General features: G+C 38.7%; 9 protein-coding genes, 2 long non-coding RNA genes and 1 pseudogene across 18 annotated transcripts; 9 read left to right on the forward strand and 3 right to left on the reverse strand.

Annotated features, from left to right (window-relative positions):
• The first annotated feature begins 9,682 nt into the window (after window positions 1-9,682).
• notum1a (notum, palmitoleoyl-protein carboxylesterase a) lies at window positions 9,683-24,827 on the forward strand. Its single transcript, XM_088353878.1, has 11 exons — window positions 9,683-10,068; window positions 14,037-14,089; window positions 14,180-14,275; window positions 17,627-17,687; window positions 17,776-17,834; window positions 19,030-19,132; window positions 19,209-19,400; window positions 22,653-22,750; window positions 22,842-22,989; window positions 23,082-23,129; window positions 23,212-24,827. Exons 1-11 carry the CDS (start codon window positions 9,722-9,724, stop codon window positions 23,513-23,515), a joined length of 1,509 nt encoding a protein of 502 aa, XP_088210004.1. The 5' UTR covers window positions 9,683-9,721; the 3' UTR covers window positions 23,516-24,827.
• A 1,877-nt stretch (window positions 24,828-26,704) lies between these two features.
• myadml2 (myeloid associated differentiation marker like 2) lies at window positions 26,705-27,616 on the forward strand. The gene has a single exon (XM_088353891.1). It carries the CDS (start codon window positions 26,705-26,707, stop codon window positions 27,614-27,616), a length of 912 nt encoding a protein of 303 aa, XP_088210017.1.
• A 4,559-nt stretch (window positions 27,617-32,175) lies between these two features.
• On the forward strand, window positions 32,176-40,609 carry pycr1a (pyrroline-5-carboxylate reductase 1a). 3 transcript variants are annotated; one of them, XM_088353903.1, is made up of 8 exons: window positions 32,176-32,231; window positions 34,115-34,191; window positions 34,265-34,335; window positions 34,405-34,584; window positions 34,745-34,966; window positions 36,183-36,275; window positions 38,461-38,624; window positions 39,791-40,609. In XM_088353903.1, exons 2-8 carry the CDS (start codon window positions 34,125-34,127, stop codon window positions 39,960-39,962), a joined length of 969 nt encoding a protein of 322 aa, XP_088210029.1. In that variant the 5' UTR covers window positions 32,176-32,231; window positions 34,115-34,124; the 3' UTR covers window positions 39,963-40,609. The 3 variants fall into 3 exon arrangements, with proteins under 3 accessions (XP_088210029.1, XP_088210037.1, XP_088210045.1); XM_088353911.1 differs by having other exon boundaries at window positions 32,210-32,302; XM_088353919.1 differs by having other exon boundaries at window positions 32,219-32,302; window positions 34,119-34,191.
• A 3,233-nt stretch (window positions 40,610-43,842) lies between these two features.
• On the forward strand, window positions 43,843-74,787 carry LOC148373833 (transcription factor MafG). Of its 2 annotated transcripts, XM_088329600.1 has the most exons (4): window positions 43,843-44,163; window positions 62,527-62,599; window positions 63,763-64,203; window positions 74,694-74,787. In XM_088329600.1, exons 2-4 carry the CDS (start codon window positions 62,564-62,566, stop codon window positions 74,727-74,729), a joined length of 513 nt encoding a protein of 170 aa, XP_088185726.1. In that variant the 5' UTR covers window positions 43,843-44,163; window positions 62,527-62,563; the 3' UTR covers window positions 74,730-74,787. The 2 variants fall into 2 exon arrangements, with proteins under 2 accessions (XP_088185726.1, XP_088185727.1); XM_088329601.1 differs by lacking the exon at window positions 74,694-74,787 and having other exon boundaries at window positions 63,763-71,247.
• LOC148373834 (uncharacterized) lies at window positions 58,237-92,102 on the reverse strand. The gene is made up of 3 exons (XR_015849850.1): window positions 92,025-92,102; window positions 91,717-91,778; window positions 58,237-59,248 (listed from the first exon to the last, which is right to left on the reverse strand). It is a non-coding gene; the product is annotated as an uncharacterized LOC148373834 (long non-coding RNA).
• LOC148373835 (ethanolamine-phosphate cytidylyltransferase-like) lies at window positions 77,118-91,210 on the forward strand. The gene is made up of 12 exons (XM_088329599.1): window positions 77,118-77,319; window positions 84,985-85,073; window positions 85,649-85,810; window positions 85,889-85,955; window positions 86,049-86,133; window positions 86,690-86,837; window positions 86,938-87,020; window positions 87,942-88,019; window positions 88,087-88,152; window positions 88,233-88,298; window positions 89,167-89,255; window positions 90,362-91,210. The coding sequence occupies exons 1-12, from the start codon at window positions 77,183-77,185 to the stop codon at window positions 90,450-90,452; spliced, it is 1,161 nt and encodes a 386-aa protein (XP_088185725.1). The 5' UTR covers window positions 77,118-77,182; the 3' UTR covers window positions 90,453-91,210.
• Window positions 92,103-92,481: 379 nt separating the features above from the next.
• Window positions 92,482-101,215, forward strand: LOC148373836 (guanine nucleotide-binding protein G(o) subunit alpha-like). Of its 3 annotated transcripts, XM_088329604.1 has the most exons (11): window positions 92,482-92,677; window positions 92,775-92,837; window positions 94,149-94,284; window positions 94,371-94,462; window positions 95,318-95,410; window positions 96,118-96,278; window positions 96,893-97,021; window positions 97,806-97,935; window positions 98,003-98,074; window positions 100,416-100,503; window positions 100,945-101,215. In XM_088329604.1, exons 1-11 carry the CDS (start codon window positions 92,675-92,677, stop codon window positions 101,130-101,132), a joined length of 1,155 nt encoding a protein of 384 aa, XP_088185730.1. In that variant the 5' UTR covers window positions 92,482-92,674; the 3' UTR covers window positions 101,133-101,215. The 3 variants fall into 3 exon arrangements, with proteins under 3 accessions (XP_088185730.1, XP_088185731.1, XP_088185729.1); XM_088329605.1 differs by lacking the exon at window positions 92,775-92,837; XM_088329603.1 differs by lacking the exon at window positions 92,482-92,677 and having other exon boundaries at window positions 92,684-92,837.
• A 1,622-nt stretch (window positions 101,216-102,837) lies between these two features.
• On the reverse strand, window positions 102,838-105,617 carry LOC148373837 (neuropeptide B-like). Its single transcript, XM_088320653.1, has 2 exons — window positions 105,387-105,617; window positions 102,838-102,978 (listed from the first exon to the last, which is right to left on the reverse strand). Exons 1-2 carry the CDS (start codon window positions 105,615-105,617, stop codon window positions 102,853-102,855), a joined length of 357 nt encoding a protein of 118 aa, XP_088176779.1. The 3' UTR covers window positions 102,838-102,852.
• A 4,095-nt stretch (window positions 105,618-109,712) lies between these two features.
• LOC148373838 (E3 ubiquitin-protein ligase rnf213-alpha-like) lies at window positions 109,713-188,851 on the forward strand. Its single transcript, XM_088329606.1, has 66 exons — window positions 109,713-109,787; window positions 109,939-110,045; window positions 112,053-112,147; window positions 114,785-114,906; window positions 115,019-115,177; window positions 115,759-115,964; window positions 116,041-116,342; window positions 116,420-116,676; window positions 118,494-118,676; window positions 122,045-122,237; window positions 124,766-124,821; window positions 124,917-125,079; window positions 125,165-125,317; window positions 131,238-131,336; window positions 131,433-131,555; window positions 133,065-133,248; window positions 134,641-134,814; window positions 134,904-135,056; window positions 135,138-135,754; window positions 136,584-136,743; window positions 136,812-137,029; window positions 137,106-137,243; window positions 146,837-147,007; window positions 147,202-148,390; window positions 148,731-148,900; window positions 148,976-149,131; window positions 149,202-152,798; window positions 152,881-153,005; window positions 154,960-155,076; window positions 155,146-155,270; window positions 155,352-155,474; window positions 155,546-155,613; window positions 156,747-156,888; window positions 156,980-157,115; window positions 157,207-157,389; window positions 158,051-158,181; window positions 158,255-158,412; window positions 158,490-158,699; window positions 160,077-160,264; window positions 160,332-160,440; window positions 160,508-160,608; window positions 162,916-163,104; window positions 164,716-164,882; window positions 165,417-165,516; window positions 166,597-166,711; window positions 166,998-167,196; window positions 167,279-167,469; window positions 168,143-168,265; window positions 168,341-168,451; window positions 168,534-168,776; window positions 170,157-170,241; window positions 170,364-170,398; window positions 170,496-170,596; window positions 171,990-172,146; window positions 172,231-172,408; window positions 172,710-172,792; window positions 172,884-173,132; window positions 175,120-175,249; window positions 176,091-176,174; window positions 176,247-176,427; window positions 180,884-181,085; window positions 181,935-182,012; window positions 182,091-182,288; window positions 182,399-182,488; window positions 186,026-186,201; window positions 188,545-188,851. The coding sequence occupies exons 2-66, from the start codon at window positions 109,946-109,948 to the stop codon at window positions 188,678-188,680; spliced, it is 14,655 nt and encodes a 4,884-aa protein (XP_088185732.1). The 5' UTR covers window positions 109,713-109,787; window positions 109,939-109,945; the 3' UTR covers window positions 188,681-188,851.
• Window positions 161,961-181,409, reverse strand: LOC148373839 (uncharacterized). 3 transcript variants are annotated; one of them, XR_015849852.1, is made up of 6 exons: window positions 181,376-181,409; window positions 181,024-181,102; window positions 177,705-177,781; window positions 172,363-172,406; window positions 171,976-172,290; window positions 161,961-163,650 (listed from the first exon to the last, which is right to left on the reverse strand). It is a non-coding gene; the product is annotated as an uncharacterized LOC148373839 (long non-coding RNA). The 3 variants fall into 3 exon arrangements; XR_015849851.1 differs by lacking the exon at window positions 181,376-181,409 and having other exon boundaries at window positions 180,880-181,029; XR_015849853.1 differs by lacking the exon at window positions 181,376-181,409 and having other exon boundaries at window positions 180,915-181,028.
• Window positions 188,852-251,421: 62,570 nt separating the features above from the next.
• Window positions 251,422-276,625, forward strand: LOC148373840 (uncharacterized). Its single transcript, XM_088320667.1, has 4 exons — window positions 251,422-251,518; window positions 268,938-269,066; window positions 270,213-271,333; window positions 276,533-276,625. Exons 1-4 carry the CDS (start codon window positions 251,422-251,424, stop codon window positions 276,623-276,625), a joined length of 1,440 nt encoding a protein of 479 aa, XP_088176793.1.
• Window positions 264,676-264,812, forward strand: LOC148373841 (U2 spliceosomal RNA; annotated as a pseudogene).
• Window positions 276,626-288,358: the final 11,733 nt, after the last annotated feature.

Raw genomic sequence — 288,358 nt, forward strand, 5'->3', positions numbered from 1 at the left:
ATAACCCCAGCTGACAAATCTCTCACCATGCATAGTAATGTGATTGATATTGTCAAGCTGTTTAGGTTTATTTTCGTTTTGTTTCTGTTTTACTAAATCTTAATTCCCCTTGTAGAGATCAAAGAGATCAGACCCAGCAGAAAAAGCTAATGTTGTGACTCATCCATTTGCAGGTAAATTGTACCCATTTTTATACTCATTATTGTTTTTATTCCTATTTTTCATATACATTAAAAAAAAGGATGATGTTGGTTAAAATTCAGAGTAAAGAAAAACATGTTGAATTCATTGTAAACGTTAAAAATCCACTATACGATCTCTTGTTAAAAGTATCTTGTTAAAATGCAAAGATTTATAAATGTATTGTGATATTCTAAAATGTATTTTCTGTAAAGTGAAAAGACAGCTCTTTGATATGCTTTGTTGTCAGTTTAACCAGAGTACTACAAAGAGATCAAAGAGATCAGACCCAGCAGAAAAAGCTAATGTTGTGACTCATCCATTTGCAGAAACTGTAATAATAAAAACCTCATCATCCAGTCCAGCGTGAATGTGGATCTTTGGTGGGACACGTACACCGCGGTTACATTGGTGCCGTGACCCGTGACTTCTATCAAACTCTCCGAACCGAGGACTGTCCTACCTGCCACATTGTTTCATGATGCCATCAGCTCACAGTATTTAAAATTGCTATACAGTGACGTGTTACGCAGGCTCCTGATTTATTTTGTGATTTTGACTCATTTACATATTTGAAACATGTTTAATCAGAGCACGAGTGACATTTCTGAGGGTGTAGCTGATCAGATGACAAATGTTATTCAGGAGATAGGACATACATTGGCTGATAGCATTTTCTCACGTATACAGTCACACAATACAGTAGCTCCTAGCGCTGCTGCCACACAAGATGTAGCAAACACATTGAGTAAGCCAGGTTATGTGCCAGATGTAACACAGGTTCAGGTGGTTACACAGAGAAAGGTTAAAGAACCACCATCATTTAATGGGGATGGCTCAGACTCAATAAAATTACATGAGTGGGAAGATCTAATGAAGACATTTATTAAGAAGAGTAATGTGAGACTTGAAGAGCAAGCAGAGGAAATCCAAATGCATTTGAGAGGAAAAGCTAAAGATGTAGTTAGGTTTGGCATTAGAAACAGTAATATAGACGTCTATACCCGCCCTGACATGATTTATAGTCTCCTCAGGAAACACTTTAGCTGTACCAAGTACTCTGCTGTCCCTTTAGCTGACTTTTATTCAACTTTGCCCAAACACCAGGAGGACCCCTATGACTACTGGCTGAGACTAAACAGAGCAGCTGACCTTGCCTCTGAGTGCTTGAGTGAGCAGGGCAAAACATTTGACAACCCTGAAATAGAGGTCACTCGCATGTTTATTAGGAACTGCCCATGCAAGGAACTGGCACTCACTTACAGATCAAAAACCATCGAAAAGTGGTCAGCATGTGAGGTACTAGAGGTGCTGAATGAATACCACGCTGAGAAGAGCTACAAAGCAGATTCCCTACAACAACCTGCGAATCGAGCGGAAATTGCCGTACACAAAGCTGAGGTGAACCATGGTCCAACCCTCATGCACGAGCCACCTCAGACTTCGAGCCCACAGTATGTCTCTCTAACGGACGTTATTAGTATGTTGGAGAAGGTTCTGATACGTGTTACCTCAAACCAGTTTCAAGGGAGAAGGCGAGCTCCAACCAGGCGACCTGGAGACAGAATTAATGGTTTCACTGACAAGCCATGTATCATTTGCAAAGAAGTCGACCACAGTGCTCTCTCTCATTGCCGAGACAAAAACCTTTGCTTTCACTGCCATGCCCCAGGACATTCTCGACGTGATTGTCCAGTGACGAAAGTTGTCCCGCTGCCTCAGGGAAACTAACTGATCTGCGCTTAGGGGAGAACAGTGCAGATCAACTGAGTATACCTCCCACCACTAATGTGAAGCCTGACATGCAAGATAATAAATCAATTTATGAGATGTATAGCAACAAGATACCTCCATCGAAGAAGCTGATCTTTCAGGGGTTTCAGAGAATAGCGGAGACTGACGAACTGTTTTACACACCTGTACTTGTGCAAGAAGGCCCCACTTTCAGAGCGCTGTTGGACAGTGGGTCGATGGCTTGTACAGTAAGTGAGGACACGGCTAAGTCCCTCCTGCAGCAATTCCCTGATATGATGAGTTACACGGCCGATGATTATGTCATTGTAGGCTGCGGTGGACACCAAGTTTCTCCCAGAGATATGTACGACATTCACGTCACAGTTTACGGGTGCCAAATGATAATACCAGTAATGGTGGTGCCAGGCCAGACAGAACAGATGATCCTTGGCAGCAATGCCATCAAATATATTTTGACTCAATTGAAAAGTACTGATGGCTATTGGAGATTAGTTTCCACTCCTGACAACGGTCTGTCCGATAACCACAGTCAATTCCTGTCAATGCTTTCCAACACAGAGAGATGGAGAGGTGATTGCATTCCAGACAAGGTAGGGACAGTAAAGATCAAGATTTGCGTGACGCTGAATCCACGGACCGAGTACGTTATTTGGGGCAAGTTACCTGAGTTGGCCGGGGCATCAGCGGGCAGCACAGTGGTCGTTGAGCCAACCCAATCTAAGGCTGCGCCCAGACAAGTCCTTGTCGGGCGAGTTGTTACTCCACTCTGGGGAGATGGATGGGTGCCTGTTAAAGTCTTTAATCCCACGGACAGAGTTGTGGTGCTGAGAAGAAACAGGAAAATTGCAGATGTGTCTCCTTGTATCGCAGCGGAAGACCTGCCCAATGCAGAGGAGGTCAAGTGCAACGTGCAGAGTGTACAGAGCAAAGAGGTCCGACCCAGGTCAGAAGAGGACATGATGCGTGCATTGGAAGCTCTGGGACTGCAAGACATTGACCTGAAGTCATGTGAGGTTTCGCTGCAGTGTAAAGACAAGCTCCTTCATATCATCGAACAATTCGAGTCAATCTTTTCTCGCCATAAGATGGACTGTGGAGAGGCCAAAGAGTTTGTACATCGTATCCACCTTGTTGATGATAAGCCGTTCCGTCTACCCTACAGACGTATACCACCAAGTCAGTATGAAAAACTGAGGACGACTCTGAACGAGATGGAAGAGAAAGGAATTATTCAGAAGTCGACTAGCGACTATGCATCTGCGCTTGTTCTCATATGGAAGCGGAATGGAGAACTAAGGGTATGTACTGATTTCAGAAGGCTTAATGCAAGAACCATAAAGGATGCCTACCCACTACCGCATCAAGCTGATGCTTTGGCCGCACTTGGGGGAAATGCCTTTTTCTCCACAATGGATCTGACGTCAGGCTACTACAATGTCCCCTTGCACCCTGACGACAAAAAGTACACGGCATTCTCCTCACCATTCGGCCTTCACGAGTACAACCGGCTCCCTCAGGGACTTTGCAACAGCCCAGCAACATTTATGAGGATGATGATGTCAATATTTGGTGATCAGAATTTCATGAGCCTATTATGTTACCTCGACGATCTGATGGTGTTTGCCCCCACAGAGGAAGTTGCACTCCAACGCCTGCAGATGGTGTTTACTCGCCTTAAGGAACACAACCTCAAGCTCGCACCCAAAAAGTGTTTTTTCCTCAGACGGACTGTGAAATTTCTTGGGCATGTCATCAGTGAGGATGGAATTCGGACTGACCCCGAGAAAGTGAGAGCGATAAATGACGTACAAGTCGCTGATCTAATGGAGTCGGATGGCAAGACGCCATGCCCTAGTAAAATCAGATCTTTTCTAGGCATGGTGATGTATTTCCAAAGCTTCATTGAAGCATGTTCTGCGAAGGCAAAACCTCTGTTCAGGCTCACATCTGAATCTGGTGACAAGCATAAGCGCAAGAGAGACCGCAAGAAAGGTCAAGTGAAGCTGACGCCTGCAGATTGGTCCGATGCATGCCAGAACGCCTTTGAAACACTGAAGCACGACCTCGTGACAGGTGTCACTCTGGCGCACCCAGATTTTGATGCGCCGTTTATTCTGGCTGTCGACGCATCCTTTGATGGGATTGGAGCAGTCCTGTCACAGCTGCCACCTGGTGGAAAAGTAGCCAGACCAGTCGCCTTTGCAAGTAAGACGCTCTCTCGCTCCCAGCTCAACTACCCTGCACACAGGCTCGAATTTCTTGCCTTGAAATGGGCGGTATGTGATAAATTCAGCCATTGGTTGAAAGGAAGACACTTTACCACGTGGACCGACAATAACCCACTTACATACATTTTGACCAAACCAAGACTTGATGCGTGTGAACAGCGGTGGGTAGCGAAGCTAGCTGCATACAATTTTGACCTGAAGTACATTCCCGGCCCAAAGAACATCGTAGCCGACGCTCTGAGCCGTGAGCCATTTGTACGGTCATGTGTGGGTCATCGCCTTGTTACCGAGCCCTATACTTCGCTCTTGGACCAAGTCAACAGGGTGAACAACAGTACTGTGCAAGAGGTGTTCAGAGTATCCAACAATTGTCACGCTGTTGTAGACGAGAGTGCTGGGACATCAGACGAGTCAGTAAAAAGGGCAATTCCATCAGGCTCCAATGGTTCTGTGACATCAGAAGAGGTTGCTGCTGTCTTCAGTGCTCAGTCCACTGGTGGCGTGGGTCAAGTGATGGGAACAGACGCCAACTTCAATCTTCTGCAGAAGGGAGATCAGTCAACGGCACTCCCACAGAGTCAGCTTGTTGGTTTACAAGAACAGGACAACACAATAAGCAGGACCATGTACTTTGTGCATAGACACAAGAGACCTACCAGGCGTGAGAGAGCTGTCGAGTCGCCTATTGTGATGAAACTACTGAAGCATTGGAGCAGACTCACCATACAGAATGGCATGCTCTACAAAATAAGGAAAGATCCTCACATGGCCAAGAAAATCTTCCAGTTTGTGGTGCCTGATTCATTGAAACAGAAAGTCCTTCAAGGTTTACATGACTCAGCAGGTCACCAAGGCCAGAACCGTACTTTGTCTCTGGTGAGGCAACGATTCTTCTGGAATGGCATGGAACGTGATGTTGTGAATTATGTCAAATCCTGTCAGCGCTGTGTAGTAGGGAAAACACCGGAACCACACAACCGTGCACCACTCAAGAACATAGTCACCTCTGAGCCTATGGAGTTGGTCTGTATAGACTTTTGGACTGCTGAGCAAGAGAACAAGTCTGTAGATGTCCTGGTCGTAACTGATCATTTCTCCAAGATGGCGCACGCCTTCCCTTGCAGAAATCAAACCGCCAAACAAGTTGCTCGCCGTCTGTGGCAGGATTTCTTCCTTGTCTATGGTTTCCCACGGCGTATCCACTCTGATCAGGGAGCTAATTTTGAGAGCAAACTGATCAAAGAGCTTCTAGAGATGGCAGGGGTGCAGAAATCCCATACCACTCCGTACCACCCCATGGGAAATGGCATCGCAGAACGATTCAACCGAACATTGGGAGATATGATCAGAACCCTTCCCCCTCAGCCCAAAGCAAAGTGGCCACAAATGCTGCAGCAGCTCACATTCTGCTATAACTGCACAGAGCATGAGACAACAGGGTTTGCACCGTTTTACCTAGTGTTTGGTAGGATCCCTCGTCTCCCTGTCGATGTCATGTTTCAACATGCTAATACCAATGATGCTGTTGTCAGCTACTCTGACTTTGTACGCCATCTGAAGAAAGATCTACATGAAGCTGCTCAAATTGTACAGAGGAATACTCTCAGAGAACAGACTCGTCATGCCAAGCTGTACAACCGTAGGGCCAAAGGATCACCTCTCGTCGTGGGAGACCGGGTGTTGATCGCCAACAGAGGTGTCCCGGGGAAACGCAAAGTTGCAGATAAGTGGGAGTCAACCCCGTATGAAGTCATATCAGTCAAGCCTGATCTCAATGTCTACAGAGTCAAGGATTGTCTGACGGGCAAAGAAAAGGTAGTTCACAGGAATTTGCTGCTCTCTGTTAGCTTCTTGCCCTTAGAGGATGATCTGGCCAGCGAATCTGAACACTCAGAGTCTGACGCTGCTATGCATGGAAGTGATGTATGCCCTGATTTACCTGACGCGGTTGAAGACACTGATGTCCGTACAGTAAACTGGGTGATACAGGCAGGTGAAGAGCAAGTTCATCCAGAGGTAGAGGATAACTCACTAGACAGCAGATCTGATGCCCAGTCCGACTCTCGCAGTGTTGATACATCCAGTCGAGGAAGTCAGCACATCCCCGAACAAGATGTTGACCATACTTCAAGTGACAATACGGAAAGCCCATCACAGTGCTCTGAAAACATGATCCCTTTGGGTATGGGTCTCCCAGACGAGACCCCATTGAACCCTGACCATCCGGACGCAGACTCCCCTGATACTGACTGTTTAGACTTGACTGTCCCAGACCTTCAAGCTCAGGTTAATTGTGCTCAACCTGACCGTTATGGTCTTAGGGTCCGCCAGTCCATCAGGCCTCCTAGTCGTCTAATTTGTCAGATGAATGACCAGTTGGTAGGTGACAATCCTCTGTCTGCAATATCTGCTAGTTCCTAATTTAAGTTCAGTAGAGATACACTTTCAGTTTAAGTAACAAAGCTTGAGTAAGAAACAAGAATTGTGCCTATGTGAGCACTTACAACTACAGGAACAATGTTTGATATTTCAGAGATGTAACAGGCATCTTTGAGTCTGTGCTTAGTTAGGAGTTTGATCGCCTCCTTTCTTTTCACATTCCTTTTTGGGAGAGTTTTAGAACTGACATGCACTTCAGTTTGTTCCTTGTAATACTGTACCAGTTTTCGGGTCCTCTTTTTCATCAGTATATGCCTTTTTGGCATGTGATTTTTTTTCTGTTTAGTGTAGCACTCCCATATTTAGCAGAATTTCAGGGGGGTGTATGTAACGGGTGTAATAATAACTTTTATTTTATTGAAATTCCTGCTAAAATATGTGTATAGTTTTTGGTAAATGTCCTGCAATGCTGAGTCCAACAGTGCCATCTGCTGGTATGTGGTGGGGTTTGGTTTTGGCTTCTAACATGTGACCAGGAGGCGGGGTTTTGTCAGTTTAACCAGAGTACTACAAAGGTAAGACATATCTTTTGGTGCTCCACAAAATAAGTTAATTTTAAACTTTATAACCCCAGCTGACAAATCTCTCACCATGCATAGTAATGTGATTGATATTGTCAAGCTGTTTAGGTTTATTTTCGTTTTGTTTCTGTTTTACTAAATCTTAATTCCCCTTGTAGAGATCAAAGAGATCAGACCCAGCAGAAAAAGCTAATGTTGTGACTCATCCATTTGCAGGTAAATTGTACCCATTTTTATACTCATTATTGTTTTTATTCCTATTTTTCATATACATTAAAAAAAAGGATGATGTCGGTTAAAATTCAGAGTAAAGAAAAACATGTTGAATTCATTGTAAACGTTAAAAATCCACTATACGATCTCTTGTTAAAAGTATCTTGTTAAAATGCAAAGATTTATAAATGTATTGTGATATTCTAAAATGTATTTTCTGTAAAGTGAAAAGACAGCTCTTTGATATGCTTTGTTGTCAGTTTAACCAGAGTACTACAAAGAGATCAAAGAGATCAGACCCAGCAGAAAAAGCTAATGTTGTGACTCATCCATTTGCAGAAACTGTAATAATAAAAACCTCATCATCCAGTCCAGCGTGAATGTGGATCTTTGGTGGGACACGTACACCGCGGTTACATATATATATATATATATATATATATATATATATATATATATATATATATATATATATATATATATATATATATATATATATATATATATATATATATATTAGGGTGGTCCTTAATGGGGGTCGAAATTTTTTTTTTTTGAAATATTGGGCTCTGACCCCCCGCATATGTTCTTATATCGATAAAAACACACTGTGTGCAATTTTGAACAATTTGGATAATATTTAGAGGTAGCTCAACGACTTTGAAATTTCCCAAAATGGTAAAATTTTGGCAATTTTCGAGAAAAAACGGAAATCTTAACCCTATGTGTACGGCGTTTTAGAACATCCAATTTCAGTCCATTGCTTATAATTGTAACACAAGAAAAGTTACAAGTAACTTTGTACACTAGGTCTGATATAATGTGCGAAAAATCCTTATTTTTCATACCAAAATTTCAGAGGCCTTGAGCGACCTCTAAATATCCTTTGATTTTGATGAAACTTTGCCTAATTACGTTTTGTATATATTGGAACATATTCAAGGGGTCACAGCATGAAATTTTAAAAGTCGAAAAATAAGGACCACCCTAATATATATATATAAAATGATGTCTCAATTCCAAAACACACCATAAGGCCGACCGATGAATAGGAATCCGCCTAGAAAAATTCTGCTTCGTAAGATTTGGCTTCGTGTAATCCGGTGGTTTTGCCACATTAGTTCCGTTTACAAATAAACAGACTTGGAAAATGATTCCCAATATGGTAGTTAGCCCTCCCCTTTCGATTGACACCATTTCCATGATGAGGGTCTTTTCACAACAGTTTTATTCATGCACAAAGCACAAAGTTACATTAAACTTGCGTCTTCCACAACACATACATCCCACCTGTGTCACCTGCTCGGGGGCTCCTAGCGGCCTTAAGTAAAAATGCATATATAATTTCTACTTTGAATTAAATGAATGGGGGTGTGTGTCTTATACATAAAAAGACAGGAAATCTATGGGGCAAACATAAGCGCAGAATTTACAACAAATTAATTTTGGTCTTTTTCTGTGTAAAATTATTTTTGCAATACACGTTGCCTGGAAAAAAATTGTCTTGGGCAATATGAAGTGTCTTAGCTAAGTGTTTGTTTGCAAGCTCTCAAAATTGCACAAGAAATATGAAGACTTCACGGCCTCCACAGGTTGGAGTACAAATTTTATTCTATTATAAAGTTGTTTAAGAGGGTCAGCTTCAACGTGAGTACATACGGTAGGTTGGTATGAAAGTAATACGCTACTTTTGAGTGTCAGTAATTCAGGGGACAAGGGAAACACTATGAATTTTAAATAATGTAACGAGTTACAATAACTATTTTTTTCAGTAACACACCCAACATTGTCAATAAGGAGAATTGCAATAATTTTTACTCGGAGCAATTGACAGAGAATTACAAGTTTGCTGACCGTAAACGCACATCAAAGTAACAAAATATGTGTTTTACTTCAGTGTCGGAGCAGGAAACACAATACTTATCCCTTGATAAAAAAAATATCTACCATGAAACACTTTTCCCAATGGTGGCTAAATTCATTATTCTTTCGCATGATGTGATTGTGTATCTGGCAAACAAAACGTGTAATGTTACTCGATAATAAATTAATATTGCAATGGGAAATAGGCATTTCATGGCAAATAAAAGTCACCACATCAAACACAACATCGTAGATCAAAGGAAGCATTAGTTTGAGAGTGTGCGTGAGTTAAATATCTAAAAAGAGGGTGGTGGAGGTTGAGATCGGAGGGCGGGTGATTCCTTGTTGTTCTGCCACGCTTGAGCGTGCTCTTGGTCCTGCCCCGCCGTTACCGATTGGCTGCGAGCGAAAACGAGGGGGGAAAGTTTGAATAAAATACAAGAGCATGGCACCACTGGGTGCTAGAAATCCAAGAGTGATCGAACTGAGCTTTAAAGTGCCGTTAACTTTGAGAGGATAAAGATGACAGCTCTCCGAGTGGCATTATGGTTTGTGCCGCTGTTGCTAGTGGTGATGCAGTCTGGAGCCGGCTTGTGCGCGCGTAGGTTCCGTGGCGGGCGCAACCCGCAACCGCGACGCGCGCCGCCTCCCACATACCGCGCGGCGGCAAGTGGCAACCAGGGTGAGGCCACCGAGAGCTTTCCGCTGGATTTCACCGCTGTTGAGGAGAACATGGATAACTTCATGACGCAAGTGAAGAACCTGGCGCAGTCGCTGTACCCGTGCTCGGCACAAAAGCTCGATCATGATATGAAGCTCCATTTTCTGGAGAATGCTTCGGTCACCTGCAACGACGGAAGTCCAGCCGGGTGAGTAAAAGCAAGCCGAAACGAATAGCATCTTTAATCCTTTGGGTTAGAAATAACTTGATCTACACTCGATGTATTTACTATGGAAGGTTCACAGCTTTGCAGTTTTTCATTTATTTATTTTTTTAAACTTTCAACCACTCAAAATGTTCAGGTGGACCTAAGCTACTCATGTTTTTTTAATGCCCTTTGTAAAATATTTTTGGATGGTTTTTCTATGATAATAGCTTTAAAAACCATAAAAAGGACAACTTATGTAAAAAAATACTTGGCAAACATTAACAAAGGGGGCAAACGTCTGTGTTATTGCTACATACCTGTCCAATTATACGTTTTACCTGCATTTAATACGTTCTTTGTGACCATTTCAAATTGTGTTCAGCGTATAACTCTTTTTGGCAATTTCCGCTCAGAGATGCCTTAAAGGATGAATGGGAAGATTACAAGATGCTACCCGATGCTCTCATCCCTCAGAAAACCCAAGATGGATGAACAATTAATCAAGAGTGTCTTTGGCCACTCGTTATTGAAATTAAAAGTACATTTGGGCAAGATCGCCTTTTTTTAAAAAAGATTTACAAATTTCTGCTCTGCCATTCTCACTCTTCTGCGGACATTGACAGTAAGAGGGGTTTCAGGCATGTGAGGAAAGAGTATAGAAAGTCAAGGAACACAATGGAAATGGATATTATGACATCTTTGTTGCGAATTAAACATCTTTAGAACAGTTGAAGTCTGTGAAATCCTGCACTAAAACGTGTAATCAGCAACACTATATTTACTGCATGGAAGGAAAGAGACATACTGAAAGAATGGTTTGTGTTGTTGACATGGTAAATAAACTTCTACATAGTCTTTCTTGATATGGGTTTGGTGACGCGTTGTGTTTGCAAGGTTTATTTTTGCTTAATGAGGGGAACTGGAACCATTAATAAGGGGAGCAAATGGCTGAGATTGATTGGTATGTACAACATTCAAATAGTTTTTCCCTTTATACCCACGTTTCAAACGCATGGCCTGTGGGACAAATGTCACCCGGCACTTCATTTTATGTGCCCCCCGAGACAAGAGAAAAATGAGCCAAATAATGACTTGCAGTTTTGAATATGTGCACTGGATGTAACCAAAGCCAGGCACAACTTGCAAAGCACCCACTGTAGCTAAATTTGCTGAATACCATTTATCAACCAGAGAACATTGAGGAAAACCATCCCGTTGGTATTTTCCCTCAAATGAAAGTCACAAATACTATGTGTAAGGCAATGAGTAAAATATAAAATCTCAAAAATAGCCCCTGTGTGTGTGTGTCTGCTGAGGTTAAAATAAGCTTTAGCTCATTTCTATAATAGATAGGAAATCTAAAAGCAAAGTTCCCATAATCAGGTAAACATTTTCACTAAAAGATAAAAAGCTGATAGAATTTTAGATCATGATAGAATTTTAGATGTAGTTGTACTTTTTTATACATCGTACATGAAAAATCTGAATAAAAACAGCAATTTATTATTTTCTCTACTGTTGGGACAAATTTTAAAAAGTCCTAAAATTTAAAGTTAAAAAAAATCTCTCATGAGATTTTTCCTTGGTTTTTAACAACAAGGTGGTTGGACATTTTGACCCTAGAAAATAGCAGTGTTAAATGTGTGTTTAATTGCTATTTTCATCACTTTCCAGTTTGCATGAGTTTCACAGAGCTAAATAAACTGTAACATAAATAAATTCAATTGTTGTTTTGCTGTTTGAAAATGTATCGTTGACAAGGAAAAAAACAAACAATACTAATTTTATAATCAAATATTACATCCCTGAATCACAATTTAGGTGTAAGTCTCCGAAAAGGCCCCCAACCCTCCAGCTGAGGCACACTTTTTATGCCATTAATTTACTAGTCCAGGCCCCATGAGAATGCTTTTTCTACAATGTATCCCCCGAGCTAAAATTAGTTTGAAACCCCTGCCCTATTAGTTACTTTTAACAGAAAAGCTTCACTGTATTTGAAATATTTCTTTTTTTCTAAAGTCAATATTAGGTTTGTCCAGTAAATAAGAGTCCATTATTGGTCTGGTTTTGGACGGTATTGTCATTACCATTTTAAATAATATGTTGGTGTTGTTTTAGATATTCATGTATTAATATAGTTTCTTCAATCTGTCCCCTGTCATTTACACTAAGTTTATGACCTCCAAATAAGGGGCAAAATGCTTACAATTTAAATGTTGTTATGTTCAACCACATTTACTGTAAATCATTTAACGTCTTCCGGTTGACGAACTGCAAAGTCAAAACACGTCCTACAACACTAATACAGGATGAAAATTAGTCCAATTTTCATCAGGTGATATTTTCAAAGTAATAAGATTGTCTGTTATCATCCTGCAATACCTGCTTTGTTCTGTACATTGATCAAGTCAGTTTTAAATATATACTTAATATATATATTAAGTATATATTATATACTTTTTTAATGTACTAATAATTTTCAAAATTAATAGATTGATTTAAAGTTGTGTTAATAAATTCATGCCTGTTGCATTTTTATGTTGATGTTTTGGTTTAAGAAGGGAATAATAAGACGTTGTGATGCACTCTATTTGGTTAATGATTATCAGGATCACCACCGTCTCTTATCCTTCTGCTTTAACACAGAAATCATCACACTATGTGGGAATCTAGCATGGTTTCAATGGTGTAAATACTGTAGATCAATGGTGGGTACAAATATGCTGTGAGAGTGCGTATCGATTTCATTCATATTCATTTCATTCTAGCATAATTTGCAAGGTCTATTTAGTGGTTTAGAAAGCATAAAATCATAGCGTTTATTCTGTGCATTTTGAGCTGGTTCAGTTATTATTTGGGCTTCAATTTTTATCTATACATTCCTATGCAGGACAGATGAAACACTTTCAATCCTCACCATTATGATAGGCAAACACATTCAATTTGACCACATGACCACATCATGTGTTATTTTGTTGTTTGGAAATGTATTGTATTCTAATAGATATGATTACCATTTGGTTTTAATAACTTGTTGTCATTTACCTTGAACCGGACAGGCAGTATGGAAGCATCACTGAAAAGCTGACAATGATACTTCCAGCTTTAACAGTAATAATTCGGTGTAATTCCTTCTTTACAGGAGTGCAGTAAAGCATTAAGCTCTTTAGAGACGCAGCAGGACTCAGAGTAACAGTGTGGGGCGCGGTTCACTGGCAGATGGCCTTTTGTATACCCAATGGGTGGCTGTCAGCTAAGAGACAAAATCCAACAGCTTAAGTTGGCTGTTAAAAACATTTGTAATTTCAACAGTGTATGAATCATCTTGAGGAATTTGACAATGCGCATGTCTATTGGTACTGTTAAAAGAGCTCTGATGTGAACTTCAGTGAGAGTGGCTCATAATGTTAGTACGAGGTCATTAAACACTGCAACAATATTACTCAGCATCTGCCGCAAACTTTAGTCTCGGGTAGTTGTCTGCTTCGTCGGCACACCCCTGCTTTGAAATCCCGCTTTGCCCTCAAAAAATTTCACTTATATCAAAATATTGAGGGAATGCCAATCAGTTTGGTCATTGTGTTGCTGTGAGATTGGCAAAGAATGATGAGCTCTTAGCATTATCCATTTCTTGTATTTCTTTTCACCATGCAGCATGAGGGAGATTTAGACGTATCAGTGATCTTCAGCAAATATTTTTCTGTTGATGTAGTGTCACATTTTTATGTTTTGTACTGTAGATAAGAAGGAAAAAAGCTGCAGGAAGCTAACATTGAAGATAACTGTCTGACTGTGACAAGAGAAATAGTGATGGCATTGCAGCATTTCCTTATCTCACGAAGGATTTGGAAATCTTAATATAAACATTGGAATGTGTTTAAAATTGTTATTGTTTTGGTTTGAAACTAAAAGGCACCGCACCATCTGACTGTTCCTGTCCCATTGATCTATTCTTGGATGTTCTTCAGGTACTATCTAAAAGAATCCAGGGGAAGCAGACGTTGGTTAATATTCCTTGAGGGTAAATACATCGTTTGATTTCTGCCCATTCTTTTTCTAAACAGCTCATCTAAAACGTTTTTAATAACCATCTACTGACTTTTTTGCAAAGGTGGCTGGTATTGCTTCAACAAAGAGAACTGTGACAGCAGATACGAGACAATGAGGAGGCTTATGAGTTCGTCCAAGTGGCCTCAAACGAAAACAGGTTGGTTTTATCCCACCTCTTGAATCATACACTGCCGTTAAAGACAGGGATGTAAAACATACAGCCCGCAAATGATTTGATCAGCCCCGCCATACATTTCTGAATATGTAAAAAAAGAAGCATGTCTTTAGGTCATTTTTATCAAAAGCTATGATTTTCTAAATAATTTCAAACCGAATGCTCGCTCTGGCAGCTCGCGAGCGGTACTGTACTCTCATCTTTAGGAGGCCCAGCTTAGTAGTTTGATCTACTGTACTATAATCTTATTGCTCATGTTTTTAAAAACTTTTTTATTCATTTCAAACTAGTACAACAAAGTCAAAAATTGTATTATTTTAATAGCTCCCACTTGAGTTTTTATAGCATGGTGCGTTGGTTCAGGTGTAAAACTGGATTTACTCAACTGTAAAAATAAACTTGTTAACAAATTAAATGCCGAACATGAAAATCATTTTTCCCATTGTTTGTAAAAAAAGGTGTAGGGTAGGCTACTAAAGACAGCTGAATGATAAAGTATAAACTGAAAAACTACAGTAGGCTACAAGTTTTAAGTTGACATTCTTTTACTGATTCGGCCCATCTAAGAACTGAAAGTCTGGTTCCAGGCCCTAGAGGCAAACCGAATTTGACATCCCAATATCTGTGTATTATTTGTTATTGCAACATCCCTTGCAGCCTGGTCATGCTGGAAGGGGGATTACCTCATGTGCGGTCCCTTCTCAAGGTTTCTTCATTTTCCTCATGTTGGGGATTTTTAGTTTTCCCTTGCCCTCATGTAGGTTTTAGATCAGGGGATGGTGTCATATTAGTCTGTGGTTTGCAATAATCTGTGGTCTGTGCAGTCCTTTGAGATTCTTTGTGACTTTACTTGCTTTAAGATTATTGGCACCTTTGTTTCAAAAGTGTAATTTGCCTTATAATAAAGTATTTTCTTCTAAATACAAAAATAACAAAGAAGAAAAAAAGAATAACCCACTCTTCTAGTATGTTTATTTAAAAGTCAACAAAAAAAAACACAAGTATCATTATGAAAAATATTTTAGGTAAAGACACATCTGTCGTATTTGGGACATCACTTTCACTCTAATTTTAAAACTAATACAACTCACTTTTGACAGCACAACAGGAACTAAATGTCTCCTAACATAATCTAAAATTAGGGAGGATCCAGTAAAGTGAATATTAGATCATTGCTCTTTGCATAATCTCTTTAGATCGTCCAGTGACCTTTAACTGAGGGCGCGGGTGGCCAGTAAAGTAGCTAAATTTTCAGTGTCGTTGATCATATCATTTCACCATGATGATGAGCATGTTTTTGAAATGTAAATGCAATGTAATTTCCATGCTATCAACATATTTCTATTCATCAGTGAGGAATGACACCTTGAGTCAACTATAACCAATGATTTTCACAAGGTTTTACCGAAGTTAAGTTTATTAATACAAATCATCACGACTCTTTGGCCTCTGTTAAACAAGCTGCAAACATGTTTGAACTTTCTACAAAACTGTCATAATTGAATATTTATCCATCCATCCATCCATTATCTGCACCGCTTATCCTCAGTAGGATCACGGGGTGCTGGAGCCCATCCCAGCTATCTCCGGGCAGTGGGCAGGGGACACCCTGAACTGGTTGCAAGACAGTCGCAGGGCAGAATTGAATGTATTATTTCCTTTTCTTACTATGTCTGAATTGTTTTGCTTTCAAATAAAAACGGATTAACAAAATTAACAAAATTATTGTATATGTCAGATGTCAGTAGTTGTTGTCATTATAAGTACTTTTTTTATCGACTCCAAAAAAATTCTTATACCACATTCTAAAATAGGAATATTATATTAAAAATGATCTGCCAGTGAAAATTTTACATGTCACAACAATTATTTGATTTGTTTTAGTACATTTTTTCCTTATCCTGACCTCAATCTCTTTTTCATTAAACTTTTGGAATTATAAGACTATGTCAACTAGAGTTGGTTGATGGTAGATTCCTAAGAGTGAGAGGATGAATGAGAAAGAAGGGGAGGGGCAAAGAAAGAGGAAAAGAGGGAAATTATACACACAAAAATGCAGTATCACCACAAAAACAAATCAAACTCAAATTGATCAGATGATCGGGTAACTCAAAGTAAGTAATCAAACTCAACTGAAGCAGTTTTAATCCCCTAGATCACTGGTTCTCAACTGCTCTGACTGCAGGACCCACAATTATGCCCCAATGACAAGCTGCAACACAATTCAAGAAAAGATTATCACTTCTCTATCTAATCGAAAAGATTGTGCTGTTTAAAGCAGAGGTAGTACAGTATATTCCTTTTTTTCCTCAAAACTAAAACGACCAGCAAAACCAAAAATACTTTAAGTACCATTTATCCTTGCATATTAGTCTAAAACTGCTTTAAAATAGCCACATACTAGAAGAAATTCAAAATATTAACAAAGTGTGTTCCTAAAAATCAATAACTATGTAATTATGAACTTAATAAAAAAAATGATAAATTGATTAAACAATAAAATATAACATTTTATACCATTTACTGAACCATCCAGCAGCGCTTAAATGGCAGACACTCGTACACACTTTTGAAATTATTCCTTGCTTCGACTCAATCGTTGCAGTCACTGTTTCACTCTTTTCCTTACCCTTATCACTATTTTCTTGGGGACCCATTGTTATGGGCAGAAAAGGCGGAAGAAAAACAACAAAATAACAATAAAATTAGATATAATTATATCTAATTGACTGAACAGAAAGGAAGATCGAGCAGGGCATTAGAGTATTGCCCTCTACTGTTGATGAGTGTAACTGACCCTCCGTATGTCCTTCATTTTAGCATGATTTTTCCAAGGAAAAGGCCTTAAAACACAGAAAACAGGTTTGCCACCCACTTTTAGGTCCCGATCCACCAGTTGAGAATCATTGCCCTAGATTTCCCATTATCTTACACAAGCAATGTTGAATAAGAATGTAGGGATTAGAAACCGATCTTAATGCCTTGCCTTTCAGTATTTACCGTCTTAGTGCTCAATGGTCAAGTTTTGGACAGATTTTACAAGTGCTTCATTTTTCCTTTGCTTCATTGACTTCCATAGACTTCAAGTACGTTTGAAGAAACATGATCACCAATAATGCAGGCACTTGTATCGCTCTCTTGTCGAGACTGCTAGCAAAACGTTCGAGTCTGTGGCGTAAGTCGACCTGGCGCCCACTGCTCAATGAGCGTGATGCTTCTGTCTTTCATTGCGGTGTAATAACTATCATTCATGTGGTAATGATAATGATGAGGAAGAATATGTGTCTGGGAGTGCCGGAATGGCTAATGATACATGGTGATTTGTCTGCGCAGGCACTGGGATCCTGTCTCCACTACCGGAGGAAAACCCTCACTGGTGGAATGCCAACATGGTGTAGGTTAAATCGTGTTTACATTTTCTTTAATCCTTTCAAATGACAAAGTTCAACTTGACATCCAATCACGTTAACATTGTTTTACAGGTACATCCCTTACTGCTCCAGTGACGTGTGGAGTGGTGCCACCTCTAAAACAGAGCTCAGTAAGACATTCTTGGATGCGCTGCATTTCGCTCCCAGTTTCTTTTTTTAAATATTGTCTGCCGTTTACTCCTTTGACCGGGGTGTGTATGAGGGCTTGAAATCCTTGAAAATGCTTACAATTTATGGTGTGTTTTTTAGGTTTAAAAAGCGAAAAGTCTGCTTAAAGTTTACACTGACACTGCTTCTTCCCTCTTGATTAACAGCATCTGGCATAAGTTTGTGCTGCCTTGTCCTAAAAGGTGTCATTGCCTCCTAGACACGCATTATGGGATGTGCAAAAAATTAAGTTAGCGTTCCCCACTGCTAAATTTTAATGGCAAGAACCTTTTGCAATTGAAATTGTTAGCTACATATAACTGTCATTTTTAGCCAACTCTTGGGTAGTAAACATATAAGGTGGGATTTGTCTCAAAAATATTTACAAACATATTGTTCAGATTTGGGATTGACCTAAGATATACAAATCATATGTATCGATAAATGTACGCACAATAATAAAAACATGTATGGATCTACACAATACATAATTAACACTGGATTTCTTCTTTCAATGGTACTGGAGAAAATGAAAAAAATGGCTTTGAACGTCCTTAAGAAGTGCTTTATTTTGGCTATGAAAAAGGTGTAATCTTGTTTATCAAACCATAAGTGCAACCTCACTCATACAGCACATGGTATAATTTCTACTAGGGGACTTAACATAACTGGATATGAGTTATATTTGAAATTACCTTTATTTTGTCGTCTTCAGTTTAGCATTTTTTTTATGCACTTTCCAAACTGAGCATCCTCACAAAGGTTGCGGGGGGCCTAAACCCCTTGACTGGTTGTCAGCCGATTGCAGGGCACTTCATTTTATCATTTCAATCTTATTTTTACTGAGATTAAATAATGAATGCGGCTTTTTCGAAAATTACAAGTTATCATATAGGTTATCGAAAATAAAATATAGTACTCTGCTTCTGTTCTGTAAAACTAATCACATTTATTACAGAAAATGGGAGTTCATTTGAATAACTCAAGCCTAAACAAAGTTAAAAATACATACAATTTTAATGTGCACTGTTAACTTTTAAGGAAATTTAAGGCTTTTTGATGCATCTTATAATGCGGAAAATACGGTATCTTGACCTGGTTGGAAAACACCTTAAAACTGATTCACAATCTCACATGTTCTTTCTCTATGATGATCAGGTGGCTACGCTTTTATGGGCTCACTGATAATCCAAGAGGTCATTAAAACCCTACTTAAAAAGGGTTTGGACAACGCCAAGGTTTTGCTGCTAGCCGGGAGCAGGTATGTCACCAATTAAAACCCCTTAACCATTCTCATGCTGCTATTATCAATCTGAATATATTCCATTGGACTACAGTGCTGGCGGAACAGGGGTGCTGTTGAATGTGGATCGTGTGGCTGAGCTGCTGGAGGGAATGGGACATACTGGGATACAAGTGCGTGGCCTGGCGGACTCTGGCTGGTTCCTGGACAATAAGCAGTATGATTTTACAGACTGCTTGGATGCGGTCAGCTGTGCCCCCACTGAAACCATTAAGAGAGGAATCAAGTAGGCACCTAGTTTAAAGATTATTTAATAACCTCTTGTTTTTCGCGAGGGTTGCTTTCCAAAAAGGTCCCAGGATAGTCAATACCCACAAAATCGAAACATTTATGTATTGTATTATGTATCTATTTATCTCTTATGAATTGAAATCAAATAACAATCCCAACTTACAGGTTCAATCATTCCTTTAACAAATACAATTTCTGGATTTCCGCTACTTTTTTAAGGTTCTCTGAGTGATTTAAAGTTCCCCTATTTATAGAAAGCACATTTTACATCCACACCATCCACTTGCTTGACCTTGCTAAGTAGATACAAAGTTTGACAGACGTCAAACCATGGGCGTAACCAGCCCGTTTTGGGGTGCTCAAGGACCCCCAAATCCAACCCAAGCACCCTTAAAAATGTAGTATTTCTGTATTTTTGTAGAATTATCTTAGTTTTATTTTTGTAATATTTCTGTCGTATACTTCTGTAAAAGTATTATTGTAGAACTGTTCTCGTAATATTTATCTAGCAGAAAGGTCCTGGGTTTGAGACAGGGTAGAAACATATGTCGGCCTGGAGAGGGATGGGTGCCACCAGGCTGTACTTGCCCAAGACACGCCACAGGAAATGGTGCCCCTATGACCTTAGTGGTTAAGGGATCCAACCAACTAACCATTTTTGAAATATCGTATTAATGTACTTATTTTTATGAGTATCTCTGGAGCAGTATTTTTTAAGTGTTTTCATACTAGTATATTTGTAGTATTTATTTAGTATGGTTTAACAGTCCTGTACTTATATTTTTGTAGTATTTCTGTCATGATATTTATGCAGAAGTATTTTTTTGTATAATGATATTACTGTAATGTTTTTTATAGTTTTTCTGTAGAAGTATTTTTTAAGTATTTCAATAATTGTATCTTGGTAGTATTTCTTTAGTATTCTTAACATTACTTTAGTTGTATTTTTTGTATTACTGTGGTAATATGTATGTAATAGCATTCTTGTATCATAGTATAAGTGTAGTAGTTTTTCTATTGTATTTTTCCTATCAGAATGAAGACAAAGTAATATATTGAGTCTCTAATTTTAAGTACGAAATTTGCTATTTAGTTTTGTTGGCCGGATAAAGAAGCCTGCCCTGTGGCCCGTAGGTCGTATTTTACTCTCCCTTTCTCTTGGTTCTCAGCACCCCCAAAGCTCAAAACCTAAAGTCGCCCCTGCGTCAAACCCAAGTCCAAGTTTATTCTGGCAATATGTGACTTCAAAAAGAAAGGAGGGAAAATAGTAAAGGCCGTAAATCAGGTGCTTTGGGCGGGACAAGTATGTCAAGTATCAGAAAAGAAGACCCGATAAGGTAAACTACGGCCAAGAGGATGAACCTTATGAAAATCTTTTTATTCTTCTTGTTTTTCCAAATAACTTCTGCACTGTCAAATTATAATTGGAAAACATAATATTTTTGCACTAAGGGATGGAATTGATTTCAGGAGTTGTTTTAATTTTATATAATACTTTGTGGCTACCATGAGGATGTTATGGAAAACTTCATTAAGCAAGGGATCTGTAACCCAAAATGTTGAAAGGGCCATTTTGGACCCAAATAAAAATCCCCCCCAAAATATGTCTAGCGCTACCAAATCAAAAGGCCTAATATAATTCTCATGGGGAAGGAAACAGATACTGTATCCATCTTAAATACCGGTAATCGGAAAATATTACGAATGTGTCCTGTTTGTTGTACATAAACCCAAATTATTTTACATTATCTAACTTTTTTTTTTTAAAAGCGCCAGGGAGACACAAGGCGCACCAAAGGGCTGCATACGGCCCCAGAGCAATTTTAGCAGGTTGAGAAGTCCAAGTTTATTGGCGATAGAAAGCATCTTCCTCTGCCTTTTGCTGCTTTTGTCAGTCTGAACATGATGTTAACAAGATGGCTTTTAGAGAAATTTGAAATTGAAAAAAACTTCCATAAATAATATATTAATGGGATCCTTAACCACTAGGGTCATTTGGGCATCATTTCCTGTGGCGTGTCTCAGGCAAGTACAGCCTGGCAGCCCCAATCCCACTCCAGACCAATACATATTTATTAATAGATATTTTAAAAAGTCGGCGAAAGACAAGCATGAGCCAGATATAATGTAATAATTGACCTTAACTACGCAAAATTTGGGCTCATTGTCATACAGATTACAGTTCACAGATTAACATTCAAATTAGAAATATAGTGGGGAGGTTTGTATCCTATTTTTTCCTTTTATTTTATTTTTTGAAGACTAAGTATGGTGGTTGAATGTTGGTGTATTGGCATTACACGACCCTAACACGCCCTGACAAATTTAGCAGAGGTAAACTGGAATTCTCTAACAATTAACTGAGCCTCCCCACTGTTTCTTGCAAATAGAATCCCTACTTGACATATGTGCCACTCATGTTTTGACGGTCATATATTAAAGACTGCCTATGTAGCCCGTTATAGATAAATTAAATTGGTTCCTGTTCAGAATTTGAAGTCTCCAGATTTGTTTTCCTATAAGGGTAAAAAGGATTGAATTTTTATGTGTTTTCGAGAATTGAAAAGTGCTTTGATTTTGGGTAAAGTGGCTGGAAATGCTTGACGTTGTTGCGATGTTTCTCAACAAGTCAGTTTGAAAATGACGCCAACACTGCTCTCTAGTGGTTTCGCTTTGGCATTGCATTTATTTTTCCCTCGTGATTAACTGCTGCTGGCATTAGTTTGCGCGGCATGACAACTATGAGATGTGTATTAGTGTAGCGATTACGTATCAATTATGGACATTTATTATGGCCCATGCAAAAATAAGGTAGTATGATCCAGTGGCAAATTGCAAGGGGAAAAACCTCCTGCAACTGAAATGTAAACTACATATTACTGTCATTTTTACCTAACACTTATATGGGGAGGGATTTATCTCGAAAACAAATACATGCGTAATTTACTCAGGGTTGAAAAAAACATATGTCTTGATCAATGCTCACGCAAGATTAAAAATTGCACTTGTAAATTGCAGATATATTTGTGGATCTGCCAAATTCTCTGGATTGTTTCTTTTAACGGTATTAGAGAAATGGGTAAATTGGCTCTGAAAGTCCTTAAAACTTCTGTTCTTTGGCCATGACAGAAGTGTACAAACCTTGTATCATGCAAGCATACCGACTCCCAGATCATACTGAATAGTGCGGCTTCTGATGCATGATATAGTCCCTGATGAATACATACATATTTGACATCACCAACAGGTACTGGGGAGGAGTTGTACCAGAGAAATGCAAACAAGCCCATGAAGGAGAGGAATGGAATTGTTTCTTTGGCTACCGAGTATTCCCGTCCATAAAATGTATGCTTCAGTCCCGCATTCTCTAATCTACTTAGTTATACAATTCATGACCAATGTGATTTGAATGTACTTCTGTTATGCATCATTCAAGGTCCAGTCTTCGTGGTCCAGTGGCTATTCGATGAGGCCCAACTGACCGTAGACAACATTCAGTTGACGGGTCAAGCTGTGCAAGAAGGTCAATGGCGTTACATCCAAAACCTGGGTATTGAGCTGAGGAACACTCTCAAGGATGTATCGTAAGTTAGCCTCCTAAATTTTGTTCCATCGGAAAAATGGAAGTTTTAGGATGTGCACAATTTGAAAATATAACAATTGCATTTCATTTTAGAGCTATATTCGCCCCAGCATGCCTCTCGCACGAAGTCATCACAAGAAAGTAAGTTTATATCGCCAGAGTTGAGCGTGAGCTAGGTTTAAGAGTATGTAAGTCAACAGCCCCCTCTGCTGTTATTTTTCAGCTACTGGACAGACGTGCAAGTCAAAGGCACGTCCCTTCCCCGGGCATTGCATTGCTGGGACCGCAGCCTCCACGACAACAGGAACAACAAAGCTCCTCCCAAAAGCTGCCCAGTGCATCTGATTGACAGCTGCCCATGGCCACACTGCAACCCCACCTGCCCCACTATCAGGGACCAGTTCACGGGCCAGGAAGTGAACGTCATACAGTTCCTCATGCACATGGGCTTTGATGTGCAGAAAATGGCCCAGCAACAGGGCATGGACCCCAGCAAACTATTGGGCATGCTGAGCAGTGGCAGCTAAAGGGATGTGTTCAACAAAACAAACCAACAAACAAAAAACACATTTACCAGTATCTTCAAGCTAAAGCCCCAGTATGGTGTTGGCTGTTCCCTGTGGCCTGTGTCCATTCCTGATACCTCCAACCACTCTCTCTACCTAAGTCATCTCCCGTATGACATCCCTTTACTCTTATACCTCAAAGTAAAATAGCAAAAACAAAATCCAAACGAAATATTACCATGTATCTGCTTACCATGACACAGCAGGGTTCGGGTTCATTTAGAACTAAATACAGATGGATACAGAGTCTATTATGCTATTATGCCAATACATTTTTGGAATTATACTAAAAAAAAATTCTGTGTATCTTTAAAGACGTTAAAACAAAATTATTGTAAGTTACTGGAAGTTATGCAGAAAAGAGCAAATGACTAACGAAGTTAAACGTGGAGTAGCACCCCAGACAAATGCATTTTGTGGCAAACCACATGTAAATGCTGAACAAACTCAGAACTTCTTGCAATGTGTGTTCCTGCCTAATGTCAACCGTTTGTTGGAGCTGCTGTTTTGGTAAGCAAACTATTAGTTATGAGCATAGAGTTTTTAGTACTGAAGATTTTTTACTGGAGTTATTTTTTTCTTAAGTGACTGATATTCAATGCAACTCCTTGAGTCGCTATATAAATTACGGTATATAGATGGTCACCATTTAAGGATATGCATATTATTGCTACATCCAGTTAAAGATGTCCACACAAACATACAACACTTAAGGAAAAGTTTATGTTAGTTTAATGGCAGCATCCTTTCCCGTGAATTGAAACGACCCACCAACCTTGCTATGTTTCACCTAACCACACTGCATTCAATTGGAAGTGTAACTCCAGAAGTGGACCATTCAATGTCCCCCCAAAAACATTGTTATTAGCAGTCCTCAAGATTGATGCAATGAGTACCTAAAGGGACACCTATATTGTAATGTATATGTTTTGATGATTTGTATAGGTTTTTCAGTGTTCACTTTGTCAACTCCATTCTAATAATTCTTTTAAAAGATCATCTATTAATACTATGGCAATGCTGTACGGACAGGTGTCCCTCCAAGGATATGTCCTTCACACCAGAGAATAAATGCTATGATTAATTGTAATTTTATTCTGTAACATATTTTTAACAGGAAAAGGTTGAACTACATTGTTTATTTTCATATTTATTTTGTTGTGTAAATCATATTTATAATTGGTACATTTTTTTCACAGAGAAGTGATTCTTTGTAAAATTGTAAATACATGGCTGTTTCCATCTTTGTGCATGTCTTTGTATTAGACCTGAAAGAAAAGACCCAATACATTCACACAAAGAAAGAAAACGCTGCATATTGTTTGCTTGTTATTCTTTGGGAAAGTCATATTCATGTACCTTTCAATTGTATGAATTACATACATTGTTTTCTTGTCCCCCATTTTTGTACTTGGTCGGATAAAAAAGGTATAATTTGAGTTGACACGTAATCCAGAAATAATATTTATGAAGGTGGGATATACACAATTTACATGGGGCCTGCTGCATAAAATGTACAGGAGACAGAAAGAACAAGCTTTTTGTAGAGCTTTTACCTTACTATGAAGGGATTCCGTTTTATACGGGCTTGAACTAGTTCTAAATTCTCAGAGAGGGGTGGGGGTGTTTTGGGGGGATTTCTTCTGTAGCCTCATTAGTTCACTCAATCTCCCTGTAAAAAAAAATAATTTAGCACACAAGCCAAAAGGTCTTCAAAACGCCTTCATACTTGTAATTAGCAAAACATGTTAATCAAAACAATTTTAATATACGGTACAGACTTTTTTTAAAAACGTGAGTTAGGAAATGGCGCAGTGGTTAGCGCGTGTGCGGCACAGTTCTGAGGTCAAGAGATCGAACCTCCTGTGTGGAGTTTGCATGTTCTCCCTGTGCTTGTGTGGATTTCCTCTGGGCACTCCGGTTTCCAAAAATAATTGGCCGGTCCAAATTGTCCTTAGGTGTGAATGAGCGAGAGAGTGAGTTGTCTGTCTCTGTGTGCCCTGCGACTGTCTGGCAACCAGTTCAGGGTGTCCCCTGCCCACTGCCCGAAGATAGCTGGGATGGGCTCCAGCATCCCCGCAACCCTATTCAGGATAAGAAATGCACATACTGGATGGATGGAGTTAGGAAAATAAGCATTTTCCTCATTGTAATTCTAACCATTTTAGTGTTTCTGGACCAAAGTGACTCAGTAAAAAAATCTGGTATGTTAATTAGAATTACATTCAAGGAAAATGCTTCCACTCTTGCACCTTCAAATTTATTAGCCTCAGATAAAACAGTTAATACAGATAAAGACTTCCAAAAAAACTAGTCTGTCCATATTATTTTCTCGTATTTGCTTGACTGTAAAATCAATGTCCCTGCAAGCTAAAATCACAAGTAGGCAACTATTTTTGGGAACTAGCAATTCAGGTTCGCTTTTTAGCCCAAATCTACCATTGGTTCTGTATAATTTCCCGTTGGATCATATGTAATTGCTAACTCTAATGGGCGTCTCAGACTTCCGCCCTGTCATTACACGGTGTGTACATGCCAGTTTTTTATGGCAGGAACTTTGACTCAACCTCCCAAGAAAGACGACTCCTCTACTGCCTGCCACATGTAGCCTCCCGCATTGCTCTGGAATATAGAGCTCCTATTTATAGCAGGAGACGGGGCCCCGTTACTGTGGGCAAGCCTGCAACTTACATTTTACCAGTCTTCCTGAGCAATCCAACACGACGCACAGTTAGACAAAAGGGTCCGAGTAGGATGGACAAATATTGTCTTTTTTGATGGACGGCTACAAGATTCAAGGGGATTTGACTGACAGGACAACAAGCAACTGCACCTGTTGGTCCACTGATTCAGGATTACAGAACAGGACAGGCCCTGTTATACACTGGAGAACTTTTTAAATGTGCAAAGAAAGAAAGATTTTGATGAGGATACTTCTACGGTTTTCAACTGCATCCATAACAGGACTGAAAACCTTGTTTGTTTGTTTTTTTGGTCAAATTAAAAGAGGGGAAAATAAAACTCGCGCTCTGATGCAAGCTCCGAGACAAAAAAATTAAGGACTACCCTTAAAAAGCCTTCAAGACGGTTGCTCTGACTTTTTGAATCGGAATTTCCACAGGTGTGATCAGGAGTCAACGCTCAGAAACAATGGATGCTCACGGTGGACACTACCTAAACAAAGAAGCCGTATTGTCACCTCTGGGAGCAGCCCGAATGTGTCAGCTGCTTTTTGGCTCCACCGTCATTGCACTTGTGTCACACAGCGCAGGCTACACCGCCACCTATGGGTACTTCTGCATGTTTGTGTGGTGCTTCTGTTTTGCTGTCACGCTGGTGGTGTTCAGTCTGGACATCACACGACTCCATGTCTGCCTACCCATCTCTTGGGACAACTTAACAGTGGCATTTGCCATGTTCGCCACACTCATGTACATCACCGCGTCAGTAGTGTACCCCGTCTACTTCCTGGAAACAGAATGCCCTGATGAGGGCTGCGAAGAGCAAGGTTACCGCATTGCCGTGACGGTTGTCTCCAGCCTCTGTGTTTTCCCCTACGTAGCCGAAGTTTTCATAACTCGTGCCAAACCGGGTGCTGTGGTCGGATACATGGCGACTGTGTCCGGGCTACTCAAGGTGATCCAAGGATTTGTGGCCTGCATCATTTTTGGGGCACTGGACAACTACAGTGAGTATGACAAGTACATAGCCACTGAGTACTGTGTGGTGGTGTACAGCCTGTGCTTCTTCATCACCGTACTTGTGGTCATACTGACAATATCGGGCAGGACATCCTCCCTAGGCTTTCCTTTTGACCGGTTTGTTGTCATCTACACCTTCATGGCTGTGATTCTCTACCTCAGCACATCACTGGTATGGCCAATTTTCAGCTTTGACAAGAAGTATGGCATGACAACTCGCCCAGAGGTTTGCCTGCGCGGAGAATGCCCTTGGGACAGCAAGCTGGTGGTAACCGTGTTTACAAACGTCAACCTCGTTCTTTACTTTGCTGACCTCATCTACTCACAGAGGATTCGCTTCGTCAGTCATGCTGCTGTCTGATTCTCTTGGTGTGGTATTTGTTGGAATCATTATTTTAATTAATACTCAGATCAGGAGAGCTAAATGTGTGATGATACAAACCTTGAGAATTTCAGCCCTAAAGGGTTTTTAAAACTGCCATCTGTTGACTATGCCCAACAACAACAAACAAAAGGTACAGTTCTGTCATGTGTCTAAAATATTTTTTTTTCCTTTTCAGCTTTGAAAAGAGTCATGGTTCATCATAGTAGTTGTAAAGACCTATGCTATAATAAGATTCAGAAATCAACTTGTGCACAAACCGACACATTTTTGCAAGCTTCAAGCTATTGTTGAGTTCGTATTATGGATCACTTGGCACGCGGCTTGGCTTGACATTTAGCGGTAAACATCGCTACAGTGACCAGAGTGTGTTGCAGTCACTTGGCTTAGACTTGTACAGTCATATGATATTGGTGCGATGTTGCATGGACATCCAAATATTGCATATGATTACATAACAGATCTACTCTTATAATTGTAATCATTGTAGTCCTTGTCAATTTTTTTGCTTTTATTTATGTTTTGATTATTATTATATTCGAAAATGTACAAACATGTTCAAAGCCGACCTTGAACCAGGGTGAAAATATTGTTTGACATTAAAATGGTCCGTGGTCCAGAAAAGGTTGTGGACCTCAAACTCCACTTCATTTTTATTATTTTTATTATTTTCCCACATTACATTTTTTAAGGGTCTGTGTTTTCACTTTGTAAACGTTGGGCAAGATTGCATATTAAGTGGATGGTTACTCGATGCAAAACCTGTGTGTGCGTGTATGTATATATATATATATATATATATATATATATATATATATATATATATATATATATATATATATATATATATATATATATATATATATATATATATATACATATATATATAGTTAAAAGCAAATTAAATTATTTATAGTTTGCAGCTTTGCACTGTTTCCAGCCTTTTATCAAAAGTTTATAATCATATATTTTAGCATGAATGTTGCATTACTTGTATATATCTATGTGAGATCTAAAACAGCATTACTTTTAGTACTAATGTAACAGTTTTTGTAGGTTAAACACAAAGACATTCCCAAACAGTACTTATTTTGTCTCCTTTTTTAAAACATTGCAGGTATATTTAAAATAATGTAAATAAATTGTACACGTTAAATTGGAATTTTAAGTAGGCTGTTCTCAGTATGAAAACATTATCTTTTTCAGGGTCCACCTTAAATGTTGTTTCAACTGCTGTCTTAGAAAATGCATGTCATTTGACAAGATCACATGACAATAACGTAGGCTAGTCTTTGAAGATGAAAGATAAAACATGAGAACATGTTTGGGATCATTGTGTTGAAAATGTTGGAATCAATTACTTTTTGGTACGATTGAATTTCCTCAAAATGCATCAGTAAGCCACTTTGGCATGTTTGATTATCAAAAATGACAAACTACTTCACATAGGACGAACAGTGCCAAATCCGGATTTGTCTAAATTACATTTACCAGGCATTTACATTATTTAGAATTAGAAGAAATATAATAAGAGTGTTCTTTATTGTCATTGAGATCAACATTGTGAAACATTGTTTGCAACAAAATTAGACTTGGCACTCCAGGGTAAAAGATGTAATATAGAGACGGTGAAAGGAAAAGAGAGAAAAGACCACCAAGGTGAATAGACAAAAAATAATAGAAAAACTGTCCTAAGTTATAATAACCATAATAATGCAATAGAAAAATGTATATTGTGACATTAGTACAATGAAAATAAGCGCAATAAAATTTAGCAGCAGCAATTTTTTGGGTTGGATCCTTTAACCAGTAGGGTCGTAGGGGCACCATTTCCTGTGGTGTGTCTTCGGAAAGTCTGGTGGCACCCATCCCTCTCCAGGCCATAGATGTATTTATTTATTTATTTATTTATTTTCTCCACAGTTTTGTACAATATTATATTTTTTTTCACAGTTTTCAATGGCAACAAAAAAGAGGAATAAACCCAAAATTTTAGCTAGGTTGTCTTTGCATAAAATAGCAAATCTAGCTATAAACATTTGTATGTATAAAATCCGAGCAACAGATTAGATAATGTTTGAGTAGTTTACGCTTTCTTTGTTTACATTTTAATTATTTTAACAAACTTAGCTTTGAGAGATAATAGCAGACATTCAATCTTATTTAAGAACTAGTTATTGTCGACCATTTTCGACTCAAACAACATATTAAGTGCGGCGCAAAGTTGAACCATAACTCTTAAAAGCCAAATAATCAATATTTTAACTCATTCAGTGCTATAACTTGTAAATATGTTTTATTAAAAATCGTCCCAGTGTGCCAAAATGTAAAAATACTTTCGTTTCTCTTTTTAAACTATTCTAATGGATTTGGCACTGCTGATCAGTAGAAGACAAGCCTCTGTGAATGATTTCAGTACGATTAATCACCATTAGATGTCAGGAATGGCTTTGGTAAGATCTTTATCCTCACACCAAGGAAGCCCAACTTCCTAGTGTTGCTTCCTTTTTCTGTCAATTTAGTAGGTAGGCGGCCCCATATTGCGTAATAGGTGTAGTGAAGCAGCGTGGTGACAGTCACATGGCATGGACAAATGAGAAACAGCTTTTTCCTTATAAAAAAAAAGAAGTTCCATCGTCCTCGTCTGGTCAAAGAGAGATCACATTTTATGCACGTCCGCAGGTATACAATCGTCCAAGGGAACACAATCACCATGGTGAACGAAATCGTCTGATCACTTCACTGGAAAAATTGGGCGTTCTTGCATAATTCATGCATCGTTTATGCATAGTTCATGCATCCGTTCAGTGTTCTTGCAGTAACGTGCTATTTTGGGAGCAAAATGCCCCTTGTGTTTATTGTAAGCATTGTTTAGATTTTGGAGGTAACACAAATGCAAAAAAATAAGAACTGACGTGAAATGATTTTTTGAAATGCATTCTGTCAGAAAAAAGACGTTTATCTCTGAAGTTATTTTGAAAACTAGTATTTTCAATAAACTAAGCAATGTTCAACTTGTGTCTACTGAACAATGGTAAAAGCGAGTAACATACTTTTTTTCTCATTGACAAATGAGGTTGAAGCTTTGATATGTCCTATGCCTATATAGCAGGGGTATCCAAACTTTTCAGAAAGCGGGACAGATTTTACAAGCTGAAAATGTGTGAATTTTCTCAACTATTTCTGTGACGCAGCCTTCAATAAATTCAGCCTCAGTGAAAGGATTGCAGTGCCTGGCGATCAGTGTCGCGACCTCATAGGTCACCTTTGTAGCATTTTCATTTAACTCGCAGTGTTCTCTTTTCCGGTTTCTCCCCACCGAAAGGGGTGCCAAGGAAGCAAAATCAGCAGTCAGTCATTGAGACAGCCAGGTAGGTTATGAACACACAATACAATAAACATGATTTGATTTACTTTAATTTCAAATATCAAACAAACAATAAAGTGATTGAATTATATATATTTTTTAAAGCAACATTTACGATCCTAACTCCCCACAAACATTAGAACAGAACAACTGCAAAACCCATAAATCACTGCACTGCAGAAGTGCGGTCATTTGATAACCGGAAAACTCAACAAAAACATTGATCACAAAGACAGAGATATTAAACGGTTTGAAGTAACAAAAACCAACGCGTGCTCACAGAAATAATCACAACCGTCAAACTGGAGCAAAATGAGGACTTACTGGTGGTGTTTCGCTCCGCTTGATGCATGCTAAGGTTTCAAGTTCTATTGACTCAAGCTTCAATGGACATTAATGTGTGCGCTACCGTTTTAAATTCTGGAAGCTGTTATTTCAGTGAAAAAAAATCCTCCAATTTCCATTTTTCCTGGAAGTGGCTGCCCTCACAGTCAATTTCCTTTTTTCTTTTTACAGCTGCCATGTTGGAAATGGGGACAGTGGCAAAAGGGGTACTGCCACCGTCCGATGAAATGGGGATTATTTTGGGGTGTTAAAATCCATTTTATACAGCAAGCAACATTACTGGTGGGCCTCTATAATGAGTTTGATGACAGAGGCTGCATGCCAGTAAAAATGTGGTCACGCGCCATATCTGTCCCACGGGCCCGACTTTGAACAAGGCTCCTGGAAATCAACAGAACAAAATTTTCTGTAGGCCATCAAAAATGTTTTGAAATAGATGGCACCGGCTCATCCCGTTTGTGAGAAACGTCTGGCATTAAATATTTTTTATGAATGATTTATAATTATTTCAATCTCCATATATCCAACAGCAACACGTGCTGTGAACTTTAACGATAGAATATAAAAGGGACCTTATTGAAGACGAGTTTTTCAGCCTTGCTATTAAACATTCATCATTTAGTATTATTGCATGGATTTACATATTTATAAGTTCTCATCTAAGAGTTGTCATTTAAGCATTTCACCACTAGATAGCAGCATGACGCCGTTTGGCTGACACACGTTGTTATGTCACGTTGCAGCATGAACTGATGCAACAGGGTTCGCCTTTAAATATAGCCCGCCTTCAAATCCTCAGTGATTGGACGTTACCTTATCATCTTGACAAAACCTGCGCAGTTATTGGCTGTCAGATCCTTCTGTCAAATATTTCGCCCTCAGGTATAATTCATAACAGAGCGACAGCAACTCGTAAAAACGAATCTTACTTGCAGTATCTCGTAATATTGTCTGTAAGTTTCTCTTTTCTTATTGACATGCATTTTTCATAACACTGCTGGTGTTATGTTTAAAAAGTTTCTATCCGCTTATATCAAAACTTCAATACAGTACTGTATTTGTTGTATTAACGCTGCAACTTTCAGCGGCTTTCCATACATTTTCAAGCACGTTGTTCACCTTTTTAAAGATCAAAACTGTATGCAAAGTTAATTTATGTTCAGAGTTTACTTTTGAAAACGATGTAACATCTTTCGGTGTTGGAAACAAGTGTGATCTAGCCCAACTGCGCGTGCATAGTTAGGAAGAAAGGTACATGTCTGTTTATTCCACCCAATTGACCAAAAAGATCGTGTATCGTATATAGTAACATCTCGAATAAGCACAAACTATGTGCATAATCAAGATAGTGACTTTATATCCGTGATCTAAGTCAACAGCAACAACAACAACACGAATTTTGGATGGACGCTACACATAGATTATGTGTGCCACTTCGTGTCTTTTTGCCTTGTAAATAACGCTGGTCCATATTGGGTAAGTTACGAATAAAATACCTTTTCACGCAAGAAAATTAAAATGACTAAAAGGTGGCTCAGATGACCAGTTCATATGAACACTAGCTTAACTCACACATACCATTTTCATTTGTATAGCCCTTAATCACAAAGATTCTCAAATGGCTGCACAGACCACAGATTATTGCAAGCCACAGACAATATACACCATCCCCTGATCTAGAACCTACATGAGAGCAAGGAAAAACTCAAAAACCTCAACATGAGGAAAATGGAGAAATCCTGAGAGGGGACCGCACATGAGGTAATCCCCCTTCTAGGATGACCAGGCTGCAATGGATGTTGTAATAATATTGTCAACATAAAATATAGGTTATTTAAATGCTATAGAATAGAAGTGTGTTTTAAGCTTAGATTTAAAAATTTCCACTGAGGTTCCAGATCGAATCTCAGGGGGAAGAGCATTCCACAGCACCGGGACCCGAATGGAAAACGCTCTCGAACCTGTGGATCTCTTCTTGGCTCTTGGGATCACTAGTAGACCAGCATTTTCAAAGCGAAGGCCCCGGACCGGAACATAATGGGAAATTTAATCTGAAAGATATGAGGAAGCAAGTCCATGCATGATTTCGTATACTACCAACAGATAAGTTATACTTCAGAAGAATTAACTATCCTTGGGTTCCTGTCACCTTCAATAAAAATAGTGTTGGTATTGGTGGGACAATAACATTATTATTATTGTTAAGTGATATTATAAAATGTCTACTAGCTTGCATCAGTAATAGCAAATTTACAGTATATGGCTGGCATCGGTAGCTAACACTTTCCCCAGCACCTGTCCAAAGGCATTTTGTATTCAAGTAAATACAAACCAGAATCAGACCAGATATGAAATGGTCACCGCAAAATGTAGAAGTGAAAAATGATTTTGTTGCGTAAGTCAGTTACTTGAATGGCTTGCAACCAGTTTCCTACCGTGTTTTTGAAAAGGCTTGTTTCCTCTTGGAATTTAAAAAAAGCTGTTCCTTCAAATTATAACAATTATCTGCAATTCCTGTGCTGATATGGTGATGACATAGGCTGGAAAGGGTTTTATACATTTGCTGCATATTACGATTTGCCCTTAGGTACAGCTCTTTAAAAATTGATGAAGTTTGGTGTGATATACTTATGATTTTTCAATAGCTATCAGTTGATACGCCTATACCGTTCACAATTGTCAACAGAAGTTTAACTGCTTTTGTTCTCTACAATCTTTTGTAATGTTAAATTGTCCTAGTAATTTAAAATCATGTCCATTGGTAGATAGATTAGAATGAGTGTGGGCTTCATAGGGGCGGGCCAGGTGGCTCATGCACTGGTGCGAGGATTCACAGCCGCAGGTATGTTTATCTTAACTTTTATTTCTTATCTTTGGTTGCATAGTCAACAGAATTGATCCGTGGATATGTGCAGGTGTAATTGCCGCCCACAGAATTACAGCCAGCTCTCCAGAAACAGATCTTCCCACTGTCCAGGGACTACGGGTGGGTAAACGTTTCTATCAGTTTTGCTTTCATAATGTACCTTGTAAGTCAGTGACAACATATGTGCAGAAATTAGGTGTACATTTTACAACAAGCAACAAAGAGACAGTGAGCAAGAGTGACGTCCTCTTCTTGGCAGTGAAGCCCCACATCATTCCTTTTGTGCTGGATGAGATTGGATCAAGCATCGAAGATCGCCACCTTATCGTTTCCTGTGCTGCCGGCGTCACCATAAGTTCCATTGAAAAGGCAAGTCTTTGTGCTGCTACAGCGGAGATACTGATTCAGTTTTTGGATCCTATGTTGTTTAAAAGTTCACATTTGAATTTTTAAGTTGAATTTGGGTGCAATGCAGTAATTTGGATGGTCGGCAAACAAACATAATGCAGAATCATAATGTTTTTTACAGAAGCTGCTGCAGTATCGGGCTGCTCCCAAAGTAATGCGTTGCATGACCAACACACCAGTGGTTGTGCGTGAAGGGGCTACCGTGTACGCCACGGGTACCCATGCAGAAGTGGAGGATGGAAAGCTACTGGAGCAGCTGATGGCCAGCGTGGGTTACTGCACTGAGGTAGAGGAGGACCTCATTGATGCTGTGACAGGCCTCAGTGGAAGTGGACCTGCTTATGTGAGTCACTCAACTCGCGCTGCACGCTTTTGAATGGGCAGAATCTTGTGTCTGGGTAATGTTAGTCTTTGAATGCAGAGAAACTGGCATAAATTTAATGCATTTGATATGATTTTGGAGGATTTGTATCTTTGTTATTTTTATTTCATGTTGACTTTATTTTATTCAAATAGCTATAGTTTTGTTAGGGTTAATTATTTTTAATCAATAAACATGGTATTAAACATGTTGTTCATTACATGAGATGAAGTGTTGCATAAGAAATTCCGGTGGACGTAAGGATTGGGCCTAAACAAATCCAGCGGCTCGCGGGTTTTACAGCCCTACCCAGCCCAAGCCCGATCAATTAACTTGATTTTAAGAACTGTGCCCGAAGCAAACTCTAATTGTCATAATTTATTTGTGAGGACTCGGGAGGAGGAAGGGTGATTTTGGCCAACTCTGCGCCGACAGGCACACTTGGTGGCGTGCTATTGAGTCCAGGCTGCGGATCTCCCACATAGAAAGATAACCGGTGGATAAATTTATTCTAAAAAGTCAGCGAGAGTGAAGCCCAGCCCGAACCCATATGTAATAGTCGACATTTTAGGCCCGAGCCAAATATCAAGTCATGCTCAGGCTTAATATCTTAGCTCTACCTTTGTGGCAAGTGGGTCTCCCTACAAACCCAGCCGGGTGATCGTGAGAAAAAGTTTCCATGGGATCTTCCTTGAGATTACCTCAGATCTTGTCTGTTTATTTGTTTAGAATCTGTAAATCTGCATCACATTAAGTCATTATCACTTACAGTCCTCTTTTAAACAGGTGTGGAATGGCCATGAGTAGAAATCAAGTGGTAGCAAATTTGGTAAATGGTCTGCATTTATGTAGGGATTTACCAGTCACTGAGGAGCTGAAACCTCCAAAGCACTTTACAATACATATCACACTTTACCCATTCACACACACAACCATACATGATAGCCACTGTACACTGAGGCTGCAAAGACAATTTTGATTGGCATTTTATGTTAACGATAAAAGACGATCCTGAATATTGGAAGCATGAAGGTTCAGCGTCTTGCCCAAGGATAACTTCACATTTAACTCGTAGGAGCCAGGAATTGGACCTGTGACCTCTTTGGTCCAAAGATGACCGCTCTACCTCCTGAGCTTCTGCCGCCCAAATACTTTAATACGACCTGGTTTTACCAAAAGTTTAATGTTGCTCTTATAGGCTTTCACCGCTGTTGAAGCCCTCGCTGACGGTGGCGTGAAGATGGGCCTGCCCAGGAGACTTGCTGTACGCTTAGGAGCTCATGCCCTGCTGGTATGAACACTGAACCTTTCAACAAATGAAAATAAGTGAAAAAATGTACTGTATAACCCTTTCTAGGCACTTTGCAACAAACATTTTGTATTTGAAATCAAATCAAATTTAAATCATGCCAAGATCAAGCAAAAAATGTTATACTGACTTTTAACACTAGGCATCATTTTCTACGGAACAAAAGCTTTTCAAATCAATCAATAAAAATTGTATTGTATTGTATGGCACTTTTCAGGGAACAAATTTCAAGTCAAAGTAAGTACTTCAAGAAAAAAAAATACACAGAGCTTAAGCTTCTTTAATATGTGTACCTTGATGACAAGCCTCACTTTGCCATATTTGCCTTAATGATAGGTAGGGTTAATATAGAAAGCTCCTTTTCCAGACACTGTCCAAGAATAATGTCCTAAAGTTTCAATTCTCATCTTTATTGCATAGATAAATACCGCATTTTCTGGAATACAGGCGGTATCGGATTTTAAGGTGCACTGCGAGAAAAAAAAGTCTTTTGTCACATGTTTTTAGACATAAGACACACCGTACTATAAATTGCAGGAAATTGAGACTAAGAGCTTCTGTGTGTACAGGTTCATATTAATGCAATGCATTCATATGTGCCGCTGACAAAAATCGCAAAACATATGAATTGGGAATCAAACCCAAGTCGGTCGGTGAGAGCACCGTCATATTACTACTATACCACCAGTGGTATGGATGAGGTACAAAATTGCATTAGAGTTTATTTCCATTATCATAATATGTTTACTCAGTGCCACAAAACTGATTTGCATGGTGCCTTCTGACAGGTTTAACAGTCTCCTCTTCACCTGTGTGTCAATAGCCACTCATTTTAATATGTATGCATATTTAAAAGAGCTTTTATAATAATATTTTGTTCAAGACTTACTGTTTTCTCCATTCTCTAACATTCATTGGTGAAAAAGTGGAGAGACTGTTTAATATATCAGAATGCACTATGCAAATCAGTGTGCCTGGCGCCGAGTAAAAATAATGCGATCACGAGATAAGATCTCATGCCTAGGTGTATGTTATTTGTGCCACTGGTAGTCTAGTGGTAAAGTGTCAGCACTCTTACTGCCTGTTTTCGGGTTTGATTCATGTTGCATAGAATGTTTAGCACTTTAGGTCAACAATGTTTCAAGATTATATCACTCATTGCACAATCATTATTCTATTATGCTATTACCATAAAGCCTTGTATGGTAACGCATACTTTTAGTTACTGTATGCTTTTCCTATTTTATTGGTCGTATTCTGCATCATACAAAGCGCACCGGGTTAAGTCAAGTCATGTTTATTCGTCTAGCCTTATCTGAAACCACAGTTCTTAGGTCATGAGATCGGACCTTCCTGTGTGAAGTTTGCATGTTCTCCCCGTGCTTGCGTGGGTTTCCTCCCACATTCCAAAAACATGCATGTCAGGTTTATTGGCCAGTCCAAATTCTCCCTCAGTGTGAATGAGCAAGTGAGTTGTCTGTCTCTGTGTGCCCTGCAACTGACTGGCAACCAGTACAGGGTGTCCCCTGCCCACTGCCCAAATAGCTGGGATGGGTTCCAGCATCCCCGCAACCCTACTGAGGATAAGCGGTGCAGATAATGGGTGGATGGATGTTCCATTCATTACAAAACCAGTTGCGATTGCTAACATAGCCTCCAGATATAAGGCAGATGCAACCATTTAAGGTCATCCGGTCATCCATGGCCTCTAAAACCTGTATCTCTATTAAAATCAAATGAGATGAATTAATGTAAGCAACTTTAAGTTTTTTAACAGTGGCAACAAACATACTCAAGGAAGGTAACTGTATTCTAGTTCCCTTATATGCTAGTGTAATGCAGGAAGAAAAAAAGAACAAAAAACAAAAAAGAAAAAATACAGAAACACTGAAAGGGGGGAAAACAAAAAAATAAAATGGGAAAAATCAAGAAAAAGGAAAAGAAAAACAAATAAATGAAATGAAAAAATACAAGAAACACAAAATCATCTATAAAAATACAACAACAAAAAAACATTTAGAATGTATATGAAAGTAAACCAATCAATCAATAATAAATGAATATAAGAAGCACTTTCAAATTTAGGGGCATATTGGGGTTTACAGGTGAGTCTATAGTCCGTAAAATACGGGCCGATCTTATTGTTACTATTCTTTGTCTTTGAAAGGGCGCCGCTCGGATGCTACTTGACTCGGAGCAGCATCCTGGGCAGCTCAAAGACAATGTTTGTTCACCAGGAGGCGCCACCATCCACGCCCTCCATGTCATGGAGAGCGGCGGCTTCCGCAGCCTCCTCATCAACGCTGTCGAGGCCTCCTGCGTTCGGACTAGGTAATAAAATAAAAGGCTGTAATGTAAAATTCTAGGACAATGGCACAAAACACCTGAAGTCATTTGAAACAGCATCAGCAATTGGTGGCTTTTAGCAATGCATAAGGAGAATGAACACCAAGTGAAGATGCGCATTCAATTTCTTTGGAATTTTAGTGTCTTGGTTTCAAGTGAGGGGGACTGAAGCAAGTGATTCAAATATGAATCGAAGCAGCGTCCAAGAAAGGCGAAGTTTACAAATTTCTTTCAGTACCTGGATGACAGTGAAGTCTAAACGTTCCTGCTGTCCTTGTATTGCTATACAGCGGTCCCTCTACATATGAGATTGATTCATTCCTGGATCGAGCTTGTATCTAGAATTTCTTGAATCCCAGACAAATTTCTCCCATAAGAAATTAAATAAAACCAAAGAATCGGTTCACAGCCTCTTAAAATCCTCTCAAGTTAACCCTAAATAGTTATAAAGCACATCTTCCTGATCACTAAGAACACATTTAAAAACAATTGTAAAAAAAAATACAGTAACAGGATAAATAAGATGATATTAACGAAATAGAATGTTGGTTTATTTATTCTAAACACTTACTCGGGAGAAAATATGCGGTTGCTAGCGGAGGTGTATGTGTTGTGTTGGAGGAGTTGGACAGCATACAGTACGTGATGCGTCATCACGTACTGTATGCTTAAAATTAAGGTAACTTCAACTTAAAATGAACTTAAACATTTTTAGCTGCAATAGATTCAAATGTTTTCAATTTCATTTGTTTCTTTTTACAGTTTAGTTTTTCATTTTGTTTTTTCTTTTTTGCTCTTTTAGCTAGACTTGCAACACTTTCAAATGCATGATTTGATGCTGGTGGTGAGCGGTCTGGAGCACTCAGCCCTCTAGTGGTAGCGTCTGGAAATTCTCGTAACTTGCATTTTCCGGTTTATGTCGGGCAGGATTTTTTTCCCCCGAAAACATCTCAAATTTCTCGTAATTAGAGTAGCTCATATGTAGAGGGGCCACTGTATATCCCCTTTCTGCGGGTCATCTGCTGTTTTCGGCAAAAAGCTATGTGTGAATTGTTTCAGATACCGTTGTGGATTATTCAAATACTTCGTGATGGCTAGTCATGTGAATCCTTTACTCAAAACATTGACTCACTTGCTTTTCTTCCCTAAAGAGAACTGCAGTCTTTGGCAGACCAAGAGAGAATTTCCCCGGCTGCCATTAAGAAGACTACCCTTGACAAAGTGATGCAGCAGCCAGGAGTGACCGTGGAGGCCGTGGGCGTGCGATCACGTGGGATTAGCATTTTTAACAACAGCAACAATCCAAGAACAAAGAAGAATTAAATCATGAGTCAGAAAAGGCACCGTTTTCATGACTTCGAGTTTATTTTGAAAATATCAAAATACACTATTTACATTAAAATCTAACTAGGAACTTTGCATGACTGTATGTATTGGATACATATAGACACTGTTTTATAATATGCTGCAGGCTAAAGTCTTCACATGGTCATCGGGTGTTTCAACTGCACACAACAGTGGAAAAGCTGAGAACGAAACCATATGAGGTTTCTGCACAAATCAAATATACTGTAGACGTTTTTATTTTGTAACCTGTGGAGTGCAAAACGCATGGTACACCTGGGACTGACAGTTAGCTAGCCAATTACTGGACAACTGGTGTTGAGAGGATCTTGAAAAAGAAACACATAAGTGAAGAGATAACATGAATTGTAAAGCCACAGCTAAGAATGGATCCAAGAATTTAACACAGTACTATGATCATAGTTTGTTCTGCACTCTTGAATCTGTTTTGTTTGAAAGTTCTTCCTCATATTTTATGTGGTTTTACTTTTGTGTTACAAAGGCAATCAAAATGGTGGAGTATCTGGAATGTGAATATCTGGCACAGTACTTCACCTTATTGCAATTTAACAATTCATATTAGTTTTTATTAGAAATTCAATAATAATAAACAATGTTTCCCTTCATGCTTTGGATTTATATTAATTATTAAAAAAAAACTGGAAATACCTTGATTATATATTTTCCTGATTAGAACAACCTTAGTTATTTTATAATGATTTTTATACAGTAACACATTTATACATTCGACAATATAATGACATGTATTTTATTTGAACATGTATAACATTTCGGGCGGCTGGGTGGTGGGCGCTTAGCCCTATGGTGCGGAGTTCCAGCAGCCGCAGACTGCCATTACAGAGTTTGCATGTTCTCCCTGTGCCTGCCTGGGTTTCCTCCGGCCACTCTGGTTACCTCCCACATTCCAAAAACAGGCATGTCAGTTTAATTGGCCGGTCCAAATTGTCCCTAGGTGTGAATGATTTAGTGAGTTGTCTGTCTCGGTGTGCCCTGCGACTGGCGGGCAACCAGTTCAGGGTGCAACCCCTGCCACCATAGTGAGGATAATTGGTGCAGAAAATGGATGGATGTATAACATTTTGAAAAATGCAAGTTCACAGTGAGATGGTAAAGTAAATTCATTATGGCTGGGTGCTCATGCCTAGCTAAAAGGACAGACACCCCCTCAAATTCAAAAGGTTAAATTAAACAAGTTCGAACCGCTTTCCAATGTAGCCACTGTAAATTGATCAGAAGACCCAATAGGGAACTTCAGTGTTCTACAACGACTGTTTGGCGTGTCTTGAGAAGACACCTTAAAAGCTACATTTAGTCCAACAGTTGAAGGACACTTATAAACCAGCTTGTGGCGTTTTCATTGCCATGCAACAGAAGATGGAAGATGACTGATTTGACAACCGGCTTGTTTTTTTAGAAAAATAACACTTACATATGTGTTACTGAGAACTCACATGAATTTCTTAAGGATCAGCGAAATTTCTCAAAGGTGACCATATTCTGTGCTATGTTGAAGAAAGCTGTCTACGGACCATTCTTTGAAAGAACAATGGTAGTCATACCTCGACATGCTGAAAAATGGATAATGGATGAATTGAATGAAAAAGAGTGGTGACTTCTTTTTACAACAGGATGGGGCGCCACCACACTTGAGCCTCTGGGTTAGACAGTTTTTGAACACAACATTGCCAGACAAATGGACGGTCTGGTAAGAATGATCACAATCAATTTCCAGATCTCACATCAAGAGATTTCTTTTGGTGTAGATTTGTCAAAAGATTATTTTTTGGGCCGGGTTCCCCCTTATTCCAAGACATGTGGATGATCTGAAGGCACGGATAACAAAAGCTGTTGACAATGCAATGCTGAGACAGGTTTGGCAAGAATTTGACAATCGGCTTGATGGGCGTCATGTCAAAGGTGCTCACATTCAACATCTTTGAACATTCCATGCAAAAACTGTCAAGACCAGAACGAAACCAGGACCCAAATGCGTAGCGTTAACCACAAGTCTATTGAATAGAACGAGGAAAGGCAGCACCCGCGATCCGGTGCTTGCTGGACGTGGGAAGCAAGTCGCTCTCGTAATCCGATATTGATCTGACTATGTAAATGGATCCTCTGTAGCCGGAGATGGCGGTGTCAGGGACAGAAAAACAGGTTAATAGCGGGACAGGAAAGCAAAAACGTGGTAGGGATCAAAAACCGGTCGTAAGCCGGTATGGGAGAGCAGACATGGTCTGGGTCGAAAACAGGTCATAGTCGGAGACAAATGGGGCGATCAGGAAAGGACAGGTGCAAAAACAGGACAGGCGGGAGTCAGGGTCAAAATGCTTGCCTTGTAACAACAGAGTTTCGCTGTCGGACTGACAACAGGTGTGTGAAAGGACTGGGCTTTAAAAGGGACAGGGAACCAATCAAATAGCCTGGATGAAAAAAAAAAGTAAAGTACGGAACATTTGCACCTTGTATACCTTTAAGAAGTCACTTTTGAGCAAGTTGAAAATATTGACTTTTGACGAAACTACACCTTATTTCAGCGATGGCCAATCCGGTCCTCAATAGCCGCATGTCCTGCATGTATTAAGAATTTCTCTGCTCCAATATAGGGGATTCTAATCACCTGGATTATTACCAAACTCTACACTGCTTGCTAACATGCTGAGAATTTGGAGTTGGAGAAACTTCCAAAACATGCAGGACATGCACCGGGTTGGTGACCTCTGCCTTATCTTCTGAACATTCGTCTCCCGCCTGGTCTTATCCGTTGAGAATTTACCAGTTGATTTCAACGTAATAAGCTTCATGGTTGAGGACATAACAGTTTTTAATACATGTGATATTCCTCCTGTGAATCGCTGGTTAATCACAATAAAAGCAGCTCGTTTACGTTTCAATAAATTGGTAAGAAAATGTGGCGTCATTACACCAAAGAAAATGTTTTAATATTGCGAGAAAATTATGTCCAAATGTGCAAATGCTCGGTGTTTTACCGTTTCAAACTAAGTAAAAAAATGGATACGAAATCGTTTTAATAACTTTTAGGCAAAGGGGGAGTGCATTTTTCACAAAACCGGTGTTCAGCCAAAACGTCCTACCTGATCCGTCAGCGAATTTTGTATTCTTTCTTATCAAGTAAAACTAGCAACACTGAAACTCAGAATAATTGCAAACACAACTTTTACTCATGACATATAACGAGGGTTAACATGCATACATACAGTGCATGTTTTAAAAAAAAAAAAAACTATCACAGAAAAACACGTCGGGCTTAAAAATTACACCCAAAAACCGTATTTAGAAGCAGTGCAGGAGTCAAATAAGCCTAAAACAAAACGAAAACTAAAAGTATTAAGTAGGAATTAAGCCTGGTGTTGCATGCGTTCTAGACATTGGTAGGACATTTTCACAAGGTAGAACGTTTCGGCAGAACACCAGCTACAGCACCCTAACAACAAGGAGCGTGTCTTCCCCTACTTAACTTCACCACTCACACCATTCGGTGGTACAAACCGGATATTTTAAATGTGTTGTCCCTACTTTTCAACCAGAAACACCAAACTATTTACATCTCAAAGCAAAACTTGTTTTGCCTAGTAAGTGCTGAGTGAGCGTTAAGTGTGCGCCCGCGTGCACGCTTTCTTTTATTGACAGCGCAAACCCTCCACATTACCCATCTACTACCACAGTGTCAGTCAACAATATTTTACAACGACTGTTGACTTTCAAAGTAAAACAAAAAGCTTGTCTCGGGCACAAACCCTGCGTAGACGCTTCGCCTTGAGTAATTGTATATTTTGAAAGCGGAAGCATATTTTGCTGCGCACCATAAAAGTGACGCGACACAAGCTTGGTCTTTTGTGGAAAAATGTCAGTTTTTTTCTCTCGCATATCGGCACGTTGGCGACGGGAGAGACGCGCGTTAGAAAGCGCTGGTTAGCTCCCCAATGTTAACCAGGAGGTCGGGGAGACTCCTTCCCTTTGTGTTCCGCTTGTTTATCTGTAGGCGGGGGAGTTGTTTGACACTTTGACGCGAGGAGGGGGTCGTGGAATGTCCAAAGTGTTCAGCTAGCGTCAACTCATGCAAACCTGCGGCTGCTTTATCATCTCATCTTCAAAGGAGGAGCCGATCCAAAACGGAACTATCACGAAGCTCAAAGAGGTTGGTTGTCTTCATCCTTTCCACCCAACGCCGTGTTCTATTCAAACCGGGATTTATCCTTTTTGTGATGTCATTTCATCCTCAACATACATAAATAACAACAACGGGGAAAACCCTCAACATCTGTGCCGAATCTGCCGCCGCATATCGCCAAATTGCAAGACGTCGCCGCGGACCAGAAAGCAGGCGCCTTTTGTTTTGTATTTGGTTATTTTCGCAATATGCTGAATCATCACAAAGGACCGCTTAGAGTCATGTTGAAAGGGCTCTTTCGGATGAGGTGGGTCGAGACAAGCATCAAGTGATGAGCACACTCCCAAGCATCCAATGGGAGTGTGTCTTTGTCTAAGCCTTCCGACACAAATGCCAAATAGGTGTCAAGCTGTCACATCTATTTTAAAAAATGCACGCTAAGCAAACTAAAGGATTGGGTAAAAGTAGTTACACGTGCCGTCTTGTAAGTTTTTTTTGTTTTCATTTTTCATTACGTTTTCAGCACCCACCCTCTCAGTCCGCCTGCAAAATATCCTCCGTGACCTCTTTCTTTTCTCCTTGTTGACCTCTTTCCTTCCCTTGGAGTAGCTTTTCATTATCCCTTACTTTCATTTGTCTTTTGATGAAACCTTTTTTTCCCTACCTTCCACCGTCCTTTCCAATCTTAATATGAACCTTGTTTTTTAAACAAACCCACATCCCTCCAATGTCATCATCCTTTGTTCTAGTTTCCCTCATTCCTTCTTTTGCTCCTATTATATTTTTTCACCTTATGTTCTTCCTTCCATCCCTTGTTCAACCCACTTTTCTGTTTCCGCTTTGGTTCCCTCTTCCCTAATTGTGTCACATCCTCATTTTTCTTTACATATCAACAATAAGTATTAACTAAATAAAAAAATATATACACCTTTTTAATGAGAAATAACACAATTAAAATAACAAAAAAGTGTTGCAATCTAACAATGTAATGCATTAGTGCTGTATTGCATTAAGTCAAGTCGCATTTATTTTTATGGCCCTTATTTACAAAAATGTCTCAAAGGACTGCCTCCATACACATCTTTATTTTAACATTACAACTTAAGTAAGCAATACCCTCAGGCTTTTTCTTATATTGAAATGGATTATTTTTATTGTCATTGATAATGTAGCAAACATTGTATGCAATGTGATCAGACATGGCCCTTGAGGGTAATCATGTAAAAAAAACAAAACTTTAAAGTCTTTTTTTTTTCTCTCTGTCGGGATAAAAAGGCAGATATTGTTTTTACATTACAGTGCTTGGAGACAGGCTTAAGTCATTATAATAGTGCAATGTTTGTAGTGCATTGTAAAACTACTGCAATGAAAAGAGGTGTAATTCTATTATATAATATAAGCGGCAAAATAAGTCACCAGGTGTATATTTTCAGTTTCCTGCAATCATATTGAGAAGCAACCCAAAGAAGTTTGACTTTCTAGCCTTTTATTTTTTTTCTTGTTTTATATCTCATTTGTTTTACTTTCTCAACTTGAGTATTTTGGCACGACAACTTATTTATGTTGATAGTGATACTTGTTCCCACTTAAAAAAACACCACATACTCCTCAATAATTGTGACTATATTTTCTTAAGAAAAATCATGCAACGGTATTGTTCGGTATTTTCATGACTTCTTTGATTCTTTGGGAATATTGTCACCTAGAACCTCCCCTCCCAATTGTTCTTTGCATTTAGAATTATTTTTGCAGCATTCTAATCACGCAAGAGGAAGCACTCTCTAGGGAAAGTATTTGACACAATTTACCAGTCCATTTCTCTTATTTTGATGGGGCAGATGCTCTTGTTTCCCCCTTGCGAGTGGCAGGATGACATTTTCAGCCCATTAGCCTGCATGGAGGCCAGGTAATGAATTACCCGCTACCGTTTCTCTTCTAAAGTCACCTTGGAAACTGTTGAGCGTTTATGGGAAGATTGAAGTTTCCATCCCTCTTGTTGCTCGCCGAGCCGACTTATTTCATCATCGTGTGTGTGTGTGTGTGTGTGTGTGTGTGTGTGTGTGCGTGTGCGTGATTTGGTGTGTGGTTAGGTGCATGCATGTGCAGTGCATTTAAATGCATTTATAAGACTAGTACTCATCTTTGCAAAAATGCTTACATTTGTCGCCGTACAGGTAATGAAAATAGATCAGGGCTCAAGGAGAATCATTATTGAGTCAAGCAGTGGTGTAATGCGAGAGCAGATCTGCTCCAAAATGTGTTAACTCGGGGTTCCCACGGATCCTTGAAAAGTCTTAAAAGGCATTGCATTCATTGTTCTAAAAATAAGGCGTTCGTTTGCATAAAAATGTCTTCAAAATGCAAATACATTAGTAAGATTTGTATTTGTTTGAAACTGAAAAGATTTAGTAACATTTATCAATTTTCTTTTTTTAATAATTCACCAATTTACTTTTGTGGCAACATCGCCTGACCACAATAACAGCTAACCGTTGAACGCATGTCTTGGGTCTACCCAGAATGCACATAGCAACTTGGGACAGAGACCTTTACTTTGAGTTTACTTGCTATATATAGAAAGGGGCTAGCAGCAACTAGTTCCCCCTCTATATATTTAATATTCGTCATATTTGTGAAAAAGCTGTTTAATAGTTTGTCGCCTTCCATCTTTGTTCCGACATTAAAGATTGGTTAAAGAGCATCAGATTTGGTCAACTTTCACTCAGGGTAAAAAATTAGACTTGAAATATGCAAGGATAATTAATCATTTTTTGGTCTGGGGTACAGGCATTAGATAGATAGATAGATAGATAGATAGATACTTTATTCATCCCCTAAGGGAAATTCACATTTCCAGCAGCATCCCTGAGCTGAGAACAATACAATAATAAAGCCAAAAGAATACAATATACAGATACCCAGTGTGACGTGCAAATGCCCACTTTAGCATGTTATATAGAGTAACTAAATAGTGCTACACAGAACACATAATGCAGTAAGATTCGGTAATATCCAATGTAGGTGGTGTGGTTTAATGTGGGCCTTTACTCTGCCGGGTGGAGTTAAAGAGCCTCATGGCATGAGGAAGAAAAGATCTCTTCAGTCTGTCCGTAGTACAAGACAGTGACAGCAGTCTGTCACTGAAACTGCTCTTCTGTCCGGAGATAATGCTGTGAAGCGGATGCGATGGATTGTCCATGATTGACCTCAGCTTTTTCAGTGCCTGTCTCTCAGCTACTGTTGTTAGGCTGTCCAGCTCTTTGCCCACAACAGAGCTCGCTTTCCTAGCCAGTTTATTGAGACGAGAGGCATCCTTCTTCTTGACGCTGCCTCCCCAACACGCTGCCGCATAGAAGAGGGCACTTGCCACTACTGTCTCATAGAATATTTTCAGGAGCTTTTTGCAGATGTTGAAGGAGGCCAGCCTTCTGAGGAAGTAAAGTCTGCTTTGCCCTTTCCTACATAGAGCTTCTGTGTTGGCAGTCCAGTCCAGTTTGTTGTCCAGCTGCACACCCAGGTATTTGTAGGTCTGGACAAATTCTACACATTCTCCCTTGATGGTTACAGGAACCGGGTGAGTTCTGGTTCTCCTGAAGTCCACCACCATCTCTCTGGTCTTGGTGGTGTTTAGGTGCAGGTGGTTTGCGTCGCTCCATCGGACAAAGTCCTGAATCAATCTCCTGTACTCCTCCTCCTGCCCGTTTCTGATACATAGGTTTCTATCCCCCGCAATACAGGCTCGAGGCGTCGTTGCTGTCATGGACTTTCTGGACAAGTTTTTACATCTTACCTATGTATCTTTCTCTTATTGATGTTCACTATGTTTTGTGTATTTTTACCTAATGCAAAATATATGTCACCCTGGTCATCCTGGTCGGGGATTACCACTTGTGAGGCACCTTCTCAATGTTTTTTATTTTCCTGAAGTTGAGGTTTTTCAGTTTTTCCTTTCCCACATGTTGGTTTAAGATCAGGGAATAGTGTAATTGTAACCTATGTAGTCCTTTCCAAATAAATGTGACTTAAAATGTTACTTTGGACTATGGGAAAGTGTACATTTAATTAGAAGTGGCTGTCTGACCAAAGGATTTTCACCATGCCTAAAAAGTTGTGCCAGTTAATGTGTTCGAGGCACCGTGTATTGTTTGCAAGATATAATATATATATATATATATATCGACTTTTTCTTAAATTTCATTTTAAAAGGCATTAAAAAAGTCTTTTATTTAACTTTTCTTAAGCTGTAGGAACCCTGCAACTGTTTATGGAAAAGTCATTGTCAGATTTAGATTTTTATCAATTAATTCCATAACGTCTTTGGCTTCATTAATTTAGAATATTTTTACTAACTTGCACTGATGCAAACAGTTTTACTTAAGCTAGAATACAAAAAGCACATTAACTTATAACTACTTTCCTAACACCAAACTATTATTTCCCCCTTTCGGAAAAAAATACTCAAATTCACACTAATGATACATATTTATACTTTTGATTTAACAATTGTTTAAGTAGTGACTGTGTGCCTTGTTTTGTATTTTAGAGCAATGTTTCGTTTGATCAACGTAGATATTCCAGAAATGACCTTTATAAGCCTAGATTTGAATTATATCTTTGTCATTTAGTGTTTGGAATACAAAGAGTTGATTAAAATAATACAGATGACATACTTTTTTTAATGTATCCAAGGTTTTAATTTCAATTACAAATTGACCATCTCGTCTGCAGCATAGTTGATTGAGAAATTTTGATGAGGAGGCTTGACGAAACCTCTAGCAAGGCTTGGCATCATAACACCTCTTGTATGGCCGGCAGGCAGCTGTGCCTAAGGAGCAGTTACGCCTATTCAGAACAATTAACAGCCTCCGGAAAGGAACACAAACGTGAGATTTGTCCACAAAAGTGCTTCTTAAGCTGCCAAAGGAAAATGGGAATGCATGGAAGCAAGATCAATAAATAATAATACATTTATTTTTCTCCATCCCTTGCATCGGGGAGGTGATGAAACCTCTTGCAATGGTGAATTGCTACATGTTGCAATATGCCCACTGCTGAATCTTTCAACTCCCAGTGTCTTTGATGACTTTTTTCTTAGAATTCAAATGAAACACTGTGTTTGTCATTGTGGAGACCGCTACAGAAAATAAGTAAAGACTTAAAAATCAAGGGTCTCACGGTGGCCATCTCTGAAATAATACACATGGTGTCTGCGCAATTGTACGCACCATTTTAACTCTAAATCTAATGTTGGTAACATTTTACTGTTTTTGTCAAACAAAGATCTCCTAAACAAAGAATAACTTTCATTCTCTGAATCGTATTCACGTTAAGATGTTAATAAGAATTATCCAATTATCCTTGCTGTGAAGAAGCTTTTACTCTTTATCAAATGTTTTTTTAAAACGTGTTTACCACACAAGTGTTGTATATGAGTACATAGATTAAAGAAATTTGAAAACTAAACACCATATATTGAAAATTAAAAGCTTTCACCGATTTACAAGTCACATGCCGAGAAGGGACAGTATGTAATATTTGGTTCCTCATAGCGGTACAAAAAACTTTTCATTAATAAAAAAACATTGATTAGAATCCTCAGCAAAAATACAATAACTATCAAACCAATGTTACATTTCTTTTTTTTTTTTTTTTTCCCCAAAAATGATTGGTTGAGAAATGTGTATATATTTTAGTTTGTGTATTTTGTTGAGAAGTTGCCTCCATGATGGTCTCTGGTCTAGCTGCTATGGGCACTCAAAGCGACCAAAACTCGCGGTGTGTTTGGCGAAGCTCTCGTTTCGTGTGCAACATGGAGATACTACCACGAAGAAATATTTTGGGTCATCGCTCGAAGCATTGAGTCGCCGCACCGGCAAGAGGCTTGTGCGTTTTCGTTTTGAAGAAAAGAATACGCCACCTTGTCTTAAGTATTTTTTTCCAACTGCTATTGTTAGCCATGTTATTGGCTCAGTGCTTCCCAATAAATAGAACCCACAGCCACTCTAGTATAGTTTGTTTAGGTTTTGGAAGAAAAGATTATACGAGTTTACTTCAGATTTGATTTTTTTTTCTTTCTAGTAGTTGTTCACGAAGATTAACTATTTGAGCTAATTTTTATCTTTATCCTAGCCTTTTGATGTGTTACATGAACACATTACCTTGAACAACGTAATCTACTAATTTTTAATTTCGTATGACAATCGTTGGCATGTTTGAGCGAGAGTGTGGTGACATAGACTGCATTCTTAATTTTGGATATGTTATGAACTATATATCCATTAAAATAAGGTAAATTAAACAAGTACATCACATCACTGCAAGAGAAAAAAACATCAATTAGACTCCAGCCCTTTTCTGTAACTTTTTATGAACAATTTCTTTCTTTTTCGATATTGATCAAAATCACATCGGAAACCTAGTCAATGCAGAATGGTTTACACGAACAAATACTGTATGTCATTCAACGGATCAGGTGAACCTGAAGTAGTCATCACCATCCTTCCCAAGCCTCTGGCGCACATTAATAATCGCTGGTGGAGTCACATACAAATGCCATTCCAAATAGTGGTGCATTCATAAAAGTGAAACTTTTTTTTCCCAAAAACTTTGTGAAAAAATGGAGTGACTAAATTTGTCTTGTTATGGTACTTCCTACAAACTTTCTTTGTTTTGCCTCAAAAATATTGGTGGGTGGGCTAAATGTGGAGTTGTGGGTCCCATCTACAGCATTTATTAGCACAATGTATTTGTTTATTTTCATTACACTATCGTTACAATGCAATATTCTTAATTGCATTATTATTATTATCACAACTTAGGCCAGTTGTCCAAGCACTATTTTGTAGTATTATTTTTTTTCTCGTCTTTTATCTCTTTTCAAAATCTCTGTATTACATGTTTTACCCTGGATTGCCATGTCTAATATTGTTCCATACAATTCTTCACAACGTTGAAAGAAAAGGCTACTGTTTGATCATCGGAGTCTCCGTTGTTTGTTCTTCTTACTTTTGCTTTGTATGACTCGTTTTCAGTTGTGGTATACGATAGTTACACCTAGTGGTCAAATATTACACAATGTATCTTTTAAGTATTTTGCTGGACCTTTGGTTGGCTTTATGATACCATCAATGTTGGGAAGGCAATTATACTTTTCCACGGAGCGTGCATTTTTGCAAATGAAGATGTTTGATATTAGACAGTATATTTTTTCACAACCGCTTCAAATAATAAATAACATGTGGTGACGACAATTATTGGTAGCATGCTTGCAACATTTTTTAGCAAACTAAATGTAGGCTTGTACCAGTCGCTACAGATGCCTGTGGCCCAGTGTGTGCTGATAAATTATTATACTGTGTTTAGTGTTTCTCCTGATATAACATCATGCAGCAGGTAGCAATTACATGCCCTAATTAAAAACTTAATTTCATAGAAGTGGAATATATCTATTCTCCAAGCATTAAATTGCTTCTTCTCTATGAAAAGTAGAGTCAAATTAAAATTGTTCTGGCAAAACCTTGAATAGTACAAGTTGTCTGAGCATTGCTCGAGACTGGAGCATAGACCTCATTTAAGCCTGCATAGGCAAGTCCCCTCTGTTCACTGTAACTGGTCTGAATGACTCATGTTCACGTGTCTGTTTCATTTGTACAGTGGTCATATTTACATGCAGTTTCAACATTTTCTAAACCAAAATTAGCAGTATTTTGGTTGCACAAGGCCAGGAATTACATGTATGCATCAGCTAGTGAGCAACTAACTGGAAATAAACACACAGAGTTAATGTGGTAATGTTATGCAGCACTACACAAACTTGTCAGTCTGTAGTAGTATAGAAAGTAAATGTCCTTTCCCTACATTATTACTTTCAAATCTACACTACAGTTCTGTAATGTTTTCCAATATGTCACAATCCTTTATTCACTTTAAGACCCATTTGTGCTCCTGCGTATCTCTTCGCCTACTACAGTGGTTCTCAGATAATGAGTGCCTGCTAATGATCGGTACAAACGCATGATTATGTATTGATTTTATGTTTTTTCACTGTAGGGTTTAGCATGGTCAGTCAAAATAATTATAGTTTAAGGATTTTTATTGTTTATTTTTTCAAATTTTCAGATGCTCTTTAAATATTTTTGTTAAAAGGGTTGTAAGGGGGGTGGGAGCGAGCGTATTTCTTCTTCCAAGGGGGGTGTGACATGAAATGATTTAAACAAGTACTGGCCTACGGTCACGTGATCGTTCACCAACACAACCTCCCCTGGCGGGGAAAAGAAATGAGTGCGTCAGAAAATGTTTGACGCGGACCGAGTGCTGCCGTCACATTGCTCTTAAGTGGTCGGTTAACACACACGCTACAATGTTTGTGCAATATGAGAACTAGTTTGCCATGAATCTTCTAAAATGGTTAGGTTCATGCTGAAACACATGCTATATATTTCTTTATCTATGATGTAGATGTTAAATTAAATTGTTGAATGCACTCTTGCTTGTAAAGCTTTTATTTTGTGGTCAAAATTTTATCAAAAAGTATGCGCTGAACAGCGTCTGCTTTATCTGTCCCAAACCAAAATACAAATTGTAATCTGCTCATCTGGGTAGAGATGTATTCGCAAATAGTATTTAAAAAGTCCTTTTTGCGCTTTTTTTTTTCCTTACTAAAAACAAAATTAACGACTTCTACCTTTGGTAACACAACCACCACTGGGGCGTCACGGTTATGAGCAACCATAGCGACGACGCCCGACTTCGAAGGGAAGTGCGTATATCCATTGATCTAGTTGTAGTACTCTCTGTGGTATGTTAATATTGCATTAAAGGTTCATTTTAATTTGAAATGTTGTTATTGTCATCAACAACGAGATTTGTTAACGCTCAAGTGTGTAATATCGGACAACTAGTTGGCACTGTATTGTCTACCAGGAGAGGTCGTTGGAGATGTGCACACCCAGAAGTTTGAGGCAATGGATTCTCCATGCAGTTTCTATTTCAGGTCAGCACTGGTCATGGAGTAAAAAGCCTTGCTTCCTGAACTGAAGGCAGAGTTACGTTCTTTGATAAGAGCTCGAACGTAGCTAGTCATCCAGGGTTTTTGGTTCTGAAAGACCCCAATTTTTTATTTATTTATTATTGTGACATCTTCCATACAGATTTTGATGTAAGGTAATACAGTATCTGTGTATACCAGGGGTCGGGAACCAATGACTTGTGAGGCATATATGGCTCTTTTCATTCGGACAAATGGCTCGGAGATAAAAAAAAAAAAGACATGAGCGATTATTATTCATTTATTTTTTTATAATTTTGCTCAATGCAGAGGTGACTTTCGCACATGCAAAGCCGATAATACACTATTACCCATTTGGTTCGGTCAAGTATATATAAATTAAACTACAGTTTAGAGAGGCACACCAACAAACCCAAGTTTGGACGTAAATCGCTAAATAATCCTTTATAAGGAAGCTCATTAAACAATTTATGATTTTTGTTGAGACACTTTATGATGAAAAGCCACAAAACAAACCTTAATCCTAAACAAATGTTTTACCTGGAAGCTTTAGCAAAGCACCTAGAGCAGTTTGATTGGGGGAGAGGTAGCAATAGGCAGCGCTATGCACATGGCACGCACTCTTTTTCCTTTGCCCAGCGCCGTCTGCACTGAAGGTAAATATGTTAGTATCCCCGTTTGCAGTATTTTGTGACATTTTTACAAAATAACTCTGATTGCACCTTGTTATGAAACCATCATTTAGGACAAAAATGACCATTAAAATGAGCCTCACCTTCTTAAGTAATTCAGGGAAGGAGGTGAATTTTAAATGGTATATTTATAATGATAAGGGACACAGGCTCTGGCATTGATATTATTTCATAGATCATATCAAATCATCTAACGTCTTACAGTGAAATAAAATGCGCTGAAGAATTAGCTTTTTTTCGAGTGAGAAGGTTTGGCGGTTTCACCACTAGGTTTGTAAAAATATTCTAAATTGTCAGTTTTAATTACTAATGAAGTACAAGCCCATCTCTAGCCTCAAAACTTCACATTGATTTGTGTTGGGTTAGCCAATTAACAACCACCTTCTAACTTGATGTAACTGGTGTTTCTCCCTCTGCTCTGCCGGTGTTCGTTTAAGTGTTCTTCTGAATGTTAAATGATTTCCCCTCTGCCTCTCTCGGTCACCATTATTTCATGCTCTGAATAGTTAGCAGTTGATAGCTCCCTTCCTTCTTTGAAAAGCCCACCTTTCTCTCATTTAGTTCTCGCTTGCTTGCCCTCTCTCTCCAGGACTCCGTTCTCCGCAACTTCATCCCAGTCATTCTTCTACTGAACCTATTGGAGGCATTGCATTGCTTTAATTTGCTACCAAACGTCCTTGGATTTGCCTAGTAATTGCACTCGATGGAAACAAGAACGATCTGAATTGCACTGTCTGTATTTTTAAATTCTGCTAATTAATTAATGGAATACGTGTCTGAAGTATTTTTATATTAAAGGGATAAATAGCCGTTTGTACAGTACATAGGTTAACCCTAATCATTAATCCTTTAGAGAAATTTGCTTGGTTATATTTATTTGTTTCAGAATCTAATTCCGTGGTTACTGATTTGGCCAGCAGAATCAATTTGAAATAGCCTGATATCCTAGCATTTATCATGAAGGAAGCAATATTCTAATCATATTTTATTTTTTTCTGTAAATTATCTATTTTTCAGTTCTTTGATTTTGATCAGTCCAGAAGGCAAATAATATTCACACTACGGCTGTGTGATTTTGGAAAAAAAACAATTGCGATGTTTCAGACCTGTATTGCAATTTCGATGCGATTTTCTATTTTACAAGAAAGTGCAATACTGTGCTTGTTTTGTTTTGAGGGAGAACTTAAAAGATAGTGACATGCAAACTTCTTAGAGATTGAGAGCAAAGGACTGTAAAAAAAATAACTATATATCTACAAATAAAACAGAATTGCAGTTGAATAAATAGTTTTTATTCTCATTAGACAAAAGTACAATTAAATTGGAGGTCTATTCATTTCAGTATAAGAAAAGTATTTAGAGAGGCTAGCTAGCTACACGCTAGCATCAGGTAACCGAGACTTTTGCAAGGTCTTTGTGATGATTGAATTACAAGAGTCCCAAATGTAGCGGTTTTCATGAGTAGTCGCCCGTTTCATGGGTAATGGATCTGGTATTGGTGACTAGCCATGTTTGGCAGTGGTGGCTTAATAGTTGTTAGCCTAGCTGTTAGCTTTCCTTCCAGACACTGCTTAAGTCAATTTTTGGACGAAATAAAAATCCAGGCAGCAGCCGCTGGGGATCAGCTATCTTTGCGCTATTCTGAATTTCCTCAGTGTCTGATTTAATTAATTAATGTATTTTCCATGTAACGAACCCCTATAGGCGTTTGTTTTGGTGGCCAGTTGTGTGTCCGGGTGCTTGACTGAGCGTCTACAGCAGCTTATCAAAGTCGTGCACACACGTCTTGCAAACGTTGCCTCTCCTTTATTGGTTGGTGCCATTAAAACCTGCTTCTGATTGGCCGACGCTGTTAAACCAGGAAATGTAACAATTCACGTTGGCCAAAAACTCAATCATTCAAATAACAAACTGAATCTATGAATTCCTGAAAAAAACCCTCAGTGGTTTGCAGTTACACTAACGACCTACATTGCAATATCGATTTTGGTTAATCGTGCAGCCTTAATTGACACACAAAATAATAATCTCATCTCATTAGCTGTACCGCTTAGCCTTATTAGGGTTGCGGGGGTGCTGGAGCCCAACCCAGCTGTCTCCGGGCAGTGGGCAGGGGACACCCTGAACTGGTTGCCAGCCAATCGCAGGGCACACGTGGACAGACAACTCACTCGCTCGCTCAGTCACACCTAGGGACAATTTGGACGGGCCAATTCACCTGAAATGCATGTCTTTGGAATGTGGGAGGAAACCGGAGTGCCCGGAGGAAACCCACGCAAGCACGGGGAGAACATACAAACTCCGCACAGTAAGGCGGGTAGCTGGATTTGAACCCACGCAGGAGGTTCCCACGACCTCAGAACTGTGCCGCACACGCGCTAACCACTGCGCCGCCGTGCTGCCCAAATGCCCATCAAAATTTTTATCAAACAAAAAAGTAAAACGAAATTGTTGACACATGCACTCGCAGTCTTAGCAAAGAGGGGAAACAGGGGAATTAATTTAGTATCAATAATGAAAGTACTGATCAATAAGCCCAATTTCAAGATGATCTACTCATTTAAATGATCTGGAATTGTTTTCATAGCGTGTCAGAAATGAAAGATTATTTGCCCCTGAACCAGAAACAGGTTGTTGCAATAAATTTTCTTGCATACCTTCAAGAATAAGGGAGGCCCTTAGGGGGTGTATTTGAGGGAGCACATGGCCTCACAGGAAGATGAGGGGAGCCAGGTCTCTTCCTTTTAGCAATGGACTTATGGTCTGTGGTTGTCCTTATCCAGGCAACAAGTCCAGCCATAACCACAGACTCTCGCAGCCTCAAGATTCTGGTGTGACCGGAGTCCAGGCCCGGAGACCCCGGTCAGCTATCTTGATCCAGTCCCGTGTGTGCACCCCACATCTTTAGCAGAGGGGCGTGTCCGGACGGCTGCTGATGCAAAGAGTAAGGCCACTGGTGAAGAAGAGATCAAGAAGGATCTACGCGGTGTGCTTTTAAAGGGTGATGAGATCATGGTCACTGGTGGTGGGTCCTGTGACCTGTGAGTTTCTGTTGAGGCTTTACAAAATAAAATTCTCTAATTGGTTGATAATAACAATAATTGTTGATAATATGGGCAAAATTTCATTTTAGACACACAGTGAAATAATTCCTGGCATGGACATGACACACAGTTGTAGTTTATTAAGCTTTTCATTACAAATAAACAGTTGGGCGTTTTCAAATTTTTATTACTCTGCTTCTCGTAGGGGCAGTACTGTGGGTGGAATCGGCTAGGGGCATTATCCATACAATCCTAACATTTCACTAATTTTCTAAATAATAAGCACAATTTCTGCAAACAAAGATACCAACATATTTACCTTCAGTGCTGTGGCACTGGGCAAGGAGTAGGAGTGAAGCGTGCCCTGTGTATAGCTCTGCTTACTTCTACAGTCCCCCCCTGTATTGCTCTAGGTGTAGAGCTTCTTTGTGTTTAAATTGTGTTGTGTTGCTTTTCATCAAAGTGTATCAACAATGAACATAGATTGTTTAATGAGCTTCCATATAAAGGATTTAACTAATGATTTACGGCCAAAACAGTTTGTAAGTGGGACTTAAAATGCTAGTTAAATTTGTGTCTAATAAATGACACCTTGACTGTAAACTAGGGTTAAACATGTGTCCTATATACCTTATATTGGACCGGACCCTTCAACAGTCAGTATCGTCTTGGCTCTGCACGTGTGACAATCAGTTATGCAAATAACAACAGATTAAACAATAGCATAACTTCTAATTTCTATCTGAGTCATAAGTACTCATGAAATGAGACAAATATGTCCCGCAAGCTATAGGTTCCGGACCCCTGGTTTATGGTTTAAGTACCTCACCTAATGTCACTTACCTAAAACCTAGTCTAAAAAAACAGCACTTAGCTGTGCAAGGGAAAGGTTTCGGTCCTTGTCTACAGCCAGTGCATTTTATGCTGTGGCAATCTGAAATTGCAGAGATCGAATCGGCACAGGTTGTTAGTAGTGTTGTAGGTTGTTTTCAGGCATGTACCATGTATTTTTTGACCTATTGTTTTTCCCATAGTTGTGGGCCAAACTATTTAGACGTTTTTCTCAGATTCGATAATTGCATTCTCATCAATAAAATGCCATGTAACCCATCTTCTAGTGTCATTTCCCGAAGCACAAAAATTAAGATGTGAAAATTCTGCAGAGTAAGCGGGATTTCGCCCATTCATCTCAAATCAGTGGTCTTTACATGACATTTATCATAATAAGGGTTTGCCTTGGGGTCAGCTGTGCGTTTTTTTTAACGATTGATGCTCCCGTTGCCACCAGACTATAGAATTGTCCCTGCAACATTATTGATAAATAAGCAATAAAATCAAAGTTTCAACAATTTTGTCATTATCCGTTGTTCTTCATGTTTTATTTGTGCTACAACATGTTTGTTTTCTAGCCGTCGATATGTTGATCTCTTGTTTGATCAACACTTCATTGCTGTTCACGTTTTATTTACTTCATTAGCTGGACAAGCAAGCACTCTGAACTAATGCTTTTCAGAAATCGATGGTGACATGTCCAATTGTTCAGTTTTAGCATTCAGACACAAACTGACAAGATTGGGCTTTCAATTTTTTTGGGGGTACTTTGGTTCCAATAATCTTGTATAAACTGCTGTCAACGCGGCAACGTTTCCCACCTGCTGCCCCTGTGAGCAGCCGTGCATGACTGCTCCAGTAATCCACCTCGCAACAGCACTACCGCCATATTGAGACAGGTGTTGATAAAAGACCCCTGGCATATAAATCCTTGAGAAATCACCTCATGATATTTTTATCCCACCCCAGAGTTGAAGGAAGACCTGAAGGTGATTGATATTCGTCACACGGTACTTCACTTGACAACAAAGGGCCTTCGAGCTAATGGCGGTTATCTTTGGAGAGATGTTGTGACTGGGATGATATCATCAAAGCATCATACTGGTTCAAGGCCACATCTTGCATATTCTACCAGAGAGCCTCCTTTATCCCTTGAGCATCCATGTAATCTCCATACATGTTTGAAGGTTGTGTCATCCTGCCGCGACAATACCACTTCCTAATTGTCTTTTTTGATTTGTGTGCTCCTGCGTGTGCACGTGCATGCACGTGTGCGACCCTTGCTGAGATCAGTGTTTCTTACTTCCTCAGCCCTTTCCTCCCAAGCTCCTCCAAAATGTGTCGACCGTGCGCTTTCCCCTCCACCGTGTGCACCTTCTCCACCTTCTTATTCATTTCTTCTGATCCTTGCTTTTTACCTGGTGGGCCACACTCAGCGTTTTTTATCTCCTGTGGGTGTGATACGTCTCTCCTCTATCTGCAATCATCACTGATTTGTCAGCATTCTTCCCGGCGATTCTTACAAATTCAGCAAGTGCCTACAAAAAAAAAAAAAAACAACAACTTTCAAATCCTTTTTTGCAAATCACAAAGTGTAAAAAACGATTTACGTCTTTCTCTCTCCCCTTGAGCTGTATTTTCTGTTACTTCGGGAATGCATCCATTTGCAAGCTAAGTCCTTCCAAGATTGACTTTGTTTATCACCAACTGTAATTTCCTTTTTGCCTTGACAATGACTCCCTTATTTTTAAATTCTTATGACCTTTTTGAACCTTCAAATCTGGCCTTTGTTGCCATGGAGACAGGCCCTGAGCAAAGGCTGCTCTTCGCAATCTTTGGAGAGTACATTTCTCCACTCAAGTTTTATGCAGCTCTTTTTTGTGCTGACTCATTTATTGTAGTAAATACAATACATTTCTTATCTAATCATTGCTATTTGATATTTATGGATAGCTTTGAAAGCTATATTTAGTCTGGGCATCCTTTTTTCATTTTCTATATATCAGTATTATGAGCCAAACTTTATTGTATCATCAGTCTAACATTCCTCATAGTAAAAGTAAAGTAATAGTAAAGGGTTTGGGTGAAAAAGTATATTGAAAATTGTCAATTATATGATTATTTTTAGTGAATCACTCACTCTGTTAATCTGGCTCTCGTCAGGTTGAGCTCCCAGGGCAGTGGAAGTAATGTAAACAAAAGCGGGGTTCCTGACATGACCTTAAATGCTAAGCATTTACACGCAAAAGGGGGTGAAATATAAAAATGTATTACGCTGAAGCAGTGGGCATCTTTCAACGTTTTTGTTATTCTTCAGCTGAAAGTACATTCACTCATTGAGCTCCAGCCTATGGCATTTTGCCTTTACAATAGATGTTGCTGATACAATACCACTCTTACCTCAAACATCAGTATAAATAACAAAAAAAGATCAATGTGAGCATTTACTTTGCTTATTGCTTTACGTTGTTTTTTTTTTTCAAGTTAAGAAGGTACAATAAATGCTTGTTTCCTGCGGCACTAGTGGAGAAGTGACTGGGTTGTGGAACCACAGTCAGCTTTTAATTAATGTACGCTATGGTCACAGATATGAGTAAACAGACAGTGAGCTGGCACTGGCAAGCTTGGAGTGGTATAAAGGTGATGTTTAGATGAAGGCAAGCATTTCATGTTTGCTTGCAATCCAACGTTTCTTGTTCAGTAATGTGGTCCAGTCTAAAAAGGGCCAGTTGAACACTTGCTTAAAATTGTGTGGACAGCTCCCTTTAAATTCCGTCGATGAGGAATAGAATAGAATATACCTTTATTGTCATTGTTACAAAATGGGTTAACATATTGTGACAACGAAATTGGTAAAAAAAAGGAGGTAATCAACAAGAATCAGACAAGCAAGCAATTGAAACACAGCAGATTTGTTTTTTGCTTTTTGCAGTTGACTTTATCGAAGCACTATGACCATGGTATTTGTCCATGGTTTGTGCATTATAAGTGAAGCAATTACAGTATCCCATTATGTTTTTAGTGTCTGTGGTCCAAAATGCGTCGCCACAAAATTATTCAGGAATCCCCCTCCAAAATTCATTGTCGCTGTTTTTTTTTAATGATATGCGCAACATTGCAGTTCTGTTAGGGGAAGCCATAGGACTTCTTTCCAAGTCAACAGCATCAGGAATGCAAGTCACAGCGCGACCTCCTGTTATGTCCTCAGCCTGTGTGATGGTGTCGTATTCAGGTCATTTCTAACAAGCGTCTGTCTCTTACTCCCTCTCTCTCTCTTTCTCTCTCTGTTTGTCTCTTCCGAGAAGCCCACCTGTAGCACCCTTTCTTTTGTTGCCATGGAAATAGGCCGGCAGTCTTGGTGCTTTTTTGAACGCGTGTCCTTCACTTGCTGAGGTTCATGCCTGTACAGAATGACTAATCAACAAGCACTTGTTCTCTCTTTGGGAATTTATTTGTTATTTTGTTTTTAAATTGAATAAAATCGGCAAGTACACCTTTTCTCCTACCCTGACATGCATTTGTCTGTATGCTTAGTTGCAAGCATGCCATTGGGCATAAATCAGCTTATGTAGGCAATGTGCTTGCTGGGCCCACAGCTGTAGGTCCCCAGGTTGCTGATGCAGCATTTAGTACAAAGCACCGAAGCCATACAGTTGTAAGAGTTGGTTCGTGGATCAGTGCAACCTCAGTGCAGAACCCCAAACCTCCATTTTGTCCTAAAATTATGTACCTAATATGTTATTTTAATTCATGACATGGCCATTTTCCATCTTTTGACACTCACGTGTTTACCCAATTTTGTTCAAAGTAACTGTCACCACATAGTAATCAGTGAAGAAAGAGACCAACTTGGGTAGTTTTCTGTTCTCTAAAATGAAGTACTGGCAAGGCCATAATGGAAACTGGACACATTATGTAGGAAAGGGACTTTTATGGTGGCAGATTTATTATATTGATTTTTTTTGTACCATATTTTCATTTCGCGAATCTAAATGGCTGATCGCTAGTCAACTGGTGAGTGGGGCAAGAACAGGCACTGATGAATGCAGCAGGTACCAAATTTGGCTGACATTGTATTCCCACCTCTTTCACTTTGCTGTCTTAAAAGCCATTGTTACTGTCATTGTGACAATTTTTAAGACTAAACCAGATACTGACATTATTTATGCTCTCTTGTTCTTCTGTGTGCATTCACTCAGTTTCAGCTGATTTTTTGCTAGTTTCTGAAACCACTATTTACAGTTCCTGGATAGAGCAAAAGCTTTCAGCCTTTTCTTACAGTTATTAAATCCTACAACAGCAAAGACAACAGTACAGTAATTTCGTGTTTTTTAGGGATTATACCAATTTGGGGACTGGGACACATCTGTTTCTTTGGAAAGGTTAGAGCAATTTCCTCCCTTTATAGTATTTATTGGAGCACACTTTACATTTCCTGTAAAAGCCAACAAAATCAACCTTTTTTCTATGTTCAACGTTTATGAAAATTATGGGAAGAATGTTTAATTGTTACAACCTAGACCAGGGTTCTTGAACTTTTTTCTAAAGTGAGAGGAACTTATTCTGGCACTCAAATGAATACACACTTTTGAAAATATAAAACCCCCCATTTACCTTTTGAGTATGTTATTTTTAATATTTAGTCAGTGGTGATCACAAGATTGTTTTTAATTATCACTTTTATAACGGTAAAAAATAGCTATGACTGGTGAATTGTTTTTAAAACAGGTCTGCATGCTTGGGGAGGGACTACCACATTATTGAGACAATTATGAAATTTGGTTTAACATTTAGTTGGCACTCTTTCTTTTGGCAGACTTATCAGCAGCACAGGTTGACGCAACTCTCGGGGCATGACGTCTCCAAACGGAGGAAACAAAGCCTTGAAGGTAATGTAACAGCTTTTTTACAAGCATAATTACTATCATCAATTGCAGGAAGTGTTGGCATTGTCTCAACCGAAATGAATCGTTTACATGCCTGCCCTTGAGACAAACTAATAACCTTGTCTACATGGAGTTTGTGAGTCTTCTGATCATAAGGGTGAAATGGGAGCGACGTCATTACGCAAAGAGACGTTGTTTTCACATTAAACTTTCAACATTAAATTACAGAAGATTTTAATCAAGTCACTCATAGGATTCAACAAAGTGCCGTGTGTGCTTCTTTTCTCTGCTGTCCAAATGTGAGCTACATTGCTGGGTCTTGTGTGTTTGGAAGATATGCTCTTATGTGGCAGACCAAAAGCAAAGACTCACACTATATAAAAGAGTGGCAAATCTGGAAGAACGGGAGATATCCCGAAGGAGATGGCTCATGTCAAGGTCAATGTTGGGTTAGCTCCGTGTGAAAAATAATTTTAACGTGAATCTTTCACTCGCACTATCTAACCTTACTCGTGCATTCATTCTCTAGTCAGCTATTTGGCCACATTTAGCACAACAGATGAGGTGAGTTTTACCATGTGGGGGAATTACCCTCACCTAAATTTTAAGTTGGTTTGGCCCACCAAAACTTTTCTTTTCTGTAGTGGTAAAATGAGCACAGAACAGCACGAAATATATGAGTCTGGTAAGATGGAAGGCAGAAAGGTGCTAGTTGGAGGAGAAAAAGCCAGGATTAGAAAAATAAATGTGTTAAAAGAAGGACTGTTATCATTCATTTAAGTCATCTTGCACTTTTTGCCTGTCAACTTTATTCAACGTATTCAGGCCAAAAAGCCTCCAAACTTTCGAAGTTTTGGTACGCGTACTCCATTTCGACGCTGCCATTTTATTCATGTTTGTGTTAGGGCTCAAAGCAGAGATGTTATTGCGCAGGTGCAACTCTCAGCATGCCTCAGTCTGTTTGAAAAATATGTCTGGCAACAATAGACATGCTTTAATAAGTATCCGTAGGAAAAATAAATACCTGTCGTATCGATTTTAAATGACATCGTTGGCTAATTGTTGCAGCCCTAGTTTTGAGTTGTTTTGTCTTTTTAAGGTCAGCATTTCATACTCTCCTCTGACTCCCCTGACACATCGCACTGACAAATTCCCCTGTGCTCCAGGTGAAGCGGGAGCCAGGCGAAAACGGCACCAGCCTGACTGACGATGAGCTGGTGAGCATGTCTGTGCGGGAGTTGAACCAGCACTTACGTGGTCTGACCAAGGATGAGATCCTTCAGCTGAAGCAGCGGCGGCGCACTCTCAAGAATAGGGGTTATGCTGCTAGCTGCCGGGTGAAACGCGTCACGCAAAAAGAGGAGCTAGAGAAGCAGAAGGCTCAGCTGCAGCAGGAGGTAGACAAGCTGGCCACAGAAAACGCTAGTATGAAAGTTGAGCTGGATGCGCTGCGCTCAAAGTACGAGGCGCTGCAGAGCTTCGCCAGGACTGTAGCTCGTAACCCCATCACTTCAGCCCGCGGTTCCATGGCCTCTGTCATCGGGCCACTCATCCCCGGTAAAGTGGCGGCCACCAGCGTAATCACCATCGTCAAATCCAAAACAGAGGTGAGGTCGTAGTAGCGAAAAAGACCCAAAATAGTCAGTGCATTGTAACGAATCATTCCAGTGGCAGTTTTGTTTTAAGACAACTGGTGCAGCTAATTGTTGTTTGTGAAAAAGGGATCACTATATTTGTCTATTAGTATCTGTTAGCCAGTACAATCTTGGAAAAAAAAATCCTAAACCTTTACATCTACTCGTGAAGCATTCAAACCCATGCTATTGTTGTTTTGCACTGACTGATTCGAAGATATTGGAGACTTATGCATTTTTTCACTATATTTACAACAGTTCCGAGGTGTCTTCAAAACATGTCTGTGACATGTTTTTAGCGGAAACACCCCAAGGTTTAATAATTATAGCACACTTAACAGTCCACATCGGATTTCTGAAATGTGCTCGTTCTGAGGGAGGTGCCGGATTCCCCACAATACTGGGTCAATGCCAAGTAAGGTTTTTTTTTTTTATCATGAGAACCTGGCAAGGTGTTAAGGTTTTGTCACTATCCGACCAGCTCATAGCTGCACAAGCAGAGGCTCACAAGACAAAATAAGACTCAAAACAAGACAACAGGCATGCACTTGTTCATTTGTGTGCAGATCAGGAAACTTAATTGTGCTGATGTCCAAGTGCCCCTTTTTGGAACACAACGCACTGCATCCAACAAAACCCAACACGGTTCTGGTTGCATATTCATTTTGAAAATATTGTTTCAGACACTGTGAGCATAAAGCAAATCTTTACCTAGACAAACTTAGAGTAACAGAGGAATTTAGGTATATACCAGGGGTCGGGAACTGGCTTGCGAGTCTTTTCATAAAAACACCCGGCTCAGAGATATAATGTGACCAAAACCAATCTTCTCTGAGTCATTTAAATTTTACTATATGCAAAGCCAATGCCATGCTGGTAAATGTTGTCCACTAATAATATATATGGCAAAGTCTCAACTGAAGGTTACAACAACAGACCCATTTTGGCTGTACATCTCTATCGAATTCTGTGTATGGAAGCTCAATAAACAATGTATATTTACTGTTGAGACACTTTATAATGAAAAACCATAGAACAAACTGTGAACACCCAAAACTGTGGTCACACTTTGTTATGAAACCATTATTTATGACAAAAACGGCGGCCTAAATGATCCTCAACGATCTTAAGTAACCGTGGGAGGGGGACACATTTTATGAGGTGTACTTGTTGCTATAGGACACAAGCTCCGGCATTATTATTATCATTATTTTCTAATAGATTTGATCATATCATCAAACGTCACACAGTGAAATAAAATGCGCTGAATAAATAGCTTTTGTTACGAGAGCGTGTTTGGCTTTTAGTTGAATTTTGTTTTAAAATATATGGTGTGGCCCTCTCTCAAAAGAATCAAACTATTTTGCTTTCATGGCTCTTTGGGTAAAAAAGGTTCTCAACCCCTGCTATATACTGTAGGTTGGTAAAGATTTAGCCAAAGCCAATCTGTTGCAGGACTTATAATTTAGAAGCAGAATAAAAATACAGTGGTGCCTTGAAAAAGTGGTTTGAGTTTTGAGGGGTCCCTTAACTGTTTCAAATTCATTCAATATCATCAGCAATGTGGTTTGTGTACAGTCAACAACTGACACCGAACACTTTAAGGTGACGTTTACCGTCAAAAAAATAAATAAATAAAGACTTTTTTTGTCTGAATCCCTGCATTATACTGCCTCCAGGTGGTCCAGAAATGGTCACAGGAACATCTATATCAATTACTCTATGGAATTGCGTTTGAATTTGACACATGAATTCACTTGATGCCCTTACTCCCTTTTAAAAAGGTTGTTATTTTGGGATGCAATAGATTAATGCTTCAGTTCATTTCATTGACAAACGAGGACTTAACATATGTGTTTTAGTTACAAGCACGGTCCTGGAAAAAATGTATATTGTATTGTAAGGCACCACTGAAAATGAGGGGGAAACGGTAAATTGGGTTTAATTTGAACTTTGATGGCTGGTGTAAATTTCCCAATTTAAAAAAAGAAAATCCAAGAAACACAAGCATCATTTGAAGCACCTCAAGTCTGAACATTGTTTTCTGCTCATTGCACCAGCGATTGCATTTAACTAAACTAGTCATTTTTTATATGATCAGGAGATGCAATATTGTGTATGCACTGAAAACACAAACGTGGGGATGAGTAAAAACAGATGAGATGCAAATTTTGATTGTTTTTATTGTATATTCTACTCATCGGGAAACTTAAGTGGGGTTTAGGTTGCTTTTGTTTACAGGGTTTACAAACAAATCTCAAGCTTTACTGTTATAATTGTGATGTGTTTTTTGTCTGTCAAATGTGACTTACAGCAGAGGTGGGGAACCCTAAAACATTTTAACTGAATATCATAAGCCTAATCGCGTAGTTGCCTTAGTACCATCTGAATTTCTTTTGGTTGGGGGGAATCTAAATCCCGTTGGAGAGATTGCCAAGTGCAAAGAGCAATTGGCCAACTGGTGAGGATAGCATCTTATCACCTGGATGGCTCCCACGCTTAAACCTCCTATAATGGACAAGCGTACATCAGAATTTAGTCATCCATAAGTCTTTGTGAACGTTCGAGTAAATCCAAAGTAATTTGTTAAAATATCCAAGACAATTATGCTATTAGGTCCACAACATTATGATGTATAGCACGGGGTTCCCAGTGGCTCCCCCACTTGTCTGAATGTTTGATTATGTTCTCTTGCTTATAGAAATCCAAGGTGGAAGTGTGTAGGGGGGAAAGTACAAGGTTTCCCCTCTAACTCATACCCGCTCATTTCCTTTTTGCAATTGTACCAAAAGTGGCTTACTATTGAAGTCTAAAGCTTTTTCTAGTGACTCTAGGCGCTTACTGTGAGGTAGCGCGTGATGTGCCGTGTTTAAGTGACAAGTATTTGGCAGTGTCGTTCACTGAATAGATGTCAATGGCGTGCTATTTTTGAAACCAGTCTGTCTATAGATCTAAACTTAGGTGGTGTAAACAAGGTCAGCTTGTCGTTGTGGCATCTGTGGTTTCCTCCGCTTGCTTCTATTCCTCCCCTTCTGTGATATTTACTTTCAAATGAAAATTTTCGTATAACATTTTTACACCCCTGAAATTTTGAGTGATGTTTTCCTTTTCTGTTGTCCAATTATTTCCCCCTGACATTTTGATATTGATATTTACTGTTGGACAACGATATGTGATAGAATAGACAAGGGTTCCAAAGGGATACTTATCTGTCTTGGAACGGAAATATATACGAGATACTAATCCAATATGTTATGGAGCTACTGGTTGAACAATTTGCAATTTTGTATTTTCAATAGCATTGATCTGTATGTACCAGTGGTTATTGAGCACAGACTGGAGCATCTTAGCTGCCAAATGCATGGCTGTCGTCAGCAAATAAGGCCCTTGGTTATTTCTTAAACGTTGCAAAATATCCACATTTTCTCCTAACTGTGTCTTATTTCCATTTCTTGGCAGAATCCGTTTTCTTCCTTGACAATCATGCCAACCTACTTTTATCCTTATAGCAGTATTTGTTTCTGTCAACCTTCATTTTCTTCAAAAAGCCATACCTTTTCCTTTGTTCTTCTGCTTTTCTAACCTGCAGTATTTCATTTTTTGTAAAAATTCCTTCCGTAAATCTTTTTTTAGGTAAACTCCTTTTTTTTTAACCACTTCCCTCGAGTTTCCATTTAATTATTCACAGTGTAATGGTTGTGATCATTTATACTCCCCAAAAGTAAGAGAATTAACTAGCGTCGTGTATAGAACGGATTACAACTCAAACAAATAATGTACATGCCACTTGTAAGCATTTATTTTTTTTAAGCGTTACGGATCATGGATAGGATTTTATTATGTAATCGATTTTATAACTGTCAAGGGAGGCTCTATAGTACAGTTTGAGAATCACTGGACTGAATATTCACATTAACATAACCGAAATTTCCAGTAATTTTTTCCAACGCCCTCGTGGGCCTAAAATCGTGAGAGAGAGAGATGCGAAGGCACTTGCTAAAAGTTAGCTGTCCGTAAATGACAGAGGCTGATGTGATGACAGAAAGTGGCCAGTTCTGATAACAGCAGCCACTCTAATGCACAAGTGCCTGTCTGCATTCTGTTCTGAGTATTTCATTTTTCTGTGTTTCTAGTGTTTGGGGCTGAGGGTTTGTTTGCACTTTGCCTGTGTTGCTCAGGACAAAACAGTTTCGTGAATACAGATATCATGAAATCAAAAGTGAAGAGAAGCAATGAGGCAGCTACAGTTCCTTATTTTCTGTGTCTATTATTCATAATAAGCTTATTGTAAAGGGCTCCAGTCCGCAGCGTGACCACATATAATTAAAATCAGTCCTCGTAATAATTTTCAGGCCTCGTTTTTTGCTGGTCAAGCGAGGTGTCTGCGTGATTTGAGTGGGGAAGCTGACAGTAACAATACACGGGTGTGTTTTGGATGTAGCCCGCTGTTGATGTTTTCTGTCTATTGCTCTAGTCTATTGTTTTATGAAGTCCATTGTTTTGTGTGCGTGTCAAGTGTCTTCAAACTGCGTTCAGAGTGCCACTGCAACTTTCTATTACAGGTGATGCCTCGCTTTATCCCTCTCAAATAAACACACACAGTGGTGTGTGTTTATACATAGATATATTGGTTAAATGCTCACTGAGCACAGAATTAGGTACACTTGCACAGCCCAACTCCTGATGGTTGAAATGTGGCCCAGAGGGCGGAGTTGTGGGTAAAGATCCATTTTGATAAGGATTGGAAGGAACAACTCCTTTTAAAAAGTTCCTCAAATTAAATGTAAAAAAAAAAAGTCAACTATTTGAAAGTCATCGCCCCCTCCTCAGTGTTCATTTTTGTTTTCTACAGTTGACCCTTTCTACATAATCAGTTTTAAATTGTATAAGCCCTTCCCCACTCGTGTGTTCTGTATTTTAGAACCTTTTTTTTTTTTTTTTTTGAAACATTACAAAATGTGTTTTTTTTTAATGGTTTCACACCATATCCACGCCTTTGCTTTTTAAAATAATAATTTTGGAAGTTTTCCATTCCACAACCTCCAAATCTCTATACATATGTTAGTGCTTTATTCCCCCCTCAAAATATTCAAACAATGCATTTTGCATACATAAATAAGATTGGTTTTGATACATGGCTGAAGAAAGGGGTTTTTTTGTGTCATGGTTATGACCTTTGGTACTGCTGCACCCAGCTCCATCACCCAACTTCCCTCAAAGTCATTAGTTGAACGGCCACATCTTTTGGGTATGTCCCTCTGTAAGTGTACCTAATGACATCTCCGTTGGGAGTGTGCACAGGTGAACAACTATGTAGCTATGTTGCCGTTGATCATTCGGTGTGATTATGCAACTCAGTGAGAAGGTATGATTGCAGTCATCAATCAGTATTGTCACGTGAGCATATAGTGTTGTTAAAGCTGCTCTTTTTTTAGTTGTTTTGACTTTTTTGGTACATACTTTATAACTTACTTTTTTTCTGTGTTATTTATGTGGTTGGCCTCAGATGTGGCATCGAAGGTCCTAGGTTTCATTTTTGTAGTCATAGTACTGTAGTGTCTTCAGATAACGTATTCACACCTGGTTAACTAAAAGGATCATTTGACGTCAATGGGAGTTGGTTTTTTTGTTTGTTTGTTTGTTTGTTTTGTTTTTGTTTTGCTAGAGGAAAATAATGTACTGCAGCAATAAAGGCAAACAAAGAACAAAAATGTTTGAATGTGATTATAAAATGACATATTTTTATGTAAAAACATTTGAGAGTTTGTTTTTAACCTTTCATCTGAGTTTAAGCTATAACTTTGACAGCACTAGCATGTGCCAATAAATAAACTACTAACATGGGGACCAGGATGCCAACTTAACTCCTTCAATGCCATAAATACATTCTCAGAAGCTTTGTACCTGAGTGGTAAAACGTATAAATACGTTTTTCTTGTATTTTACAAAACTATTGTAAAAGGTTTTGGCGGTAAATATCAGGCCTCTGGGAATGATTTCAATATGATTAATCATTATTAGATAGACGGAGTGGCTTTTGATCAAGCCTTTGTCCACACATCAAAGAAGCATCTTCCTATATCGGACAAATGAGTGTGTGTAAGCTGCCCCTTACGACAAATAGTCAGAGTTTAGCAATGTGGTTAGAGTCGCGAGATGTGGACAAATACTAATACGCAGCCAACTCTTCAACAGAGCTTATCCCTTTCAATAAAAGATGACAAAGTCCCATCGTCCTTTTCTGGTCAGGGATGGAAAATTTTTGTGCACGTCTGCAGAAACACGGTCACCCAAGGGAACGTGTGCGTCACGGTGACCGAAATAACCAGAAAAGTTTACCGGGCGCTAAAACAAACACTTGCAGAGTTCATGCATCAGTTCACTTTTCTTGCTATAAAATTAATTCTTTTGCCAAGAAAGTTCCCTTGTGTTTATGGAAAGCATTGTTTACATATTGGAGGTATCATACATGAAAAAAAAAGCACTGAAGTGAAAGTTCTGCCTGAAATGCATCTGTTTTACTCTGAAGTTTTCATGGAAACAAGTATTTTCAAGAAACTATGTTCGGCTTTTGTTACCTAATCAATGGTACAAGCTTCTAATCAAAGATGGGGGTTCAAGCTTTTTTTTATATGTCCTAAGCCTATACTGTATAGCTAAAAGACTTAATTTTCTGTAGGCCTTAAAAACGGAGTCATAATGGAAAAAAATTGGCTGGCTCCCCACATTTGCAAAAAACTTCTGGCATTGAATAAGTTAATGGCTTGAAAGTGCTAGTAGTATTTATCTCAACTTATCTTTTGTTTTTCCGCTGCAAGGAACTCATTGTGACTAACTGACAGACTCCAAATAAACGCACCATTGTATGACCAGTCGCCTTATTTCATGCAGACTATGGTGTGGTCTTCAGCTTGCTACGTAATGACAAACGTAGAGGTTGAATTGAAATTCTAAAAAGCGTTTAAGATTAAATTACCAGTATATCAATGAGTTCAATCACAACTACTTTACACAGGTTTTTTTTTTTTTTCGGGGGAGGGGGGGGGGGGGGGGGGGGGCTGTGAATATCCTTAGAGGGAGAATCATGGCATTTAAAATGTGTGTAAACGTCTGAAAGGGCCATTTGCAATGTTTTCAATTTGTATTTGGGTCAATTTATTTGTGTGTTGTGTGCGTTTGTGTAAGCGAGGTCCATGTGCTGCTACAGTGTGTCTGTAACACCCGCCACAATATTTTGTACTCTTTGTTTTGACATTTTTTAAATACGGTGCAGTGGGCTTCCATTTTGAGTTTGCAGCTTAAGAATTGCAGTATCCGAAGAGAATCCCAAAAAAAAAAAAAAAAAAGTTTAACCTTCTCTTCTCGTCACGTTTGTACACTATACATCGTGTGATTCGAAGCGTAATAAAAGAATTGGGTGATACTAACAAAATAGTTTTTTTGTATGGGTTCTAGTATTATGAGGAAGTGCTTTGTATGAGAAAAAGTGAATTGTCACTATTTATAAATGAAATTATTATTGTACCATTTTTTTGCAATCTGTAGATAAGTCTTGTATGTATTGTTACCTGGATTTAAATGTGAGTTGGTTAAGTTATTGATGTATATATTGTATGTTTGTTGATACAGTTACCTTTATTTTCTATAAGATCAATAAAACGTTTGAGGGGAAAAACAATTTATTTGTCTTGTTTATGCTCAATGACCCATTTGGATTGCGGTCAGGTGGATTTTTAGGATGGCGGCATCCTTTTCCGTGGCATCCTTTTTTTTTCTCATGATCCAAAAAAAGCAGCCGGGCGACCCACTTCGGCGAACCTCTGCGGACAAATTTCTGGTGACAAAAAAGCAAGAGTCATAAAGGATGTCTACGCGTGCTTGTCCTAGATCAGGTGCGCTGGTGATTTAGCTGGGCCGCACATCCCCTCGGGGCTTGGACAAGCATGGGGGCATCCTGCTTGGTTAGATCATACACTGAGATAGATTCCTGATATTTTCTGATAATATTGGATGTATGAATTGTTTTGCAGGCCCAGAGACGATTGAGAACAAATCTCAATGCATAACGGAATAAATACTACTGCAGAAATACTCTAGAGGAGCTACTAGCACTGATTCTAATAAAAATAAGGTGGCTAGTGCAGAATAACCAATCCCTCCACAAATACTGTCTCAACCCAGGTCTTAGCCAATGCCACAGCCCCCTTAGACAGATTCAGATTCAGATCTACTTTATTGTCATTCTAGTACACGTGTATACAGAACGAAATGTCGATGCATCTGACCCCCACAGTTTCCTTGAATGTACAGATATAAATAAAGTTGTATTGTATTTTGGCTACGTATAGTATTTTACCATAGTGCCGATAGTGCAAGAAGAGTAGCTGACCAGATGTGCAAAATGGGCAGTCAGGCTAACAAGTCAGGTACACAGTAACATTAACACTGTAACAATAACGCTGTAATTACAATAGTGCAGAGAGCACTGTGCAAGGAGTGGCAAGCTATAAAAAACTGCCAGTAGTGCAAAAAGTCAGATTAGCAGCCGTTTAGATTTAAGTTAACTATATGTTAGATTGACCATTTAACAGTCTAATGGCCAGGGGGACTAGACTATTGCGGAGCCTGGTGGTCCTGCACCGCACACTGCAGTACCTCTTCCCAGAGGCTAGCAGAGTGAACAGTCCATGATGGGGGTGAGAGGGGTCCCCGGTAATGTTCTTAGCATGGGATAGGCAGCGCTTCTGGCCAATGTCCTGAATGGAGGGAAGTGTAGTCCCGATTATTTTCTCTGCTGTCCTCGTTACCCTCCTCACACTACCCCAGTCGGTAGCGCTGCAGCCTCCACACCACACAGAGATACAGCTGGTCAGGATACTCTCTATGGTGCCCCTGTAGAATGTGATGAGGAAGGGTGGGGGCAGGTGGGCTCTCCTCATCCTCCGCAGGAAGTACAGGCGCTGCTGTGCCCTCTTAACCAGTGATGCAGTGTTCACGGACCAGGTGAGTTTGTTTGTAATGTGCACCCCTAGGAACCTGATACTGCTGACAACCTCCACAGCCTTGTTGTTGATGCAAAGTGGGGCATGGTTGGGCTGGTTTTTCCTAAAGTCGACAATGATCTCTTTAGTTTTGTCAACATTCAGGACCAGGCTGTTGTCCCTGCACCAGCCCACCAACTGCTCCACCTCCTCTCTGTAGGCCAGGTCGTTGTCATCCCTGATGAGGCAGTGATTTGACAACAGACGCACCATCCCGCTAATTTTAACACCATATCCAAACGATGTTAAATAGACAATCTTTCTGTATGAGTCTGACAGACAGACAGGCATGATAGGTAGGTAGGAAGTTAAGAAAAAAGAATCATGATAATTAAAAAAAGAAAATGCAACCTCAACTAGAAACAGGCCAGTGTCCTACTTGCTCTGGCCCCAAGCCTGGAGATATGCAAAGGATTAAAAAAAAAAAAAAACTCACATTGGGGGTGCCCCCTCATAATTTTTTAGTGCTCATCCTGGAATCCATCCATCCATAATCTGCACCGCTTATCCTCAGTCGGGTCGCAAGGGTGCTGGAGCCGATCCCAGCAATCTTGGGGCAGTGGGCAGGGGACACCCTGAACTGGTTGCCAGCCAGTCGCAGGGCACATAGAGACAGACAACTCACTCGCTCATTCACACCTAGGGACAATTTGGACCGGCCAATTCACCTGACATGCATGTTTTTGGAATGTGGGAGAAAACCCGAGTGCCCGGAGGAAACCCACGCAAGCACGGGGAGAACTTGCAAACTCCACACAGGAGGTTCACTCTCATGACCTCAGAACTGTGCTGCACACGCGCTAACCACTGCGCCGCCGTATTGCCCCCTCCTGGAATCCTACAAACCCAAATATCAAATTTTGTGCTTTAAATATTATTTTACTTAATTTGAGAGAGTTTGAAAACCAATATGATGGAACCAATCTGTAAATGATCTGTAAAAAAAACAATATTTATCATCGATCGCGTACTAGTTTTATATATTGTAGTCTGTCCTTTATTGTGTAATTATATATATTGATAATTGCACTACTTTTAAATTGCCTGCAACTTTTCAAATTGTATGTTACTTTAAGTTATATGTGTATATGTGCACTATATGGGGCAGCTTTCAATTTCAGTGACACTCTATGTCATGACAATAAAGATGTTCTATTATAATTAAAAACAAATACCAAAATATGTATACAACAGATTTCTGGAAGTATGTGTTAAAAATAGGATTTGTTTCCAGTAATGGCCTCTTAGCTTAATTTTTTTAACTTAGAGCAGAGCTTTGAAGGTCCTGAGCAACTTACATTTTATTCAATGCAGCTAAAATGAGGAATAGTATCTGCTGATGATAACAAAGTTAAGGTATTGGGTGGTAAAACAATTGTTCAACATAGCCACTGTATAACACACTCTTACCGTAATACACAGAAGCCTCCACGGACTCTGACGCTATGCTGCAATTGACACTAGTCGAGCGGAAGAGGAGCGGGGAGGATGGCGACGGCGCTACGAAGAGTCAAATGGACTGCATCGTTCACACTTTTTGTTTGTTTACTTTAAAAAATAGTGTTTTCCTCACATTTAAAGCCCCAGTGTGTAATATTTGACCACTACATGGCACTGAATTGTCTAATGCAAAAGAAAACCAGTTCCGCAGAGCACAGTGTAGCAGCAAGTTGACAGACAAACATGGCGGCGACCTTAGGTAGGGATTCCATTATGTAAAAGACACACCAATTTTTCAACCTATGATTTTTAATAATAACTACATTGGTATTGTTGCCTGATTTTACAATTATGTGTATTTTTTACTGAACTATTTTTTTCTTTTGTTACCACTAGGAAGCACAACATATTACACTCTCTACCTTTAAGCCGATTCTGTCATTTCTTAAGGAAAAGAGATTTGAAAATGCTATAGTTTTGGCGGTGCTTGGGTTGAATTTGAGGGTGCTTGAGCATAACCAAAAACGGGCTTTTACGCCCATGACTTTAAGTAACTTAAAGTTTGCCCATCACTGTGTTAAACGATTGGAGTGAAAAGGATTAGTGATGGTCCAGTCCAACATTAGGCAGCACTTTTCACTGAAATCGGATGAGATATAACGGTTGTTTGTCGCCATCTACTGGCAGATAATTGTGCCTACTACTTCTACCCTCCCGTTTTTGTTATTTTTTTTTTCTCTCGTTTGTTTCGTTATAATACATGTTAGAGGTATACAGAAAATAGCCCAAAAAGCTCGTCATGGGGGCTGCACCATTTTTTGCCTCAACCATTCTGCAATAACTCCGAGTGCTCTTTCTGACCGAAATAAAGATGGATGGTTAGAACTCAGTACTTCCGGTTTTTGCAATTTCAAAATAAAACAAACCTCATTTTCTGTCAATATCCCCTAACCAATTGCAAAGGTACAGTACTCACGTCAAGCTTTGGTTATTATCCACTGTAGTCCTGCGACTTCCTACTATTTTTAGAGAACCAGCTCTTTCGGTTCAGCTCATTTAAAAGAGCCGGCTCTTTCGGTCCCTAAAAGCCCTTTCAGATTATTTTTGTTGCTTTGATCCATTAAGTCAAGTCATGTTTATTTGTATAGCCCTTAATGACAAAGAGTCTCAAAGGGCTGCACAGACCATATATTATTGCAAACCACAATTATCAATCTTTTTGTAATTTTATGCACTGAAAAAGGGGTGGGGGTGCATTTGGGTTAATAAAATATCCATCCACCGCTTATCCTCAGTAGGATCGCGGGGGTGCTGGAGCCCATCCCAGCTATCTTCGGGCAGTGGGCAGGGGATACCCTGAACCAGTTGCCAGCCAGTCGCAGGGCACACAGAAACAGACAACTCACTTGCTCATTCACACCTAGGGACAATTTGAACCGGCCAATTAAGCAGCTATGCATGTTTTTGGAATGTGGGAGGAAACCGGAGTAACCGGAGTGCCCGGAGGGAACCCACGCAAGCACGGGGAGAACATGGAAACTCCACACGGGAAGGTTCGATCGCAAGACCTCAGAACTGTGCTGCAGATAGGAAACTAGAAAAAAAATAAAGGCTTGAAAGGGAAAAAGGAGAAAACAAAAAAACAAGGAATAAAAGAATAACAAAAGAAAAAAGAGAGGACAACACAATTTAAAAAACATAAAAAGCTAAGGGAAAAAACAAACAAAAGAAAAACAAAGAAACAAGTAAAAAAGAGGTAAAAAGACAGAAAAGAGAAAGGCAAGAATACATGAAATGAAATGATCTGCATTTATGTAGCGCTTTTCAAGTCAATGACTTCCCAAAGCGATTTACAATGTGCTCCACATTTCCCAATAGCGGCCTTGCAGCCATGTAAGGCGCTAACCTGCTTATTGGGGGTATTAGGGGTTCAGTGTCTTACCCAAGGACACTTCGGCATGTAACACGGACGAGCCGGGATTTGAACTGGGATCCCTTGGTCCCAAGACGAGCGCTCTACCTCCTGAGCTACTGCCGCCCCATACATTAAAAAATATAACACAAAAAAAGATATGTTATAGTTTCCAGCCAAATTATAATAACATTTATATTGTCATTCTACAGTGAACTTCTAAGTCATTCAAACTTTGACCTTTAAAAGTTGAGTATTGACCGCGAAACACGCATGAGACGTGAATTCAAAATAGGAACCAATTTTAAAAAAGTTAAAATACAAAGCCGTTTTACCTGCTCGAAAAATGTCAAGTATAAAACACAGTATCCCTGAAAAAGAATGCATATTGACCAATCACCAGATAAAAAAAGGGAACCGGCTCCCATCGTTCACTTCACAGAGCTGGTCCTAAAAGGCGTTTCGTTCCTAAACGACACATCACTAGTGCAACTCCTCGTCAGGCGCTCTGTCAGAATTGGAGGCTTCGGTAGAGGAAAACATCGCATTGCTCTTAAGCATGATTCAAAATGGACACCAGCATTATCATCATCATCACCATCATCAAAAGCTGCCCCCATTGCAGGTGACCAAGGACAATTCGTTGGCCAGCCCCGAGAAGAGGAGACGAAGGGTTCGTGTTTGGTGCGATGGATGGTGAGTACCGTACCTATGCAGTAAGTGCGCGTGTGCCCGCGATTGTGCGCGCGTGCGTGTGTGTAAGAAAGACCGTGAGAGAGAGCGTAAGAGAAAGCTAAAGAGAGACAGAGACAGAGACAGAGAGAGATATAAAGAAGATACATTTAACGAGAGAAATAAAGGGAAGAGAGAGGAGAGATAAAGAGAAAACAAATAAAGAAAAAGAGAGAAGAGAGAGAAAAGCGAAGAGAGAGTAAAGCGAAGAGAGAGAGGGGTGAGAGAGAAGCAAATGAGAGAAAAAGGGAGAGTGAGAAGAGAAAGACAGAGAGAAGTGGAAAGAGAAAGAAGAGAAAGATAGATAAGGGGAGAGAGAGAGGAAGAGAGAGTGACGAGGAAGAGGCAAAAAAAGAGAAGAAAAAAGAGAAATAGATGGAAAAAGAGAGATGAAGGGAGCAAGAGAAAGAGAAAAAAGAGTGGGAGAATGAGACAAGAGAGAGAAAGAGGGAGAGAAAGCATGGATGAAAGAAATAGCAGGAGAAAGACCGAAAGAAAGAGTGGTAGAAAGAGAAGTACAGAAAAAAAGTGACTGCGGCCTAGATGCGAATTTATGCAGTAGTAAGAATATCCGAATATCAGTAAGGAGAAGTTATGTGTTTCTGTACTCGAGACAGCTTGACACAGTGCCACTGTAACTGTATTCAGTTGTATTTTGTAGTTAGATGTATAAACATCCCGGCATTGCCCAATTGTTGTATTGTTGGCAGAAAGAGGTTTGTATGTTACTATATGAGGAGTTCAGCCAGAAAACGGCAGCAGAAAGTACAATATTTTGAAAGTTACATATTCCGTTTCCCCAAACCCTAACTCTCGCTGATAATGTTAGCTACAACATTTTACCCAACACCTAAATGGAGAGAGGTTTGTCTCAAAAACAAATACATTTGCAATTTACTCAAGATGTAAAAATTACATGTCTGGTTAAAGATTGAAAATAAAAATAAAAAGATTCAAACCAGTGGTACTAGAAAATTTTGGAAAGTCCTTAAAAACTGCTTAAATTTTGCCACTGTTTGTAACTCCAACACTGCTCATTAGGACGGAATAGGGCATTAAGCCCTTGGGTGACCTTGGGTGAGATATACCAGACATGGGGACTTGAGACTTAGTGACTTGGACTCGAGTCGACTCGAGTCGCTGTTTTTATGACTTGTGACTTGACTTGGACTTGGCAATCTAAGACTCGGGACTTGACTTGTGACTTGACTTGCCCAAGAAAAAAATACTTGGGACTTACTTGGGACTTGAAGGTGAAGACTTGAGACTTACTTGAGACTTGCACATGTGTGACTTGGTCCCATGTCTGAGATATACTGTAAGAAAGTTCCTCACTTTTCCGATTCTTGAGCGGCGTCAAAAAGGATGCATTTGAAACTACTGGGGCCTGATTGCAGTACTTTTCTCCCACGAGAATTCGGTATTGCGTGTGTGTGTTTGGACGTGTGTCACTCAGCCCCCTGCAGGAATGTGTCCGAATATTTGGGATGCCTGGACAGGGATCACCCGTAGGCTAGCTTCGGCAAAGAGTGCCGCATCAACACGGGCCCCATTGTCGCAATCTCCGACGCAGTCAGCAGCATTCCAAGGAGAAAGCACCACAGTTGTGCTTGTGTGGCGTTGTTTGTTTGTAATTAGGTATCATGCCATAGCCGCTTTCTTACGGAAAGCCTGAAGTCGTCGTGAATAGAACACATGTAGCTAAACTTTTATTTTTTCATCCAATAGCTTATTGAAGATGTTGACCTCAGGAAGTTGACAACCGGACATTCGTTTATTACCTTTACAGTGTTCATTTTACCTGTGAAAAGTGATGGGTCCCGGGGACTCGCATGCTTAGTGTTATCGGGGTTGAAATTATAAATCTGCGACAAATATTCATTCAGTTTTAATCATCACAGTTTATTGGTAATACAAATCAGTTATTACTTCAAGATTTTTAAGTTCACAACAATATTGTATTAAATACAAAATCATATTGCTGAAATAATTATATTAATATATATTTTCATTCAGTTTTAATCATCACGGTTAATTGGTAATACAAAGCAGTTATCACTTCAGATTTTTCAGTTCATATATTCTTTGTGGTTTGCTGTCCCGCCACAGTTGTAATGCCTTCTCAATGTCCAATCCAATCTCAGAGCGTAACCAGGAATATAATTTAGTCCATTTTGGCACAAAAGTCCTTTCCTTGCTAGGAGTATTCTTTTGTTTTATTTTCTTTCGTTGAATCGTTCGCTTCAACACACGTGTTTTCCTTGCCTCCGCGACCTTCTAAAGAATTTCTACGCCGTTTTTTCGTGCCGGAATTCTTGCCGTTGTTATCACTTTCTGCATTATGTTTCGATTTATTACTGACACTGAAGAAATTACCAATTTTGTGTTGATTTTCACTTAATACTGTTTTTTCGGAGGCATACTTAACCTTTACCTTCCCTCGCCGACAACCACCACAACAATGACGTAATCTCGAAGCAACGAGATCTCGTTTGCCGAGATCGTCGTGCAGACGAAAACTCGAACCGCGAGACCAAAACAACAATGGCGGATCTGCCTGACGAAAGGTTTGGAGTGCGGTAAATCTTTGTTAGAAAAAAAAAGTAATCGGGTAATAATGAAAATTTTGTGTCAAAAAAGTTGCGTCCCGGGGACACTTGATTTGACACTATGCGTCCCCAGCTAAAATGATGCGTCTAGGACGCAGGGACGCGGGCAAACGAGAACACTGCCTATATTTAGTATTAATGGTGTCTGTGAACTGTCTGTTCATTCCTTGGCCTCATGTAGGTCTTAGATAAGGGGATGATGTAATAATAGTCTGTACAGCCTTTGAGACTTCTTTTGATTAAGGGCTTGACTTGACCGAAGACGCTATTAAGAAGCGCTTGGCCACGGATTCACCCACCAGCCGCAGAAGAATGGCGGTTACACTCGAGCTTAAGGCCCCTATAAAAGATCATATTATTATTCTGTAAACGGAGGATCAACAATTGAACTTGCAGCTGTCTTGGGGCAATAGGATTCGCAATCCAGACATAGATCCGAAAGCTTTTACACTACAGCAGCCCAATTGGGTGCACTATGGTTTCTCCATCTTGTAGGTTGTTAGGAATCAATCTATATTACATTTGTAGCGTTTACCCAATCGTTCGAATTAGTTATCTGACTCCATTAACCAAACACAAACTTTATTCTTAATTGGAACATGAACAAAGATAGCCGGCATTTTCACACGGGGGCAGATTTATTTTCTTAAAGTATTTATTAAGTGAATTCCATCGAATTTAGCCGAATTATTCCCCGTTTCCCGACCAATCAGTCAATATCGCCCAATGAACAGAACATCCTTGCGTCATTGTCAAGCATGCTGTGCCCGAGGGCTCGTTTTGGTGTTGGGGATAATGCCCCCACCAACCCCACCCTATGTCAGTGAAGCATCATCCAAGACAGTGGTTCAAACCTGGTCAGATTTCAGAACCCACCATTCCACCCTAATGAGGTCCCTACCCACTAGTTGCAAAACACTGATCAAGGACAGGGCTGGGGAAACTTTTGAAGTCGGGGGCCACATTGGTTAAAAAAAATGTGGCCTGGAGACCTATCCATTTTTTCTTTTTCAGAGTTATGTATAAATAAACATGGATGTTATGTTTCTTTCAATAATTGTTTTTAAGAAAATTACTTTAATCAATTTTTTGGGGGAAACACTTAGGATAAAGCAAAATAAAATATTAGGTGCCTGTCTTAAATACATATACAGTACATTGATATTTAGTTTTGCAGTATTACTGTAGTATTTCGGAGTATTTCCGTAACAGGGTTATAGTTTTATTCCTGAATTATTCTTGAGGCGGCTGCGCATGGATACATGCTTGCGGCTAGCTCTCCAGCTAATCTTCTATTTATTGCCGTTCTCTTGTCTTTTTTGCTTTCACTTTTGGACACATGTGTGGCCAAAAACACTTACAGTAGTGACGAACTTATTCGGTTGGGTGGGCGTCTAAATTTCGATTTTTCGGGCACTTTTTATACCGCCCATGATATACCGAGCGAACTTCAAAGAGACCCGGCATCCTTGTGGACAGCTATTCCTCCTAATAAACGTCGCCGACGGCGCCGTAAAGAAAGGACACAGAAGCGTGGTTGCCGTGCAGGTAGATGTGTGAAGCGTGTGAAGTCCAAGCAGCAAGATGGACGCGAGGATGGACGCGAGGATGTAACTAATTCCACCATTCATTCCTCGCCGGACAACCGACGCTTTAAACTCAGCGCTCACGAGCGGCCACAACGCCGGGAGCTTTTGAAGATCTCGACAAAGACTACAAAGAGTTCAGCTAAGTCAAATGATTCAGCAAAGCTGAAATTTGGTCTGTTAAATATTAGATCGCTTGCTCCAAAAGCTTTACTTGTTGATAACATTATTCGTGATTATAAACTTAACTGTATGGGTCTTTGTGAAACGTGGTTACGCCCGGATGAGCACTTAGCGCTAAATTATGCCTCTCCCCCAGACTACGAGAGTAGTCATATAGCACGCACGCTGAAAAGAGGTGGTGGTGTTGCGCTAATCTCTGAAAAATCGCTCAAATTTAATACACGTACCTCTAATAATTACAAAACGTTTGAGGCTCTTGTGATGCGGTCCCCTCAATTGTCAATTGATGTAATAACTATCTATCGTGCACCTGGGCCATACACAACTTTCTTAGACGAATTTGCTGAACTTTTGTCTGAACTAGTAACCTATGCAGACAAAATTATAATTATGGGAGACTTTAACATTCATATGAACTCCCCACACAGTTCACTTACTATTGCGTTTAGTTCTCTAATTGATGCATTTGGTTTTACTCAACTGGTTGACTTGCCAACCCATAAAAATGGGAACACGCTAGACTTGATTCTGACTCGAGGAGTTTTAACCTCAAACATTATGGTTCTACCGTGTACTACTGTTATCTCTGATCATTATTTAGTGACATTTGAGGTGCTAACTAAATGTAGACTTAATAAAGCTGAGGGATTTAGCGGACGCAATATAAGCACTGGCACAGTTTCTGAGCTCTTTGAACTCCTTCCTGGAGCAGTTGCGTCCTTTCCTAAATACAATGGCTCGATTGACTCACTCATGAATGAGTTCAATACCACCCTGACTAGTGTGCTGGATTCAATAGCGCCCATAAAACTAAAATCACGTCCTAAAAGACGCACACCTTGGTTTACTGATGAAACTAGAGCCCTTAAAAAAGAATGCAGGAAATGGGAGAGAAAATGGCGCGCTACCAAGCTTGAGGTTTTCCATCAAACCTGGTGTGACAGCTTGTTAAAGTATAAAGCGGCCCTTGCTTCTGCAAAATCGGCCTACCTTTCGAAGGTGATTGCGTCTCAAAAGAACAACCCCAAAGCCCTTTTTGACACTGTAGCATCGCTTACAAGGCAACAGGCTATCGCAGACAGTTTGACACACTCTGCTCAGGACTTAATGGTCTTCTTCACTAAGAAGATTCAATGCATACAGGAAGAAATTGCAAAAGATATTGTTAGTACCACACGTATTAAAGGACTGAAATTTACAGATGCACGACAGGGTGGCTGCCCTGGGAAAATGGCCGGTTTTAGTGAACTGTCACTTGATGATCTCAAACAAGTGGTGAATGCGGCCAAACCGACAACTTGCCAGTTCGACCCTCTCCCAGGTTCACTTATTAAAAGTCTTTTTAGCGTCCTTGAGCCTTCAGTTCTAAATATTATAAATACATCACTCTCCTCAGGTGTAGTTCCAGCAGCTTTTAAGTCCGCCGTTATTAAACCCACACTGAAACGACCCAACCTTGATCCAGAAATATTAAGTAATTACAGACCTGTGTCAAACCTACCTTTCCTCTCTAAAGTACTCGAAAGAGTAGTGGCACAGCAGCTGAATGCTTTCATATCGGAGAATAACCTTTTTGAATCCATGCAATCAGGATTCAGGGCTAACCACTCTACTGAGACAGCTCTGATCAAGGTAACAAATGATCTCCTAATGTCAATGGATTCTGGCGCTTCATCACTTTTGCTGCTGCTGGATCTTAGTGCTGCTTTTGACACAGTGCGCCACAATATCCTACTAGAACGGTTGGAAAAATGGATTGGTCTCTCAGGAGCCGTCCTCTCGTGGTTCAAATCTTACCTCTCAGATAGGACGCACTGTGTTAAATATGGTGAAACGACATCTGAGCCCTTTAATGTTACCTGCGGTGTTCCGCAGGGTTCAGTGCTCGGCCCCCTACTTTTCAACATTTACATGCTTCCATTAGGTGGTATTATTCGCAAGTACAATATCAGCTTCCACTGCTACGCAGACGACACTCAACTATATCTTCCGTTGGAGGAATCTTCCACACTAAACTGTGGAAATTTGGAGGCCTGTCTCACTGAGATAAAAGAGTGGATGTCACTCAATTTCTTGCGTCTTAACTCTGAAAAGACCGAAATGTTAGTCATTGGTCCTTCTAAATGCCGGGACTTATTCGCAAAAACTGCTGTGAACATTGACAAATGTCACATCACACAGAGTGACTCAGTTAAAAATTTAGGTGTCATATTTGACCCTGATCTATCCTTTGAGATGCATGTAAAGCAAATTACTAGAACTGCCTTCTTCCATCTTCGCAACATTGCTAAAATCCGTTCAATACTGTCTCAGTCTGATGCGGAAACAATAATTCATGCATTTGTTACCTCCCGTCTCGATTACTGCAATGCACTACTCTCCGGTCTCCCGAAGTCCAGAATCAAGTCTCTTCAGCTAGTACAAAATGCCGCAGCGAGGCTTTTAACTAGGACAAAAAAGTACGATCACATAACACCGATTATGGCTAACCTGCATTGGCTCCCAGTTAGCCAAAGATGTGACTTCAAAGTTCTCTTAGTATTGTACAAAATCATACATGGACTTGCTCCCTCTTATCTTTTAGATCTGATCTGCCACTATGTCCCGGTCCGAAGCCTACGATCTGAGAGTGCTGGTCTTCTGATGATCCCGAGAGCAAAGAAGTCTTCTGCTGGTTCGAGAGCGTTCTCCATCCGGGCACCGGTGCTGTGGAATGCTCTTCCCCCTGAGATTTGATCTGCAACCTCAGTGGAAATGTTTAAATCTAAACTTAAAACTCACTTCTACTCCATTGCATACGAATAACCTACTCCTCTTGTCGGTTGAAAATAGTTTGTGTAATATAGTGTAACAATCTGTGAAGCCCTTTGAGACTCTTCGTGATTTAGGGCTATACAAACAAAAATGACTTGACTTGACTTGACTTGAGTAAATGTTAAATAACATGGCATCCGTCCTTTTCTGTAGGACAAAATTTTGGACAACCCTTTAAAATAAAAAAGATTAAAAAAATAGATAAATAATGATAAATAAATAAACTTTTATTATATTATAAATTACTCAGCTCCAGCAGTGGGGGGGGGGGAATGCTTACATATTATCAAATTCATTAAGATGATTCTATTTGATTTTTTTTCTACAGGCAACTTTATGTAAAATGTAAAAAAATTGTGATCCCGTACAGTTGTATCGAAGCACATTCTACATGATGAAACCCGCTGACCATTCTTTTCTGTGTTGTTGTTTTCCAGCTATGATATGGTTCACTACGGCCATTCCAATCAGTTGAGGCAGGCCAAAGCTATGGGAGATTATCTCATTGTGGGCGTGCACACAGACTGTAAGTTTGTAACCACAATTTAATTTTATATACCAACAACCCACACGTAACAAGAAATAAACAGCGGGTATAAATACAATAGTTACCTCAGAAAATTATGCCCTTTTGAGTATAACATGCTACATCAAGACAAATGACAAAAATATACATATACATCCTTCATATAACAGAACGTAACTGTGTTCTGAATTGAGCAACGACATCGGAACTAATTCGATATACAAGTGCAACCATTCACCATGCTCTTGAATGACCTTAGTAAAGCTAAAATGTAGTTGGCGTTGAGTCATTCAACCAAAGCTATGCTTTACAGAGGGCTTCCAAAACATCACATTAATCTTAGTGTGCAAATGTTTCAGTCTGAATAAGGGTTTAAAGGCAACTGAAGAAAATAAACCACAATCCTGACATTGCTAAAAACTCAACATTCTCCCTAAAATAACCACGAGACACATAGAAAATTTGTCCAAGAGGCTTCTAAGAGGCTGTCGGAACATTCACTAAAAATCACAGCACAATTGATTATCTCAAAGACCTTGTGGTATTTTTGTATGGTCATGGCTTTGTTTACCTAGGCGAGATCTCCAAGCACAAGGGGCCGCCAGTTTTCACTCAAGAAGAGCGCTACCAGATGGTGCGAGCCATCAAATGGGTGGACGAGGTGGTGGAGGCGGCGCCCTACATCACCACCCTGGCGACCCTTGACAAGCACAACTGTGACTTCTGCGTTCACGGCGGTACAAGTCCGTCTCATCAGAGGTTTCAGAACAAAACGGAACTATTCAGGAGTGTCATTTGGCCATCTCTCCTTACAGACGACTTAACACTGACAGTCGACGAGAAAGACACGTACAAAGAAGTCAAAGAGGCTGGACGCTACAGGTACGACAATTATGTGTTATGAATGATGAAAATCTACGGTTCCCAACAAAATAAATGTGTATTATTTTCATTTGCTCACATGGCTTCTTTTAGAGAATGCAAGAGAACACAGGGAGTCTCAACCACTAACCTGGTTGCCAGGGTGCTTCCCATGAGCAAAACCCCTCACAGCAATATGGTGAGTCTTTTTCTCTTAACCATTGTTACATTTTTTTGTACCTCAATTTTGACTGTTTTTTAACACAAACAAAAGAAAACAAAGGTAAAAACATCTACCCGTCATCCATCCATCCATCCATTATCTGCACCACTTATCCTCAGAGAGACATTGCAGTGTTCTGGAATATCTACCATGCTCAAGTCATTATTCAAAGTCTTGTCTTAATAGTCTGGAGGTTGTGTCCTTAGTTTTGCTAGAGTACATCTATTTTTCCCATTTGTCCATGAATTGGGCATCCTGTATTCTTATTCATCGTAAATTTACAATGCAAATTTAACTTTAGAATCTTGCTTTGAGCAGGACACTCTAGATTACCAGCCTACACAGACACCTCTGCAAAGACTTGTAATAGCCCATGTTATAGTAGTCCTATTTCATGGCAGACAGTGAGTGAGTGTCTTTTTTATGGACATTAAATATTGTAAAGTTCTGTTTTTATTTTTTTAATAACTTCAAGAGGTGGTCTAAAGTGCCAATTTGTGATGTAGTTGTGTCTTTCTATGTGGGGTTACAGGACTCCAATGGTCAGACGAACCACAGTCCCTGGACGGGAGTGTCACAGTTCCTCCAGACTTCTCAGAAGATCATCCAGTTTGCTTCGGGCCGGGAGCCGCAGCCTGGCGACACAATTATCTACGTGCCCGGGGCATTTGACCTCTTCCGTATCTTTTTGTCACGGGGTAGATTTCGATAAAGTCTGCTATAGTCAGAATAGAATTTGTCCCGATCTTCAGTTGTAGCATCTCCTTGACAACAGTTAAGACATTGGACATGTAGACTTTCTTCGAGCAGTGCATAAAATGTCAGACAGGCCCTATATCATAGTGGGACTGCACTTTGACCAAGTAAGTGTTTAATATAATATAAACTAACTTTTATTATGCTTATGACTTGTCTCATTTTTAAAAATTCCAGAGCGATGATTATGTAACCACATCCTGTGTGGTGACATCGTCACAAGAAGTGACCCCATCTTGAACCGGAAGTAATCTTACACTGGAAGTGCTTTTTATACCGGAAGTGACCATTCACGCTGAAAGTAACATTTCCAACGACTGTCAAAGTACACCTCTGGTCTACAAAGGCACTCCAGTGTGAAAGGGCACTTCCAGTGTTCTGCCGAAACGTCCTACCCTGAGGAGACGTCCTACCATAGGCTAATCTGACAGCGAATTCAGTTTTATTTCTTATCGAGTAAAACTAGCACTAAATAACACTGAAAATCACAATTGTTACAAACAGAACTTTAACTCATGACATATAACATGGGTTGGCATGCAGACATACAATGTGTGATTACTGTAGTCAACAAACACCATGCTAAAAAGCCACCACATAAAGACACGCTACGCTCATAAGTTATGTCAGAAAACAATATTTTAAAGCAGTGAAAGTGTCAAGTAAGACAAAATCAAAACAAAATTTCTAAGTACTCTCCGTAGAAAACATCGCAATCAGGCTTGGTAGGACTTCTCCTCAAGGTAGGATGTTTTTACACCGGTTTAAAATGGGGCTGCTTACGGTCTAAAAAGGCACTTTTGATTCGAAACTGGGTCACTTCCGATGTGAAAGGTCATTCCCGTTTCAAAAAATGGGTCATATCCGGTGATGACCTCATTAAACTGGAATGTCAAGAATGTGAGCAGTCATTAGCATAACAAAATAAGGTTTATTTTCATAAGATTGAAGTCCAGATTCTGCATTATATCTCTTTTTTTTCTAGTATTACTAAATTCATTTTGGAGCTAAACATAACTTTTTCAAAGGAAGTAAACCGCTACAAAGGGAAGAACTACCCAATCATGAATGTCCATGAGAGAACTCTAAGTGTCCTGGCTTGCCGGGTAAGTTCTTATCGCTCTCAACCTTTTCCCCAAACACATTGGTTACATGCTCCCGTTTTGCTTTCAGTATGTCTCTGAGGTGGTGATTGGTGCCCCGTTTACAGTGACCAAAGACCTGCTCGATCATTTGAAAGTAAGCACAAGTGAGATACACATTCTGCCATGTTCTCTATACTTGAAACGTGCTAAATGACTTAGAGTCGGTGTTCACAGGTGGATCTCATTTGCCACGGGAAGACACAAATCTATCCGAACAAAGATCCATCAGACCCATATGCGGTATGTATACTTTAGAACAGTGGTTCTCAACTGGCCTGACTTCAGAACCCACCAATCCACCTCAATGACAAACTGTGGGCCAAATCTAGTTATCAAATTCATCGAATGAAATAATTGTACAGTTTAAAGCAGAGAGAGAATAATATATTCGACCTTTTTTTTTCAACACAAAATTACCAGATAAATTAAAACGACCAGAAGTACCATATTTACTGCAACATCACATATAAGCTTCCCCCCAAAACTGCTCTAAAATAGCCACATACTAGAAGAAATTGTACCCAAAATATTAATAACACGTGTACCTTAAAACTGATGATTATTTCATTATTCAAATAACAAAAATGAAAATACAAAAAGCCAAACAAATAACATTTTAAAATCATTTACTCTATCTTCTAGCAGCACTTCAAAGCCAGACATGCGTGCACCATTTTCGTGTTTCGCAATCATTTACTTCTTCGACTCAACAGTTGTCACTGTTTTCCACTTTACTTCCCATTATCACTTAATTTCTTGGTACCCATTATTATGGACATCAAAATGCTATAAAACGAACAGAATCACAATTAAATGATTGAGATGGCACCGCTTGACTGAATAGGAAAAAGTAATCGAGCATTATCACAATCTACCTTTACGGTACGTAACTATAACCACCCTCCATTTTTTTTCTTTCTTCTTTGCACCATTTTGCCAAGGCAAAAACCCTCGACCCACTAGAAACACATCTAAACCCACTTTTGGGTCCTGACCCACCAGTTGAGAAACACTGCTTTAGAATGTTTCATCAGTGATGACACTTTCTTCAAGTATGATTCCAGCCTCTACCTGCAGAACATATCTTTACCGACTCTTTGAATTCTAGGTGCCCAGAAAGCGAGGAATCCTGCGGACCGTCGACAGTGGAAACAGCCTTACCACGGATGCCATATTGCAGAGGATAACCGAAAACAGGTCCATTATTGGCCGGCCTTCACACATTACAGGGAACCTTGACTACAGTCACGTTTATTGTAATCTCCTGAGTTGAGGTCATTCAAAGTACCCCAATCCCGTGTGGACTAAAATGACTGGAGCATACTATGAGGGGGATTCTGCATCCTCCTCCTATTTTATTAACATTAGTATTTTTAAGCAACACTTTGGAGGGTGTTCTTGTTTCGTCCATTCACCGAGTCCACCACCCAGAAAACATTATGACAAAAGCATACACTGATCTATGCAAATAAAGTGTTTTGAAAATAATTACACTGAATTGTAACTACAGAAGCTGCCCTTCTTACGAATGATCGTCTGTAAGTTGAATTTGTTCGTAAGTTGCTCCAGTGCTATATTTTGTATGTTTAAGGTTCATATATGTTTAAGGCTTGTATAAGTAACCTGTATTGTTTTGTACTAAAAAATAAACACTTCATGAAATAATATGCTATATAAAGATAAAAAGTTAAGTTTAACTTACTTTTGGAACATGAGCTTCAAAAGTTAGGCAACGTCCTCCTCCGTGATAAAAAGTGGCCGAAAAAAAGCGTTCTGACCATTTTCTCAACCGCATCAAGCTTTCTTAATCCACTTTAAATTCAAAAGAAACAGCTAGCCCCTTCTTTACACTTTACACCAACCATCTTGAGTAGAAGCACGATATAATAAACAATAAAAACATCAACGTTCTTAGCACGCTAGGGATACAGTACACGTAGTACTGTATGTTTACACGCAAACTAGGAAGAAGAAGATTTCGTCTTCGGGGTGAATGCTGAGTGACCTCTCACAGCGCTGACGCACGCCGGTAGCGGCGGAAAGAAGCACCACAGTAATGTCACGTAACCGGAAAAAAGTGGACACAATTCAAAATCTAACTTACAGCAATGTCCGGATATTATTCGACATCCTAAAATAAATGTTTGTATTTACCGTTTTACGTAAGTTGAATGGTCGTAAGTAGGGGAGCGTCTGTACTAAGTAACTACGACGCAAATCATAAGAACAAACTTGCAATTGTCATTTAACTTGCCATTGTCATTTCTTTCAAGATGAAAACTTTTTTCATTTTGGGGATGTAGGTTGCTTTTTCAAGACAGGAACCGGAAGAAAGAAGCGACTGAGATTGCCATGATTCAGGCCATGCAGCGACACCAACTAGTGGACCATTAATCCGATGTTGGTTCGTTGCCGATGAACACTGAACCCACGATCATAAATCTTTGCGCAACATGGTGGCCATGGTGTCAACCGGAATGCTGGATATTTGGTTTATTTCTTCTGTTGCACATTTTTTGACAAATGAAATAAATACAGGATGCCTTTTATTTGATTTTTTTTGCACGATGAAAATGGATGATTTTGGGGGGAAGAGGAGCGAGATTTGTGAATTTAAGTGAACATTTTTGGTTCAAACTGACAAAGAAACGTCATAAATTAAGAGGAGGTTCTGTTTCATTATCAATAATAGTGAACATTACATTTTTGTTTAGATATTTTTATACACCCATTTCTTTAAAGATTATATAATATATTTACCTTTTGACCAATCGAAGACTACAAGCAGTACACTTTCGCTGTCATTAATGAATATTTATTGAACATCAACTAACTAAAGATAAAACATTTTTAGTAAAACAATCAATAAAATAAAGACAGAGACTACTGGTATATAGATCAATAATGTTTATATAAAAAAATATAACATTATGCATAACTTTCAAGAATTGTTTACCTGAGTATTTATAATGCTTGCCAGTGCATGAACATAATCAGTATATACTTTTATATGTATATGACAAAAATGTTCCTGTGTGCTGATTCGGGATGTACATGTATATGCTCGAATGTGCCATGCTGTGCGTTGGTGTATTTAGCATTGTGCAAACAGGATTTCGGTATACAATATACTGTGATAAATATTGACATGATCTTGTTTACACATTTTTGGAGGAAGAATTGTGTGTTGTTAGATTTTAGTTAGATTGTGAAAAATATGAACCATTGAAACCAAAACACTTTTCTTTTTACCCGAATTGTTCGAACAATTTGATCTATAGATATGTAACTCGCAGTGTACCCGTCCCACCAAGTATCCACGTTCAGGCTGGACTGGATGAGGCTTTTATTACAGTTGCTGCAATGAGCGACACAATATACACTCACCATGTGATAAGCACCTCCGCTGGTTCTCAACATTGTTAGCAGCGCTCGAGACTGCTCGAAGCATATCAAATTGTTCTTTTCAGTTGACATGTAATACAGTTCGAAAATCAACCATTTCAACAATTTTTACATACATTTTAACAGAGGTTTTAACTTTTTAAATTAATTCAACTCGACATATTTTTTAATCTAAATTTTAACCAACATCATCCTTTTTATATATTTGTGAAGATACAAAATAATAACGAGTGTAAAAACGGGAACAATTTACCTGCAATGAACGACACAACATACACACACCATGTGATGAGCACCTTCGCTGGTTCTCAACATCTATGAGGGAAATTGGCATTTCAGTAGAGTACAACGTACGGCAAAACTAACATAAATGGCGAAAGAAACAAAAGGAAAATAAATACAAACAGCTTGAAAAAATAAATTAAATTACTGTATATGTTGTAAGATTTGTCAGTTGTGGTTTAACTGTTGGGCATCATGGCAGTGCAGTGGTTATTGCGTGTAAGACACAGTTCTGAGGACATGAGATCAAACCTCCTGTGTGGAGTTTGCATGGCTTACCGTTTGCAGCGCGGTGGAGACTGCTAACAATATCCGCATTCCGGGGTCATAAAATCAGAGGCTAACCTAAACCCTTACCCCACACCAGCAGGTGGCACTGTTGGATTCGTCATTGCAGGACACTTATACACAAACTATAAATAAATAATAATAATAAATGTTTATTGAAGGTATTGTTGGATACATTAATCAAAACATGAAACAAAAAAAAAACTAATACTGAGAGTGAGCATGGCCAAATATGGTCACCCCCTCCCCTAAGAAAATTTGACAAATCTATATAAACGTATTTCAGCAGGAATTTTCATTTTTATTACACTCATAATTATATATATATATATATATATATATATATATATATATATATATATATATATATATATATATATATAGTCCTTAGATACGTAGTGCTCAAAACACGTTTGACATTATTCATCCCTTTCTGCGCCCACAATATCACTGGAAATTAGTCAACAAATTGAATGGACGAAAAAGATGAAATGCACAACATAACGACATTAGGGCGTGATCTGATTGACATTAAATACAAATTTAGTGCAGTAATTATTTTTGCAGCACAACAATCGTCTTTGTGGCAATCGTGGTTCCTCGCACCTGCCTCCATTTGAGCACAATTAGGCATTACGTCTATGGTAAGAATGGCTTGTCTGAGAACTGTAACAAAAGAAAATCTTGGGGTTTCAAAGTGTGTGTATTTCCTATGCCGAATGACACTAAATGGATCGACAGGACAAAGCGGATCCAATAACAGCCATGTTTTGTTGCGTGAATATCCTTCCAACTCCGCTACAGGTACCCAAAATCGTCGTTTTTGTCACCTCCCAGCGGTTAAGGATATTTGAATAGGCCCCAAAGGGTTTTCTAACTAAGTGCTTTGCTTTATTTAGGAGAAAGAAAATTCTTTGAGAGGTTAAGACTAAATGACGAATGTACAAAACTGTTTTTTTTTTGTTGTTGTTTTTTTTAAAAAAAGAAGAAAATAACCCGTATTTTAATTTGTTCTGTCAAAGAAATTCTGCAAACGCTGAAAAAAAAAAAGTGACACCAATGTTTTGTCGTGCACCAACTTCATTTTAATTTAATTTTACATACAAATGAAAACACCAAGTTCGTTTGAAGTGACTTGTTTAAACAGTTGCTCCAAAGATATCATTCCTACCGAATTTGAATAGAAAGTAATCGATTGAATTTCAAACTAGTAATAATTGTATAATTTTTGAAAGGGACAATCCGTAGTATTTGGCCCCTAGATGTTGCTGCATTGTGCAGTGCAAGGAACGGCAGCCTAAAATGTTCAAAGAGCCATAATGGGCCAAAAAAAGCGAACACATGTCTTGAGCAGCTAGAAATGTAAAGCCATATATAAGTGTGTTTTTAATTTTCTTTTCATGAAAACGCAAAGGGGATTCATTGTGTACCATAAAAAGTATTACAGCACTGGAAAACAAAGAATATTTGTATTTGTCCTTTCTACGTATACCTCAAAAGTGACAAAAACACATGATCCCCTCCCCTTCTTTTTCTATTTTGATCATCCCTGAAAAAGCTCCAGGGAGCCACGAGGGAAGTGCTAAAGATCCCGTATTCAGTGAAACAAAAAATAAATGCTACCAAGCACAAATTATGGAAACTAAAAGTGACCAAGCCGCATTTTTAAAAAATTTTTTTGCTAACCACACAAGCTTTTTGTTTTTTAAGGTACCCATAGCCGCAATATTCTTTTGGAAAACAATTGTTGTGAGTGTGTGTGTATATATATTTATATATATGTATATGTATATATTAATATGATATAATGTACCAGTGAAGCTTGTGTTATGTCAAATAAATGCAAATCTCTCCAATGAGTATTTTTTTCAAGACATGCTGCTCGTTAATATTGTAGTTAATGTATTTTCGGTTATTAATAAAATCAATTTTGTTTCATTTTTCCCTAATGAATGAAGTTGTTTTATCAATAGGCGCTTAAGAATAAACAGTCTCCTTAACACATATAACTTGCATGATTGAGAATTTGTGGATTCAATTTTTATTGGATCATTTAATTTTTACTCAACATCACTAACCTGATCTGATCTTACAAAATCATATATGGCTCCTCAGATGTGCATGGAAATGTGCCTTCGCCAAGATGTCACTCAGGAAGGCAAAAAGGCCAAAGTGCGAAGCTCCAGAATAGAGAAAGACATCTCAGAGCAGGCTCAGAATGAGCTGAACGTGGTCAAAATCCTCTTTTTGGGTACCGTAGTCATGGAAATGTGATGTTTGTGGAAGAGGCAAAGTCAAATTATGGGGGAGAGAAGATTTTGTGTCTATCTATTTTAGGAGCTGCTGAGAGTGGAAAGAGCACTTTGATTAAGCAGATCAAGATCATTCACGGTCAGGGGTTCTCCAAACAAGAACTTATTAGCTTCAAGGTTGTATAGATTCTATTCTTGTTACCATTGAGCTAGTGTTTTCATTTTTATCTTTATTACTGCTTAAGATGTTTTTTAAATGCAAGCAATCACAGCTATCACAGTGATGTACATAATCCAAGATTGTAAAACTGCTTATGCATACATGCCAACCTTTTGACATTGAAAAGTCAAAGATTTTATTGTGCACTGTATCCATCCATCCATCCATCTATTATCTGCACTGCTTATCCTCAGTAGGGTTGCAGGGGTGCTGGAGCCCGCCCCAAATATCTCCGGGCAGTGGGCAGGGGACACCCTGAACTGGTGGCCAGCCAGTCGCAGGGCACGCAGGGACGGACAATTCGCTCACCCATTCACACCTGGGGACAATTTGGACCGGCCATCTCACCTGACATGCATGTTTTTGGAATGTTGGAGGAAACCGGAGTGCCCGGAAGAAACCCACGCAAGCACGTGGAGAACATGCAAACTCCACACAGGAGGTTCCATCACGCACTGTATTTTTTAAAGTTCAATCCATCTCCAGAATATATTAAAACAACTTTGCTTTAAGTCGCAATCTCACCGAAAGTGAAATCTCTTGATTGTTGGAGTGGTTTATCCACGCACATAGATTTCGTCTCGCTTCAAAATAAAGCAGCTGTAGACTTCAAATACTAGTGTTGAGTCAAGATTTGGTTCGTACGAATTTTGAAAGGGCAAAAGCGGTTAAGTTGGCAGGTATGCTTATTCCCTTAAAAATGGGCAACATGTGGAATTAAGGTTGACAATTTCACCAATACACAATATAAAGAGGGCTTTTTGTCACCGCTTGCCTTTCTTAAATGATGTTCTGCACTACTTGTATGTAAGCCTGCAGTCCTGGACAACCTCCTCACATCCATGAAGTTTGTCCTCCAAGGAATGGGCATGCTGAGGATAAATCTGGCAAATAAAAAGAACAAGGTGGGTTTTAAATACAAATTGAACCCCTGAAATTAAATGTCCCAAGAATACATGATAAAACATGAAATATGAGCTCAAAACCAACTCATTTTGTTGCTGGGCTCTACACCACTTTGTCAAAAGACAAGAATCCCCTAGCCCCCCTCTTATCTTTCTGATGCAACAAATAATAATAATTAAATGTTAACAGGTCAATGCAATATAGCCTTTTTTTTTAAAATGTCCAATTTTGTTGTTCTTATTTTGCTAGTACTTTAGCAGTTGTACCTTCATTTAACAAAATGCTCTTCATTTTGTTTTTCTAGCTGAATTTCGCTTGTAACCCCAACATATCAAGAAATGTGTCAACAAGGTACAAGCAAAATTCACAACGTTTGAGAAATAAATATTTGAAATGTATGCTAATTGACGAAGCTGAACTGAGCAAATATGGCAAACAGAACAACACAATAAATAGCCTGTTGACAGTATTGATAGCTTACCTAATATGGGCAATACTGTACCAGGCAGACGTTACTATAAACACAATGCTGTACATTGTGCAGCTGGTGGGTGGAGTATGATAGTTCAAATATAAATTTGTTTCCCTTTAAATATCTCAGTAGAAGTCAACAATCAAGTTTCTCCTTCCCATAACCTGATTCTGTTATATTTTCTGTTCATTGATCAAAAACAACTTCTATCATTGTGCGTATTTCCTTTTTTAGATTCACGCCCGTGCCATCCTGTCATGTAGCCGGTGTTTGGGGGATGATCAAGAGCTGCTTCCCTTCGTGGCTCATGCTTTCTTTGCGCTGTGGGCCGATTATGGGGTCCGAGTGGCTGCAGCCAGAGGTTACATGTTTGAACTTAATGACTCTGCCCTATAGTGAGTAACCTACAGTCGCTTGTTTCAAACTTGCAAAGAAAAAAAAACTATCAGGCCTACACAAGGCAGAAGAGCACCTGTACCAGGCTTCAATCATCCAATTAAAGTCATTTTACAGGCACTCAGTTATCCATACAAATCCAGTAACCAAGGACAAGTTGAGAAAAGCTAAAATGTTTTGGTCTTTGATTTTCATGTGATCTTAATTTGTTTAAGTAACCTTATTCTGCGTTGGCTTTTTACTCAAGCGACTTGCAAGAGAGGGAGAATTGAAGTGTCACATTTTTAGCTTGATAAGTTTCGAATTGAAATATTGATAAACATTTCCCTTTGACAGCATTTTTTTATTTCACTTTTTAACATTGCAGTTGTACTTCACCTCGGGCTTTGTCGGGACACTGGTTTGAACAAAGTAAATTGCGGCTTCTCACTCAGTTAGCTGCCTAATCGTAGGTTGAGGTAGAAGTGTAAGGGTAGACTTACTGTAAGCACAATAGAATACTGTATTTAAATGACCCAAGCCGTGCCAAAAGTCCTTGCAGACAATACAAATTATTTCAAAAGTCCTCTGCTTTCTTTTAATAAATTGTTGTTGTGATGTTTTCCCTTTTGAGTTTCTTTGAAAACATGAGTCGAATATTCGCCCCCAATTACACCCCCACTGAGCAAGATGTTCTCAGAGTGAGAGTAAGGACCTGTGGAGTCATCGAGACGCAGTTCCAGGTTCATGACGTTATTTTCCGGTAAGGTCATTATGGCATATTGTAATTGTCCTTTCTATTTATTGTGCATGTTGCTACGGAACAAATGCTCAATAGAAATATTAATATACAATTTTTACATAAAATTTCCACGTATTTACCATGAGAATTAAATAAAATTTTTATTCCAACGACTTCAAGTCATGAAAAAAAATAAAGGCTGTACTTCACTTGATCCATGAACATGTGTGTGATATATTGAAAATAAGGAACCCTGCGTTCTTCTGACTGAATGACCTTTTTCAAAATCGGCCCTACTCTGCCCTGCGGCTGTCACTTATCATTGTCTGGACGCCATCAAATTTAACACTTAACGGAAATTGAAGCTTAACCTGAACAGATAAATGCACTAGTGCAATCACAGACACATTCGGAGACACTCTGACACAAACGGAAAACTCATTACCTGTGTTGCCAAGGCCCCTTGGTGACGCTAAATGCCGCATTATGTTTTGAAACTTTTTTTATCTATAGTTTGGAATTGATTGTTCAGCCAGAGAAAAGTGGGTCTGCCAACAGCATGAACAATGAGTTTCATATTTTACATTTGAGAGTAATGAGAGTAATCAATTAAAGTTGAGATACGAGTCAAAAGTTATCCTTAATAGGTCGAAGTCAGACAGAGGAAAAAAAACATTTTGCATGCCAGCTTCAGCCATTCCCAAATGAGTTTTCCAATCTTCTTGAATAAAATTTTGGTTTCTCATTATCGTGAGGGTAATGTCTGCTGTCTGTTTCCTATGCTAATAATAATAATTGTCGACAGGTTGTACGACGTTGCTGGTCAGCAGAGCGAGCGGAGGAAATGGCTGCGTTATTTTGACGGCATCCAGGCTTTACTCTTTGTAGTGGCTTTGAGCAGTTATGATATGTTGCTTCCGGAAGACCCGACTTTGGTATGTTAAGATCTGAGATAACCTTATCAAGCTTGTAATCCCGCTGTTCATCTCTAAATTGCTCCAGAATCGACTCGAGGAAAGCTGTGGACTCTTCTCGTCGATCTGCACCAACCCGGTCTTCAAGCTCACTCAAGTGGTAGGTTGCAGACTTTGGGGTTAATCCATGCTGGTCGTAACTTGCAAGTTAAGCGTCTGGCACAAATACTCATCACCATAACATCAATTGACAATGTCATTTTTTTAGTGATTTTAATGAATTGCCTGAAATTCTACTGAGCATTTAAACTTGCTTTGCTGCCATAATGATTGTTGTCTGTCGCGGAGTAGAAGATGCACAGAAAATTGAAATGAATGTTGAATTAATATTAAAGTGAAAGTCTCTCTCGATAGATAGTGAGTGAGTGAGTGAGTGTTTATGTTGACGCACGAGTTGGTAAAACTTTAAACAGTATTATTTTTGAAAGTTACATACAGTAATGTAACTTTAAATTTGCCATCAACCGAAAGTGACATTTGCGTGTCTCAAAGACCCTTCTGTTTTGAGAGAGCCACACGACCAAACGCAGGAAATGTAACGCCCGACCATTGATTTTTAAGACCGTAACTGGTGGTTAAATAGTCAAAATGGCTGAACAGGTAGCGCTTTATGCTCAGTTAAAATTTGACCAAAAAAGAGGAAAATCTGACTACTTCTGGTATATATGAGTAAGTCATACACCACAGGGTTCTTCAACGAGGTGCCCACGGTAGTCTATTTAACTCCCAATAATTAGGTACATTTTAATTAGGTAAAAACGTGTATCAAACTGAGTGTCTTTTGCGCTAATTAGTGACAAAAAGTAGCCCTCTGCTTGAAAAAGGTTAAAGACCCCTGTCATACGCTTATGAAATTATACGTATTTAGTTTTGAATCGGTGTCACTCTGAAATTCTGAACTCAATCACTCGTGTACGCAGTCTGCCTTTGGCAGATAATCAAAAGGAGCTTGTTAGGTTCTCAGTTGTGCTATGATTGGCTTTGAAAAGCCTATTTACAAAGGTGGGGTAGGGGGGGGGGATTTATTTTTCATGTACTGAATGTTTTTTGTAATCATGCGCATGTAACACTTGATGAATGCGTGCGGCCCATCTACTTTATAGCATACGTTCTTACAAATTGCTGCATATACCATACCTGTCAACCTGTACGTTTTTGCCGTACAAAGTATGTTTATTATGCATTTTACGACATGTACGACGTACAAGGAAATCTGTACGGAAAAATGCAAATTTATCAATTATGGGTACCATTTGGTATACATCGACTATCACGAAACGGCAAATCAATCAAGTCAAACGAGTTCGCCGCGGTAGCCTCCATCTCGCTATCGTTTTTTTTGTTGCAAAGGAAGCGAGCGGTTTGATGCTACTGTGCGCGTGTGTCTGCTGCCTGGGGATTTCCCATCATGCATTATTCCGTGGTAGTTGTGAAGTGAAAGGAAGTCCGTCTCTTTTTAGAGAAACGGCTTTTTCGGCTCAACTCATTAAAGAGAGACGGCTCTCAAACGGCTCACTTGCTTTGATGCATTATATTACGAATTATTATGTTGTATAAAGAAGTTAAGAAAAAAAGGAAGAATAAAAGGAAAAAAAGAAAAACAGGTTGTGGCTATCCCTTTAATCTGTTTAATGCAGAATTTTTTTTATAATTTGAATAAGAAAATTCTACTTAATTATATTTGCATGTATTTTTTCCTTCTACAGTGAACCTCCAAGCTACTTCATTTTTGAACTTTTTTATACTAAACATCATTCATGACGAGCAACTCAGTATCTCACAACAAAATGTTAATTAACAATATATATGATATAACGAAACACATGTACAATATAACATGTTAAACTACATAAACACGTTTGAAAAAAAAAATGGTGTAAGATTATTTTGTATTTTGTGAGGGAAAATACGAGTTTGTAAGGGCATGGAGCCCTGGAGGTTGACAGGTATGACATACTCTTGTAATTTTACTGATTGTCGTTTTTTGTTTTGTTTATATTTTTGTTTCTGAGCAGCACGAAATAACTAAATGGGGGAATAATAGTTAAGTATGTAATCAAGAGGCATTGTCAAGATATTTATTTATTAATTGAAACATGGACCTAGTGTTCTTTTACAGGTGGTGGACATTCTTCTTTGACATAATTTTCAACTGTTCTTAAAACAAAATAAATGCAATGTAGGATTCTGTATTTAAATTAAACACTTAAATGGAAGACCTGGGATATTTCTCTGCAAGATGTTGCTCTAATTGCATGAGGCATCAGTACACTGAAGAAGAAAATACAATTTGTCGCAATATCAATAATCCGCAGCTTTGTTTTCAAAATCTGCTGCTGTAAAACTAAAACTAAGACTAAATAGTGGCATTGTCGATCTGAGTGGTTACATATTTTAGTTAGAATGTTTTGTGTGTACAATTTAGCTTTTTCATCTTTCAGATTCTGTTCATGAACAAAGCTGACCTTTTCCAGAAGAAGATACTCCATTCTGGAAGACACCTGAGATTGTACATTTCCACTTTTCAAGGTATTGTATGCTCGGAGAGATGGTGTATGACATTCTGCTTCCCTCCAAGAGAATTACACAAATGTCCTTTTTTGCAGACATTTTGTCTGCGTGTGCCCTACTGTATATAGAATTGAGTGTAGATAGTATATTGTGACATGTGTTGTAAATTCTCTAAAATCCTGGAATTATTCTAATATGTGCATTGTTCATACTTTAATCCCAAACCTAAATCTGGGAGTGCCGGGCAAAGTAGTCAGAAAATTTCATTTGAAGAAGTTGTAAAAGTAGACTGCAATAATCATAGTGAAGTTCATTTTTTGCTTTTAAATTAAAACTATTTACATTTTGAATACTGTAGTTCATAACTCCTACTACATTGGGTAAGACACTTAGTAGGCTAGTAAACGCCCTAAAATGCATTATGCTAGATGAACTTTGTCGACTGTTGTCCAACTGCAGGTGCAGATGCCGATGTGGATGCCGCGGCTTACCACATCACCACCATGTTCTCCAAACGTGGCGCTGATGATCAATCCATCTTCCACCACTTCACTACGGCCACAGATACATCCAATGTCACAGTGGTCTTCCAGGTCGTCATGGAGCAGATTTTGAAACGGAACCTCTCAACAACTGAGCTCCTTTAGATTTTGAACTATTTTAGATCAATTCATCTGATTTCAGATGTTTTTAAATGGTTTTGAATAAATATGTTTATGATGTTTGGTAATTTGTTCTTCTGTACATGGAAAACTAATCATGCTTCCATGTCAAACCTCATGTTTTTTTGGATTTAGTTTGGGGTGCAAACATTTCATTAGGCCCACATTCTACTAAAAGATTTGAATATTGCTCGAGTGTTTCATAAAAGAAATTCTAGTACTACATCCTATTTGTGCAGGTTTATGCTGGAGTATAAATCATCGTACCAGACTTGCCTGACTCTTGAAAGCTATGGGTGTTGGATTATTTTCTTACCGACTACATACTAAATTGATACAACTTCATCAGCCTGAACTCACCTGGAGTTTCGGGAATAAAGGACAGTAAAAAAATATAACCTACAGCACCTTTATCAATATGGGGTAAACTTTTTAAGTGAACACATTTTGAGTAGCTTTTTTTTGTCCAAGTAATGTCTTATAATTATTTCTGAACACAATCAAAGTTAGCAGTGAGCAAAATTCTATTTACAATCTGTCATTCTGACCTTGTTGCAAGTGACGCATGGTGGTGAAACAACTGAACTAACAAAAGGGAGATTTCATTGTCAACATTGCTTTCTCTATTAAGGAACAGCAAAAGAAAATGAAACAGCACTCCTAAAATGACTGTATGCCCGTTAAAGTACAAGTACTGTTCTTTACTGATAACCTTTTTACATATGGGAAGCCTTTTGTAAAATTAATTCCATTCTGTGAAATACCAAAAACATGTTTGACTTTTACAGCTGGATCAAAGTGACAATTGGAGAGAAAATATTTGGGATGCGAGTTAGTTAGGTAGTCAAATAATTTGAATACAAGACTGCATTTCGGAGAGCTATATGGGCAAAGTTTTAGCACTGAAGTTCTTGATTATTGGGGAAAAAAAAGATCTGAATTACAATTATGAGTAATTGCATTGCATTTTCAAATTTCCAGAAGTTAATTTGTTATTCGGCATGTATTTAATAATTAGCTTTTTTATCCTAACATTATTTTGTCTTTTTCTCTTTAAAGTCTTTGTTGTGTGTTTATATTTAATCTCATAAACGATTTCACCACGTTATCGATGACAAAAACAATTCTAACGCAAAATAATATTAAAAAAAATAAGATTATTCACATTTACTGAACACACAAAGAAACCATTTCTTTGCTTTCTACAGTGTGCTTTAATTTACACTCAAATTTGCTACGTCTTGAATTAAATGTGAATACATGCTAAACTTTTGACATTAAAAAGTGTTAGCTCTCCTTTTTTTACATATGAAACAAAATCCATCTCCATGATTTTAAATGACAAAAAACATGAGCTAGTTTAAGACTGGAAATGGCCAATTCATACCAAAATGGAAATCTAATGCCATTATTGAAACGGTTTATTAACGCATAAAGTCCTGATTCAAAATAAAGCAGCTGTAGACTAACATACTTGTATCAAGATTTTGTTGTTTACATTTCGAAAAGGGGAGTTCCCTCCCCACCAACCACCATAAAGGAAGGCATTTTTAAGGGGAAAAATACAGTAGTGTTGGTAGGTAGGAATGCATAATCAAAATTAATTACACCTCCAAAAAGATGCATTTTACCACATGATTTGATGAATACAACTTTTTACATGAACAATAAATGACAAAAACATACACTTCAAAATAGCTTAATGTTAGTCCTCCACACAGCCAGCCGAGTAGGGAGCTAAAATGACATCGGCTTTGCAGGTGATTGTTTTCTTGTCAGAGGAGAGTTCACAACTCAGCAGGTTGGGAAGAATGTCTCTGATACAGGTGGGCTGTAGAAAAAAAAAGAAAACATTTGTTTTTGTGAATATAGTATGCACCCTATACCGATGCTTTGCATAGAGGGTCTAAAACCAGCCTATTTAAAAGTGATAGCTACGTAGTTCTAAGAACTAAATTGCTTCGTACATACTTTTACAATAGATGTTGAAATGGCCTTGTTTTCTTATTTTATCTTTGCGAAGATTTCAATACATGTTAGAGATTAGTGACAATTACATACATGTCGACTCAAAGGATTTCCCATATTTTATAGGTTTGACTATTTCAAACTGTTAGCCCTTACAGGGACTTAGAGATCTGATCAGTCGTCTGGACAAAGCATCAACCCAGGGTGGGATGGAAATCAACACAGAAAAAAACAAATCAATGACCAACAATCGCCAAGGTATCACCACAAACATCACCATCAACCACAGAGAGCTAGAACCTGTCACCAAATTTAAATATCTTGGAGCTGTCATATCAGAAGAGGAGTCAGAACCAGAAGTCATGGCCAGGATAGCTCAAACCACAGCCCCACTTGCCAGACTTATAAACATCTGGAGGGACAAGAACATAGCACTGGAATCAAAGATCAGACTCATGCAAATGCTGGTTACTTCCATCTTCCTCTACGCTTGCCAGACATGGATTAGACTGAAAAAGAAAATCCAGGCCTTGGAGATGTGAATCTACAGGAAACTTCCAGGCATCAGTTACCTAGCCCATGTGACATACAAAAAGTGTGCAACACCATTAAGGGGCACATTGGACCTTACTAAGAACTATTGTCAACTGTCCGCGGACAGAAACTTCATGTCACAAGATCATCAGGACTGACCAAAAAATTGTCCAGGCCACAGTCCAAGGGAGAAGGAAGAGACGACAGAAAAAGAACTGGGCCGTCCACAATGAGGAACGGACTGGTGCCAACTTTGCCACGACCCAAGACCAGGCCAGGGACCGTCAACAGCTGAGAAGGCTATCCAGTGTTGCTTCCTCATTGGTGCCCCGCCGACCCATGCGGTTAAGGGATTCGTAAACCGTACGCCATAAAGCAAGTATTGTATGCAAAATAAAAACAATAATTTCAAAAACTCGTTTCTTATTCGTCTATCCCTTTTTTGCTCTAATTCAGATCATCTCGGGCACTGTTAGAAGATGACAATGTCATCGTAGATTGCTAACATTGTCGCAGTACACTAACAAATGTTATACTTGATCAAGCATTTATTTTTCATGTGTATTGTTCTGCCTTCCTCGCTTTAATGTAAAAAAATAGAAGGGGTTTAAGCCATGTGAGGAAAGCTCATACGGACAAGAATCACAAAGGGAATTGACATTCTGACATCTTAGTTGGAAATAAAACTACATTGTGACAGTTTATGTTAATCCGTAAAGAGTCACACATGTTTATTTGTAAATGTATTTTTACAATACACCGTGCCTGAAGAAAAAAAAAACGTCTTAGACATTGACCAGAAATCAAGAAGGAAATATTTGAGTGGTTCGTAGACAAAATGGATATGGAGTGTCTCAACTGTTAGTTTGTAGGCTCTTAAGATTGCACAAGCCAAGAAATATGACGGCTTCACTGCTTCCACAGGTTAGTGTATATGTTTTTTTTCCATTTCTTTATTATGTGTCTATTTTTAATCAGTTTTAAGGGGTCAGTTTCAGTTTGAATATATACTGTAATTTGTAAATAGCAACTTTCAAAGTAACATGCTACATTTGGGTGTAAGTAATCTGGTGGGTAACGCAAATACTTTTCAAATGAAGTAATTGTAACTAGGTAATGTGCCGAAAAGTGATAAAAATAAAAAACAACGGAGGCTTCCCACATGACGTTGAGGAACGTTTCGGACAGCCAAGATTCAGGCCGATTGGCCAGCACCCCTTAACTTGAGATCTTTGATGCCGATTAGCTAATTCATGTCATAGCGTATTTGATACTGTCCTGTGACCAGACACCTGCTCTATGTTCTCCCTGCATCTCGCCCAGAAGAGTTTGTGTCCCACTCCTTTTGTCATGCCGCCTAAACGGGCATCTCGCCAGCTCTCAGTTGGCAAGGCTTCAGGATGCGCCCGCCCCCCCTAATTTAAAATACTTACCGGGTTTTAATTTGTTCTCTCTCTCTTTATCCCCCTTTCTCTGCTTTTAAATTAAAACTATTTACATTTTGAATACTGTAGTTCATAACTCCCAATACATTGTTTTCTATTTTCTCTCTCACGCTCTCTCTTTCTCAGTCAGTAAGTCGGCTGTAATGAAGGCTGGCAATAAAAACAATTTCAAAAGTGCGCCACTACTTTGCAGATTTCCACTCTCCGCGGGTCGTTCCGGTCCCCATTAACCGCGAAAATAGAGCGATCTCTGTAATTAATCAACTTCCCAAGGAGACAATAAGACACTGACCTTCAGGATAATACGCAGCACTTCTGTTTCAGGAAAGGAACTAAGTAAAGACTCCATTATGTCTGCACCCCTGCGGGCGTACGGTGACCTCCGGATACCCGAAAGCAAGCCGGACGCCCTGCCCACGGAGTAGTAACTTGGCCCCGCCATCTGCTTGTACCACGCCTCCGTGGTTACACAGCAGAGCGACAGGGCAAAGAGAACCGCGAAAGGCAGGGCTTTAGTCAGCATATTTCTGTCTCACAGCTTGAATGCCACAAACAATCTTTCGTCCGTCGTGTCTTTCACATTTATACAAAGTTATATTTATATATTTCATAGCTATTACGTCACGTGAAAACTGTGCACGCCCACCCACACCAGTAACGCCTACATTTAGTGATGGGAATTCCGGCTCTTTTATTTTAGAGGATAGGCTTTTTGGCTGGGCTCACTTAAAAGACGCGGTTTTCTGCCGAAACATCCTTACCTGTCGAGACGTTAGGCTGATGTGACAGCCATTTTGTTTTCTTTACAATCAACTAAAACTATTTGTCTTTATTAAATATATGAAATAAATCTATGTGTCTATAAAATGTTTTTATGTTTTATATATGTTTAGTTTTTTAAAAATGTATCAGAGCCTTCTCTCGTGAACACGGCTCTCATTCAACCTATTACGGTCGTCGTCTATGGTCTGCATTTATATAGCGCTTTTCAAGTCAATGAAGACCTCCCAAAGCGCTTTACAATGTGCTTCACACGTACCCATTCACACACACACTCACACAGCAATAGCGGCCATGCAGCCATGCAAGGCGCCTACCTGCTTATTGGGGGCATTAGGGATTCAGTGTCTTGCCCAAGGACACTTCGACATATAACACGGAGGAGCCGGGAATCGAACCTGCAATCTCTTGATCCCAAGACGAGCGCTCTACCTCCTGAGCCGCTACAATAAAGCAAAACAGGCAATGTCAACGCGAAATGACATCACACAACGGAGAACGTCCTACCGTAATATCACGAGTAAGAGCGCTATTGAGAGGTTGAGAAGTGCAAATGCAGATTCCTACTTGAACAGTTGTTAAACACCCTTTATATTGTTGAACTGTTTTCTTTTGTTGTGTGGAAATACTTGAAGCAAAGTAGCATATTTCTACTTGAGCAGTTGTCTGACTAGAGATTTTCATTTATTCCATAGAGTAAAACAGAATTAATATTGTTTACGATCGACTTATGTGGAGAACAAATTACTTGCTTGCAGTAGGCTATGTCTACTTGACCAGTTGGCTCCGGTTGCGAGAGATAGATTTAATTTTTAAACTCACTTAATTGTTTACAGCTGATTGTTTGTCTATTATATTGTTTGCCGTTAATATTTGTTGCACTTCAGTGTGCAATAAATTTGCTGCTGGTGAGGTGCAATAACTATTATAAGGTTCTCGAACACAACTACTACTACCTTGTCTATAAAACTGACTCAGATACTTTTCGAAAAACTATTATGTAACGTCACGCACGAAATGACGATAAAATGGGGGAAAGTACCCATTTTTATACTCATTATTGTTTTTATTCCTATTTTCTCATATACATTAAAAAAGGATGATGTTGGTTAAAATTCAGACTAAAGAAAAACATGTTGAATTCATTGTAAACGTTAAAAATCCACTATACGATCTCTTGTTAAAAGTATCTTGTTAAAATGTAAAGATGTAAAAATGTATTGTGGTATTCTAAAATGTATTTTCTGTAAAGTGAAAAGAAAGCTCTTTGATATGCTTTGTTGTTAGCCTTACCAGAGAGAACTACAAAGAGCTCAAAGAGATCAAAGCCAGCAGAAAAAGCTAATGTTGTGACTCATCCATTTGCAGAAACTGTAATAATAAAAACCTCATCATCCAGTCCAGCGTGAATGTGGATCTTTGGTGGGACACGTACACCGCGGTAACATGTACATTACACCAACACTTTACTGTAGGGCCTATACTTATTGTACTTTCATTTATAGATAACATCTTCTGCTATAACAAAGACATTTGTGGTATGTTCTAATATGAATTACTTTTCATTTGGTCATGATACAATTATTTCTTCATGAAATTTGAACTCTTCAACATGATTTATGTGTTAACTTAGTAATCACATGAGTTAGATATGATGATATTCTCAGTGATAGTTTTTAAAAGCAAAGGCAGTCCAATGTTTTTTAATGTGACTGATTTTGAGTTGACTTAAACTGTAATTTTATATGGGATAGTTCAAAATACATTGAAAATTGATGCTGTTGTTTTGTCTATTTCTTTGTCATCTGAGTGCATTGAAAGTACTTAAAAAAACGTAAAACCCATGAGCTCCGGGGGGCTTCGCCCCACTTGTCCCCCCACCAGGGCACTGCCCTCGACCTAGCTGGGTGCCCGCGGCCCCCAGACCCCCGCCTAATTTTCAGATAATTTCACTTTGGTCAAATCACATCCCTGTATAAGGGACATTTGCGTGAAGATGACCTAAAGAAGTAATAACTGTATACAGACCCCATTTCTAAGCATATTCCCTAAAACCATAACTACGGTAAATATTTGTTCTTTTATAGCTGGCAACTGTCAGGTCAAGACAAAGATCAAAGTCCATGACAATGTCCTGGAGCTTATTGTTCCTTGAATTACCATACAGTGGGCAAAAATCAAATGTGAAATTGAAAAAGTGAACTCGAAATATAGGAAACCGTGTAAATCCTTTTCAGGTAAAATATAACTCTGATCAACTTTGGTTGTCATTTTGAATGAACGACTCACTTTCATTTTTATTTTTAACTTCTTTTTTTTCTGATTCAAATCTTGTTTTCAGATTCAGATTCAGATCTACTTTATTGTCATTCTAGTACACGTGTATACAGAACGAAATGTCGATACATCTGACCCGCACAGTTTCCTTGAATGTACAGATATAAGTAAAAGTTGTATTGTATTATGGCTACGTATAGTATTTTACCATAGTGCCGATAGTGCAAGAGGAGTAGCTAACCAGATGTGCAAAATGGGCAGTCAGGTTAACAAGTCAGGTAAACAGTAACATTAACACTGTAACACATTAATACTGTAACAATAACGCTGTAAGTACAATAGTGCAGAGAGTTTTGTCGGATTCCAATCTCTTTTTAAGTTTCACATTTTTTTTTCGGTTTTAAAACTTTTTGCGCTTTCAGATTTTTTTTTTAGGATTTGGTTTCAGATAAGCAGGGCATGGATTGACGGGTCAAGCGAAATCCAGTCTGAATATGTGTGATGGCCGATTATTCAGCCTGGCATTCATTGACCTATTGACATTTACACCCAAAACATGCATGAAAGCTAACTGGACACCATACATTGTCTATATGTGTGAATATGAAAGTGAATGGTTCTATATTTCGACGTGTGAACTGGCGACTCACCCAGGGCGTACCCCACCTTCGCTTAAAGAATGCTAGAATACGCTCCAGTAGACCAAGTGACCCTAAGCTCAGGACTAAACGGGTAAAGAAAATTAATAAATTAATTTATGTATTGCAAATGTCAGTCTTTTTATTTTTTAAGTTTTAACAAAATCACAGACCATTATAAAACGAACAAAAAGTCTCTTTGGGAAAACAATATTTTACTCTGTACTTACTCGACTCAGGAAATTTAAATACAAAAAAGCATTACTGGCGGAATACAGAGATGAAGAAAATGGGATATGACGGAGACTGGAAATACTGCACTTCAAACTATGGCTAACTTGTTGTTATTGTGCTATTATCACATCAGAACTGTTATAAGTATTGTGTTTATTTTTATTGATATTATCACTGGTGCCGCAGTGACATTATGCGCATTATGACGTTGAGGGATGGGTATTGCGAAGATTAGTGTATAAAATATGTGATTATTGTAACTATTATAATTATTGATATCTGACCTATGTAATAAGTATATCCATGAGATTTTGTTGTATTGGACACAAGAGGAGCTATCTATAAAATGTATTTAATAGGGAAGATAGAGGGGTAGGAAAAATAAGCATCTGCTTCTGACTACCCCTTTTCGAACATGTTGTGTGACATTATTTCGTTGTTGACTCATTGTTTTTGTCCTGTTTTTATTTTTATGTTCGAAATAAAGTTTTCATTCATTCATTCAAAATGTAAAGATGTAAAAATGTATTGTGATATTCTAAAATGTATTTTCTGTAAAGTGAAAAGAAAGCTCTTTGATATGCTTTGTTGTCAGTCTTACTAGAGAGAACTACAAAGAGATCAAAGAGATCAAACCCAGCAGAAAAAGCTAATGTTGTGACTCATCTATTTGCAGAAACTGTATTAATAAAAACCTCATCATCCAGTCCAGCGTGAATGTGGATCTTTGGTGGGACACGTACACCGCGGTTACACTTATAATGGTATTCTTTTTCATAGTTTTTAGAAGGATTAGATACACTAATCTCAATTCATGCTGATTCAAATATCTGTCTAAATATCGGTCTGGAGAGCATTTTTTTCTGCTTGTAACTCGTATTTATTCTTTTTTGGCTTCTCACGTATCTTCACAAGTATCAAGATGCATTGTCTCAACTGTGGTAATAAAGATTTGAAGAAAAAAGACAAATTCTGCAGCCAGTGTGGTGTCAAGTTGCCGGACAAGTCCGTTAACAGCACAGGTAAGAGAAGTTTTGCTTATTAAACGATGCGAGGGAAATATCTAACTGCTTTTCTTGTCTGTGTTTAGACAAGTTGTTTAGGCACATACAGTATGCTATTCCCATTTTTGTGTTGAATACGTACTTGAAACAGAGAGACTTTGTCAGGTACATCCTTTATTAAAAATCAAATTTTGTTAAATAAAAAAACACATAATAATAAAACACAAATGATTGCAAGATTCACAGATTGCTGAATAAATGTGCACCATGAAACCAAACTAAGGATTTAAGTCTTATTCTTACTCTTAGGTTTTCATTTAGATCATTATTTCCTCCTTAACGATCAAATATTGCCCCACTGCCTACTCTAATGGCATGTGGGCGTTTTGATAAGGATGGTGTGTACCATTTGTGAATAACACAATAATAAGGGGCTGAATTAATTAAATTCCAATACATTCTTGATGGGTTTCAAAACAATTATTATAAAATAATGGTTGTTTACTGCATTGGTTTTTTAAGCATTCTTAAATTTATGTATGATTTAATAGCTTGGTAAAGTTATGACCTTTGAGTGAAAATACAATCAGTTGGCACTTTCTATCTTAATAATAACAATTGGTTGTCAAATAATACCTTTAGTATTATTTGATAACCAAAGTCTTGAGTTTTGACAAAAACAGAACTTTGTCAAATAAATTATCTGCCATCACTAACTATCCAACAGGAACACAAAACAACCTGAAGACCTATTTATTATGTCTGTGTTTCTGCTTGACTATGAAACGTTGACCTTCTAAATTAAATTGGTGAAAGTTGTACTGAACAGACGCTGCCTTACTTACGGATCGTTCGTCGAAGTTGAATTTGTTCCTAAGTTGCTTCAGTGCTATATTTTGTATGAAATTCATGTTTAAGGTTTAGAGAAGTATATCTAAGGCTTGTACAAGTAACCTGTTTTGTACTAAAAAAAAATATTTTTGAAAATAATATGCTCTATAAATATTAATAAAGTTAAGTTTAACTTACTTTTGGAAGATGAGCTTCAGAAGTTAGGCAACTCCCTCCTCCATGGTAAAAAGTGGCCAAAAAAAAGCGATCTAACCATTTTCTCAACGCATCAAGCTTCCATATTCCACTTTCATTTTAAAAGAAACTATTCGCCTCTTCTTCACACTTTACACCAATCATATTGAATGGATGCACGAGATATCAAAGAATAAAAATGTAAAAGTTCTTAGCGCGCTGGAGATACAGTATAGTATGTGGAGCCGGATTTCTTCTTCGGCGTGGATGCTGGGTGAGCTCTCAATGTGCCACGCGGCGGAAAGAAGCACTGTCCTCTACACGGAAAAAGGTGTAGACAATACAAAATCTAACTTTCAGCAATGTCCGGATATTTTTCCACATCCCGAAAAAAATGTTTGTATGTACAATTTTTCGTAATTCGAATGTTGGTAAGTAGGGGAGCGTCTGCATATTGCACGTGGCCTTCTTGTGTCTTTTGTTACATATAAACAAATCTGCCACCTGTTTGGGTCAGGAGTCATGGCTCCACACCATACCTTTTCTGGTTAAATTATTTTTAAACAAACTATTTTAATGTGCCCGTTACTACATCTGAAGCGAACTGTACACTGCGAAGTTTGAATGAGACACTTGAAGCTATGCAACAAAGAAAGCTAACCTAGTCTCCAAGATTAAAGATACATTTGAGAAAGCAAATGCAAAGATGCATAAAAGCATTTCGGAGAAATTTAGAAACCTCTGTTGAATTTCTTGAACTGTTTCTTAATAATCATCAAATGCGCCATCACTTTATTTACAGAAAAACACATAATCATGATTATTCACGATGTTATATCTTGATCATGTGTTTAAAAACTCAGAAGCTGATATATAGGGAATAATTACAGATGACTAAATAAAGAAATGGTAATAAACTTTGCACTTTTGTTTATTTCCACGTGTTCAATGTATATATTATCTGTGAAAATGAAACCTTTTCAACTTATCCCCATGTAGAAAATCAACCCAACTCCTCGGTATCAGATTTGTCAGATGGCCCTTCTTCACTTAAAAGTAACTATTCTGTAGACATTACAGATACTAAAAAAAAGGTGAGTACTCTTTATGTTACTACACACTAGACCAGAGGTCAGGCTTGGGGGACATATGTCTCTTTTCATGAGTATGTATGACTCAAAGACCTAAGTTAATTCCATGGAAAGTTTCTCCATGTTGTTCCTAATTTGAATGACTACAGTATTTTAGTGCGCGAGAAGCCAATATAACACTAAAAGAGGTAATGTCCAGTAAATATAGCGAATAGTTTTAACTACAGTGTACAGTCAAGGTGTCAAACCCAAAAAAACTAGTTTTGGCTGTACATCGCTAAGGAATCTTTTACATGGAAGCTCACTTTATAATCCGTGTTCACTTTTGATGAAAATCTACATGAAAAACTGTAAATACGCCAAAACGCCAGAGGAACATCCAGAGCAATTTGATTGGGTGAGCGGTAGGGATGGGTGGAGCTATCCAATGAGTGCATCAACTTCCTGTTTTCTCTCCCCTTGCGTCGTCTGCTCCAAAAGTGAATACGCCTGGGTCCTCGTTTGCAGAATTTGTGACCTTTTTACAAAATAATTGCTTCCACATTGTCATGATAACATTATTTATATATAAAAAAAATGATCTTAAGTAATTGGGGGAGGGAGACAAGTTCAAAATGGGATGTGTATTTGTTGATATTTGGTACACAGGCTTTGGCGTCATTTTTATTTCATAGAATGTATCAAATCATCAAATGTCACACAGTGAAATACAATGTGCTGAAGAATAAGCTTTTGTCTGGAGAGCAGGTTTAGCGATTTTGTTGAAATTTGTCTCAAAATATACGATGTGGAAGACTTTCTTGTGCATCAATATAATACAAATCAGAAAAAGACTTTGCAATGTTCAAAACAATGTATTGGGGGGGAAAAAGGCTAAATACAGTCGTATGCAAAAGTTTGGGAACCCCTTATCATTTTCAAGGTTTTCCTTTATAAATCATTGGTTGTTCAGATCAGCAAGTTCAGTTAAATATATCAAATAGCAGACCAACACAAGGATAGCTGAGAAGTGAAATGAAGTTCATAGGATTTACAGAAAGTTTGCAATAATCGCTGGAACAAAAGTAGGCAGGTGCATAAATTTGGGCACCCAAACAGAAAAATTCTATCAATATTTAGTAGATCTTGCTTTTGCAGAAAAAATAGCCTCCAAACGCTTCCTATAGCTTCCAATGAGGGTTCGGACTCTGGTTGAAGGTATTTTTGACAACTTCTCTTTACAAAACATCTTCCTTCAGTCAGGTCTGATGGTTTCCAACCATGGACAGCCCGCTTTAAATCACACCTTAGATTTTCAATAATATTCAGGTCTGGGGACTGAGATAGCCATTCAAGAACATTGTACTTGTTCCTCTGCATGAATGCCTTAGTAAAATTTAAGCAGTGTTTTGGGTCGTTGTCTTGTTGAAGTATCCATCCTCGGCGCAACTTCACGGTCACTGATTCTAGAACATTGTTTGCAAGAATCTGCCGATACTGACTTGAATCCATGCGACCTTTAACATTAACAAGATTGTCAGTACCTTGCACTGGCCACACAACCCCACAGCATGATGGAACCACCACCAAATTTCACTGTGGGTAGCAAGTGTTTGTCTTGGAATGCTGCCTTCTTCTTCCGCCATGCATACCCCCTCTTGTTATGTCCAAATAACTCAATTTTAGTTTCATCAGTCCACAGCACCTTATTCCAAAATGAAGCTGGCTTGTCCAAATATGCTGTAGCATACCTCAAGCGACTCTGTTTGTGGCATGTGCTTATATGAGATTTGTCTTGGCCTGCCACTTCGGGCCTTAACTAAAACTGTGCCTGTGTTCTTCCATTTACCCATTACCCTGTATGTAGGTCAAGGGTCAATGAGCTTACCAAACAAATTTTATATTCCAATATTTAGCGCTAAAGTTATTCAAATCAATAAAACAACAAGGGTGCCCTAATTTATGCACCTGCCTACAAGTAATAATTGCACACTTTTCTGGAGAAATCCTCCACAACAGAAGACCACTCTTGTTCATTCATCATTATCAACAGTAATACGACTCAGGCTGAAAGTATTCTATCTGGAGATGTGTCCTCCTCAGGAAAGGACCATTCTGGTTCCTTTATCAATATCAAGAGCAATGCTGCAGAGGATGAAAGCATTCTTCCTGTAGAAAGGTCCCCCTTAGGAGAAGACCAATGTGATTCCTTTGCTGGGATCAAAAGTAATGTTGCACAGGCTGAAACTCCACATGTAGTCGCGTTGGGGATGACTGACAAAGAAGATAGCCACAAAAATGAGAATAATGCACTAAAGACAACTAAGGATAAAACAGGTGAGACTCAGCACTGCTACAACGAAGCAAGTTGGGATGATTACTCAGGTGGAGGCACAGCCTCCAAAGCCGAAAACATTATTTGTGAAGTGTCAAAAGAAAGTGGGACTAAGAACGCTGGCCAGCAAGCCATAAATAAGCAACTACAACAGAATGTCAACTTGGATCAGGAGCCACAAGGAAAACATGAGGGTGAGAAATTGAAGCTGTTCGGAACTGGGGAACAATCAATGGTCTTTGGCCCTCAATCAGCATCCAAGGTTAGATTATATACACATTAACAACTTGGATTTGGTTCTTAGAGGAGTGTTTATATGACTGCAGGTGCTCGTTCCAGACGTAGGCTCCAGCGTGGACCCAGACAATGCAGTGGAAGATTTGCAAATCCAAATGCCTGATGAAAACGAGCATTTACTTTATTCAACGTCTCAACCAGCACCTATTAAGTCTGTCTCTTTCAAGTTTTTATTTTTAATATTTTTTGTGAGTGTGCAACGATTATAATAATATAATAGTTTTCATAATGTTTTCCTTTTTTTGTCTTTTCACTTCAAGCAGGAGCAGAAATATCGCTTCCAGAAATAGACTGACTATTTACTTCCATGCTGTCCTCTCAAAGGACTTCAAATTTGACCCTGACGTGGATCACATCTTCATAAGAGCGGGATCTCCTTTAGCATCATGGGACAAAAATGCAGTGCTTCTGAATGTGACCAAGTAATTCTACTCAAACCAAATAATGTTTATTAATACAACACATTTCATATATAAAAATGCAAAGTAAGGTGTTTTACATAAAATAGCTTGGTAGAAAATAAAAACAAACCCTCTTACTTCCCCATGAAGCAAACACTCAGACCTCGTTAGGCCAGTCAAATATTCTTTTACTATCATCCCACGATTTTTTAGGTCAATAAGATTTTTTAGGTCAATAAGATTTTAATGGCGTGATCATAATAGACTTAAAGCATAGGTAGCAGATGCTGTTCATACTTGGGCGTCAATGAAAAGTAAACGGTTAGCTTAATTTATCCTCTCTTGACCTTTCTTGAATATAACACTAAACTCATACTAGGTCATGTTTAATTCTAGTTCTCGTGCCGGAAAAAATACATGAAGACACTGAGGAATACTCATGCCATACAAAAAGAGCTGAATATGAGATTGTTCCTCTTGCTGTGTAGGCCTGCAACCATCCAATGTTGATGTACTTGTATCTTTTATGATTAGTTTAAAATTTAGGAGACAAAAATACACATTTTTACTCCTCTTGAAATTGTTTTTTTTTCTTATTGTAGGGATCTCAATGACCATGGTTTTTTGGTCGAAGGCAGTGTGGATACAGAAAAACATAGTACCGTGTCTGAGTCAATACCTTACAAATATGTTGTCTATCAGGAGGCGAAGAAAAAACATGTTTATGAGCACATCTACAAACAGAATTCTGGTGGAGGCTTTGTTAACAGATGCTTATTTGTTAAACCTCATCTCCTTAGTGAAGAAGGTATCAACACGCCTCACTCATACCTGTTACCTAGATTTCTCTGATCATCTGTATATTAATACATTTTCTTTATAAGGGGACTGGCATCAATATGGTGACATCATATGTGGTAAACCACCAGAGAACAAGCTGACACGCTTGTATGAAAAAGTGAAAGATGCCTTTTGGGATGACCAGAGTAACCAACAGATTCGTGGCCGTGAGATAGCAGGCCAAATAATGCTGGACACAATATTTGATCTACTCAGGACCTGGACGGACGCCAATTTGAAAGGTTTTCTAAAACAGCTGGAACAGTTCTTTGACATCTACGCAAACCCGTCTACTCATGAAGGAACACCTAAAAAATGGCACTCCTTGAACTTTGATGATAAAAATGTAAGTTCCATCAGATGCGTAGTAAATCTGTCCTGGCGTGTGCAAATCGTTTTAAGCTACTTTGTATTTTACTTTAGGTGCGGCATATGATGAAGGACTTCATGTTGGGAAGTCTGATAGGGGTATACAAGGATGCAAATGCTCAGAGTTTGTACATTAAAGATCCTCTGCGAGCTGCTGTGATCATGCTCTGCGTGTGTGAAGAGTACCGTATCAAGCTGGATACCAACCACTCCCTCGAACTGTGCATCCAGCTATCTTTACCCAAATTAGACCAAAGTGGCTTCCTCAAATACTGGATAGATTTCTTGCGAGATATTGCGCTTCCTTCATAGTAAGTATGGGGTCACCTTAAGGGATAAAGTCATTGTACAATTTTAATACTCTTTCCACCCAATGTTTCTACAAAAATCAAGCACGTAATGTGGCCAATTTAAGCTACGTATAACTAGGCATCAAAATATTGTTGAATGAAGAAAAAAATGGTCAAAGGTTTGCCTGGGCGATTTTGCACAAGGATTTACTTTTATTGCAACTCCTCGCTTTAAAAAAAATCCTAAATGTCAAAACATTTGGTAAAAATACACAAGTATTTCAAAACAATTTCGATTTTGCTCAAATAAAACAATAAAAAAATGAGACAGTAAAAATGTACTAGCTACTGTATAATATATTTGTTTATATACAGTATTTGACATTTTCATGCATTATCTAGTCATTTTTCAAATTTTGCTGCCATACTATGCTAACAAGGCTACAGCTGTTTAATGTTTCATTATTTACTCATCAGAATTCTAATGTTTTCAAAACTGTAGATGAAAAAGGGCATTTTATTTAATAAAAGCCCATAATTGTGTTTTATTTTGAATAATCAACATTTTGTCAACACATCTGATCAGTTAAGTAGGCCTTTTTTGCGACGTTACACCCTACGCACCAAATGAGCAAGGACTACCAATACAGGTCGATAACTTGGGCAGTTGAGTTTCTACTGCTAGCAAGGGCAGGTGGCTTATGCTTGCGTCTCGGTTGGTCAAAATTCGCTTATTCATAGCCAAAAACTGCCAAAAACTATAACACCTATCCTCAACTGCAGCCAGTCTGTTCTTGATTATAGTTTACTGTACTTGTGCAATGGTTGATCAGTTCGTAAATACAGCTGATCACAATTGTAAAACATTGCATGCAACGGGATTTGATCTGGGGCCGCTGTGGTGAAAGCACTGAATTCTAATCACTGGACCTCCAGTCGTTTACAAGGCATTAAAAAAAACAGGTTTTATCTTAATCATAACACAGTTTTCAGTCGGGGTACCAGAGAATAATGTTAGAGAACGGAGAAAACAAAGGAATCCCAAAAGATAAAAATAAGCGCAAAATACACAACATAGGAAACAGCTCTTTGGTGTATCTGACGATAATCTGACTTCAAAGTACCTCAGTAGCTCAGGAGGTCGTCTTGGGACCAAAAGATGTCGCTGGATCGATTCCCAGCTCGTCTGAGAAAAATCTCGAAGTGTTCTTGGGCAAGACACTGAACCCCTATTTGACTCCGATACACAATTTGGGCGCCTTGCTTGGCTGACTATCTGTGTGCGAGTGTGTGTGTGTGAACGGGTAAAGTGTGAACTGTATTGTAAAGCGCTTTGGAGGTCTTCAGTGACCAGTAAATACTGTATATAAATGCAGTCCACTTACTACTTGAAGGACATTTGATAAATTAATTGTAAATTTTTTGTTTGCCCGTGAATAAAAAAAGTTGTGATGATGAGATTGAATCAAATGCCTTTTGGTATGTCATTTATATCTCTAGTCCAGTGGTTAGGATCCAGTGCTCTTATCGCTGCAACCCGGATTTGAATCATGTAGTATCTAACCGAAACATCACTTTTTGTCTAATTTTGATCAAAAACAAGGGGTGCACGTTATACACAAAAAAATGCAGTAAACAAGTGGGGAGGGCAGACGCTACATTAACTCACAGGGGCCTGTACAGTAGCAGAATAGGGTGGGAAACTTTTAGGATTTATTTAAGACTTCCCTAATTAAAAAGATGTAGGGCCCATGCCAAGTAGAATGCTATTGTTTTCTCAAAAACAACAGCATTTAATCTATCTCATTTGTAAAAATTTTGCTCAATCTTTGTTGCAGCCTACCACGATACTTGCTCTCATTTATCAAAAAAGTGCAACAACTTGGGACACCACATTGGATCTTGGCCTTACCGCTTACTCATTTTGTACATGACAATCTTGCAAGTCCGTTTCAAGTCCTGACATCTGGAGATGGTCTTCTCAATCTTGGAATGGGTGGAATGAACAGTGGTGACAGAAGGTAAGAATATTCCCACCATATCTACATATTAACCTTTAAGTGTATCTTTGGTACTTAAAGTGATTAAAACACAAAACAAAAATTTTGTTTTTGTCATTTGATTATCTAATCATTTTTTGTGGAATAGTAAGTTGTTTTTATTCTCTTAAAAGAAATAATTTCAGTATTGGGTGCTTTCCAGTGACAATATTGGGTTTGTCAAGAAAACCTACCTTATCATTTTTCTTTCATTAGTTTGATTTAAAGTGCTAGTTGAATTATGATGGGCCATTATCAAGATGTTTTTGTGAAAACAGTTTCTGCTCCAACAGAAACCCTCCAATCAAATAATAATCGTAATGTATTACAATTTCAGTCATAACATTTTACCAATTTTTCAATGTCCACTTTCAGCTGTTGCCATGAATCAAGCTTCTTACTATCTGTCCTGACTTGTATTCATCTAGTGCAGGGGTGGCCAAACCAGTCCTCAAGAGGCGCATGTCCTGCATGTTTTGGAGGTTTACCTTCTCCTACTCAGGTGATGCAAATTTTAAGATTGTTTGCAAGCTGTGTGGGAGCTTGATAATGACCCAGGTGATTGGACTCACCTGTATTTGAACAGAGAAACTCTAAAAACATGCAGGACATGCGGCTCTTGAGGACCGGGTTGGCCACCCCTGATCTAGTGTATAAAACATTGTTCTTTTTCTTCCAAATTCATTCCTACACTAATTTAAGATTAAAGATATTCTTGAACAATATCTTTTGTTAAGCCCAGGCGGCAAGTGTTACAGACATGGAGAGGTCTGATGTGATGTTGAGGCCCAGGAAGTCAATGTTGTTCACACACACATCACCACTTCTCCATCCAAAAGTAGGGGCCAGGGGAGGTTGGTGTGCATGGTCAGTTATTCTGGACCTAAAGTCCACAATGACCTCCTGGGTGTTCTCAGTCAGCAAATGGTTGTTTGCTGAGTACTATCTTGAGAGCTGGTGTATCTCCTGTCTGTATTGGGTCTTATTGTTGCCTGAGATGATACCCATCACTGGAGTGTTATACACAAATTTCTAAACTATTGGTGGCAGTACACTCGTGAGTAAATGGGTTGAGCAAGGCTGGGCTGAGCACCCCCCCTGCGGCTTACCCGTGCAGAGAATATGGTGTCGTCTTTCCTATTTTCAACACCTTTGGCATGTTGTTGAGCTAACTCTCTATTGCAGTGGCACAATGACGCAGGGAGACCCATCACCTGTAACTTCAGCGCCAGCTTTAGTTAAAGTCTATAAGCAGCATCCTGGCTTATATAGTATTTTGGCTGCTGCGATGGATCAGGGCAATGTGTAGGGGTAACTAATTCATCCTGTGGGCAAAATGGAGGCTTTCAAGGTCTGTGGGGATGTAGTCTCTGATGTACTTCAGAAGAAACCACTTAAGCACTTCATTATTATAGGGGTAAAGGCAAACAGACTGCAATCATTAAGGTAGGTGGGGGATGTCTTATTCTGTAATGGGACTATGGTAGTAGACTTCAGAAAATAAGGAACCATCGGCAGCTGCAGGGACAGGTTGAAGATGTCCAGGAACACTCCTGCTAGCTACTCGGCGTATATTCTCACAATCCGGCCTGACACTTTGTCAGGTCTTACAATATTGACTCTCCTCAAGGTGGGTATCACCTAATACTGCTGCAGGATGAGGGGCTTGTGCTGTTCCTCCAGCCCAGGTAGGTGTGGAGCTTCGCTTCTGCCTAGTTTGTCAAAGTGGGTAAAGACGCTGTTTAGTGTGTTAGGCTGGGTGGAGTTGTGGCTGATGAGCTGGATCGAGGTTTTGTAGTCCGTCATGATGCCTTTCCACATGTTCTGGGGGTTGTTGTGATTGAAATGGTCCTCTTCCTTTGCTCATTTGAATCCTTTCTTCAGCTCGGCTCAAACCCTGTTGTAGTCCAGCCTGTCACCTCTTGTCCATCCCAACCAATATTTGGAACCCCATAATAAAGGCGTGCAATGACTACTGCCAATAACAGGCTGACGGCTGAGGGAACTGGTTAGCTTCAGTTCTTCAGCATTCAATGTTTCTGCAATAATTCAGCTTCCAGATGAATGATTGTGTCAGCTAAGCTTGCCTGGGCTGACTGCTTTGAAATTCTGACGATGCTTAGCCAGGGCTTTTTATCAATTTGATATTTACTAATTCTCAAATGAATAGGACACAGAGACATTATTCATGTTCACATGTTAAATGTAAGCTAAAGGGGCACACGTATTTCTTTGGGAAATCTATTGCTGTTTTTGGACATTCTAAGTTGTTGCAAGTACAATAATTTACATTGGGGAAAGGCTCTGCAGTGTTGCGCCCAAAGAAATTGGGTTGTCATAGTCACAGCAAAAATGTTCAATGCAGAAATGCTTAAAAAGTTTGCTAACATGAACGGATAATATTGAAAATGCCAAGTTGTTTTCTTTAAAACTCTCTAATAAAAAAGATACAGTACATAAATACATTTTATGAGTGGCAATTTGGCCCTGCAAGTTGAAGGCTCTGTGTAAATTGTCCTTTGTAAACATTTGCCTCAAAAGATCTATACATGACTGGATTTATTATTTCATCATTTGAATCAAACATTCGGCACAGTGGTTAGCGCGTGTGCAACACAGTTCTGAGGTCATGAGATCGAACCTCCTGTGTGGAGTTTGCATGTTCTCCCCATGCTTGCGTCGGTTTCCTCCGAGCACTCCGGTTTCCTCCCACATTTCCAAAAACATGCATGACAAGTTTATTGGCCGGTCCAAATTGTCCCAAGGTGTGAATGAGCGAGTGAATTGTCTGTCTCAGTGTACCTGCGACTGGCTGGCAACCGGCTCAGGGTATCCCCAGCCCACTGCCCAAAGATAGTTGGGATGGGCTCCATTACCCCCACGACCCTACTGAGGATGAGCGGTGCAGATAATGGATGGATGTTCTAATAATAAACACATTAGTTGTTCACAATAGGTGCTTCAGCAAGTCCCTTTAAGTCGCCCCAAGCGTGGTCCACCAAGTGGTTAAAGTTAAATGCTCGAGACACTGTCCAAAGATGTACTTTTGTGTCATCGTAGTGTTGCATTTGTAATATTTTTTTCCTGGGTATTGAAAATGCCGCCAACAAGGGAATGTCACCTACTTATGAATCGACTGCAACTGGACAAATGATGCTAGATCACATCCATTCCAACATAGCTTGGCACATCAGGGAATTATTTTACATAAAATGACACTCTACGTAGGAGCACAATGTACTCATTATTATTAAACTTAGCAAAATTGCTTTATTTTGCCATTAAAAAAAGTGCTGCAGGTTCATTTGGTTGCCAATCTCATCACTTTTTATTCCTCTTCTGTTTGACAGGGCAATCCTAAACAAGATGAAAAAATATCCTCACTTGATGGAGGTGGATCCACTTATTGTACGATCAGGTTTGCGGCTGATGTCTGTCAGTGAAATAGAAGAGTACAGCATTGCCATGAACTTCCAGCTTTTGGACATTCTTCGTGTCTTCCTTGACAAGACGCCAAAGTATTTAGGTGCTACAAACTTTCAGGTATGCTCCTATAAAAACTGTATATTTAAACATGTAGATTAACGGGTTCTTCTAGATTAGGATTTACCTTTTTGTAAATAAGAACCAGGTAGCATTTAGCTACCATACCACATGCATAGCCCGACGTAATGCAGTAAAAACGCATTTTCACCTTTTTTGTGAACATACCCAATTACATTTTGTTAAGTGGTTGCACAAACTAAAATTACATGGATCCAGATACGTTTTTTAAGTAACCAATGCGTCTACTAAAAACCTTTTTGCATTTAACTGATTTTGTGTGGAATCATTTCACAAAGATTGAATTTCAATTAACATTGCAAAATCATTTTCTGCAATGGATTACTCAAGTTCTCAGTTTTAAAAGGGTTGGTCACCACATATCCGTATCGGAACATCTTTTCCACAATAACTGAAACTCAAATTAAACAGTACCAAGGTCGCCAAAGCGGTGCCCGCAAGCACAAGGTAGCTTGCTGAGAACACCTGAGTAGCCTGCAGACTGGTTCAGAAGGTAGTTCACCAGTGATGGGTCATTGTGATTTTTTCAGAAATTTAATTGCTAACTGGCATGAAAAGTCGTTAACATGTGTCAGTGGCTTTAAATATATAATCAATTCTTCCAAAATGTTTCAGTTTTTATCATTATTCTAATAACCTAGTGATATCATACTAACATAGGTTGTTATTCCAGAACTGCATATCAGGGTGGTAGCCCTTTCTACTAATCAGAAATGAAAAAGTAACTCTCAGCTCATAAAATGGTTGGTAACCCCTGGTTTAGAACATGGCTCTGTCTAAAATTCAAAGAGTCAAAAGTATTTATTCGGACAAAGACACTCTAAGTTGTCGTTAATATGAATGTAACTTGAAGTTCTAATGTGCATTAAACTCATCCAATTTATGATGTGCATGCACATTAAGCACGCCAAGTTTTGTGTCATTGTGAGAAGGTGGAGGTAGGTAGGAATATTTTGATGAGACATCAACTAAAAATCATGGATTGTCATTGCTATGCATCTACGGGGCAACGTTTTTTATTTAGCCATAAATATAAAATGGATTACTCTTCATTTTTTAAAGTGTGATTTGGTTAAACAATGGAATCTAACACTTTTGAAAAGCTGGTTGTTCAAAGGTGAATACTGATCATCTGGAACAGTAGTTCTCAACTGCTCTGACTTCAGGACCCAGGTTTTCAACTTAATTACAAGCTGCTACGGAAATCAAGAAAAACATTCTAAATTTAATGAATGAATGTAGTTTGAACCATATATATTAGAATATGTTCATAATCTTTAAAAAATATTGACCAGTGAAAGGTCATCAAGTAGTAATATTCCTTTTAATGTTCAATTAAGTGCCTTTCTAATGAATCCAAAACACTTTACTTCAAAGTCTTCAGCCATTTTTTTTACATATTTTACATCTACAAACATGCAATGAAAAAAATAAATAAATATATATATATATATAATATATATATATATATATATATATATATATATATATATATATATATATATATATATATATATATATATATATATATATATATATATATATATATATATATATATATATATATATATATATATATATATATAAAATGATGTAATTCTAGCAGGTAAACTCCACTCACTGAACCTAAAGAAAAATCGACACTGCACTGATTTTCATTGTACCCGTATTTATTCACACACTCATTAAATTAAACAAAAAGTGCAATTCAAAATTATCCAAGTACACGAAATTAACTTTTATGGTTAGCCTAGCAATAGCCAATTACTTCAAAACTTTGTCCATTGAAAAGATTAAGTGACACCTAAGTTTTTCCCTGTCATGGAGGCAACAGTCAGTTGGGATATCGATACACATGTCCGAAGATAAGCCGAGTGAACTCAAATAAAAATCCACAGTGGAAAACATGTTCGACAGTCGTACTAATGAGGGGAACTTTTTTGCAAAAAAAAAAAAAAAATGTTCGTATAAGTCCCCGTCTCACACATGCCTCAATTTAACAAGTGAAACGGCTTCGTTTGTGATCATCGCACCTGGTTTAATGCAAGGTGTCCTCCGACATATCTTCAATTTAGTGTTTTATTGTTTCATTTGACAGAGATATTGCTTTTAGATTTTTTTTGCTGCCAATTGATCCAAAACTTCTTATACCGTAGCCTTAGCTGCAGGTGAGATAAAGTTCTCAGCAATGGCATTGGGCTTTTTAAACTTTGCAGGACAATGTGCCACCTGGTAAGATGCAGGCAATGGTAGTTCTTGCTTTGATCACGGATTTAGACACTTTTTGATGTCCTCGAGTCTTAGTCGCTGACTAGCAGTGGTTGTGTTTTGAAATGCTGCTTCGTTTTTGACGGTTTCATGCTTTCATGTGCCGTCACCATGCTATTCTAAGCATCATTTTGTCATGGCAAAGGCCTGAAACCCACCAAAAAAAACAGGTCCGCGACCCAATTTTGGGTTGTGACCCCACCAGTTGAGAAACACTGATCTAGATCCTTTATTTTCAGGAGGTAACCGACATCCTCTCACATATTCAAAAGAATCTCCTTGAAGCAAAATACAGGTAATTTGGATTTATCCTTTGTAGTTATATTATTTGTATTGTTAAGTTTGCATATCCAACACTATGGTATATCTTCTCCACTGAATCTTTGGTAGTTTCCTCTCCGAGAACAATGCAAGATTGTGCGTGGTTGCAGCAGTGAAGCTGTTACAGAAGATAATCAGTTCCTTCAAGTCATTTTACCATATGGATATTCCCATTTCATGCATGAACTTGGTTGCACTAGTCTGCAACTTGGCAGTGCCACATATTCAAAAGGTATGCAAAGTAAAATCTTATGAAAACAATAACAGAACCTTCACATACAATAGTTTCTGTTCTAAACAAAAGCTGTTCTTTTTAGGAGGTTCAACCTAATGGGAAACAGCCACACGCTGAAGAGATCTCAAATGCAATATGCATCACAAGAAATTGGATGAATGGACATTTCAAGGACAATTTGCTCTCAAGGCGTGGTCTTTACCCTCGCAAGGTTGAGGCTACACAGGAGATGGACGTGAGCATTGTTTTTTTTAAGTAGCTTAAAAAATATTATTATTAAAGTTGTATAATTAAGAGTACAATAAAAGCATTACTTTTAAAATTCTATATGGAAGTATATACAAGTATTGGGTTTGCTTCGGAAATATTTTAAGAACAGTGGTTATTTGCAAGGATAATAACTCAAACCCCTCAACAGTCGGACGGCCCGCCAGTGAGTCTGTATGATGTTATCAGTTACTGAAATATGTCATGCCACATATTATTGGAAAGGTTATACTCTTGAGGTCCATGATATGATGACTATTTCAGAATAGTACATAAACAACATGATCAGTCTGAAACAAGATACCAGAAAACCATATAGCTGATTGCTCACCAATAAGTCCCCTGGGTAGTTAGCTGATGAGTTGGCATTCTGCAAACATTGAGTCATTACATCCAGGAACATCCAGTGAATCCAACTGTGTAAAATATTTACCCTAAAACACATGACAATGCTGACAGATAAAAAAAAAACATGCCTAAAAGCATTTCTGCACCATTAGATGATCCTTGTTCCGCCACATTATTTCTTTTTAAAAATGAACAATCTTATACAATTATTTCCAATATAGCCGTTAGCATCTGACCTTTTGATTGACACCACTCTCGTCCAAGATCAGGCTTTTTTTTCTTGGTCCTATCTGATGAAGCGGAGATCCCCATTTTTAGCACCGGATATCTTCAGCCAGTAGTAACCGGTCCAAATAATGATTGACACATGGGTTAGCCAATGAAATTCTTAACAGAACAATATGCAGATATTCACTGTGTATTCAAATTAGACCCCAAGATAAACGTGTGTAATGCCGCTTGTGATTCAATTTCACGCTTTATTATTATGCACAAGGGTGCATGATCATTGGTTGACTCCTGGTAAGATAAGTCAAATATTTGCAACTCTTTCAAAATGTCTAAGAAAATTGAACAAAGTAAAATATACAGTTGCGCTGGTTTCATAGCTTTAAACTTGAAGTCTCTTGGAAACAGCTAGACTTACCCTTGGAAAAATGTATGAAATACAATATTTAGTTTTTCAGATTGTGATCAAATTTAACAAAATAACAGGTGAGGCGGAAACTATCGTCTCACCTGTTTTCCAGCTCGGATATCCATGCTACATTCATCTTCAGGCATTCGAGTGCAAAAGCATTCAATTTACTTTGGGCACGTCTTGGTTTGAGATTTTAGGCAAATTTTACTGGAACACTATTACCATTTCTCAATTGTTAGGTGCTCTCTAAATAGTGCTTCATTTAAAAATGATAACATTGTGAGAGGCTTGTCATAATCAAATAAAAAAAAATGAATTGCAGTATGCAAATTAATACACAGTTACATTTTGTATTTAATCCATCCATCCATCCATTATCTTATCCTCCATAGTGTCACAGGGGTGCTGGATCCCATCCCAGCTATCGGCGGGCAGGGGACACCCTGAACTGGTTGCCAGCCAATCACTGGGCATTATCTAGTTCAACTTTTTTTATTTACAAAAATCTTTTTAAGTATGACATTTTCCACCTAAACATCACACTCAGCCACACATTCACACCAACCGGGGGGGAAGAAACAGGAAAAAAGGGGGCTATGGGATGTAAAAAAAATGTTTATGGATAGTGTATGCATATATATATATATATATATATAATATATATAATATATATATATATATATATATATATATATATATATATATATATATATATATATATATATATATATATATATATATATATATATATATATATATATATATATATATACACACAATATTTATATACACTTACACACTAGTGGTGTCAAGCGATTAAGATATTTATCGCGATTTATCTCATTAATATTGAAGTAAACTTGTGATTAATTGTACATTATTTGCGCAATTTAAACAATTATAAATGTCCCTTTAATTATCATTTCAAAACTTATCAACATGGAAAAGTGGTTAGGTTTGTTTTGTGTAATTTGTCTTTATTAAAAACAATGCGTAGTGTTATATTTCACAATACCTATTCTGACTCTGAACAGTCATTCACATTTGAAAGAACATTTCACACAATCTAACACTGTCAATAAACTAATGCCAGAAAATTAATACTTGGTTACAAAATTTAACCCTTCAACAAAGCTTTCTCAGGGATTAAAACAGGAGGATACAAACTAGAGTTACAAAGTGCACATTTTCTAAATTAGAACTACAGTGCTAAGGGTAAAGGTAATAAGTATGAATGTAGCAATTCGAGAGATATCAGTTTGTTGTCTGTGCCGGGTAAGCTGTATAGAAGAGTCTTGATTAAGAGGGTGAGAGAATGAGCTGGTGATGGAGGAGCAGAGTGGTTTCACGTAGGGAAGAGGATGTGTGGATCAGGTGTTTGCATTACGACAGGTGTGGGAGAAATATTTTGCAAAAGGTAAGGATGTTTATTTGTATTTCATTGACTTGGAAAAGGGGTATGACAAAGTTTATAGAGAGGCATTGTGGTAATGTATGGAGTGGGTGGAAAGTTGTTGGAAGCCTTGAGGAGTTTTTATGTGAACAGCAGAGCATGTGTAAGAGTAGGGAGTGAGACAAGTGAGTGGTTCCCTATGTTGACTGGTGTGAGACAGGGGTGTCTGATGTCACAATGGCTGTTTAATGTGTTCATGGATGGCGTGGTGAGAGAGGTGAATGCAAGAGTATTTGGCAGAGGTGTACAGATGATTGATAACAGTGGAACCGTGTTGCAGGTAAGTCAGGTGTTGTTTGCTTGTGGCTTATTCTGAGGAAACACTGAGAAGGTTGGTAATGGAGTTTGGAAGAGTATGTGATAGGCGTAAGTTATGTGTGAATGTTGGGAAGAGTAAGGTGATGAAGTGTTCACGTGATGCAGTGGGCATGGTGTTAAAAATAAGGTTGCATGGATAGGTGCTGGAAGGAGTTGAAAGCTTTAGGTACTTTGGTTGTGATGTGGCTGCAGTTGGTGGAATGGAGTGCGAGGTATTGCACAGAGTGAATCAAGGAAGCAAGGTTTTGGGCGCTCTGAGGAGAGTGATGAGCAACAAGAGTATGAGCATGGATGTTAAGAGGGGACTGTATGAGAGTGTGATTGTGCCGACTGTTGTATGGTGCAGGGACTTGGAGCCTGAACGCAGATCTGAGAAGGAAATTAAATGTTTTTGAGATGAAGTGTTTGAGGAGTATGTTAGGAGTGACAAGATTGGATAGATTGAGAAATGAAATTGTGAGAGTCAGAACTGGAGTAGTTATGGAAGTGAGCAAGCGTGTGGCTAAGAGAGTACTCGGTTGGTTTGGACACATGGAGAGGTTGGATGAAGAGCGAATGTTGAAAAGGATCTACAGAGCAGAAGTAAATGGAAGGAGACCAAGAGGAAGGCCGCGATTGACGTGGATGGATGGTGTTATGATTGCACTGCAGGAAAGAGGTCTAAATCTAGTGAAAGCTAGAGCTCTTGTTTGTAATAGGAATGAGTGGAGAGGTTTTGTAAAAGGGTAGTGGGATGTTTGGACGCGTTCTAAGGGATGGGCAGGGCACCTGTATGATGCGGCAGGGGTAAACCAGTGAAAGCTGTCGGGCCCTGCTGTTGAACAAAAGAGTGTGTCGTGTCACCATGACCCGAGTGACATGGCCGCTTGCTTGTGTCCCATTTCATCTGGAGGGACGAAAGCATGACCAACTTGGGTGCTGAGGTGCTTAACTTGTTTGGGCAATTGGGTCGGCCATGGTCAAAAACAATTTTTGTGTCTGTTTTTCTTTGTTTTTGTATGTGTTTGTCTTGCTGTCACCCTGACCTGAGTGACATGGCCGCTTTCTTGTGTCCCGTTTCATCTGGATGGATGAAAGCATGACCAACTTAGGTGCCGACGTGCCTAAACTTGTTTGGGTGTCTGGGCATTTGGGTTAGCCATGGTCTAAAAATGTTTGTGTGTGTTTTTGCTATTTTTTTCCCTTTTTATTTCCTTTGTTTTTGTATATGTTTGTCTTGCTGTCGGTCGCCCCTCTTGTGGGATATGACCAATTAAGATAGATAGATAGAACTACAGTGCAGTAAACCATGGCTTACTGTAAACATTCCTTTACTGCAAATTGGAAAGTATGAACATTAACATTTACATTAAAAAAGTTATGCAAGCCTACTACTTCTTGCGCTGTCAAACAGGCTCTTGTGTAAAGAAACTGACTGCTCGGTGCACACTATGTGCGATGCACGGCTAGTGTTTAAATGGGGAGCTGTTTGGCCACCCCAATCATGTTGCATGCACTAATGTCAGTGAGACAAATTTTTGTTCAATGTTCCACTCGCCGGCAACTTATATGAAATGCGCTGCAACGGCGTCGCTTAAGGGCCTCACACATGCATGGGGTGTGCCTATTATTGTGTTTCCGGGTTACAAGTGTATCCTGTAATTTTTCTACCGTTGGTCATTTGGTCACAATAAACATTAATCTTGCGCTGAAAAAATTTACGCCGTTAAAATCAATTTGCATTAACACGTTAATAGCACAATATTTTTGACAGCACAAATATACATTTAAACACACACACGCACACTACATGTATGCACATAAACCCACGCACACACACACTACACATGTATATAGTGCATCCGGAAAGTATTCACAGCGCTTCCCTTTTTCCACATTTTGTTATGTTACAGCCTTATTCCAAATTGTATTTATTTAATCTCTTATCTCTAAATTCCACACAAAATACTCCATTATGACAATGTGAAAAAGTTTTATTTTTTATTTTTTTTTGAATTTATTAAAAATAGAAAACTAAGAAATTACATTTACATAAGTATTCACAGCCTTTGCTTAATACTTTGTTGATCCACCTTTGGCAGCAAATACAGCCTCAAGTCTTTTTGAATATGATCCCACAAGTTTAGCACACCTATCTTTAGGCAGTTTTGCCCATTCTTCTTTGCAATAAGTCTCAAGCTCAATCAGGTTGGATGGGAGACGTTTGTGCACAGCCATTTTTAGTCCATTGTCATAATGGAGTATTTTGTGTAGAATTTTGAGATAAGAGATTAAATTAATACAATTTGGAATTAGGCTGTAACATAACAAAATGTGGAAAAAGTGAAGCGCTGTGAATACTTTCCAGATGCACTGTCAATGATAAAATAAGAAAAACAAACAAGGGGGGCGAAGGGTAGCTCAAAGTTAGTAATCATTTATGTCAAACTGCAGGGTATCTATGTATGATAGAAAGGGTTGCCAAGCAGTCACATTTGATGCGTATCTGATCAAATGGAACGTATTCCCATGCATTGTTGGTGCAGCAAGGCATCTTTGTTTGTTGTTAAAGTATTGTCAATTTTTAAAACTATTGGTTTCCCATAATTTTCTTTTCTCTGATCTAATTATCATTTTTTAAAATGAGTTATATCACCAACTCTTTCTCCAATATACAGTAATCATCACAGTTAGCACCCTCCGGGTCGCACAAACCTCTGACAGATGATTTTTCCTTATAATCCTATCGTGTTTTCTGCTCAGACCAAAGTTGTGTGATCAGAAGCCACTTAAGCAGAAGTTACCAAAAACTTATTTTAAATGCAGTAAATTATTTTCATGCCCATGAGTCAAAACTCAGCATTCAGCATTTTTATTATTGTGCTTCTAGAAACTGCTTTAAATGTCAAAATCACTGTTTTGATCTATCTTTCCAGGGCAACCATTTTTTGCTAGTCGATGTCCTCTGTAAATTACCTCACAGCCGCCCAGTATATTTGATTAGCATTGGAGAGGAATGGACAACAAAACAATTCTTGCGTTATCCCAATTCAAGCATTATTATGCATTTTTTATATATAGTTATATAAACATTTATTATGTGCGTTTGCGTTGGAAGACATGAAGCTCTTATTTATTTGAAATTTTCAGGTGTGGAACCAAATACTTGAGATTCACTTCAACGATGACAGTTGTCAGGAAGAGTGGAGGCAAAAATTATCTTTGGACTTTGAGGACAAATACAAAAAGGTATAGTAGACTTCATAGTACTTCAAGTACTTATACATAATTTGGATAACTTTTGATTTACAAATAAAGTCGATGTTTCACTATCTTTGGTTTAAGGCAAATCCTGTGGATCAAATTGAGTTTTACTGCACAAAAATAGAAGAACTTGATCGTTCGCTTCAACATGTTTCGCCTTGCATTGAGAAGTGTGCACTTGAGGCTGTTTCATCTGTATGCCAGGTACACTCTTTCCTTCGGTCTTTAACCCCCTAATATTCCAATGGCTGCCGGAATTTTCATAAACAAATACGTGTCTGTACGATGTTAAAAGTAACTGAAATATGGCGTACCACACATCATAATTACCATGAGGGTGCCGGCGCCCACAAATTGACAAGTGGTTTTAAATTAACATAAGTCAGCGACTGTTGGGCTGAAAGAGAAAATTAAACCTGTTCCTGAAAAAAGAAAAGACAGGCTTTTGATAAAACCCATTCTCCAAAACACCCACAACGTAGCAGCAACTTCCCACAATGGATTATCTTTATTGTTAGTGGAGGGTTGGACGATGGAACACGCTTGTTTGGAGCAGATGGTTCTCAAAAATTTTATGAATCTTGTAAAGCATTTTTTGTTGTTAGCTTATTTATGTTTTTGTACATTATTATTGTTAATATTTCAATGTACCTACCTTTCCATTAGTTACCATCCTTCAAGACTAATACATACCTATTTTTTAGAATGGATACTGCTGAACACCATCCTTCCCTGCATTGAACAGGATTCAGGGTCAGATCCTGCGCCAAAGTCTCTTTTGAAAATAAACACACTCGTAAAATTATTCCCAACGTGGTAGCTAGGCTCTCCCTTTTCGATTGTCACCTCTGTCGGCCTATAACAGGCTTTTTTTCATGGTACACAGCCCGCAGTAGCCCTACGGGCCTGTTTGTTTAAACGGATATTACCTCCAATAGGTCCGAAATATCTTCAGCCAGTAGTAAACGATTCGAATAATGATTGACACATTGGTTAGCCGATGAAATTTACAACTTAAATGTATGCAATCTATGAATGTGTATTTAAATGAGTCAAAATAAAACATGCGTAAAACCACTTGTGATTCATTTTTACGCACCATTATTACGCGCAAATGTACACAATGTTTTATAAAATTTGCCAAAGTAAAATACAAGTTTGCACAGGTTATAGTGTAGAAAAGTGGTGAAAATGCCTAAACCTACCCTTAGAAAAAATTATAGAGTGTTTAGTTTTTCGGATTATGATCAAATTTGACAAAATGGCAGGCAAGGCTTCAAGCTATTGTCTCACCTGTTTACCAGCTCAGATGCCCATGCTACACTGGCCTGCAGGCATATAATTGGAAAAGGAATTCAGGCGAGATTAAAAACTTCTATTTCTCTGTGTTCCAACTCTTAACATGCAATGTTTGTAGCACTTGCAGTAATTACTTCCGTTTAGGACAAAACCTCCGAGTCTTAACTTTCAAAATAGACCAAAACTGTCCATATTCTCCAAATGGAGCAAGAAAAGCATTCAATTTACTTTGGGTGAGTCTTGGATTGGGATTTTAAGCGAATTGAACCTGAAAGTTAAGAGGTTAATGCTAACATGTATATAGCTTTGTGGCCTATAAACTAAGTACAATGGCTAGAAATGGAATGAGATTGCTTTCCAAAGGGTGAATCGACTTGAATCCTACTATGCCTGTCAAATGTATTCCTTCTGCAGACCAAGTCTGAGGGCCAATTATTTGAGAATTTCAAGATGAACGGCAAGTTTGTGAAACTTGTTTCAGCCATCATCACAAATTCCTGGCCAAGGAACCACCAAGGGTATTATGAAGACAATGAAGAGATAGTCCTTCAGCACCTTCTCAATTGGACCGCTGCCAAGCACATTTTCATGCTTCATGGTACAGTTGTTCCTTCCGATATTCCTAATGTCCACCATCTTCTATCAAAATGGAAGCTCTTTGCAGATAATTGAAAAGATCATCATTTTGAGATAAACATTTTAATCAACTATCGATTAATTGAATCTAACTAGAGACCTCTATTCATGCAGAGAGTTAATGTTATTGCACTTCAAACAAAACACTAAATGACTGAGAACAGAGTTGTAAGAAAGTAGTATGGGATATTGTCCCTCAATTCACACAACTTTAATGTGATAACTCAGTGTTTAAGATGATAATTTCAAAATAGCAATCCCATGTTGTTACCTGTTGTATGTTGTTGAGATGGTAGTCATTCAGTTTTTTTGGTGATGTAAAATACTTTTTTATTTGAATTAATGAAATGAAATGATCTGCATTTATATAGCGCTTTTCAAGTCAAGACTTCCCAAAGCGCTTTACAGTGTGCTTCACATTTCCCAATAGCGGCCATGCAGCCATGTAAGGCGCTAACCTGCTTATTGGGGGTATTGGGGGTTCAGTGTCTTTCCCAAGGACACTTCGACATGTAACACGGAGGAGCCGGGATTCGAACTGCGATCTCTTGATCCCCAGACGAGCGCCTTACCTGAGCCACTGCCGCCCCCAATGAAAATTACACAAATATTGGTGCTTGAAATAATTGGTGTCCGTGTATTAACTGTTGAAAAAACATAACATTCAAGATGTTACCAGTGGTTCCCATCATCTGCTCCTACCCCTCCAATTTGGATTTAGTTTTTCTATGTGGTTATGTTTTCATGCATCTTTTGACCTCGGTGACCCCAATTCAGCTGCAGATGTTCCTCCAGACACTTTCTATTTGTTTCACTTGCCTGGGCGTTTGTCTCTGCTGGTCTTTTTATCTCATTTTTAGTTACTGACCCAGCCTTTTTCTGACTAAGATTGATACGTTTATTGTTTGGTAGACACTAACAAAAGGAGCGACGACATTAGTTAATTTTTTAGCTTGCAAGGAGAACAGGAATATACCAAAACCCTCAAGATGCCAAATTTCCAACCTGTTCTAAAGGTCCTCCCCTGAGTCCTTTCTTTTTATCAAATATCCTACGTTACAAAAAGCAGATCCTCCCTTAAGGGTTTCAAGGAACAGCATCATTTGGTCAATGTCACAAATATGTAAACAGTGCATAATAGTAAAAAAAACAACTGTGAGGCAGGAAAATAAACAAGAGTGTGCATTAATATAGAAAATGGCGAATAAACTCGGCATCCTAAGCAATCTCCAGTGCAGGTGTCCAATAATAAAAACAGAACCACATTTGTCATTATAAGCAAGCAGGATAAAAACAACAAATGTGAAAAAACATAAAATGATTTATTTATCAATGAGAAACTTGTCCTTTTCAGGTGCAGAGGAAAACATTTTTTACAAACTAACTGAGGATGCCAGGAACCGAGTCACTTTTGCCCTATCAACATTTGCCACCTTAAAAAATGCTTTTATTAAGGGAAACATCACAGTGAAGATGCTCAAAATCCTTCTGACGCGTCAAGATGCCTTCCTGGAACTGTTGAAGAGTGGTATTTGTTTTCTCTGATTACGACTAAAAACTGATGGGAGTATAACAGGATGCCATGTTGACTTACATTGTGGATTGTATCATCTTCAGATTGTCTCTTAGAGAATGAGCAACACAAAGAAACTGGAAAAATGGGAAGGCTTCTAAAGTGCAGAGAAGGTGAAGTTGAAGCTGTCTACAAAGAGAAGGAACAGTTGGATGCCCTTCTCACCATGATCCACCATCTTGACAAATACATGTCTGGTACGTGAACCAAGTTCTGTGTGATCAAGCATTTGTTCCGAATTTTTATGTTGTGAATGTTTGTCCTCCTTTTCATTTAAGTTGATGTTGATGATATAAACAATAGACGCTGCATCAATATAGAGACGACGCCCCTGGACCATTTCATGGAAGTTCATCGATTGGACAAACTTTCCTCTTCTACAGCCGGTGTTGTGACTTATTTCAAAATGAATGAGAAGACAAGACAAATGTCAGAAGTCCTCCACAAGGTCAGAGACAGCCACATATTCACACTTTGCTGGAAGGAGGAATGCAGAAAGGCCAGTGAAGACTTAAATGATGATATTCTTGTTGCGGAAGAGCTCCCAATGGAACCGCTGACTCTTGATGGGCTTCATGCAGATGTTTTCACACCTTGTCTTGACAATTACTCTGATATATACATACGTTTAAAAAATGGCACTATAAAGTTGATGGAGGTAAACTGGCTTTTCAAAGACTACAAAGGCAAGTATGCAGAACTTGCACGAGACTTGGAGATTATGTGCAGAATCAACATGTCTACAGATAAGCAGTGGATTCACACCAGGGTTCAACAGATCGAGCAATATGACGAGCTTCATCTTGCAGTAGCATCAGCTCAAGTGATCATTGATATCAAAGAGACACTTGGTCTTTATGGTGACTTCAGTGTGCTTGAGAAACTCCTAGAAGTGGTAAGTCTACGTTTTCCCTTTTTCTTTTTTTTAAATGAATAATATTGTCATTATTTGATAATTGTTCGACCTAAAATACTCCAAAGTGAAAATCCAAGCTAATAGACATGGAGGCTTTTAAGAATGAGGTCTTTGGCCTAAATTTTGCACTGGTGGAACACTTGACATCAAGACGATCTTTGATATTAAATCATTGATTTAATATTTCTAAGTTCACTATACACAACATAATTAAAAAGGCAAAGTAATATGTACATTAAAAAACATTTTTTTGCCACACAAGCCTCCAAATGTTACATAGAAAAAATGTTTCACTTTTTTGCTTTATAAAATGTTAACAATTATTGCCGGTATGTTGAAAGTTTCAAAAGAAAGGTGTCCAACTCCTGGCCTGAAGAATATATCAGACTATTCACCTTTTTTTAACATTGTAAACATTTTACATGGGCAAAAAAAAACAAAAAACAAAGGCAACATTTTTTGTTTTTCTTTAATGCTATTAGCACAACATTTTTGAGGCGAGGTGAATAATTCAATCTGTCATTTTTAGTTTTTAGAATCCATTCTAAATGGTTTAGTTTTCCTTTTGTTTTTTTATAGATGTGTTGGTCCTGGCCCTCTCCTATGCAAATAATTGCAATCGAATACTTGGACAGAGTAGCCATTTTGTGTACAATGTTCATATTTCAGACAATACCTGGAACCACATCTAAATGTTTTGTTAATGTCATATTTCCAATCACACCTGATTTTCTACTGTATTGCAAACAACTATAAACGTTTTCGTCTTTTCTGGACATTGGTTACTTCATGAATTTTTTCCCTTCAGAGTCGTACAGAATTTGAAGTGGCAGAGCTGGAGTGCATCGACAATGACTTGATAGAGGCCAAGAATGATCTAGTGGACATCACGGAAACGCGCAGACTTTGCCTAAATGAGTTGACACACAGAGGTCATTTTGTAAAATGGGTCATGGATGAACTGACGGGTAACAATTATACTCTAAGCAATATTTCATTTTAAAAGCAAGCTGTTAAATAATGTGACTATTCTCAGATCTTAAGGATTTAAAAGTGTTTGTTGAACTGGCTTCCATTTCTGCTGGTGAGAATGACATGGAGGTCGATCGTGTGGTCTGCTTCCATGATGCCATTCTTGGCTATTCTCCTGTCCTTTATGAGCTCCAACCACACTCTGGTTTTCTGGAATTTAAAGAAGTTTTAAAAAAACTCTGGAGAGCTTTAGGACACGATATCAACCTTCCCAAAAAATTGGTATTTTTTGTTCTCAAAAGTATTTGTTCAACTTTTCTATTTAAAAAATAAGATAACTTAAAATGTTCTCCTGTAGCATGACAGTGCCCGCCATTTGGAGTGGCTGAAGACAGTAAAGGATAGTCATGGCTCAGTGGAGCTGTCTTCTATGTCTCTTGCATCAGCCATCAACACTAAGGGCATCTATCAGATCAGTGCGCAGACTGGAAAAGAGGTATTCACTATCGAGTACTCAACTGCATAGCTGATTTCCTTGCATTGTTTATTGTGTCCTGGCTGTCACCCTGTATTTCTGAAAGTTTACTAGCAATAATTTTATCAATGTGCATTTACTCTCATTCTGACTGTAATATATTTTCAGTCCTTGAACAGAGATGGTCAATACACCACTAACAAGTTGATCACAAATTAAGCACCTGCAGAGCAAAGCTGCATAGGATCCAGTCTAGTAAAAGTGACAATACAATAACAAACGAATGGCATAACACATAAAATAGGTCGTTATACCATACAAATATTCTTGACATAGTTTCTAAGAGTGTAGTAGTGGCTTTGAAGCTGAGATACGGCTTTACTAATCTATGCTTTATAGTGCGACCTCGCAATTGCCAATGTGTCACAATGGCAAATGAAATGGTTTGTACGGGTGCTTGGTCCTTTAAAAATCTTTAATTTTAATATTGTGTTTTTGAAAATTAAACGGGCTTGAATTTTGGGTGATATGCTTGTAAATCCTGGAATTTGTTGCCACGTTTCTCAACAAGTCAGCTTAAAAATGATGCAGCCACTACTCTTTGGTGGCTTTACTTTGCCATTGCATTTTATTTCTTCTCTAGTGATTAACTGAAGCTGGTATTAGTTTGTACGGCGATGTTCTATCAAGCATCGTTGCCCCATACGGTTTGTGCCCAAGAGGACTGGTGTATGTTACACTTGAACAGAGTCTAATAAAAGATATACAAGTGCAATGATTATGTATCTATTATGGGCTTTGCAAAAAAATAAGGTACCGTTTGCCAGCTATAAAAAATAAAAAGATTTTCTTGCACCTAAAAATGAAAACTACATGCAACTACAAATTTCACCCAACACCCACAGGACTGTCTCAGAAAATTAGAATATTGTGATAATGTTCTTTATTTTCTGTAATGCAATTAAAAAAACAAAAAATGTCATACATTCTGGATTCATTACACATCAACTGAACTATTTCAAGACTTTTATTATTTGAATATTGCTGATTTTGGCTTACAGCTTAAGAAAACTCAAAAATCCTATCTCAAAAAATTAGAATACTTCCTCAGACCAAGTAAAAAAATAATTTTATAACAGCAAAACTAAATCAAACATTTAAAAATGTCCATTGATGCACTCAGTACTTGGTTGGGAATCCTTTTGCACGGATTACTGCATCAATCCGGCGTGGCATGGAGGCAATCAGCCTGTGGCATTGCTGAGGTGTTATTGATGCCCAGGATGCTTCGATAGCGGCCTTCAGCTCATTTGCATTCGTAGGTCTGGTGTCTTTCTTCATCTTCTTAACTATACCCTACAAATTCTCGATGGGGTCCAGGTCAGTGGAATTAGCAGGCCAATCAAGGACAGTGATGCCATGGTCAGTACACCAGTTAGTGGTGGTTTTGGCACTGTGGGCAGGTGCCAGATCATGCTGGAAAATGAAATCCTCATCTCCATAGAGCTTTTCAGCAGATGGAAGCATGTAGTGCTCTAAAATTTCTTGGTACACAGTTGCATTTACTCTGGACTTGATGAAACACAGTGGACCAACACCAGCAGCTGACATGGCTCCCCAAACCATTGCTGACTGTGGGAACTTCACACTGGATTTCAAGCAACTTGGATTTTGCTCCTCTCCAGCCTTTCTCCAGACTCTGGCGCCTTGACTTCCAAATGAAATGCAAAACTTGCTTTCGTCTGAAAAGAGGACTTTGGACCACTCCTCAACTGTCCAGTGCTTCTTCTCCATAGCCCAAGTCAGACGCTTCTTCCGTTGTCTTGAGTTCAGAAGTGGCTTGACCATGGGAATACGGCTATTGTAGCCCATTTCCCGGACACGTCTGTGAACCGTGGCTTTTGATACCTGGACTCCAGCTTCAGCCCACTGTTTTTGAAGCTCCCCCAAATTCTGGAAGCGGCTCTTCTTCACAATTTTGTTAAGGCTGCGGTCATCTCTCTTGGTTGTGCAGCGTTTCCGGCCACATTTTTCCCTTCCAACAGACTTTTTGTGGATATGCTTTGAAACTGCACTCTGTGAACAGCCTGCTCTTTGAGAAATTTCTTTTTGTGTCTTACCCTCCTGATGGAGGGTATCAATGATGGTCCTCTGGACAGCAGTCAGATCAGCAGTCTTCCCCATACTTGTGATTTAGTTTACTGAACCAAGCTGAGTGTTTTTAAGGCTCAGGAAACCCTCGCAAGGTATTCGAGTTAATTAGATGATTCAGGTGATTAGTTGAATAGCCTACTTGTATACTTTTTCATGATATTCTAATATTTTGAGATAGGATTTTTGAGTTTTCTTAAGCTGTAAGCCAAAATCAGCAATATTAAAATAATAAAAGGCTTGAAATAGTTCAGTTGATGTGTAATGAATCCAGAATGTATGACATTTTTGTTTTTGTAATTGCATTACAGAAAATAAAGAACTTTATCACAATATTCTAATTTTCTGAGACAGTCCTGTATATTTACTTATAAAAAACATTTGATACCATCTCATCTCATCTCATTAGCCGTACCGCTTATCCTCATTAGGGTCGCGGGGGGGGCTGGAGCCCATCCCAGCCATCCTCGGGCAGTGGGCAGGGGACACCCTGAACTGGTTGCCAGCCAATCGCAGGGCACACGGGGACAGACAACTCATTCGCTCATTCACACCTAGGGACAATTTGGACCGGCCAATTCACCTGAAATGCATGTTTTTGGAATGTGGGAGGAAACCGGAGTGCCCGGAGGAAACCCACGCAAGCACGGGGAGAACATACAAACTCCGCACAGAAAGTCTGGAGCTGGATTTGAACCCACGACAGGTTCCCATGACATGAACTGTGCCGCACAAGCGCTAACCACTGCGCCGCCGTGCTGCCCACATTTGATACCATTAATCGTAATTTACTATTCTAAAAACTGGAATGATATGTCATCAGGGGAGTGGCTTTGAGATGGATTCAAAGCTATTTGACTAAGATGCAACAATATGAGAAAATAAGAAAGTGGTCCAGGCATCTGGATACTTGTACATCTGTTGTAGAGTACCATAGTGTTCGGTCCTGGTTCCAAAGCTATTCAATTTATATATCAACAATAAATTGAATGTTTCAAAACAATTACAAGTAGTCATCATTTCAGACGTCTTTAATGTTTTTTATTCCAATGATGATTCTTTCAATCCAGTTACAAATAATAATATTAAAAGAATTAACCCCAAAACATAGATGGATACAAAAAAAAATCTTTAAATTTGAATAAGACTAGAGTTATTTTCTTCGGCAATCACAGGGCAAAGCTACACCTGGTGTTGAAAATAAATGGTGTTGCCATAGACACTGTAACAAAAATTTAATTTTTAGGAGTTACAATAGATGGAAAATAAACTGGAAAACATACATCAGACACATACAAAATAACGTACCTAAAGCATTTTAATAATATTAAGCTAAATCATTTTTAAACTATAATGTATTATATGGTTCTTTAGTTTTGCCAAATGTAACGTACTGTGCAGAAAGTTGGGTCAATAATTACAAAAGTTCACTCCCTCTCCTTCGTTATACTCCCAAAATGTGCATTAAGAGTTGTACACAAGGCAGGATACTGTGATTAAAGCAATATTCTATTTCTGCAGTCCAAATTATTAAAACAGTTTCATCAAGTAATTTTTGAGATATGGAAACATAATTGAATTTCCCCATAACTTTAAGTTTTTATATTTGGTTGACAATTTTGACGTTTAGGATCAGGAAGTTGAACATTGGTTATCGCGCGTGCCACTCTTATTTTTCTATTTTCGAATTGTGTAATTAAAATTTTGTACGAGAAAGTGGTGATGCCACTTCCGGTGGCGCAATGAGGTAGACGGCAGCAAGGAAAGTAGCTCTGACAAAAATCACTAAAGAGTAATGTAATACTTACTTGGAGAAAGACAGAAAAGGTATAAATTGTGACTCATATTAAAGACAAATTATTCAACAAAACATGGTCAAGAAGGGGAAACTTGTCGAGGAAAAGGGCGCTAAGGAGAAAAAGATCGAGGGAGCAGAAGGAATGGCGTCGATCGACGAGGGACGTGACTCGGCCATCCTCCACGAAATCCGTAAATTACGGCAAGAACACACTGAAGCAGCAAAGGAGAGCAAGAATGCGATGACAAGACTGGAAAAGAGCATCGAAGAACTTCTGGAGCGCACTGTGTTGCTGGAGCGGAGGGTGGAAAGCATGGAGGAGCTACATGCTAACACGGAAGAGCGAACGTCAAAACTAGAGCAATTAACGGTCTCCTTGCTCCAACAAACCACCAAACTAGCAACAAAGTGTGAGGACTTGGAGTCGAGATCACGACGGAACAACATTAGGATACATGGGATTCCCGAGGGTGCCGAGAGAAACGACACAATCGGCTTCATAACAAACTTTATTAAATCGAACATTCCGACAACCGAACATATGGATGTGCGCATTGAGAGGGCACACCGCTCACTGGGGAACAAGTTTCTAGGTAAAGCACTGCCACGGGCAATTATCGTACGTTTCACCGACTACATAGTGAAAGAATCCGTAATGAAAGAAGCATGGAAGCAGAAGACAACGTACGAAGGCAAGACCGTTTACTTCAACCAAGATTACACCACAGAAATCCAAAAAAAGAGGAAACAAGTAAGGGACGTTATCAAAAAGTTAAAGGAAAAGAACGTAAAGGCACAATCACCATATCCCGCCCAGCTGAAGATGTTTTTGGACTCAGGAATAAGAACATTCTCTACACTGATGGAGGCAGCAACATTGCTAAAAGAAATGGGGATCGAAGTGGAAGAGGACAACACGGAGACACTGCAAAAGATGTTGTCAAAGAACATTTGGACCACAGTGACCGGAATCGAGAGGAAGACAAGGGAACACCCCCATCATAGAAGGTGACTTACAAGCTCCTATGGAGCAAAACGAAGCCATATTCGGATTTGGGGAGAAAGAGTAAGGACTATATATGCCCTTTCTATTATAAATTCAATAAGTTAGAAGTAAGTAAAATACCAAGTAAAATTGTTATCTTTAAATTAAAACAATGTATGTATATATATTGGCATAGAGCTACTTTAAAATATTTAGTTAGTTATAACTATGGACGACGGTACAAAAGTTGTTCACGCACTGAGTGCATATTTCCAGGAGGGTAGCCACAACTCTCCAATTGGACTCTTGGAAGACATGGGTTTTTGTTTTTTGGGTGTGTTTTTTTTCTTTTTGGTGGGAAATTATGTGTGCTTGTCAATATGTTTGTTAGTAATTTGGTTTGTTTTGTCAATGGAGGTGTTAGTAATTAATGTAGTGTTTCTGTATGCTTCAAAAATCAGTGAGACTCAATACAAAGCATGAGCAATCTAAATATTGTTTCATATAATGTACATGGGCTAAACCACCCCATCAAGAGAAAAAAGATATTGAATCAACTCAAGACATTGCAGAGCTCAATAGCCTTATTACAAGAGACACATTTGACCGAGATTGAACATAAGAAGCTAAAAAGAGAATGGGTGAACCAGGTGTTCTACGCATCCTATGGTAAAAGGAGGGGAGTAGCAATTTTACTTGGAAAAGGGGTGGCGTTTAAAGTCGAAAAAGAAGTGAAGGACAATCTGGGGCGATATATAATGATTATAGGGTCAATGGCCGGTAGGGAAATATCAATAATGAATGTTTATGCACCAGTTGAGGAAAAGGGGACTTTTTTTCAAGTATTAGCTAAAGTAATAGCCAACTGTGCGAAGGGAATGTTACTTATAGGAGGTGACTTTAACACTGTACAGAATTGCAAAGTGGACAAGTATCCTTCAGTACATGGAACAAATACAAAGACGTCGAGGATGTTAAATAACATAACTAAAGAATTGGGATTGATAGATCCATGGAGAGAGAAGAATCCCCAAACTAAAGACTATACTTTCTATTCAAACCCGCATGGCAGCTACTCGAGAATTGATTACTTTTACATTTCAAGACAACATATGCATACAGTAGTAGAGTGTGGTATAGAGAATATTACTATAAGTGACCATTCTCCAATTACTTTGAAATTAAGTTTAGACAATGAACCCCATTTTAGGTATTGGAGGATGAATGTATCTCTCCTCTCAGATAAAAACGTAGTACAGGAAATAAAACGGTGTATAAAAGAATATTTCCAAATCAATGACAACAATGAGGTTTCTCCAACAATATTATGGGAAGGAGGGAAAGCTGTAATAAGGGGGAAATTAATAGAAATATCGTCCCGGCTGAAACGAATACGCTTAAAGAATCAGAAGGAATTGGAGGATAAGATTAAGGAACTAGAAGAAGAACATAAAAAAACACCAAATGAATCCAGATTACAGGTATTAAAAACAACCAGAAGCAAATTAGATGAACTTTTGACAAATAAAGCAGAAGGGGCTCTGCGCTTTGTGAACCAGAGATACTATGAAATGGGCAATAGAGCCAGTCGACTGCTAGCCTTCCAACTTAAAAAGGCCCAAACAGATAGAATTATATCACAAATAAAACATCCTATCTCTAAACAATGTTTAGTAAAACCCAAAGGTATAGCAGAAGCATTTGCAGATTATTATAAAGAATTATACAAGGACTCAGAAAATGACTTAGATAACTACACGGCACAAAACTTTTTAGGAAAACTACATTTACCAACACTAACAGGGGGGGATACATTAGAAATTATTCGCCCCATTACAAAACAGGAAATACAAGATACAATAAATAACTTAAAAATAAATAAATCACCAGGAACGGATGGATTCCCGGGGGTGTTCTACAAAAGCTTTAAGGAAGAATTAACACCAGTACTGCAGAAAGTATTTAACTATGCTCTAACAAAAGGAGATCCCCCCAAATCATGGTCGGAAGCCATCATAACAGTCCTGCACAAAGAAGGAAAAGACCCAATATTGTGTGAAAGCTATAGACCAGTTAGTTTACTTTGTAATGATCTAAAAATTCTTACAAGCATACTGGCAAAAAGAATGCAGAAATTTATAGCGAAATTAATTAGAAATGATCAAACAGGGTTTATTCCGGGAAGGCAGGGTGCAAACAATATTAGGAGGATACTAAACATAATTACGAGCACAAAATCTAAGACCCAACCCTCGATGTTACTGAGCTTGGATGCACAAAAAGCTTTCGATAGGGTGAAATGGAGCTTCTTACATCAATCACTTATAGCTTTTGGCTTCCCTCCAATATTTGTTGAATGGGTGAAAATTATCTATAAAAATCCGAAATCTCGTCTTAGAGTAAATGGTCACTGTTCAGATTTCTTTGAAATCAAAAGAGGAGTCCGGCAAGGGGATTGCTTAAGCCCACTCTTGTTTGCAATAAGCATAGAACCACTCGCAGAATCAATTAGACAAAATGAGCAAATAAGGGGGATATTGGATGAAGGAGGAACAGAACATAAAATATCATTGTTTGCAGACGACCTGTTGGTAATGCTGAAGGAACCTTCGTTATCAATACCACCACTGTTGGAGAGCCTTAAAATATATGGAGAAGTAGCTGGGTATTCAAATAATGAGAGCAAATCAATAGCAATGATGATATCAGGAAAATGTCCAACAGATGTGATTGAAAGGTTTGATTTTAAATGGACAAATAAAGGGTTTAAATATTTGGGGGTGACCATTACACCACATTCCACACAGCTGTTTGATGCAAATTATGGAATGTTGATAAAAGAAATAAGGAAAGATTTGGAAAAATGGGAAATTTTGCCCTTAAGTCTTATCGGCAGGATAGAAACAATCAGAATGAACATATTACCAAGACTATTATTTCTGTTTCAATCCCTTCCAATTCTGATCCCGGCATCCACATTTAAAATGTTAAATAAGTTAATAGCAAAATTCCTTTGGCAAAACAAGAAACCTAGAATAAAATACAAAACCCTGTTAGCTCCTAAAGAAAAGGGGGGCCTAGACCTACCCAATATTAAATATTACTATTGGGCAGCTCAAATTAAAGCACTCATCTTGTGGATTACTACAGACAAAGATGCGATATGGGTGGACATGGAGCAACGATCTTGTCCAAATATGCTGGTGGAATCGTTACCATACATATCAGTCACGAGGTGGAAGAAATTAAAAATCCAGAATGAATGGATTAAGGGAACTATTAAAACTTGGTCAACAATACAAAAAAAATTAAAAATATCAAGATCTGTGAATAGGGCTACCAAAATAGCGAAAAATCTAGACTTTAAACCTGGGGGTATGGAGGTAGGGTTTCAAAAATGGGCCCAAAAAGGACTGATGTTGATTACCCAAGTATTGGAAGCACAGGCAATGAAATCATTCGAACAACTCCAACAAGAGTTTGACCTACCCAGAAATGATTTTTACAAATATTTGCAACTAAGGCATTACCTCCAGAAACACGAGGAATGGGGGAAAATATGTAAGGAGCCAACTAAGGTAGAGGAATTATTAATATCGTATACAAAAGGACAATCAATAAAGGGGGTTATATCAAAACTATATAAAGCCCTGAGAATGGATCTCAGTAATGAGGACATGGCAGTTAAGGAAAAATGGGAACAAGAAACTAATGTAGCGATAAAAGACAACGAATGGGAAAAAACATTGAAAGAGGGACACAAAATAACCAACAGCCCGACATGGAGGGAGTTTGAATGGAAAGTAAAAATGCGATTCTTCTATACACCCTCTATCACTTCAAAATATAAAAATACCTCAAATCTATGCTGGCGTAACTGTGGGGGGGTCGGTGACTTTACGCATATTTTCTGGAATTGCCCTGTAATATTAAATTTTTGGAGAAGTATCCAGAGAGAAATAAAATTAATCACGGGCTGGGAGTTGCGGTTGGACCCAAAGGCTTACGTAATAGGAATTTTGCCAGAAGAATTACTATCTGGTCAACAGAAATATATACTAAGGGTAATGCTTCTGGTAGCAAAGAAAATGATCACAGTGTCCTGGCTGAAACCACAACCTCCTGACATAAAACAATGGAGAGACAAATTAAAGCAAATGTACATTATGGAAAAAATCACTGCAAAACTTCAACTGAAACTTGACCAATTTGAGAAAAGATGGAAGCCTATCACACAAATTTCACTTGATGTCTAAACACCTCCCCCTATTTATTATGTGTTTTTTTTTTTTTTTTTTTTTTTTTTTTTTTTTTTTTTGGGTGTATATTTTGATTTATTATTTTATATATGTGTATATATATATATATATATATATATATATATGTTTCTTTTTGTATGGATGTATTGTATGAACATTTATTCTTCCTTTCTATTAATAGTATTTTTTTTTCTTCTTTGTTGTTTCTTCTGTTATTTATGAGTGTGTCAAGTGTATATATTTTGTGTTGATGTATGATGGAGGAATCAAACCTCTGTCAAAATTGGTGTGAGAAATAAAAAGTTAAAAAAAAAAAAAAATTTTGTACGAAAATTAAACATTATTACAATATGGGCTTCACTTTGGTCGTTCATCTATTCAAATCAATGTTTTCCATGTTGTAATGGTTTTTGTGACACAGGTAAGTCTCAACACAGCTTTGAAGCTTAAGATTGTGGAGGAGGAGGACAAAGAGGTGCAGCACGAGACACGCCACTGTTCTCTGGAAGATGTGCGAGAACTGCAGAACAAACTGATGCTCATGTCTGGAAAAGGCGATCATGGAAAGAAGGAAGTGAATTACTTTTTAGAGGTACAGTATTTCAAATGGTATTACAAGCAAATTAATTGGTAAGCTTCACAAAACAAAATCTTAAGTACTTTTTGTCATGATCAAATTTGTTTTGTATTGCATTTTCTTTTGCAACTGACCTTTGCTAGTGAGTTTTTTTCTTTAGAGGAGATGCAGCAATCCCTGCTTTACCAAATCGAGATTTTTGTCTACAGGTCTTCGCTAATGTTCAAAGACTCACTGAGGCTTTTATTGCTCTCTATGCTGCTGGAAATCCTCTGTTCAGGCAGTGGGAAGCTGAAGTCCGCTGCTGCTCCAAATATGAACTCAGTATTACTCTGAAGTTCAATCTAGGGAAGTGTTTTGATCTTGTCACAATTGAGGAATCCCTTCCTGACATTTGCAGGAGAATGGAGAACTGTCTGCAATTTTGGATGTGTTTTGTGGACAAACAGCGATCCCAGCATTACTATTTGAACTACTTCACAGCCGAACAAATATTTTTCTTATGCAATAATCTTTCAGAAGAAGGTGTAAAATCCAGAAATGATCAAGTTATCATGATGCTGTCCTTTATTAAGCCCCATTGCAAAGCTTCAGATGTGTCAAGGGCCTGGCATGAATTGCAGAATCAAATCATTACCCAACAAGTGCAAAATAAGGAACCTGAGTTTAAGGAAATGGCGGACTCTGATATAGAGCTGGATCATGATGTACAGGAAAAACAACAGTTTGATCAGATCTGGAACAATTACATGAACAACCCAACGAATGTTTTTCAACACCTTCTTGATATAAAAAGTCTTGGGAAACTGCTGGAAATACTTGCTGGAATTGAAGAAAATTCTGAAGAGAAGGTTGGAATTTTTGTGAAGAGAGAGCTCCCAAAAAGCATAGCAGCTGGGAAACCAAATTTCATAGTTTGCCCTCAGACAGCAGTGCTAACCTCGTGCATTTCCATTTACATGACCAGTAACCATCAACCACTTCCAACTTACGATGAGGTGCTTTTGTGCAACTCTTCATCAACGTACGAGCAGGTGGAGCTCTTTTTTAGACGTTGTCTCAGCACGGTTGATCTTGGAAAGATCTACTGCCTTCTGTTTGGGGAGCTCCTTCCGTATGATGTGAGTTCTAAAGCTGAAATGTTTTTCCAGCGCTTGAAAGTGCAGTGCAGGGCAGACTACAGGCTTGTTATCATCTGTAGCTCAGAAAGAGAGCATGCGTACCTTCCATCAGCTTTCAGCCAATACAGGTGTCCCATTTTTCCTCAAACTTCTCTGGTCAGCATCCAAGATTATCTCTACCAGCATTATGTAGTCCCAACAGATCAAAGGAGTGCAGCCGCTGCGTTTAGAGATCGCTTATGTGTGGGCACGGTCTCATCTGAAAGGGCTGGTGTTGGTGAGTACATGGCTGTGCACACACTCCGTGATTGCTTTTGTCAAAACTCATGCATTTGTGATACTTTAATCTGAACCAAAACAAGCTGAGCGACTCCCACTACCCAAAATATGGTCAGCCATTTCTTTTTGGTGTTCGATTCTTTTTTTCTGTTTAGTAACATATCAGTGTAGCTACACAAAGCACACAATTACAAATCACACGTAACGTCCCTAGGATGGATCGTACAACAATGTATCAGATTAAAGCGCCCACATGCATGTACGAAAAAAAAACTAAACTACTCTTGCATTTTGTTGTTTTGCTACATTCATTCTCAAGCTCATTCTGGAATTTTCAGGAAAATCACTCTACATCCAGAGGATTTATGAATCTGTTAAAGATTACACTGTAAAAAAATGCATTCGCTTGATTGAACCCAGTGTCGATGAGAATGCCATGGTTCAATCTCTTTTGAAAAGCTCCAAAAAGGACAACCTAACAATGTTTCATTTCGACATTTCTTCATCGGTAATTGTAGTGCCTCTTGTGTAACATCGAATTTCTACTTGTGGTACTATGTTGATATTTTGAATATTTTCAAAGGTAAGAAAAGGTATCCACGAGTTTCTATTCAAGTTGTTGATTCTGCGTTCTCTAATGGACTCGGAGGGAAACACCTGGAAGTGCAGTGACAAGGATTTCTATGTCATTGAGTTTTTGGAAGAAACAGTCAAGCAAGAGATAAATACTGCAGATCAAGTAAGAACATCTTGTGATGATTTCAGCCGTTACAACTTTCCTCACTTTGGCTTTTCTCCATTTGGTTTAGACTCTTACCACTACCAGCTCATTCACAGACGTGTTTCCAAAGATTATTTGTCGGACACCAAAAGATGTATTGACCATTACAATGATGAAGGAACAAGAGCACAGACACAACCCACTTTTCGATGTCCAAGTATTCCAGAGTTCAGCCTTTCAGCGGCCATACCAGTATCTTAAAAGGTTTCATAAAAACATAAACCTTGATCAATTCATCTACAACACCAGTGATGCTGAAGGGTCTCATGAGGAATGTCTTCAAATACTCCTAATATACTGTGGTGTTCTTGATCCATCCTGGGCAGAACTTGGAAACTTCACTCGGTTTCTCAACCTACAGCTTGAAGACTGTGAAAAATCAGTTTTCTGTGATACTAATTTGACTGGAGACATCCTCTCTGGTTTCAAAACATTTGTGGTCGATTTTATGATTCTCATGGCAAGGGACTTTGCCACACCATCACTAAGGATCTCTGACCAGAGTCCTGGCTTTCCACAAATGGACCGTAATTCCCTCACAGATGAAGACTTGGCCCCTTTTTTGATCAGAAAGAAATGGGAAACTGAACCACACCCCTACATATTCTTTAATGAGGACCAGTATTCCATGACCTTCATTGGATTTCATCTTCAACCAAATACACGGAACACATTTGATGCAATTGATCCAAGGTCAGGAAGGATTATCAAAACAAATGTTATGTCCCAGGCACTGTTTGAAGGCCTGCAGCAGCAGGGTGTTCCTTTCAATGTTGACTTTGATAGCCTACCTAGAACTGTCAAAATAGAGCGACTTTGCAATGTCCTCGGAATAAAGAAGCCTTTTGATCCTGATCCGACCTATGAGCTTACAACTGACAACATACTGAAGATGCTAGCAATTCACATGCGCTTCCGGTGCAGCATACCTGTCATTATTATGGGCGAGACTGGTTGTGGGAAAACAAGACTCATCAAATATCTTTGCGACTTGCGCAGAAGCAACATTGCCGCTGAAAATATGAAACTAGTTAAAGTCCATGGAGGAACATCTTCAGAAATGATTTATAACAAAGTACAAGAAGCAGAAGTTTTGGCTTTGTCGAACAAACAAGACCATGGGTTTGACACTATTATTTTCTTAGACGAGGCTAATACTACGGAGGACATAAGTAGTATTAAGGAGGTACTTTGCGACTACACAGTCAAGGGGGTCGGTTTGGTACCCAGCAGTGGATTACAAATAATCGCAGCATGCAACCCTTACCGAAAACACACTGAAAAGATGATCAAGAGGCTGGAATCTGCTGGTCTTGGATACAGAGTTCGAGCCGAGCAAACGGATGAAAAATTAGGCTCAATTCCTCTCCGTCAGTTGGTTTATCGAGTACAGGCACTGCCACCAAGCATGATCTCCTTGATATGGGACTTTGGCCAGTTAAATGACCATGCAGAGAAAAAATACATCAACCAGATTGTGAACAGAATCGTGGAAAGTCGAGACATTCCTCAGATGTACCTTAAATGGATATCCCAGGCTCTTTTTGCTTCACAGAATTATATGCGTGGAAGGAGTGATGAATGTAGCTTTGTCAGCCTGAGAGATGTTGAACGCTGCATGCAGGCTTTTGTGTGGCTATACGACAACCACTCTCGTTTCTTTGCAGAACTTAAAAAATTTGAAAGTACTCAAAAACAGAAAAAACAAAGTGAACAGAAAAGGCCAGAGGAACGGAATCCTGTTATGTGGTCCTTGATCATAGCTTTAGCTCTTTGCTACCATGCTTGCCTTGAGCAAAAGATTAAGTACAGGCAGTGTGTCAGTAAAAGTCTACCGCCAAGTTTCACGCCAGCAAAAATATCTGAGGAAATTACACTTATGCAGGATTTACTCTTAAGTGGTGTGCCAATGGCTGAAACAATTGCAAAAAATGCAGCTCTCAAAGAAAATGTTTTTATGATGGTTCTCTGCATTGAACTCAGAATCCCACTCTTCTTAGTTGGAAAACCTGGAACATCAAAATCTTTGTCTAAAACACTGTTGGCAAATGCAATGGAGGGCCATGCTGCTCACTCTGACCTCTACAAAATGTTTAAGCAAGTTCATTTGGTATCTTTCCAGTGCAGCCCACACTCTACTTCAGATGGCATTATCAATATATTCAAACAATGTGGACGCATTCAGGAAGGAAAGAATCTTGATGAGTACATTTCTGTCGCTGTCCTCGACGAGATTGGGCTGGCTGAAGACTCTCCCAGAATGCCACTTAAAACGCTTCACCCATTGTTGGAAGACGGGTGCATTGATGACGAGCCACTGCAGCACAGAAAGGTTGGATTCATTGGTATTTCTAACTGGGCTTTAGACCCAGCAAAGATGAACAGAGGCATATTTGTTTCTCGTGGTGATCCTAATAAGAAAGAACTAATTGAGAGTGCAGAGGGTATATGCTCATCCGATGTGATGGTTTTGGAAAAGGTCAGGGAGTTGTTCTTTAGTTTTGCCGTAGCCTATAACAAAATCGTCCATAAGAATGGCAAAGGATTTTTTGGCCTACGTGACTATTACAGCTTGATTAAGATGGTCTATGCAGCTGCCAAGTCAACCAGACAAAAGCCTACTAACACGGAGGTCACAAAAGCTATATTGAGGAACTTTAGCGGGAAAGACGATGTGGAGGCAATGTCAGTCTTTAATGAGTCTTCTTGCATTGCATTCAACCTGGAGAACATCAGTGCCATTGAATTTGTGAGAGAAAACATTCAAGCAGTTGGAAATGAAGATGAGTGTCGTTACTTGCTAGTTCTAACTCGAAATTATGCTGCTCTCCAGATAATGCAGCAAACTGTTTTCTCAAAGGTTGGCCAACCGGAAATCATCTTTGGATCCAGCTTTCCAAAAGACCAGGAATACACCCAAATTTGCCGCAATATCAACAGAGTAAAGATCTGCATGGAGACCGGTAAAACGGTTGTGCTTCTGAACTTGCAGAACCTCTATGAAAGTCTATATGATGCCCTCAATCAATATTACGCATATATGGGGGGACAGAAGTATGTGGACCTTGGCCTTGGAAGCCACCGGGTCAAGTGCAAGGTGCACAACAACTTCCGTCTAATTGTCATTGAAGAAAAGACTGTAGTGTGCACACAGTTCCCAATACCTCTTATTAATAGGCTAGAGAAACACTACTTGGACATTCAAACTGTTCTGACAACAGCGCAGAAGAGGATTGTCAAAAAACTTAAGGATTGGGTCCAACGCTTTGTTTCAGTCAGTAGTTGCATTGACCTGTCTCAGACAAACAAGTATTGCCCATCAGACGTCTTCATCGGCTACCATTCAGATGCTTGTGCTTCTGTGATACATCAAGTAATCGAAAAGCAAAAGGATGCTATAGAAAGCTCAGATGCAGAGCAAAGAGTTCTCCAAGAGGCAAAACTTATAATGCTAAGGTGTGCCACACCAGATTCAGTGTGGCGGTTGGACCAGACAGACCTTTCCAGTCGAGAAAGCAAAGATCTTGCTCATGTCTTCTTTGAAAGCCTGAACAATGGCTGCCTGTTCGACTTCATAGTTGTGCATGCACGACAGGAGGTCCATTGCATTTCCACTTTCACAGAGGTAATGTCAACTATAGACTGTTTTAATTTATATGGGAAAAACTAAGAGGATTGGTAACAAACTTGTTTTTCTCAAATCAAAGATTACTACATTTTCCAGACTTCTCACCGCACCGGACTTAAAACCATTGGTGCAAATGTTTGAAAGTGTGGAGGTCTTCTCATTGCAGCAGTTTGACACAGAACATCTCTTCTTAAATGAAATACGGTATTGTACATGGATAAAATGGGGAAAAAAATAAAGACAAATTGGACATGGACTATGATTAACTAATAGATAATTAATAAATAATAGAATAGTTATTGAGAAAAAAAGAGAATCTTTTTTTTTTAATATTTCATTGAATCCCTGCTATAACACTGTTCATTTTTACAGCCCATTTACTTAATGGATAGGCATTGTCTATTGTGTTCTACATTCTGATTGGTTGAAAAGTCTCTTTGCTTCTCTACTTGTGCGTCAATAACATTCAGGTTTAACATGTACATGTACCAAAACAGCTTGCTAAATTTACAATTCTTATGTGAAAATATTCCTGCATTTTCAAGTTTCTCTAAAACTTGTAATGTCAACAAAACATCTTGCACCGACAAAATTATTTAATTGTTTACAACTATATACTGCCGGAATATGACATTATTCCATTGAGGTGGAAATCACAAACTGAAATGGCTTTATAAAGGGGTTTTAGAACCCATGATAATCCTCAGCTAATGTGTTCCAGAAACCTAGCACCCCAAACATTAAAATAAGAAAACCGTACGTACTATGTGTCAAATAACATTATCAATAAAAATACATGTAAAAGATAAATTACATTTTATTAAAATTTGGTTCGACGTGACTCTTGGTCAAGTGGGCTAGCGGGTGAATGAATGAGGGTAAAATAGCGACAGCATATTTGAACATAAACTGATTTTAAAATTACCACCTATGAGGATTTTTTTAACCTTAAAATATTTATTTGCTTAAATTGGCACCTTATTCTTCATTATTGTCCCGACTGTCAAATAGTTTGCATTCTCTGTATTTCTAGATTACTGTAAGCTTTGTTCCTATGGTTATGGTTTAGCCTCCCCCTTTAACATCACTGCAGGCCTTTTTCACATAGCCTATAAATAAAGAAGAAGGCATTGTGGGAGGTATTTCCGGCAGTAACATAACAGTATTTCATGATGCCCTGACCCACACCAATAACAGACCACTGTTTTACATGAGACGTAATTCTAGATATGCACAAACACTGCAAAGTTCTAATTTGATCTGTTTTTGGACACACAACATTTGTTGTTGATGGTGTAAATTTGGGGAAACGCCGTTTGAAGTGGCTGAAAGGACATTTTATTCCACATTCTAAATTCAGATCTTCATAAGGCAGGGTTGCCTTATCCTTTAGGTGTACTGTAATAGTAAAACAAAAACAAGTTTTCTACTTCCTATCACAGGTTCTTTTTTGTAACAAACATGGTTCACTGCATTTGACTACTAAGTACTATAGTTGTGTAGTACTGTATACAGTACTTAGTGATCAATTAAACAAATACTACTTTTTTCTCATTTATTTTACTGCATTGTGGACTATTTCATCTTTTTCCTAAAAAACACACAAAGGTTACTGCTTCATGAATTTCTCTTATTACGGGTCTTTTGTGGAACCCAGTACAAAAGTGAGCACAACCCTCACATTTCTGCTGAGATTTCATTATAACATCACCGAAGAAGCATTGCTTTGACACAATGAAAAGAAGTATTTAAACAAAGGCCACTGCTTACTGGAAAGATTTAATCTGGTCTGATGAGACAAAGATTGATTTATTTGACTCCGATTGCGTGAAGGATATGTGGCGGCAACCAGGTGAGGAGTGCAAACATGTTTGTTTCAAACTTAAAGTTAGAACTTACTTTTGTTACCATGAGTTTTGCTACTGATGGATATATTTTGAGTTTTTTAGGGGGGAAAAGATGTACACTGCTGTGGGGGCTTTACACACAGACTAGCTTTCATTGTGTCAAACCGATGTTTCTTCGGTGTTGTTTAATTAAACATGATAAAATAATGGCATAAATGTGAAGAGTGTACTTTTGTGACATACTGTATTAATATGCAGTGTAACTGCATTTGTTAAGATGATGAATGTAGACCAATGCTATTTCCCTATAGAAAATTCCTCACTGCTGAAAAAGAAAGCTGGCATGACGGACTTCGCTGCAAGATCCTCATCATTCAGAGTGAATTCAAGGAGGCCACGCATGGTGGCAATCTCATTGCATCAGCAAAGTATACAGGCTTGACTTTCGCCATGCACTTTGATATTGTAGTATCCTGAACTTTACTCCTCATTCATAGGTATTCAGCAGTCAATGAAATTACCAACATCATTCGGGAGGGCTCAAACTGCAGGTTTTTTGTCTACTTTATTACTAGGCTTTCAAGGATTCAAGGAGGGACTTCCTATGTTGGATTTCATGGTGGTATGATCCCTACAAATTGCTTTCATGTGCTTTTACCATAATTATGCAAATAGTCATTTGAGTCTGACTCAAAATCAACAGAACCCTGGACATCAGCACATATTGATGACCTCAGACAGCCAAATGACATTTTTACTGACATCAGAACCTTGCAAAATACAGCCATTTCTCAACTCTTTGAAGCAAAGATGAGACAACCTCATGGTCAGAAATCTGAATGAATCCTTTCTATTTATCAAAAAAAGTCATGTACACTAAACTAAACCTTCAAACAGTTCCAGAGGCAAGTGAGGCCGTTGAATCATATGAAGTGTACGATGAAGAAGATGATGCAAGAGAAGACGTGAGTATCTAAAACACAAAATTTGTCATAATATTAACCTGACATTTATGGTCTGAGCAATTTGTCATTGAAATTGATTGTGCTCGTTTACCTTTTATAAAAAAATATGTAATATATATAATACATTTAAAAAAAACATGATGGGGTGGGTGCTTAAAAGCTTCAGCCTACTTCCTTTGAGCACATGTTTATGTCTATGGTAATCGTATTGTTCAACCTGTTTTTAAAAAAAAAAAAAAATTTCAGTACAAATATTTAGCTGTCCCTCTTTCTTAATTAGTGGATGATGCTGTTTCAATTTCTTTGTGTTGTGCCCAAATTAACTTAATTCATTCTTCTATGTTTGTGCCGACCAGTAAATTAAAAAGCTAATGGATTTGAGTAGTATCAACATTCTACATGAGAGTGCCAGTGCCATAGCTAGCAAAGACATAATGATCTGGTTTTCAATAGCACAATTTAGTGACCACGTTTACATGGAAGCGATATTTGGTTCAAGACCGGAATTACGGCTTTAGCACCAATGCGAACTAACCCTTATGACTAATGATAAGAGTTAGCCCTTTACATTGGGTTTAGACTTTACACAATTGGAAGGGGTGAAGCATGAATAATTACGCTTTCAGACATTTTCTCCGCATTTCACGTTTTACATGATAGAGAAGCAAATTCGATTTGTCACCCACCAAAATGAATGAAATAGCGTATTTGTTCCGTGTTGCTCCAAAAGTGGGCTTCCTTGCTGCCACGCCGGGTTTTTGATGGTGCTCATACATACACTAAGTCTCCAGAAGCACGGATTTGCACTTTATATGTGCAGATACAACTGTGGCATTTTTTGCCATAGAGACAGAAAATGAAGTGAAAATTCAGAAGATAAAATACTTAACTTTCTATACTAATACAATACATTGGGGTATACTTGACTGACAAATGTGTTTATTAAAAGAGTAACTTAACCTTCTTGTTTTTGTGTGTAATAAATACAACCCTTGTACATTGCTAGCAGAGATTAATTTTATAATAACTATACTTTTTTGAAAATGTTGAAATTGGGAATTAAGAAGGGTTATTATTGGTACAGTTTGTTTTTTTAAGCTTTTTTTTTTACCCACAATATTATAATTTTGCAGAGTGATGATGACACTTCTTTAGACACCACAGCACTGGTGCGTAGCTGTGTGCAGTGCGCAGTAGGAATGCTTAGGGACCAGCATAGCCATGGCATCCGCAGCACTAAAAGGCTTGACACTCTTCTGATGCTTCTCAGTGACAGTAAAAACAAATAACAGATATCAGTATCCACTTGCTTTCTTTTCGTCTCCCAAGTTGCTATGGGTGCCTTCTGTTTTCTTGTTCTTGCCAGGTGATTTCTTCCAAATTCTGAAGAGACGTCTTTACCTAATGCTTTTGAGTGAAAGCAACTTTTCCTCTTCCACAAGGGACTGGGTCATCAAGGTAGCTTCTAATATCGACGCCTTACAGGAAGGCGGCACATTTTGGTGAGTTGTCCTCTCACCATAAAGAAATTGTTTCCCGGTAAAGTTTTTATTTAATTCTGTACTTGTTCGTCTTTTTGCTGGGACATCACAGCCACTCTTTATGGAAACGCATTCAGGCTGTGGTGACCCCTGTCCTTGCTCAACTGATTTCAGTCATTGACACTAACCAAAACCTGGACATATTAATAAGAGACTGTAGTCCTTCCTTGAAGAGGCTTTGGCTCCACATCTTCGCAGACGACAAGTTGCTGGAAATTCCGCAGCCTTTACTTGAGTAAGTGGAAGCAAAAATAAACTTCATATCCTCCCAAATTCCATTCAGTTATGGCACTCTACTCATTGAACTTTTCAATCAAACATGTATTTAGAATGGTTGGAGCAAGATGTATGTGTCAATATAAATTCTCTATAAATGTTAACTCGTGTCAGCCATATAAAAATTAATCTTTGCCTTTTATAGTATCATTGACACGGGAAGTGTTAGAATAGATTTACGGAGCATTTTTTCTAGTTCGTTATAGGCTGTTTTTATAAAAGGTTAATACTTGGGTTTTTTTTTTTTTTTTTTCAAAACAACCCTGACTTATTCGTATGGGCAGGTTGAGTGGATTCTCTTTCAACAAGTGAATATCTGCAATATAGAGTCATATGTGTTTTTCTGTGTGTGTTTTTTTTGTTGTTGTTTTTTGTTAACCCCTCACATAAACGGTAAACACAATCAAATCATGATAGCATTTTCAACCCCACGTGTTTTTAATAAAATTCTTAATTTTCTGAAAAACTAGAAAATGGTAAAATCAAAATAGCCTTATGGAATTTGGGTTTTTGTTTTGCTTGGATTAAAAAAACATAAAAACAGCGTATTATCGTAAGTGTGATCAATTTGAATTTTGGATTTATTTTAAAAATCTGCACAACTATTTTCTCTCGATCAGCTCAGAGACGAGAACAATTCTTGTACGGAACTACATCAACCAGGGCAGAGACTTTACCTTTAGCCTTCCTTTCAGTGGGCAGATTAAAGAACACTTAGAGGAGCCCTGGGTTCATGCGTTTCAAAATGAAGGTAACGACCTGCTGCCACGAGATTACAATTGCTGGTCATTTAATGTAAATCAATCATGAATTTTTCTTTTGAGGTCATACCCCACTCGAATTCCTTGAATTCTTTTCCAAAACAACATTGGGGAAGTACATGGGGAACGAAACCCCAGAGAGTCAGTATGTGTTCTTTCAGCTATATCTGCGAGATTTTACTTTCTTGTCAATGGATGTCAGCTCTCAAGAGGATCTGGAGGTTTGTGCATTTTCAATTTTGACATTTGTTTTAAAGTTCATGCACATGCCTTTATTCATGCTCTTTGCATGCTTTAGCTTCTACACGTTGCTTTGAATAACTGCGTCAGTGAACTGCGCTTGGAATTTGGTGTCTTGGATATTGTTCCGTCACTTCCGTGGGTTCATGTTGCTCAACATGAGTTTAAGAACCGACTACAGAACCTCTCCAGAATGGTTTGCCTCGAGCCGCAGGTCACTTCCCAACTCTTAATAAAGTGTCCTGATTTCGGCAATGGTGTTGAGATGGTACGTTTTGTGTTTGTTGCTGTACCTTCTGAAGCATTGTTAAGACATATTTTCAAATAACAGATGCTGCACATTTAATTAAAAATCATTTTAGTAGGTATAGCGCAGTCATTTCTAGACAATCATTTCCCTGCCTTAAAAGAATAATAAATCACAAGTTTGTCCAATGTCCAAAGGCGTGATAGTTTATACGTGTTATAGTTGCTGATCGACAATCAAAATGCTTCACACCCGCAATTGTTGTAAATGACTTAGCATTTTACTCATTTAATGCCAGACGTTTCTCTCAAATGGGAAGAGGTGGTGGCAGCTAATTTTTGCCATTTTGACTCATTATTAAATGCCTAGCCCACAAAAAATAGATTTTTAGCTACATAGGAAATAGAAAATGAAAGGTTTAACGCTCATCTTTCTTCAGACAAAAAAGAATGTTTTTAGTTGAAGTAAACAACAGTTGAATATTGTTACGTTTCTTGTAAATACTCGTTTCCAAGAAAGCTTCTGAGAAAAACACTTTTTATGCGAAAGGATGCTTTTCAAGCAGTACTTTCACTTAGGTTCTTTTTATTTTTATATATTTTTTTGCATTTGTGATACAAATTTTTAAACAATGCTTTCCATAAACACACAGACAGTTTGCTATCAAAATAACATTTTATTGCAAAAACACTGAACTGATGCATGAACTTTGCAAAAACTTTTTAGTGCCCGATGTTTGCGGTGAAATGATTACACAATCATGGTGATTGCGTTTTCTTAAGCTACCCGCTATCGCTCCTTAACACACGACGATGACGGGACTTCATTATCTTTTTTGAAAGTAATAAGCTCTGTTCACTCACCATACTGTTTAGTGCGACTACTCACCACGTGGGGCCACCCACACGCCCTCATTCACCGGATGTAGGAAGCAACAGTGGAAAGCAGGGGCCTGCTTGATATGTGGACAAGGATCTGATCAAAGCCACTCCTGCCATTAATTATGATTTATCATACTGAAATTATTTCCTGAGGCCTGATACTTACTGATGAGCTGCTACGAAGCCCTTGTAATAGTTTAAATCAAACATAATAAACAAATGTTTACGTTTTGGCACTCGGGGACAATCCTTCTTTAAACATATTATGCATTTTGGCACTAAATGACTTAATGATAGAAGAGAACAGGTTTCAAACAACAGTCTTGGCACTTTAAATAGACAACTTTCGGAGCTGGTCATTTTACACCGACTTGAACTTTACATACCAACATATAGTAATATATACACATACATAATATATGATTTTCGGCCAGTGTATCAAAAAATGTAGCATAGTTGAGATTGAATTGTGATTCCCAAATCACCACTGTTTAAATTAACGGCATGTTCTATTAAGGTGCTTGATGTGTATGCTGCTTTTGCTTGCCTGGATAAGCTGGAATCTGGAGTCCTGGAAACAGATGCCCAAAGGCAAGCTTGGGTACGACAAGTGAACAAACTCAAAGTCCCAATTGAGCTTGTCTGCTTGGAGGACAATGTGAGACGCTACCAAGACAAAAGCAAGGCAATTGCTGGCATTGTTCGGTAATGACAAGATGAAATGGGACGAACTTCCGAGAAAATGCATTTATTTCATTCTTTTACGTTTCAGAGCTCGTTGGAATCGTATTTTTTCATTGTCCTTGTTTTTGGAGCACCTCGAGACACGACAGTCTGAGTTAACATCTTTAGTTCTTAAATACTTGAAACTGCTCAGCCAGGTTTGTGAATTTAATGTGCCCATTAATATAAATCAGACACTATTTAATGAGAGCTCTTCTTTGTCAGACTCTCGAGAACGATTCCGACCTTAAAAATCAGCAGCCGTTTGAAGCGATTATTTGCCTGCTGAAAATGTGCAAAAATGAAGCTGTCCAAAAAGTCTTCAGGTACATTCTAAAGTGTTTCCTTGCCTTATCCCGGTCCAACATTTGTTTCCTCATTGCGTCGTGGATTTTTCTTCTGCGGAAATTTGCCTACATAGCGGAATTTTAGTGTCATTTAGAGAACTGTTTCCTGGGATTGAACCATCCAAATTGATTGTTTACATGTCTCGTGAATAAATGTCTTTTCGGCACGTAACCTATGACAACAATTGAAACATTTTTGGATTCATAGTAACCAAGAAAATAAATTCCATGATTGTTTACTCTTGCCCCAAAGGTGGGCTCCATTGCTGTGTCCTATCTGTATACAAGGTCTTCAGGGTGGCTTGTCAGAAGATATGGGTACAACTGTTTCATTTAAAGCCTGTACTATGAATCGCCTAAAATTGATTATTAAAAGCTTTGGAAACTAATTTATTAATCAATTCATTGTGCCGCGCAATTTATGAGACACTAAGCACATTAAATCAAATCCAAATAAGAGTTCATTGAATTTTGGCGTCATGTAGAGGTTTATAGTACCAATTTTGTCCGGCAGAGGGGACCTTGGGATTGTTTTTGTATTTAAAAAATTGCCGCGGCTGCACTCATTTAAAAGCTTGCATAGGTGGGGCAAAACAAAGCCTGCAATTGGCTGAAAAAAAGATGAATGTGAATCACACGTTAGGTTGCTCTACGGCAGACCTGGGCACTCCGGTCCTGGAGGGCCGTATGTTCTGCATGATTTTTGAGGTTTCTCTGATCCAATACAGGTGATTCCAATCACCAGTATCGTTAACGAGGCTAGCTTGCTAACGAGGTTATAATTTGTATCACCTGAGTTAAAGAAGAGCAAACTTCAAAATCTGTAATGTGTCTATTTTTAAATTCAATTAATTCAATTCAAAGTGTTTATTGTCATTTGCACAGTAAAGAACCAGGTTTCCCTGCGCAATGAAATTCTTACTTTGCTGTCCACACAGTTGCGAGCGAAAAATAGAAACTAAGAAAAGGTTGGGGTTGGCATTTCTTAAATCCCAAGAGTTTACCCTTCCTCATGATATGTGGATTGGTGACATCATACTGACACCGTGTCCGTACAAGTCTGAGTCCCGTATTTGCTTCTTTGCGAGCCGTCAGAATGTTAAAGGGTTAATAATTTTGACTGAACTATCTGACTGTTCTGGTGACATTCCCACTGTAGCGCCTTCTAGTCCGGTGCGCCTTATGTATGGAAAAAATATTTTCGGGGGGGGGTGAGCCTTATAATCCGGTGCGCCTTATAGTCATGAAAATACGGCATCTTACATTTTTTAATATCCCTTTTTATTGAACAGTGCATCGTTCCAAAATAATTGGCATGAAACAGTCAAACACTCAAAAGATAGCAATTTAAAGGGAACAGAAAGTGTTTGTTGCAGAAAAGAATATTGAAATGGAGAATAAAGAGAAAAATAATAATGATGATGTTCAAATCAACACAAGATGCAGATTCTTAAGCATTTAATATAACTGGTGTTGTATATCATATTCAAAAAACCACAAAAAACAAACTTGTAAAAAAAAATGTAAAAGTGGGTTTATATTTTTGTAAAAATATTTTTGTGCATAAAAAAATTGTTACACATGAGATAAAATGTATTGCTTTTGTTTTGTTTTTGTTTCGTATGAAAAGTCCAAATGTAATACGATCTTTGTATACGGTGGTAGGAAAATAATATCTTGCTTATTTACAGGTGTATAGCATACATTTGTTTGCATTTTTGCTTATTTGTCATACACTTGGATTATTTATTGTTTTTCATTGTGAAACATTCTGTTTTTTGTGCACTATTTTTCTATCCATCCAAAATTTCAATATTTTGTTAAAAAGGAGTAATTTAATAATGTGTTTAAAAACAAATTAGATTAATCAATTAATTAAAATGATACTATACCGATCCGTTAATCATTAAAATAACCTTTAGTTGCAGCCTTAGTTACAGTGCATCCAGGATATATGGACTGTAGCATTTTTGCCGTGGGGGCACAAAATGAAAATAAAGTCATGGAGAAATCAGATTTCGGGTAGGATGGAGTTTGCGTGTGTCATTAGTTTCTTCTACAAGTCCACATTGTTTTGTGGCATAAAATTATCCTGACAAGGTATACTTCGTGTACACAGTGATGCACAAAAGTAAACTGTTTCTATTTTACAAAAATCCACCAAATATGGCTGGGTATTTGCTTAAGGAAAGATTTGATTGCAAAAAAACTTCTTGCTGATAATCTGTGTCTTCCAATGTGTTGGCGCTCGACCCTGAGCCTGTCGTTTGTTTTGATTCCTTTCAGGTTTAGTTCGGTCCCTTGGTGCTTTCTTTGTAAAGGAGATCCGCAAGATCCTGTCTGTCTGCCTTGCGAGCACATTTTCTGTGCCTCTTGCATAAAAACGTGTCTGGTGCCCTGTCAGATGAACATGTGTCCCCACTGTAAGCAGGCAGTTTCTGATGACTTCACCCCTATTGTCTCCCAGGACTTTCAGTAAGTGATTGTAGATTTTATTTAAAGGACCAAATATTTAAATATACAACATAGGTGTATTTAAATGATACTTTAAATTGCAACTTGAGTTTGTTCTTCTCATCTTTTAATATGTTCTCACTGCTAACAACATGGCAAAGGGATATGCATTTTAAACTGTGAGGGCATAATTATAATAATAATAATAATGCATTTTATTTAAAAGCGCCTTTCAGACCACCCAAGTACACTGTACAGACAATGAAAAAATACAATTTAAAAAGTTGTAAGTGAAATAATAAAAAAAAAATAAAAACAAGACATAAAATCATAAAAACATAGGAAATGGAGAAGCTATGTGTTGTAGGCAGTCCTGAACAGGTGTGTTTTTAGACGGGACTTAAAAGGGGAGAGAGGTGTGCAGTTTTGGAGGTCCGGAGGTAGATTGTTCCAAAGCTTGGGAGCAGCGCAACTGAAGGCTCTGGCTCCCATGGTGCTCAGATGGGCAGGGGGCACTGACAGTCGGAGGGAGGACGAGGATCTGAGGGAGCGAGTGGGGACGTGCACCTGGAGAAGGTCGGACAGGTAAGGAGGAGCCAGGTTGTGAATGGCCATATATGTTTATAGGATCAGTTTGTAGCTGATGCGATGCTGAACAGGATGCCAGTGTAGCTGTTGGAGAACGGGGGTGATGTGCTGCTGGGAAGATGTTTTTGTGATGATGCGAGCAGAGGCATTTTGAACCAGCTGAATTTTATGGAGGGACTTTTGAGGAAGGCCGAAGAGGAGAGCATTGCAGTAGTCAAGGCGGGATGTGACAAGACTGTGGACGAGAATAGCAGTGGTGCGGGGGGTGAGGGAAGGGCGGAGTCTGGTAATATTGCGGAGGTGGAAATAAGCAGTGCGGGTGATGGTGTTGATATGTGAGTGGAAGGTAAGCATGCTATCCAGGATGACACCCAGACTCTTGACCTGGGGGGAAGGGGACACTAAGGAGCTGTCGATGTTGAGAGAGAAATTGTTTACTTTGGAAAAAGTGGATTTGGTGCCAAGAAGGAGGAATTCTGTTTTATTGGCATTTAATTTAAGAAAGTTTGTTGTGAACCATGTTTTGAGTTCGGAAAGGCAAGAGGTGAGGGAGGGAGGTGGGAGTATGGAGTTTGGTTTGCAGGAGAGGTAGAGTTGGGTGTCATCAGCAAAGCAGTGAAAGTGGATATTAAATTTGCGGAGGATATGACCAAGAGGCAAGAGGTAGACGATGAAGAGAAGAGGACCTAAAACAGCTCCCTGGGGTACACCTGTGGTGACTAGGGAGGGCTTTGAGGTGAATAGCATAGCCCATTGTTTTCTAATATAAAAGTTAAACGCCACAAAATATTCATGCAAATGTGGCAAATAAGATGAGGAGTGGCATGCTGGGCCCATGCTATTCATTGACATAGTTTTACAATTACCCTCCCCAAAAATCTCAAATGACACTTTTACATTTTTCTATAATCGAATACAGCAATTATGTTGTTAGCTCTTACTTTCTAGCATAAGCATAAAAAAACTAATGCCAAATTAAGGTTTTTAAATCAGTCATACAGTCCATGCAATGCATTTATTGTTCCTTTTGTGTATTATGTGCAGGACTCGAGTGGAACAACATGTTTTGTTCAGGAATCAGTGCAATGCCTTCCTTATTGACTTGGTGTCAAGTGTATGTTTCAAGGAAAACTCTCCCCCATGCCCAGCTGTCATTCAACACTTGCTTTCTTTTCTTTTGGTGGAAGCCAGTGCTGCTTCTATTCTCAAGGGTACATACTGTACTTGCTTTTGGTTTAGTGTATACCTTCAACTTAATGGTTTCCAATGTTGACTTTTGAATTTCCTCTAATGGTTCAATCTACATTGTTAGATGCTGCTAATGCTACATTTACTGTATTTGAACACATTCAATAGGTAAGGTAAGGTAAAAACAAGTCTCGTAAAAGTAAACAAATATGTCCATCCTGTTTTCCGTGTCTAACTACCTTAACATAACTCAAATCAATAATTAGGGTCTATATGAGGTTTCTTCAGAGCTTGCTGGTAATTCCACTTAGGTGTGTTAGAGGAGGGAAACATGGGGACAAAATGCTAAGAGGCTTTTGACCAGACTGACTCCGCAGCACCTGTCGATAGTGTCTGGACACTGGATTATTCAACTATCAAATTGCTGTTTAATACTTTCATGCATATTTCAGGTCCAACTAATAAATATTGAATGTATTTAGCCTACATTAGCATATGTTTTATGTCATATAGGTGTCACGTAAGATCTGACTTTCGTGTTATTGTCTTCTCAGCAGATGTGCAAATTATGACTAAGGTGCTTTCTCCATTTGATGACTCTGCGGATAAAAACCCAGTCATTCGGTCAGTTGTCCTTAAACTTCTGCTTAAGTACAGGTAAGTTGATGCATTACGCAGTAGTCAGTATTACTTAATGAGACAGTGTGTAATATTTAGTGCCTCCCAGTGGTGCAACCTACTTTCAGGCAGTAAAAAAACACATATACTTGAATACTCAGCAAAAATATCTCAACTGTCATACCAATGTTAGATTTGATATAAAAAAAAAAACATAGGTCAAGAAATGTCTTATACTTAGTGAAATCCCTACTTAAGGTTGCCGCCACTTTGTCTAGCAACTTGCTGCTATGCTGTGTCTGTGGCACTGTTTTTTGTTCACATTAAACAATTCAGTGCCATCTACTGGTCAAATATTACACATTGGGGCTTTAAGTGTGATGTTTGTGGTTTGTTTGGTCATTTTTGTATTGAAATGAAATGAAATGATCTGCATTTATATAGCTCTTTTCAAGTCACTTCCCAAAGCGCTTTACATTGTGCTTCACATTTCCCAATAGCGGCCGTGCAGCCATGTAAGGCGCTAACCTGCTTATTGGGGGTATTAGGGGTTCAGTGTCTTATCCAAGGACACTTCGACATGTAACACGGAGGAGCCGTATTAATTTATGTGGCCTATTGCTATTTGTTTTTTTTTTATTTTATGAACTCTACATGCTGCTGTTCCTAAATGGTTATAGTTCTGACACTCAGCATAATATTGGACCAAAGGGTTAGGCCAACATAAACCTAACCACCACACACACAAAAGATGGATTTTGAAGAGGTTTAACAATAGTTACTATTATTGTCCCTGACTGTTGTCCTTGCAAACACTGCACATACAGTAAAAGCTCAGCATCATCCTTCTGAAACAACACACAATCTGAACTGAGCTGACTTCGACCCAAAGACAGCAAAGGTTTTAATTGTTATTATTGTAGTGGGTTTTTATGGGTTCTTGAAATCCTTGAAAACGCTTAAAATGTTGTGTTTTCAAGGATTGAAGTGTCTGTAAATGCTAAGAATGGTTGCCGTGTTTCTCAAAAAGCTTGAAATGGCCATGGAAAAGGTTTACAAACCATGATTGTAAAAAGTTGAACCTTTCACACCATCGTATTGTTTTATTTGTCATCACAGTTTCGATGATGTCAAAGAGCATCTGCAGCAGCACCTGCAGGCTGTTGAGCAGTGCCGCATTTTAGAGGAAAAGGATAAAACAAAACTCTACTGCCTCTACTTGAAGTGCTTGCAGGTACAGGTCCAGTTTATTTACAATGCTTTCAAATTTCAATCTTTATGGTCTGACCCAACACAAGGCAGTGTAGAAGACTTCATTTGAAGTGATATTACACTTTTTTTTGCTAAAGGCTGGGCTCACTGAGTCCCTGTAACAGGGCGCACATAGTGCAAAAGATACACACACACAAACTGCTGCACTCTCTTAGAGCTATCATTTATGGTTTAGGAATGTAAACTATTGGTTTTAAGATTTTGCAAAACTTTCTTTCATTTTGTGTGTATGTTGTCCTCGCATGGAGGACTCCATGTTTGAGAGTTTCCAGTTCAGGTCTGACATGGATAAGCAGGCCTGCATGGGCCGCGAAGCAGCCTTCCTGACTGGGCTCTTGCTGTCACATGGCCCATCAACAGAGGAGACCACAGTGACAGTAGAGCATCTGCAGCAGGTTGCAAGAGTGCGCATGAACTTGGATTTAGCGGCGACGATCGTTGCCACTGGTAAGCAATGCAAGATCATGACAGGAAGATTCTTGCTGTATTGTGATTTAACAGTCATCACCTTTTATGACATGAATCCCAGAAAGGGAAGGACAGAGTCAAAGCATCAGATTCCTCGAGAGTGTGGTGAACTTGTGTAGCCGTAGTGGCAACAACTGGTATCGCATCTACATAGTTCGTAAAATCATCAGCCAATGTGGAGTCGAGTTTGCCCTGGAGCTCCTCAAAATGGATGACAAGTCTTGGCTGTTTCCAGATGAAGTTCGACAAAAGGTTTGGATTCTGAGGAACTAGTATTTTTTACCTTTAAAATAAGGCTTGAAGTCTACAGTGTGAAAGTACCACTGCCTCTGACGCAATTTAATACATTAAAAACCCCAAAGTAAATGCTGCATTTTTTCCGTTATCTTGGCTGAGTCAACTATTATTTTGAGTTAATTCATTTCATTCACCTATGCTAATTGGATAGTGATTTAGTGCCTCGCGTATTACAAATTCACTCTGTTGTTGGGTTTTTATTTGGCCTCCTAAAATAAGTCATTAACTAAATACACAGCTTAGTATAGCCAATAAGTAGAAAAGCAAGTGTTAACCAAGGTCAGTTGTGACATTTTGTCATTTTGTATCTGTTGTGTTAAGTCACCTTTTCGCACAAAACTCAGAAAACATACATGTATCTTTCTTTGTAGTTGCTAAATGCTATTGCATGAAACTGTGAAAATATCTTGTTGCATGGATTGTTTTCAAAACGTTTATATCAGTTTCAATAAAGACAATTCTGAAAACATTTTCTATAACAAGTTTGAAAAGAAAATAAGAACACTTCTGCGCAAGAAGGCGCTCATCTTGATTGTGAAATGAGGTCCTTAAGCATGAACACTTGTGTAAGGTTGTCTGAGAAAATGCTTCTTTTAAGAGTTCTTTCATTCTGTTTTGTCCAATTTAGAGTGGACAAACCATCATCGTTGACCATTACCTCGTTTACGGGGCGTGCTACAAGAAAATCAGAGATGCCGCAGCAAAAGCAATCGCAGAAGCCAAAATGGACTCCCTCGATAGAATTTGTCTGGTAATTTTTGTTTTACTTTTCGTTTGTGCGCCTATCTTCTATGATACCTTATTCGTTATGATTGATATGTTACAGGACTGCACAACCTCTCCCCAGAGAGCAATGGTGTATTTGCTCTTGGCACTACATAGAGAAGTGACTACCTTATTTAGAAATGGGAATTTACTTTTGCTTCAAGATTCTGAGGTAAGTTTCCAAAATAACCAAAAAAGGGTTACCAGGATCACCCGTGACACTTTGTACCTGCTGTGTATGTTCACACTTTTAGCAATTCCATGTCCTTCAGAACTTCATTGCCACTTCCCAAGTGCTTGCAAACCCAAAGGTCAAGGGTTTTGCTCATGCTTTGGTAACCAACCGTCTCAGAACTTTGGAGGTCACACATGAAACCTCTGGGGACCGTTGGGCATCATTGGCACTGGCTGTTCACCTAGCTGTTGTCTTACTTTGCACTAACCAAAAGATCGTAGCCCCTCTGCAACAGCTAGCAATCGAACCTGACACCATGCAGGTACTTGATTTTTTTTGTTGTTGTTTGTTTTCAACTATACACTTATTGCATATTCACTCTGAGCGAAACCAAATACAACATCCCTTTTTTGTCACTTGGGGTTCTGCTGTCATTTTCTCCAAGATACAAATCTGCTCTGTCTTGATTGTGCTCTCACCGGTGCTACAAAAGACCTCCAATTAACTTATTTTATGGCAGTTTACACAATTCTTAAAATATCCCTTTGCCTTTTATTAAATGTGCACGCCTTGCTGGGTTCTAGGGTCGAAAGGAACATTTATCTTTACAATTGTACCCATTTTTCCCAAACTGTTTAATTATTCCCAAGTGACGTCCATGGTTCCCATTTCTTTCCTCACATCTTTCTGTCGGGGTTAATTTAGAAACAATGAAATCGAAGAGAATTAAAATACTTCATTTGAGTTTTCAATCAAAGACTTCCTTTATCGACTGACGAGTATATTTTTCAGTGAACCAGTTTTGGGTACTAAGAAGTTACACTTCCTCTTGCATTTACTAGAGTAACTTTTGAAACATTTTTTGCTTCTGGGAGTATTTTTTTAATTATTATACTTTTACTTTTACTTGAGTAGATTTGTGAAGAAGAAACGGTACTCTTACTCCGCTATATTAGGCTGCATTGAACTTTTTACTCAAGAGCGCGCATTCTTTCTTTGTTTTCTTTCCTTTTCTCTCCCGTGTCCCCTGAGTGAGAGACTCTCACTGAGAGGTGGGCGGTGCAGACCAAGCCCCGCCCCTTTTAAAGGAGCCGCGCAGGTAGCTAATGAGCGTGTGTGTGTGTGTGTGATCTGCAATAGACTCCAATATGGCTCATCTAACATTTTAGGTTGTCGACCCCTGAGCTAGCCTGTTAAAAAAGTACTGGGGCTTTAAATGTCCTACTTGTGCTTGATCTATTTAATTATTTTTGTAATGTTATTATTTTATTGTTTTTTAGAGTACCTGACTTTACTTTGATTATTTTTATCGATTTCTGTTAAATGTAATTTATTGGTGATTGGATGGACTTTTATGATTTGATTGAATGGTTGTTTTTAAAAAAAATCAATACGACGTTGCTGCAGTTACTCAGTACTTCAGTATTTCTTCACCAAATACTCTACTTTTACGCAAGTAATTATTTGCGTGACTACTTATTGCTTCTATTTGAGGCATATTTTTCTGAAGTAACAGTACTTTTACTTGAGTGAAATTTTTTACTACTCTGCCGCATTTTTATACAGAATCACTTGTTGGCTGTTCACTGCTGTGTTTGAGTCAATCCCATAAGAGAAGGATTTATAAGCGAGATAGTGGAAGATTACTTTAATATGTTAATATTTTTAGTCACAAATGCAATGCTCTATCTGTCCACAATAGGCCGCCTTCTTACCCACTATGCCACAAGACAAGTTAGCTGAGGCTCAACAAGCAATTGACCGTTCAGAACTAGTAAGGTGGTGGGGTGAGTATGAAAACAAAGTTTCACAAGTCTGATTAAGAAAACTAAACCTATTTCTGCACTGACGAGAATTTGCACGACATTCATAGTAAAACATACTAATTTCATAATATGTGTTATCATAGCATGTCCCAATGGTCATCCCTGCGTAGTCGGAGAGGTTTGTCATTTTTATATTCTTACAGGATGCATGGTATTTGAAGCACTGTCTGTTTTCACATTTGAACTGTTTTTTCTTTTTGTCTTTTTCCCACAAGTGTGGCCTACCAATGGAGAAACAGATTTGTCTTGACTGTAAAGCCCCCATTGGTGGGGAAGGACACAAACCTGTCGACAATTTTAGGGAGTTGCAGACCCTGTGAGTGACTCTTATACAATGTTTGTGTGTATGCCCACCCAAGTAAAGTTAAAAGGACTTGAGATATGACCATTTTCTTTCACAAGAAGTCAGGTTACCCTAGAAAAAGTCCAAAAATCCGACTCAGCAATTTTAGTTTTGTCGACTCAGCTATTTCTCACAGAAAGACATTCCGTTCTTCCATCCCAGAACGGCATTGAATAGCAATACCATACTTTACAGGCAGTCAAATAGGTTACCTCAGATGTGAAAACTGCCCAAAAAGTCGACTTAGCATTTCTAGTTTTGCTGACTTGCCCTGCTTTCTCAGAAAGCCATTTACTCTCCCATTCCAGAACATTTTTGGGCAGGATCACATGCTTTTACAAGCAGTGAGGTAGGTCACTCTAGAGGTAAAAATGCCAAAGAAAGCTGTCTCTGCTCTTATGGTTTTGCTGACCTAGCAGTTTTTACAGAAATGCATCGCACTCTTCCAGACCAGAACAACATTCAATTTAAACACAATGTCTTGCAGACAGTTGATGAGTTTGAACTTCTTGTAAAAAAATTGCCAAAGAAATGTCGACTCAGGACTTTTGGTCTTGCTGACTCGGCATTGCTTCAAGATTCTGGTTAGGACAACATTGGATCTCAACACCTTTGTAAAGGCAGTGATATAGGTTACCCCAGATGTGAAAACTACAAAAAAGCTGACTTGGCATTTTTGGTTTTGCTAACTGAGCAACTTTTTCAGGAAAGACATTCTACTCTCTCTGACTAAAACAAGTTGGTTCAGGATCACAATCTTTTACAAGCAATCATGCAGGCCGCTTTAGGGGTGAAAAACCCTGTCAAAAGGGGAAATGCGACCCAAAATGTTTTTTCGTCTCAACACGGTTGATGCTTTATTGGAAAACAGGCATTCTAGTTGCTTTTATGGCTGTTTGATTGAAATTATCGATTTATTCAAGTTTTGTTCTTTATATTTCAACATAGAATGGTTCCCTTTCACGTTCAAAAACCATGCATGGTAGGTTGATTGCAACGTCATAATTGTCCCCAGGTGTAATTGTTTTTTGTTTTTTTTAAACGGCATAGAACATATGGATTAATTCATTTCTATTTGTTGTTATTAATTTACTAATTTATTTAGCCACATGTGAGTTTTCACCCCTGTCTTACACTAGCAAATTTTAAAAACTTGTTGCCAAAAGTCAGCTACTATCTAGGATTTGAAATAAGGCCAACAAGTTCAATCCCTTTAAAATAGAAATACCTGTAAATATAATCCTCATCAAGCCAGAGAAGGGCCAAAAATTTTTTAACTGAGCATATATAGTGAAAGGTTCCAATGCAGGAGACTATATCAGAAGTAATGTACGGACCACTTCATATCGAACCTTTTTTTTCCCAGGGGAGATCGTACTCAGAAGGGCCACATACTCGGCGACCCAGGTCGAAGGAACAACGCAGACATGATGGACACCAAGCGCCTTTCTCCTCTTCCTTTTACACTCATTCGTATGTTTACCCACTTGGCCATGCTGGTTGGTGCTTCAACACACTCACAGGTGTCATCCCTCGCACTTGGGAGCATTATCTGATATGTTTTGCAAAGATGAGCTTCATAATGACGTCCCGTTTTGTAACTGCAGGGTATTGCTTCCATCATCACTCCTCAAGTTGTAGAACCGGGTCAGTTTTTGTTGGCTCATCTGAAAAAAGACAAAGAGCATTTTGGAAGTTGTCTGAGCAAAGGAACAGATGACACAGTGGGCGCCGTTCACCTGCTCATTAGCAGCCTCCTGGATCCTTCTCCGTATTCTCAATGCTGTAAGAAAAACCTCATTACCAAAAGTATTTTTTTTGTTGCCTTTTCGACTACTGAAATATAGCATCTGCAAGAAAGCCAAGCCAGAATCACTGATGCACTTAACTTTTTGGTGAAAAAAACACAGTCACAAAAAGTCATGTGACTGGTTTCAGTTATAAATGGCATGTAACATAGCCACTACAACAGATCCATTGCTTTCTAATTTTTTTTTTTTAAAAGTCAGTCTTTTTTCCTGGTCTTGCTACACACCGGATAATTCCCTACAGTGAGTGTTATTGAAATTGAATCATGTGCTTTCAGTTAAATCCTTAAGCCTTGCCACTAATGTGGATAGAAACAAATGGGAGATACAAATGAGCTTCTACATCACACCCAAGTTTAAGGTAACAAGCGTCTGTATGTCAAGTGTCTTCTATTCAGTATTAGCAGTTAAGGCATTGCATTTTGCCGCCCAACGCTCTCTCCGCCTTGCAGAATTTAGACAGTCAGCTGAAGCAAATGAATGCATTCATCCAGACGGACTTTCAAAATTCCGACAATCCCATCATGTGGCTGCTGAGTGACCATCCAGCCTTATTTCTGGCCTCTCTTCATGTGGATTCTCTCCAAACGTCTGCAGTGTGGACCTGCAAGGAAGAAGTGTCTTTGCTTCACCTGACGCATCTGGTGGAGCTCAACGATGGCAAAGACACCTTGCCTGTGCTCTGGAAATTTCTAAACAAGGTGCCTTGATAAATTTGCTACACTTGTGTTTGTATATGAAACTTCATCAGAGTTGATAAAGGATAACATTGAAACCAATGAGGACAACGCCACAGAGATTTCATTCTGTGCAGCAAATATGTAATGTCATCTTCAATAGACTTTTTATAAAACAGTACAGGAGGAGAGTCGCTTCCTTTTCTATCCTAACATTGTTGCATGCTCCCGCTAAATTTAGCTGTCTATATGAGATTGAAAAAGAGCCCATTTAGCTGTAGGCAAGTTCATATCCCTTATTCTTCATAAGGATGAATGTCACTTGACGGCATGATTTTTTTTGTGTCCGTGTCACAGCACCAAACATTGATTTTGAATACTAAGCAAAATACATGAACAATCATACCAATGTTAATTTTTGTAAAAAAAAACAAAAAAAAAAAACATCATAGGTTGATAAATTTGTATTTTCCACCGTAAAATCCCCACTTAGATTGGTGCTATGTTTGTCCGGCATACTGTCTCCACGCTGTGCCGTGTATCTCTGGCCCTTGCTCGTACCAGAACAACAGTGTCTAATAGTGGTCAAATATTACACATTGGGGCTTTTATGTGTTCATCATTTTTCTTTCATTTATTTTTTAATTCAAAATTATTTACCAAAATATTCAGACTATATGTCACACCTGATTATAAGGCGCACAGAGTACATTTTAAAGGAATAAATATTTTGTACATTAGCCGTACTTGACTGTAAGCCACATGTGCCCACATTAAAACGTGAGAAAAGAAAGATGGTACACAGAAAGAGTTTTGATGATATATGGGTTCTTAACCCCTCGAAGTTCTGCCGGGCCGCCGGACTTGAGATAAAGAAATTCTTGTGTCTGTACGATGTCAACAGTCACCGTAATGCGTCCAGCCACATATCATTGGAAAGCTTAACCTCTTGGGATTCAAGATATAATTTCAAAATATACTCATGAGAGAAATATCACTCTGTCTGAAAAAATATATCTTAAAACTATAAGGCCGAGGTAACTCACCAATACGTTCCCTGGGCCGTCTTCAACTTTTTTAAATGTCCGTGTAAATGGATTTTATATCAAGGACAATCCATAAAATCCAACCAAGTAAAATATTTACTCCTAAGCACACGATAATACGACAGATAAAAAGGAATTTGCCTTAAAAATCTCTGCTTCGTTGGACGTTGCTTTGGGTAATCCGTTGGTTTTTCCACATTTCCATCGTTTTTTCCACATTTCCACCGTTTTCAAATAAACAAAATCTTAAATTATTCTCTATGGTAGTTAGCGCTCCCCTTTTGATTGACACCTTTCCCCAGAATGAGGGTGTTCGTGCTAGTTTGATCCGTGAACAATGCACTAAGTAACATTAAACTTAAGTCTTCCCCGACACATATATTCCATGTGTCTCACTCTTACCCTTTGTGTTCGGGCGCCCCTGGCGACTGTTGTATAAAAAAAAAAGTGCATTGTTACATAAGCTGCATGGTTGAAAGCTTGGGGAAAAAGTTGCGTCTTATTGTCTGAATTTTATTATCATCTGCCAAATAATTCTCACGAAGAAGTCACAGGTTTTGTTTGTAACTGTGGCTAAAACTCTTATCAAACCTTAATACTTTGCAACAATGTTTTTTTTGGGTTTTTTTTTTGCGATTAGTCGTCTTGTTGAGTTTCAAGTTATGAAAAATGGGGCAGGCAACTTTATGGCTGGCTCTGACTTTTCAGAGATGTCTGCCCTGGTGTCTGGTAACTTTTTGTCATGAATTTCAGACACTGGCATTTTCCCTCAAATTTTTGAATTTCTAAATTAAGGTCGCTCTCAAACTAAAAGTGTTCATTCAAACGGATCTTTTTCATTCATTTTCCTTTAGTATGAAGTAGAAAACCAGTAGTTTCTATGGAACTGATACGTAGGATGAGAAACAAAAATTGTTTGTATTGGAACATTGGACACGTAACACTTGTATTATTTACACTGTCAGGAAGCAGAGCTGCGACTGGTGAGGCATCTTCCTAACATTGTCAGCCTTGAGAAAGCGCTCGTTAGGCAGTTTCTCAATGTCGGCGAACATTCATGCGGCACCATTGCTCAGTTCCTCAGCAGCCAGACAGGTAATGATACATCACCTACAGTAGAATGACAGATGTGTCTTCCATCACATTTGCAATTTGATAAAAATCGAATTACCGTATTTTCTGCACTATAAGGCGCACCAGAATATAAGGCGCACCACCTAAAATTAGTATTTTGTGATATTTTTTTCATAAGGTGACTAATGAGCATAGAATTAAAAATTACAGTAAGGGCTATGGTTAATATGAAATACCATATAAGTGCCTTTGATTGATCAGTTGATATCGATCACTGATCGCAATTGCAAAATGTAACAGGAATCAAAGATCAAACCCGGGTCGCGGCGATCCCCGTGCTGGATACTAGCCTCTAGTCTACTAGGGATGCAGATGACACATGAAAAGGCATTGGATTTCATGTCGTCACCACAGTATTTTTAGTCACAGTACCACATTGTTGATGTCATGATTGGGCCGGGCCGCAAGAATATTGTCAGACATTAAACCGGTCTTTGGTCAAAAAAAGGTTGGGGACTACTGAAAAACAGTAAAGTACCGCTACCACAAAGGACATAAACGTATGGCCTCACATATTCAACGTTTGCTACTTACAATGCTTATTTTGAGCAAAGAAAAGAAAACACAGATTTCAATTACTTTATTTTCTAATGTTTCTAACAGCGATAAATATCAAATAATTTTTTGTTTGAGCTTTATAGTGCACAAAATACAATTTGACTCTGCTATAAATCCTTTCTTTGCCTCCCATAAAATGCATAATTTTGTAATATATTTTTGTATAAATTATAGAAAACAGGAAAAGCTCTAATATTTGTAAGAGCAGCTTTTCTTTAACATTTTCTTCATATTCTTTCCCCAGGTTCACAAAAAAGTTGGTATACTAAGCACATTGATACATTCTTGACCACCTGGAATCAGCTCCGATCATCTTTGGCAAGATACAGTAAGTCCCTTCACTGTGAATGCATCAAGTGCTGCTATGTGAGCCCACCTCCATCTGATTGTGATCACTCAGACGAGATCAGTGTGCCCGCTGAGTTTTGTGAACGTGACCTTGACATGCAAAGCGACATCAAGATACTGCTACCGCAGCGGCATGGCCCGGGGCTCTGCTCCACTGCTTTGGTTAGCTACCTCATCGGGCTGCATAATGACATGATCAGATGTGTGGACAATTACACTGGAGAAGAAAACCGGTGAGGGCACTTTTTACTTGCCGATTTATTTTTCCAATAGGCATACCTATCAAGTACTACGGTTTTGCCGTAATGAGTACGGTTTTCTTGAACCCACTACGTTGTTACGGTTGGATCACAAAAACTACGGGTTTCCCCTTAAAAAAAATAAAATCATAAAAACATTTCACCGCAAGATGGAGGCAAAGTACCATTTCAAACAAAAGTCTATTGGCGCTGCCAGAATCAACTCCTTGCCCTGAAGAATTCTCACGCCGGCGTGATGAGGGGGGCCTATTGTGGATGCAGTGCCGGAGCTAAGGCTAAGCGGCTAGCGTTATAAGTCTTCGGTGCCGTCCGTAATCATGATAAATGTGAACTCTATACCAAATAAGACAGACGAACTGGCTGTGCTGGTTTAAAACAAAGCGCACAGGAAGTGCAGTTTGCTGTATTTTACGGAAACGTGGCTCCCGTCTAGTGTCCCGGACGCTAATGTAGAGCTACCTGGAGCAACCGGTAGCTACCTGAGCTGCGGGAATCGGAGAGGAGGTGGACTCGCTAACACGAGGTGGTGTATGCCTGGGCACAAAGATTTAAAAATATATATAATATTCATATATAAATATAAAAAAAAGAAATATATATATATATATATATATATATATATATATATTTATATATACATATATGTATATATGTATATATATATGTATATATATATATATATATATATATATATATATATATATATATAGATAAAATTAAATGTTTTGGTCATTATCGTATCAAAGCCTTATTGTATCAAACATTGAAAAGAAAAGAAAACTATGAGGGTTTTCTATGACTTTGTTATATTAAATACATTATTGAGCTTTAAAGAACTTTCTTTAGATTCCCCCCAGCATCGTCCTGGACCTGACCGTAGTTACTAGGCTTTTTCACTTTCAAAAGTTGGCATGTATGAATAAGCAAAGAACCTGTAGTTACCTCCCAAGAATTATGCAAATACGTTGAAAAATATTCCATTAGCCGGGGGACTCGCATTGAGTTTCAACGTTGCTTGTTTGCTTTAGAGCTGTGACATTGTTGAAGTAACACAACACTTTCAAAATGGCAAATCCCATTATCACAACATGCGAAGCGAGCTATGGAACGGACAGCGTTTGTAGTGAAGTTTCTCTGACCACGCTTGATGGCCGATTATGACAAAAGAATGTCCCTGACAGATATGTCAGAGAAAAAAAAACACAAACACAATGCCAGATAATTAGATATACAGCCGCATCAATCCTTACCAGTAGATGAGGCGAGTGAAGAGGATTAGGGCGGACTTGACATTTGCGAAGAAGAGGAGTGCAGTTGTGATAGTTTCCTGAAAACAGATTGATAGGTTGTGTTTTAGTGTTCGAAGTTAATGTCTGATCTAATTACCAAATTCTATCCCTTTGTCATTAAGGTAATTTTGCGATTTTTTTTTTTTCTGAAGCACAGTTCGCTTGTCAGTCCGGAACAAACCTTTGGGAACGGGCCATACTAAAGACCGACCGAGTGAATATATTTATTGTTATAAAATATTAATTTTTTACTTTACTTAACTCTTGGGGCGTCAGTGGCTCAGGAGGTAGAGCGCTCGTCTTGGGATCAAAAGATCGCAGTTCGAATCCCGGCTACTCCGTGTTACATGTGGAAGTGTCCTTGGGTAAGACACTGAACCCCTAATACCCCCAATAAGCAGGTTAGCGCCTTACATGGCTGCACAGCCGCTATTGGGAAATGTGAAGCACACTGTAAAGCGCTTTGGGAAGTCTTGACTTTAAAAGCGCTATATAAATGTAGATCATTTCATTTCGTTTCATACTACAAATATGCAACACTGCAGATGTCCTTGAAGCAATCCTCCTCAAAATGCGGCAGCTCAACAAACATTTTTGTTTCCGGCCATCTAAAAAGACTAACACTGTGAGCTGTACCATTACTGCATCCACCTGCGACACAATGCCTAGACATTTTCTACAAAAGCTACCAAAAGCTCTCTTAAAATCTCTTTGACCAACACCTAAATAAATATGATGATTAGCTTTCAAGCGAGCTGGTGTTCCTCCGATGATGTCACGACAAGACAAGGCAGGCTTTCACTAAATTGCATTATCTCAGAAAATACTTGGAATATACCGATGAAATATATCTAGATTTTATGCAAAAACATGTACTATTTTATCACCTGTTTAACAATTTGGGATTACCTTCAATGTTTTTTTTTTTACTAGCTTTGATAGGTTGGTCGTTTTGGTTGTAACATTTCTCAGAATTCACTGTGTGAATATAACTTGTATTTATATTCCTAAATATAAAAACAATATTTCACACACACACGCACATGAGGTAACGTTTCAATAACCAGTCTAATTGCATCTTTTGTACGTTTATCAGTCTTGTACTCTTTTATTTTGAAGTCGCATTCCCGGTGTGTTTTTCTGTTTCCTGTGTGAATAAAGTTAACTAGACACACGGGGGCGGGCAGTACTGCCGGGGCACTCGCCCGAGGTGGTGGCCCCGATGGGCCACCGGACAGTGCTATTAAATTTATTTACCTTGATGCTTGTTTTATTTGAGTAATTCTGCCTATCATAGAGTTTATATAAGTTTTAACTTTATCAGCTTTCATATGTGATTCTCATCAATGATTTTACACCTAGGCACACTTTTTATGTAAATTCATAAAATTTGTTTTTTAATCTTAAATTATAATTTTACTTGGTTTTAAATGTGACTAGATTTTTATCTTGTTTGTCTAGAAAAATAACAAAAAGAAAGGATTATCTGTCGGTGAAACAAAACCATTCAAACTACGTTCTTATTTTTTGGGGTAAAATAAGAAAAGAAATAAAATCAGCAATACAGTTATGCATAATGTGCAACATTTGTACTTCACTTGATTATTTATTTATTGCCGTGAAAGCCCAATATGTCTTCAAACAAAATACATCATTTAATATCTCCCTGTACTACCCCATCAGCACATAACTAATATAGAAAAAAAATAAAACAATAGCATGCTCCTATCCAATGATCTAGATGAATGCTACAGTTAATTGGCTGATCACTGAAAGAAGACAGATAATGAATTGGGCAATTTCCTCCGGCACATAAGAATAGGTCTCGCGGCAGACTTGTTTGTCCTGGCAAATATGTGAAAAACACTGTGATATATATATATATATATATATATATATATATATATATATATATATATGGGATCAATATATATGACAAAGCCTTTATATATATATATATATATATATATATATATATATATAAATAATTTCCTTTGTATTGTCATTCTTTGTAACAATGTACACAGAACGAAATGTCGATACACCTGACCCGTTGTAGCGAGCCGATGCAGCCGCAGCCAACAGAGGGCGCCGCCATTTTACCAATTAGGTATGACTCGGCCGAGGCGCGAACCAGCGACCTCCCAGTCTCAAAGCGGGCACACTATATATATATATATATATATATATATATATATATGTTGGGCCAAACAAAAATCAGATTGATAAAAGGAAATTTCATCCCTTTCAAAAATGGCTTCTCCTCAATAAAAAAAACGATTTTTATGGTTTAAAGTCGCATACTGTACATGTTATTTTTCTCCTTTGCTGAAAATACATACACATTTATTGAACTAAGCTGATTTTGTTTGTGATGTCGAGATTTTCTCGTTTTCACCTGACAGAAATGCATTTTAATTTTTATGTATCTATTTGTAGCCTTAACTTGCCTACATTTCTACCCAAACTGTTTAAGGTAAAATTAGAAATATTTCCTTTGTACAAAATTCTTGAATAGATGAACTGGTCTTTTAAATGGTAAATGTACTACATTTACATAGCGCTTTTATTCAGTCACTGAAGACCTCCAAAGCGCTTCACAATGTACTTCACACTGTCTTGGCTAAAGACACTCCGACATTTTACTCAGAGGAGCCGGGAATCGAACCTGTTCTTGGTCCCAAGACTTACGCTCTACCTCTTAAGCTAGCCCTTAATCTTTGAAGTCTGTAAATTCAGTGCCCCATTTTTATGTTGGCAGTGTTATACTATTATAAAAATGTTGTCAACATATTTTTATACTTTGCTGTAAGTGTGTAAGTACTCAAGATTCATGATCCAAGACTGTCTTTATTGTCATCAACATAAAAATTCCAATGAAATCCGCAAGCCTGGCGTACAATGTTAATAAAAGAAGTTTAACACAACACAGTAAAAGGAAAAGGATACAATAAAAGGAAATCAAATTTGAATGTAAAAGAAAATGAATAGACTATGTACATATATTTTGTGTAATTGTTTATGTATGGTTCTCAAAGAGTGGGATTTGAGTTCCCTGAGGAAGAACTCAGAATACAGTATGAGAAATATGTCAACAGGACAAGAGTATAAGGGCTGTTTTTCCTTTTTGTCTTACCCAGCTATGAGGTAAGCCCCACAGATTTGACAGACCTGCACGTGATCCACTACGAGCCAGAGAAAGATCTGATGGTCCTGGTCCTCGCCAACACTCAATACAGTGTAAAAAGGGGCCAAGAGAGCATTTGCGAATACGACTTACCCAGAATTCAGAAACAAATTGTCTTCCGCTTCCTTCTCGGCAAACCCCTCGTCCAACTCAAAGTAAGAACACAGCCTCCCTTTTTTTCAATTGGGAGAAATTTGAAAGATGTCACAATCAGAACAATCGATCTAACAAAATCTGCTTTTTACACAAAACAGCCAATTTCGATTTTTCAGCTCCGAATTAGTCTGCTTGTAATATATAGGTTTTAAGACGAAAAGCTCCACCGATCTTTGCAGTAATTTACCTACCAGCAAAGTCAGGCAAAAATCAGTTCATTTATTAAATACTCAACAACAAACCCAATTTACAGGCTCAAGTATTTGTTCAACAAATAAAAGTACTGTACCTTATCAACTTTTTTAGCAACTAACTTCTCTGTCAAATTGAAAATTTAAAAAATAATCGTGCAGTTTTAATTGCACATGTTCCAGTTTACGTACATGATAGTACTAAAGAAAAACGTAAAATAAAAGCCTTATAACGAAGGAAACAAATTGTATCTATATATTTATTGGGAACCATATAATTTTGAACTAGCGCCTGGGAGCCACTAGGGACCGCCAAAGACCAGGGCAAGTTTAGCAGGTTGAGAAGTCCAGATTGGTGGCGATAGAAAAGCATCTTACTCTGCCTTTGTAGCCTGGTAACAGATGCTTTGATGGGTCCATATGAAATTAGAGAAACTAAAAATGAAAATGACTTGCGCAAACATAATGTTGGTTCAAGTTGTTTTATGGATATCTACACTTCAGGGCTGCAACATCATTGGCACTCAGGCCAACTTGTAAAAAAGGGTGGGGCAAATATTTAGCCAATCAGAAAGCAGAACACAATGCATGATGAATAAACGGTGATACAGCAAGGGATTACTGCATTGCCAACATGTATTCACCCCTTCACCACAGGGCATCCCGACACTTGTGAACAGGCCCGACCGTAACTATGACATCATCCTGAAAGACGTCCAAGAGAAAGTAAAACAAGTGAGGAAGTCTCTTGTCTTGACGGCATCACACCAAAGTCGAGCCTTGCCCGAGCGTTGACATATTTGTTGCCAACAGGAGCCTCTGACAAGCCAGACCATGCGGGAAGTGGTCGTAAAACTGCACAACTACAGTGAGGCGTGCGAGGCCCTGTCCGCTATGGAGGTGGCGCTTGGCTTCCTCGCCACGGCTGGGGGAGACCCTCACATGCGGCTGTCCAACTACCTAAAGGACGTGCTTCAAATGGGAAGCCAGATATCGGACTGTGTCTTCAAGGTCATAGCTAGTTTCATTGTTTCGCGCCTGACCTCCGCAGTTTCCTTCTACGATGAATTTGCACCATTTCTGTTGTGCTGTTAATGATGTCTTATTTTTGTGTTCTACAGGTGCTGAATTGGTTCTGTTTGAAGCACTGTGTGGTCTTGTGGCAACTACTGAACTCTCTCAAATCGGAGACTATGCTGATGCAAAATAGGGTAATAATGGATGAATGTTTCATAAGTAAAGCATGCTTAATATAGTCAAGTAAATTGTTTGCAGAAGATAACAACACATTTCTGAAAAAGTTGAATTTAGGAAATTAGTTCTATTACAAAATTTTCCATTTTTAAATGTGAGTTATTTGTTTAGTGTGGAGGAAATAAATAGAATTCTAAAAATGTAGTGGCTTGCGAAACCCTTTGGCCCCCTTGAACTCTGTGACCTTTTGCCACATTTCAGACTTTAAACATAAAGATATAAATCTGTAATTTCTTGTGAAGAATCGGCTGAAAGTGGGACACAATCATGAAGTGGAATATACTTTATTGGATATTTTAAACTTTTTTTAACAGATACAAAATGAAAAAGTGGGTGTGCAAAATTATTCATCCCCATTGAGGTAGTACTTTGTAGCGCCACCTTTTGCTGCGATTACAGCTGCAAGTCGCCTGGGGTATGTCTCTATCAGTTTTGCACACCGAGACACTGATATTTTTGCCCATTCGTCCTTGCAAAACAGCTCAAGCTCAGTGAGGTTGGATGGAAAGCGTTTGTGAACAGTTTTTAGTTCTGGAGGTTCCACAGATTCTCAATTGGATTGAGGTCTGGAATTTGACTTGGCCATTCTAACACCTTGATATGTTTTTTGGTGAACCATTCAATTTTAGCTTTTGTTTTATGTTTTGGATCATTGTCTTGTTTGAAGACCCATCCGTCCCAGTCTCAGGTCTTTTGCGGACTCCATCAGGTTTTCTTCCAGAATGGTCCTTTATTTGGCACCATCAATTTTAACCATCTTCCCTGTCCCTGCTGAAGAAAAGCAGGCCCAAACCATGATGCTGCCACCACCATGTTTGACTGTGGGGATGGTGTGTTGAGGGTGATGAGCTGTGCTGCTTTTACGCCAAACATAACGTCTTGCATTGTTGCCAAAAAGTTCGATTTTGGTCTCATCTGACGAGAGCACCTTCTTCCACATGTTTGGTGGGTCTCACAAGTGGCTTGTGGCGAACTTTAAATGATACTTTAGATGGATATCTTTAAGAAATGGCTTCCTTCTTGCCACTCTTCCATAAAGGGAAGATATGTGCAGTACACAACTGATTGTTTTCCTATGGACAGATTCTCCCACCTCAGCTGTAGGCCTCTGCAGTTCATCCAGAGTAGTTATGCGCCTCTTGGCTGCATCTCTGGTCAATTTTCTCCTTGTATGAGCTGAATGTTTAGGGGGACGGCCCGATCTTGATAGATTTGCAGTAGTCTGGCACTCCTTCCATTTCAATATTATTGCTTGCACAGTTCTCCTTGGGATGTTTAAAGCTTGGGAAATCTTTTTGTATCCAAATCCAGCTTTAAACTTCTCCCCAACAGTATCTCGAACCTGCCTGGTGTGTTCCCCGTTCTTCATGTTCCTCTCTGAGTTTTAAAAAGACTATCACAGTCCAGGTTCATTTATACAGAGACTTGATTACACACAGGTGGATTCCATTTATCATCGTTAGTCATTTAGATTAACATTGAATCATTGAGAGATCGTCACTGAACCTCTTTTATGAGCCACTGTACATCTTATACAACACATGTATCAAATTCATGGCTTCTGGGCCAAATTTGGCCCGCCACATCACTTTACCTGGCTCACAAGACAATAGTGAGAGAAGAACAAGATAAAAATGAGTCAAGCAACGACCTGCAATTTTGTCCACTGGAAGACACCAAAGCAGCTGTTACTGTGTTTGCGGGCTACCATTCAACGAGAGAACTTTGAGGAAACCCTCACCCTGGTGTTATTTTACCTCAACTAAAAGTCACAGTCAGTCCTAAAAATGATAAGTACCATAAATTCCGGACTACAGAGCGCACCTGATTATAAGCCGCACCCACCACATTTTAAGAGGAAAACCGATTTTGTACTTACACAAGCCACACCTGTATATAAGCCGCTTGCGCCCACATTAAAATGTGTAACACAATCACAAAATTAGCCCAAACCCGGCTTTGAGTCCCGCGATTGTAACTGAATATAAGTACACAGTCCAAAAACCACCGCCGGCAAACTGAACAGAAAACGATACCGGTACTTAAGGTTTGATGCAGACCTGCACAGTCCAGGTACCCATTGAAACTAATCCAAGAAAAAAAGTCTATATTTCCAAAGGTAAGGGTGGGAAAAATATATATCCACTATTGTCCGCCGCGACAACAGGTCTCACTAACCTTTACCCCACTTCCCGTCAGCCCGCGTTTGCTCATATCAGAATAAGTGTCTCAAAAAAATATATTACAAAAATATTCAGGTGCAAATACATATTATACATCGGTTACACATATTTACAAAGAAAGACGATACACCGAGAGAGTTTTCAAAGCTTTAATTATAATATTATAACTTTCATCCCAAACCGTGCCTGTGAAAGGTAGCAAAACGCTACTAGCAACACGCTCGCAATGCAGTAAACGGGTCTGTTAAAAAAAACATACATACAACTAAATTGGGTTTGTCGTACTTGTAGTAACCACGGTAAACCGTCCTCATCTTCCTCCTTATAACTGACATCATCAAAGTGTTCTTCCCCGGTATGGGAAAGAGACTTTGTCATATAGACGTCGTCCCACGCTCCCTTATCCAAAAACACGCTTGCAACACGCTCACAAAGTGAAATTTACGCGCAGTAGCTCTGTTTCCTTCTTTATCGGACTGCTCGTTTGCTTTTAGCTTGACAGCTACGTTATGTGCCTTTCTTTTTGCAATTTGCATGATGAGGATATGTCTACGCTAATTTAATTTGTACACAAGCTAAGAAGTTGCAGTCTTTCTCGGCGCATATATTCCACTTGTCTAAATCTTACCTTTTGTTCTCGAGCGCCGCCGGCGGCCGTTAGAAAAATTACATAAATTGGCCGCATCACTGAATAAGCCGCAGGGTTGAAGGTTTGGCAAAAAAGTAGCGGCTTATAGTCCGGAATTTACGGTAAATATTTATATTTAAAAAAAAGCAGAAATACTTTTAAATCACTAAATGTATCGTCTTAATTACTGTTTGTATGCTATTTTTGTCACTTTCCAAAATGCATGGGTTTTACCAAGCTAAATAAACTATAGTGGAAATTATTTAAATTATTATTTTGCCTTATTTATCTTTTTTTCTTCATAAAAGCACAGTTGATAAATGCTACAAGAGATTAAATCTTGGGGATAGTTAAAACCCCCCAATAATGGTTTTACAATCAAATTTTACATCCCTGAATCATAATTGAATTGTAAGCCTACGAAAAGTCTCCCAGCCCTCTAGCTAAGAAACACTTATTATGCCCTACTAGTCCAGCCCCTGTTAGATTGTGTCTTCTACCAAGTAGCCCCTTGAGCTAAAATGATTTCGAAACCCATGTAGTACAATTTATTGTTTATTACCCTCCATATTTTCTCCCAGGCATTGGGGCTCAAGAGTTACTAAGCACCTTCCTGACTACACACAACTTGGTGGAGCAATGTTTCTTTGTGAGTTGACATGATCATTGCGGTGTCCCAACAGGATCCCTTTGAAAAGGTCTGCAAGGAGTACAAGATGGCCCTGAGTGATCATGAGCGCCATCTGTTGACGACATTCAGCTACGGAAGCAGCACTGATACCTTCCTGCTGGAGCTGCACGGGTTGTTGCTGACGCTCAAAAATCCTACTACACCATTTGCACTTAATCCAGAATGGAGGTACTTTTACAAAATAATTCATTTTTGTCCATAAAAGTGGTTCACTATTTTGAATTCAGTTATACCTCTACATACGAGTTTAATTTGTTCCGTGATCGTGCTAGTGGCTCTAATTGCTCATGTAATGAGCTAATTGTCCCTATACGAAATAATCAAAATCGAATTGTCCGGTTTCCGACCTTAAAAAGGATCAAAGTGAAACCTAAATGGCAATAAAACACATCTTTCTGATCACTGAAATATATTCAAGTAGTAATCAAAACATTAATTACACATTAAACATATAGAGTAATAAGATAATATTAACGGGGGAAAAATCGAGCCGTAACAAAAGTGTGCTGATATGGTTTTAAATTAAAGTTAACTCACAAAGATTTTGTATTGGTTGTTTTTTTAAATTTTTTGCCTGTTTCAATTATATTCTTCATCTTTCGCACTTTCAGCTGGACCTACATCGCTATCACTTTCAACAGGGTCTTTACGAGAAAAAAAAAAAAAAATCTGCCTCCCTTGTTCCTGAAAAAAGCAATTGTCTATAGTGGGGTTCATGCATGTTAGGTGTTTTCATTTTATTTAGGATGAAAATTCTGAAAGTAATAAAAGGACTGTTTCAAATACATTCCAAGTGACAACCCAAAACTCGAAAATATGTTTATTTAAGTGCAATAATGATTTCAGCCAGAAGATAGCATCAGCGAGTAGAGTATTTTTATGGACAGCAACTTTAAAAAGAGCTATTAGACGACCAGTTGGCACTTCTATGGATCTTTCTTTTAATGAAAGCAACAACTTCTTCCTACTTAGCCAGCACCCCTCATACCTCCTTTGTAGGCTTCTTCTGTTTATTTTTCCTGGTTTTTTTTAAACGGGAAAGGAATTGCCCCCTTCTTGATTTGTCTTTTTCGCATATTTATCAAACTAATTTTATTATCACACAGAGACGACAAAATATAGTCCTTAAACGATGATTCTATTCGGTAAAGGCACAAAATAAACAACTTATGTGTCCCAATGTGCTAAAAAATAATTGCCCCCCCCCCTCCTTTTTAAATCACAATATAACTGTGACTAACCACAGATTTGGGAAGCTGAGTTCAATTTCACAGGCCACACGCAAAGTTGATTCCCACCACCTGTGATGAATCAAGAAAAAAACTTAAATTTAATCTGTTAGACAAAGTGAAGAAAGTCCATCTGTCCAGAAAAAGTCACAAAGCTGTAGGAGTCCAGGGAACAACTGTCAGAGCAATTATTCACAAATGAAGAGACCTGGGAACAGGAGCGAACCTTCCCAGGAGTGGTCAACCAACTAAGATTATTCTGATGTCTGCTCATCCAGGGGGTTACGAAGGAACCTTCCAAGGATTTGCAGGCCTTGCTGGCCTCAGTATACACCACTAAAGGAAAGACTCCATGAGAGAGTTCCCATAAAGAAAATATTGCTGTCACTAAATAACACAAGGATTTGTCTCACGTTTTCCTAAAAGCATCTTGATTATCCTCTAAACTTTTGGAGTAACATTCTGTGGACTAATAAGTCAAAAATTAAACCTTTTTGGAAGGTGTGCATCCCATTACATTGGCACAGCATTTGACAAAGAGAACATGATGCCAACAGTAAAGCATGGTGGTGGCAGTGTGGTCTGGGGCTACTTTGCTGCTTCAGGACCAGGACAGCCTGTTGTAGTTGATGGAATAATGAATTCTGGTATTTACCAGAAGATCATAAAGGAGACCATCCAGTTAGTGATCTCAAACTCAACAGCTTTTAGATCATGCAGCAGGACACCAAAACATTCCTGCAAGTCCAGCTCTAAACGGCTCAATTAAAAAAAAAAAATGAAGGTTCTGGAGTGGCCAAGTCAAAGTCCGGACTTAAGTCCAATTAATAAGCTGTGATGTGACCTTAAACGAGCAGTTTATGCTAGAAAATCCCTCCAGTATGGATGATTTTAAACAGTTTTGTAAAGAAGAGTGGGCCAAAATTCCTCCATAGCATTTAAAAAAAACAACAACTCATTACCAGTAAACATTTTGATTTCTGTTATCGCTGCCTCAATAAATGGAATCAACATTTCATTTTGTATTTTCACGGGTTGTCTCTGTGTGATATTGCAATTGAAAATTAAACCTTTGTGAGTGATAAATATGCCCCCAAAAAAAAAACAGTAAGGGGCAAATTCTGAATAACCAACGGCGTCAAATCAGGTGCAGAGATGCTCGTATAAAGAGATACCGCTGTTTTGTATGATTTTGATGCTGCATGAAAGGATAAATGTTTTGTTTTTGTGTATGTGTGAGTGATGCCCCATTTCTTGGGTTGACGTGTTTGTCTTTCAATAGTTTGATTCCGGTTTTGGACATTTGCATGGAGAAGTATCCGGGTTTTCCAGAAGACATCTGCCTGTCTCAAAGCGTCGAAACATGGAAGTTCATCAATGCCATCAAGCAAGAACGTCTTCGTATACTAGTTAGATAAAGGGGAGCTTCTTGTGCCTTGTGTTTTGTTTTTCTTTATAATTCCTTATCTATATACTGTTAAATTACATTTCTGGGCCACAAGAAGACTGCTACTAAAAAGCAAAAACAACAACAAAAATACTTAAAGCTATTACCTCTTCTTGAAAAATGAATGTAAGGATGACTTGTAGGGAAGTGTTTTTTTTGTCCCTAACTTAAATGGCCTAAATGTTTATGTTGTTAAATTGTTAATACAGCAGGTTAAACAATAACTTTGTCCATAAAGAAACATTATCAGTTTTGTGCAAGTAAAAACCTTATATCTTTGTATGAATTAGTACCTTTTGTTACACTCAGCTAGGTCTTTAGGCTTATGCATTGATTTTATAAGGATTTGCTATGGCCAATGTATTAACCTAACCTACTGAATCCGGTTTGTTCTACCTACATCTCGGTTGATGAGAATATATATTTTTTAAACATGTTTTAAGATTCATGAGATAACAATAACAACAAAAAAAACCACAACACATTAATTTTCAGTCCTTAAAGGTTTAATTAAATGCGTCGTTGGAGGTGTCCTTAAAAAGTTGAAAAACATTTCTCTGTTAAGTGCTAACAATACTCAACTAAGTTGAAAAGGCCCTTGTGCTTTTGTAGCGACCCTCGTTCATGCACGACACAAGGTTTCACAATCTCTGGTTTATTGCCTGCATTCAGTAAATAAAACAATACAAAAGTCAGGGGTCTCTGTTCTCGACTGCAATTATCTTCAACGCTCACAAAAATCACTTAAGCAACGGCAAGCAGACAACATGCGAGTACATTAATAATGAAACTTCGATAATAACAATGAACATAACTTTCCCACGTACCTGCATTCAGTAAATAAAACAATACAAAAGTCAGGGGTCTCTGTTCTCGACTGCAATTATCTAAAATATTGAAGATACAAAAGAACGGGTCATCACTCAACAGGCCGCACCTCGTGGCGTGTTTGCATCAAAACATGTTGCATTTTCATTTCAAGCTGTATTAACTTCTTATTTAGTGCTTTTTTAATACACATCATTTAGAACAACTTATATATCTTTATATACAAAAATAATTTCGAAAGCAGCTCAAATGTCTAGCAAAATATGCATTTTTTTATCCAACTGATATTGGGCACAGCTTACCTTCAACGCTTACAAAAATCACTTAAGCTACGGCAAGCGCTGAAGCCCATAAAGTGCCAAACGAAAAAAACAGTCGCAGACGCCCATGACTTAACAACTGAATGAGGTACCGAAATATTAACAGTAATACAACAAAAACACAGATTTTGTGAGAATTCAAAAAAACATTCAAAACAATCAAATTTCAACTCTGTTACACTTTGTTTTCCATACTTTTATCAGAGCCGATCTGGTTGGAACACATTATGTTGAAGAAAATGGGGCTAGGGGAAGTCCTGGAGTTATGTAATGCTCGACCCCGCAAGTACATTTTATTGCGATTTTGTCAGTGGCGCATAAAAGTGGTGAAAGTAAGAAAAAGGTTGCTTCTAGTAAAGTCCAAATACAACCCAACCCCCTAAAAAGATAAAATAAGACAAGTTTATTTGAGCATGTTCCAGAAATCAAAATACTTACATGTGCATCATGAACAGCCCGCGATCATGACTTTATCCAGGAAAGTTTCAAATCGCGCACCCCACATTTAAGAGTAGAGGGCTTAAACTGCAAGCATTTTCTGTAAATGTAGTAATTCCATGAGTACTCTTCACATTGTCTCAATTAGATCACCAAACCTAGTTGTGGCAGCCACTTTGACACATTTGCCTAACACGCGAAAGGTCCCCAGTTCGAGACCTGGCGGAAACATGTTTGCCTGTAGAGGGATGGACGCCACCAGGCTGTACTTGCACATTACATGAAATGGTGCCCCTACGACCAGTGTGGTTAAGGGATCCAACCAACCAAACAGCCAATCGGTAGTAAAGTCTGTGGTAGGATTGGATAGTTCTTTACAAATAAGAACTAGGCTGTTCTTTTTTGATGAAAAAACAAGTGCTAGAAAACAAGGAAGAATACAAAGTATGGAGACTCAAAGGGACCAACCCGCAACATTCTCATTTTTTTGCCAAGCCTTTGGCAAGCTTTGTTTTTTTTTGGGTACCCTAACAGCAGAATGGCCATCCAATATGTCAGCTCCAGTGTTGGGTATAACCCCATTATAAATAATGCAACAGGGTAATCAAACTTATTATTTTTTTCTGCTGTTTCTGTGACTGACAGTCAAAAGCGGTGCTTTACTTTGGCTACATCATGCCAATGGTGGTGTGCGCCCGCACACCTGCAGCTGTTTTCAGCTGTGTTTTTTTTTGTTGTCCCCTGAGTTGTTTACGTCACATCTTTTTGGATCATCTCACAAACATTAATCCTTGCAGAAGCGCAGGCCTGCTTGTTCATCAAATTCAAAATAATAGGTTTTTTTTTTTACATTTCAGACAGTTGTGTACTTGATTAAAAACAGGTTTTTAATTTATATGGCATTTGAAGGTATTGCTTGTTAAAGTAGTCTTCCAAATATGTAGCAAGGGTAGAGAACCAGTTCCCTACTTTCCATTTGCAGGGTTCCCTGAGACCCCAAAACTTTCAGGGAGTCCCTATTGGCAATGTCACTCCCCACCTTGACCTTTCACCCTTGCTATTCCCCAGCACAAATACACATCACCCTCTCCGGTTGCTCTGGATAATATTTATCCTCCATTCTAATTCCACAGATTGTGGAGTGGTTTGGAGTTTTGCTCAGCCAGTGGCAGGCAGACAAACCAGGCCGACCTTGAGCCCCCTTAAGGACGCCCTGTCTTGAGTGGAGTTCTTGTATGAACCTGAGACAATTCATATTCTCTTAAAGCAATGCACGGTAAAAATAAGCAACCCGAGCCATTAAAAGCTCCATTGCAACCGTGAAACTGCCTTGTGTATATTTATCCATGAGTCGAAACATGAAACCAACCACACTATGCGCTTATTGTTGGATATATAAAGTTTTACTCACTGTTGAAATGATTGAATCCAGCTCATTTATTTCTACCATAATTAAAGAAAATAATCAAAAAATAGACACTAAGGCTTTAGAGACTGCATTGGGGATCATATTGTATTCAACACCCATTTTCATTTCCAAGGGTTTTTTTTTTCACACATTTAGTTAAATTGACCACAACCATGCTATTCATAAGTGTAGTATTCATGGAGTTTTATTTGCAAAAGGCTAACCAGTTATTTTGTGGAACTTATTAAAATTCTTAGTACGTTAGTTTGTGAATGAAGTAGTAATCATCAAAGTCTAGAAGAAATTATATGTCATGATCTGCTTCAAAGAGGTGGCGGAGTAACGCACCATTTTGTAACGGCAATTGAGTTACAGAATTTTATTAATAACGGTATTCGTTAAAGAGAAAAGTTATTGCGTCCCAGGAACTTTTTTTACAAAGGAATGCCCTAATCCAAACACCAGAAGCAAATGATGAACCTTTTGAAATGTCCTTTTTTAATGGCTAATTTAAAAGTATCAAAATTCATGTCTTCACGACAGCCAGACAATAAAAATTATGAATTAAAGGGAGCAATTGAGAGTGCGGCGCATGCTGCGAACAGTTTCACCATCTTGTTGATCAGAGTTGTCTAAAAGCGCCAGCGACTCAAATTCCAGAATGCGATCTTCTACTAACAAAATCCAGAACGGGGAGCATTGGGCAGAGACGTGGAAGAAGTTGTCGACACTGGCATCGTCCGTTGACGGAGTATTTGCTTGGTTGCTGCGAGGCGATGACGGCTCGACGGGAAGTCGTCAGCGTTACCGAACCTATCCCAGCCGCTCGGAAATGATGGCGTTTGGCGTCCCGACGGCAGCAAGCAGAACGTCAGAGCAAGGAAGCTGCGTACCTCCGTTTTCTGTTTTTGGGTGAATCTGTCAACACTGCAGCCTGTCAGGTCATCAGCTCAAGTCTGCCATAGGCCGTGTTGCAGATGGGGGGGATCTGTGGTGGGCTGTCGGGTCCTATAAAATCTTGGCTGGCCTAAAAATATCTAAATCATGTAATGTTAAATATATTTTGTCAACGAACACTTAAATTATGCCTAATTGTTTTTCAGCTTCCTTTCATTGCTTTTCCCCTGGTTGCTCCCAGATGTGTGCTTTTATAAGATGTTAAGCTTTTAACCGATCACATTTCAGCCGTTACTTCCCATGCTCAGAAATCTATGTGAGGTCTTCACTGTCAGTTCTGCAGCCTCTGAAGCGTCAACTAAGTAAACGAAAGCTGTTGGTTTATTAGATTCCGAGTTGGCGAGCCAGCGACTTTCAGCCAAACGTTACTTTTTTCACAAACTTGGATTAGCTAGGGGGCGGTAAAAGGAGTCTGTCAACAAAAAAGTAAAGAAAGATGCTGGAGTCTAGTAGCAATTCTGTTTTTTCTTCTCCTTTCTCCATTCGGTCCCCGGTGCTATGGAATGCTCTTCCCCCTGAGATTCGATCTGCAACCCCAGTGGAAATGTTTAAATCTAAGCTTAAAACACACTTCTACTCTATAGCATATGAATAACCTATATTTTATGTTGTCAATATATTTGTATTATTTGTTATTGCAAGATCAATTGCAGCCTGGTCATCCTCATTTTGAGGTTTTTGAGTTTTTCCTTGCCCTCATGTAGGTTTTAGATCAGGGGATGGTATCATAATCGTCTGTGGTTTGCAATAATCTGTGGTCTGTGCAGCCTTTTTAGATTCTTTGTGATTAAGGGTTATGCAAATAGACATGACTTGACTTCTCCTGTTATTCTATTATCTTAATCCCACTTTTTTTCTAGTTTCTTTTCCTTTCGAGATTTGTGTAATATTATTTGCCTATGAACCAAAGTACATTATCTAAGATGCCACACTGTTACGAAGCAGTGTGTTTGTGAATGGGTAAGTGTGAAGCACATTGTAAAGTGCTTTGGGAAAACTACATTGACTTGAAAAGTGCTATATAAATGCAGACCATTTACCATTCCCTACCGTTATTTTAAGATGCTCTTTTGAACAAAATGTGTAGTTTACAATTGCATTCAAAGATTCTACTGCAATTTAATGAATAAATAAAAGCTGCAGCAACCGTATGAGTCTGAATGTGGCGAGAGAATATTTGTATGTTGAGTTGCAACTTACAAAAACAAAATTTTTCTGTGTACGGGTGCTCAAATCGCAATTTTAAAGAACACAGTTTTTTGGCAATTCCCAGGTGAAATAGGCTGCAAGCCATTAAATTAACTCGTTTAAAGACATCATTAGGCATGTCTGCATTCGCGGTGCCCGTCCATTTCACATCTGCTAAGATATTATGGCAATCTGGTTCGGATTTACAGAATGCCATAGTTAGTGTAACTAGGATACGGATTGAGCAAATGTTGAGTTAAATGCTGACGATGCTACCAAAAATACGTTAACATTTTTTTTTAAAATGATTTTTATTATTAATTGCCGCTATGAGCGGCAATTTTAGGTAAAGTTTTTTTTTCACTTAAAGTGATTTAGGATCATTCAACACTGTTCGGACGTGTCACTTCTCATTTGTAAACATTACAATGCACTTCAAATTGATTCACTGGGTAGCGCTTACTACCACATACAAATAAATTAGGAGGTTTTGTGTATTTCCTCACAGTTACTGTGGGTAATAGGCTCTCACCTGAACATGGTGCTTTTTTACAGGAAAAAAAAACGGTGAATATCCATGCTGGTGATGGGAGCGTGACCACACATAGCTTACACATAAACAACAATTAAGCTCAGCTGATTATTGGAAGAATGTCGTGGTATTGGGTAGTTAACTAGTTAACTACCGCTTTATAACATACACTCACGGTAATACACCAGGGCCTACACAGACTCCGCCAGTAAGTGCCGTAAGTGACACTAGCCAAGCTAAAGAGGAGCGGTGCTAGGTAATTAAATGGACTGAACAACCTTTAGGCCACCGTTGTCCAACAGGCGGCCCGCGGGCCAGATCAGGCCCACTAAGGGATTGTATCCGGCCCGCGAGACAACACTCAAAGAAGCGCAAGAGAAAAATGAGCTGCAGGTTGAAATATGTCAACTTGATGTTGCCATGGCCAGGCACCTTGAACAAAGACACTGTACTTGTATTTCTTTTTATATCTTTCTCTCTCTCTCTCTCTTTTCCACCCCTTTTCTCCCACTTTCTGTCTCTGTCTCTTTCACTCTCTGTGTCTATCTTGTTCTCTTTCTTTGTTGCGCTTTGTCTCTTTCTCTCTGTCTTTTTAACTTCTTTTGCTCTAACTTCCGTTTTTCCTTTTCTCTATTTTCTCTTCCTCTCTTCCTACCCTTCGTGCTTTATTTTCTCGTTTTTCTCCTTCTGTCTTTCTATTTCTCTTTGTATTTCTTTCTTCTTCTCCCTTTATTTTCCCCCTCTCACGACTTTTAATCTCTTTTGTTTCTCACGCTCTCTCCCTCTCTCTGTTTCTTTGTCCCGCCCTCTCTCTGTTTCCCTCCCCCATTCTCTTATTGCTTTATCTCTCTTTTTCTTTCTCTTTAATCTACTAGTTTAGTTAGCTTAGTTAGCTTATCCTCAATAGGGTCGTGAGGGTGCTGGAGCCCATCCCAGCTATCTTCGGGAAGTGGGAAGGGGACACCCTGAACTGGTTACCAGCCAGTCACAGGGCGCACAGGGACAGATCGCTTACTCGCTCATTCACATTCAGGGGACAGCTTGGAATTAACCTGACATGCTTGTTTATGGAATGTGCGAAGAAACAAGATGTCAGGGCAACCCGCACAGGCACGGTGGAGAACATGCAAACTGTGCACAGGAGGGCTGGTAGGTGGATTGAAACCCATGAACAATTATTTAACCCTAAATAAAATGAATCATTGTGCATTTTAGACAAATTTTGGGTGACACACATGCTCATTTTTTGTGTCCACAGCAAATTGATTACTCACTCAAAAGGTGTAGGCTATTAAATTAGAAAATCTCTTTTTTTTCTTTACTCATTTGATATACTACTGTAAACTTAACTTAATTATACAATTGAATGTTATGAATTTATAATTTTACTTGCTATTTTCGTAAAATTCTACATGTTCCAGTATCTATAATTCACACTGTTAGAATGTAAGCTTTGTTGGTCAAATGTTTTTAGGAAATGGCATGGCGGAAAATATTCAGAGAAACGGTGTAAGAAAAAAAGCTTTGATTAAAATTGTTCCGATCCCTGTGCGTGACCACTATGTATCTCTTAGTGTTAATCATAATAATGTTCTTATAGAATCATAAGAACATGACACAAATGATTTCTTTCCCTAAATCATGGCACCACAGTGTTGCTGCAAACACAAAAACGAGTCTATACGTAGCAGTACAGGATTTTACAAAATTCATCTGTTCTACAAGAGTTTTTACTCTGTAACAAAAACTCTTCCAGTTTGATTTGCAACAAAGATGTCAGTGTGTCAAGGCCCTTGTTTTCATGTTTGATGATGTTGTAGTTTGCTACATAATTGAAATGATCAAGAAATTGTCTTATTTCTCATGTGTGCTTTTCTTTACCTATTACGTAATTATGCAACTCGAAAAATGTTCACTTGATCTTCTTGTGTTTGCTAACATGCTGCTGTACTATGAATTAGATGCCTGACTAACTGGACCACAAATATCTGCATCACCATTTGTGTGGATTCTGGGGGCGGGCGATACCCAGATTTTGGGTATCGATCCGATCCAAGTATATACAAGGTATTATCAATTAATACCAATCAAATACCAATACTATTTGCTCGAAATATCATGCTCATTTATCACTCAGCCCGTACTTCCCTAAATTTGTTTAAAATTGTGATAAAAACTAAACATAACTACGGGAAAACTTTAACATTATAAATAATGACTATTTATAACTGTTTCAGAAAAAAAGTCAAAAGTAAACCAAAATAAAGCTGTAATTTTACAACCCACCAACGACATGATCAAGTACCAGCTAGGTATCAATAGCATTGATATTTTGATCTATCCGCCCCAACCTTAGTAGATTTGATGTTAAAACCAGCAATTGATATTAAGGATGTACAGTGAGCCCCTTTGATATCCAATGTACTCATCACTGAAAGAGTTTGACCAATGTAATTGGGATCAATCTATTTCAAAGGACTTCCATCCATCCTTCCATTATCTCCACCGCTTATCTTCGGTAGGGTCGCAGGGTCAAAGGACTTCAAATGGCACAAAAACGTTCTAATTTAAGCAACTCATAATGTCGCCCAGCGCTCCTTTCTTGTAATACTATAAACAACCTGTAGATGGCCCCCTGGCTCCATCTGCCTTAAGTGACCTGTGGATCCTGGAATTGCAGACACCTAGGCGTTAAGCTCTTAACTGTGCAGGTTCCTCCAGATTCAGGCAGGACATATCATTTGATACCTACCAAGAAACAGAAATGGACAATTGTGCGCAGAACGACTTCAAAGCACTGGTATCATTTAGATTTCTCTTAATTCAATTTTCATCAGTCCCAGACCTGTACAAGTCATCTAGGCCAGGGGTCCGGAACCTTTGTGACCCAAAGAGCCATAAAAGTGAAAATATTTTGATTTGTATGAGCCAGACCATACGTTTTAAAACAAAATTCTACAAAACCGCCAAACCCTCTCTTCAGACAAAAGCTAAATCTTGAGCACATTTGATTTCACTGAGCGATGTTTGATGATTTGATACAATCTATTCATTAATGAAAATGTCTGTGTCCCATATCAATATAAATCTACCACTTAAAACTGGTCTCCCTCCCGCAGTTACCTATGAGTGTTGAGGGTCTTTTTGACTGTCATTTTTGTCCTAAATAATTGTTTTTAAAACCAGGTGCAAGCAAATATTTTTATAGAAATGTGACAAAATACAGAACACGCGCATACGAACATATTTACTTCAGTGCAGACAGCCCTGGGCGACGAGAAGAAGTACACACACGCTCCTGTGTATAGCTGTATATAGGTTCCCGACCCCTGATCTAGACGATACAAGGTCCACCAGGTCAAAATCAAGACAGCAGCCAAGGAATAACCATTGTCTGACAAAAGGTTACCTTGATAGTTTTTATACAAAGGCACCCGCTCATCCTTTTTACCACCATCTTTACTCTGCCGCTTTGTCGTCCTACGCATACACTTGTGCCTGCCTGTTTGCATGAAATATGTCAGCAAGGGTTGAAAGGTTATCAGGTCCTATTCTGGCTGTCCAAGATTTCACTGATAGCGAAGAAAAAAGGTTGACAGGTGCTTAACCGTTGACACAAGTACACAAATTTCCCAGCCATGACACAAACTTTAACCTCGTGTAGTTTATGAAGATCTTTGCATAGTGTGTACTTGTGCTGTTTCCACAGACCTTTTGACAAATAATGGCTTTAATACTTTGTCAGTAAACGGCCATTATCATTTGAGTCTCGGGCCATTATTTGTAATAACATCAGAACGGAAAGACATTATTTTCCTATGACTACCAGTATATCATCCAACAATGCAGAGGTTTTCTACAAAGTCTCTTAATGGTACCCAGGATCCAGAAATTCTTGCCACATTTTGTTGAAAATGTTTGTTTTCAGGATGAATATTTTGTTTATTCATTTCATTTGTTTATTCACTATTTAATAATTCAACACTTTCCGCAATGTATGTCGTGTGATGTATTGGAGACCTTCGCTTAATTTATACTTAATAATCAGTCGATGCAAATATCTGCAATGATAAAGTATCTAAGGTATTATTTCGGTTTGACAATTCGGTTTGCTATTTTATTTTATTTTCTTTCTTCCTCCTTTCTCTTTCTTTGCTGTGGAATGCTCTTCCCCCTGAGATCCGATCTGCAACCTCAGTGGAAATGTTGAAATCCAAGCTTAAAACTCACTTCTACTCTATAGCATATGAATAACCTATACTATTAACTATACTATACTATATCCGGAAAGACTACAAAGACTGAACTTGGACTTTTTGGAGCTCCGTAGAGTTCGATTTGATTTAATTTTTGTGTTCAAAGTACTGCATGGAATGATCGATGTGCCTTTTGATCAATTTTTTGAGTTCTGTCGTGTTGATGGTTTACGTGGTCACAGATATAAGTTACGGGTGCCTAGACCTACCAGCAACTTGCATGGAAACTTTATTTCTTTCAGGATACCAAAAATTTGGAATTTTTTGCCTGACCGGGTTATTAGTGCAAATACGGTGCAAACCTTTAAGCAAAGGTTGGCAGAAACAGATCTGTCAAATTTCCTTAGGGGAGGGGGCGTAAGGTGACCATATTTGGCCATGCTCACTCTCAGCATTAGTTTTTTTTTTTTTGTGTGTCATGTTTTGATTAATGTATCCAACAATACCTTCAATAAACATTTCATATTTGTGGACAATATCTCTGTATTATTTGTGATTGCAACATCCTTTTCTGTCTGGTATTCCTGGAAGGGGATACCACATGTGCGGTCCCTTCTCAAGGTTCCTTTATTTTCCTCATGTTGAGGTTTTTGAGTTTTTCCTTGCCCTCATGTTGGTTCCAGATCAGGGGATGGTGTAATAATAGTCTGAAAAAATAGTCTGTGTGATAACCTGTGAAGCCCTTTGAGACTCTTTGTGATTAAGGGCTATACAAATAAAAATGACTTGATTGACTTCACTTACAAACTTTTTACTTTTTAAACTATGAAAAATGCTTGTCATTAGAAAATAGTTTGAAGTGAGCCCTTGCTCTTTAATGTATTGTACGTAAATGGAAACGGTTTGCATTCATATAGCGCTTTTCAAGTCACTGATGACCTCCCAAAGCGCTTTACAATGTGCTTCACACTTATCCATTCACACACACTCACACACACATAGCAGTGTCAGCCATGCAAGGCAACTACCTGCTCATCGTTGAACGATGCAACACCCATTTTGGTGGGTGATTTTGAACAAACAACAAAGTATATTTGTTTTAGGGAAACATTTAGGTATTTTTTGTGACATTTTCAACAAACCAACATTTTAAGTAATGGCCAAATTTGAAGGGAGGGTCTTTAGGAGAAAAAGAATATGACCATATGCGTTGAAAACAAGTTTATATCCGAGTTAAAAGGATAGTAGCAATTGGAAAAGTAGTACGGTAATCCCTCGGGTATCGTGGTTAATAGGGACCAGAACCCGCTCACCCAACATGAAAATCCGCCAAGTAGCAGCATACCTTCATAAAAGCCCCCGAGGGTCAAACTTAACTCAAGATAACGCCTTTACCGGCTTTAACAAAAGAAACAACTATAGATCTACAAATAAAAATACTTAACACAGAATTGAAGTTGAATCAATGGTCTTTGTCATAAACAAAGTTTTTGCATTTGATTGATTTCTTTTGTTTTTTTATTTTCAGTCATGTTGCAACTAACATCACATCACAGAACGAACAAAGAAAAAGAAAAAGGGATTACAGGTCGAAGCCAAAGGCTTGTAAGAGACACGTCCCCATAATAGCTTTGGACGCTTCTTGAATCGATCAAATAAACAAATGATCATAACTTACATAATTAACACAATCATTTGTTAATCCATCACGATACATACAGTATAATACAGTTTCTTAGAAAATATTCTTCTCACTCTCTGAAGACACCATAATGTGTAAAACCTGCGACAAACACGCATTTTCTTGTGAAAATGTTTAATTTTTAAGTGGGATTGGATATGCAGAAAGAGTGAGCCCGAACAGACCAGGTGAGCGGCTGCCTAGCTCCCCTTCCATCACTTTTTGCAGCTCATCAGCTTGATCAAGGTTATTCTCCAGTGTTGTCTGTTGGGTGTTGGGCCAAGATGGAACCTCAGCGTTACTCACACCAATGTTGCTCTCATTAGCATACTGTATTTAAAGGTCAAGCTGGACATCGGTATTGTGTCTTTTTAGGGAGGCCCGTTAACGCTCAGTGCAAAGCCTGCCAGAGGCCCTGCACCCACACCCGGTGTCACTTTCAATTTTCACTCCAAAAACAACGTGCCTCTCTAACCTTGTCTTCAATCTTGTTTAAATACTTGTGTACAGCTTTTGTTCATGTTTATAAGGAAGCTATCCTGTCGACGTCCTTAAACAACTGTTCGGCACAAGTGGGGTTGTTGTCGTTGTTGTTGTAGTGATTTATTCTGAATATGCATTATAAGTACTGCAAGGCTTCCCCATTATTGTCAAACAATTTCTCAAAACAGAAACATGTGAAATTAAAAAAAAAAACAAATGATAAAGCTACACAACCAGAGAACAAAGGAAGAGAAAACAAAATTTATTATGACTTGGATATGAAGTGTTTAGAGTATTCCTCTCATTGATAATTACACTTAGAAAGTACAATGAATTTAGAGGGCTTCATCTTTCAGTTTACAAAGCAATTAATAGAGCGGCTGGCTAGCTGCACGCTATCTTCTGGTATCCTCTAGTTGAGCAGGTCTCTGTGATGTGTAAAGTACAACCGTCCAGAATATAGCTGTTTCCCCGAGTTGTATCTCTACGTCATCTGTTTCATGGGTATTGGATCTGGCGTCGGTGAGATGCAGGCTCGACAGGGGTGGCTTGTTCCGTAGCTGTAGCAGTAGGCCCGACCTGCAGCAACCCTATTGCTTCTTTTCTCAATGCTACCTCAGTCCTTCTCCGGACGCGATAACAGTCCACGGAACAACCGCTGGTGATCACCATTTATTTGTGCTTTTCTGACTTTCCGAGTCTGATTTAATTGATGAATTTCTTTTCAATGTAACGAGCCGCTGAAATGCTAGCTTTAGCTGAGGCTGTGCTTCATCACTTTTGCTGCTGGACCTTAGTGCTGCATTCGACACAGTGGACCATAATATCTTGCTAGAACGGTTGGAAAAATGGATCGGTCTCTCAGGAAACGTCCTCTTATGGTTCAGATCCTACCTCTCAGATAGGACACACTGCGTTAAATATGGCGAATTGACATCTGAGCCCTTTAGTGTTCTGTGGTGTTCCGCAGGGTTCAGTGCTTGGTCCCCTTCTCTTCAGCATTTATATGCTTCCACTAGGTGATATTATTCGCAAGTATAATATCAGTTTCCATTGCTACGCAGATGACACTCAACTCTATCTCCCGATGGATGAATCTGCCACATTAAACCGTAAAAATTTGGAGGCCTGCCTCACTGAGATAAAAGAGTGGATGTCACTCAATTTCCTGCGTCTTAACTCTGAAAAGACTGAAATGTTAGTTATTGGTCCATCTAAGTCCCGTGACTTATTCTCTAAAACCGCTTTGAACATCGACAATTGCCACATCACACAGAGCGACTCACTTAAAAATGTAGGTGTCATTTTTGACCCCGATCTGTCCTTTCAAACACATGTGAAGAAAATTACTAGAACCGCTTTCTTCCATCTCCGTAACATTGCTAAAATTCGTCCTATACTTTCTCAGTCGGATGCGGAAATCATAATTCACGCGTTTGTTACCTCCCGTCTCGATTACTGTAATGCACTACTTTCCGGTCTTCCGATGACCAGACTCAAGAGTCTTCAGCTGGTACAAAATGCTGCAGCGAGGCTTTTAACTAGGACAAAAAATTACGATCACATCACCCCAATTTTGGCTAACCTGCATTGGCTCCCTGTTAGCCTAAGATGCGATTTTAAGGTTCTCCTATTACTATACAAAATCATACATGGACTTTCCCCCTCATATCTTTCAGATCTGATTTCCCCCTATGTCCTGGCCCGAAGCCTTCGTTCCGAGAGCGCCGGTCTCCTGGTGATCCCAAGAGCCAAGAAGTGTTCCGTTGGTTCGAGAGCGTTCTTCATCCGGGCACCGGTGTTGTGGAATGCTCTTCCCCCTGAGATCCAATCTTCAACCTCGGTGGAAATGTTTAAATCTAAGCTTAAAACTCACTTCTACTCTATAGCATACGAATAACCTAAACTTCTTCTATGTAATAACTTGTGAAGCCCTTTGAGACTATTTGTGATTAAGGGCTATACAAATAAAAATGACTTGACTTGACTTGACTTGACTGTGCTTCAATTTGTTTTGGTTGGCTGGTGGTTGACATGTGTGCCCGCCCACCCTGGCTGTTAGGCTGGTATAAGCTGTCAGTCAAGCACATGCACACAAACAGTCACGCCCATCAAAAACACATATACAAACCTGCCCTCATAATATAATTTGCTGTGTGCTGTTTGGAGGCAGAATGCAATCCACGATATGTTAATCAATCACAATACAAATAATTCGATTCAAAGTCAGCGAAGCAGTTAACCAGCCGTAACCGAAGTAGCAAGGGATTATTGTCATTGATATTTTCTACATTTTGCGATGTGGACCCATGCACTCTCTACATAGATGTTTTTCTCTGCTATACGAAGCTGCCCAGTTCCGATTTTGACACACCCAGTCCAAGCTGCTCTTACATGAGCACAAAATTGAGGTCAGCCATTATTGTACAATATTACATCACTTGTTAAATAGGCAATCATCATTTGTTTAACAGTAATAGAACATTTCTTTAGCGTTGATGGTGATAGAGGCTGTTCTTAATATTGCTAAAACAGCATTGTGGGCCCGCTGTGCCATTAGTGGCCGTGCAGCAGCTGGAAGCGATTCTGAAAACACGGCGTGGAGGAGGAGGTCCGTTTCAAAAACCACACAAGCGGTTTCTGACACCGTTCTCGGCAATTTACGACAAAAAAGCCTCACGTGGCCCCGTCGTGACTCGGGACCAACAGCGGGGGGGACAACATGGAGGATGAAATCAGAGAGTTTCTGCTACTGTACGGTATTGTCGGGTTTTATGGATTTATTTGATCCCTTGAGGAGAGCAAAAGGAAGGACATCTGCTTCCCTCATTTAATCCAAGATTTTGTGTCATCGTCAAAGCACAATTGGGTACTTCCGTGGGGTACATTTTGTTTTATATTCATGGCATTTTCGTTTATTTTTAATACAAATAATTTAGGGCTGCGACAACAAATCGCTAAAATCAGGTAAAATTGATTACTGAAAGCATTGGCAACAAATTTCATCATCGATTGATTGTGTCGCGCGATTTATGAGATATTAGGTACATTAAATCAATGAAGTTATGTTCATTGATTGTCGCTGTAAAGTTGAGGCTTGTGGTTTCAATCCTAACTAGCAGATGTCGCCGGGAGACCGTTTTTATTAAAAAAGTATTTTCCTTTTTTTAAACAGAATTGGCATGAATCAGTCAAACATTACAAAGTTAACCATCTCTAAGAGAACAGAATGTGCTGCAGAAGTACGGAGAACAAATCTGAAAATAAACAAAGGAAAAAGAAAAATAATAATGGTGTTTTCAATTAGGGGCATATTATCGAGCATATTATATTATATTAGTTTTTATCATATTCAAAGATTTAACCCCAAAATAAACACGAATTTGAAAACAGAATTTCAAAAGGCGTGTTTACATTTTTGATTTTTGCATGTGTGTGTAAAAGGTGTATAGCATACATTTGTATGCATTTTGGTTAATTGTTAAATTATTTGACCAACATTTGCGTTTTGTTATTTTATGGAATATTCTATTTTTCATGCACTATTTTCTTTCCGCCCAAAACTAAAATATTTGGATTTTTGTGTGTAAATCTAATTCATTTTTCAACAGATTCTTGGATTAATTAAATAGTCGTTAGTTACAGCCCTAAAATAGTGCAGTAACTACATATTTGACAGGTCTATGGAAAATCAAAACAATAACTATCGTCAATTGAAATCTATTTTATGTTACCCTAAAGTAAAAGAAATCGAGCTAGGTTGAGTAAGAAACACTTGTTTGGGAATATTTTTGACTCAAAGAGCCATGAAAACAATATTTTCATTTTTTGGGGGGGGAGCGCCTGCCAAACCCTCTCTCCGAACTAAAGCCAATATTTCAGTCCATTTAATTTCACTTTGTAAGGTTTGATGGTTTCATAAATCATATGAAATAATAATATTGGCAGTGCCTGTGTCCCATATAAGCAAGTATCCCACTTATTGTCTCTTTCCTGTAGTACCTTGAGATTGTTGAGGTACATTTTTCTCATAAATAATGGTTTCAAAACGGGGTGCGAGCATGATTCCTAGCACAGTCTCGGCCCCTTGCCCGCATCTCTTCTTCTATTCGGCTACTGTCACTTGCAGCAAAGCGGCAGTGTCTGTGGAAGCCCTGGTGTATCGGTGAGAGTATGCTATTCAGTGGTTGTGTTAAACAACTATTTGACCACCCATTGGCATTTTTTTGTTATCATCAACATATATTACTCATTGTAGCTTCATTGAATCAAATACAAGTTGCATTTGACACAAAGCTCTGAACCTAAACTTGCCCGTGCGTTAAAAAAAGTGAATTTTATCTCCGAGCTTGATGTACTCATGGAAAAAGCCACACCTGGCTCGCAAGCCATATGTTCCTGACCGCTGTCTAAAAGGTTTATGTCGATATATATAAGTTCATTTTTTTCAACTTCTGAACTAAGTTAATCAAGTAGAAGCTACTGTAATGTTAGGCAAATTTGAATGTACATACAAGGGGCCACTCTTTGACGAGGAAAATAAACCTCTAACAACTTAATTCTTAGATTGGTCGCACACGACTGGCAGGCTGGCTAACAGATTGTCATCTAAACGGTCTTCTGCTATCCGTTGGTAAACAACATAGAAAGTCAATAGTTGGGCATATTTGCGGCTGAGTTCCTGCAAATTAGAAATCACAAATAGCCTTTTAAAATGTTCAGTTGACCACCCAAATTGGCCAAAACTAATATAGTGTAGTTTACATAGGTTTTATAATTCAGGGGTTAATTTGTTTGAATACAAAATAATAATGTATGAATAAATGAAGTTTATTTTGGCTAAGCACAAAATATCCCCAATCATTAATTTGCAAAGGAAACGAAACAAACAATACTATAATAATTAAACATGTGCCTTTTAACTGCCAACTCCACTTTTTACGATATATATATTTTTTTTACTTGGGAAGGTTTGTTTCAAATTGGGGCGTGACGCATCTAGAGATGTATCGTTTGCTTAAGAAAATTATAATAAATAGAAATAATGAATGCAAATTTTATTTCTGTTCATTTGAAATAAAGAGACATAACAATGACAATGAGATTTGCAGAAGTAAAACCTTTTTATTTCTTTGACTAAGCCTTCTTTTAACACTGCAAATAAACAATACATAGGGAATCCTCAGGGCAGCACGGCGGTAAAGTGGTTAGCGCGTGTGCGGCAAAGTTCTGAGGTCATGCGATCAAACCTTCCTGTGCGGAGTTTGCATGTTCTCCCCATACTTGCGTGGATTACCTCCGGGCACTCTGGTTTCCTCCCACATTCCAAAAACATGCACGTCAGGTTAATTGGTTGGTGCAAATTTCCCTAGGTGTGAATGAGCGGGTGAATTGTCTGTCTCTCTGTGCCCAGCGATTGGCTGGCAACCAGTTCAGGGTGTCCCCTGCCCACTGCCCGATGACAGCTGGGATGGGCTCCAGCACACCCGCGACTCTACTGAGGATGAGCGGTGCAGATAATGGATGGATGGATGGAAATCCTCAACACCTATGGCTTATATTGAAAACCTGTACCGATAACCTTACCCAGAAACATTTTTGAATGTGAAGTCCAAAATAAATAGCCTGTTAAGTCAATGTCCACGATCCACTGTTAAATTCTGCCAACTTACTAGGCTAGGAGCAAAATGCCCTGTTTTTGTGATCCAATTTTACATTGTAACCCACCAATTTTGATTTGAAATAGGATCAGTTGCATCCAACTTAATATTTCCTTGGAAGACTTAAACGGTCCTAATGGGACTTAAGTGCACCTTGTTTTCCAAATAGCCTGTCCAACCATTGCCTCCAGAGTTTGGAAAAGATCCCTGCGATCTCTATCTCTTTTTGCAGTCCATTTTGGTGAAGAAAGCTGCGACCTTATCAACATTGTTCCCTGCAAATCAAGTTGTCCGGGCCTTGCCTCGCTACCGCCATGCCTACTGCGATCAGATTGTGCTGTCGCTGTGTTACTTTCAGCTTAATTCATGCTTCAAATGCCATTATTGTAATTTAAAGCCAAAGTGGAAATGAACTCCATGACTGAAGCAGTTTCTTTCTGAAGCCCACCTTCCGTGTCTGACGGCTGAGCCATTGCATCATCGTGCCAGATGCAACCGAAGATAAAAGCTTGCTCAGAGACCTGTGGAAAAACCATATTCTATTTGTATGTCAGTTAAGCCCTGTTGATTTACTTTTATGGACCGCGGCAGCCTCGCTGCATATATTGCCTTTGCATCGCTCAATAGCAGATATCCATCCCTCCCACAAATGAATAAGTCAAAACTTTCTGCAAAACATTTTATTTTATTGTGTTTTGGGAGCTCACATGATATGGCTTAGTGGCAGTGTAATGGGCCAAACGTTTTTATTTTTCCAAAAGGTAGTGGCACGCAAGAAAAGTGTGTCAATTGACTCAAATTACATTTCAGTATTTGTGTCCATAACCAAAGGCCTGGACCGACATGAAAGTACAGTCGGCATTGGGGGACGTAACGTCACTATCCTTGGTTTAGCTTATGATAATGCTGGACTGGCAGGAGAAAAACAGGAACTCAGAGATCTGGTCACCTTGACAAAGCATCAACCCAGTATGGGGTGGATTTCAGCACAGAAAAAAAACATAAGTAAGACAAGGTATCACCACAAACATCACCATCAACTACCAAGAGCTTGAACCTGTCACCTGATTTAAATATCTTGGAGCTGTCATATAATAAAAGGGGTGAGAAACAGAAATCATGGGTAGGATAGCTCAGACTACAGCTGCACTTACCAGACTTAAACACATCTGAAGGGACAAGAACACAGCAGCAAAGTCTCAGGAAGATCCTCTATGCTCGCGAGACATAGACTCTTTTAAGGCTGGACAGAAGATTCAGGCCATGGAGATGTGATTCTCCAGGAAACCTCTAGCTACCGTAAATTCCAGACTATAAGCCGCTACTTTTTTCCCAAACTTTCAACCCTGCGGCTTATTCAGTGATGCGGCCAATTTATGTAATTTTTCTTACGAACGCCGCTCGCTCGAGTACAAAAGGTAAGATTTAGACTGCAACTTCATAGCTTGTGCACAAATTAAATTAGCATAGACATATCCTCATCATGCTAATTGCAACAAAAAAGGCACATGACGCATCCTTTAAGTTAAACGCAATCGAGCAGTCTGATATAGAAGGAAACTTTACTTTGCGAGCGTGATGCAAGCGTGTTTTTTAATCAGAGAGCGTGGGACGACGTCTATATGATAAAGTGTCTTTTCCATACCGAAGGAAGACGACTTTGATGACGTCGGTTATAAGGAGGGAGGTAAGGACGGTTTACCGTGCTTATTTCAAGCAGGGTATGTTTTTTTTAACAGAGCTATTTACTGTGTTGAGAGTGTGTTGCTAGTAGCATGTTGCTACCCTTCACAGGCACGGCTTGGGATGAAAGTTATAATATTATTATTAAAGCTTTGAAAACTCTCTCAGTGTACCGTCTTTCTTTGTAAATATGTGTAACCATGTAGAATATGTATTTGCAACTGTATATTTTTGTAAAGTATTTATTTTAGAAACTCATTCTGATATGTTTTGTACGAGCAAATGAGAAAGAAGGGGCGGGGCAAACGCGGGCTGACGGGAAGTGGAGTAAAGGTGAGACACGTTTGTGAACGCGGCCGACAATAGTGGATATATATTTTTCCCACCCTTACCTTTGGAAATATCCTTGGATTACTTTCAACGGGCACCTGGACTCTACAGGTCTGCATTAAATTTTAAGTACCGGTATCATTTTCCGTTCAATTTGCCGGCTGTGTTTTTTGAACTTAATCGGGTATTGGTTAATTTTGTGTTTGAATTGCGTTTTTTTCAATGTAGGCGCATGCAGCTAATATACAGGTGCGGCTTGTGTATGTACAAAATCGCTTTTCCTCCCGAAATGTGGTGGGTGCGGCTTATAATCAGGTGCGCTCTATAGTCCGGAATTTACGGTGCATAACCCATGCGACAAACCAAACAGTGCTAAACACCATCAAAAAACATTGGAAAAATAGTATTATAGTACTATAAGAACTGTTGTCAACTGTGAGGAGACAAAAATTGCAGTTGTATGGTCATGTCAAAAGATCATCAGGACCTGCAAATATTATTCCCCATAACACAATCAGAGGGGGCAGAAGGGGAGGAAAACAGAAAAGCAACTTGGCCAACAATATCAAGAAATGGACTGGTGCCAACTTTTCCACGACCTAAAAACAGGCCAGGAACTATCAACAGTGGAGAAGGTTGTCCAGAGTTGCATCCTCAATGGTGCCCCGAAGACCAAGGTGGTTAGGGGATTCATGAACCATGAATTTGTGTCCATAATTTATTTCATTATTTGTTTACTCTATGATCTTTGCTAATATGTATTTCTTGTTGTTATATTTAAAAGTATTCTTAATTCAAACGTTATTTATTTATTTTTTTATTTTAAAACTTTGCCTCATATTTTTTTAAATATTTACATAGCAGTTAATCCTTGTTTATCGTGGGGATTTTGTTTGAAAAATAACCTGCAGTAGTCAAATCTGTGAAGTAGAAACCTTTATGTTTCACAAGTATTATACGATTTAAATCTTTATTTTACACTGCAAACAAATAACAAACCCGTTTTACGGGCTGAAAAATTGAATAAAAGTACTGGAGAAGTACTGTTTAGCCAATGGGAATGTAGAACACAATGCATGATGCAAATTCGTGACGGTAGTGAAACCGTGAAAAGAATACCACATTATAGTGAGAGTTTACTGTTCACATATTATTTCGTTCTGATCGTTTGGTTTTTCACAAACTGTAAAGGACGACTTTTTGATGACATTTAAAAATGTGTCTTTGCTTTTTCACTGTGCAGTCCTTTCAGATATTTTGTGATCGAGAGCTATACAAATTAATGTGACTTGACTTTTATTTCCCATAATACTTAATTCATTTTAATTCCTTGCGATCAAAACCTGGCAACACATGTTAAGGTCAGTTTAATTTTTTTTAACTCTTTTGGTGTCATTCCTTCATTGTAGTAAACCCAAATTATTTGAATGAAAACGTTGACATATATTGACAATGTCATCCCAAAAAGTTTTGAAGACTCAATTAGTTTGATGTTACACAGTTATTTCACATGAGTTGTTTGTGAAAATTATTTTCACTACATTTGGCTAATGTGTGTTTAGGGCCATTGTGACTTCCTCAAAGAAAAAAACAACAACCGGTTTTTCCTTGCAGAGATGTAATAATAGCCCCGCTTGAGTAATCTCTCGCTTCAAACATTTATTTGGTGTTATGTGTCCTGGTTTTGTGAATGCGTGCGGTTATTCTCCTGATGGAGGCACAATGACCGCATTGATTATTTTTCTCTACAATTTCCCAGCGAGTTGTCCTCGGGCAGGGCCAGCAAACAATGTATTATATTGGCGTGGTAATCGTGCGACCTGGCCTGGTTTGGGGAATTGGGCATAACCAAGCTTGGGAAAATAAGCCGTTAGTAACTTTTGACACGGAAACGTCCGTGTAGTGTACAGGGCAGGCCGGAATTATTAGCAAGGACTCGGCTGAATGAGGTAATTTACACGCATCGCGGCCGTGTTGTCAGCATTACGAGGTGAGTGACACGAGGCAGGCCGTTCGACCAAAACAGGTGGAAGTTGAGGTCAGGAGGGGGCAGGCTTCTGGGAGAGCCTATTATCCGACATGTAAAAGGTCAGAGGAAATTGAATTTCCTGTAGCGCTACTGTTCAATTCCAGCAGGGCAAAACTCCAATCACCTGATCGTGGTTAAAGGAACATTGTGTATTATTTAACACCTTACTTTAGTAGTCAAACTTAATTTGTAAGAATACAAATAAAACTTAATTCGTTAAAATAAAATATTGATTTGAATAATGAGCAAAAATACATAAACTATCAGACAAACGTACATTTTATTTCTTTTACATAGCTTGAGGCTGGCCGACAGGGAGCTGACATGATTGTTCGCTATCTTGCTACTAAGGCAGACATGTCAAACTTAATTTGGCGCGGCGGCCGGATCAATTAAAAATTGGCAATACCAAAATTTTAGCTTCCTATGTTACTTCTATGCTTTGACACGGTTGTGCGCTGGGTACCCCCAAAAACCAAACCTTTGTGAAAATCCGGGCAAAAAATGGAGACAAAAAATTGTGCAGTGTGGTCACTTTGAGTGAGGTTTGTATTATACTTTGCGCTTTACAGCACTTGTTTTTCAGTTGCACTACACAATACTGTGCATCTGGTCAAGTATTTCAGTGTCCCTAAAAATACTGTCTCTGAAAGATCCGTAAGCCTTATCGTCGGGAAAGGGTTTGTGTTTCCCAATCTTCCCAGAAGCTATTTGATCTAAGGGGGTTCAGGCCCCTGGTAGGGTCTCCCATGACAAAAAGGTCCTAGGTGAGGGGCCAGATGCAGCTCACAGATTAATATGATTAGACAAAACATTGGACGACGATAAACCAAAGTTAAAAGTCGAGCATGGGAAGAGTATGCCGAGGCCATGAAAGGGAGGCAACTTCCGAACGGCTTCTGGGAAATTCTGGTACTCCATCCGGCGTCTTTGGGGGTAAAGTGGTGTGCCATCAAGAGATAAGGCGCTGCTGACCTTCACCTGGTACATTGTGAAGCGGTGGGCAGTCTACTTCAGAGACCACCTTAATCCCACCAACATGTCCTCCTGTGAGGAAGCACAGCCAGGGGATTCTGAGGTGGGCTCTCATATCTCTGGGCTTAAAGTCACTGATGTAGTTAAAAAAAATCCTTTGTGGTGAGGCCCCAGGGGTTGATGAGATCCACCCAGAGTTCATTAAGGCTCTGGACGTTGTGGGTGTCTGTAACATCACGTGGACATCAGGGACAGCGCTGGACTAGCAGACTGGGGTGAATCACTCTAATATCATTGTTAATTCATCGTGTCACGCGAACTATGAGCCACTAAGCACGTTAAATGATGGCAAATAAGTGCATTGAATTTTCTTGTAAAAATATAGATTAATAGATAAATAGATTAATAAAATAAAAAAATGAAAAGAAAAATGATAATGATGTCATGTTTAACTTAACACAAGGGGCAGACTCGTACGGATATTATACATAATTTTCACATTGGAAACGTTTACCACATTCTAAGATTTAACCCGCCCCCCCAAAACAACAGGTTGCAAAATTTAGGAAAAAGCGTTTACATTTTTGATATTTTTTGGTGAATACGTTTTTTTTTTTGCTACATATGAAATTAAACGTATTGCTTCATCTTCATCCAAATGTAATCTGATCTATGGATAAGGCAGTAGAACGAGTATCTTGCATATTTGCAAGTGTATAGGATACATTTGCATGCATTTTTGTTTATTGTTAAGTTATTTGACAAACACTTGGATTTGTTATTGTTTGATATTATAGAATAATTTGTTTTTCTGGGCACTATTTTCCTCATTTTCCAAAACGTTAATATTTGACTGAAGTGCAAGAAACCAATTTGTTTTTAAAAATCTGATTCATCGAATAATCAAAACAACAACCAATTCAACGATTAATAATAAGATCATTAGTTGCAGCCCTACTAAAAATTATGTCTTAATAAATGCACACACAAGATTAAAAATCAGACAGGTAAATCACAGGTCTATTTGCAGCCCTGCAAAATACTTGAATTACACCAGAGAAAAGATGGATGATTGTCTCAGAAAGTCCTTAAAAAGTGCTTGCATTCAGCCTTGAAAAAGATGTATGAACCCTGCAATTCTATTTTGACATCAGTTTCTCCCAGTGATGTGTCAACAATGTCTGGAAAGGTGATGGACAGCACCATCTGCGGAAAACAAGACTTAATCAGAGAGTCACAGACCGAGGAGTATCGCATGCCGACTGGGTAAATGATGAACGAGAAGTCATCTCGACCGAAAATGAAGAAACACAAATATGGGCTGATTCGTTCAATTAACGCAGAAGAAAAGTGATTGGCCCATTTCTGTGTTTTTCTTATCCCTTTGACTACTTAGTCGCCCCAGTGGTTTCGGCGAGGCGTCGGGTGTGGCAGCAGTGTATCAAAATGACTATAAACAAACTGGGATTATGATAATTGTCCGGCGGGAGCAAAGCTCGGCAGAAGCTGTTCGATTAATCAACCGTTCTGGCGAAACAGTTTTTATAAGAAGCAAAACAATAACCATTTAGCAGATGGGAATCATTTTGCCAAATTAACAACAGAAATAAACACGGCCCTGTTACAACAGAGCCCCTTTGGCTGTTCTGGCCCGCACACATGAGACATCGCCTTCAGATTTCCCTTACTGCAGTCGATATTTATAAGCGATTTCCATATTATATCATGTTCCTTTTTTTTTTTTTTTTTTTTTAAATTTAATGATCTGCCCAACACATTTTTTTCTTTTTTTCTAACAGCTGTGATAAAAACATAACTGAAGTGTTTAATCATAAAATATGAAAAGTTGAAATGGCTTTTTTATGATTAGAACCTTGAAATGAGAAAAAAAATGTCATTCATGCGCCATGCGTTCCTGAGTGCGACAATAAAAGCGAGTTTCAAGGTAATTTTTATCAAAAGTTGTTATTTTTTTTAAATTCTCTTTTAAAAAACTCTTAACCAAATGCTCTCTCCGGTCGCTATATGGCAGTGTTGAATTTGTACAGCGTGGTAAGTTGGTTTAGGTGTAAAACTGCATTAACTCAACTGTGAAAATAAGCCAGTTGTTGCATTCAATGCCAGACATGCAAATCATGTTTCCCCATTCTTTGTGAAAAAATGTGTTTTGTTTAGAAAAGATCCCTTGTTATCCGTGAATATATTATATAAGGTAGTTTACTATGGTATGCTGCATAATAAAGCGTATTACTCAAAAACAAAACTACAATTTTGGATTTCACATACTTTTTACTGATCCGACTCGAGAGCCAAACTGAGTTGACATCACTGTTATACAGCGACAACTATCGGTCAAATAATACATATTGTCCCTTGATTAAATTCTAATGTTTACGAGACATAAATGAAATGAAATGAAATGAAATGACATGTTTCAGAGGTCTTATTGGTTTGAATGATCTTTCATTGTTTTTGGAGGTAGGGTCTGTGAATCAAGTACTGATTGTATTGTTATCTTGTATCTGGTTTAGTGACCACTCAACAGTAGAGTACTCATTTTGGAACACGCGCAAACTTCATTATTATTGATAATTCAACATTTTAATTCGCATGTTTAAAATCTAGAAGCACAAAAGCTTCTCTGTCCAACACGCCTGCCACAAGTGACGCGTGTTGCATAATCGGTCGCGCTAAATTTTTGCACGCCGTAATTTGTTTTCTTGTTGTCATTGTTTTATTTCCATCCAACTTGACGTCTCTGAATCGGCCTCTTTGTCCGTTCCAATCATCGAGTCCGATCCAGTGCCCTCATGTACCGTCACCAAGGGAACCGGGGCTGCTGCAGATCCCTGCCATTGAACTGTTTGCTTTGGACGCGAATCAAAGTTCTTGCGGAGGTGGGGATGGATGAGAGGCCGGTTGTGGGGTGAGGGGGGTGAGGGGGTCTGCGATACGGGCCTGACATGCGGATGGTCGGGCTGATACACGGAGGCTTTTGTCCTCCTAAACAGGAAATCCCGGGCGCACGCGGGGGCCTCACGCTTTAGGTTTTTCTGACCACCCTTGCCTTGTCATCAACCCAACGAGCTCTTCCTGAGCCTGACAAGATGTGCATGTGTCGCAGGCATCAATGGCCTTCCCCCCAGTACCAACCTACTAAAAATCCATGCAACAGCTTCGCTTATGCCATTTGTGGCTGTGTTTTGCTGTACCCTAATATATTTTCACAAAAACACCTCTAAACACGAAACATTTCGTTAGTTGTTTTTTTAAACAATAACCTACCTTGCTTTACCAAAGAATTTCCATGTCACGAGCAGTCTCAGAGGCTCCCACTAGAGACTGCTCATCGCTCTATACTGTTTACTGCCAGCATCAGGTCGTCCAGTTTGCTGCATGCAAAAACTAAGAAGAATTTTGCTGGAAAAACATTATGTGTGTACATTCATTTAAAGTCATAGTACCGTTTATTTTAAGTGCAGTAAGTGCTTACGTATCAACAGTCTTGATCTCATACCAGTCAACTTTTGCCAATTGCTCCCCTTATTAATGATTGCAAATCCTCCTTATCAAGCGATAATACTGTATACCTTAAAACTATTTACTCACAGCAAGACTGACTATGTAGAGAACCGCAACAATATTAGCAATCTACGTTGATGCTCTCATCGCGGATCAGTGACAGTGACTATCCAGATTACAGTCGAAATGGGCAAAATATCATCAGTCTTTGTTTCCTCATATAAAAACTTTCATACAGCATAATGAATGATGTGAAATGATCAAAGCATGTATATAATAGGGAAAAAACATAAATTGACAAGGAGGCAACCTTCATAAATATTGGTGCTTGAAAGGCAAGGCGAGCTTTATGAAAATACTTATTTAGACTTCTTCAGTTGATCTATCCCATTTTCATCCAAAAAAATGATTGACCCTAATATTCATGAAATCTGCAACCCCCAAAACAGGATTTGCGGGAAAAAAAGGGGTTTGTGATTCAGAAACAGATTTTAAAATAAATATTTACATTCAAAATAATATCAGGAGACACAAAAAATACTGTTTGTACTCAGGAGTTATTTTTGCAGTTTAAAATAATGGCTTCGTCTACAAGTTTCGAAATTTTGTTTGTTTTTATTTTGTTTATGTGGTCAATAAACATGTTGAGCACTTTAAAAATTGCTGAATCTATGTAAGAATACTTTTTAATTCAGTGAGTTTAGAGTATGCTGTGGGAACTTTTTTAAACAGTATCAGGGAGAATATGTTTTAAAAAAAGTTGCATATCTTGTTTTTGATATGAATACACTATCTTTGTTTTCAATCCTTTCTTTTTTTTTAAACTACAAATTCCTTCATTTTTGTTTGCAAAAATATTTTTTAATTGCTTTCAACAGTTTTTTTTTGTTTAGTCAGAACTAAAGACATAATTCTCCACAGTTTGGTGGTGCCAGATGGTTTTGGGCAATGCAGTCCATAAAACATTGCCTTGCTCTTTCATTTCCATCATCGTGAAGGCAAATTAGTGTAAAGGCAATTGAGGTTTAACAGTGTGGGTTCAAAAAGAGAGAAAGAAAAAAACACAACAAAAACAGACCTTTGGCATTCTATTCCCTTTAGAAGCACCACAAGATTAATTTCGTTTTTGGTGCATAAGGATTGGGATTCTCTCTTGTCTAATCCTTACCGCTGTCTAAATAGAGCAAGCATTGGACTGTAAGTCTTGCGGTTCCAAAATTCGTTTTGGATGGACAAGGCCATTCATCACTGTCAAAAGCAAGCGTGCTGGCGGCATGTACAGCTGAGACTTGGACAGACGCGGTCGGGGGCCCAATGCCGTACGTGGCCCCAACACACGTGGGTCGTTTTGCCTTCAGGTGTAGAACCCCCTTGGGCCACACCGTTCAGGTTCACGTTGCCCAGGAGTGGCAGCGCCGCACTGTCTGCCGCGAGCCCCCGAGCCTCCCATCTGGCTACTAAAATAAAAACCAGGAACAGTATTAATCTCACACTAAGATGTGCTTACACATCTTGCGTGAAACAACCTGAATATTTAGTGCATGTTTGGCGACGGGTGAGGGAGGTGTTGTGTCTGTGTGTAGGGGGGATAACGGGGTCATTCGTCATTTTAAATATGGCATTAACTGCAGTTGGGGTTTATGTGTTGTAGCTGTCAAGGGCCCGCTTGGGGTGGCGCGGAAGCACAAGGCAGAAGCAAGGATGTAGGCAAAAATGGGTCGTTTATTCGGTCCAGGTTTGGTACACAAGAGAGACAGAAAATTGAGGCAACAGTATCTTGATGACCAGAGGAATTTGTCGTGGTCCAGGGGCAGGCAAGGTGTCGGTGATCCAGCAAACTCACAATAGCAAAATCGACAGTCCAAATGTTCGGCAGACAGAATTTGTTGTAGAGAAAAGAAGGAGGGGTCGGTAAACTGAAAGCAAGACAAAGCTGAAACAACTCTAGAATGAGAAGAAAATAACAATGAACTTTAACCATTGTTATGCTAAACTGACAAAGAACCAAAAAAAAAAAAACAACAGGGACGAGCATGAAGTCACTTTTCAGCTCTCCCACCAGCCCCTTTTTCCTAGAAACTAGCGTGTTCTGCCCCGAACTGCCCTGATAATAGTAAGATAAAAGCAGATAGACGCAATGGAAAATGAAGCATAAGGGCTCTTTGAACTCAGTTGAGCATTGTAAACAGAAAGTCAACTTAAATCATTTAACTTTTAAAAGACATGTCAAACGACGTACCCCACCTTTACTTCCTTGTTTAAGAAGGATATGTAATTCCTTTAGAAGGTTTATTTGTCCGTCCGTTCACAGGAGTCACCACTTGCTAAGGAGATACATGTTCCAAATCTTTGGTATGACTCGTCTGTGCCAAAACAATATCTGCAAATATTTTAAGCCTTTAACTCAATAATGCAAAAAATCTTGCAATCATTTTGAGCTCAGTATCTTCTTTTGTACATCATCGTGTTCACAAATACCTTGGGATAAGTGTATTAATTGTTAGAAGATACGTTGTTACATTTAGATGTTATTTCTAAAGCTGTTTTCCAAATCGTATACGTTTTCTATTCAGTTATCTCTAATTAATAACGCGATAGCACAAAAAAATTCCCTTTCTGTTAAAATGTGCCCCAAATCCATGGGACTTCTGCAATTCTCAAATATTGTGCAAAATTCCTTGAAGCCCATACAAAAATTAGTAAAACTACGAAACAATAAATGAAGGATTTTAGCAAATCTCACAACTTATTTTGAGTAAATATCACGTAAATAATACAAAACTGGACAATACTTGAGCAAAGCTTACCAAAAATGTAAACAAGACTTCAACAACTCTCAATAAAATTTCAATGTTTGTTAAGACTTCAGTTAAAACTTCTTCAAATATCAAACGACTACCAAAGAATCTGGCAAAACTTTAACACATGTCTTAGTACCCGTGCAAAATGTCAAGAAGTGCACAAAATCACCAGACACTTTGACAAGTTTTCTCTCTCTCTCTCTCTCTCTCTCTCTCTCTCTCTCTCTCTCTCTCTCTCTCTCTCTCTCTCTCTCTCTCTCTCTCTCTCTCTCTCTCTCTCTCTCTCTCTCTCTTTCTCTCTCTTTCTCTCCTTTCTCCTTTAGTGGGAGGTGTCTTCAGTCAAGAACAGTCACAAAACATTCATTCCCATTTGCTCTTCCCAACCTGGCACTGAACATTAAGCCCACAGCACAACAAGAGGTGAATTGCTGTGCCATGCAACCCTTCATCAGCAGAAGGGCCCGATTCATACACTGGTTTACATCATATGCGTTTATATCAGTCATTGATAACTATCCTTTGCCATTCACATCTATCCCTAGCACACACTCTGGCATCTATTTCATTCACTAACCTCGCAACCAGAGCACGTTTCACCCCAACATCCAACCATGGTTGGGCCTTTATTTCCCACCACTTCGGCACTACATACTCTCTTAGTCAAACAGCCTTAATCCCTATGTCCTAACCATCTCAGAACATTTTCATCAACCCTTTCAGCAAGCTCTCTCACACACCAGTTCTTCTCCTTACATTCTCAATCTTTAACCTCTCCAGGCGTGTCACTCCACACATACAAGGCAAACCTCTAATTTCAAAGACATTTGACCTATTATGCTCATTTACTCTCAAACCCCAAACCTCTGAGCTCTCCATTACTGTTGGTACCACCATACAACCCTTGCTTTAAGTTTTAAAAATTCTATCAACACTTTCCCCAAATCTGTCAAGACTTCTATTAAATACTTAAGACTTTACAAGAGTTGTAACATGTTTACTGGATTGATCTGGCAAGGCTTCTGTTTCTTTGTTTTTGCAATATTTGCCAGCAAAACAGGACGAAAGACGGTCACAAGCATGCCGACTGATTTGGAACCTGTGACTTGTGCTGTGTGTCCTTTTTTATGATTGAGTGAAGTGTATATATACAATATATATATATATATATATATATATATATATATATATATATATATATATATATATATATATATATATATATATATATATATATATATATATATATATATATATATAGACAGATATTGGAGCTCTTCTCCCCCTCCTCCAGTGTCATTAGTGTCACGACTCATTTCCCCTCTTCTATTGACGGCAGGTCTCCTTATGGGAGCCCGCACCTTGGAAACAGATCTGTCAAAGGGATTGACTATGATGGGAGCTTTTGGACACGTGCACGCATGTACAGTTTGAGTAGTACATACGGGATGTATGTGACTTAAAGCCAACATACACTCTATTGCGGTGTTATCTGGTGGACTTTTCTTTCTGAGCAGGAGGTGTATTAAATTTCTGAGCATCCACCCCACTGTGCACGGATAAATATAACAAGCTGGAAGCATGCACATGCATCCATCCCTGTTATTGTTGCTACAAAATACAATATGGATTTCATATTGCAAGGAATTTAGTCTAGAATTGTGACTTCTGTATATACTGGAGATAAACAACAGTAAATCAGCTGTAAAACGAGTCGCAATGTCATACACTGTTAGGGGAGGACGATGTAGAGGTCCAATGAGCAGTTCAGCCTTGGTCGTATAGGAAACCTCCTGATGGCTTTTGGGGGATTTAATGACTAGGTACCTACTGAGCGTCAAATGACTCGAGTCGACATTGGCCCACAACTTAAAATGTGGCGCCCGGCGCACAGTGTGAGCTCCCTGTTTGGTAAGAGGGTGACCTTGGTCACTTACTTTTAATCACTTTTTTAATAGATCTCAGAATGAAGTCAAACAAGGCAAAACTTTAAAAAACTCTGCTACAATCGACATACAAGCCAGTGTGAAAAGCTCAGTCAGCGTGATGAGAATTTACCAGCATACCATAGGAAAGACCAGGGACATGCGGGAGTAGAGTGTCTACTCATTGGCCTAGTTAGAAGTTCCTGAGGTAAAGCAAGTTCACTGTTTCATCCTGGCTTCAGATGCAGCAGAAAAACATAAACTTGCCGACAATGAAAAAAAGTCCAAAGACAAAATCCAAACCCGACCCTAGCTTTAGCTGACTTTTTCATTGAGAATTTTAAATGACACTATAGCTCGGGCTGAGTTAGTTTTATTGTAGGTGATATGAAGCTTTGACTTACCCCATGAGACTCCTTCCTATCGGCCTCCACTGGGGATGTACGAGTGGGCAGTTTCCAGGCAAGGACTAACTCAGACAGCTTTTCAACATCGACGTCTTTACTCTGTGGCAGAAACTTCCACCCCCGCTGGCGTGCATCGCTTCCTTATAAACAGAAGTAATCACCCAACGGACACAGATAAGAAAAAAAGGGAAGCGTGGTATCGGAAGAACTCGATCTACAATGATGTGTAAATGTTTTGTGCCCTAACTGGTCTCGCTGTTCTGCCCTAACTGGTGTCACTGTGCTGTTATTCCTTGGTCCAAGTCAAGACTTTTGCAAAGACTTTTGTCTTTCAGAAAAAAAAAACATTCTTTTCTCTTATTTTTCAGCAGGCATGTCTCATCCGACCTGCTGGACGATTTGATCCAGACCTCCATGAATTTCTGAGTATGTCAAAAAAAGAAACAAGCCTCTGGGGCGTTTCTATCAAAAGTTATGATTTTTTAAAAAATAAATCCAGACCAAATGCTCTTTTCCACCGGTAAAGGTCAGTGTTCAGCTACTATGCGTGGTGAGTTAGTTCAGGTGTAAAACTGCATTCACTTAAATAAACAAACATAAAAGGCATTCACCCCCATTTTTTGTAAAATAATTTGTGTTTTGAAAAGATCCCTCGCCATTTGTGATTATATGTAGGTTACAAATGCAGGCTGCATGATAAATTATAATACTAAAAAAAACAAAGATAAAAATTTGCAGAACAGAAGGCCTGGATCCAGCCCCAGAGCCAAACTGAGTTTCACAGCATTAAAAATATTATCTGATATGAATTTGTTTTTTGTTGTTGTTGCTGTTTTCAAGCTAACTCTTTGAATTTAAATGGTAATGTGTTAGCTTTTTTACAAAAAATACATTAATATAAAATATATATCTATTTTTAAAAAGTAAACTATAAAGATATTATTTATGAAAACAATGATAAAAAAATGCTCTAAAAATGAAGATAGGTTCGTTTGTGTCACACTGGCTTGCTGGTTGCCATTTTTATATTACGGTGCCAGAGTGAGTTTAAATTGTGTCAAAATAAAGGATATTAAGACTAAAAATCACATCTTGGAGTCAGGGATGCTTGGATACTCCTGCAGAATAGTTATGTTATTTTTAAGTGGCGAGTGAGTTGTAGGAGTTACAATATGTTGTGGAATGGCGGGCGAGTGCACTCCTTTGCCTTCTTCCACTGTACATGTTTACTTTTCAGGGGAAATGTGAACATGAGCTTTTTGTTTGTGTTGGTTGTAATTAGCAGTGTCGTGTACAGAGCAGGATTCAAATCAGCCGAGTCAAATTTGAAGACATTGTCCTACTTATGTGTGTTTGTGTGTGTGTCAGACCAATTTAGGAGGTTTTCGACAACCTTATTTTCAGAAAGAAATTTAAGGGGCGGCAATAGCTCAGGAGGTAAAGTGCTCGTCTTGGGATCAGGAGGTCGCAGGTCCGAGTCCCTGCTCCTTCGTGTTTATATGTCGAAGGGTCCTTGGGCAAGACACTGGATCCTTAATGTTTCCGATAAGCAGGTAATAGGCTAACATGGCTGAATCCGCTATCGGTATGTGAGTGTGTGTGAAGGGGTTTGTGTGAAGCACATTGTAAAGCACTTTGGGAGGTCTTCATTGACTTGAAATGTGCTAATAAATACAGACCAGACCAGATAAGACACTTCTGCTCTGTTTGGAGTCCAGCTATTCTTTGCTCATTTTTTAAAATCAAAATTTTTACATATATTACATATATGCATACTTCTATTCTTTACATACAAACTTTTTTCCTTTTTCTTACACACAAAAAGACAAACGAAAGCTATTCGTTCTTGCTGATATTTGTTATTTTTTTGGGTAATATTTTTGATTTATTGCATGTGTGCACTCGGGACAAGGAAGTAATTTCACATGTGCTGTATGTTGTGCGTATAGAATATTTGATAATAAAGTTGAAGCAGTATTTTTGTCTGGATTCTATGTGATGTAATCCTCTGCCCTGGCATTATTGAGCTGATCATATCTCCTTATTAGCTGAATTGGATGTTCCCTGTATTTCAATGTTTTTTTTTTTGCTCAAAGAATTAAAGCGATAGACATGACTCTCAAGGCCACTTCTGACTATTAAATAAAACACAACTTAAACTACATATATATGATAAAATTAATGAAGGTGTTATAAATGAAGAAATTGTACGATAAGGATTCAATATACGCAGCGACATATTTCCATATTACCACACTACCAAAGTGTATCATTTACAAGGGTAAATATTGTTTAGCTATCCTAAAAAAAGAACTTCAATCAAAGTCATTTTAAACGATGTTGTTGAATTTTCTAAAAGTGAACACAACATAAAATTGGATATGAAGTTTACCAGAGAAATAACACAGATTTGTTTATCCATCTAACCCGTTTCTAACATGACAAGACCACACACTGTTTTCCTTGGCCCCTCAGACTAAATTACATGTCATCCCAACACTGATGTCTCTTCACCCGAGACAGAGTTAATTGTCTGGCTTGTGGCCTTGTCTTGCTCAGTAAAGAAACCCAGTAAGCACATCTACATTTGCACACTGACCCTCGTGTTACAACCAAAGAAGGAGAACATAAAATTCACTAAACATCAAATCTGAAAATAATCAAGCTGGCGTCTTGCTGCCACCTTCTCCTTCCAGACACACGAAACTAGAAGTGGTCTCCAGGGCTGAATGAACACCACATGAAGGACTTCTTTGTCTTCTGTGACTGCTATGCTAGGCTTGTACCAACGTCGTTGCCCCCATGAGCCACGGCGTGTCACCCAAAAGAAGTGTCAGGCAAAAACAAAAGTGCTGGTGATGCTGACACTCCTTGCCGCCCTCCCGTCCCAGCTGTTTTGCTTGGTAGCGTTGTGTTTTCTATGCGGGAACGTGGCTATGTCCGACTAACTAGCATGCCACAGTTCAAACAAACAAGGTGGCCAAAGTCTCTCTGTATTTTAAAAGGGACAAATGGGGGAAAACTAGCTATTTTAATATGTGTGTAAAAATAACTGGGTTTCTGCAGTGCCAGCCCACACACCGTGTGAGAAGTCAACCTCAGTTTGTACTTTACAATATGTTGCCTGTATCCCCTTCAGTCTAAACATGGTATTTTGAAAATGATAGTACATATCCAACACATATTCATGTCATGTAGCAGCTATCTGCCACTTGGTTTCATCTGAAAAGGACATTATTGGTGTTGGCCAATTGCTCAACGTGAGGCAATGGGTGAGCTCAGGTCCGATTGGTTGAGCAATCGATGCTTCCTATCAAAAAAAATCTTCATCCAGGCAACACGCGTAAGGCGGTCACATGGGATGGGTTTAAGGTTAACTCATTATAGTGATTGAAAACAACAAATGGTCACTGATGTACAAACAAGACCCATACACGCTAGAGAAAAGACAGCGATGTCGAGGTTTGGGTTCAATTTGCACACAGTAGTTCGTTGTTTCAACTTATGAACTGTTTACATGATTGTCAATTTTGCCCAATCATATTTCTGCTTTTTAATATCCTGTCACGAACCAGAATGGAATCTCGGACCCAATTGCGTTCGTTTTAAGGAATCTTTATTGGATTGAGCTGACAGAGCTGGCTTTGGAAGCTGATGGTTGTCGGTCGCTAGCAGCGTTGGACGGAATGGCAGTTCCGTGACAGGTAGGCAGAATCGATACACCTTAGCGGGCAGGTCGGTGGCCAGGGCAGGAGAGTAGATCGTAAACGTGGGACAGAAACAGGTCGAAACAGGAGGCAGGCAGGAATCAAGCAGGAGAAGTCATTGGTACTGGTAGTCTGGCGAAACACACAGAGCGACACAAGTACGGTCTGACACTCTGGGTGCTGACAGCTTAAGAGGGGAGTGCCAGCTTTCGGGTAGATCTGCTTTTTTAACCTAGAAGATTTAATAAAAAGAAAGGGAAAGGCCTTCTTAAACATGTTTATTTATTATTTGCACTTTGGGCTCCCCCTTTCTTCTTGCAATTTGAAAATCCATTGATGTCTTCTCTCCCTATCTTAAGTGTCTACTAAAGTTTAAACTTATCAGGAAGAAGAAAATATTGACACTCCAGAATCATTACATTGTATTGTACCCACAAGTTCTCTATTTCTTTACAGCTTATTTTCTATTCTGGGAGGACAACTCAACGAGAGCCTATACAAAAGCGACCCGGGCAATTACATTTCCACAACACATCCCAAGAAGTATTCAATTTTCAGTAATTCAATCAATGTAATAGTCAAGAATCAATTCATAATTTTTATTTATGTTATTGATTCAATAGAGGGAATCTGATGTGATCAACATAGGTTTTTTTAATTTTAAAAATGGCTTTACTATAAAAATAAAAAACCTTACTATTGAATAATATTATTAGATCATTAGCAATCCGTTTCTGATCATAGCATTTAATGTATTTAATTATCTAAACGTCACAATGTATGTGATAGCCAAACTCCCACACACAACCCCTTTTACAATTTAGCAAGCTCATGTGTCCATTAAAAAACTAAATGTGGCCCTTAAGCACAAACCTTTGCCCACTATCCAGGGGGTCCAAAACAAACCACCACGAAATTCCCAAAAGACACTATGAATACCTCCTTAGTAGAGTTGCTGAGAAACACACTTTGCAAAAACTCCATAAAGTGGAGACTGGTGACAAGTTCTTCTCCAGTGGTTAAGTTACACGCCCGTTTGCCAGTAAGTTTTCGCTGTGAGTTGCATGAGTGGGCCAAGCCAAACAGTGTAGCTTCATACCAGCCACACCCTTTTGCCAAGCCAGACCATCACACCAAAAATATTTTTCAAAAATAGTTGGTTTTACAGTCGAGCTGTCACCATTGGAAAACGTTTGTTTACTTCACAGGCAATGTGTTAATGAAAAGTTAAACATCTTGGCTATTGCACAAGCACTGAATGAATGAATGAATGAATAACCTGGTATTGTAAAAAAATATAAAAATGTATTGTTTTTTATTGGTTAAGTCACATTAATTTGTTTGAATATACCAAAAGAGTAGTCCAAAGTGAGCATGGAAGAAAATTAATTTTAGTTGTTGCTATCCCGGAACACTCGAGCCTTAAAGTTTAGCCAGCGCCTAGCATGTTTGTCAGATGCAAATAACAGCCTATAACAGGAAGCAGTGGCGGACCGTGAGGGCCTGCAAGGCCTTCTCTACTCGCCAAAAAATATCCGAACCATGTGATGTTAAGTACTGTATATTGTGTCCATTAGTTTTTATTAAATGATTGCAAATAGTCTTTCAGCTTCCTTTCATTGCTTATCCTTGGTTGCGCTGCTTGAAGATGTGTGCTTTCATGTTTAAGCATCTAACCAATCACATTTCAGGCATCACTTTTTGCTAGGTTATGAAATTAACTCTGAAACCTTTACCAAAAATCTCAAAAGCCCTGAGGCATACTATCAGTCTTTTAGCCAATCAGATTCCGAGTTGACTTCTGAACGTCAGCTAGCTGGCATTACGAAACGTCACCGGTTTCACAAACTATGATTGGCTTTGGGGCAGTAACTACCACTAAAGCGATTGCGCCAACAGCCGTTGGAGCAGCTCAAGGAAATAATAATGTTGTGTTGATGTAATAGTGAAAGTTCAGACAGCTGTAAAGTGAGCAAGCTTTTAACAAGCAGGAAAATGTTTTTTGTCTGCCACTTTCAGCCTAGAGGTAAAATTTTAAGCCTAAGCTATAGCCCAACTCGATCTGAATTGTGGGAAAAGTCGAGCCAAAATTGTCAATCATTACGTTTGGGTCGGCCGAGCTTCTCTCTCACTGACTTTCTTTTTCTTTTATCATTCACCAAACTCGGGTTTCGTTTCTTTATGTGTCATGCTTCCACACTATTGAGGGTTTTGTAGTACAGTTCTCTCCAGGTTTATAATTTGTTGAGTCTTCTCTCCTTATTTGGAATGTCTACTAAACCATAAACTTATCACTGCCCAATAATGAACTATATGTGAAGTTTGTGTGTTAATGCAATAATTTAGTAACCATTTTATATCCAGTTCATTTTACTCTTGGATGATACATTTGTCAATGTAAACCTTATTCTCCCCTAATGGTAGTCCTTTAATTGCCACATCCTTATGGTTTTACACTGATCTAGCAGCCATTTCTTATTTTATTTTCAGCTAAGTCCATATTGTAAAAAAAAAATCTGTTATTTCAGCCACTCCTTTAAGAAATATACAATGCATAATATCTATCTACTGTAGATTGTTTAAGATTTTGACACGAACATTCAAATGCAATAACTTGTTTCAACTATTTTGTATCAACTGAAACACAGTACAACGTATTTCCAGACTGTTTGGACTATTGGTCACTGAAAGTTTTGTTCTTTAAAATCAGACTTTAATGCTAACATGCAATTTCACAAGGAACTGTCAGGCCATAGCCCCAAAACACCTGACCTTCCAGCCACATTCAGCAGGAGAGTAGCTCATAAGAATTTATGGGAAAAGGTGAGAGGCTCTGGCATTTGCCCCGTGCCCCACTATCTGGCCTAACCCCCACCCCCACCCCCCTTTTTTGTGGGGCTGTGGCTTTCCTTCGTGTGTTGACAGTGTTACAGCAGAACCTCATATAGGACTGGGTGCCCTCCCTTGTTCTGACCCCTATAAAGAGCCTGGCCTGGCTACCAGTTGGCTTTTAACGATTGGGATATCACCCCCTACCTGAAACCACTAGTAGCGCCCAGAAATGGGTTCATTAACTCGGCGTTAATTGTTTCAGAGTTCTAAAAATGTTCAGCATTTGGAGGAATATAATGAGTGTATGGAAAGGCATTGCGTGCCCCCTAAAGACTAATTATTGGGCGCTTAAGTTTGAGGTGCCTTGCATAAAAATCCCTTAAACTACTTTTTTTTGTCGTGATTCTTGAGAGTGAATGCATTTTTATTTGGACAGCATTTCCTTATTTTCACTGAGAAAATATTATTATGGAATTATTTCAAAACATCTTTGCAATGATGGGTATTTTAGTTATCTGGTTAGGTTACATAAAATTTGTATTTTTCTTACATTTCTTTTACATTTTTTGGTTTGTATCTATAGAATAGAATAGTTTAAGTTTGCAATGTAGGTTTTTAAATAAATAAATAAATAAATAAAACATTTTTAGAGACCAAACTTTCTGTTCTGGTTTTATAAACTAACTCAAGGGGGATGATCGAATCCTTCAATCATCAAGACACTTCCAAAAAAAAAACGTTTTGCTATCAGATCAGTATCAATCGATGCTACAATGTATTTACTTGGATCGAATCAATACCAAAATTCCCAGTATCGTCCACCCTTACTGATTAAATCAGCACATTTTTTTATTTTGTTCTGTGACACTATTATTATGAAGAGGTATAAATAAACCTTCCTTTTGGAAGATCTCTGTGAAATGCATAAGATATTTCCCTCTCTATAGTTGTCCAGTATTACAGTATTCCAAAATTTTAATCTCTAAAAGCTAACTGGTTTGTAGATTGATACCTTTGTGTTCATCAATGTTTTAAATAAAACATTGTTTTTTGGGTTGTCCTTTAATGACTGTCACTTTGTGGTATGTACAATCAGTTTCCAGTAAAGAAGGGGCAGGGTTTTCCATGCAGAAACACACACAAACCTTTTTATCCTTCTATTAAAAGACAGCTCAAGAACCAGCTTTTTTATGAGCACCTATTTGTTTAAATTGCAGTAGCAGCATCAAAACAGACGTAAAATAGGCTAAAATTAGGAAAGTGAGCCGCAAGTGAGAAGTTATGTGTCTGTCACTGTCATTTTATGCGGGTGTTTTATATGACAGCATTAGTAAAATGGTCAGCGCAAATACTCACTGTAAAAAAAGGAAACACTTTCGTGGGTGGGATTGGACCCAAAGTCATTGTAAATTGAATGCATTGTTAAACATAAAAAAAGTAACATTTGTCAAAGGTCGGAAACTTTCGTTTTCATTGCATGAATCCCCTTATATTCTCCGGTGTTGGGGTAGACTAATTACAGTTTAAATCATCGACTTATCAAACATTTTTATTATTCATTGTGGCAAAAATGATATGACGATAATTATTGTTTTCGTTTTGTCGGCCGGGCCTAATATAATGCACAGTTCATTAAGGTTACCTTATTTTAGTTATTACATAGATATTTGGGGAAATATACAGAAAAGAGCAATATAGTATCACCCATTTGATTACAGAAGAAAGATATCAGGATTTTGCACAACGCTGTGTATAAAGAAAATACAAACAAGCTGTTGTAACAATATGTTAAGATTTCAAGATATAGTGTAACTTAATTAAATGTTTTTGTCTGTAAAACTGGGGTTGGAGTTTAATGCACTCCTTCTCAAAGTTAAAAATCATTTGAGATTCATATTATGATGGAAGGGTTTAACCCTTTGAAAGGTAAATCCATCAGTCAAATTCAAGCTAGTAATAAGCCAGCAATGGTAATGGCAGGCAGTTTGGTATAAAAGTGTTCTTGTGTCTGAATATAGCGGGAGGGACAATTTTCTGTTCCTCCCTGTGTAAATACTGCTCATGCAGCGGCGGGTATTAGGCTTGGTCACAATCCCTGGTTATTTGGGAGCGTGTTGCTAATGGAAGCGTGATCATGACTGGATGTCACCAACGCCACCACACCAACAAAGAGGCTCTTTCTGTGAGTTCCCAAGTGCTGAAAGGCTGCACCGGAGTGGCAAGGCTCTCTACAGGATAGTGCAGTGGAGATTTTGCACTAAAGTGAGGGCTATGGGCGAGATAATACAGAAATACAACTGTCGGCGTCTTTACTTTCACTGTCTGGTTGACCAAGGCATTTTTATGATGTAATGCGAATGAGAAATCAATAGAGCTGACTACTAAAGCCAAGTTGCTATCTGCTTGATGTTAGGAAATGGCATTACTGGCTGTTGTTGACACATGGCTTTTGCTTTGCATGGAACAGTTTTACGTTTGGACTTATGGATGTAGAAACAAATTGTTTTTTGTTACACTGTTTTTACAAATTGTTCTTGTCTTGTTGATATCAATATTATTAATGTCGGTTTCACAGGCCTTTGGATTTGAAGATCACGGACATTTCAAGTTGATTTTTGAGTCTGCAGTCATTTCTCTCAATTATCTCGAAAAGCCGTACGATTGTACAGGGTGTTTAAAAAATGTATATCCTTTGGGATTTATATATCACAAAAAGTACTTTATTTAGGAAAATAACTTTTTAAAAAGTATCAATTTTTAGTATCATAAGATTTATTCTTCCAAATCTGACTGAGAAATTAAAAAGCATGTGAATTAATTCATTCATTTCACAAATGTTCACAAATGTTCAATAGGAGACAAGGCATATGCCAAGTCGTTAATCAAGCTCTGCCAAACATGGGTAACAGTCTAAAGGGAAATTACAAATTTTTCTCCTTTTTGTGCCAAAGTGGGTGTTGGCTCTGAGGCCAACTATGTGTTGCACATCATATAAATAAGCCCACTGGACAGGTGAGCATGACATCCACATACAAAAAAATATGCTTTATTTCATGTTTTTGAAATGAGCTGCAGACTAATCATGAATTCAGATTCAGATTCAGATTCAGATCTACTTTATTGTCATTCTAGTACACGTGTATACAGAACGAAATGTCGATACATCTGACCCGCACAGTTTCCTTGAATGTACAGATATAAGTAAAAGTTGTATTGTATTATGGCTACGTATAGTATTTTACCATAGTGCCGATAGTGCAAGAGGAGTAGCTAACCGGATGTGCATGAAGTAAGAATCCTAAAAACACTAAGACCTGAAGAGGGCTGGGGACCTGATAACCAAAGAGGGAATGGGAATCAAACTACAAACCTCGTGATACTGCAAACGGAAAAGTGAAATCACCACTTGTTCCAAGTTGTATCCAGGCCCTGGAAACTGGCTGTGCTAAACTGGCTGTGCTAAACTAGCTGCGGGACTTGGAAGATGGTGAATACTAGAATGGTGGCCAGCCGTAATAGAGCTGTTCGACGCAGCACTGGCCGGGCTTCTCTGACAGAGACAAATCAAAGACTGATGCAACAGGTCTACCCAGACCCGATACGGAGGTTTCAGGGACCAGAAGCCACATGTCACTATCAAGGGGGTCACTCTGGAACATCAGTTAACTTTTGCCGTCACAGGAGGAGTTTAAGGCTCAGGCCGAGAGGACAGCCTTCAGTATGTTCCATTGCACTGTTCGTGCCCAATGTAGATTATGTGCTGTCAGGTCATAATTGTAATTTGAGCTACTGTGGAGGCTCATTGATTTCAGGTAGGGACAGCAACCGTGTATTTGTAGAATACATCGGTTTTAATGAGGACATTGTTAACCCCATTATTGGAAGGCGCCAGCAATGTAAAATCAAAAGTCACAACTTAATTTGGCTCTAAAACAAATGCATTATGTAGCTGTTTGGCACAGTACAGAACTGTTAACAACGTGACAACGCTCACACTCCTGAAACCAGCAACTTTTCTGAAGAATAGCAGCGTTGCCTCACTTGGTAAGTGGTCAAATCGATGCCATGGTCCCAGTGCTCCTAATGTAAGCGACTCAAGGTCTCCTGTTCCAGAACGGCAGGGAGAACCAACTAGCGGAATTCACCTCCCCCGTCAGACTAGGCAAAAGTAGTCAGATCTATGACTGTTTGGTTCCTAGTAATGGTGCTGAGTAATAGTATATGGTATTTAAAAAGTAAGTAGGTTTTGATGCCCATTCTGGCGTTGCTCTCTGATATGGCTGCTCATAGCTACATTCGGCAATCGTTACAAATATACTTGAACTGTTTGCCTTTTTTCATATTCACAAAGACATTAACCTCACACAATTATTTCTTATTATCGGAATTAAAATTCAGGCAAGCTCATCATGGGACTTTATGTTCCCATTTAGTCTTTTCCCCAGTCAATGTTGGGACGTTACAAATGAACACAATTACTTCCCACTGTATCGCTTATTTATAACATTTTGTAACTCTACTGTCATTACTACTTGCATATCATTGATTAAAGTGTCCTCCAGTTGTTGAGTACTATTGCTTCACTGAAGTTGTCACATACATCCCTTGGTCTGGTCGAGGCAATCCTTAAAGGGTGTCAAAATACAACTGAATATAGTTGCGGTGGCATCATTTCAGGCATAGAATATGAGGTAGCTGAATTTCTACTCATGTAGAAATTATATCTACTGTATATAGATCCAAGCCAAATTTACAACTATAAAATAAAATTCTGAAATCATGAGGTCAGTTTATATGTGCATATTTGGTTGAGTCTCACCAGTGGGAATTGGCAAGTGGGGGAGACGGACAAGCCTATACCCAAACAACAGGAAATCATTGGGGCACATAATTAACGGTATAAGTGTGCTGGAAAAAAAAACAAAAACAGAAAACATCTTGGACCGTAACCAGAAACAGTTTGAAGTCTAGATTAAGCCCTGATTATTAAAATTTAAGGTATTGAATAATGCCCTTTGTAAAGTGAGAAAATACTGTTTATACATTGAATTATTGAACCTGATGTTGAGACTTTATCTAAATAATCTAAGTGTAAATTGCTTTAAGTCCAAGTTGCTAATTGACAAATTCTATATTAAGCAATGATTTTGTATGAGCCTGCATTAACAATGTATTTAAGATTTTCTTTTTTTTCAGCAGAGTGGGGGGAATCATGTAATTCATACCACATGTTCCTACGGTTCCACAGAAGTGGACGTCTGAGACAATTACACATTTAAAACATGGTCGGGTTCAAACGCAAAGTGGTTAAAGAACGAAGGGGGTAAAAAGGAGCAAAATGACTTTCTGTCGTTTTGTTTCATAGTTATGGAAAAATTCATTACCAGAATATCAAGTGAACCAAGGGCAATACAGTATGTTATGTTTCTTGTATAAATATGCAGTTTCCTGGGGTGTCACATGTGTTATTTTAATATACTGAGTCTTGTCTACTGGTTGGACACATGGTTTGAGTGCAAAGTACAAAACAGAAATGCAATACATTACACACACAAAAAAGGACAACTATACATTATTACTTAGTGTTACATAAAGTTTGGTTATGCACAAGTGCAGGGAAATATAGTATAAATGGGAGTTCATTTTAATAAGATCGCAAAAGGAGGGTAAGTGAAAAATATTACTGAGACAGATGCAGTTACTTTGGCTCCTTGAAACACTCAATATACACTTATACTTCTTATATACTTGCTGAATATGTTTGTCTTGTAATTTAATCGCATTCTTGTTTTGGTTTATATCTTGTCCAGAAAAACTCAAATCCAAATTCAAAGTTTCCTTTTCTCAGCAGTTTCTGGTGTGTTATCGAATCTACAGAACCCGAGTGAGCTTTAGCTTGGAGTCGTGAACTGGACATTCTCCCTAAATATTGTTAAGTGGAGAGCCCAATTCAATGTCCCCTCAATCCCAACATATCCAAGAGCAGTGTTTCGGACATGCTAGTGAGTCAGGACCAAAAAGTGGGTCGCGGACCCATTTCAGTGGGTTGCACGCCTCGGCAAAATATTGCCTGGATGAAGAAAAAACTTATGTTGAATACAATTCTTAACAGTAGATGGCATTAATGCCCTGCGCAATCTCATCTTTTGTTCAGTCATTTGGCGTCTTCCCTAATGCGCTTAAGAGGGACCACATCTCATTTTTTTGTGATTTTGTTTGTTTTATTTCCTTTTTCAGCCCATAGCAATGGTCCCCAAGAAAGTTAGTAATAAGGGGAAGGAAACGTCGAAAGCAAGAAGGAAATTATTGCAAAATTACGAAAATGTTGTCCAGGTTTTTGTCATTAAAGCAGTTTAAATTGTTTGGTTTTTATTTTAATTTCCTGTATATTAATCTTTATACCTAAATAATTATTGTTAACGGTACATGTTTTATTGATATTTTGCATTATGTGGCTATTTTAAATCAGTTTTAAGGGCTTTCTTCTACAAGATTTAGGCTTAGATGCTGGTTTTGCTGGTCATTTTTGTAGAATACTGCACAATCCTTTCACCCTATAAATTTCAGATGTGGAAATGTTTTTGTGATTTAGGGCACAGCATGTCATTTGGTGGAATTGTGTGTCACAAAGTCGGACCAGTTGAAAACCACTGTCCTAGAGGGTCTGCAAAGAGCCAAACACACTACAACCATTTGTGTAAAATTGTAAGCTGATGCAAAAATAAAATGAAAATTGAAAAATCACTTGAGAAGAAGCGATAGTTCAACAGCACTATATTCACTTAGAAAGGACTTTCATATTTGTCCAAATGATGGCATTACTTAGTTGCGTATGCTTGAATGCAAAAGTGTATCTGAAGCCTCCTGGGACAGCTTCAAGGCCACACGCCGTGTTCTGCATACAGTTCAGCCATTTAGCTCCTTGCACGAGCACAAAGGGGAACTTATGCGTGCCCCTTGCCCACTCCATTTCATCCTTTCCGTTACCATCTCACCCTCGACCTTCACAGCCCTCCCATAATGATCTAGATCAGGTTCTGCCACTGTATAATGAGACCCTGCACGAAACATGGTAGGGTCGTGTTAGCATCAGATAGGAAACTTCTATCATTTGATTTCTCGTTGTTACTGATTTGTCATCGATTGATGCGGTATGGTCGTCCAATTTTCTTGCTTTACAGTCTGTTGTAGAGCAAAGTCTCAGTGTTCCATTTTGCTCCACATCCTTTCTGGATTAAATGTGGGGTGCGTCGTTGGAGATATCCTTAAAAAGTTAAAAGTAGAATACTCTCTTTATTAAGTAAGTGTTAATGCCCAAAAAGTTCTTACAACTTATTTTTCCACCGCACCTATCTGCTTTTATCTTACTACTAGCAAAGCTGTTCTGGCCGCAGAGAACATTAGGTGGTGGAGAGTACCTTCATGCCCGTCCCATTGTTTTTTTTTAGGTTTTTTTTTTAGATTTAGATTTGTCAGTGTAGCATGAAAAAGGTGAACTCCGGTTTCTTCCCACATTCCAAAGACATGCATTTCAGGTGGATTGGCCAGTCCAAATTGTCCCTAGGTGTGAATGAGCGAGCAAGTTGTCTGTCCCTGTGTGCCCTGCGATTGGCTGGCAACCAGTTCAGGGTGTCCCCTGCCCACTGCCCGATGATTTCTGGGATGGGCTCCAGCACCCCCGCGACCCTACTGAGGATAAGCGGTGCAGCTAATGAGAAGAGAGAAGAGATTAATCACGGCCCTAGCTGATTATAGATTGATTACTGATTGATGTATTTATTTACATATGAATTCTTAAAGTTTTATTTATTTATTTTTGGATCAGATTTTGTGTAGGATTTAAAAATATATATATTTGAAAAGAGGCAACTTCTTATCCAAACTTTTATTGTGAAAAGCCTTATTTGCCCAACCTCACCCAGACCCTAGGCTTCCATAAAAATCCAGTTTGAGACCCCTGTTATAGTCCAAACGTCAACCTCAACACTGATAGCACATCTCAAGAAATGTTTGTTCTAATATGTGCATCTTGAACAAGCTGGCAAAGGCTGCAATCATGACTTTAAGCTCGGAGATGAGAGCAGAAAGTTATACATTTCCAAATTCAGTACAGCTCCTTTAAATGTGCTTCTGCCTATTATGTAGTTTCATGTACGTAGCTTTTATGCTTCTCGTGTTACTACTAGTTTTACTGTCCTTCGAGTGAGTCAGTTGTGCAGAATTTGCCCACACAAGTTGGAGAGGGTGCCTCAACAGACCATGCTTATATTCATTTGGATCAGCAATTTTAGATGTAGGAGATATCACTAACAAACAGGACAGATCTATTTAGCTTTTAAGATACTCTACATCAGGGGTCGGGAACCTTTTTGACTCAAAGAGCCATAAAAGCAAAAAATATTAATTTTATTTTGGGAAAGAGCCACACCATATATTATGAGACAAATTTACAAAATTGCTAAACCCGCACCCCAGACAAAAGCTCAGTCTTCAGCACATTTATTTTTGATGATTTGATAAAAAATATGAAAAGAGAATAATGCCAGAGCCCCTGTCCCAAAATCAACAAACATACCACTTTAAACTTGTCTCTTTCTTGCAATTACTCAAGATCGGTTAAACTCCTTTTGACCCTTTTTTTTCATACATATTGGTTTCAAAACCAGTTGCAAGCAGTTATTGTGTAAAAACGTCACAACATTCTGCAAATAGGGAGCCTGATGAGCTCATTTTTGGCGCAGATGGCGTAGGGCGAGAGATGGGAGGGAGTGCTTGCGCTTTTTGCATGGCTCCACCTATCCCTCCCACTCACCCAATCAAAAGACTAAGTTCTCTTTCGGTGTTTTGGCGTATTTACAGTGTTTTCTGTGGATTCATCATAAGGTATCTGAACACTGAACACAGATTATATAGTGAACTTTTATATAAAGGATTCTTTAGCGTTGTACAGCCAAAACGAGTTTTTTTTCCCCCTTTTTTTGTGTGACACCTTGACTGTAAATTGTAGTGAAAAACGTGCCCTATATATACTGCGAAGTAACTTCGGCCACTTAGCTTTGGATTGGATTTGCGTGTACCTGAATAGGATGAATAACTCAAGTTTCGAACAAAATAGAGATATTTTGAATGCAATCAAATTTGTCTCTGAGCCATAGATATTCATAGAAAGAGCCATATATGGCTCGCGCGCCATAGGTTCCCGACCCCTGCTCTACATCTTCCCCAAATTCTCCTCTCAGACAAAATGTTTCTTGACAAGTCAATTCCCAAACACTAGCCAATAATTATTTGTTAACATTCCACATTCTCATGCTCAAAAAATGGCCAATTAGTTATTGCTGTACATTGTAATCAACAATATTTACTTGGCTGCTCAAAATTATATTATTCTTACCCACAGTCTGATCTAAGATTTTAAAGTTTGTCTCATTCTACCTCATCTGCCCTTGTTTCTATATTTCCATATACCGGTACTATTATTCTACATGATCTTGTTTTGGCAGCATCCATTTAGTGCAGTGGGTCTTAACCTAGTTGGCTCCTGAACCCCACCAGTTTTATATGTGCATTTCCCCACGCCCTTCTTTCGTGTAAAATAGTTCTATATATGTGAGTGTGTTTAATGATTTTATTTTTTATTCATGACATACAGTTTTAGCACAAAATGAACCATGCAGAATAAAACCAACATAGTGCATGTACTCACAATAAATTCCAGAACTGCAAATCAGTGTGAATTCTTCAGATATGCGTAGATCGAACTAGGCAAGTTCTACTCTCATGTGCTTTTCACAGCAAACTTTGTTCCTTTCGTTGCTTTTATGTGCTGGACCCTCAAAAGGGATTGCTTGGGAAGATATGTTGTAAGAAATGGTATAAAAAGTCTAGGGCTTTCTTCGCAATAACTGGATACTTCCCCATTCGTTGATACCAACATGGTGAGAGCTTTGTTGTTCTGAATAGTTGCTGTTGAAACTCATTCTGCTGAATCTCAATGATTTCGTCAAGGTATTCATCATTAAATACTGCTGCCTCATCATCAAACATGACTGCTTGTCTCACGCATGCTAGATATGAGGGCTTGTTCTGGGAAATATCCATCAATACATTTTGCATTCGATCGTACTTTCACAATTGTCAGGAAGGGGCAAAGTTTGCAAGGTTTATTCAAATATATTTGTCTGACCACTTTTGTGGCAGGGGTTCCAACAAACCACTTGGGTACAATTGAATCCAGGTTAAGTGCCACTGGTTTAGTATTTTACTCAATGCATTGTCTACTCATAATAACTGTATTTTACAGAAGTAAAGCAGTCAAGTCATGTTTATTTGTATGGCCCTTAATTACAAAAAGTCTATATTTACACCGTACCCTGATCTGAAACCTACATAAGGGCAAAGAAAAAGTGAAAAACCTCAGCATAAGCAAAATGAAGAAACCTTTAAAAGGGGGCGCACACTGGGTTAATCGCCCAACCAGGATGAGCAGGCTGCATTGGCCTTCAGAAATCCCTCAATTTTCGCGTTTAATAGAGACCAGAACCACCCGCGAAAAATGAAAATCTGCAAAGCAGTGTCACCCTTTTTTGGGGGGCGGCTTTCATTCGAGCCGAATTACCAACTGAGAGCGAGAGGGAAAGAGAGAGAGAAAATGAGAAAGAGACGGAGAGTAAGTGAGATAAAAAAAAAATAGAAACCCAGTACGTATTTGAAATTAGTTTAAATTAGTGTTTTTAGGTGTTTTGCACGCACCTTGAACAAAGCTCTGCCAACTGGCTAACTGAAAGCGAGAGAGAGAGAAAAAGAGAAAGAGGGGTGGAGGGTGGTGAACAAAGGGTTTGGCAGATACATCGCTTTGGAGGCATGATGAAAGTAGCAGGACACAAACTCTTCTCACCAAGATTCAGGGACGAAAGCGCAACAGGTGTCCGGTCTCAATACAGTAAAAATGAAATGTACTATGATTCATTGGCCAATCGGCATCTGATCTGAAGATCTGCCGTGAATCTTGGCCGTCCGAAACGTTCCTCCTTGATGCACGAATCATTCAATATTTTCTTTTCAAATCTTCTTTTCTTTAATTTTCGGCCAATCGTCTTTAATCCTGGCTGCCAGAAACGTTTCTCAATGGTGCGGGTTTTTGTTGTTTTTTCAATATCATTATACTTTTTTTTATTAAATATTTTTTTCACCGAAGGCGTGAACCAACGCGAGGTATCAAGGGGTCTCTCTATTTCACCTAAGCACTTTATGTACAATTTCATTTCCATGAGTCCCTACAAAAATGCTTTACCTTTGCTTGAAGAATAACATGTTGCTAAGGGAAACCGCAGAGTAAATAAACCAAGGGGAGCACATCCTTGACACCATGTGTGTGGCAGGCGCTAAGGGAAACAAAGCCGAATGTCAAGCTATGACATATTTTTATCGGGATTACAGCTTGACTTGACTATTCACTTTTTGGGTTACCGTATTTTCCGCACGATAAGGCGCACCGGGTTATAGGGCACACCCCGAAAAAATAGTTTTTGGTCCTATATTTGACATACATAAGACGCACCGGATTATAAGGCGCTACAATGGGAACGTCGACAAAACAATCAGATAGTTCAGTCAAACTTATTACCCCCTTAACATTCCCAAAGCTTGCAAAGAATCAAATACGTGTCGTAGACACGTGCGGATGCGGTGTCCGTACGATGTCACTCAAATGCATCGTTCCAAATATCATTCGGAAGGTTAAAGTCTTTGGATTCAAGAAATGTCAACCATTCCTTAGTTTCAATTTTCTTCTTCGCTTGCAACTTTACTGTGCATATGACAATAAACACTTGGAATTGAGTTTAATTTAAAAATAGACACTCCATTCCATCCATTATCTGCACCGCTTATCACAGAAACATCGAGTTCAGTCTGAAACAAGATACAGGGAAAATATATAGCCGGAGTAGCTCACCAAAGTCGTTGTGTTCAATAATAATGTGCAACCATGGTCCTCTTATGTCCGTGAGTGTAGTAAATCCAGGAGAGTAAAATATTTACAAATACATTACAGAATAGTAAAATATAGTAAATTATAGTAAAAAATAGTAAATTGCAGGCTTTGTTTTGCCCCTTTAGACTATGCCAGCCTGTAAATGATAAAAAGGATTCGCCCCCTTTACCTCCGAATAACTTTAGCCAATAGTGATCGATTCAAATGATGATTGACACATTGGTTAGCCAATAAAACGCCGGTAAATAAATCCCAGCATACACCGCGGACTACTTTGTGTTCGGGGGAAAATCTAGTCGGCGGCTGCTGCATTAGTTGCAAGACTTTGCGACTTAATATTGATCCATAAATAAGGCGCACTGTATTATAAGGCGCATGGTCAGCTTTTGAAAAAAATAAAGGCTTTTAGGTGCGCCTTATAGTGCGGAAAATACGGCACTTATGTAATGAATTCTCTTCATTTTTGAATGAACTAAGTATGGAGAGCACCCTTATTTTTTTTCTTGGAAGATCTTTAAAACTGTTCACTTGGAATATCACAGTTTTTCCCGCTCAGAGTGCTTGAGTAATAATTGGGCTACATTCACCAGTTACAGTGCAATGCAAAGGTTTGGGCAACCCTGATCATTTTCGAGATTTCCCTTTGTAAATCATTAGTTGTTTGGATCAGCAATTTTAGTAAAATGTATCAAATAGCAGACAAAAACAGTGATATCTGGGAGGTGAAATGAAGTTTATAGGATTTTGAGAAAAAGTGGAATATTTGCTTGAACAAAAGTAGGCAGGTGCATAAATTTAGGCACCGCAACAGAAGAATTACATCAATATTTTGTAGATCCTCCTTTTGCAGAAAAACACCCACTAAACACTTCCTATAGCTTCCAATGATGGTCTGAATTCTGGTCGAAGGTATGTTTAAACATTCTTCTTTACAAAACAACTCCACTTCAGTCAGGTTTGAAATTTTCCAGGCATGGACAGCCCGCTTTAAATCGCACCACATATTTTCAATAATATCCAGGTCTGGGGACTGAAAACTTTGTACTTGTTCCTCTGCATGAATGCTTTAGTAGAATTTGAGCAGTGATTGGGGTCATTGTTTTGCTGAAGTATCCAAGAATCGCAAGAATCTACTGATACTGACTGGGATCTATGCAACCTTCAACTTTAACAAGTTTGCCAGTACCTGCACTGGCCACACAGCCCCACAGCATGATGGAACCACCACCAAATTTTACTGTGGGTAGCAAGTGTTTGTCTTGGAATGCTGCCTTCTTCTTCCTCCATGCATACCGGCCCTTGTTATGTCCAAACAACTCAATTTTAGTTTCAACAGTCCACAGCACCTTATTCCAAAATGAAGCTGGCTTGTCCAAATGTGCTTTAGCATACCTTAAGCGATTCTGTTTGTGGCATGTGCGCAGAAAAGGCATCTGTAGCATTACTCTCCCGTACAGTATCTCCTTGTGCACAGTGCGCTGAAAAGTTGAACGATACGCAGTGACACCATCTGCAACAATATCATGTTGTAGGTCTTTGGAGCTGGTATGTGGGTTGAATTTGACTGTTATCACCCATCTCTGCTTATCTGAGATGTTTCTTAGCCAGCCACTCCGGGCCTTAACTAGAACTGTGCCTCTGGGCTTCCATTTCCGTACTACGTTCCTCACAGTGGGGAGTGACAGCTAAAATCTCTGAGTGAGCTTTTTGTATTCTTCCCCTAAACCATGATGTTGAACAACTTTGTTTTCAGGTCATTTGACGGTTGTCCTAAGGCTCCCATGTTGCCACTCTTCAGAGAAGATGCAAAAGAGAAGAAGAACTTGCAACTGGCCGCCTTAAATAACCTTTCTCATGATTCACCTGTGTATGTAGGTCAAGGGTCAATGAGCTTACCAAACAAATTACGTTTTCAAACAATTAGAGCTAAAGGTATTCAAATCAATAAAACAGCAAGAATGCCAAGATATATGCACCTGCCTACTTCATTGAACTACATTTTACTTCTCAAATATCACTGTGTTTGTCTGCTATATGATATATATAACTGAAATTGCTGATCCGAACGACCAGTGATTTCTAAAGGAAAATCTTGAAAGTGATCAAGGGGTCCCAAACTTTTGCATACGACTGCATATGTCAAACATACAGCTCGCAAGCCAGATCCAGCTTGTTGGATGATTTAATTGGGACTGTTGTAAATTTCTGCATATGCATGACGTCTGAACGTATGTATGCATGGTCACAAATTTAGAAATTATTTTTTTTTTCAATTTGACGTGTTTTTTTAAATAGTGTCAGACTGTAAGTTTTCAATTGAACCACAAGAGGGAGTACCCCCTGTCCCCTGTGCGTGGCATGCTGCGTTAAACTGATATCGTCAGCATGATTGCTGACTTTTCTTTTTCCAGAACACCAGGTTAATAGAGTTTGTGACATGGCCGCAATTCAATTATAAGGAATGTTAAACATTTGTTGAATGTTTACATTTGTTTTGGATGTGAAAAATGCTTAAAATAGATTTCCAATTTATATATAAAAAAAAAAACTGAACAAAAATGGCACCCAAAAGGAAATCATATTCTGCAGATTATAAATTAAAAATAGTGAAAAAAATGAGTCTGACAGAAACGACGTAGAACCGGAAAACGACAGCAGCGGATTAATTACCGTGACAGTGACGCAAAGGATGAAAATGTCTTTTGATTTAGTACTTTAGAGTAAAATTTATAGTTTGATAGGCATGTTATTTATGCTAGATACATATGAATAACGCTCAATTTTTTACCTCATTACTGAAATTAACAGACATGTCAATCATGTAATGTTTGAATCTGTATGAACTCATCTAGCATGTGCTTTCTTTTATTTTGAATTTAAGATGACATATATGGTTTTGGTGTTAGGTTTCATGAAATAAATTTCCCCCCAAAATGCGACTCGGGAGTGACTTGAGGTTTGTATGTAATATATATGTATACATACAATATATATATATATATATATATATATATATATATATATATATATATATATATATATATATATATATATATATATATATATATATATATATATATATATATATATATAGCAGCTCTTAATTGGAGCATCTTTTACATTCTTCAGCCCACCAGCCATGAATTCTTTGAATAAAGGCATTAGAGAGAGTTTAAACAACCATCTGCGGATACTCAAACAAGTGCCCATCAAGACAGACTTATAACAGAAATCAAGCTCGGCACGGTGCTTTCTGACTGCATGTCACAGGGTAGCGAGAAAAATTGGCCTTACAGTAGTCCAGAGCAGCACGAGCGGCCATCAGCACGATTGAGAATGACAACAACAGTGCACATATAAACCTGTGCAACGCATACAGGCCTCATCTGCATTCCTAAGTGGAGATTTGCCTCAGAAGGCTTCCCTGGCCCGTGCTCTTTTCTGTTTGTTGTCGTGGCGTAGACTTTAAATAAACACAGCTTTGATAAGTTAGGGCCCAGACAGTCACCTTTGACCTGTGGCAGTTCCGATCCTGGTCCCCGGAACGTGAAGTTCAACAGGTGACGAGGCGGGCACGGCTTTAAATTAGCAGAGGAGGGATTTGTAAACAGCAAGAATGGATGAGGGGAGTGACGCTCGGATATTGACTTTGTCCAGAGTGTGTTGACCGAGCCGAGAGCATGGGTCAAAAGCACCCAAGTCTGAGGAAAAACTTGGAATGTTTTTTTCTTTTTCTATCGCTGAGAAGATTTATACATTGTCGAGTATCACTGCAAAAAAACTTTTCAAGGCTCCGATTTAAATCCCAATAAAATAATTCAAAGTGCATTGTATATTACCCAGCTCGATCCATAGTAAGTATTGGCTTTTTCACAGTGCCTTCTATCGTTAATAAATCGAGTTATTGAACTGTGTTGCTCAGATACTGATGAGTAGTAACTGCTATCTCTCTCCCTCAGCATTGGACAAACGAGGCAAGATCACCCTTCGAAAATATTTGGGACAAAATACTTTCCTGCTTTTAAAATGCACGGCCATATAAATGTCAGATTTCCCCCCCAAAATTCTGCTAAAATATTTCATATCAATCAGATTCAATAATGACCCTTTAATAGCCTAATGTACAATTTTTTTGCAGCCATGTAGTTCGAGTAGCTAGGGTCAACTAGGATCCTCCTTAAACAGGGTTCATACGGGTGCCTGAAATCCTTAAAAATGCCTAAATGTTTATTGTTCTTGTTTCAAGGAATGAAAAGTGTTTGGAATCTGGGTGAAATGCTTTTAAATGCTTTAAATTGTTGCCATGTTTCACAAGTCTGCTTAAAAATGACCCTGACACTGCTGTTTGGTGGCCTGGCTTTGCCCTTGTAATTCTTCTTGCCTCATGACTAACGGCAGCTGGCATTCATTTGTATGGCCTTGTCCCATGAAACATCGCCCCCTACGGGTCATGCCCAAGCCCACAGGTGCATGATACACCTAGGCAGGGCACTATGAAAAGTGTATTAGTCTAAGAACCTCCTGCGATTATGAATGTAATCTGCTACCCTTATTCTACTCAACACTTTTATGGGGAAGAACATTCGTCTCAAAAATATTTACGCATATATTGTTGCGATCCAGAAATAACTTTGCAATTTACTCAAGGTCTGAAAATTATGTCTTGATCAAAAATAACATGTAAATCACATATATACAGTAATTGGGGATCTGCAAAATTTATGATTTAGACTGGATTTCTTGTTTTTATTGGTACTGGAGAAATTGAAAATTGGCTTTAAAAGTCAATTTTAAAAGTTTTTAAAAGTGCGCGAAAAAAGTGAACTTGGCCATTTAAAAGATGTACGAACCTTGCTTCAAGTAAAAGAAAACAAATCGCCATAATCTAGTTCTTAAAGATAGTCTTGTATGCGGAATCAAAACTTAACAATAAAACAGATTGATCGTTCACTATATCTACGTGGATTTAACACTTCAGTTGGACTGATAAGATCTATTGTCGTCATCTAGGGAAAAAAGTGGTGTAAATCCCCTCGAGTCAAGCCTTTCATTTACTTCCACTCGTCAAAGCTTACAGTGATTTGTGGCCTTTCCCATGCTGAAAAGAAAGCCCGAGGTCTTTCTTTATGTGACAATTTAAAACCTGCTCACCCGGTGGTGGTAAGGGGGCGGCAATACAGCATCGTAACTCATCATTTGTCATACCTGGAGTGATGTTTATGTTACTTTACAGTTTTTCCTTCTGGGGACGCAGGAAACATTTTTAAGTGCAGTACAGCAAAAAATGGGAGTAATTGCCTTGTAGTGTAAATGTCACATCTCGTTTTTTTCTTCTGTATTTAGAATATTGCGTTGTTACAATTTCTTGTTAAATAAACATATATCTTGGTTTTCGCTGAACCTTTATTCCTATTCCTCTGCTTTATTTTAAAGTTACTTATTTCTTGATGCTGTATTTGGTTGTCGTACCTAAGGTATTGTCTGTATATAATTGTGGGCATTCTCTTTAAATTTTACGGAAACTAACCCATGTGGAGGAAGCAGTAAACTGGGGCAACTGTGCTCAAAAGGAGGGATTGCATTTGGTAAATAAAGAAGGTATAAAGAGGGGTTCACAAAACGACAAAGTGTGTTTACACATGTTGAGCATGGCCAAAGACAGACTGGAGAATACAGACAATCCCCTACTTACAAATATTCAAGTTACGAAAACCGGTAGACAAGAAAATGTTTTGAGGGACGTTGAAAAATACCTGGACATTGCTGTAAGTTCTATTTTGCTTTGTGTACCTTTTTTCACGAATACAGGACATTACTGTAGTGGTTCTTTCCGTCGCTACCGGCGTGTGGCGCTGTGAGAGCTCACCCAGCATCCACCGGCTTCCTTTTCGTATCACAGTCTCAGTTTGTGTGTAAACATGCCGGACTCTATCTCTGGCGCTAAGAACTTTTGTATCGTTTATAATCCCACACATCCATTCGATATGGTTGGTGTAAAGTGTAAAAAAGACGCGAGACGTTTCTTTTCAAATCAAAGTGGAATAAGAAAGCTTGATGCGGTAGAGAAAATGGTTGGATCGCTTTTTTTCGGCCACTTTTTAACACAGAGGAAGACCTCTTGAAGTGCATCTTCCAAAAGTAAGATAAACTCTATCTTTATAGAGGATATTATTTTATGAAATGTTTATTTTTTAGTACAAAACAATACAAGGTTACTTATACAAGCCTTAAACATACTTATATAAACCATAAACATACAAAACATAGCACTGAAGCAACTTACGAACAAATTCAACTTAGGAATGATCGTCCGGAACCTGTCTCATTCGTAAGTAGGGCAGCATCTGTACATGAGATATGGATTTCATGATCATGAAGACAAAGCCACCAAAGTGAAGCCTTTTATATTTCATTTAAAATGCAGCATTTGAAAATTCTATGGAATATCATTACTTGAAGTCGTTTTGGTTGTGAAGGTTATGTTGTTGTTGTTTTTTAAATGGGAGGTCTTCATTGACTTGAAAAGCCCTACATAAAAATGCAGACCATTTACCATTTTACCAATATATTCTATCTCTTGTTTAAATTGACATTTTCGTACCACATGACAGAGTAAATTCTACATTGATTAATATAGATCTTTGTCAGTAAAAAATTTCATGAAAAAGAAAAGCAAGAAAAAAAGACTCTGACCTAGAGCTGCACAATTAACAAAAAATCTGTAATCACAAGACACTGTGTTTTTTTTAATGATTCATGTGTGTGTGTTTATCAGTGTATGTTGGGTGGGCGTGACTGTTTCTATACGTGACTGTTATAGGCGGGTGTATACTGTCAGTCAAACAGCTGGGGTGGATGCTACCAAAACAAACGCGACAACAAGTGGCTTTAGCGCCTCGTTGAATTAAAAAGAAATTCATCAATTAAATCGGACTGTGAGAAAAGTCAGAAGAACGCAAAGAAATGGTGGTCACTAGCGGGTGCTTCGTGGATTGTTACCGCGTTCGGGAATTGACTGAAATGGCGTCGAGAGAGATAGAAAGCGAGAGCAAAGCTTCAGGTATGGCCTATTGCTTCGGCTAGGCTAAAAACTTTTACAAGACACCCATGCCAAGCATGGCTAGACACCATTATCCATGAAACAAATAACCTGGAGCTACAATTTGTGAGAAAGCGCTACATTTGGTATGGTTGTATTTTAAGAATTGCAGAGCCCTTGCAGCTAGCCAGCCGCTCTCTAAGTTGCTTTCTTTCTCTGAAAGGAGAAGCCCTAAAAAAGTTTGTACTTTTTTTTTTAAAATAACGATAAAGACAATTTATTCTACTACAATTCTGTATTCTGTTTTCATTTGTAGATCTAGAGTTGTTACTTTGTTACGATGGTATAGTCTCAGTCAGTAATGACGTCATTCAGAGATAAGTTTGACCCTTGACAATAGTCAGCACACAGCAACCCCAACAATGCTCCTCAGGAGTGGGCGCTGTATTCTTAAGGCTAAAGCATGTCAATATGATCACTCACAAAAAAAAACAAAAGTAGCTCAGAAAAAGCGAAATTGCAATACTGGTCTCAATAATCGCATTTGGGTTTTTCTTTTTCAGAATCATGCAGTGCTACACTGAACACTGACGGACAACTTGCTTTCCAGTCATGGGTGACTTTTTCTCTTTGTATATTTTCGTAGTGAGTGATTTGCAGAAAGACATCCTTGTAAAGGCCACCAGCACTGCTTTCCGAAGGCGTCGGGCCTGCTGACATGTCACGTCTATCATCTCCACTTGAAGGCTTTCCCAGATGGACGGATACTTTTTCATGGTTGCACAGTGCGAAGGGGAAGAAAGGTAAAGAAAATGATTCTAACTCAATACCTATGACAGCATTAAAAATTAGCATTCCTAAAAATTGGCCACTTTCTAAATGTTTATCGGCACAAAATAGCCAAACAACCATGCAATTTCATCAAGTTTAAGGAAACAGAAAGTGTTGTAGAAAGACAAAAAGAAAGTAAACGCATAAAATTAAAACAATTAAAAAACATGACATCTTTGAAAGTGCTGTCCGTAACTCCAAAATATTTTACTCGCTGATCATATCTCCTGGCTGAAATAGTCATTGCAGCCATTGTCAAGCTACTTCCGTGGCACATGGACGTACATTTCTATCTCATAAGCGATCTAATAAACACCTCTCTTTTCATGTTTTTGGAGGTTTGGGTTAGCATTTGTTTTGTTGTTGAAACTAGCCTTTTCTTATTTTCACCATTTTCATTCTAGAATAAAGGAAAACCTTGACCACCTGCGTTAAAACACATTTTTTGAGGATGAAAAATGTTGTACATAGAATAAGATTTATTGCATTTTATGCATTCTTGAAATGTATAAGTCCAAACATTATATGATCTCTAAACAAGTTGGTGGGAAAAGTGGAGAGGACAGGAGTAAGCTAGAGCTGAACATTCTGCCAGAACTCTTGTATAAGTGGACATGAGAAGAACGTATGGTAAGTGGTTTCAATACCTATGTTGCAAAAAGGGGTAGATATTATCTTCAATTTTAAAATGTGATTTTAATCAATCTTTTGATTGAAAAATTTTATTCATAATGTTAAAGTGTGTTTCTTGGATGTGTATGATTCAATGAATTTAGAGGACAAGTAGCATTTGTCCTTCTGTTGCATTGTGCATCTACAGAAGGGGTCTTAAACTTGTGGCCCTGGGCCTATTTACTTTCCCCAGAACGAGTTTTTGGGCCCCAACCTAATAGGACAGGGTGTATTGTCTAGTGCACAGGTGTCAAACAGGTGGCCCGCGGGCCTCATCTGGCCCGCGAGACAAAACTCAGAGAAGCGCAAGAGAAAAACGAGCTGCCCGTTGAAATATGTCAATTTTATGTTGCCAAAGCCAAGTGCCTCAAAAAAAGACACTGTACTTGCATTGCTTTCTCTCTCCCTCTCTTTTACACCACTTTTGTCCCACTCTGTGTCTCTGTCTCTTTAACTCTCTGTGTCTCTCTTTTTCTCTTCCTTTGTTGCTCTTTGTCTCTTTCTCTCTCTGTGTCTTTTTAACTTATTTTGCTCTAACTTCCATTTTTCCTTTTCTCTCTTTTGTCTTTCTCTCTTCCTACCCTTTGTGCTTTCTTTTCTCTTTTCTCTCCTTCTGTCTTTCTATTTCTCTTTGATTTCTTTCTTCCTCTCCCTACCTTTCCCCCTCTCTCACGACTTCTTTTTTTATCTCTTTTGTTTCTCACGCTCTCTCCCTCTCCCTCGTTCTTTGTCCCACCCTCTCTCCTTTTCCCTCCTTCTTTCTCTCATTTCTTTCTCTTTTTCTTTCTCTTTAATCTACTAGTCCGGCCCCCGACAGAATGTTTGTTCTATCGTGTGGCCCCCGAGTTCAAATGAGTTTGATCTAGTGCTTCCTAATGGCAAAAATTATTATTTAAAAAAACGAAAATAATATTCATTTAAATGATAAAGAAAAATATATGAACCATCAGTGAATCAATATATTTTAAATACTTGAAAAACAGTAAATTAAGTAGAACATAGTGTTGTTTAAAGGACGACTCATAGATTTACAGTATGTCTCTAAAAGAGACATAGTGGAACCTCGGACAGCTCGGCGCCAAATGTTCCCGGGAACCCCATTTGAGGCACAGCAATGGCCACGACGGGCGGGCCGTGGTTCGAGTGGGCAGGGAAGGTGACGTCGCGGCCAGAGAAGGAGCCGCGGAATAAGGGGCCGTTCCCGATAGGAGATCATTCAGCAGACGAGACAGAGACTCAGTCCGCTGAGCTAATTGCTCCATCTGGCGTTGCATGCTTTGAGCTTGCTCAGCCTGCAGCTGAAGGGCGGCGACCTCACTAGGCGATAGGCAAACGGCGTCCTCCAGGTTTCCCCAAATTGTGTTGGGATCGTTCGCTGAGTTCACATGGTATGGCCAGACCATTCTGTCAGGAAACGGACCGGGAAACAGGGAGTCGGAACTCACATGCGTAGACGATCTGTCACTTTAATTAGGAAAGAAAGGTTGTCCAACACACAAACGGACCAAAAACAAAACAAAACAGGTTTAAAGGCTATCAAAATTACAAACTAGGCATTACTCAGATCAAACAGGCATGAACATGTCTTCAACAAGGTAAAGCAGTGGTCTGGCCTCGGGCAGTCCCAAAAGGAGCGTTTAAGTACTCCAAAAGCAATCAGTCCAATGCGTCTCAGCCGGTATCAAAGGGCGGGGCCAGCTGGGCGCCATGACAACCGTGCAGGACATGACAGAATTTTCCATTTCATGATATATTTCAGATCGCAGAAGCTATGTGCAGTTATATTCGGGTTTGTAATCTGGCAGAAACAAGACACTAAACAGGAAGTACAATATAGTAATATATTATTTTTAAAAGTAAATCATTGTTTAATGAATGGATTTCATGATCCCTTAATGGTTAATGTAAATTTTAATGTAGCTTTTCCCTCAATTTATTGACGGACTGTAACACATTTTTTGGGCATATTTGCCGGACCATGTACAGGATTGGTTCGGTATATACTACAGTAAACTTATGAAGTGGTTATCTTTTTGAAATATGATTTATTATTTTCAAATAATAAAAGTCAGGTCTATGAGAAGACATAAAGGGTTGGAAAAAGTCAAAGACCTTGTTGTAGCCGATAAGGCTAAAGGTTACCATAGAAGTGTGGCCACCTGGAGCCAGGGTCCAATTTGGACCAAACCACAAAGTCAACACGAGCGCACGCTACGCTTGAAAGAAAATGAAAAAAATAACGTTTTGATTGTATGGCCCATAATCACGAGTCCAAATATATCAAGTGGGAAAGAGCTCGCAGTGTAGTCAAACATGGCCATTCGGCGCCATCCGTTTAGGTAAACTGTCAACCTGGAACAAATTTACAGTCATTTTCATGTGGCTCGTGTCGCAGCAGCATTTATAGTAAAAGTTGCACATTTTGTTCATTTGGCGCCCTTTAAACGACATGGTCATTTTGGAAGGCCAGTTATTAATGCATGAGACTCTGCAGCAATGTTTTTCTTATCTGGCTGTGATTATGATGCAGCAAGCTGACATTGATCAGACCGCCGAGGTCCAATTATGGTAAAGCGAGTCTGCAGTCGCGGGCTCCCAATTAACACAAACCAACATCATTTCCTTGCTTACGTCACATGTCGCATGCAATGGTAAATGTTGATGTAAATATTTTGCACGTGCCGGTTTTTCAATCCCCTCCCACAGATCTCTTCTTACCCCATTAGCCAAACTTGTCCAAACAGAGTTAATTATTGCAACTTGGCCAATTTCATATTGAAAATAGCTTAGAGGAAAATGCCTGTGAGAGGATAAACACTTTTAAACATCGAGAATATTATACCGTACTTTTCGGAATACAAGTTGCAGTTTTTTTTCATTGTTTGCCTGGGAGTGCAACTTATAATCCGGTACGACTTATAAGTGAAATGATTAACACCTTATTATCTAATTGTCTTTTACATTTTTATTACCAGTATTTCACATCACATATTATTTTCTCACTGAACTGCAAGAGGGCGCTCTAGGCAGGTATTACCGTAAATTCCGGACTATAGAGCGCACCTGATTATAAGCCACACCCACCATATTTTAAGAGGAAAACCGATTTTGTACTTACACAAGCCGCACCTGTATATAAGCCGCATGCGCCTACATTAAAAAATGTAACACAAACACAGAATTAACCCAAACCCGACTTTAAGTCCCGCGATTGAAAATGAATGTCCTTCATTAAAGTACACAGTCGGCAAAATGAACGGAAAATGATACCGGTACTTAAAGTTTGATGCAGACCTGCAGAGTCCGGGTCCCGTTGAAAGTAATCCAAGGAAAAAAGTGTATATTTCCAAAGGTAAGGGTGGGAAACATATATATCCACTATTGTCCGCTGCGTCCACAAACACATCTCACGTTTACTCCACTTCCCGTCAGCCCCCGTGGTTTTCGTCCCTTCTTTTTGATTCGCCCGTACAAAACATATCAGAATAAGTCTCTAAAATAAATACATTACAAAAATATACAGTTGCAAATAGATATTATACATGGTTACACATATTTACAAAGAAAGACGGTAAACCGAGAGAGTTTTCAAAGCATCAATAATAAAAATAATAATATAACTTTCATCCCAAACGGTGCCCGTGACACGTAGCAACACGCTAGCAACACGCTCGCAAAACAGTAAACAGGTCTGTTAAAAAAACATACCGTACTCGTAAAAATCACGGTACACCGTCCTCATCTTCCTCCTTAGAACTGAAGCCATCAAAGTCGTCTTCCTCAGTGTCGGAAAGAAACGTTGTCCTATAGACGTCGTCCCACGCTCCCATCCACTCCTGGTTCTGTGCCCTCCTCTTCGTCTTGCAGCAGACCAGCTTTTCAGAACCAGTTGGTGACGGTGGAATTTTTTGGTGCTGCCCCACGCTGACAGAATCCACTGGAAGACTTGCGAAAAAGTTGCCTTTCACAAGCGGCCAGTTTTAGTGAAAGATTTTTTGCCGCTAGTCAAGCCAAGAAGTTGCAGTCTTCCTCGGCGCATATATTCCACCGGTCTAAATCTTACCTTTTGTACTCGAGCACCGCTGGCGGCCGTTAGAAAAATTACATAAATTGGCTGCATCACTGAATAAGCCGCAGGGTTGAACGTTTGGGAAAAAAGTAGCGGCTTATAGTCCGGAATTTACGGTAATCATATCAACTTTGTCCTGTTTTGTGGGGCGGGGCATATTTCGGTCCAACACCGATTATACAAACAACTGAGGATAGCTAAACCAAAATGGCAACAAAAATAAAATCAGATTCTGCAGATTACAAGCTGAAGACGAAAATCGAGCAGCAGAAAGAAGGTAACCTAAGCGACGTAGAAGCGGAAGGTGGATGTGGCGCAGTATCAACCTCCCCAATTGGAGGAGTTGAGTAAAATTGACATGAGATCTAATTGGATTTAGTGATTTGGAATGAAACTGATAGTTTGGTAAGCATGTTCTTTATGCTAGATTTATCTGAATAACTCCTAATATGTTAGGTTGTTAATGACATTACCAGGCATACCATGTCAGTGAGACTATATCGTACGCTTATTCAGGTTGTTGCTCTCTTTTATCTATTTGAAATTGGCTCCCAAGATGACCTGTATTTGTTTCCCTTCTTAATAATACATAAACATTTTGTTTCCTGTGTTGTGTCCTCTTCAGGTAACCCGGCATGTAGTCAATATGAGATGACTATGCACAACAGGGGATACGAATTTATAAAATGAATTGTAAAACTTTGAAGAACTGCTTTTTAGAGGCAAAATAGACGGACTTGCTAAAGAAAAGAGGGGTTTTCTTATTCTTGCTTATCTCTCACTTCGTACATGCTTAAAGCGTAAACGCCCGCAATCTAGACTGTCAAATGTAACTGTACAACAGAAAATACAGGAACCACACTGTTTCTGGGTAACGAGTGATGTCATCCTGATAAACAGAGAAATATAATAGTTTAGTCCAGTGATGGGCAAACTGCGGCGTCTCAGGTTTTTATCATCAGGTCCGCTTAGCCAACTTTGTCCCTATTGTTCGTTTGCGTGTCTACAACATAATTCCTACCGCAGAAATACTACTATATGAGTAGAAAACTTTATCAAATCTGGTTCTTAAAAACAGGGACCTCATATATCATTTTGCTGTCATTTTAAAAAGATAAAATACCATCGAAATACAACAAAAACACTACTACAATAATATTATAATACAAATTACTACTCCAGAAATATTAACCCAGAATTACTACAGAAATACAACTGCAGGTACACCAATATTATAAAACGACAGAAAATCCATAGAAATACATCTGAAATCCTACTTTGAAATACTTCAAAAATACTTTTAGAAAAATACTAGACAAATACTTCTACAATACTATCATAAAAAAACACCAAAACAGAAATTTTACTTAAGAAATACTAAAAAATAATTATTATAACAACAATAACACAAATAATAATACTACAGAAATAAAGCTACTGTGATACCACAGAAATACTACAGCTGTACAGCAAAAAATTATACTATGGGAATACTACAAAAATAGTACAATAATACTACGACAGAAGTACAGCAAAAATTCTACTGTGAAAGTAGTACAAAAATACTACACATATACTACGTAAATACTACTAATGAAATACTACAAAAATCAAACTATTGTAATGCTACAAAAATACTACAGAAATACTACAAAATACTACAAAGGTTTACTTTTCACGGTTTCGCATTTTCAAGGCATAGTGCATTGTATTCTGCATTCTGATTGGCTAAACTGTCTCCCCCTTATTATCATTTAAAGGTACGGTAATTATTTATAAAAAATCAAAATAAATAACGTATATACAGTACTTTTACATCCGCGTCAACCTCAATTGCTCCCCTTGTTGATGATTGTAATTCCCCTTATTAAGCAATCAGAAACCTTGCAAACACAACAAGACACCTTTTACCCACAGCAAGACGGACTATTTCGAATAGAAAAGTAAAGCTGATTTGTGTAAACAAGTTTATTTTATTTACCTACTGAAATGAAATGAAATGAAATGATCTGCATTTATATTACGCTTTTCAAGCGCTTTACATTGTGCTTCACATTTCCCAATAGCGTCCGTGATCTGTGCAGCCATGTAAGGCGCTAACTTGCTTATTGGGGGTATTTGGGTTTCAGTGTCTTACCCAAGGACACTTCGGCATGTAACGCGGACGAGCCGGGATTCGAACTGGGATCCCTTAATCCTAAAATGATCGCTCTACCTCCTGAGCTACTGCCGCCCCAATTCATTTCATATTTACCTACTAACAACAACAACTAACTAACAAATAATTCTCTCAGCATCTTTCTTTGTTCTTTCCCCTCTTGCAGTCAATGTAGTGTTGCTTAATATACGTTACAGATTGGATATAAGAGCCAAAGTGGGCAAGATGAGATCGGTTTAACACAAATGAATTTATTTTTCCCGTACAAAAGTTGTTATTCGGCAAATGATTTGACATGATAAAAAAACGTATGATATACGGAGCAAATATACAGGACTGTCTCAGAAAATCAGAATATTGTGATAAAGTTCTTTATTTTCTGTAATGCAATTAAAAAAACAAAAATGTCATACATTCTGGATTCATTACACATCAACTGAACTATTTCAAGCCTTTTATTATTTGAATATTGCTGAATTTGGCTTACAGCTTAAGAAAACTCAAAAATCCTATCTCAAAATATTAGAATATCATGAAAAAGTATACAAGTAGGCTATTCAACTAATCACCTGAATCATCGAATTAACTCGAAACACCTTGCGAGGGTTTCCTGAGCCTTAAAAACACTCAGCTTGGTTCAGTAAACTAAATCACAAGTATGGGGAAGACTGCTGATCTGTCTGCTGTCCAGAGGACCATCATTGATACCCTCCATCAGGAGGGTAAGACACAAAAAGAAATTTCTCAAAGAGCAGGCTGTTCACAGAGTGCAGTTTCAAAGCATATCCACAAAAAGTCTGTTGGAAGGGAAAAATGTGGCCGGAAACGCTGCACAACCAAGAGAGATGACCGCAGCCTTAACAAAATTGTGAAGAAGAGCCGCTTCCAGAATTTGGGGGAGCTTCAAAGACAGTGGGCTGAAGCTGGAGTCCAGGTATCAAAAGCCACAGTTCACAGACGTGTCCGGGAAATGGGCTACAATAGCCGTATTCCCATGGTCAAGCCACTTCTGAACTCAAGACAACGGAAGAAGCGTCTGACTTGGGCTATGGAGAAGAAGCACTGGACAGTTGCAGAGTGGTCCAAAGTCCTCTTTTCAGACGAAAGCAAGTTTTGCATTTCATTTGGAAGTCAAGGCGCCAGAGTCTGGAGAAAGGCTGGAGAGGAGCAAAATCCAAGTTGCTTGAAATTCAGTGTGAAGTTCCCACAGTCAGCAATTGTTTGGGGAGCCATGTCAGCTGCTGGTGTTGGTCCACTGTGTTTCAACAAGTCCAGAGTAAATGCAACTGTGTACCAAGAGATTTTAGAGCACTACATGCTTCCATCTGCTGAAAAGCTCTATGGAGATGAGGATTTCATTTTCCAGCATGATCTGGCACCTGCCCACAGTGCCAAAACCACCAGTAACTGGTGCACTGACCATGGCATCACTGTCCTTGATTGGCCTGCTAATTCCCCTGACCTGAACCCCATTGAGAATTTGTGGGGTATAGTTAAGAAGAAGATGAAAGACACCAGACCTACAAATGCAAATGAGCTGAAGGCCGCTATCGAAGCATCCTGGGCATCAATAACACCTCAGCAATGCCACAGGCTGATTGCCTCCATGCCACGCCGGATTGATGCAGTAATCCCTGCAAAAGGATTCCCAACCAAGTACTGAGTGCATCAATGGACATTTTCAAATGTTTGATTTAGTTTTGCTGTTATAAAATTATTTTTTTACTTGGTCTGAGGAAGTATTCTAATATTTTGAGATAGGATTTTTGAGTTTTTTTCAGCTGTAAGCCAAAATCAGCAATATTCAAATAATAAAAGGCTTGAAATAGTTCAGTTGATATGTAATGAATCCAGAATGTATGACATTTTTGTTTTTTTAATTGCATTACAGAAAATAAAGAACTTTATCACAATATTCTAATTTTCTGAGACAGTCCAGTATATGTTGACAGTTATGCTTTTAGTAAAGGTTTGAGCTGTAAAACAGGTTTGTTCTTTGATTGTGGTGTATAATCAGTGTTGGCACGTTACATTAAAAAGCAATTAGTTATAATTACTGAATCCACTACTTCTTCCAAAAAGTAACAGAGTTAGTAACTGAATTACTCTTTACTCTGTTGCTTTAAAAATAAGTTGTTGTATGTGAGAGCACTGAGCTTAAATAGGAGGGGGAACCAATCAGGTAACCAGCAGCAGCTGGCGTCAACGAGCGGGCACAGGTGAGTGTAATGAGTAATCATGACACAAAGGGCTGCACAGACCAAAGATTATTGCAAACCACAGACTATTACTACACCATCCCCTAAAACCTACATGAGGGCAAGGAAAAACTCAAAAACCTCAACATGAGGAAAATGAAGACACCTTGAGAAGGGACCACACTGAGGTAGTCCCCCTTCCAGGATGACCAGGCTGCAATGGATGTTGCAGTAACAAATAATACACATATATTGTCAACAGGAAATATAAGTCATTCATAAGCTATCGAATATAAATGTGTTTTAAGCCTAAATTTAAACAGTTCCACTGAGGTTGCAGATCGAATCTCAGGGGGAAGACCATTCCGCAGCACTGGGTCCCGAATGTAGAACGTTCTCGAACTTGCGGATCTCTTCTTGGCTCTTGGGATCCGACTCTTGAAGTGTAACGAATATAAACGGGCAACAAAATGATAAACTAACAATCAGCAGTAAACAATATAAAGTGAGTTTGATAAATTAAAAAGGAAAAAAGAAAAGAAAAGAAAAAATACAAGTACAAATGGGAAAAAGAGGGATAATAGAAGAAAGAAAAATAAACTTGTGGATTTTTATATAAACACATTAACACTAAAAAGCACAGGAAATACAATTAAAATATTCATAGAGCTACAAAAAAGTTAAATACAAAACAACTTTAACCGTTTTTATGCTCAACAAATTTTAAAGTCAACAACACAGAAATGCATGTTGACCAATCACAAGAGAAAAAAGGCGTCTCAGGGAAAAACCAGCTGTTGATTGATGGGGAACTGGCTCCGTTCGTTCACTTCCAAGAGAGAGCTCATAGAGATGTTTCATTTGAGAAGGACAAGAGTCTGTTGCTGTGAAAAATAGAGCTCACATTTTTTAATACTTAGTCCTTGTTCGCCTTTTTCTTTTGGTGTAGTACTTAATACTATATTCGTAATTGCCATTTATCTTTTGTAGTCACTGTTTTAAAACGTGACACGATGGAAACAACTCAAAGGAGAGCGGAAAACATGATGTTGTGCACCCTTTCATTTGTTTCATGGGATATGTAGCTTATGACTGGATGTTTCCTGTACTATCGCATCTTCATGGCCTGGATTTTCTCTTCCAGTTTTGCTGTTGAGAGTCCATGATAGAAGCAACCAGCTCTTGCATGAGTCTGATCTTTGATGTCACTGCTATGTTCTCGTCCTTCCAGATGGGTTCAAGTCTGGCAAGTGCAGCTGCGGTTAGAGCTATCCTGGACATTGTTGATATAATAATGAGTAACATAAATACATACAAAACTAACTCAATCAAGTTATTCTATTAAAAATACATAATTAAATACACTTAAAAATCTAAATAAATATGAAATGAAGACATAGTCAATGACAAGTCAATCATTTTTTTTATGCCAATTAAAATTTTAAATTCCTGAATCCCAATTACCCATAGCTGTTTTCAATTTTGATGCACAGGCTACTCAGGTAGCTAATGTTATTATTGGGCCTTGAGATTATTGTCAGACCAGCATTAAACCAGTCCGTGGTACAGAAACACATTGTACTATATTAGATTTTCTGTCACTATTTCAGACCATTTATACTTTTGTCCACATAAGTAGATTTTTCCCTTAGAAAGTAAACTTATTCAATTCAAGCAAATTTAACTTGGACATCCTTAGCGGTTGTTCGCCATGGAGGTACACATCGTTTGCCCAACTTCACCCAACTAGCGTTATGCTTCCCTGTCAAACAGTGTTTTCAGGTGATTCTGGACACATTGTAAACTCTCGGGATCACCCAATAAATCCTGCGGAAGAACGGCTGGACGCACAGCTATACGTAACCCGGCTGGAGACCTACGGCTTCAGTTAATGAATGTGGAGGTGTAACGGAGTGGAGCGCAAGGGTGTAGTGCAGCAGACTTAACTCTAGACCCGGAGAGCAGGCACACAAGGCCCTACAGTCACAAGGCGGTTAATTGGAGGCATGGGTTGTTAAAGCAGTGGGTGGTTAGAAAATACGTCTATTTATACACTAACTCAGGTAATGAGGTGAAATGATTCAGGGTGACAAGGCGGGGATGGGTGGCAGTGGGTCACCAAGAGATTGCACCTCAGAGTCAGGACAGTCTCCTGTCAATATGTTCTCTTAAAGTTGAAGTGCTCAAATGGGAAAATGCCAAATGTATACCGTATTTTAAGGACAGTAGTCCCAGTTTTTTTATAGTTTGGGCAGAAATGCAGCTTATACCCCGGTACGACTTATGCGTGACATTAAAAGGACAATATTATATCTTTTCACGTGTTTTTTTCACACTAAACCTTATGTAAAAAGATTTAACACATTGTTATATAATTTTACAGAATGGTGTTTTCTTAGCCTATTTGATGAAACTCCCTGCCATTCATTTGAATTGTCATTGAAACTTGAACTGTGTTGTTGTGAGACTTTAAATTCTAACATGAAACAGAGTTACATTGAATCTCCCAATCACTGCTCATAAATGGAAATTTTCTGACCAATAATTGATCAAGCCAAATAAGACTAAATCAACAGACATTAAACTGAAATAGAAATACAACAGGGTTGATAAACTAAGATAAAACAAACTTGTGATTTATTTACTGAGATCTTAAACCAAATAAGAGGGTTCCTTTAGTATAAGTTATGACAAATGTTGTCTTTTGACTTGTCTGTTGTTCATTTAATTGCCGGCTTTTGTTTAAATAAACTTTTACTTTGGTGTTACCTCTATTATTTTACCATTCATCAAATCTAGAATTAGACCAGTAGCTGTCCTTCCCTCTGCCTAAAAGCATATGGGCTACATATTCAGTTTTTGGCATTTTGTTGATGACTTGACCTTGTTTGTTTTCACGTAATGTAGTATGGAATGTAAACTTTTTTTCTTGTGTTAAAACTAAAAGATGACTAAAGGAGTTCCAAATATTTCTCCACTAGGGGGAGTAACTTCATTCTGCAATTCATTATAGAGGCAAGGCTTTCCTTTCTTGGAATACTGTATATGGGACAACCAGGACATTTTACTAACATATAAATCCCTTTTTGTCCAACAGTGGTTTGACAATTATGTTGTAATAGAGTCCCTGTTATTTAATTTGACCGTTTTTTTTTTCATTTTCCCAGATTTACTTGGTGACGATGCAAAACATCGTTGGTGCAATCTCTCCTGGTATCTACATGTTATTCAAATAGCTGATTGGTGAGGAATCCCAGAAAATTTGTAGACCATCTGTGTACAGTATACCACTATGATTTGAAAAAACCCTCCAATCCAATTGTTATCTAAGCAAAGGACCTATTAGATCACTGTAAAAAGGTAAATGCCATGTGTTTTGAAGAAATATGTTCAATTGATTGACTGGATACAAGTCTGGTTGTTACCCAATTGCTTTTCATCAAGAAACAAAGTTTGATAATTGTCATTTAAAATAAATGACAGGATTCACCCCTCCAAAGTGCATTGCAAAAAGTTTTAAGATATTGATGTTAGATTTACATTTTTTTACAATTTACATTTTTTTTTCTATATGATTCAGAGACATCTAAATTAAAGCACAAAGAAACCTTTATTGTCAATCTTATTATCATTATAGCGAAATCTTACCTTCATGAGTGCCAATTTACAGGCAGAAAAAGCTCTTTTAGTTGCCATTGGTGTGAAGTAGAACAATACATTTTGTCCATAAAGTTCTCTCACCAGCAGAAAGCCTTCAAAACTAATAGTATTTGTAAACTTTGTGGTTTTTTTTCTAACTTATCTAAATGTAGTCTTTTAAAAAAGAAAAACAAAGCTTTGTAAAAATATCTAAGCACTTCTTGAACAACCCAAAAGATTTAAATGTCCTTACCCTATACAGGTTATGAAAATAGTTCACCAGTTATGGGTGATTGTGATTTTCCAGGTTATTTTATTTTTGACTGGGATGATGTTTTTGTGTCCGATATTTAAACTCAACTTCCAATGATTACAACCTGGTAATGACACAGTAACAAAACAATAACATGATAAGCTGTCATTTTAGAAATGCATATGAAACTGGTAGACCTCCATGCCAATCATTAACAGTAACGCTTAGTTTAAAAAAAGTTAGTGACCCATATTTGAGACATCTACTGCTGTCATACTCCAAATTTGAGTCACAACCATTTAACTCTTTAAATGGTAAATACATGACTGCTGCACTACTTACAAAGTCTTAGAAAAAACAAACCAAACAAAAAACATCTCCCCACATGTAACGACCCGATAAGTTATATTTCCATCCATCCATCCATCCATTATCTTCTGCTTACCCTAGGTCGGGTCGCGGGGGGAGCAGCGTTAACAGGGAAGCCCAGACGTCCCTATCCCCAGGCACTTCTTCCATCTCATCCGACGGAAGGCGTTCCCAGGCCAGCCTAAAGACATAGTCTCTCGAGCATGCTGGATAACTGAGCTTCTCAACTTATCTCTAAGGGAGAGCCCAGCCACCTCGCGGAGGACACTAATTTCAGCCACTTGTATCCGAGATTGTATTCTTTCGGTCAGGTGAGGGTAGGAACGTAGATCGACCGGTAGATCTAGAACCTTGCCTTTCGGCACAACTCCCTCTTCACGACGACAGACCGGTACAGGGTCTATGCACTATGTACTTACAACTTGGGTCTCCAGCAACTACCTTGTAAATAGTTCTGCCTCGTTATTCTAACATTCTTCATGTTATTTTTCTCTTTTTAGTTTTTATTATGTGATAACCCTGGAATGCTATGTATTATATTCTTTGTAAACAATATTCACAAGGTTGTCATCAACATTTTTAAAAGGATGTTATTCACGTGCTTCGGTGCTTCTCCTTTGGTTTGCAACATAATCAAAATGGTTTGGCTGCCTGATGATATCTATCAAAATCACATTGTGCTCAGGAGTGATATAGATCCAAAGGTTTCACATCCAGTTTTCTTTCCGTGATTGCTTTTAATTCGTCTCTTTTGATGCACTTGAGCACTGCTCGTTACGTACTTTATCTACACTACAAATGGCTCCCCTGTTTCATCTCTTGTTCTCTGTGTTTGTTGTTTCGCTCCATTCTTGTCATGATCAAAGACAAATGTGAACCTCATAATAGATTTGGAGTTAACCCTGTCTCATAATGATTCACCGCCAATACATTTCCATTGTGTTTGTTATAGATCCGACATCAAATAAAAACATTACTTTTGAGGTATAATGAGAATTTGCATTTAATATATCACTATATTATTATTTTTGACGACATTTTCCATGAACTGAGAGAGCTGTACTTTGTGGTTTGACCCTTTTGTCTGTTACCCATCAGGTGAAACACTTCTCCAATATTCTCATACAACATTGAAAAGCCATTGTGCCACCTCTGATGCCTTTTCATATGTCATCTGCACCACTGGTGATCTAGAAGTAGCTACACAAAGGCAAATGTTTATGGATTTTTTTGGTATTCATTGGGGCTGCCTTGACACATAATATACCTAAAGACACTCGTGGAGGCCTTAAGTACAACTTTGTAAATTTTCACGAAAATCTGTTCAGACGATTCGGAGCCTATAAATCACACATATGCACACACATAAATCGGGATTCATTTGGTAATTTAAATGGATACATTTAGATCCATTTATAAAAGAGACAAACTGAAGTAAAACAAAATTGCCAGTCTTCTAGAAAAGCAGCATATTGCTTAACCTGTTTGGTTATCACAGAATTTTCCTTTATAATACGCTGCTGCTATGATAGCACACATGCAGGGAGCCCTTAAGTAGGCCAGCACACATGTCTGGATTGACGCCAAGAGACAAAATGTCCCAAATCTGTCAGTTTGCGGGAAAATAGATACCAAGGCGAGGCATTAGAATAATTATTCATGATTGTTTTGTCAACACCAGCTACAATCGGAATAGGAATATGTGAGGCTTTGCATACCAAATGAAGACTGGCATAACCACCAACAAAACCAGTTCAAGAATACGGTATTCAAATTTGGATTGTACAGGGCATCGGTTAACGAAATATACTATAGTGGTTAAGACAAAAAAGTACTTTTTGGTAACACAATGAGCCATTGGCACATGATTTTTCATGTGGAAATTTGATTCAAACGGAAATATAATCTTCGTCCTTGTAACTCATTATGAAAAGTTTAGAGCAAATTGTTGATTGGTGGTCTTCTTTTACTGGCCTGACATTCCACATTCACCCTTTACAGGGTGGGCATGGCTGCCCCACTAGCACCGTATTAAATTGGCTAAAACAAACAGCCCAGGAATGTCGGAAAACGCCACGTCTGCCAGGCCCACGTAAACTCGTTGGCTCCGCTCTAAATGGCCTTTTGCACAGCGTTAATAAAGCTTTGTGAGGCCGACGTGAAAACGGTATTATTAGAAGGTACGTTATCCAAATTGGGCTAAATGGAACATAATGATGTGCTTGATAGTTGTGTTTTTCTTTTGAAATTACATCTCAGGAAAATGTATAACGTAAAACTTTGTACATAGTTTATCCATGCAAGCTAATGGAACGAGCAATGTGCTTCTGCTAACGTTTTTTGGACAAACACAAAATGGCCACAAGCTTCGCATCTACGTTGCAGGCAGTCAATCAAGAACGGTTCACACCAAATTCCACATTTTTCCTCCTTTGCGTAATGTAAAGGGTTATAAGGCACAGCCTTCTGTCACTGTCACTTATTTTTCATTTATAAGGCTCATTGGATCATTCAGAGAATTAAATTAAAACTACAGTAAGAGCTATACTATATATATTACTGCAATGATTGAGCAGTGGAAAAGTGTAATTGATCAAAATTTTGAACATAGTTTGCAACGGGATTAGAACCCGGGTTGCAGCGGAAAGCACGTGGAAACCTTACCCCTAAACCACTAGTGGTAAAGATATGCAAAAATGGATTCCATTTTGTCTCATGATCATATTATTTTTACTCGGTGACAGGAACGAAGGTTAGAGCAAGGAGAAGCGCAATGAGGGAAACAACTCTTTGGTGTATCTGATGTGTTTTTTTTTATCTTTCAGGAGGAAATTTCTGTTTTCTTTGTTCTTTAATATTGGTTTCTGGAAAGTTAACATAGTGTGATCCAGTTATCCATTGCCCTATCGCAATTTACTTTTAGCTGTTTCGATAAGTCTCGGATTTTCATCGTGCATTTTGTTCTGTAGCAGACCACACACAGCAAATTCTATCACAGGGCTACATGGCGAATGGGTGTGTCTTTGTGTGTGTTGGGTGGGGGTGCTTGTGTGCGACTGTGATAGGCTAGTGTATGTATTCAGTGAAACAGCTGGGCACGGGCCCAGTCAATGGATCCACCAAAACAAACTGCGATGAACAGCATCAGCTAGTATTTTAGGGGCTCGTTATATTGGACAGAAACTCATCAAATAACTGTAAGGAAAGTAAGAAGAGCAAAAACAAATGCTGATCACCACCGGGTGGTGCGTGGATCGTTATTGGGTCTGGGAAGTGAATGAGGGGGTTTAGGAAAAGAAAGGTATAGCAGGGCTGTAGGTCCTGCTTACTGCGGCTAGACTATGTAACAACTTTCAAAAACCACCACCGCCCGTATCGCACTAACGCCAGATCCGTTACCCATAAATACTAGTTAAAAACCTCTACATTCAAGACAGTTATATTTGAATCATCGTGGAGACCTGGCACAATCCGAGGATCCTCGACGCTAGCGTGCAGTTAGCCAACTTTCTTACACTGAAAGGAGCCCTCCAATTTAGTTGTGCTATTTTGTAATGACAATAAAGACCATTTATTAAACTGCAATTCTGTGTTTTGTTTTGTTATTTGGTTCCAGTCGTATATACTAGGGTATTGTTATCTCATAGATAAATAAATGTTTCTTCTTTGCGGGTTTTGTCAATCACAGGACTTTTTTTAAACTTAACCCCCGGAAAAAAAAAAAAAAAAAAAGAATTGCTGGTGGTCTTGTGGTGTCTGCTGTCACAGCTGCGATCCAGATTCGAAACCCATTCCATTTAATGCTTTGCGATTAAGGTCATTGATGTTTTTCGATTAATCAATCATTGAAAAATACGGCAGGATAACGTAAAAACTCGTGTAGTAATGCACATGTATAAATACTGTATGTATGTCCAATCGTATCCATCGTATTTTGTGGTATATAAGGCGCACCGAGTTACAGAGCGCATTTTCAGTTTTCTGGCCAATTTGTGGGTTTTAGGTGCGGCAGCACACAGTACGGAGAACATGGTAATTCTAGATTTGCTTGCTTTCACAGTGAAGCTTCACCTTGACTATACCAGTTGAATGAAACTTTCTGGGACAATGCGTTCTGTCATTGGACACAAAGTTGGCCAGCTCACATTTTAGTCTTGTGTGCGGCTGTCAGGCTTGCTGTTAACACCCCACAGTGAGACCTTTTGCCCTTTGGCTATTAGTCATCTTGACAAGCAACGTGTTATGTGCCATTCTATGTGGCAAGAAACTCGCATCTCGCCACCTTCACACATGCACGTATATTGCTAACGCGGAGTGGCAACAGGGACACAGGCCACTGAAGCAAAACAAGCAGCTGTCAATCACCAAATGGAGCATAATACGTGCAGGCGCGATTTAAGTAGGGTTAAAAACGGGCGCTTTTGGGGATGACTTGAAAATGAATGTGAGACAATAAAACTTTTATCCTTTACATCTGTATCACAGAACGGGTTTTATTGTCGCAGCCCGGCCCAATAATATAATTAGTAGTAATAACAATAAGCCCAAATGCACTGTGTAAACACTAAACCACTAGAGATCTGTATGAAAAGCAAAAATACATTAGATTTTATCTCTTCATCACACTATTTTTTCTCACAGTACCACGTTGTACAACATTGTTTTGGCTGAACTCTTTCCCATAATGCTTCATTGAAGGTTGCAAAACATGACACTGTGACTAAAAAAATGTGTGATGACAAGCTATATTTGAATGTCTTTTCCTATGTCATCTGCAATCCAAGTGGCCTGGTGGTTTAGTTTCGGCACTCTAAGCATGCCGGCGACACCACGGTGTTCGACTGTTATCTTTGATTTTTGCATGCTAGTGTAGTAGCCATGATCTTTGATTTTTGCAACCCGGAGATGGAATAAGAGCTTGCTCTGTCCACTCCACGCATCGGCCCGGTATTGCAGTACCTCCGGGAACGGTGCATTCGCAATGATCGCAGCAAGGCTTTAGGGCTAGGACCTTAGCTTGGCCTTTTGGCTGAGAGTAAGTGTCCCGGCTCCTAGGCTTTGTAGCGTATTATGAACTGACCGATAATGGATAATGAATAACGAAGATAGAACAATAACCCTTAAACCCCCCCCCTCTCACTGCCCTGTTACAGGTCTGATTCCCTTCACATCCAGTGCTGAGCAAATGAGTTCAGCAATATTTGTCGACTGATCAATTGTCACTACTACCTTGATATTTTAGGTTATTTTGGGGTGTAAAAAAGTGTGTACAGTAATCTCTTGTTTTTCGTGGTCCTTGCTGTTGTCCTTGTACAGTAAAGGGAATGCACATCTTAGAAACCAACGGGCATTCTCATTTATTCATTTGTTATTTGTTTATTATTTTATTCATTTATTCTTTTATTTATAAATCAAGAACCAATCCAATTTACAGCTCCAAGTATTCGTTTGAAAAATAAAAGCACCGTACATTTTTTTACAAATATCTTCAGTACTGACAAATTATGATTTTAAAAATAACTAGACAATTCCCGCGGCAATTGTAAGAGTTGTGATTGATCTGGCAGATGTTGGTAAAGAACCGGTAGCGCTGAGTTGTTAGCATTAAGAGTTAGCATAAAGTTTTTAACTCAGAGAGATGCATTTGTAAATTTTTTACTTGGTTCCGTGGGGAGACTCCGCCCCCCACACCCCCCAGTACTGGCAAGTTCATTTGAGATGGGCCCATAACCGTTAGCAACAAGGATATGCCTGGTGGAGGTCTAAAAATCACATTCACGGTAATAACATAGTAATAACACTGTTAATACACATAAAAAAAATTAAAATGTACATGTTCGAAAGGAATGAGCCATTCTGTTTGAATTGGCCCATCAGTAATGCATTGAGCCCATTCAATTTGCTGAGTCGTTAGCAAGTTAGCATTAGAATAATTTTTCAGCATGAAGAAGTTAGCATTTAGCCGTTAGCATCACTTTTTAGCATGTATCCGTTAGCATAACTCCTCAACATGAGTCCATTAGCATAATTTGTAAATATGAAGTCGTTAAAATATTGAAAATACCAAAATTTTTTAGCCTGAAGAAGTTAGCATTTAGCCGTTAGCATCACTTTTTGGCATGTACCATTAGCATAACTCATCAACAAGAGTCCATTAGCATAATTTGTAAATATGAAGTCGTTAAAATATAGCCATTACCAAAATGTTTTACTATGAAGAAGTTAGCATTGCCGACAGTGTTTACAGCTAGCTTGCGCTAATATTTGGGCTGGTTATGCCAGCCCAACCCATTGCCGTCAGTGTTACAGCTAGCTTGCGCAAATACTTGGGCTGGCTGTGCCAGCCCAACACTTTGCTGGCGGCGCGCATAACTGTTAACATCCTCTCGCTAGCATACACTCTTTGGAATTCACCATTTACCCATGGTTAAAGGTAATGTGGGTCGGGCCCCCTCAAGCCACCCTGGACAGTCCCTGATTACTATGACTACCCTCAGGAAAGCCCTAGTTGCCATGGCTACCCATTGATTTGTAGGGGCCCATGTATTCCGGATGGGAGATTCTCAAAACCCATTATTCCGGATGGGGACTTTTTTTTGGTCTCGTATCGCTTATCCATATTGTCGCACGAGAGTCCTGATCGGGCCGGAATTTTTGGTACCGTATTTTTTCGCACTATAGAGCGCACCGGGTTATAGGGTGCACCCCCAAAAAATAGTTTTTGGTCCCATTTTTTACATACATAAGACGCGCCGGATTATAAGGCGCTACAATGGGAATGTCGACAAAACAGTCAGATAGTTCAGTCAAACTTATTACCCCCTTAACATTCCCAAAGCTTGCAAAGACGCAAATATGTGTCGAAAACAGGTGCGGATGCGGTGTTCGTACGATGTCACTCAAATGCCTCATTTCGAATATCATTCGGAAGGTTAAAGTCTTGGGATTCAAGAAATGCCAACCATTCCTTAGTTTCTATTTTCTTTTTCGCACGCAACTTTACTGTGCATATGACAATAAACACTTGGAATTGAGTTTAATTCACTCAACTCATCACAGCAACATCAAGATCGTTCTAAAACAAGATACCGGGAAAATATAAAGCCGCATAGCCCACTTAAGTTCTCACGTTCAATAATGATACGCAATCATGGTCTTCTTACAACCGTGAGTGTAGTAAATCCAGGAGAGTCAAATATTTACAAATACAGACTAATGAAACATGTTTCTTTATGGCGTAGTTTAGCAAGCTTCCTATTCAGTCATTTTTTTCGGCCAATTGCAGGGTTTGTTTCGGCCCTCTAGCCTATCCGAGGCTCCGAATAACTTCAGCCAATAGCGATCGATTTAACTGATGATTGACACATCTTTTTCGGCCAATTGCAAGGTTTGTTGTGGCCCTCTAGCCAATCCGAGGCTCCGAATAACTTCAGCCAATAGCGATCGATTTAACGGATGATTGACACATCTTTTTCGACCAATTGCAGGGTTTGTTTCGGCCCTCTAGCATATCCGAGGCTCCGAATAACTTTAGCCAATAGCGATCGATTCAAATGATGAATGACACATTGGTTAGCCAATGAAACGCCGGTATATAAATTCCAGCATACACCGAGGACTACTCCACGTTCGGGGGAAAATCGAGTCGGCGGCTGTTGCCTAAGTAGCGCGACCTTGCGATTTAATATTGAGCCATATATAAGGCGCACTGTATTTTAAGGCCATAAGGTCAGCTTTTGAAAAAAAAATTAAGACTTTTAGGTGCGCCTTATAGTGCGGAAAATACGGTATATGGATCGTTGGGCTACTCCAAAAGCTCTGGGAGGAGTTGCCCAAGGAATTTTGGCGGAAGAAGATAGATATAATAATAATATCTCGGGAATAATTATAGTTGTGCTTACAGCACTTGGCAATGTAGTCGTGCCTTGCTGAAGCAATCACAACTAATCATGTCTTTTTAATTGCACAACTTTTTGGATTAAGGACCCGATCCACTTTACATAATTTTTTGCCACCATCATGTGCACGTTATGGGAACCTGCCTTTTTCTTCCGTTTCTGTCTTACAGAAACCATATATTTTTTCATAATAAAACATTTTTCATAAATTTCCAGGGGAGTTCTAGGGAACACCAAAGACAGGCATGTGGCTTCAGAGCAAATTTAGCAGATGGAAAGGTCCAGGTTTATTGGCTGAAAAAAACCCTGTTCCTCTTTCTCTGTTTAGCCAGAATGCAGAAAACAATGTACGGTGAATAATCCGCAAAGTAGGGAAAACCACCAAAAGGCAACCACAATACAGCAATCTATTACCATATACACACTGATGAATACAGAATAAGCAAAAAAATATAAACTTTTTTTTTTCTTTCTCTGCGGCCTGGTACCAAACGACCAACAGCATGGTACTGGACCCTCTGTGGTTATCGACCACCGCATTACATCAACAATTGTAATTGATGCTGATCCTATTAACAATGTTTTTACAATATACGGCGGATAAACACAATACTTTATAAACCATATTTGAGGGGTATGCAACAGTGGAACTCAAATGTAAATCATTGATTACATCCATTCCTCACAAGGGCAGCAGGGGTTGCCTAAAAGTGAAACTCCTGAGAACTGAGTTTTTGGACAGGCGTGCTCCAATTGTGTGTTCTGAAGCGTGTATTCCAGCAGGTTGATAGTCCTGTCCCACATAGGCAGCCGTTTAAGCCACTTGGCGCCTGGGCTTGTGATGAGAGCCCTTTTCTGCTGCCGGCTACCGTGGCCCCTAAAACAAGCTCCCCGGTTTCTGCGGTCAGGACCCCGAACCAAGCCTCCATTCACCTCATCGGGCCGCCTGTTTATTTTCAGAAGCATTAGAGGAAACACTCGACATGGCTTATCAGATCCAAACAGTCGCACGTCTTTGTTATTTTACACACAAGGTCTCCTCTTGCTTCTGCCTCATTTTCAGTAATTGTTTTCTTTCTTGCTTGTTGGAATAACACGGCGGCCTGCGTTTAACACAAGTGGTAAGGGAATCCGTTCGTGTAAACAGGCTCGATACAATGCACACTGGGATTTTATCTGAGACTTTTCTGTTATTCTGTGTTTTTAAGGGGCAGGGCCGAAGCAAATATCACACAGGGTTGATGGTGAAGTGAATGACGGCTTCACTACTGAAGAGGAGGGACATGACACAACACACCACAACGCGGGCGGAGATAGCTCTATGGCCCCTCTAACTGGTGGGTATCTATAAAATGTCCGATATCTTCCCCCCAAGTTTGTGTAATTCTGACTTCAATTTTTGAATTGTAGATGTTGAATTGGAGGATGATCAATGAGTGCAAACTATTTTTAAAAAGATAATTACGACAACCTTCGCTTGTAAATGATTTAAAATTAGACTGGGCAATCACAAATCACTTCTCTGATACCACCACGCTACGATTTTTTCCCTCAGTCCAAAGTACCTTTGATGCATCACAAAGGTTAATTTAAAATATAATAAATGATAATGAATAACTAATAAATAGTTTACTGTATGTCCATATCAAAATTAGTAATAATTAAAACAATAATAATTTGATGTATTCAACAACAAAATATTTGCCATATGGACGCTCAAGACATTGGCTGATTTTATATCAGTAAATAGTTAAGCGCTCTGATTTTATCATCTATACCTTAATTTCCCCAGTTTAAGGCATATTTACACTGTAATACACACAATCATAAAGGTGGCAGTGTTGCACTGTCCTTGGCACAGACTAAGTACTGTTCACACGCTCCTCTTGAAACTTAACTGGCGTTTTTGCCAAACTTTTAAAAAAAAGCTTGTTTCAAAATCTGAGCAAAGATTTGACCACTCTCTCTTTGCACAGCCAAAACCAGCAAATGACAGAAAAACAACACATCATATGTTTATTGATACTGAAAGCAGCATTAAATTAGGTTTGTTATCCTTCATAAATTTGACACCATTATACCTGCTTAAACATACACAAAAACTGATCCAACATGGCAGCGCGTATGGACGTTGTGGCTAGTTGCTGTCCAGCTAACCTTCTATTTACTACCGTTCTCTTATCTTTTTTGCTTTCTTTTTTGGACACATGCGTGGCCAATAAGACTTATAGTCGGGAGGAACTTATTCAATTGGGTGGGCGTCTAAATTTTGACTTTTCGGGCACTTTTTACACTGCCTACGAACGAGCTACAAAGGCATCTGGCATCTCCATGGTCAGCCACTCCACCTACGAAACAACGAAGGCGCCGTAAAGATAGAAAGCAGAGGCGGGGTTGTCGTGCGGGAAAGTGTGTGAAGCGTGCGAAGTCGAAGGAGCAAGAAGGACACGAAGATGTGACTAATTCCACCATTATTTCTTCAGCGGTCTTGCCGGTCAACCGACATCTGAAACTCAAAGCACCCAAACGGCGACATCTTGTGGTGATCTCTACAAAGACTTCAGCTACGTTAAACGATTCAACAAAGCTAAAATTTGGTCTTTTGAATATTAGATCGCTTGCTCCCAAAGCTTTACTTGTTGATAATACTATTCGTGATTACAAACTTAACTTGATTGGTCTATGTGAAACTTGGTTGAGACCGGATGAGTTTTTACCCTTAAATGAGGCTTCTCCTCAAGACTACGTGAGCAGCCATATAGCACGCCCTTTGAAGAAAGGTGGCGGTGTAGCGTTAATTTCCGAAAAAACGCTCAAATTTACTCCTCGTACCCCTAATAATTACAAGGCGTTTGAGGCTCTTGTTATGCGGTCCTCTCTATTGTCCATTTATGTAGTAACAATTTATTTCGCACCAGGGCCATACACAGCTTTCTTGGACGAATTCGCTGAACTTTTGTCTGAACTAGTAACCTATGCAGACAAAATAATAATTATTGGGGAGTTTAACATTCATATGAACTCCCCACTCAATTCACTTACTGTTGCGTTTCGGTCTCTAATTGATGTATTTGGTTTTAATCAACTGGTTGATTTGCCAACTCATAAAGATGAAAACACGCTAGATTTGGTTCTGACTCGAGGAGTTTTAACCTCAAACATGACGGTGTTACCGTGTACTACCGTTATCTCGGATCATTATTTAGTTACATTCGAGGTGCTATTTAAATGTAGTACTAAAAAAGCTGAAGGATTTAGCGGACGCAATATAAGCACTGGCACAGTTTCTGAGCTCTCCGATCTTCTTTCAGGAGCAGTTGCATCCTTTCCTTCATACAAAGGCTCTATCAAATCACTCATGAATGAGTTTAATGCTACCCTGACTAGTATCCTGGATTCAGTAGCGCCCATACGGCTTAAATCACGACCTAAAAGACGCACGCCTTGGTTTACCGATGAAACTAGATCCCTTAAACAAGAATGCAGGAAATCTGAAAGAAAATGGCGCGCTACCAAGCTTGAGGTTTTCCATCAAACCTGGTGTGACAGCTTGTTAAAGTATGAAGTGGCCCTAGCCTCGGCAAAATCAGCCTACCTTTCGAAGGTGATTGCGTCACAAAAGAACAATCCCAAAGTCCTTTTCGACACTGTAGCATTGCTTCCAAGGCAACAGATTATCCCAGATAGTTCCACCCATTCAGCCCATGACAGTATCAATACAACACATACTAAAGGACTGAAATCTATAGATGCACGACATGGTGGCTGTCCAGGGAATTTGTCCCGATTTAGTGAACTGTCACTCGATAATCTTAAACAGGTGGTGAATACACCCAAATCGACGACTTGCCTGTTCGACCCACTTTTAGGTTCGCTTATTAAAGGTCTTTTTGGGGTCCTTGGACCTTCAGTTCTAAATATTATAAACATATCACTCTCCTCAGGTGTAGTTCCAGCGGCTTTTAAGTCTGCTGATATTAAACCTACACTGAAACGACCCAACCTTGATCCAGAAAGCTTATGTAATTACAGACCTGTGTCAAACCTACCGTTTCTTTCTAAAGTACTTGAAAAAGTAGTGGCACAGCAGCAGAATGATTTCATATCCGAGAACAATCTTTTTGAATAAATGCAATCAGGATTCAGGGCTAACCACTCTATTGAGACAACTCTGATTAAGGTAACCAATGATTTCCTACTGCCAATGGACTCTGGCGCTTCATCACTTTTGCTGCTGCTGGACCTTAGTGCTGCTTTTGTCACAGTGGACCATAATATCTCACTAGAACGGTTGGAAAAATGGATTGGTCTCTCAGGAATCGTCCTCTCATGGTTCAGATCCTACCTCTCAGATAGGACGCACTGTGTTAGATATAGCGAAATGACATCTGAGCTCTTTAGTGTTACCTGTGGTGTTCCGCAGGGTTCAGTGCTTGGCCCCCTTCTTTTCAGCATTTACATGCTTCCATTAGGTGATATTATTCGCAAGTATAATATCAGTTTCCACTGCTACGCGGATAACACTCAACCATATCTTCCATTGGAGGAATCTGCCACACTAAATAGTGGAAATTTGGAGGCCTACCTCACTGAGATAAAAGAGTGGATGTCACTCAATTTCTTGTGTATTAACTCTGAAAAGACCGAAATGTTAGTTATTGGTCCATCTAAATGCCGCGACTTATTCACAAAAACTGCTGTGAACATTGACAAATGTCACATCACACAGAGTGACTCAGTTAAAAATGTAGGTGTCGTATTCAACCCCGATCTGTCCTTTTAAACACATGTGAAGAAAATTACTAAAACCGCTTTCTTCCATCTTTGTAGCATTACTAAAATTCGTCCTATACTGTCTCAGTCGGATGCGGAGATCATAGTTCACGCGTTTGTTACCTCCCGTCTCGATTACTGTAATGCATTACTCTCCGGTCTCCCGAAGTCCAGAATCAAGAGTCTTCAGCTGGTACAAAATGACGCAGCGAGGCTTTTAACTAGGACAAAAAAGTCCGATCACATCAACGCCGATTTTGGCTAACCTGCTTTGGTTCCCTGTTAGCCTAAAATGTGATTTCAAGGTTCTCTTAGTATTATACAAAATTATACATGGACTTGCTCCCTCATATCTTTTAGATCTGATTTCCCCCTATGTTCCAGTCCGAAGCCTTCGTTCTGAGAGCGCCGGTCTTCTGGTGATCCCAAGAGCAAAGAAGTATTCTGCTGGTTCGAGAGCGTTCTCCATCCGGGCACCGGTGTTGTGGAATGCTCTTCCCCCTGAGATCCGATCTTCAACCTCAGTGGAAATGTTTAAATCTAAGCTTTAGACTCACTTCTACGCTATAGCTTATGAATGACCTATACTTTTCATGGAGAATATCTCTGTATTATTTGTGATTGCAACATCCTTTGCTGTCTGGTAATCCTGGAAGGGTGATACAACATGTCCGGTCTCTTCTCAAGGTTTCTTCATTTTCCTCATGTTGAGGTTTTTTAAGTTTTTCCTTGTCGTCATGTTGGTTCCAGATCAGGAGATGGTGTAATAATAGTCTGAAAAAAATAACCTGTGAAGCCCTTTGAGACTCTTTGTGATTAAGGGCTATACAAATAAAAATGACTTGACTTGACTTGAACACAAGTATGATTCATTTTTCACATTTTTAGGGATAAATTTATAAGATTAAATTGGGCAAGGCAGAATTTTAAAGATGTTTCTATATTATACCTGTCAACTTATATGACTTTTAACTATTTACTATCACTTTTGCAGATATGTAATCAGAAACTCCTCCAATTTTCATACATGTAACATACAATTTTTTTGCCGACTGTGCATATTTCCCCTGCTATTGAATATGCTGTGCATTATGAGGGACAACTTTTAATGATGTCGATGCTGTTGCTGTAGACATGTGCATTGGTCTTGGGGACAAACGACACATTATGTCAGAGACCAGACATGCCAAACATACGGCCCCTAGATCGGACCCGGCTCATTGAAAGATTTAATCTATACTTTTCTGAATCTAAAAGGCATTTCTGTAGAAAAGTTATCATTTTTAAAGTAGACGCAAACCAAGCTCTTTTCTGCCCGCTCGAGGGCAGTTAATGTGTAGAAGAGCTGACGTCCAGCATGCGGACCGAACGACTTAGTAGCAGAAAATAGCCATTTGCAACGTCATGTGTCCATCTAAACATACGGCACGGACTTTGAAGCCAATGCCAGACATGTTCATCTTTTTTTTTTTACCCCTTTGTTTGTGATAAATATGTTGTACTCTGTAAAGATTTATTGTCATCCATGATTGTAATATGTAAGGTAGGCTACTGATGAAGGCTGGATGATAAACCGTAGTGCTGAAAACCAAGCTAGAAATATTAGAACAACATTCTCTTACTTAGCCGGCAAGCCTGAGAATAGTAAGTCCATATCCAGCCCCAGAGCCATACTGAAATCGACATCCCTATCTTGACTCTTTTCTTTAATTCTTCCGTTGTGCTTCCGTTGCATATCAATACAATATGGTTGATAAATTGATCAAATAGACATTTGCATTGCACATTTTAGTTATTCAGGGTTAACAGGAACTTTATTTAATCCACTCTCTTTTATGGCTGCTTCAAACAACACATGTATGTTAGAATGGCAAAAACGATCACTTTGTAAATGATTTGTTTTAGTTGCTATGATTTGCAGAAAGATACAATTCAGACCGTAATAATGAAGAGCAAATGAAAGTCAAACTAAACAACTAAACCAAATATAGAAAAGAAGAGCAACTGGGTGTCATGGACGCATGTTCTCCGTGTTGGTCTTCATTCAATGAAATGTTGAGAAAATGGAAGATGGAAAAATACCGGAAGTTGAGCACAAATGACAACGCGACCCTTGTCAGCATCTGCCCGCCATTCAAATCCTCCAATTTACCTCTTTACTGCACAACTCCCATACCAAAACGCACCTGAAAAGTAAACACTCAGGAACTTTGCCTCAATTTACGTTACCAACTAGCGTGCCTCCTTTAATTGTGAGGGATGGGTGCAGCGCATCAAACATAACCATGATGGTGTACTCCTAAATTCTGCATTAGGATAAACAAATTCCAATCCATGATCAATTTGTTAATTAGTATTGCAAAATGCCTGTTTATCAAGTTTGAGTGGTAAGTGGAACAAACTTTGTTTTATTACAATTTTGAGCATGTAGTCAATGACATTACAGACACAGTTTTTGTCGTTCAGTGCTTCACTCACTCGGCTAAGGTGACCAGGGTGGGAAAAAAAAAACTTCTCAGGATGCATCATAGATTCCTTTGCATGTGCCACTTGCCACAAAGACATGAAGCATGGTCCAGGTCCAGGCATCCCTTCACACCCACGCAATAAAGCTGCACACTCATCACCGTTAACATCCATCCAGCACGCTAGCCAGACACTGCAAACACCATTGGAATGGACCACACACACTTTTCACATTTGTGAGTGCTGCTGCTGTACAGTTAAGTGAAAGCTCATCTTAGAAACATACAGGCATTCTCATTAATTCATTTCTTTGTTAATTTATTTATTGTTGTAACTGTTGTTGAATAACATCGTAGAAATATGAGAAATTGACTAAAATATTTCTGTACAGAATATGTACAACTCAATTATGTCTATCTTGTGGGCCAGGGGTGTCGAAGTCAAACGAACGGAAGACACACACTGAAAGCCGGACTGAACAATTAAACAATTTTTAAATGACGCAAAAATCCCTCACAATACAAATTTCCAAATGGGCTCTAAAAGTCTTCCCCTGAGCCCTTTATTTTTCTCAAATCTCCCAAGTTACAAAAAGCAGATCAGCCCTAAAGGGTGTTGTAATCCAAAGAAATACATCATGATTCGCTGATAGTATTAATGATGGAAAAAGTGCATACTCGTCGAAATAAAGAACAACATTGAGGAATAATAGTCAAAATAACTGGGATTCAATGCATTGTCCTTTGCAGGTGTCTGATATTGAAGACAGAAAACAAGAAGAATAAACGGATCAAACAGAAAGAGGATTAGCTGATTCTGTTTTCACATTGGTTCTATGCAAAGTTGAAGGGCTCATTACAACCATTAATGACTTTATGTAACAAGACCACTCTGGTAAAGCCAGTGCAATTTTTGCCCCTTTGACTCATTTTTGAAGGCCTAAAGAATAATTTGTTTAATTTAAAGCATATCCAAAGAAAATTTGAACCCTCAACATTCATTAGAAAAAAACTGTATGTTATTAGCTTTTACCATTGTTTGGTAAAAAACAGTTGAACGTTGCTAAGTTTCTTTAAAATACTAGTTTCCAAGAAAACTTTTGAGAAAAACAGCATTTTGTGAAAGGATGCATTTCTAGCAGAAATTTGACTTAATTGCTTTTCTTTTTGCATTTGTGATACTTACTGTATCTAAACAATGCTTTCCATGAACATAAAGACACTTTGCTTGCAAAAGAATTGTTTATTGCAAGAACTGAACTCTTCTATTGCAGAACTGATAAACTATACATGAACAATTCATGAATGTTGCAAGAACTTTTCAGCATCCAAGGTTTCTGTTAAAGTGATCACACAAAATTTGGGTCACCATGGCGATCACGTTTCCCTTGAGACCGCGTTCCTGGGGATATTCACAAAACGTTATCCCTCTCTGACCCTACGATGACGATGGGACTTTGCACAAAACGTCATCCCTCTCTGACCAGACGATGGGACTTAGTCATGTTTTTCTGATAGAATAAGCTCTGGTAAACAGTTACTTGCCTATTACTATTTGAACATAGCTGGTGACTCTCACCACATTGATTCACTACGCCTGCCCGCCATACGAGGCCGTTGACACACACTCATTCGCTGGATACAAGAGGCAGCAATAGGAAGTCGGGCATCCTGAAATCATTCCCGATGAGCAGTGCCAAACCCTGTATAATAGTTTTTGATTTGATTTTTTATCTATTTTGAATAAAATAAGAAAATCTTATTTTTTGTGTGGTACCCAGAGACAATGCTTCTGAAAATGTATGTTATGTTATGGAATTGAATGAGTCAAGATTATCGTAACCTTTGTTTTGTAAGCTAAACTTTATAAGGCCGTTTTAGATTTTTAAAACTTTTGGGCGGCTGAGTCTAACTTGACCTCAACGAGCTGGTTATACAGGTCCGACTGAGGCAGCACCCTTCGTACTGAAGCTAATATCAACAGACTGGTCAACACATTCATTCTATTTTGGTGGAAGCATTAAGTCCAAATCAAAAGACCTTTCACGCAGGTCAGATGCTAGAGAAGGGACCACGCCTGAGCCTCCTCGCATGCAGTAATTAACCAAGTCACACTCGTTTTTAAATAAACACAGGCTACTCCTTATTTAATGAAGGAAAAGAAGGTTGGTGAGGTGAAAATGATACCAAATCTCTTTGCATTCAATTAGCAAATATCTTTAAAATCGTCATTGTGGTGGATTTGCATCTTTTTGTTTTTACTAGCAGAGACATTTGTGAGGCATATTTCAACTTGGACTTAGTTTAGCTGATTTTGTGGTGGCGTGTAAATAATCTGGAGCACTAGAAAAAAAGTTTTTGAAGCATGCTTCAGAGAAAGTGTGTTTAAAAACACATGTGTAAAATCTGTGAAATAGGGTTTACATTTTTTTCCCCTTGTTAGTCAAGATGAATTGAATCTAGGTCTGAATGAAAGATTCACAGTAAATGCATTTGAATTAATAAGGCTGAATCTTGAAGTGTAAAAAACAACATTTTGAGCGCTTAAATAATTCAAAATTGTGTATACCACCTTTTAAATGTATTGCAACTCAAAGTGCTCCACCCCACCTAAAAGCCAATGGGGAAAAAGACAAATTCTTACCTATATAAGCTTAACAAGCTCAATGTTTACAGACATGCAGCCAGAATAAAATTGCCTATTTATTTTTTATATTTAGTCTACATTACTTGTATCTTTTAAGTGTTTATTCAGTGTTTGTCCAGGAGTTCTTTGTCTGAACTGATTGTAAACAAATTGTATCAATGACATTAAAGATAATTCTAATTCTTACAATTAATTGGGATAATCTAATTTGGGAAAAAAAGCCTGGGATATGAAATAAAGTTTATCATACCGCTCAACTGTTTTCAAATTGATAATGGGGCAAAAATTGGGGGTATAAGGAAATGTAAAAAGGGCAGTAGAAACAAAAGTGCATTCAAAATATATACTGACAAAATATATAAAGGGAAAATAAAGTTAAAATAAGACAATCGCTTATTTAATCCGACTAATAAACTGGGATTACGTTTAGAGAAAGTAATGGTGTGTTTTTATTAGCATTGTAAAATGAAGCAAGCGGTAATGTTTTTATGATGGGACAGTGAACTGAAAAAGCGGTGGGCGGGACACTCAAGCTGTGATATAATAGTGGTGTGGTGTACTCCATCATCTATTGGTCGAACTTGAGTGTCTCCATCTTCACAACCTTATACAAATTTACTGCCCTCAATAATCATTACTGTGGAATTGGAGATCGCTTGCTCTGCCAGCTAGGTCGCTATCACGATAAGAAACATATACGAGGAGGTCAACATCATAACTTCAGCACCAACTTGATTTCTGCATTTGTGATGACGTTTGACTGTGTATATATAGGTGTGTGGGTGTGTTTAAAAGAGAGACGTAGAGAGACTGAAATCAGACATTAGTTTGTGATAAACGGAACATATGAACTTCACAGACTTTGCCGCTCCTCATTGCGTTCCTGAGTAGGGCAAGTCGGATCAAAGTTCACAGGGGAACTTGCTGCACTGTGATTCAGCCTTTCAGTCAGTTGAGGAATTATTTTTATTAAGCTGTCAGATGACTTATTTTTAGTACGAAACTGAAAATTCCCACTTCTGCCCAAGTACCAATGTGTATGTTATGTTAATGTGGATCTAATCTAATGTATCTATATTCATCCCGTCAAAATAAAATCCAGTTTTTCAATTCAAGGCTTTAACGTTTGTCAGCCCTGAATATTGTGGACTTAGGGTTAGCAGCATACAAAGAGGCTGAAGATGTTTTTCACCTAAATACATGTTTGCTAATTTGATGTTAGTAAAAACAGTGCTTTGTAAAAATCCTGCAAACTGTGAACTGGATACAAGTGAAAGATATGTACAGGACAGAGCTCACTACTACAAAGTAGTTCCTGACGTAGACAAACATCTATCTATTGTTATTTCTATCAAACACTTCTCAATATTGAGTTATTCTACAAGGACATACATGTTTCACGCCCTAACATTCCACTGCCTCACTTTCACAGTAGTTAGACATTAGTTTGAGAGCACGGCGGCACAGTGGTTAGCGCATGTACGGCACAGTTCATGTCTTGGGAACCTCCTGCGTGGGTTCAAATCCAGCTCCAGACTTCCTGTGCGGAGTTTGTATGTTCTCCCCGTGCTTGCGTGGGGTTCCTCCGGGCACTCCGGTTTCCTCCCACATTCCAAAAACATGCATTTCAGGTGAATTGGCCAGTCCAAATTGTCCCTAGGTGTGAATGAGCGAGTGAGTTGTCTGTCCCTGTGTGCCCTGCGATTGGCTGGCAACCAGTTCAGGGTGTCCCCTGCCCACTGCCCGATGATTGCTGGGATGGGCTCCAGCACCCCCGCGACCCTACTGAGGATAAGCGGTGTAGCTAATGAGATAAGAGATGAGATGAGTAATGCCACAATTGTTTGCGAGGATTGCGTCCCAAAAAGCACCAATGATTGTATAAGTCTGCAAAGTAGACATCTTTATTACTTTTACAAATAATTCACGGCCCTGTGCTGAGGCGTCTGGTGCAAGTGTGTCTTTTGCAAACCTGGATGTGCACATGGCCCTTCCTGAAATCTCCCCACCTGTGAAGGCGTATAGTGTGAGGGTTTCAGCGGTGACTCTGGACGCCATAGAGCTCGTTCCACGGAGGTGTCATCGCACACTTTTGTGCCCCTGCAAACTATTGTGCCCCGGCACACTGGTTGAAAAACACTGATCAAGACAACTTTGGAGAAGATATGAAAATGGCATCAGCACGGTACTCGGTCTTCTGCAGTCAATGGCGAAAATCACTTAAGTCTGGGCTATCTTCTTGAGGGATATGGAAAGAAAATCCACAAGTCTATCAATGTGATATTGACATACCACCTTGCGACCATTTCCTGGATAAAAATAGATCTTGTAAACTCTGTCATCCTTCGTCAGATTTGATCTCTTCATGTCGGAAATAATTATAGGTCATAGGTAAAGAATGCCTAACACCCATTTGCGCCGAACATACCTTCTGTACTTAAGTAAATTCCACAAATGTCAACTGTCAATTTAGACGCGTTGGGAAACTACCTCGTGGAAATAATAGCATGTTTAGAAAGAATGAGATGATGGAAGTAGCTTTTTTCAAACCCTCAATCTAACCATTATTACCTGAAGAACAAGTCAAAAAAGAACAGATGTAAGTTCATCCAAACAATACACCTTCCCAGCATAAATGTGTTGACTGATATTTTTTCAACTTTACTCTGATTAATTTCTTTTGCTCCCAAGACAATTACAAAGCTTAAAATTCAACTTATAAACATTCATAAGGAACTAATACACGGGATCACCAGATTTTTATAATTATCTTTGACATTTATAGCTAAAATCACTGCCATAAAGGAATGGAAACGCGTTTTCATTTGGTTCTACAGTCTACAGTCCAGCACCACTACACTATTATTTAGCCTGTATTTATGGCGTTGAATCAGGGTTCAAAGTTTTTACCCTGGCAAAATACAACTGAATGCATAAAATGCATTACTTAATTTTGTAAAAAAGTTGTATTGACATTTTATGAACAGATCTAGTTGTGAGAAACATTTTTTTCAGGCTAAATTTGTATTATCTTTGTTTTTCAAAACAGTTCAAGGATTACATTTGAGAAAAATTATGCTGAAAATATAATTTTTATGGTTTCCAAGCTTTTTTCAGTTTCAAATCTGTTTTTTTTTTTAATTTTCAGACCCTGGGCCAGAAAATAAGTGGTGGGGGGAATGGTATGCTTTTAGAAAATTTAGGAAGAGGGTTCGAGCTGGTATTTCAGGAATAAAACGGCAACCATTTTCATAACAACATTATGTCTATACTCATATATCACGGTTGGGTTCCTCTTTACTCTTTGACCTTGAAAGACATTTACTTCCTCCCACCCCAATGAAGCACCCACCCACTCATTTGACCTCTGACAACAGGGGGAACGGCCTATTGAATCCTCAGCATTGAACTTGAATGTCGGGGATTCACCGAGATGCCAATCAAAGGCGCATTGTCCCCTTCCTAGAAGAAAGATTGCAGTGCAAAACAATACTTGATCACTTTCCTACCCCCTGACTTCCTCCAATGCGCAAAGGAGCCACTTATCCTCAGCTGTCCGAGTCGCTTTGGAGTATTCAGATTATAAGGAATGCATGTATTTCCTGTCCATAAAGAACATCCCATTCACTTTGACGGATCACCGGATAATATCCGTTTTCACACGCCCTTTTGCTGTAACCCAATGAGTAAAATACAAAAGAACCAACCCATAGCACCTTCTTTAATGATATGAGCATCCACAATTGAAAGACACTTTAAATGTATTTTTCAGGCAAGATTCCAGTTTATCCCTTTTTTTCCTTAAAAAAATTAAAAATTCTTTGGGTTCCGTTACGTTGAAGAAATAAAACAAATATCTACCCTACTTAATTAAACTGCACTGGTTGCATAATTAGGTGATTTAAAACAAACCACATAGGACAGTAGTTAATAAGACACATTTGTGAATGAGAATAGTTCCTGATTGCCATGGTATCAATCACATTCTACATGCTTAAGTTTAGGTGTGGAGTACATAGTTTCAAAATAAACATTACCATTGACCTGGCACATCCAAACTGGTTGAATGTGCCAGTTATCTTATGCCATAACTTAACCTTTTATGCTATCTTTCTGATTTTTGAGTTTCTTCTTCATTTTTACTGCTCAATTTATACATAAGGCAACTCATGCAGTTCAGTCCTGAGGTGCACTCTTAGATGCAGTCTGCTAGCTTTATCATTTGCCAAATCATCTTCGCCCTCATCAAGTTTAACAGTGGTTGGCACCATCACTTTTTGCATTGCTGCCCCATAACCAATCATAGTTTGTGAAAACGCCGATGTTTCCCTACGCCGGATAGAAAGCTCTGGTTTCGCCAACTCTAAATTTGGTTGGTTAAGGCACACCTTTAAGGACATTTAATTTTTGCTACAGGGCCTGTAGAAGTGATTATGAAAGCCTCCAGGTAGATTTCTGACTGAGGCAACAAGTAAAATACACATCTGGAAGTGGACTATTTGGAATTATTTGGATAGATAGATAGATAGATAGATAGATAGATAGATAGATAGATAGATAGATAGATAGATAGATAGATAGATAGATAGATAGATAGATAGATAGATAGATGGATGGATGGATGGATGGATGGATGGATGGATGGATGGATGGATGGATGGATGGATGGATGGATGGATGGATGGATGGATAGATAGATAGATAGATAGATAGATAGATAGATAGATAGATAGATGGATGGATGGATGGATGGATGGATGGATGGATGGATGGATGGATGGATGGATGGATGGATGGATGGATGGATAGATAGATAGATAGATAGATAGATAGATAGATAGATAGATAGATAGATAGATAGATAGATAGATAGATAGATAGATAGATAGATAGATAGATAGATAGATAGATAGATAGATAGATAGATAGATAGATAGATAGATCTTTATTCATCCTATAGGGAAATTCACACTTCCAGCAGTCTCCTTTGTTGTTTGTTAACAGGATGCCCTCGGGGTGCTTGTTGTAGTTTGAATGACGTCACACACGCTAGTTCAAAAGTTTGATGTCCCTGCAGCAGATGGAAATCTTTGTGCCCAGGGATACATCACCTCTTGTTAGCGAGTCCACCTCCTCTCCGCTTCCCGCAGGCTTTCGTGTCTCTGTCTACGGACGGTACCGAAGACTTATAACGCCGCTAGCCGCTTAGCTAGCTCTGGCTCTGTATCCACGATAGGGCCCCGTCATCACTCCAGCACGAGAATTCTTGTGCGTTAAAACCCATAACGATAGGACAGAAAGTAATCCAAAGTGTAGTTATCAAATGGGACGAAGAACACCGAAGATAGAAGCAGACCCTTAAAACAATAAATCACAAAAGTGCGAAATAACACGGATCTGCTGGAAAGGCTGCCGCTCGCGGCGGCGCCGCTTTGATCTTTGTTTATTTAATAAGTATTCATGGACAAAATATAATTAACATCACATGATTCAGATATTTTCTAAGCCTCCAGAGAAGGTCTAGCAGGCCCTGACAGCCCATATATGTTATTTTCTTTTCACAACGCATACTCTTCACTCACAGTTGAGAGTTGCCTTAAACCGCACCAGCACCCAATGCAGCAAATGTTTTTTATAGTCGGCGTGCTTTGATCACACACACACCTCATGACAAAAATACCCACTTAACTCGGAAGAGACCAAAGTGCTCAGGTTTCACCTTTCGGAACGTCTCTGAGAATAACCGCCTTCATTGTTGTCGCTCCACCTGTATTGCAAATGCAACAATGTTATTTCCCCCATCGTGTAATGATGACGTTTTGTCCGTCTGCCTGTCCCAATGCCAGACGTACGGATCCGTTCTGGTGGAATAAAGTAAATTAATGCATGCCGGTCTTTGGAAGAACCGCAACTATGGTGATGTCATGAAGCTTGCATCACACTTCTTAACTTTTGGGTGTCGAGTTCTTCCATCATTTTGCTCAACACCCATGTTTGGTTCATTTACGCCAGGTAAAAGAAAACTGGGTTAAAAAATTTCGTCGAGGAGCCGGTCCTAGAGCCTTTTCAATTTTTCTCATTTATGAATGAACATGCATGCAGACATGTATGCGTTGAAGTGATTTTTATATTTAGTTTTAATAAGATTAGTATCATCGAACTGGTTTTAAAACCATCTAAATTAAATCAAAATAATATACAATATAAGGTCCTTGCTTTTAGTACTAAATTTCATTTTTAGTTTTGTAGCATAATAGTTGTATTTCTGTATTGTTTTTGTAGCATTTCTGTGATTCTGATTTTGTGGTATTACTGTAGTACTTTTTAGTGTTTCTAGACATGAATTTTTGTAGTATTACTGTGGAGGTATTTTTGTAGTATTTCTGTAATAGAATTTCTGTTGTACTTTTGTTGTGTTACTGTAATATTTCTGTAGTAGTATTTTTAGTTTTTTTTAATTTTCAGAATGAAGGTAAAATAATAAATACTATTCCCGTGTTGAGTACTTAATTTGATATTTAGTTGTGTGCTATTACTGTAGTTGTATTTTTGTAGTGCCTTTTTGTATTTGTTTGGTAGCATTGTCGTATTTCTGTAGGATTATTTTTTTTTGGTATTATAGTATTATTAGAAATGGTATTCGCAGTATATTTACATATGTTCATATTGTTCAAGTGTTGTGTGATTCGGTTGTGACCAATTTAAATGGAGGTAAGATCTTGGGCCCCGACCGAAACGCAGCCCGAGTATAAAATGTCAATCATTAAGTCGGGCCGGGCTTTTTCCTTTGTGGCGGATCTGCACACCATGCACTTACTTTTACCTAAGTATTCATTTAGATGATTGCTTCTTACTTCTACTAGAGTCATATTTTTCTGAAGTTCTTTTACTTGAGTAACACACTTTAGTGCTGCAGTTCGGTGCCCAAATACTCACTTCGGGGCCGAAGTTATATTATTCACTTAACTCTTTTATAAAGAACATGCTTACCAAACTATCAGTGTACTCCAAAACACAAAATCCAAAGATATTTTCATCACGGTAAAAGATGCGCCGCTTCCCCTTCCACCTCTATGTGGCTTACATAAGATGTCTTTTACGCTTCTCACCAATAGCTTACAAGCTTTACAAACTTTATTTCTGCTTTTCTGCCAAATATTTCACCATTTGCAGCTTGTCATCCGCAGAATATGATTTTCTTTTCAGTGCATTTTGTTCAGTTTTATCTTACTGCACTTCACTGAAATGCGCACTTCAGCGCCGAAGTGTTCATTTTGGCAAGGCACTTCTTATTGCACACTTGATTTGAGGGACTCAGCGCCTAAATAAAACTTCTGGATTACTTTGGGGGCCGGAGTAAAGGTTTATTTCAGGTCAAGTCCCTCAAAGGTAATTGGTGGGTTCGGACTTGTATACCTGTGGGTCGGGTCGAGCAAGATTTTTTTTTAAGCCCGATTTACCTCTAATTCCAATTGAGATTAGGTTCTTGTGGAAAATAAAGCATTTTTTGCCATATATTTTTTCTTTTTCTATTAAAAATAACATTGTCTTACATTTCTGTGATAGACAGTTGAAGAATAATAATAATCACAACAACAATAACAGAAACCAAGCATACATTTGCAATCACTTTGTCTTGGAAGGACATTATTTCTTAAATTATAGTCATTTGAAATCTTAACATACAATGTGTTATAAAGTGATGTACATATTATAATTCTAAGTACATATCTAATTATATTAAATTGCATTTATTCAGTACAATCCCCTCAACGTAATAAAGTTTAATTTAGGGGTCTCCTATGTGGTGCCAGCAGGCACCAGGTAGCCCCCAAAGGACACTTGAGCAGCCCGAAGACTGGCTATGAAAATAGACTACCAGTACTACGGTCATTGTGATTTTCGAATAAAATTAGTTTTATTAGAGCTTGACTGAGTGTATTTAACCCTAATTCCAATAAGTCAGCTTGTAGTAACACAGGAACAGCATAGTAATAACGTGTGGTTCATTTAGAAATTCATATCAAACTGGTAGACATTTTGGCTAATCTGTAATAAAAAGTAACCCTAGACTTCAAAAAGATTGGAAATCCTTAGTGTAATTTGCTCTCTGAATTTTGTCTCAGAAATAAATAAAACTCAAGTCAAAATGCTACTGTAATTCCCATGGGGAAAGATTTGATTCAGAAAAATGTACTAATCATCCCAAATGTACAGGTATAACCCGATATAACATCAACATAATCTCTGATACTGTTCTACTTTGTGGATTTTATTTTGTGGTGTCTGCAGCTCTAACATGCATACGCTTTTGCAGGCAATTCATTGTACGCCATGAATTTTCCTGTCAACCTTTTGCACACTTCCCTGTCCAAATAGCCAATCAGGATCCATTTAGGCTGCCGTGGCCTGGAACAAAATGTGACAGGCCTGTGCTGAGGTGTTCTGCCTCAAATGCGAGCCATGGAAGTTCTCAGCCACGCAGCCATGAAATCCATACTGCGGTTTTCCCCCCTTACACACCGCTGATTAGCACGCGGCCGGCACAGACGTCCTACACAAGGCTGTCACCCTTAATTGTCTTATGGACAAAGAGCAAAGTCACCCCTGTATGAAAATTTAATTTACACACTTTTAAGACCCCTTTTTGGATTTTTTTGCGGCAATCATTAAATAGTCAAGTCATGTATATTTGTATAGCCCTTTATCACAAGAAGTCTCAAAGGGCTGCACAGACTATTCCAGACTACAGACTACTATTACACCATCCCCTGATCTAAAACCTACATGAGACCAAGGAAAAACTCAAAACCTCAGCATGAGAATGAATACACCTTGAGAAGGGGCCGCACATGGGGTAATCTCCATTCCAGGATGACCAGACTGCAATGGATGTTGCAAATAAACAGCCTGTAGTTTATACTGTCAAACTATCAGCAACAATTTCACTTATATGGCAAACTTATATTTTTATATTAGCGCTCTTATTTTCCCGTGTCATTATTTGAATTCATGTTATGTAAACTTCTTCCCTCTTACCCAGGCGGTGGTAGCTCTGCGGTTCTGCCACTAGATCACCTTTCAGGAGGCCCACAATTTGCAACGTTCTGCCTGCACGCTTGGGTGGTTTGACTTAAACAAACCACGCTCTGGGCTTTGTGAGGCCATTGAGGCCACAATCATTGTTGAGGGCCCCAAACAGACTCCTCTAGCAAGAGTCAAGCTGAGATCTCCCAAGTAAAGTCCAATATTTTTGGTTCTGACAGTAACATAAATTGAGCCACAATGGGTTGGTCTTCTGAAAAATATGTTGATCACAAGTGTTGCATTCCAGAAATAACCCGTAATAGGTAAAATCTATGAAATAACCTTTTATTTTTATTATACAATCAAATACTCTGTTATACACTCAAACAGAATGGCACATGTTTTTTACAGGCTAAAGTCAGGTCATATTCATTTAAAAAAGTACAGAATAAACATTTTTTAAATTTCTTTTTTCCTAAATATCTATTGTCCCGTCATATCATACTACAGGGGTGACTGTTTAGCCAATCAGAATGCAGAACACAACGTACAATGGAAATCCAAGAAGTAGTAACCTTAAAAAGAAAAACAGCGTAATAAAGAAGGATTACTACAATGGAATCCACAATTGAAATGGTCAGAAATGTTTTCGATACAAACATGATAATAAAATAGACTAAAGTCGAAGTTTAAAATCAAATATAAGTTTGAACTATGATCATAATCTACTTTGACGAAAATTCTAATTGCATTGAATTTGAATGTCTTTATTGTAATTGATATCAACATTGTGGAAAAATGTATGCAATGAAATTAGACACAGCACTCTGGGGTAAACATGTAATAAAGATAGATAGATAGATAGATAGATAGATAGATAGATAGATAGATAGATAGATAGATAGATAGATAGATAGATAGATAGATAGATAGATAGATAGATAGATAGATAGATAGATAGATAGATAGATAGATAGATAGATAGATAGATAGATAGATAGATAGATAGATAGATAGATAGATAGATAGATAGATAGATAGATAGATAGATAGATAGATAGATAGATAGATAGATAGATAGATAGATAGATAGATAGATAGATAGATAGATAGATAGATACTTTATTCATCCCTGTAGGGAAATTCACACTTCCAGCAGTATCCTTGTATTGAAAATAAAATAATGACAAAGTAAAATGAATATAATACATAAATACCCAGTGTATCGTGTTGATATAGAGTATTTAAATAGTGCTACATAAAATACACACTGTAATAAAAAATACTTCAGAGAAAAAGAAGATGAAAGACTGTCAGGATAAACAGGCAAAAGTTATTTACAACATGAAAAGAAGTGCAACTAAAATCTCATAATATGTCCCAGGGTATATATTTTTGAAGTTTTTTGCAACACTTAGCAGCAAAAATAAATGAGTTACAAGAACTGTTTTCACAGTTTGTTGTGCTCCTTTAGGGTGGTGGTGGCCCTGTTATCAGAACATAATTCGAGAGTGCAATGTAGAGCGAACAAAATGTAATATTATAAGAAAAATAAAACCTTTTGGTATTGGGAGGAAGAGTAGAATGAACATTTTGATAACGCGTTCTGCACTGTGCTGTAAAAATGAAATAATCAGCGACAAAACTGATAATTCAAATTTAACTTGACTTTACAGCTTTGGTTGTCCTCTTGTGTATCCATATAGTTCGTCATTTA

This window comes from Urocampus carinirostris, chromosome 1 (assembly GCF_059441175.1).
Source record: "Urocampus carinirostris isolate Australia breed hairy pipefish chromosome 1, RoL_Ucar_1.0, whole genome shotgun sequence".
NCBI lineage: Eukaryota > Metazoa > Chordata > Actinopteri > Syngnathiformes > Syngnathidae > Urocampus > Urocampus carinirostris.

Bases quoted from the DNA above. Each gene is read 5' to 3' on its own strand.
- notum1a (XM_088353878.1), top strand. From the start codon at position 9,722: ATGACAGCTCTCCGAGTGGCATTATGGTTTGTGCCGCTGTTGCTAGTG. The intron at 14,276-17,626 runs GTTGGTTTTATC...TTGTCTGCGCAG, and splicing joins GTGGCCTCAAACGAAAACAG to GCACTGGGATCCTGTCTCCA. The intron at 17,835-19,029 runs GTAAGACATTCT...TATGATGATCAG, and splicing joins CACCTCTAAAACAGAGCTCA to GTGGCTACGCTTTTATGGGC.
- myadml2 (XM_088353891.1), top strand. From the start codon at position 26,705: ATGGATGCTCACGGTGGACACTACCTAAACAAAGAAGCCGTATTGTCA.
- pycr1a (XM_088353903.1), top strand. From the start codon at position 34,125: ATGAGTGTGGGCTTCATAGGGGCGGGCCAGGTGGCTCATGCACTGGTG. The intron at 34,192-34,264 runs GTATGTTTATCT...GGATATGTGCAG, and splicing joins GCGAGGATTCACAGCCGCAG to GTGTAATTGCCGCCCACAGA. The intron at 34,336-34,404 runs GTGGGTAAACGT...ACATATGTGCAG, and splicing joins CCACTGTCCAGGGACTACGG to AAATTAGGTGTACATTTTAC.
- LOC148373833 (XM_088329600.1), top strand. From the start codon at position 62,564: ATGACGTCTCCAAACGGAGGAAACAAAGCCTTGAAG. The intron at 62,600-63,762 runs GTAATGTAACAG...CCTGTGCTCCAG, and splicing joins GAGGAAACAAAGCCTTGAAG to GTGAAGCGGGAGCCAGGCGA. The intron at 64,204-74,693 runs GTGAGGTCGTAG...CGTAATACACAG, and splicing joins TCGTCAAATCCAAAACAGAG to AAGCCTCCACGGACTCTGAC.
- LOC148373835 (XM_088329599.1), top strand. From the start codon at position 77,183: ATGATTCAAAATGGACACCAGCATTATCATCATCATCACCATCATCAA. The intron at 87,021-87,941 runs GTAAGTGTTTAA...ACTTTTTCAAAG, and splicing joins TGGGACTGCACTTTGACCAA to GAAGTAAACCGCTACAAAGG. The intron at 89,256-90,361 runs GTCCATTATTGG...TTGGGGATGTAG, and splicing joins CAGAGGATAACCGAAAACAG to GTTGCTTTTTCAAGACAGGA.
- LOC148373836 (XM_088329603.1), top strand. From the start codon at position 92,763: ATGGATCGACAGGACAAAGCGGATCCAATAACAGCCATGTTTTGTTGC. The intron at 94,463-95,317 runs GTTGTATAGATT...CTTGTATGTAAG, and splicing joins AAGAACTTATTAGCTTCAAG to CCTGCAGTCCTGGACAACCT. The intron at 96,279-96,892 runs GTGAGTAACCTA...TTCCCTTTTGAG, and splicing joins CTTAATGACTCTGCCCTATA to TTTCTTTGAAAACATGAGTC.
- LOC148373837 (XM_088320653.1), bottom strand. From the start codon at position 105,617: ATGCTGACTAAAGCCCTGCCTTTCGCGGTTCTCTTTGCCCTGTCGCTC. The intron at 102,979-105,386 runs GTCAGTGTCTTA...TTTTTTCTACAG, and splicing joins TGCTGCGTATTATCCTGAAG to CCCACCTGTATCAGAGACAT.
- LOC148373838 (XM_088329606.1), top strand. From the start codon at position 109,946: ATGCATTGTCTCAACTGTGGTAATAAAGATTTGAAGAAAAAAGACAAA. The intron at 133,249-134,640 runs GTACAGTTGTTC...TGTCCTTTTCAG, and splicing joins GCACATTTTCATGCTTCATG to GTGCAGAGGAAAACATTTTT. The intron at 170,597-171,989 runs GTGAGTGACTCT...TTTTTTTCCCAG, and splicing joins TTTAGGGAGTTGCAGACCCT to GGGAGATCGTACTCAGAAGG.
- LOC148373840 (XM_088320667.1), top strand. From the start codon at position 251,422: ATGGCAACAAAAATAAAATCAGATTCTGCAGATTACAAGCTGAAGACG. The intron at 269,067-270,212 runs GTGGGTATCTAT...TTATTTCTTCAG, and splicing joins CTCTATGGCCCCTCTAACTG to CGGTCTTGCCGGTCAACCGA. The intron at 271,334-276,532 runs GTGATTGCGTCA...ATTTGAACATAG, and splicing joins AATCAGCCTACCTTTCGAAG to CTGGTGACTCTCACCACATT.